The sequence below is a fragment of the Astyanax mexicanus genome, chromosome 7, assembly GCF_023375975.1.
Source record: "Astyanax mexicanus isolate ESR-SI-001 chromosome 7, AstMex3_surface, whole genome shotgun sequence".
NCBI lineage: Eukaryota > Metazoa > Chordata > Actinopteri > Characiformes > Acestrorhamphidae > Astyanax > Astyanax mexicanus.
This window is the reverse complement of record NC_064414.1, coordinates 10,791,402-11,026,884: the sequence shown is the minus strand read 5'-3', so window position 1 is coordinate 11,026,884 and position 235,483 is coordinate 10,791,402. Positions and strand designations below refer to the sequence as shown.

Genomic DNA, 235,483 nt, shown 5'->3' with positions numbered 1-235,483 from the left:
CACAATTTTAAGCCACTGTAAGCCAACATTACAGACATAAATGTTTTTTGCCATGCTAATTTTAAACTTCCTGGTTTGGACCCTTGCCTGTTTCTTGGTAACTCTTTTTGAATGCTTCATTTTTATGTTTTTTACTATGATTTTATCAGCATTTTATCTGCAATTTTCTAATAAACTTATAAATGTTTTTTTTTTAATCTGCAAGAATTTGATTCACTGCCTGATTATCACAGTTTAGCTGTGTTGTCCTTAGCTGTTATTAAAATTACCCAATAAAACAGAAGGCTAGATAAATAAACTTTGATTCAGGCATGACTGGGTGCCTTTCTTTCTCAGAATCCTCCCTGAGAAGGGAGCATTTCATACATTTCAGACACACCCATACTATCAAAAACTGTCTCTGATAGCACTGTTATTCTAGTCACTCATACAATCCTAATGAAGTAGCTCTGGCGAAACTGTAAAAGGAGCTTTTTTAGGTTTTAAAGGAGTTAAAATGCTTTTATAAAGTTTCATTGTTATTGTATTATTATTGTTTTTTTTTATTATTGTTATTGGGCATTTTTGAGGTAACAATGTTCTCAGGAATATGACACAACATTGATTTTTGTTTTACATTATTTTAATAATATACTACTGCAAAAACAATATGTTTTATTAATATACGTATGTTTTATATATTCAGTATAAACAAATCTACAAGCATTTATCCATTTTGTAAACAGTTTTGCAAACTTACCCTGACTTACCCTGAATATAAAAACACAATAAAAAATGCAATAACAATACGCTGCACAATAATTTAACTGCAAAAATCTACCCCAAATCTAAAGTGCAGCATGTTTATTACATGCATATAAACCACAAGCAAGCACAGTAAATACAGTAAATATCAATAATAACTAATCAAAACTAAGGCTTTCAATAATGTCACAATATTACAATATGGAGTTTTTTTTTATTTTGTGTCCAAAAATTACAATTTGATATGGCACACCCCAGTGCTGTGTGTTGCTGGAGAGGATTAAGCTCTGTAACAGGGCTGTTAATCAGAAGGCAGATGCTCTTTCTCCTCTGCTGATGAGCTGAAGATCAGAATCTCTTTCTCCTGAAGGCCATTAGGAGCGTCTCTAATGTTAGTTTAGTCTTTTGTTGAGTTGATGAAGAAGCTTCACAGTGAACTCACACCTTCTCCCCCGGTGTGACGCTTTACTGATTAATGATCAGTACCTTCCTACAGATACACATGCTTACTGAGGCAGTCTGTATATCTGAAAGATATACAGTACTGTCCATAAACAAATCCATAAACAAATTAATTAATAAATAAGATCTGACTCTCACTGCTTCTAATGCAACATGTTTATAATGCAGTATATTTTATATATATACAGTAACAGTCAAAAGTGTGGACACACCTTCTCAAGAAATGTTTTTCTCTGTTTTGTTATTTAATCATTTTTGTATATTGTAGATTATTATGTATTATTAGTAAAAACATAAAAACAATAACAGGATACATAGTAAACAAAATATGTTTTTGTCCTCCACAATCCCCTGATATAAACCTGATGAACTGAGATGGTGATTTGAGGTGATTTGGGATGAGCTGGTGCTTCACAGTGTGAAGGAAAAGCAGCAACTATTGTTCAGCACCTCCAGAAACTCCTTCAAACGCTGATAAAACTATTCAAGGTGACTCTCCCTCATGAAGACACTGAGATTAAAGTACCAAGAGTGTGCAGATCTGTCCTCAAAGATAAATGTGCCACTTAGAAGAATCTAAAGTAGAAAACATATTCTGGTTTGTTAAAAACTTTTTGTTTACAAAATAATTCTGCATGTGTTCCTGTATAGCTTTAATATATTTAATATTAAATTTACAGTCTGGTACTGTATTTCCATATTGTTAATTCACTGCAAATATACAGATTATAAACATAGAGTTTTATATATAAAATATAATGTATATTTAGATCCATTATTATTATATTACATAAACTACAGACTATATCTGTGAATACTTATATATATTGTGCTTTCCAATATATGTTTGTTATATATAATATACGATTCTTCTACATGTACAAATAGCTCACATCATAATTAAACTGTTAATTTGAGACACAATACATTTTACATCTACACTCCATGAAAATCGTTTTTTTTAACATTTGAATAACTGGTAAACAGGAGCAATACTAAACATCAATTATCAATTGTAATTAAGTGGATAAACATCTGTCAGCTTTTTTATTGTAATGAAAAAACATGTATTAATGCCTTACATTTCAATTATCCTCCATAATGTCTCAGTGCTAATGAGTTAGCTAGTGAGGTTAGCTACTCGCTAGCTTCTTGTTCAAACTTTTCCTTTCCACCTTAAATGCAGCAGCCTGTAACTGCTGTTGCACAATTTAAGATGGAATAGGAAAATTAGCTACCGAGATGTGCTACTAGCGATTGTTTTTATTCTTGCTTTGATGAAAAAGGCCATGGTAATATAGTGGTTAGCGACATTTTTAACACCCGTGCATCAACCTGCCAGTGATCTCTCAGAGCCCTCTGTTTGTAGTGTTCCTTTGAAAAATCTCAATTTAAATACCTCTAACACTTCACCCTACCCTTCAGTCCTTTCAAGAGTCAGGACACCCTCCCAGCTAACAAGTTTTGTTTCAGCTGCATATATATACCCATTAAAAAAATACATTTTAGTACAATGTAAATATATTAAGGAACTAAGTTGGGACGTTTGTCTCAAGTTCTCTTGAGTATTGATCATCTTTATACTAGACTACATACGTCTGCTTTGTTCTTGCTGGGGTGTGGGGTGTGACGTGTGCAGGTGTGATGGATCGTATAAACCAATAGGGTGTCGGAATAGTATATCGTTGCTGTCCAATGAAAAACACTTATCTCCAAAGCAGCTACTTTACAGGAGAGAGAAAAAAATCTTGTGAACTTTCAAAGGAAGTCAATGTAAAAACAGTTAATTTCAGGTAATTTCCAAGAGTTTCTATTGGTTCGTTCATCAAGAAATTTTGGCACAGTGTAGAGGACAGTTTGTCTGTTCAAATTATGTAGTATAGCTAAACTAAAAATTGACAAAAATGGAGATGTGTTTTTCATGGGACAGCGATGATATGTTAATACTTCTCATCCAACCACAATTAAATTCACTGTATCTGGATGGAGAGATATACAGCTTAAAAATGATGTGTTTCTTTGATTATACCAAATTGAAAACCTCAATATAATCAAGAGGAAGATGGATGACCACAGCCATCAAACCAAGCTGAACTGCTTGAATTTTTGCACCAGGAGTGGCATAAAGTTATTCAAAAGCAGTGTGTAAGACTGGTGGAGGAAAACATGCCAACATGCATGAAAACTGTGATTAAAAAACAAGGTTATTACACCAAATAGTGATTTCTGAACTCTTAAAACTCTATGAATATTAACTTGTTTTCTTTGCATTATTTGAGGTCTGAAAGCTATGCATATGTTTTGTTGTTTCAGCCATTTCTTATTTTCTGTAAATCAATGCTCTAAATGACAATATCTTCTTTGGAATTTTGGAGAAATATTGTCTGTAGTTTATAGAATAAAACAACAATGTTCATTTGTGTGTGTGTGTGTGTGTGTATGATACATGTGTCTGTGGGTAATGGTAAATGGTTTGTCCAGGATTGCCCCATTTATCCCCCCACCCCCCATCACTATCACCTATCGCACGACAAGCACTTCTGTGGTGGTATTGAGGCAAAGCCTGAAGACTTCTGGGATATGGTTCAGGGAGGAGGGGTGAGAGGGTACAGGTATAAAGGTAGGGTCAAGAAGGGTCACACATCTCGGGCTGGTTGTAAACGTGAGGAGAAAATTCTTCAGGTCCAGCAGAGTTCAGAAGAGGCCTGTGAGGACGCAGGATGTGGAAGGACGATAGCACTGGTAAAGTCGAGCTTCAGAGCTTTTTCCCCTCAATGTTTTCTTTCTTAATGCTACACAGAAATCATATTTCCCATCTTAAACACTTTTTTTATTTGCACTTTTTGTTTCCTCTCATGCATTAGTCCCCCCTGTTCTGGCAGGCTGCACAACAGGGTGGACAGTGTCAGAATTGGAATTTGATTAAAACGTGGTTGACATAAAATTGCAAACATCTTCAATTGTTAATTGTTTTCTTGTTCTGTTTCAAAGCTACATTTTGATTTTCTACATTTATTTTAATTACTGTTAAGGGTTAAGGGGCGTGGTTATCTTAGGATGACAGAGTAGACAAAGAATCCTCAAACACATTTAAATAACTTCATATTTTATAAAAATGACTGAAGTAATGTATAATTGAAATGCCAAAATTATTCAACATTAATCTCTGTAACGTAAAAACAAAAAAATAGAATTTTGTGTAGTTCAAAAAAAATTATTCAACTTTGTCGGGCAGCACTGCCTTTTGCTTTTCCCAGCCCACTCCCCAAGTAATGGAAGAGTACTGGGACTGACATTATACAAATAGATAAAACAAAAGTATTAAACATATCATGCATGTTAAATTACACACTTAAAATATAAAAAATGCAGTATTAATACTGAGCTTCACATAAATTAAAAAGCATACAAGCAATCCTCATTGAGCTATGAAATTGTTGTGCAGCACTTGACTTGAATAAATTGAATAAATGCTTCAGATTTTTCTACACATTAGTTAGATGTTCTTCTGCATTGCAGACCACAAACTCATGTATGTATGTATGTATGTATTTATGGACACTACCAGTCAAACGTTCAGTTTAGTTAGTATCAGTGACCAGACAAGCAGATATTTTATTTTAACATCTTAGCAATGACTTTATTACTGTTTATCCCTTCACCTGACAGACCTCTAAAACATATTTTTACTGCTGAAACTGAGACTTGAATGTTAAGCTGAACTAAAGGTGTTATTTCCATGTGGGTCAGCCAGACGTAAATTTTCCCGGTCAGTTTTCTTGAGTCTCCAATAGTCTTTAGAAAGTGTAGAAAACAGTATTCACCACTCTCTGACTTTATCTGTAATTTCTTTAAGAAAAGATGTATATTTTTATAGTTACAGAGTTCTCTGTGTTTCTGTGTGTTTTCCTCGTTATTATGATGAAAGTGTGAATGTGTTATGCGTAAGTGTGTAAATAAATTCTGCACTAGAGAGTGCAGTAACACAATCTGTTTCAGCACTGCTTTACTACAGACTAATGATTTAAACATTGTAATTATTTTGCATCAATTTACTAAGCTAAATTTATTTCCATTATGTTGTTAACTAGTGTATTGTTAACTAAAAACTAAAGCACCCTCTTTCCTAGCAGTTTACTGCTAACTTTTGTTTACTGGACTTTTTTTCTTTCTTGATTTTTTTCTGGTTATTCAGTGCACTTTAAGAGGCTTAAATAGCAAAAAGAAAAACAGGAAAAACCTGAAGGTTTCTAAAACTTTTGACCAGTAGTTTATTTATTTGCACCCCCAGCAGAGCTCTAGTAAGAGTCAGGGTTATGTGGTAGTATCAGTAGATCAGAACTGATAAACTGTATTGATGAGCACATTTTTTCTCCTGCTCCAGCAGACGCCCATCAGCAGATCTCCCCCAGCGGTCCACTGTCTAAAGGAGCGAGCCGCAGAAAGAGGACCAGCTTCTCCAAAGAGCACGTAGAGCTGCTGAGGGCCACATTTGAGACGGACCCGTACCCGGGCATCAGCCTGAGGGAGAGCCTGTCTCAGACCACCGGCCTGCCTGAGTCACGAATACAGGTGTGGTGAACAATAAGTGCATTCATCATAAATCTGATTTATAAATCTTATAAGTTTGTTAAGCACATTTCTGCGCTTTTTTCAGTCTCAATCCACCAGCAGTTTTAAAATACTACTGCTACTATTAATAAACAGGGGTGTAAATTTGGTCTGAGGAGTGATGGTCCAAACACTGGCCCACTCACTACAATATAATACATCTGTAAGCTAGACATGGGCTTCAGGGTTATACAGCCCCCAAGCTCTAAGCTGTCCACTCCTCCCATTTGAAAGAAATCTTTTTTATAATTATTATTATTTAGACAACTTTTTACATAAAAAAATAAAATGTGCTTTGTATAGACCCATATATCTCTGCATTTATGAAGTTTCTTAACATAAAATAACTTTTAAATAACAACATTTAAATAAAAAAAGAACTTATTTACACACACAGTCCATTGTGGAATTCTAATTTAATGTAAAGAACAGCCATCAGTTTTACAAAAAAAAAAACAAAAAAAAACAAAGAAGAATGCATGGTTATATCATATAAATATATTTTAAGGATAACACGTGAACAACATAAGGATATTCCAATATAATGTTATAGTTTACAAAAATCAGCACTAACTTGCACTGCAAAAGAATAAATATTACCAAATGAAATTATATTTCAAGTAAAATTACTGTACAAGTTGAACACAATAAATCTTTTTTTTTCTCTGATAAGATTTTTTGTCTTAATAAGTACAGTGATTTTACGATTATTTTGCTTATTTTAGAAAAATAGTCGAATTTGCTAGAAAAGTAGAATTGCCACCTTAACTGAAACTATTCTGATTCCAAATTTAAGCCATAAAATCTGTAAATCAGTTTAATGTTCTAATGTAAAGAAATACAGACTTAATAAGGGAGGATATATGGAGATAATGAAGATTCTCCAGTCAAAATAAAATACTGGAGATACGCTTAGTTATTGCCCCACATATAATTGAGATAAATTATATTATTTAAAATTTAAGATTAACTTTATGTCACTGATCTAAATGTTATGTCACTGATATATTAATTGCACAGTTTAAAAAAATAAACATTGTATTTTAGTTGAAACTTCTTCTGACTGTTTGGCTGTAAACAGGTTAGAATATACTTATGCTAGTTTTCAGTGTAGTTGTTGATCACACAATACCACCAGGTTATTCAGGGCAAGAACTCATAACCTCCTGATGCTCAGGCAAAAGTTAACACTGCTGTGCCTTAATTATTAAAGTGCTGATTAATTCATTTATTTACTCTAATTAATGATGACTGTTCTGAAAGTGTCTTATTCCTTTTTTTGGAATTTGAATTTGGATCTTATTCAGTGCCATAATGGAAGGGCACACACACACACACACTCTCTCATAGTGATGGGCTAATGGGGTATTTGCATGTAAGCATGCTGTGGAGGCAGTAGCTGATAGCTGTATCATCGTCAGTGTTTGTTGTAGCAGCACAGAAATGATGTAACTGTGAGGCTATCTGCGCAGCGCTCAGAGTGTAAACACAGCGGCTCTGATAACTCTCAGGGTTGTGTGCTGCTGTGGCAGGATGTCACTCCTGAATCATTAACCACAGCCTTACAGAAGTTCTCCTATCTGCTGTGTGTAGATTCTCGTAATCTCATGACTGTGACCAAATACAGTATTTACAGAGATACTGAGACTGGTGACAGGCTAAGGTCAATGTTTGTTAGCAGCGTTAGCTTAGCATGTCTTGTTGTAAACTAAAGACGCACACGGCAGAAACCAAACAGCTATTGACTCTGATCGACTGAATGAATCCTGGCTTAGAGATCAATCACAATACAAAACTTCTTCTTAAGGGAAAACTCTGGTGTAAAATTGACTTTGGGTGTAGTAAAACATGATAAAAATACTTATATTTGTTGAATAGCCCCTCCTACAGCTCCCTGAGATACAGTAATTTTGCTTGTGCACCTTCACAACATGAACGGGCAGATCAGGGTGCTCTGCTGACAAGCGCTAAACAAGTCCAGGTTGCTGCACTGTTTTAATAGCAATGCACCAAAGTCAGAGCACACCTGGCTCTTAAAGGGAATGGCAAGTGACAAACCCATGATTCATTAAGAGAATTAGTACATTCCTTTTGCGTGTTTAGAGCTGCACAATACTTACTTTTCCCGTTGTTACGATAACAAAGACACAGTGACACACAGTAAATCAAACTGCACGGTGCAAGGCTCACCTGTAGATCGCTAAAATAGGGCCCTTAAAGTGTTAGAATGAACTCAATGATAGTTGTTTTGGTTTTGCTAACTTTGCTGTGTACTTGTTAATCAATGTACCTTTATTAAAAGTTGTTTCACCTATTTATATAAAGTATTTTCGAAATGTAATGTGCACTGAACATAGACTCTTCGGAAAACACATAAGTAATCATCCAACTTCTCTGCAGGTTTGGTTCCAGAACAGGAGGGCTCGTACGCTTAAGTGTAAGAGCAGTAAGAAGACCTTGTGGCGAACCGACGCTGTTTTACACTCTTACGGAGGAGCCCAGAGTCCGGCAGCTCTGCCACACTACCCCGGCAGAGAGGTCAGAGAGGTCAGCCGGCCATCGTCCCCACTGCCACTCGTTCACTCTGGCCACATTAAAGAGGAGGTGGAGGATGACTGTTACTACAGACACTGCTCCCCTTCCTCCAGCACCTGTGACGATTCAGGCTACGGCACGCCATCATACGGATACCACCATGGTACCCATGGAGCCCTGAACCCCTATTCCACCCCCTCGCCCATAACACCTGAACAGGTCACCCCCAACTGGGCTCTGAGGTACGAGAGAGGGGGGTATGAGAGAGGGTCACCAGGAGGAGGACAAGGCGATGCTGACTACACCCAGGCCTATTACTGCCATGCCTCCTCCACCCTGCAGACCTCTCTGGGCTCTGACTGTTGGGACAGGGGTCAGGACCAAACCCCAGCGGCCCCTGGGTTCTTCAGTCTTGGGGAAGCCGAGAATCCTCAGGACAGACGCCTCCACAGTGGCCCGCTGCCCGAGCTGCCTGCTCTGTCGCTGCAGGAGATCCTGGGTGAGCTGCAGGTGGACTGGTGGGAGGGAGAAGGCCACGGCAACCTACAAAGCTAATGTAGCTAACATAAATAAATGTAAATAACAGCATAGGCTTGACCAGTTAGCATAGTGCTAACGGTTCATTTACTCACTAATTTCATCCCATTTTCTCCCCAATGGTCAAAAGACCAACAACCCTATCTACTCACTAGGATTCCACCCATCATAAATAATGCCCCCAACTCTAGAAGACAGCCATCAATTCTTCTGAAACTGCCTCTGATGCAGCATTAACAGCTAGCCAGAGCAGCAACAGGCACATGTGCTGACCTACATTACATTTACCCACCCAGACTAAGCATGGCCAATTATGTTCTCTCGGACTCTGGCTGCTGATGGCTGACAGCATTCAATCTGGGATTCCTCACATCATAGTGCCAACGCCTTGGTTTCCTGGACAACTCAAGAGTTATTTATAACATAGATTAAAGAGTTGTCAAGCTGTAACAGATGATGTAAAACTGGATTTTTTTATTTAAAATTTTTCCTTTCAGTTTCTTTGTTGAATGTTTCCTTTCAGTTTCTTTGTTGAATGTTTCTTTGTTGAAGTAATCAAACTAATACTGTTTTGAAATTGGTTCTGGTATGTTTTATTTATTCTATTTATTCTTGTTTGTTTAAATTTATCTCCTGATTTATTCAATTGAAAACAAATCTCAGCTTCATGTAAATATGTCTTGTCTTGCATTTTGAACTTCCTGCACTTTGTTAGAATAAAGACATTACCGATGTTCTCTACACTGCTGTGAACGGTTATTTTAATGGTTAGGGTTAAGTTTTAAGGTTGATTTTAAACTAACAGTTCAAAGCTGAAAATTAGGGGTGTCTGTAGGGGCGGAGCCAAACAGCCCAAATGTCCAGAATCATACTAAAGTCTTTATATTCAAGCCAGTTCACTCTTTGTCCATCTTTGCAACATGACTGAATAGTTATGTCCACTCATACAAGAACAGCCTTCCATGTGTTTGAATGCTCAGAGACCAAAATACTCAAAATACATCTAATCTAATTACCATTACCAAACATATTTTGAATGGTTATTCACGATTTTGCGTGTCATCCTATCGCTCCAATTTTAGTACATGTGCTACCGTTGATCCAATCTTATAAAAACCTCACAATTAGTTCGTAGTGTTTGACTGCTCTTGCATTGATCTCCACATCAACATTCATTCACAGCATAAACAGCAAGCAAAATGCTGATCTGTTTAAGGGCTAGCAGTCTGTAAATCCTTTATTCATAACATGCTAGTTATAGAGTCATTCTGAAGAGCCAAATCATTCTGTGGAGCTTACATCATATTTATAGCTCATATTTATAACACTCACACAGCAAAAGTTCAGAAAAAAATAATTTTAATTTCTGACCCTGAATCATCTGTCTTCTGTTCATCGGAGGATGTTGATGCTTCTAAAGTTACAGTGGTATAAAAAAGTTTGGTCACCCCTGATCATTTTCATGATTTTCTTGTATAAATCATTGGTGGTTCGGATCAGCAGTGTCAGTTAAATATATCGGTACCACTTTAAAATAAGACTACCTTTATAAAGGGTTTATAAATGGTTTAGTTTATTAATGGTTACTAATTAGGTTGTAAATGCCTTAAAAATCATTAATAATCCGTTATAACACATACGTAGAAATGTACATAGACCTGTTGTTTGCCAAATAGTGAACTCACAGCCACATAACTAATTATTAATGATTTTTAAGGCATTTACAACCTAATTAGTAACCATTAATAAACTAATTGTAAACCATTTATAAACCCTTTCTAAAGGTAGTCTTATTTTAAAGTGGTACCAATATATCATATAGCAGATGAACACAGTGATATTTGAGAAGTTAAATAAAGTTTATAGGATTTATATTAATATTTATCTCCAGTTTTGTCAGGTTTGATGGTTTTGAGCTGATTTTAAGCAGAGTTTAGGGTCGTTGTCTTGTTGAAGTATCCAACTCTGGCCCAACTTCAACTTTCTCACTGATTCTTGAACATTGTTTTCATGAATCTGCTGATATCTACTGGAATCCATGTGACACTCAACATTAACAAGATTTCCAGTGCCTGCACTGACCACACAGCTGCACAGCATGATGAACCACCACCAAATTTTACTGTGGGTAGTAGTAAAGTGTTTGTCTTGAAATGCTTTGTTCTTTTTCTGCCATCCATACCGCCCCGCAAATAACTCATCAGTCCACAGCACCTTATTCCAAACTAAAGCTGACTTGTACAAATCTTGTTTCAATAAGCTTCTGCAATTTCACAAGATTTATTTCAATCCAGTGTTGCATTCATTTTTCACCAAGACCTTGCATTAATGATAGAAGAGTCTTCTCCAGCACATCCCAAAGATTCCCAATGAGGTTAAGGTCTGGACTCTGTGGTGAACAATCCATGTGTGAAAATGATGATCTCATGCTCCCTGAATCACTCTTTCACAATTCCAGCTCCATGAATCCTGGCATTATCATCTTGAAATATGCCAGTGCCATCAAGAGAAGAAAAAATCCATTGATGGAATAACCTGGACTATATTTAGTATATTCAGGTAGTCATCTGACCTCATTCTTTCAGTACATACTGTTGCTGAACCGAGACCTGACCAACCAACTGCAGCATCAACCCCACATCATTTACTTAGTAAAATCCAAGTGGCAACTTTTTTGGGGGCAGGTGTAGTTTCATATTTATTAGTGAGGTGAGAAATGTTCATTTGGCAATTCTGCCATCTGGCTACCAGCAGATGAACTGCCACTGAGAAAAAAAATAATAATAAAAAAAAATAAAATAAACACATACAACATTATATAGCTAAAGCCATAAGCCATTAAGGACAAAACCTTAGGCCAAAACACAGGGTCCTATAGCGCACTACCATTTCTTGACACCTCTGAGTGTAAAACAGCAGTGAGTGTTAATATTTGAGTTGACTGTGTATATGAAAGTAGTCCAACTACATTTCAAGTTACCCTTTAAAACTCACCCTTAAACATATGCTAAACTTAACCCCATATCCCTTTGACATATATAAAATAAATGTATAAATTGTATGTAATAAAAAAACAACTCCAAACAAAACACTGCATACAACAAGAGAACAATCTGATATTTTTATTAAGAGTATAAAAAGAATAAAATTCAACAATGTTTAGTTTTATTTACAAAATTATCCTCCAATGAAATAAACCAGAGCAAAGAAAGACGATGCTCTGCTGCTGGAGATATAAGGGCAGTGTAACATAACACAAATGGCACGGAGTTAGTAATGAGTTTAATAGTGCACTCAGTTTAAAACTTTAACATGAATCTCTTTGGATTAAAACATTTTCACTTTTTTTACAGGCTCCTATTCCATCTAAATACGTTACATTCAGCTTTTAGAAACTACACAAGGAAGACTTTCAGGGCAAAACACACATGTGCACACAGACACACACACACAGACGCGCACACACACACACACAGACACACAAAAAGCCCTGTAAGGGTGGATTAAGAAGTCATGAGTCTGGAAAAAGGCACGTTATTGTGAAGAATTAGAAAAGTGGAGGTAATCAGATGTCCTTTTTTACCCACAGTAGACAGCATATGAAAGAGAATTCACTGACATTTAGGGGGCGTGTCTAAGCTCGAAGAACACTGCACATATAACTTGTAGGCTGATGTGGCGACCAGTGTACAGCACAGCTCTGATTACAGGAAATTTTTCTATGCTGAATGGGTGGGGGTACTAAACTGCAGTATGCTGAATGGGTGGGGCTCCTAAACTGCAGTAGGCTGAATGGGTGTAGCTCCTAAACTGCAGTAGGCTGAATGGGTGGGGCTTCTAAACTGCAGTAGGCTGAATGGATGGGGAGGCTAAACTGCAGTAGGCTGAATGGGTGGGGTACTAAACTGCAGTAGGCTGAATGGGTGGGGTACTAAACTGCAGTAGGCTGAATGGGTGGGGGTACTAAACTGCAGTAGGCTGAATGGATGGGGCTCCTAAACTGCAGTAGGCTGAATGGATGGGGCTCCTAAACTGCAGTAGGCTGAATGGATGGGGCTCCTAAACTGCAGTAGGCTGAATGGATGGGGCTCCTAAACTGCAGTATGCTGAGTAGGGTACTAAACCTTAAGTATATTTAGTCAGCTAAGACTGAATATATATTACACACTATTGACATAAACTTTGTGACTCTCACAAGTGTGTGAAATGATCTTAAACCAGAATGTGTTCTGTTTTTATATAAAAATATCAAAACAAATACAATATGTCACAGTTTGGTGCAGAATAATCAGACTGTGAGCTGAAATCAAGATGCATTAAGAGCTCACTAATCCTAAATATCTCTAAAGTAAAAAAGAGAAAAATCAATACTAAACCAACTATCAATGAGGTAAAACTTTGTACAACCTAATGTGTCTAAAATGAGAAGTTCAGCAAATAATCAAAAGCATCATTACTGATCTTTGAACCCAGACAAGACATTTCACATCTGCCCAGCACTTATTTTAGTTCACAATGGACAATGCTAGGCTAAAATCTCCAAACACAGGCCTAATAACATTTGCCTTTTATCTAGTCTCATCACTTGACTAGTTTGTCAAATTAATGAAGTTTATACTGTACTAGATGTAGGAGTGACTTCCATTACTGTACAATTATGTGGTATCATGCAGCACACTGCATTTCAGTATAACTTTGTGTGAACAATGTATATCCAAGCTGTTTTACTAAACTGTAAAACATGTTCATGGAGCTTTTTGAACAGATATTTAAAGTACAACATACAAATTTAGAATATACAGTTACCAAGACGAGATTAACCATAGCCAGAGTGTTTCAGTGTTAACCTAGTGTTAATCTCCCATTGTGAACTAAAGCAGTACACATCACATATTAAAACTATGAGGTCACTGATCAATTATGATGTGCAGAAATTCTGCAGAACTCTTCAACTAAATATATTCTGTTACTTTGTTAATTTTCTAACTTAGAGAAAAAAAACCTGTAGATATAAGTCTCACAACTGCATTTATTCTTCGGCAGGTTTTAGACTGACTGAAAAACTAACATCCCCTAATCAGCTTCACCGTCATGAAGATTAAACATTTGTTCACAATGACTGATACATGATGGTCCCATCGACAGGGGAAAAGGCAAAGACAAGAGTTCAGGCAGATAACAGATTGGGGAGAAGCCCTGAGAGACGTGAAGATAAAGCGCAGCATAGCCAGAACCTGGAAATCTCAAAAGGCACGTGTAAAATCTCCAGAAGAAGTAAGGCAACCTTTCCTCCAGTACGGCTCTGATCCAGACACCTGAAAATAGGTAAGGTAAACAAGCAAAGAGAAAGAAAGAATAGATAGAGGAAAGAAGAGAGAAGAAAGACAGAAATATGAGGTCTGCAGAGTAAATAGCCTCAGTAAGGAAATGTGACTTTTTCAATGTCTCCAATCAGCGTCCTTGCCAGAAAGATCCCCACCATCTGAAAACAGAGGTGGAAATAGAATGGTTCAGTTTAACTACAGAACATTAATAAAACCACAGTTTGAAACAGCTCAATCTGAGTCTTTTCTTGGGTTCAACGATAATCATTACCTGCAGCAGAGATATGACTATGAACACTCCAGCCACAATGTAAATATTTCGAGGAAGCCATTCCTCTAAAGCTGCAATGCATCCTTTAACATAGATTGAGTCACTCCATGAATTCTGTATGGAGGAGAAAATAACAACTATTAACAATACTTCAATATTCATAATAATTGTTATACAGTTTCTGTGCATACAGCTTTGGGGGAAAAAATAAGAGACCACTTATTGTGATAGTTATAGGTAACATATAGGACAACATTTCTCCCAAATTCCAAATAAAATTGTCATTTAAAGAAATTATTTGCAGAAAATGAGAAATGAATGGAATAACAAAAATAGACGCAGAGCTTTCAGACCTCACATAATGCAAAGAAAACAAGTTCATATTCATAAAGTTTTAAGAGTTCAGAAATCAATATTTGGTAGAATAACCCTGGTTTTTCCAGTTTTTATGCATCTTGACATGATCTCCTCCACCAGTCTTACACACTGCTTTTGGATAACTTTATGCCACTTCTAGTGCAAACATTCAAGCAGTTCATATTGGTTTGGTGGCTTGTGATCATCCATCTTCCTCTTGATTATATTCCAGAGGTTTTCAATTTGGTGAAATAAAAAAAACTCTTTTTTCCAGAGCTATATATACAATGTTTGAAAGGATATTTATAGCACAGAAACTCACTTTAAAAAACTCCAAAAAAAACTTCTGACAGGATTATATTAAAGGATTATATTAAAGCTATTTCTAATTTGCTCATTAGTTAATTCCTTATAAATGCTAAATAAACTGAGATTTGAAAATGTAACAGATTGGGTTATTGCACTCTCTACTGCAGCCTTTACACACGTACACTCAGCACATTCACAAAACTAGAAAAAGACACAGAAACACAGAGAAATCTGTAACAATGAAACTTTTCCTTAGAGAAATTACAGATGAGGCCAAAGTGCAGTGATTTTTGTCTCCTACATCCAGGGCCGGATTAAAAGAATGGGCTGAAAGGGCTGCAGTCCCGGGCCTCGCCACTAGTGGGGCCTCCGGTCGCTGAATGTCAAATGACAAAAATTTATTAAAAAAACGAAAATTACAAGCAATAAAAAAGGAAAGAGCGACAGAATTATTACAGAAATCACCCAAATTAACCAACGTGGAGTAGTCAGCCTGCTGTAGCAGCTACCACCAGCAAAGATGCGCTGCTCTCTCTCTCTCGCTCTTCCGCAGCAAGGAGCTGAATTCACCGCGAGGCTACAATAATAATAATATAAATAATATAATACAATAATATATAACTCAGTTTAGTTAAATAAATGAAGATGAGTAAGGACCTGTAAAGTTAATCGAATATTGTCAAATATAAAGGAAAGGTTGAGGTTTTGGTGAGCTGTTTCAATTACTTGAAACTGAAACTAACTGAAACTGAAACTTTTATTATTCTTTTGCATCAGAAAGCCTTTGATTGTGTTTTAAATGAGTTTTTATTTCATATTAATTATTGTTTTATTCATTTGAAATATTCTTTATTATTTTATTGATTAAATTATTTTTTTCTTCATAAAATATACATTCTTTATTTTTTATGTATCCCTCTTAATGATCTTTTTAAAGTGTCCTATTTTTCCTTTTTTGCGTATATATTTTATTCGTCTATAGTAAATGTCAGTTTTTAGTTATTTCTAATCAACCCACACCCCACACGATATCATCGTCCATCGCGATGTTTCTCTGTAAACATCGTCATCTGCCAATTAAAGACCCTAAATTGATTTGAAATCATGTTACCAGTTCACTTTAAACGGTAGTCTGTCATAGATTGGTACTGTGTACGCTGTCGCTGATGTGTCCGTGTGTCTGTGTGAGGTCACGCAACAGAACATGAAATGAAGGGCCTCATCCTGGTAATTAGCCCCGGGCCTCAGAAAGTGTTAATCTGGCACTGCCTACATCTTCAGAAGACTCTTGGAAACTGAAGAAAACTGTTACTGGAAGATGTCTGGCTGACCAAAATGGCAACAGCATCTTTAGCTCAGCTTAACTACTGGACAAAGTCTCAGTTTCAGTGCTGAAGTGAAGAATTTTAGGTATGACAGGTGAAGTGCAGTAATAAAGCCATTGAGAAGAGCAGCTTGCCTGGGTAATGCAACACAGTCACCAAACTACCGGTACTGAACAATAGGGGTAGTGTATGCTCTCAGTATTACAGACAGAGGTTTGAACAGCTACAGCTACTATTACAGGAATGTGAAACCATCTATTGTTCCACCAAACGGAAGAACCCCTACAATGACTCTAGAACTGTGATTTTATATTTTTATTATGCTGTACTTGTTGTAACTTTGGGAAGGAGAGTAACGTAATTTCAATCCTCTGTATGTCCTGTACATATGCAGTATGTATGTATACAGGTGTATAAAACCAAGCACCTAATGCAGACTGCTTCTACAAACAGTAGTGAAAGAATGGGTCATTCTCAGTAGCTCAGTGAATTCCAACGTGGTACTGTGAATTTCCTTACTACTAAAAATTTCCCAGTCAACTGTCAGTGATACTATAACAAAATGAATGCGACTGGAAATGACAGCAACTCAGCCATTAAGTGTCAGACCACATAAAATGACAAAGCCTTCATGTGCCCTTCTGATTATCTCAAGAACAGAAGTGTGAAGGCAGACAAACAAATACTTGTTGCAAAACAGTGTACCCACTGCAGAAGCAGACTGTCCACAATGCTTGATGTTCATGACTAATATGACAGTGAAAATTATTGGTCATAGAGTAGTGGACTGGGAAATAAGCGTTCAAGTCAGTGCAATTAATTTGTAATGAAACTGTGGAAACTATAGAGTGGTAATGTAAAGCAACAATGTTATGAGACCAAACATGCAATTTTTGAACAAAATTAACCACGAAACACAGACTCATAACAAGCCACAGCAGCACTGCAGCACCTTTACACATGATCAATTAACTGTTTGGCTACTTACTGTATTTAAGTTTAATTGTTTGTTTGCAATTTATATGCACGCACTTTTGCGCATGATTTTTGGTAGATTTTAGTTGTTAAGTTACTGTTTACAAAATAGACAAAAGTTTTGTTTCTACTGAATGTATAAAACTGTCACATTTATAATAAATAAAACATTTATTTTGATGCAGTGGTATACACTTGAAATAATAAAAAAAAAATGTTTTGTCATATCGCAACAAATATCGTTGTCGCAAAATGACCCAGAAATATTTAAATATAGTGGCGCCGAGTGGTCACAGGTTCGAACCCCCACTCATGCAGCTTTGCCATCAAGCTGCCAGCCCTCAGAGGGATCAGCTGCAGCTCAAAAAAAAAGACTTCACATGTATCGGAGGAAGCATTTGTTAGTCTTCACCCTCCTGGTGTGTTGGGGCATTAATAGTGATGGGTTTTTCTTTTTATTCAGTGTATTCAAATTTTAGGAATCTTCGGATAAGTCATGTGTGTGTATATATATATATTAAAATGACTCTAGTAAAGCTAATGTCTGTGGACTGAACTTAAAAGAGTTAATAATGAGTTCATACCATAGCTCCTGTTGATCTGACATCATACCCACACTGAGTGTTCAGCACTGTGTCCTACAGAGAGACAGAGAGAAAAAAAGTGAGAGATAGAGAGAGAGAGAGAAAGAGAAATATAGAGAAATTTCAGCACAACCAAGCAATCATAAAACAGCAGCATTCATCACAGAGCATTTGTAAAGATGAGCTCATTTCCAAGAAATACACGACCACACCTCTTACATTGTCATGCTAGTGTCTGTTACATAGACACAAAATTACGACAAATCTAGGGATTTCACAGCAAACTATAATCGTTACTGTAAACCAAAATAATGTTATAATCACTTATTCTAATATGAATGATCATAGCATATGACAGATTACATTACATTACATTACATTTGGCAGACGCTTTTGTCCAAAGCGACTTACAATAGTCAAGTACAATGTAAAATAAGTTTAAAGGTAAAACATCTTTGGATAGGGATAAAAGGAGGTCAAAGGGGAATAATAGGATAGAGGAGTGAAGGAGGGGAAGGAGGTTAGAAGTAGTTAGTGTGTTAGAGGTGTTAAGAGAGTAAGTGCTCTTTGAAGAACTCTGTCTTCAGGAGTTTCTTAAAGATAGTGAGAGATTCTCCTGATCTGGTAGTGGAAGGTAGTTTGTTCCACCATTGGGGAACTCTGTATGAGAACAGTCTGGATTGCTTTGTGTGAATGTTTGGCAAAGCGAGGCGACGTTCATTGGAGGAGCGCAGCGGCCGGGAGGTAGCGTAAGCCTTCAGGAGCGAGTGCAGGTAGGAAGGAGCCTGTTCTGTCATCACCTTGTAGGCGATTGTAAGAGCTTTGAATTTGATGCGAGCATCAACTGGTAGCCAATGGAGCTCAATGAGCAGCGGGGTGACGTGTGCCCGTTTTGGCTGGTTGAAGACCAGACGTGCTGCTGCACTCTGAATCATCTGTAGTGGTTTTACTACACAGGCCGGGAGGCCAGTTAGCAGGGCAGTGCAGTAGTCGAGGCGTGAGATGACGACCGCTTGCACCAGGAGTTGGGTGGCCTGTTGCGTCAAGAACGGTCTAATTTTTCGGATGTTATAGAGCGCAAAGCGGCAGGACCGAGCAACTGAGGCCACATGGTGCGTGAAGGAGAGCTGGTCATCAACCAGAACACCCAGGTTCCTAGCAACCTTTGTCGGTGAGAGAGAGAGAGAGAGTCGATACTTATAGAGAAGTTGTGTTGAAAAGATGGTTTTGCTGGTATAACCAGAAGTTCAGTCTTTGAGAGATTTAATTGAAGGTGATGCTCCTTCATCCATGAGGATATGTCAGAGAGACACTGCGATATCCGTGCAGAGATTGAGTGATCTTCAGGTGAGAACGACAGGTAAAGCTGGGTGTCATCCGCAAAGCAATGGTAGGAAAATCCGTGTGAGCGGACAACCTGACCAAGAGAGGTGGTGTATATGGAGAAGAGAAGGGGTCCCAGTACCGAACCTTGGGGAACCCCAGTGGATAAGGAGCGGGCTGAGGACAGCTGTCCTTGCCATGACACCTTGAACGAGCGCCCAGTGAGGTACGATCTGAACCATGACAGCACATTGTCTGCGATCCCCATGTTTGAGAGTATAGTTAGGAGGAAGTCATGGTTGACTGTGTCAAATGCGGCCGAGAGGTCCAGCAGAATGAGCACTGAGGACTGACCTGCAGCTCTGGCAGTTTTCAACGCTTCAGTCACAGACAACAGAGCCGTCTCGGTAGAGTGTCCTTTTTTGAACCCAGATTGGTTCTGGTCCAGAAGGTCATTCTGGGAGAGGAAGCCAGAGACCTGATTTAGAACTGCTCTTTCTAGTGTTTTAGAGAGAAAGGGAAGCAGTGAGACCGGTCTGTAGTTGTCAACCTGGGCGGGGTTGAGAGAAGGCTTTTTAAGCAGTGGTGTCACATGTGCTTGTTTGAAAGCAGTCGGGAATACACCAGAAGTTAAAGAGGCATTGATCGTGTGAGTGATAGCCGGAATGATTGCAGGTGCGATAGTTTGCAGTAGGTTTGAAGGAATTGGGTCAAGCGGACATGTAGTAGGACGGCTACGTGTTAGGAGAGCCAGTGTCTCGTTCTCAGTGAGAGGAGTGAACGAGGAGAAAGCAACGCCTTCGGTGGAGGGACTCCGGGCAGTAGAGGATGTAGTAGGACTGCTACATTGTGCATCAGTAAACTGGTTGCTGATGGCCGCCACTTTGCCAGTAAAGAATGAGGCAAGTGTTTCAGCCGCAAGGCATGTAGCTGGAGGAGGAGGCGGAGGGTTGAGTAGTGATTTAAATGTAGCAAATAGTTTCCGGGAGTCTGTGAGAGAGCAGAATTTATTGTGATAAAATTCAGCTTTAGCAGTAGTGAGGTTGGCTGAAAAAGAAGCCAGGAGCAGTTGGTTACAGAGTGATTATACTGTTTCTATAGTAATAAAATGTTATAGAGTGAAAGCATATAGAAGCTGCTAGAGGAAATCTCAGTAGAATAACATTTGCTACTGTCAAAAACAAACATTTTATTTTGTCTATTTGTCTTTGTATATTTTACACATTTTCTTAACTTACATACAAGGATGTAATGCTTACAAATTAATTAATATAAAAGGCTGCTGCTTACTATTTACTTCAAATTGTAGTCTGTTTACAAATAAAAAAATGTTATTTGTTAGTTGTTATGTAAGAACAAAAAAAATCTAAATTGTAATCAAGACTCTGTCCAATATTTTAAGAATATTGTTTTTTTATATATATCATCCAGTCCTAAAAACAGTATAATAAAATGTTAGCCTGATAATAATTTAATTATTTTACTGAAAGAAACTGCGAGAGATTCCAGTGTTTACACACTAATTTATATATTTAAATTTTATTATAAAGTGATAATAATAAAGATGAGAACTCTTACGGCGGGGTCACTAAGGCAACAGGAGAAAGGCACTCCGCATCTCTCTCTGCTGGGGTTATCTTTGGTGCAGTTAAAGTAAACGTTCAGGTTCCAGTCGTTGGGGTCTTTGGCCCCGCAGCAGTGGTTCTGAGGAAATACAAATACATACTTCTGAGTCATCATCAAACTCAGCAAGTCATAAAAGCATTAATACACTTCACACTTTATAAAACAGCCTCAGTAACAGTAAACAGCCTAAGAAGATCAGGAAGGGTTGATGGTGTTAATCTGTCGGTTACTGTCAGTGGGCTGGACTTACTATATATGACAAAATAAAGCTGATGTAAACATTTGTTTAATCTGAATTACATATCTCAGCCGGTGGGCCAGTGCTGTATTTAAACCTTCTGTGCAGATTCGGGGTGTAACAGTACCAAAAAGTCTTGGTTCAGTTCACACCAAAGTATAAACCCCAGGGTGTAGTATGATTTCGGTACAGTGGGTGCAAAAAAAAAAAAAAGGAACATTCAAAGAGGCGGGGTTTCCTTTTGTTAATTAATTTTGAACAAAGAGTTCAGCAACTTCCAGAATGCTCTGTGTATTGTTACATATATTCCCTCTTGGGTAGTTAATGGAGCCTGTACTGCATTAAGCAGCTAAATGCTAACTGTGAACATACACTCACAGCTCATTTTTGTTTATTTAGTCTAAAAAGCAGCTTATGCTTTTTTTAAGCATGTTTATTGTTGTACAAATTGAATACAAAATAAAGGTGTGCAATAAGAGGAGTGTTATTATTTGTTAAAAAAGGCTAGATTTAAACAAAGTTTTATCCAAATTCTCCCTGAAAATAGGAAAGGAGCTTTGGCAGTAGATAGGGATAGCTGGCATACTGCATAATCTTAAATTTATTAACTTCCTCATAACTACTAAACTCAAATGTGGCCATATTCTGCATAACACTCTCCTGTATGTTTATAAAAGGCTCCAAACTAAATAAAACAAATTAAAATACTTATTCATAGGGCAGATACAAAGAAACTGAATAAAATATGCTGGTGTGCAAATATGAAATAAATAAAATATGAGATAAAACAACATTTGTCATTCTCTTAAAATGACCTCTTTAAGAGCTATATACACTTTCCGAACACCTCGGCATGTCTGGATGATTTCGGCTAATATGCATTACCCTACAACTTTTTTTACAGCTTTTTTTTTATAGTTATAATCTTATATTTAAAAAAATATATATTTGTTTGTGATGTGTATTGGCATAAAACCTGACAGTATGATACTTATCACAATACAGGGTTTACGATTCGATATATAGTGAAATTCTGCAATACTGCAATCAAGGCGATATGGCGCGATTGTTTAAATCGAACTTGGTATTAAAATGCAGTGGGTGGGGTTCACCACAGTCTAAATTCACCACAGTCTAAACCAATCTTTACGTGTAAACTAATAATTTATAATCAATACTGTGTTTTAAAAATTTATGCAGTATTGGAAATCAAAATATTGCAATACAATATCAATATTTTCTTGCACTCCTATAACCCTTCTAGAGTTTAGTGCCTTAAAGCGTCCAAAATGACCTTATAAACCAAATTGAATTGAATTGAATTGAATTGAATTGAACACGTTACCAGTCTCTGCAGGGAATCGATAAGGTTCTGCAGATCAATGTCATCTCTATAGGCTTTCACATTGGCCAGAAAGAATTCACTGATCCACTCCCGCAGCGGCTCCTGGAACACGATGGCTAGCACCGCTGCTGTCAGCTCCAGAAAGAAGATAAATCCAATGACACCTGAGAACTGGACAGCAGGTCAAAGCAAGGTCACACAGCAGAAAAGAAAAAGGCTTTGTTCTAAAGGAGACAATGTTTTGTAATCACTGATTATCTAAGACACGTTTAGGTAAACAACCCACCAGCAGCTAATATATGATTTGCTCATACACAATAAAACAACATTATTATGTATTATTTTATCTTGTTTTAATGTCCTGTTCTAGAAACAATAGAGGATAAGTGATGTAAACCATCTCCAGATGGAAATGATTTAGTTGCAGTAATAGATGTTCAGAATGTACTCACAAATCTAAGCAGACAGATGTTCTCTCTGAGCGCGCCCACGCAGCCAGCAAATCCCAGCACAAACGTTACCCCGCCCACCACTAGGACCAGCCAAACAGGGTCAAACCCATGCATCCGCGTCACCTGCGTCAGGTCCAACAGCACCCCCTGCAGAGGCAGAGAAACAGCAAATGTTATTTTTAAAAAATGAACATAAAGACACATACGTTAAATCACAAACCTACACTACATTGAAAACCCCTCTCGTTTAGTAGTCCAGCTGGAGTGATGTATGGTCCAGACAAGCTGCTTTTTTACCATCTTATCAATGATTTTATTACTGCACTTCACATTTCAGACCTCCAATTTTTCTCTTCACTCCTGAAACTGAGACTTAGTTTAATGTTAAGTTAAGCTAAAGATGTTTCCATGTGGGTCAGCCAGACCTCTACCGGTACCAGTTTTATTTTTTTAACAATATTAACAACTTCTTTCTTTTCAGTTTTGTTCAGGGTTCTTGTGCCATTTTAAAACTCAAATTTAATGCTTTTTATGACCTTTTTATAACATCAATAAAAATAAATTAAGACCCAGAAATGTAATCATAATTGTTTTTAGTTCTCTCCCCAGTAATGCTAGCTAACTTTTTTGCTAACGTTAGTATGTTAGCTAACTTGTCGCTAATGTTAGCTAGCTCTCTGCTAACCTTAGTTCTATCCCTGGTAACGTTAGCTAGCTCGTTTAAGCTTGCTAAAGTTAGCAAGTTAGCTAGCTCTTCGTTAATCATAGTTGTCTTCCCGGGTTAGATGATTATGATATGCAGATGGGAAATCACAGTGGCCTTAAATGCCCCATCTGAAAATGTAAATTTACAGTACATTTAAGACAATTTCAGACCTTAATTACCCAGAATTTTTTACGACATTTTAAGACTTTTTAAGGACCTGCGAGAACCCTTTCGTTTCCCTTAAACACCCTGACTGCAAAATTTTGCACACTGGATTTTGTATAATTTCCTGTTATTGGCTGGACCTGAAGAGCTAAAAGTGTAAGAAATAAGGGTATTTTAAAACTTTTGACTGGTAGTGTATATAATCACAAACAGATATAATCATATTTACATTACACACCTCAGGGAAATTGTTACTCACTACAGTCCTATCAGAGACCAGAAACTCCAAACTGGCACAATACAACATTGTGCAGCTGAGTAATCACTAATGATCATCACTGACTCACTTCTACTCACCTTCTCACTCCATGCCCAGAAGCCAATAGCAATAAAAGCAGCTCCAGCCAGCTGAGGAGGAGATCACATAGTCATGAGTACAGCACATATCACCAGCTGCCCTTTCAAATAACGCATCATCGCACAATCATTTCAACACTCAATGTTTAATCTATCTCTATACAGAAGTGAGGGCTAAACCTGAACATGCAACAGCTGCTTTAAATCACTGGTAAAATCTGTCTACTAATCCGATTTAGAAAAAAGAACAATATGTGTTCTGAATATGTGTACTTTGTGATTTTGCTGTATTTATGTATTTATTGGTGCCCCTAGAAGAGATCTGCTGTCTTGGATCATGATAACATTTTTTTTTATTATTCATTTCTAATTTTCAGCCCGTTTTCATGGCCCATTACCCAATCCACTCAGTAGGACTCCCCCATCACTAGTGATGCCCCAACACCAGGAGGGTGAAGACTAGCACATGTCTCCTCTGACACATGTGAAGTAAGCCACCGTCTCTTTTTGAACTGCTGCTAATGCAGCATTGCTGAGTAGCATCACAGCGCGCTCAGAGGAAAGCGTAACAACTCAGTTCCAATACATCAGCTCACAGATGCCCTCATGCTGATCGATATCACCCTTTGTAATAATGTGGCTAAAGGCCAATTGTGCTCTCTCAGGGCTCTGGCAGCTGATGGCAAGCTGCATTACCGGGATTTGAACAAAGCATCTTCCGATTATAGTGGCAGCGCTTAGCCAGCTGGAACCCTCAGAGCCCCGGAATACTTTATAAATTATATCACAATACTGTGATTGTGATACTTGATCCCAGGACAATTATCTGTGATGCTTGATGACATCTGCATTACTGAAGAGGATAAGATATACCTAAATAAGCAAATACTTGGAATAAAGAAATCAAGCAGTTTAGATCAGCTGTGTTCCAATAAAAATCTTGATATTTGATGGCATACATCCATACAATAAGAAAACTAAAAATGTGATTGAAATGAAACTATACATCACAATATCGTCATATTGTCCCACTCCTAAAATAGAGCAGCAGGATTTAGGAAAGCAGACAGGATGGACAGTAAAGTTTTTAAATGCAGACAGGAGAGCAGATTTAATGATGTAGCTAAAGCTTATGTCTGCAGTGAAATAATAAAAAAAAACATTAACAGCTTGCCTCTATTGGTGCAAGTATCTGTGTTTATTTCTAATACAGCTGTTCTCAATCATGGGGCCATGGTCCCCATGGGGGTGCATGATAAAAACAATGACAGCAGAACAATGCAAAGCCTGCAGTTTTTCATTTTGACCTCAGGAAGAGGGTGTGTACCATCAAAAAAGGGGGGCTTCAACTAAAAAAAAGTTTGTGTTTTTCTCTAATATTAGATGTGACTGTGCGTTCAAAAAAAAAAAAAAAAAACAGAAAAATACATAAAGAAGAAGTTGTGCCCTGTCCCATCTTCTATACAGATAACGGACACACTTGAGTGACGAAACATTCTGGATGGGACTGTCTGAAAAGAGAGAGCAGGGTACTACCAAAATGAGTCCTGATTAACAAACATTTACCATTTGGTGAAAAACAGGTTTAAGGGTTTTTCTTAACACTTATTACTCAGCTCCTCCACACAGCCACAGCTGACGTCTTCACACAAAGACACAGGCACACACAGATACAAACACACACACACACACACACACACACACACACACACACACACACACACACGTCTTCATTTCCTGCTGACAGATTTCACAGTCTGTCAGGAAACCAAACCCTGTCAGAGGCTCTATGAGAGGAAGTGGAACCTGTGAGAGGAAGTGGATGGAACCAACTCAACTTAAAGCTCTCTCTCTCTCTCTGTTTGTCTCTGTCACACACACACACACACACACACACACAATGTTGTTCGAACAATGCCAAACAATCTTTTCTGGGCACTAATGATGAAAATAACATGCCTATGTTAAAGGGAGCAGTCCAATTGGAGCTGGACTAGTGTTACCAGAGGACCAGTAGCGTCCTCTGCAAGTGGTATGATTCCTTCAGGATCCACTATCTGTGCAATTCCCCAAACAGTACATATTGTAAGTTACAACCATGATTACAAACTTGAAGCTCACATCAGTGCTGGGACTAAATACGGTAGGTTAAAACAAACAAATTACTAATTTCTGGAATCTGATGTTCAGGCATGAAGAGAATGTCAGTGTTCGCATTTTCTCTTTCACTCTGGATAGAACAGTAAAAATAGCCATATTTATGTGCACCACACAGCTTTTGAGAGCAGTTCTGTAAAAACATTAAAACATAATACTGAACCCATATACAGTCAATCTGTGTGCTGATACTCACCCAAAAAACGATGTTGTAGCTGAACATGAGATATTTGTAGCAGCAGCTAACCTCCGCACTCTCATATCTATAATAATGCATCTTTCACACCTGTTAAAATACAATAAATTGCTTTAGTGAACACTCACTAACAATTACAGCATTAATCTCCGGTCACACTGGTTAATATGAGAAATTGAGAAAGTATATTTAAAATTCTTTTATGCAACTGGATTTAAAAGAATGTATTAGTGAGTAAATTATCACATTGCAGACATTTATATCCTAATGTCTTCTACTTTTACTACTAATGTAATGTGCTGCTTAGAGGGCTCCATCAGCTCAAGTCAAATCAGCTAATAAAATCTACTAGCACAATTGTTAATAAAAAGATTCTTAAAAAATAATACAAATAATCAATACAGAAGTATGGGGAATGTTACAAAGCTACAATTCAGATATAAATCAGATTTAAATATTATAGCTACTGCTTTGTTCCACATTTAATATTATAAATTCATATTTTGGGTCACTCATTTCATTAAAACATTTCCCATACAGTTAAAGAGGACAGCTGTGGCCTTTTTTACGAAAGTAAAATGTTTTCTTGGCTACTAATGCAGAAGATAAAATCATTTTAGCTACTTATTTGCTAACTGGCTAAATGTTTCTACATAGATGCATCACCCACAACAATTAGTCCTGGACAATGTGGTGTGTATTATTATTTGTGATATTGGAGAAATGTTCTGTAACACTTCTCCACAAACGTATTAGCTACAAATGTTCACAGATTAGAAACAGAAACATTAACCCAAAGTTCATAAGCATAAGGACTGTAGGTTAGTGTAATATAGCTAGCCTATGTAGCTCGCAGTTTCATTTAAACAGAACTTCATACTGAAAGTAGAAAAGTTTATGTTGCTCCATACGTTAAATATCACAATCAAAACTAGATAACTTAACTAGCTCACATAACATTAAGATAACCTACATGAAAATACTAAAGAGCTTTAGCTATGGGCTAACCAGGCTAAACAACAAAAGCAACAACAGCATAGTAGCTTAGCAGCCTAGCCTCTGCTGTTTAGCTAGCTTAGCTTAGCTAACTAGCTAGCTATATTCATAGCGACAAATAGTTTTTGACGTTTATTTAAAGTTAATCAGGTTTGTAAGTACAACGAACTGCGTTAAAATGATTATAAAAGCCTATTGATACATACACGACTATCGGACAAGAAAATCAACTGCGTTTGGTCCGCCAGCAAATAAAATATTAATGTGTGTAATGTAGGTTAATTTAGCTAGTGTTAGCTAACTAGATCATAAGCTAAGCCAGCTAGCTAGCTATCTAAAAGTTTTCAACAATGGTGTGTTGTTTAATTATCTCTTATTTGTGTTCAACAGACCCAAATTCAAGAGGAATAAGCCAGATAAAAGGTCCATGGGTGGGACGATTTTATCTAACGCTACATTCGTGGTTTTATCTACTTTAAAGCTAGGAAACAAACAAGCTCTCAGTAGTTTGGTAACCTAGTTAGCCAACTTTCGCTGCGTTTAAGACTGAGCTAATTTAAAACGAAAGAAACCGCAGCTAAGCTCTGCGTTACTCTGTTTCAGACAGTAGTTAAAACATTTAAAGCACCTTAAAACCCCTGCTAAAACACTTAAACATTGCAAACACCCTCTCTCTCCCTCTCTCACCTACCCGCGGAGTTCACGCTGCCGCTGCCCGGGACACAGTGCACCAGAGTCGCGTACTCACACACAGGGAGCAGCTGAGCTGCGCTGGGGTGGTGTGGAGGATTAAAAGTTTAGGACTACAGATTAAGATAGTTAGATTTAGGATTAAACTGCGATTAAATCTTATAATGTAGGTAAACAAGCCCGCTGTAATGTCACTCTGCTCCTCTTTGGTTTCTGTTTTCCTGTGTAAGGGAGTGACAGAGACACACACACACACACACACACACACACACACACACACCCACACCCACACCCACACACACACACACACACACACACACACACACACACACACACACACAGAGAGAGAGAGAGAGAGAGAGAGAGACATAAAACATGCCAGACAGATGCCAATACTTATTGTTTATTATTTTTTTTGTACAAATAATAAAATAAGGGATTGCATAACAAAACGAGTGTATAATTTATTTGAATTTCACTAGACTGTACCACACATACCACATAGTTTTAGTGTGTGTGTGTGTGTGTGTGTGTATTGCATATGCGCTTCTCTTGCACTACACACAGTGTACTACTCTTGTACTACACACAGACCAAGAGATAAGGAAGATAAAATGGGGATGCACAGGGTCTATGATTTCCACACTTTCACTAGCCGGGGTTTAGTGAATTCAAAGACCCTTTATGTAATATAAATAAACCTTATAAGGTTTAAACTGACAAGTAATATGTGTAACAAATGAATAAATCTGGTAGTTCTATAGCGGAATAGCAAGAGGAATAGAGAGGCTTTGTTGGTCAGTAGTTTTAATCTGAGGGGCTGTATGGGACAGTAGCTTTAATTTGAGGGGCTATATTGGTCAGTATATTTAATTTGAGGGGCTATTTTGGTCAGTATATTTAATCTGTGGGACTTTATTGGTCAGTAGGTTTAATTTGAGGTGCTGAATTGTCAGTAGCTTTTATTTTAGGGGCTGTATTGGTCAGTAGGTTTAATCTGAGGGGTTTTATTTGTCAGTATCTTAAATGTGAGAGCTGTATTGGTCAGTAGTGGTAATCCGAGGGGCTGTATTGGTCAGTAGCTTTATTCTAAGGGGCTGTATTGGTCAGTAGGTTTAATCTGAGGGGCTTTATTTGTCAGTATCTTAAATGTGAGAGCTGAATTGGTCAGTAGCTTTATTCTAAGGGGCTGTATTGGTCAGTAGCTTTAATCTAAGGGGCTTTTATTGGTCACTAGGTTTAATTTGAGGGGCTTTATTGGTCAGTATCTCAAATGTGAGAGCTGTATTGGTCAGTTGTTTTAATCTGATAGGCTGTATTAATCAGTAGCTTTAAACTGAGTTTATGTATTGTGAAGCTGCAGTGTATATGAGTCATTTCCTGTTTATTAACACTTTATTAAAAACTCCAGCAGTGCTGCTTCCTGCTGCAATGTCCCTCATGGTCCTTACTGATCTCTGTTTTTCTGTTGTAAGGGATTGTCTGACTCCTCCAACACAGAGAGAGAGAGAGAGCTTTTAAAAAATCTAATTGTGTATCAGTCAGTAGCTTTAATTTAAAAGGCTGTATTGGTTAAACGTTAAATTAAAAACGTTAGAACATTCTAGAAACTAACTAAAAATTTCTAGGTTTAATCTGAGTTTAATTTCTAGGTTTAATCTGGGCTGTTTATGGGTGGTTGACATGACGTGGCCTTTTTTTTTGGTCTGGTGTGTCAAATATATGTAAATTATAGAAGAATATGTCAAAACTGTGATGATATTGTTCAGAAAGTTCTGTTTTATATGAACTTACAGAGCATTCATGGAATTAACATTTAATTTTTTCACAACTTTCAGTCAAACCAGAAAAAGTTAATATGGCGTGACTGTCGATCACATTTCACAAAGTTAGATTTTGAATAAAAACAAGCAAATTAATTTATTATTTATTAATATTATATAAATACATATTTAATTATTATTATATGAATATTAATAACACAGATGTCTACTGGCTAAAAGATTTCTGATTGGTTAAAAGTTCAGGCATACTATTTTGAATCCACCCTTAACTAAAACATTTTGTCCATAAAAATTTATATCATATGATGTGACGCCATACACCTTTTTTTAAACGGCCTATTGTTTGGAGACCTTTAGGGAGTGGAGTTCCTCCTTCTTTCCGGAGAAAGAGCAACATCTCAGAAGGATACTGAAAGTTACAAGGTGTGTTTATTCTTTCAGAAAACTCAATATATCTAGCACTCCTGCTTCAGTTCCATTTTGCACTGTCATATGGTGTGACACATTTTACACAAAAATGCCCTAATGAAATTACTTATAGCCAATATTACCTTTAAATCTATATCATCAGATTGTAGTTGGTAGATGGTTTCATGATGTTAGCATAAAGCCCAGTTGCTTAATGTCATGCTAAGAACATAAAACGTCATATGGTGTGATAGAGTTTTCTTATATCATATGAACTGCATTTAAACACATAAATAATGCTCTTAGATACATATATTATAGCTAATCGTCTTTTTAATATTTCATTCGTTTAACACATTTTTATAGTGTATTATTCACAAATTTAATATTTATACAGCAACACTCACTCATTCATGCAGATTCACTCACTTACTCAGACTCAGTTACTCCTGAACGCAAAAGAAAAAGTTCAATCTGACCCAGTGTCAGTCCACTGAACATCCAGTCTCAGTACAAAACCAGGAAAGTCATATATTATAAACACATGGTTCTTCTGTTTGTTTGAAGCCAAAATGTGTCACAATGTTTATTGGCACATTGTTATTAACAATACATATAAAGCTTTCTGATCCATCATTGTTTTGCTCATTCTCATTAAAAAATGCATTAAATATAAAAAAGTTCAATGATTTACTAAAGATTATTAGAATTCCTGTAGATAACATTCGACAAATTAAAATATAAAGTTAAACATCTAATGAATACAGTAAGTGGATTAGGTAATATCTTATGAACATTCTTCGCTACGCTGAGTAGAATTTACTTGTTCTTCAACAATTTTTGTGATTCTGCTGTAATTGAAAATGATTTCAGTCACTTGTCAAACCAAGTTTGTTTGCTAAATGCAGCTAATACAGATTTCTGCATACAGATTGTTGTGTGGTGTGATTCGTCATATGGTGTGACATTCAGAATTTGAAAAAGAAAAAAAGGATTTTGGTTATTCATCATAAAATCATCAATGTGACATATGAGGAATAGCGCCAGCAAAGGTTACAAGAATTTTGATACTTTTATAAAAAGGTATTCCCAAAATAATTTAAAGTATATTGAAAGAATTAGATTAAACATCTTCCTATATGTGTAGATTATGAAAATAATGCAAAATGTAACATATTTGCAAATGAGCCATGCTATACTTTTATATAGAAATGATTATCACATTATACCCATTTTTAATTTAATACACAATAACATTCATGTCACACCATATTACAATTTTAGTCACTAAGACCGCAAACTAGTGAATAAATGTAAATTTCAAGAAAAAAATCTACAAGACCATATATATATTTGGAAAGATAAGAGTTGGTAGAATATAACCCAGTGATTTCCATCACTTAATTTTGAGATTTAAAAAAAAAAACATTTTTTCAGCCAAATATGTCAACCACACTTATACTGTAGGTAGTAAATTTAATCTGAGGGGTTTATAGGTTGGTAGCTTTAATTGGAGCACTGTATCAATCAGTAGCTTTAATCTAAAAGGCTGTATTGTTCTAGTTTTTAATCCAAAGTAGGTAATAACTAATAAATTCATCCCCTGTGATACCATGACAGAAATGACTACCCGGGGTAAAGACATATTGTTTTGTCCGTGATAAATTACTGACCGGTCCAGGGTCCTCTGACTATCTCTCATGAGGTGCTTTAAGGATGTCTGTCTGTGGCAGAAGCCCAGATCTGTCCCTGTTAGTTTTGGAAATTTAAATAAGTTTTATTATTTATTCACAATGTATTACACACTTTAATAAATACATTGAATCATAATACATAATTAAATACATAATTAATTTATAAAAGTCGTGTGCTCATATGCACAGTGATGTCATGCTAAAAGTTTCTTCCTGTGTAGGATTCTCTGGTGTATCCTCTGCTGGAAGAAGCTTTAATGGAGGATTTTAAGCACCTTTCTTTTAATGTTTCTGGAAGAGAATAACCTGTTTATTCTGTTTCATTTTGCATGTAGTAATTACATAGATATTTAATTAAAAAAAAAAACCTCTGATACATTGTAGTGCATTTCACAAAATTGTAATATCATTAAAATGTTTATTTCAGTAATTTAATTCAAAATGTGAAACTTATATATTATATAGATGTATTAAACTCAGAGAGATCTATTTTAAGCGTTTATTTCTTTTCTTTTCTATTTATGGTTTACAGCTAATGAAAAAAATTATATTATATTATATATTATAGACCAATTGGTACTTTTGGCAGTGTGTGCAGTGTGCCAAGTCCTGCTGGAAAATGAAATCCGCATCTTCATAAAAGTTGACAGAAGAGGGAAGCATGAACACTGCACTGCCTTTGGACTTGATATTAAACACAGTGGATCAACACCAGCAGATGGCATGTCTCTCCAAACCATCACTGATTGTAAAAACTTCACACTAGACCTCGAGCAGCTTGGACTGTGTGTCCTCCAGACTCTGGTAATACATCTATATAATATATGAGTTTCACATTTTAAACTGAGCACTCAATATATATTTTGATACAGGTATCCGCAGTCAAAATGCAGCCCTAGTCACCTATCCTTAAAAAACACGATTTTATATATACCATCCCATATTGATTATAGTTTTTATTTTTATTCAAAGTTTAGTGCTGGTCATCCAGTTAAACAGGACTATACTTTTTATAATTAAATATACAGCTGGTTAATGTTATTTAAGCACTGATGATATCCTCCTGTATTCTTACAAAATATATAATGTATATATTATAAGAAACTTTCTGCCTGTAATAGGATGTTCACAGACTGTTTTTGTTCATGACATTAAAGTGTTCACTCTGTGCACTTTCACTAAAGAAGATAAAAACAAGTTGTTAATATACAGCTCTGGAAAAAAAATGAGAGACCACTTAAAAATTATGAGTTTCTTTGATTTGACCAAATTGAAAACCTCTGGAATATAATCAATAGTAGGATGGGTGATCGCAAGCCATCAAACCAAGCTGAACTGCTTAAATTTTTGCCCCAGGAGTGCAATAAAGTTATCCAAAAGCAGTGTGTAAGGCTGGTGGAGGAGAACATGCCAAGATGCATGAAAACTGTGATTAAAAACCAGGGTTATTCCAACAAATATTGATTTCTGAACTTTATGAATATGAACTGAATATGCATTATTTGAGTTTTTTTGCCAGTAAAAGCTCTAAATGAGAATATTTTTTTCACTGATATTTGGGAAAAAATGTTATCCGTAGTTTATAGAATAAAACGACAATGTTAATTTCACTCAAACATAAACCTATAAATAGCAACATCAGAGAAACTGATTCAGAAACTGAAGTGGCCTCGTTTTTTTCCAAAGCTGTATTTGTGATATTCTTTGTAAATGATAAACTGTCTTTAGAAATGTTCATCATATGCTTTATCATAAAATAAGAAGAAAAAAAAATAAAGATTTGTGCCAAAAAAAGCAAGATATTTCCTACGTACTTGAAACAGAAAATGAGAGATATAGAAGATATACCATAGAAATACTCAAGTCAAGTCAAGTCAAGAGGCTTTTATTGTCATTACATCTGAGTACAGGTACACAGTGTAATGAAATTACGTTCCTGATTTACTCTAAAAGTAAGAAAGGAAAAAAATGAGGAATACTTTAAGTACTGAATGGTTAAATTAATTTATTGCATACATAAAATGAAAACTCGTTGTAATAATACACTGATCATAGTAGACACAAGATTCAGTAGTCTGGACCATGTGCGATACCCGCTGAGGCCAGCGGGGGGAGCCAGTGTCACATCTTTCCTTTATTCAAACATCAAATTTTTATAAATAAAGTGGACCTCTCAGAGATATTTTAACTAGCAAACATGCTGAATACTGTTTTAACAACACAGCATTAATAACATATAGTAATTATATTAAAATAATTAAAAATGACTTTTTATTCTAAAATGAGAATAAAACATTACTTTATTCACATTCTTTATTATTAAATAAAGAATAATCATATATATAACAAAGCTGGATTCACTGTATTACAGTTGTTTTTTCCGATATCAAATAAAACATTAATATCATCATGTACAGTAAATGTCATCAAAGCTTTGAAAAAAAATGCACATCTTGACTGCATTTTCTCAGTAAAAAAAAAGAAGAAAAAATAATATATATATATATATTTTTTTTTTTTTTTTTTTTTTTTTAAGAAATGAAGGCCAGTCAAACCAAAAAAAAATGAAGAACTTTAAAAGTTTTCTCAAGTTCAGTCTCAAATGTAATGTGTAATGATGAAACTGGAACTTCCCACCATCCCAGAAAAGGATGAGTAAGAGTTACCTCTGTTGCACAGGATATGTTCATCAGATTTACCAGCATCAGAAACAGCTCCCCAGATAAAAGCCACACAAAATGCTTGACATATTTTGTATTTTGGTAAGTTGATAAGTTTCTACATGATTTGGTAAGTGTTCCTTCATAGTCTGGATCATTTCAGGGTTCATTTACAGTGAAGGAAAAAAAAATAAACTATGTGTGCAAACTTTTAATTGGTATTTTAAATACTGCTGACCGTTCTTTAAACCCTGCAAAGCATCCAGCTCAGAGCAGCATCTGCTGGTATCTGGTTTCAGATGGTCTAAGCTGGGGTCTTTTGATTAAACTTAATCAAAGGTAAAAAACAAACCCTGAACTGATTATGCTGTATGACCATCTCAGCTCTTGTCTAGTATAATGTATATTTTCAGGGGTCATTATCAGCCTTTATCAGACTTGATTTGCCTTTTTTGTACCTCATACCTTTCAAAAGACATTTTTTGACTATTGTATTAATTAGACTTCAGATAATTCATACATCATATTTCTCCAGCTTAATCACTTTTTTTGCTCTCCTTTCATGTATTTAAGGGAAAACTAATATTTGATGGGAACGTGGTTGATCTGGAGTTGCAACTATGTTTTGAACTGTTCATGGTGACCTTGTTGTTGTCCTGTTTCAAATATAAGTAAAATTATTTTAATTACTGTAATATTTTATCATGACATTGTGGACAGTTTCAGCTTGACCTCTTTAAGCACAGTATGGAGATAATATGATACATATTAACTGAAATTAATATCATTATATGCTGAACATGATGCAGTGAGGGTCTTTAGTTCCTTATCCCAAGATGGTTATCCCAAGATGACAAGATGGACAGGAAATTGTAAGACATGTTTAAATAGTTTGTTGCATTTTAGACAACAGCTAAATGAATAATTGATATGCCTAAGTTAACATGTGTGGACATCACATTTTGGGTTGTCTAGACCACAAAACTTATGAGGCCATTATAAAGTCACCTAGTGGTGGTAGAAGAGCTTAATGTTTAAAGTTTCTGTTTTGTTTAGAAATGTAAAAGAACAGTAAATGCAGTAAATGTTTAAGTTTTTTACTTTGTTATGTCTTTGTGTTAAAGCAGCTTTGTTTTGCACTCAGGCAAAAATATGCTGCTGTGTTCAGGCATAAAATAAATGTTTTGCACATCATTACTTATTGTGACTTCATTGTTTTCTATCGAAATATAAAACTAAAGTCCTCATATGTGGACATAATTTTTCTCAAAAAGTACACAATGTAAAAATATATATATTTTTTTTGTTTTTACACTAATCAGGTGCCAATTAGCCCACATAGCAAAGAGAAATAAAAAAATGTATGCCATGCAAGAGGTTAGGAGGTTAAACATACTTTTTATTTTATTATTATTTCTATTGTATTATTTAAACTTTTAAATTCAGCTTAAACAGGCAGGACTGCAGACATGGCAATCAAAAAAATTATAAAACATTTAAAAGGATTACTTAATAAAACGTTTATTAAGTTGATCTTAATAAACATATTGTTACACAGTGTTTTGTATGAAATTTAAACAACTATGCTGCAACGCAAAAGTCTGTAATTATATATATATATATATATATATATATATATATATATATATATATATATATATATATATATATATATATATTACTAATCAACAAGTAAATAACCCTGTTCATAACAGAAGCAGTGGTGGCTCAGTGAGTATGAGCACTGGGTAATTGGTGAATGGAGAGATGTATAGTAAGAAAGTAGACCTACACTTTACTATTGTACTTAAGTACTGAATATTTTAAACCTGTGTTTAACATTAATTTAAAAGCTATTTAAGCAGTTAAAGGAAGCTTAGACAAAGTAAGGGAGCTCTAAGGGAGTTTTTCATCAGTTGTAACAAGCGCTATACATATAAATTTGATTTCATGATTTGATTTGATTTGAGCTAAAATTAGTTGTTTGGCATTGACAGAGAGGATTTGGTATTTTTTTGTGCTGCCGTAGCTTGCAAGGGCACAACCCACATACTCAGCTCAACTGGTCTATTTAAAATGGAAATTATCAGGCTTTCCAACAGTATAAGATTTACTATAAAGAAGATTATTTAAAACTGAGAGATAATATATTAAACACAAATATATTTTATTTTTGTGTCATATTTACACAACCCAATACTTGTACTTTCACTTTCAGTACTTAAGTAGATGTAACCCACATTATCACTGCGGAAGATGCTCTGCACTGTCACTGGGTTTAATGAAGCTACTCATCATTAGGTGAATCAAGCGATCAAGCTGTTCCACTTCTTTCTGTAAAAAATACTGAACACAGTACTGTACTTTTACTTTCAGTTCTTGAGTAGTACATTTAAAAAATATTTGCTTAAGTACCAAAAATGCTGAATACTTTAGTATGGGGCTCAAAAGAACAGTTTAAGTCAAAGAAGTCATAGAACACTTGTACTTTTACTCATGTCTCATTCGTTTTTCAGGGGGACGTCTGTGAAAAATATTTTACACTACTACTTAGTGATAAAACTCCATCCGGACTCCAATTAAAAAAACAGGAGGAGCAGTGAGTTTCTTGGCTTTCTTGGTCACATGACATCATGTTCAGTAGCTCCTCCATTTCCACTCGCTCTTGTGTTCATGTGGATCTCCATGGAAACGTGCACCCAATGTGTAATAACAGTGCATGGCAGCAGACAAATAGCTATTTTATTAAATGGGAAGAGACGAAACTCAGAAATGTGCATCCGGACGGGACTAAAATTACCGGAGTTCAGCCAAAAACTGTAAAAAAATCAGCCTGTAATTTTCTCAGAGGACGTCTGAGTAAAACACATAAATGGTCGTTAAAATCACCCCAGGACCCCCTGAGAAACTGATACTATCTGGATAGGGCTTATGTCTCTTGTACTTTATTCAGGTCAGGTTATATGTGGGTGTAGAGCGCCCTCTTCTGGTCACAGTACAACAGTGAAGCTCCGCCCCCCTTCCCAGAGAGATTCCACAGCGACCGTTACACAGAGAGAGAGAGAGAGAGAGAGAGAGAGAGAGAGAGAGTGAGAGAGACAGAGACAGAGAGGGTGGGTGGGTGTGTACTGTAGCGGTCACTCCCCCTCCCTCAGTGCGGGTTGGAGAGCTGTTCTCTCGGCAGTCCCTCGGCGGAGGTCCGGGGCTGTAGCGGTTAGCGGTGGTGGTGATGGCGGCGGATCGCGGCGCGCTGCGGGCCATGGCGCTGCTAAGTCCGGCCTGCGGGGGAGCGGCGCCAGCGGGATCAGGAGTAGGAGCGACCGTAAGCGGCGTGATGAGCACGAGCTCCACGGCGGTGGGTCTCGGCCTCGTTCCTGTGCCCATGAACCTGTTCGCCACATGGGAGATTGACCGGTCCTCGCCGAGCTGCGTGCCGAGGTAGGGTGAGGGCTGACCCGGGGGATTATCAGGTAGCTGTCGGTATCTGCCTGTGGTAGTGCTGGACAGCGCGCGGGACTGTCTGTCTCTCTGCATGTGTGTGTGTGTGTTTGTTTGTTTGTGTGAGTGTGTGTTTATCTCCTCCGAGAGAAGCGAGTGTTTGCTGAGTTTGGGATTAACACAGTTTACGGCTGGTTTATATTTACTCTATTGTTGAACTGCTTGGTTTTTATGTTGCACAAAGTTTAGATCAGTTAGTTAGGGGACTAAGCACCCAGTCTGCACCCCTCTTTAATTTTTTCGTGGAATAATCTGTGTGTGTTTGGGAGCAAAGGCTGTCAGAAGTCCTGCCGGCTCCAGATTTAGTGGGTATGTGTAGGCTAGCTTGTGGTGCGTCTCGACAGGGGCAGCAAACTTACCAAAATTGCCCTGAAGGTGGCGCTATAGAGCAGGGTTTCTATACTTTACTAGTCTTTTAAATGAACCTCAAATATTTCTTTTTCTTACTGCCCTGTTGGGTCTATTAAGCCCCGCCCCCAACATTTTGGAGTTAATTGGTAAAACATGTGAAAACTAATTAAGTGAACTGAGCTGCATTCCATTCATACCAGTATGTTCCTACTCACTACAGAATAATGGCAGGCCAGTACTCACAATATCAAGGTCAAAACTATTGAGAAAGTTCAGTATGCCGTTTAGTATCTAAAGGACTAATATACAACACCAGTCAAAACTTCGGACACACCTTCTCATTCAGTGATTTTTTTTCTTAATTGTAAATGAATAGTCCAGACTATGAAGGAACACACAAGGAACCGTCTTGAGGCTGGTAACTCTCATGAACGTATCCTTTACAACCGAGGTAAATCTTGGCTCTCTTTCGTTCCTGGGGCGGTCCTGATGAGAGCCAGGTTCATCGTAATGTTTTAGATGGTCTTTTCAACTTCACTTGAGGACACTTGTGAGATTGACTGCATTTCATTTCATTCATGACTTCAAGTCATTTTTTCTTTAGTTTTTCTTAGATAGTTCTTGAAATAATATGGATTAGAACATTACTCAGTCTATTCACTGTCCAACTCTACCTCTCTTTACAACTTTGCAACTGATGCTTTCAAACACCTTAAGAGGCAAGAAGTTCAAGTAATTAACACTTGATAAGTTTAGCACAGCTGTTAAATGAACATTATTCCAGAGCTGATTGAGAGAATCCAGCCAAGATGTACAAAGCTGTCATGTAAGCAAGAGGTGCCACTTTTAAGAATCCAAAATATAAAACATATTTTGGTTTGTTTAACACTTCTTTGTTTACTAAATTATTCCATATGTTTTTCTTCTTAGTTTAGATGACTTTAGTATTAATTTGCAATGCAGAACATTTTAAAATAATGAAAAGAAAACATTTAATTTAAGCTGTGTCGAAACTTTTGGCTGGTACTCTGTGTACATCATATTTTCTGTAAGAACTCATAAAATGATGTGGACATCTTACAAGATATTATAAGGAAACATGCTTAGTTAAAACATCTTTTGACAGCAGAGCTTTAGCCAGTCTCTTCTTTCTTGATTTTCCCGCTACAGAACGAGCAGGAATCTGCAGGAATTTGGGTTTTAACCCCTGATCCCACCAGCTCCCCATTCCCCTGTCCTGTTTCCAAACAGAGTTGCCAGATATAGAACACAAAAGAAGGCAAACGTAGCATACTGCAACCTCAGCATTCTTCATAAAACCTCCATGAGCAGAGATGGAGTTAAACGTGAGCAAATTTGTGTCTAATAGGTTGAGACAGTTAAGAATTTAACGTGACTACAAGACAGATGATGAGCTGATTAATTTTCTCATGAAGAGATTTGCAGTAAGCACCTAAATAACCATAACTAGGTCATTTAGGATAACCATTAGTAGGGATAGGCATTTTAAGTAATTTCAGTATTCGAGTGCTCACATTATTTTATCAGGATCTATAGTAACTCCTGTGTATTTCAAAGCTGTGCTTTTAGAGCCTTTTAGAGATAACACACAGCTATTAAAACATTAAGATAGTTAATAGGTGGCAGAATCAAATAAAATTCACATGAGCGGGCTTATAATGTGCAAACAATAAAAACATTGCAAACGTGTACATTAGCTATTCAGTTAAAAGAGCATGACCCATTGTTACTGGCCACTGGAAACATTTTTGAACTTGTCTTGCACTCTTTCATGTGGGTTCAGTGTCTTTAGACTGGCAACCCACCTGAGCTTTGCTTCTGGGGAGAAGAATTAAGAATCACTGGGTGGACATCACCAACAAAACATCTGAATCTCTTCCCTCACTGAGAGCTGAATCGCTTCACTCACTGAGAGCTAAATCTCTTCCCTCACTAAGAGCTGAATCGCTTCATTCACTGAGAGCTAAATCTCTTCCCTCACTGAGAGCTGAATCGCTTCCCTCACTAAGAGCTCAATCGCTTCACTCACTGAGAGCTGAATCGCTTCACTCACTGAGAGCTCAATCGCTTCACTCAGTGAGAGCTGAATCGCTTCACTCAGTGAGAGCTGAATCGCTTCACTCGCTGAGAGCTGAATCGCTTCACTCACTGAGAGCTGAATCTCTTCCCGTACTGAGAGCTGAATCTCTTCCATCGCTGAGAGCTGAATCGCTTCACTCAGTGAGAGCTGAATCGCTTCACTCGCTGAGAGCTGAATCGCTTCACTCGCTGAGAGCTGAATCGCTTCACTCACTGAGAGCTGAATCGCTTCCATCGCTGAGAGCTGAATCGCTTCACTCACTGAGAGCTAAATCTCTTCCCTCACTAAGAGCTGAATCGCTTCACTCACTGAGAGCTAAATCTCTTCCCTCACTGAGAGCTGAATCTCTTCCCTCACTGAGAGCTGAATCGCTTCACTCACTGAGAGCTCAATCGCTTCACTCACTGAGAGCTGAATCGCTTCACTCACTGAGAGCTGAATCGCTTCACTCACTGAGAGCTGAATCGCTTCACTCACTGAGAGCTGAATCGCTTCCCTCACTGAAAGCTGAATCGCTTCACTCACTGAGAGCTGAATCTCTTCACTCACTGAGAGCTGAATCGCTTCACTCACTGAGAGCTGAATCGCTTCACTCACTGATGGTTGAATCGCTTCACTCACTGATGGTTGAATCGCTTCCCTCACTGAGAGCTGAATCGCTTCACTCACTGAGAGCTGAATCGCTTCACTCACTGATGGTTGAATCGCTTCCCTCACTGAGAGCTGAATCTGTTCCCTCACTGAGAGCTGAATCTGTTCCCTCACTGAGAGCTGAATCTGTTCCCTCACTGAGAGCTGAATCGCTTCACTCACTGAGAGCTGAATCGCTTCACTCACTGAGAGCTGAATCGCTTCACTCACTGAGAGCTGAATCGCTTCACTCACTGAGAGCTGAATCGCTTCACTCACTGAGAGCTGAAGCGCTTCACTCACTGAGAGCTGAATCGCTTCACTCACTGAGAGCTGAATCTGTTCCCTCACTGAGAGCTGAATCGCTTCACTCACTGAGAGCTGAATCTGTTCCCTCACTGAGAGCTGAATCTGTTCCCTCACTGAGAGCTGAATCTGTTCCCTCACTGAGAGCTGAATCTGTTCCCTCACTGAGAGCTGAATCTGTTCCCTCACTGAGAGCTGAGTCGTGTCCCTCACTTAAAACTGAATCGTGTCCCTCACTGAGCGCTGAATTGCTTTCCTCACTGAAAGCTGATGAAAAGATACTTAAGCTTTACTAAATCAAATGTGGTACATATTTGTGTCTTAATAAAGGCCAAATCATTACATTAAGTAAGTAAAATTATTAAAACTTATTTTTGTCTGCAGCATAGAATACAGCACAACACCTGGAAAGGCGACTCGCCAAACGTACAGCATTGACCAAACCAATCAGTGTGAAGTAAGACAAAGCCCATGTAGGTGACAAATACCATATATAGAAACGTTTTTGAGTGTATATATATATATATATATATATATATATATATATATATATATATATATATATATATATATATATATGCCATTAGTCTGAGTTTTATTGCATGCACTGCGTTAGTTATTACTCATCAGAATGGCCCAGGCACACAGCTTGATTTTTGCTGCTAGGGAAATCTACGGCCTGATTAGAGAACAGCCCAATGTAGAACCTGCACACGATCATCACCATCAGTAAGCTCTGACCTACATCTATACCAGTACACCTCTCCCTCTTTCTTCTTTTTTTTCTTTCGCTCTTTACCTCTTTCTTTCTTTCTCTCTCTTTAAAATGCTCTTTAAAGCTAAAACACTGTTTAGCCATAACATTAGAACGTTAGACAGGAGATGTGTAATATTGCTTATCTTCATCTACATTGGCATGACAAATTTTGATTGAGTGTTGTTTCCAGTGATTCTTGCCATATCCCATGAAGGCTAAAGATTGCTTGCTGCACTGACCTGTGGGATATGAGTTTGGGGTCATCTGCATTGAATGTTTTTGAGTCATGTCATCTGCTGGTGTTGGTCCAGTGTGTTATATCAAGTTCAAACTCAGTGCATTGTTTTCCCATAAAATCTTACAGCACTTTATGCTCCCATCTGCTGACAACTTTTATGGAGATGCGGATTTCATTTTCCAGCAGGACTTGGCACACTGCCCACACTGCCAAAAGTACCAATTGGACTATAATATTCTAATTTTCGGAGACACTAATTTTTGAGTTTTTATTCGCTGTAAGTCATAATCATCAACAATAAAAGAAATAAAGGCTTAAAATAGATCAGCTACACTTAAACATTTGCTCTTCTGCTGTTCAGTAAACAGGCCAGCACACATCAGCTTCAGAAATCTGATGTATCTAAAGATCTGTGTGATACTGATTGTGTTTTTTAAAGCAGTTATCTTCCCATACCTCTGTTCACCTCTGCATTTACCCCATGTTAATTAGTGGTGTTGTTGATGATGATGGGGTCAGAGTGAGGTCGCTCTTGTTGGGTCGGTCAGGCTGTGTTGGGGTTTGTTAATGGTTGTCTGTTAACTGCTGTTCTTCACCCAAAAACACCCATTTTTGTTCACCGGATGTCATTAATGTAGCTTCCGGCGCTGTGAATGGACAGGACAGATCAATGCAGTTTCCACTATTTAATGCACAAGAGCTGCTTTTAGCCTGGTTGCAGATGTGCAGCAGCTTCATTGCCAGTGATTAACACAGACGCCTCCAGGTCTGACCTGCGGGTTTAAAGGGCAGGGAATATGGAAGTGTTTGGATGCTGGTATTAAGGTCAAGGACAGGTTTGCCAATATGAGACACTTTTACTTCAACCCTGCCTAACCAACCTAATTGATAATTGCTGCTAAATCACTAATCAATAACCATATTGATTACTATGTTAACAGCTTGTCACATGGTAGTAGTATTGGGGTCACTAGCAAGCAAGTAGAAATGTTGGTTATTTAAACTTTACTGGAGTATTTGTTTGTCTGACAATTTTCAGACATTTTCACACATTTATCTAAACTTTCTACTCCTTACATTTTAAACATAGCCTTGAGTCTTCTAATTCATTTCAGCTTTTTATCATTGAAAAACCCTATCCAGATAAATCTCTCCTTCCAGATAGAGTGAATCTGATTGTAGTTGCATGAGAAGTATATAAACATAGATCATTCCGACGCCCTATTGGTTTATATGCAATCAATCACACCTGCACATGGCGCACCCACAGTCTAGCAAGACAATAGCAGACGTACAGGGGTTGGACAATGAAACTGAAACACCTGGTTTTAGACTACAATAATTTATTGTCCTGACGGACAGTTCTGTTGGAAACAGGAGAGTTGAGGTGCACATTGAATTCTGCCGTGATTTGAGCAGCCGTGGTTTTATTTTTTTTGGATACAATCCGGGTTAGCACCCGAACATCCCTTTCAGACAGCTTCCTCTTGCATCCACAGTTAATCCTGTTGGATGTAGTTCGTTCTTCTTGGTGGTATGCTGACATTACCCTGGATACCGTGGCTCTTGATACATCACAAAGACTTGCTGTCTTGGTCACAGATTCACCAGCAAGACGTGCACCAACAATTTGTCCTTTTTTGAACTCTGGTATGTCACCCATAATGTTGTGTGCATTGCAATATTTTAAGCAAAACTGTGCTCTTACCCTGCTAATGGAACCTTTACACTCTGCTCTTACTGGTGCAATGTGCAGTTAATGAAGATTGTTTACCAGGCTGCTCCAATTTAGCCATGAAACCTCCCACACTAAAATGACAGGTGTTTCAGTTTCATTGTATAAAGATGATTCGTGCAGAGACTCAAGAGAACTTGAGATAAACGTCCAACTAAGCTTCTTTAATTAATTTTCATTCTACTAAAATACATTAATTTATAGACATATATGCAGCTAAAACAGGGAGCTTAGTGTGTCCCATCTTTATCAACATTAACATACTAATATAACATTATAGTCATTATGGCTTTTAGAAAAATGTGTTTTGAACCTGTGATTCAGCCTAAGCTTTTTTTTATAATGTTATGTTTTCCCCTTACATTACTTTTGCTTTTATACTTTAAGTAGTTTTGAAAACAGTACTTTTAATATAATAAAAAGCATTTGCCTAAGGCTGGCATATTTACATTTAAAATAATGATGTTAATAATATATATTAGTAAGTTGCGATAATATTTGCACCTTATTATTACAGAGCAACATATAAAAGCTATTAATGTAAAAATGTCTTAGAGTGTAGTGACAATTTAAGACACATTTGAGTAGCCTAGAATCGCCTAAAAAAAAAAAAAAAACGTCGGGTTTGTGTAATGTTAAATGCATTTACAGCATCTGTCACTGACTGATGTTCATTAAAATTGAATTGAACTGTACACTTTGAAATACTTTAATGCTATGATAATGAATGCTAATTTATCTAACTAATCATATAGAATATGCTTTGTTAGATTTTTTTTTAGTCTGACAGCATTTATAAAAACCTAAAAATCCAGAATGTGATTAAAAAACAATATAAAATATAACAGATTTTATAGGGCCCTACAAGCAGTTTGAAGTATAAATACTAAAATATCATTTAGCATTAAGTAAATCCACAATCTTTAATAATCTAATTCGACATATGACTACTCCTGATCCTATATGTATATTTCTATCATTGATTTTGGCTGTTAATATTGATATCAGAAAACCCCAGAACATTAAAACTCAGTGCATATATATATTTGTTTCTAATAAATATTGAGGATGTCGTCTGTCCTGCTTCAGAAAAAGAACAGTCCAAAGAAATAATTAAAAACCCAATATTTCCATGACCTTCTTGTCCGTGATGTGTATCACCATATTAACATAAACACACAGTCCTGCTGCTTACGGCCGTGTGTGACAGGGCAGTGCTGGAGATTGAGGAGTAAAGCGGGAGGCTCGGCTGGCTGTTGTTGGTGGCTGATTTTTGGAGGCATTGGGAGGAGGGTGGAGGGTGAGGAGGCTCACTAATCTGATTTCATAACTGCTAAAGAAGATGAGCGTAATCTGGTGCTGCGTGTTTAATCCCAGCAGAGGGGTTCTACAGCAGTCCGTCCACACACTAACAACACAATAACACACACACACGCACACATACACACAGACACACAGACATCACACAGCACCTGTTTATTAGTTGATTTATCATCAGGAATAATCATCAAGATATGATTTTGTCAGTTCTTTTGCTAATTTGATGGTAATCCCAAGCATCACAGTGCTCTAAATGTGGAACGTTATTTGACGTATACAGAAACTTAAATTTGGTCAATTTGACCCTGAACATTACAGAACAGTTAATAACATGGTTATAAGCTAGGGCTAATATTAAAGCTGATACCCGTAAGTTTTGGGATTGAGGGCCCTCTTTGGTAAAAGAGTGGGTAATTGCACCGAGCATGCAGAAGAATCATTTTAAACTGGGCGGTTGTGATGCGGTCTCTCTTCAGAGCGGATGAATCCGATTCCAGGTTATGTACAGTCAAAGACACAGCACACTCAGTCAGGAACTTCACTCATTTGTTTCTTTGCTTTAACTATAAGTGAATGAGCTACTGATCTCTAAGTTTCCCCTTCTGAAGTCTACATTGCTCCACCAGCCGCTCGCGTTCGGTAAAAACGAGTCGGATCCTCTTTCAGAGGCTGTACGTGTGACATAAGTACATAAAGATGCGTGACATGGCCAGAAGAACTCCAATGAAAGCGACCTGACGCCCAAGTTTTTTGAATGAATATATAAGGCTTAGCAGGGATGGTGTTTCCAGCACACTGCTACCATTAAACACAATATTTTGTCTCTTCTCCACTCAGAAATTCTTCTGCTTTCAGTTTAAAAAGAAAATAATATGGACTCCCACTTTAACGGTAGTCTCTGCCTACTGAGGCCTGAGACATTTGCTCCCCTCTCATCACGCCCGACTACTGGTGTCGTGTGTCCAGGAAATCACTAAGGACAGAAATGGGTTTATAATCACACTGGTTAGGGGTGGGAATCTCTAAGCATTGATTTAGAATCATTCATGTCGATCAAGATTTAGATGCATCTTAGAGTCAAAACTGTCTCCAAGCTTTATTACAAAGTTGTAATGAGTTCTAAACACATTTATAATGACTTATTAATACAGACTTTATCAAAAATGTTACTAATAATCCTATTTTATCACTAGTCAGTAGGGGTGTGACGAGATCTCGTGGCACGAGATCTCGCAAGATTAAAATGGACGATATTTCTTGTCAGGCTTAAACCTGTCTCGCGGGGCAAAAAAACAGTTGAGTGTGGACTTTTTAAGAGGGATCTGGCAACCCAGTAGCGATATCGATAGAGTATGATGGCTGAGCAGTGAGAGCAGCTCTCAGCAGAAGAGGAAAATTCGGGCATTTGCATAGAAGATGCTTCTGCTACTTTTAAGTTGTATGTGAGGCTGCATATTGGCTCCAGTGGAAACAATAAACGGTAACAGAGTGACCAACAAGACACAAACCATATATAAATATTGTAAGTAAATCCTACACGTGACTGTTTCATAGGCAGGTGTACTAATCCCTTAGCTCTGTACTGTATTAAAAAAAATGTTCTGTCTCTGTTTGCACTTCAAGCATAGTCTTAATATGACTGGTTATGGTTATGCATAGTTAAATTACAAGAGATTTAGGAGAAAAAAAAACAAACCATAGTCTTAATATGACTGGTTGTGGTTTGCACTTATTGTTTGCACTATAAAAGACCTAGAAAAGTTTTATTTTTATTTTTTATTCTTATTTCTATTTCTTATAGAGTCAATGTGTGAGAGAAACCAGTCTGTTAAGTTTGCGTTATATGATTTTGTCAAATAAAACTCTAGTTTTCAAGATATTTTTCATCTTTGACGTTTTCTTTAAAATTTTATTTTTAAATCTTGTGTCGTCTCGTTCTCTTGAACCCAGTATCGTGTCTCGTCTCGTCTCGTGATATTAGTGTCTAGTCACACCCCAATTAGTCAGAACCTTTTTTAGATGTAAGCAAATCTTAAAACCCCAGTTTTTAAGAGAACAGAGGAAAGCCTGGCTGGCCGCACTGCATTGTGGGAGCTGTGTTTGTTGTGTTTAACTGTGAACGGCAGGAGATTCCATGAGGAGAATCTCCTCCAGAACTGCAGAGACGTCCACATGCAGGCAGGACCCGGGCTGAGTAAATAGGCCATGTGCAGAACAGACATGGTGCTCTCTCTCTCCTGGTGTATCTCTCTTTCTCTCTGCTCAGGCATTTCCTGTGCAGTGTGTGCCAGCAGCAGTGGATCACAGTGTGTGTGTGTGTGTGAGTGTTTTGTGCTGATCTGAACAGAGCAGGTCAGGGTCTACAAACAGCACCTTCTCAAACCCAGAGCTGGACAGAAAGGTCAGACTGCCGAGGTCACCTCGAGCCGCACCATGTGACTTTACTCATCGTTATGCGGGGTAAGGCTGCACGATATATCGTTTAAGCATCGTCATCATGCACAATAGTCACATTGCAGGATGTGCAATGTCACTTAAGGCAATTAAATCAAACACGTCATGTTGCAATGTTTTGATACTTGACACAAGAAGTAGATACACAGCATTGTCTCTGTGTCTGTGTAAGTGACAGGCTGCTGCTGCCTGAGAAGCGCGAGGGGAAGGGGGAGCCCAAGGTACCTCAGTCCAGCACAATCAATCCACAGCTCGGAAAAAAAGTTCCTCTCGTCCTAGAATTAGTCCTGAGTACAGAATAATTTATTCAGCATAAGTGATAAAACTCCCTAAAACTCTGGATAAAAGGTGAAAAAACCTTCAAGAGCAGCAACTATAGCCCTTTTAAATATATTAATACTGTAGCTTAAATTATCATCTTTATGCACACTGAATTTAATTTATTTGTTAACTAGAGGAAGAAGGGAATTGTAACTGATGTTAATACTATACTGCCTCTAATGGCTTCCATAATAACAAACTGTATATTGATATTAAACTTGTTTCTTAGTTGTGCAATAGAGCTTTTGAGAAATATCTCTTTGGAATACTTAAACATTAAGTATTTTAGGTCCATTTATGAGGTTTATAACTTATTTAAAATATTTAGTTTTGTAAAGGAAGTTGTGTTAAAGTTGCTGGCGTATATTTTTTAAGGTCTATTTTTTACATTCTTCAGCTGTTTTTCTGATAATGCCGTCTGAATTCTTTATGTATTGTGTAATTATGTGGGACAAAGTAAACCCAATATTAATCAAAGCCTTAATTTAAAGCCTTAGTGTTTTATATTATATGAACTCTTAACAGTACAGTAAGTCACGGACCTATATAAAAGCCCTGTCATTCATAAAAAAATACTGTCATACTGCCCAGCACTAGTGTGCAATATGTACAATATTTAGTGTTCTATATCTAGTTTTATGTTGGTACAATTTGTAGCATGTTTGCATTTTGACATTTATATCATACTGTTCCTACCATGTGGTTCTGGAGGAACGTCATTTTGTTCATCTGTTCTACTTGTACTCTGATGGAATGACAATAAAAGCCTAGTGACTTCACCTTACAGCCACACAGTGTTCAGTGCAGGTTTTATTTAAATGATCACCAGTCAAGTCCTTTTTTTTGATTAGGGAGAGATCAGATAGACAGAAAGTATATCTAAAAATCACATTCAAATCAAATTCATTTTGATTTTCATCTTTGATATCCTTTTGTACTCAACACAAAACTATGCAGGAACTGCTGATGTTGAACTTTGTCAGCAATGTTACTTTAGATCCTAGGGCTAAACTTAACAACACAGCAAAATAACATCATTTACAGATCACCTGATCCGGCTGAATACTACAGCTTCCTCTGGCTCTGTTTACCATCACTGTAGATCATTCAAGTTTCTCTAGTTCATTCAAGTTTCATACTGAACCCTCTCTGAATGAGTATATTCACATCCTTTTGGATTTGTGGAATTTTAAATGGCTCTTTTAATAATGTTCAGGTCTTTTGTTGTTGTTATTCTATAAGTGTGGTACATCACTGCTGTGTATTTATAGTGCTGCATAGTGCCGGAGAGCCCAGTGTGAGAGACAACCATGACATGGTCTTTTGTCCCACTGAGCTCTGTCCTGCAGCTCCACACTCCTAAAGCCCTGGTTTTAAGCTATATATAAACCTCTCTTTCTCTTTCTATCTCTCTCTCTCTCTCTCTGTCTCTCTCTCCCCCCATTCAGCTCAGGCGATGTAATGTTTATTGTGGAGAGCCGTTAGCTCCTGTCTGTAGAGCCACTGCTTGGTCCATTGCCCTGCAGCGCTTTACCTACTGCTATCATTACTGATCCCGCTTCCAGATGTAGGATCTATTCTCCAACTGATTTTTGCAGTGGCGTGGGATGTGCTGAATGTATCAGAGGTTATCAGCTGACCAAACTTTAACTGACTGAACTGTTTAAATAGTTTAAGAAACAAGCTTAACTTTTTTCTCACCTGCTAAAATTGACATGACTAACATGCCAGAAACTACAGCTAATAATCAGCTCTGGCAAACAGGTTTAGCACCATCTAAAGCCCTATCTGGACGGGATTAGTTTCTCTGGGGGACGTCTGTGAAAAATATTTCACACTTCTACTCAGTGATAAAACTCTTGCATCCAGACTGCAATTGAAAAAAAGAGGAGAACCAGTGAGTTTTAGGCTTTCTCTGTCACATGACATGACCGTGCGTAATAATGGAAAAATAGCCATTTTATTATATGCGCGGTGTCGAAACTCCGGACGGGACTACAATTACCGGAGAACCACGTAGTTCAGCGAAAAACCGTAGCTAATTCAGCCTGTAATTTTCTCATCGGGAATAAAGTCACAGCCACCCCCCCCTAAAAAGAGAAAATTGCCCCAGGCTTTTAGGGCTGCAACTAATGATTAATTTAATTTATTAATTTTTCTGATTAATAGCAAGGCTCTAGACTAACCTTTTTCTTGTGTGCACAAGCCCAAAAGTTAGGTGTGCCCACATTTTCTACCACATTGCATTTAACATTGCAGATTTACAGGTTGACTTTTTTTAAATCGCTATATTCATATAGGCAGTATGTAACTTTATTTGAAATAAAGATACATGTATATTTATTTTTTCCAAAATGGCGATCCAGGTATATGGAAAATATGTTATTAATTTATAGTTTTAATCGGGGTGCCGACTGGTCCAGCTGTCTAAAGTGCTGCCACTATGATTGAGAGATCGCTGGTTCACATCCCGATCATGCAGCTGCCAGAGCCCTGAGAGAGCACAATTGGCCTTGCTCTCTCTGGGTGGGTAGATGGCGCTCCTAGGGTGATGTCGATCAGCACAAGGTGTCTGTGAGCTGATGTATCAGAACCGAGTCTCTGCTTTTTCTCGGAGCTCGCTGGCAACTCAGCAATGCTACATTATCAGCAGTTCCAACGCCGTGCTACCAATTGAATATTTTAAGCTTACAGTGTTAAAAAAGCTTTATACTGCACAAATATACGCACTGGTTCACAACACAGAACCTTCTAGCTATATATACTTTCTTGCTCCTACGCCAGACACATTCTGACCAATCAAAGGAGACAACACACTTGCATGGTTTGTTGCAACACCCTCTGTTGATGTATGATGTGACGTTTTGACGGTTTACTAAAACTGCTGGAAATGCGGGCTGGTTCACTGAAAAGCACCACAGTTCTTATTACCGCAAAAGGAACTGGTTCAAGAACCAGAGTTTTTTGGTGGAGGAGCGCTAGAAAAGATGGCTTAAAGAACAGTAAAAGATTGGGCAAGATCAGGCGAAAACATTGCTTAGGTGTTTAGAACAGTGACGAGACCTCAGAGTGTTTAGAGGATGGTGCTAGATTCCTGCTTAATACGTTCGTAAACTTGAATTACTTTTCCTATTTCACAGAAATATGCCAGTTTTGTTTTGTTCTGTTTGCAAATGTTTGTGATATATAATCTCAACTGACTTGCTTAGCAGCAATTGAAGGGGCTTCTGAAAGGGGCGACATGTCTGTTTTGCTGTTGAGTTCCAATGTCAAGTCATTCTACATCATATACATATATATAACACTTAAAATGGGCCCTCAGCTGGGCGGGTATAGATCAGGCTAATGCTCACTGATTGGTGGCAGAGGCTCAATGACTTTTGGGGAAAGACATTGGTAAGGGTGGTGGTTGTTATTATTATTAGCATTAAGATAATTAGTCCAATTAGCAGCATCTGCACTTCACAACATCTGTACATTCTGTATTGAGCGCCCTCTTATGAATGCATGAGGAATCTGCAGTTCTGTATTTGACCTTTCTTTTCATCTTGAAAATGTAATGTATTTATAATCCAAACAAAGGGAAAAGTGGAGCCGAGCTGACGGCCCTGTAGCCCCTGCAGGCAGGAGACCACTCAGCCCCCAATGCAGCCCACCATACCAACATTACGCACAGGCTTTTACCCCCGTCTCTCTGCTGAAAGGTTCCGCTGTGTTGCATAAGAGCATTACCTGCTTCTGCATAACTGAGTCTGAATAAAGAGGCAGCATGTTTAAACCTGTTTCTGCTGCATTTTTAATAGAGAACAGGAGAGGAACCGACCCAAAGCTGGTTCTACAATACAGTCACTGAGTTTACTCAGTCAGCCCGAGGCTCCTGCAGGGGTTTAGGGTACTGAAATAAAATAAAATAAAGAAACTCTCTTATCTGCTCTTTCATTTACGTCATACAGCTCTTCCACTTCAGTAGAGATTCTATAAGGTGAGTAACAACAGAACTCTTGATTATTACTATATTTTTTGCACTATAAGGCGCACATAAAATTCTTGAATTTTCCCAAACATCGACAGTGCCCCTTATAATCTGGTGCACCTTTTGTATGGATTTTACCTGTCAGGTTGTAAGGAGCAGTAAAGCCATTCTGCTGAAGTACAGCGCTATAAAGGAGTTTCAGTGAAGTTTCTCCAGCACCAAGGCTGGAGCAGTATTAGCATTAGCCACTAGCCACAGGGCTAGCTCTTTCTCTGTTCAGAGGTGAGTATATCGGACTGTTTTCAGGAGAGAAATCTAGAAGAGTAATCCAGTCTTATATATAAACTATACTGTAGTTTTGTTTGTGATTGATTTCGTTTTTTTTTTTTTTTTAACTGAGGGGGAAAAGTGTGAATGTGCAGACTTCAGTGTGCCACAGCAGTTTTTGTGAGTAGAGAATATAAATACTGTTTTAATTAAAAGTATAACATGAAACAAAAATTAAGTTGAGGAATTAATATTTTTATTTATGACTATCCCTTAAATGATGAGTCATGTCATTAGGTTAGGACATACGCTGTCTCTTTATTATATTGTTCTCATTTTTGCTCACCCCATTGTTTAACTCATGTTGGCGCCCAGGCAAACAAAACACTGACCGTCTCTATCCAGAGAGAGAGAGAGAGAGGGATGTATTGTGAGGGACGGAGTGAGAGATAAGAAAATCAACACTGCACTGAAACGTAAACAGTGCTCAGCACCGCTGTGGACAGGCCGTGTGTGTTCTGACCCGTTCCTGCTGTCTGGCAGCCGCTGTGTTTAGGAATGCAGCTCTGGCCCGGTTCTCTTATCACCAAGGAAACACTCCACGACTCTTCCAAACCAGCCATTCAACACAGAGATCTGCCCACCGAGTTCTTCCCACTTCAAGAGAGAGTAGAGAGCGGCCAGGTTCACCAGATTAGCCCCAGAATACAAGTCTAAATGTAGTTTGTAGTGAATACTATGTAGAAGTAAATAAATATGTTCAGAACCTTGTATGTTTATGTATGTCACTAGATCAGTGCACAGTAGCATTAGCTCACATTCAGCATTAATCTTATTACTACTTTTAAATGATCTCGTAATTCAGAGGATCTACTGATGTTCAGAGAGAAAATAAACCATATTTTCTGCACTATTAGGCGCACTAAAAATGATTTAATTTCCCAAAAAAATCGTCAGTGTGTCTTACAATCCAGTGTGCCTTATGTATGAATTTTACCAGTCAGATTGTAAGGAGCAGTAATGTCACTTCTTTGAAGTACAGTGTTTCAGTTTAGTTCTCCAGCACCAAGGCTGGAGCAGCATTAGCACTAGCCACAAACCGTGCCAAGCACTAACTCACCTCTGAACTAACCCGTTCAGAGGTGAGTATATCTGAAGCAGCATTAGCGTTAGCCTCTAACTGTACTTAACTGCAATATCTACTATTTTCCTTGGCTCACCGGAACACTCTGGGTTCCTCAGAATAGCGCTGTCGTGCGGCATTTATTAGCGCTAACTGTGGCTGCACCCAGCCTTAGTGGAAAATCTGGAAATTGATTAAGAGAAATATGTATAGATTAACATTCAGTGCTCGTTTGACTCTAAAAGATATATTTTTTAAAAATTATAGTTTTGTTTACTTAGCTCATCGTTTCTTAACTTAGTTACCCCCCCCCCCACCACCACCATCCAGCGGCAAGACCTGCTAAATTAGAAGGAAAGCATGGTGACACCCCTGTGTTTTACTGCCATCACTTAATTTGCCTTATAATGTCTTATGAAAATAGACCAAAAAATAGACATTATTGATAGTGCACCTTATAGTGCAAAAAATATGAACAGTACACAGAATAAAACTAGGGTGACCAGACGTCCTCTTTTTCCCGGACATGTCCTACTTTTGAGACCTAAAAAAATGTCTGGGGGGAATTTCAAAATCGTCTGGGATTTTGTTTGACTGCCCACAGTAAAGTGCATTGCCACGCCGTTTCATTCCACTCCATTCCAGGTTTCTCTGTATCGCAAATTAGTCACGCCCTTCTCCTCAGATCTATCTACTTTGTGTTGTGTGTGTGTGTGTGTGTGTGTTTTTGTGTGTGTGAAGAAGAAAGCGGGTGCTTGCCAGGGTACGTTCAGTGTTGAGCAGCAGACCGGGAGAGCAGGCTTTTGACGGAGGAAACGAGGGACAGACTGAGCGGGAATGTGTAGCACATAAATAGGTAGTAACGTTAGTAAAGTTAGGATAACACAGGGACTTTTAGGTGATGGAGGCAAGGTTAGCTCTATTACATGAGAATGATGAGCAATACAGACATCCCAAGTTGCAAAAGTTGATTTCAGGGAAAATGTAACTTTTTCCAGTCGGTTAGCTAGCATTAGGTTAGCTAGCTTCTTTTTACCACATTGCTAATTTTACTAGCTAGCTAGTTAATAATGCGTTGGAATTGATTTCTTCCTCTACCCTGTTTATGCTATTCACTTTATGTTCACACACATTTTGTTTAACACTTGTTCTAGTGGTAGCTAAGAAATGCACTATATTGCCAAAAGTATTCGCACACCCATCCAAATCTCCAAAATCATCCAAATTTAAACTCAGGTTTCAATCAGTTCAATGTCCAAAGGTGTATAAAACTAAGCTGCTACACATGCGGACTGCTTCTACAAACATATTAGTGAAAGAATGGGTCACTCTCAGGAGCTCAGTGAAATCCAGCGGGATAGGGTGAGTTTGGAAATTTCTTTACTAATAAATATTCCACAACTGTTAGTATATATATATATATAAGAGAGAGTGAGAGATGAATAACTAGGACAATGTAACATTTAATTATTGCTTGTTTTGAAGCTTTTTTCCGAAGCTGATGCTGAAGCTGATGGGCAAGTGTCTGTCTGGTCATGTCTTACTATTTTAATTGGGAAGTGGTGGTACAGAACGTTCTGTAACAGTGTTTTATGTTGTGTGATTCAGCACAGATTCAGCTTGATACTGTAGTATCAAAGCCCTAAAGAACGTGTCTCTGGGCGGCAAAGCCACAGGTGAGTGAACGCGAGGAGGACGATGGGAAAGTGGGTCAGCCATGAGAAGTGGATGCACTTTCTGGAAGCAATTTGCTTCTGACAAAACCTTGTGGGGTAAAGGAATGCATATTTGTGTGTGTGCGTGTGTGGTGTGTATGTGTTTGAATGATTTATCATCAGCTGCAGTTTCAGTAAACATCAGCTGTTTTGGAGCCACAAACCCAGCACACTCGAGACACTTTCTCTAATACATCTGCAAACTAGAGACCAGAGCACACAGAGCTGACGGTGCAGATGTGTGCAAACATCTTGCGATTCTACAAATGATATGCATTGCTAATTTTCTAAGTGAAAATAAGGACACGACTACCAATACCTAAACTACAAGTATCTGTTGATACTAGTTAAGACATTTATTAATTATTACAGATTTTTTTGTTAATTAAATTCAGTTTATTTTTATTTACAACATTTCTTTTTATAAAATTTTATTTCTAATTTCATCCAATTTGCAAGACCAATTACCCAACTGTTCCCAACACTAGGACGGACACCATTTCTTTTCAAACTGCCGCTGATGTAGCATTGCTGAGTTGCATCACAGGGCACACGGAGGAAAGCGCAGCAACCCAGCTCTGACACATCAGCTAACAGATGCCTGTGCTGACCAACATTACCTTGGGAGTGATGAGGAGAGAGAGTGCTATCTACTCACTCAAAGAGAGAGTAAAGCCAAATGTGCTCTCTCTCTTAGACTCCGGCTGCTGATGGCAACCAGCATGATCCAGGATTCGAACCGCCAATCTTCAGATCATAATGGCAGTGCCTTAGTCTGCCGGAGCACTCTGAGCCCTGTTTACAATAATAATGTCTTAACTAGTGACAGTTAGTATAGTGTTAGCAACTTAACTACCTAATAGATGCCTAAATATAATAATAATGAATATAAATATTTAAATATTAAATATAATATTTCATGGTATTTTTGTGATAACAATACTCTTGGCAATATGACAAAACACTGAATTTAAAAAATGATTTCAATGATTTGCATACGTTATAATATGAGATATAAACTGAGATTTTGAGATTGAGATTTGTAACAGAAGTCAAAGATCCAGAATGTCATGACACTAATAATGCACTCCAAATATCTATATATCCAGGACAGAAATAAAATAAATAATACTGGACAGATATAATCTGTCTCTAGTAGATATAAAATGGGAAATGAGAACAGTGTGAATTTTTCTTTTGCTACAAACAGCAAAAAAATAGTTCCCTGATGTGATAATTAGGGGTTGATGATATGGCACAATATTTCAGGGTATAAAATCATATTATATTAAAAAAATTATACATGACCGCTGCCCGAGCGGACCCGAGGTTGACCGCTGCCCGAGTGGACCTGCGGCTGACCGCTGCCCGAGCGGACCCGAGGCTAGGCTAGGCTAGGCTCGGCTTGATTCCGTTCCGCTTCAGTGCGGAAAATTTCAGATGTGAACCTAGCTTACCCAAACCTTGAATCCGCTCGTCCCGGCTCCGTTTGGCTCCAGCAGGCAATTTAGATGCGTAGCGGAGCGGACCCCAAGCCTAGCCTAGCCAAATCTAACCTAGCCTAGCCTGTGTGATTACGTCATCACGCACAGACATAGCTCAGCTACGGAGACTGTGTTCAGCTCTGGGGCGAGCTTACACCAGTAAAAATGCCTGTCCGTGTAAATAATACATATCGATATACCACAAAAATGATATCACCGTTATTGAAACATTTCTTATCGCAATAAATACCGATATCGAATTATTGTCCAGGCCTAATTCTGCATATTAAAATGTTTTATGGCAAAGGCTGTTTTTCACGGACATTAGAAAACTCCAAAAACTACTCTAGTTGATAAACTAGTATGAGTATAAGAACATATTAGTGCTAGGCCTGACTTATCAGCTTTTTTTAATTAAAGTATTTTTCAACAGCTTATGTTATTTAAAGATGAACAGGGGTGCCCAAACACTTGCACCCAACTATAATTGTGTTTGGACACCCTGGTTTTTATACAGACATTAGTCATTAAGATTCTTTGAGTTCTAAGTTTTACAGAAATAAAGCAGAATTATCTTATTGTAATTTTGTGATGGATTCAGTCCTGCGCTGCTGTGTGAGTATTACTGATACTCTCGTCTGTTTATGTTGAGCTGAGCTGCGCAGCTAAAACATCTCAACCAAATGCTCTGCAGCAACAAGGAAATGCCTAAGGGTCGAATTACACAGAGCTAAGGGAGTCCTGGAGGCTTTTCTGCCAAGTGGAAGTGGGTTTGGTATGAAATCCTGCGTAACTCGGAGTAATAAATTTAGTTTTGCTCGTTTAACCCCCAGAATGAAATTAAGGACCTCTAAAATGGAGCAAGATGAAAACTGATCCCTTTTGTCACTGATTTTACTGGAGTGAAATGAGTTTTCTGCTCCATCTTTAATGCTGTGGCAGTTCCACTCTGAGATCTATTACTCTGAGGGGGCTACTTGGCCACTCAGGGGCTAATCTTTATTAACCTATGGCCAAAATCAGGTCGTGTGTGTGTGTGCGCGCGTGTGTGTGCGCGCGTGTGTGTGTGCGCATGTGTGTATGGATATGAAATGTAGTGCTGGGGTTTTGTTAGATCCTTGGGTTCTCTGAAGAGCTGGAAGTTACCAAAAAATAGGATTAAAATCCACGTTTGCGCAGATGTAGGAACTTTTGTCAGTCAGCTGATCTTTGATAAAAACAGTGGTGGAGAGTAAAAGTGACATGTTTTTCAAAAAACAAAAGGTAAAAAGATGCATGTCTGTCTTTTTCTTTCTTCAGGTTGTGCAGTCTGACCCTGAAGAGGTTGATTGTTCTGAGGGAGCTGGATAAAGAACTGAACTCTGTCGTCATCGCTGTTAAAATACAGGTAATTGACCCACACAGACAATTAGGGCTGCAGCTCTTGAATATTGTGGTAATTGAGTATTGAGTAATTTCTTGGGTGATTGAGTTATTGGATAAAGCATTTTGGATAAAGCAAAAAAATAGAAATCAGTTAAAAGTAACAGACCAGTTGGTTTCCTTTTATGGATAAATTTTATTTCTTAATTTTTTATTGTGCATAGTAACAAACTTTAACTAATGGTGTTGTCATGATAACAAAAGTATGATCTTGAGTCTGGGAGACATTTAAAGTCTTATTTTTAAAATTTGCTAATATTTTGTGAACCTTCATGTGATCTGTGTGGTGCTTGTGGCGCTTTAAGGACTACACAATGGGAGTGTAGGGTCGACTCATTGAGTAAATCGGTTCACAAATTGAGTGCAAATTTGAATCAATGATCCAAATATCGTTTACAAGCCCATGTGTTGATATCTCTGAACTCATGTAAACACAGCCACAGGGAAAGTCGTCACAGAGCTAGCCTCAGAAATTACTTTACTTTGATTCACCCTAACAGACACTTATAAATAAACTTTGGTGAGAGCCAAAAGCTGGTTTGAGTGATGTTGCCGCACGGATTAAGGTGTGAAATAAAGAAAGGGTGTAAACAGTCTGAGAGGATAATCCGGTTTAATCCACAGGTTCACGGTGATGTAATAACCTGAGTGTTTTATTCTGCTTGTGTAAAATTAAGAATCTTTCGTAAAGATCATCACAAATGTGTCCCGCTGGGTTAAATCCCTCCCTGAGACTCTAAATCCTTTCATCAGTTCCGCTCTCTCTCAGAAGCCAGCTTACACAAATGCACACTCTATCTTTTACACAACAGTTCAACTTGTACACACCTGAACACCTGTGTGTGTGTGTCTGTGTGTCTGTGTGTCTGTGTCTGTGTGTGTGAGAATAATGATTTTCTCCATTCCTTATATTACACATGGATTTATATTTATATAACTTTATTGATCAAATCTGTGAGAGAACTTCTCACACATTTCCCACAGAATTCCTTCAGTTAAATGCACAATTTATAATTCTATTAGCTTGCGAGGTAACTGGAGATTCCTCCCTGGAAAATATTAGTTTGTTTGCTGAAGAGGATTTGTTTACTCGTTTACACATCAACAACACGTGTACTTTTAAACAGGCGTGCACAAACCTTTGCATAAGCCTGTGTAAATGAAAGCTGTAAAGCGTGCACAGCTGTACTGCATTCCTGCAGGATTTCGTTGTGACCCTAATCGAACACATCTGCATCTAATATTCACCAGCTCCTCACAGTTTCAGAGGACTCAGGGGTGTTTGTGTGTGTGTGTGTGTGTGTGTGTGTGTGTGTGTGTCTCTGTATGATGTTTTAGCTGTCCACACCCTGATCAGAAACGGTTGAAGAATGCTGGAGTAGGGTTTCTGTCTTTGTCCCAAACAAAATTCTACATTTTTCTCTGTATTTATTTGTCTTTTATATTTTATATTTCACACAATTTACATATTTTTCCTATTTTTTTTTACATAAATGCTTTTAATTGGTATTCCATAAGACATACACTACTATATGGACAAAAGTATTGGCATATTGCTACAGCTGTTTTGGACTAAAGAGCGCCATGTGAGAAATTTTCTTCCCACAGCTATTAATCTCTATAATGAGTCTCCTTATTGTAGGGACACTACTGATCTCTTATTTTCTGAACTATGCTGATCTAAACCTACTATTTCATTTTATTCTATTATTATTATTGTGTGTTATTATCTATGGCACTCATTTTATTTAACAAGTATTTTACTGTTATTATTTTTATCTGACCTGCTGTTTTTGAGAAAGTTTCACTCCCATGTTACTGTTGCTCCTAGTAATAACATTTATTTATTTTCCAACTGCAATAATACATATGCTGCCTTTGAATACACTTAAAATACCCTCATTAGCCATGCTTATTTTTATTTATGTTTTTTTGTGTGCTAATAGCTCTTTAACGTTTGTTGTTTTTATTTTCTTAATGTATGTTTGATCATGTGTGCCGTATGTTCAGTACTGTGACACTGCAATTTCCTTCAGGATCATTAAAGTGCTGTCTTGTCTTATCTTATCTTATCTTAAAACATCTCTTAATCACTGAATTCATGTGTTGTTCTGGCGTTTTGGCATGTGTATACATTTTATGTTTTTACAAACATTAGTGTAAGAGTGTGTGGTTGTGAAAATCTTACACAGCTCCAGCTTGGTACTGTAATAGGATAGAATAGGAAAGGTAGTGGTGGCCCAGTGTTTGGACATTTGGGCCCAATCCCATTTCTTTGTTGTACCCCTAGCCCTTGTGTGTAACTTTGGAACACAGTTACAATGGAAAGAAATAAAATCCCCCCCCCCCCCCCCCCCCCCTAAAGAATTGAGACAACCCTTAAAGCACCCAATACAGATATATATATATATATATATATATATATATATATATATATATATATATATATATATATATATATATGGTTAACTAGTTACCTTTAGGTCATCATATGTCTTTAGAAAGAGAGCAGGTGGTACAACCATAAATTATTATAGTCCATTCCTTAATTTATTGTATTTTTCCCTTCCAACTTACTCCATTGCACCATTTAAGGTGGAAAGTTAAATATAGCTAGCTAGCTGCTTAGATAAACTACTAGCGATTTGTTTATGCTTGGAAGTTTGGTGACATTTGTGTTCTTCCTTTTAGCACACATTTTAGTGAATTCTCTGCTAATCACACCCCCTGCAACTCTGAAAGTGTTTGTTAATGAACCGATTAGCTGGATCAGGATTGTTAGGAGCAGAGTAAGCACTAAAATGTGCAGTGCAGTGTGCTTCCTCGAGCAGGGTAGAGAAACACTGGCGTTAATAAGCAGTGCAGTAAGTGAACACTATTATAGCAGCTCCAGCTCTGCGGGGCTGTTCAGGGTAAAGGCTGAGGGAAGATGACCGCAGGGATCAGCTGTGTGGTCTCGTCTGCAGACCAGTAGCTCAGAAAAGGACAGAGGGTGCACATCCTTAAAGGTGCGGTCAGACTAATACTGCAGACTATTACCTTTATCCTTCACCAGTCTACAACACAGAGCAGAGTATATATATTTACAAACATGCAGCTCTGAGAAAATGATCTGTGAAAAAGCTTAGCTCTACTGTAGAGATTTTAACACATGCAAGAAACACTTTAACCAGGCAAAGATCCATTCAAGCCAGGGTTGTATAAAAATATTGATATTGTATTGCGATATTATGTTTTGAAATAGTGTATTGATTTTTGAAAACAGTATTGATTTTTAATTATTAGTTTAACTACACTGGCTGACCAAAAAAAAAAACTCTCCACCTGGATTTAAGTAAGTAAATGATGTGGGGTTGATGCTGCAGTTGGTCTGCAGGTTTAGGTTCAGCAACAGTATGTGCTGAAAGAATGAGGTCAGCTGACTACCTGAATATACTGAATATAGACAAAGTTATTCCATCAGTGGATTTTTTCTTCCCTGATGACACGGACATATTCCAAGATGACAATATCAGGATTCATGGGGCATGGATTGTTCACCGCAGAGTCCAGACCTTAACCTTATTGAGAATCTTTGGGATGTGCTGGATGGAGAAGAGCTGCTTTGTGCAGTGGTCAGACTCTACTATCATCAATGCTGCAAGATCTTGGTGAAAAAGGAATGCAGCACTGCATAATAGTAAAATTATCTTTTATTCAGAGATAAAAAAGATCATATCGAACCTCTGTATAATGATACGAATTGTATGGCCAAGGTCTTGCCAACAAACAGTAGTGCTGTACAATATATTGCTTCAGCATTGGCATCATGTAGTCACATATGCAATAGTCACATTGCAGGATGTGTAATATCATGTGCAATTTAAAAAATAATAATAATAAAAAATCTTAAACTTTTTTTGCTGCTCAGTAAAAAAAAAAAAATATTGTATTAACAACCCCAGATAAGAGCACCCAAATGCTTCACAGAGTATTTTGGTTTGTTGAAGACTTTGTGAATATTCAGATCGGTGCACAGAGCACTATTACAGGGTAGAGAATTCCACAAAGTAGTAAACAAATTTCGGACATCTCATTATGCATGAGAGCTCATTACTGTGCAGCAGCAGCTTGTGTTGCATAAACACGCTAAACATCAATCTTCCTCAGGGAAGCTGCACACAAGTCTTCAAAGCAAACAAGGCAATGAATTATGGGTATTCATTGTCTGTGTCACGTCTTGGCCTCGTCTCGTGTCTCTGTGTGTCTTCCCCACGTGACCTGTGCTCCCCTGTGTCTCCCGTCTCAGTACTTTTCCACCTGTGTCTCATTTGTAGCTCCGCCCCTTCCCCAGGTGTTTCTAATTATAGTGTGTTTCCTGTTTCTTTAAATAGCCCTCCTCTGCCACTTTGTCTCCGTCGGTCTTTGCACCTTCCCCTGTTGTTTCGTCTCTCTCTGTGTTTCATAGTTTCTCAGTGTTTCATAGCCTCTGTTCTTCACGTCGTAGTTTCTATGTTTATCACTTGTTCATGTTTCTAGTTTCTTGTTTATTTCCGTCTTCCTTGGCTCCTTGTAGATACCCCTGCTTTGTGTTTATTAGTTTATTCCCTTGTATATATATCCCTGCCCTGTTTAGTTTTGGTTATTTCTTGGTTATTTTTGGTAGTTTCTAGTTTCTTGTTTATTCCTTGTTTATGTTCTTAGCTTTGTTTGTTTCTTTGTTTATTTACTCCCTGTTTATATATATATATGTATATATATTTAGTACTTCTTGTTTGTTTAGTTTATGTTCACTAGTTCCTCTCGCTTGTTTTGGTTTACTTTATTATTACGTGTTCTTTGTTATTTGTTTATCTTTGTTATTGATATATATATATTTATTAAATTATTTGTTTCGTCCCTACCTGCACTTGTGTCCGCCTCCTCGTCTCCCTGCCTGGGTCATTCCTGACAGTCTGCTAGGGTACATTGTGCACTACTTCTTGTCCGATTCTTGTTATAGTGCATTGAAATGTCTGCGCAGTGTTTTTTAAAACTACTGCAAAGGCAGAACCCAGAGTGCTGCACTAAATAGTGAATAGAGCAGCTTTGGATAAGAAGTGGATGTATAATGTATACCTGCATATGGACAAGTCTGATGGGGGGCATAGGTATAAGAAGGCCACATTAAATATCTCATAATGTACATAATATAAAGATGTGCATATATTTTTTTTATATTCAACAGGGCTCCAAACGTGTGCTGAGATCGAATGAGTACATGCTTCCTCCCAGCGGTCTCATGGAAACAGATCTAGAGCTCACCTTCTCTCTGCAGGTACAGAAACAGATCTCTCATCACATATTGCCTCTGTCACTTCAAAACATTTCAGAGAAAAAAAAATATATTGTTCATATGTTCATAAAATACAGGGGTTGGACAATGAAACTGAAACACCTGTCATTTTAATGTGGGAGGTTTCATGGCTAAATTGGAGCAGCCTGCTGGCCAAATTTAATTAATTGCTCATTGCACCAGTAAAAGCACAGGGTGAAGGTTCAATTAGCAGGGTAAGAGCACAGTTTTGCTCAAAATATTGCAATGCACACAACATTATGGGTGACATACCAGAGTTCTAAAGAGGACGAATTGTTGGTGCACGTCTTGCTGTTGCATCTGTGACCAAGACAGCAAGTCTTTGTGATGTATTAAGAGCCACGGTATCCAGGGTAATGTCAGCATACCACCAAGAAGGACCAACCACATCCAACAGGATTAACTGTGGACGCAAGAGGAAGCTGTCTGAAAGGGATGTTCGGGTGCTAACCCGGATTGTATCCAAAAAAACATAAAACCACGGCTGCCAAAATCACGGCAGAATTCAATGTGCACCTCATCCTGTTTCCACCAGAACTGTCCGTCAGGACAATAAATTATTGTAGTCTAAAACCAGGTGTTTCAGTTTCATTGTCCAACCCCTGTAGAATTAAACAAAAATGACGTGAGATACTTCAGAGGTTTAAAGAGTCAAAGCTGAGATTTCTAATTTAGATGCATATGAGATCTGTGGAGATCTATCGGCGGCCCACCAACCCCCAGGTATTAAACCCACAACCTCGTAATTAATGGCCCAGTTCTCATGATTAATCACTATTTTCTTAAATATAATATTAGTTATAGTCACTTATAGTGTATTATAGCAGGCCTTTGTGTGCTCCAAGTAAATTGACAGCCTTTTTAATTGTGGGACTAGGTTATTAATGATATATGTATACTATTTAAACATACATATTATAAGTACAGCTTATAATGTATTATGGTCAAAATTCATAATGCAATATAAACATGGCTTTAATCTGTTATGCAGTTTTATAAATATCTATAGCCATGTTTGTAATGCCTTATGAATGCATTATAATAAGTTATGAATGTGTTTATAGAGTCTAAAAGAGATGACATTTGTAGAAAGTGTTACCAAAATGTTTATACTGGTACTAGTTCTGATGTAATGTGCATTTACTTGCATGTATAGTGATTTCCTGAATGTCCATTGGTCAGTTTAACACAAAACATAGGCAGAGTCCACCAGTAATAGATGAGAGGCAGATGACAGACACACGAGACACCCTCAGCCCTCAGTAGGCGAAGATTAGAGCATCTTAGATGAATTTTCAAAAAAAAAAAAAAAAAATACACAATCAAGTTTTCAGTTAAATTGTATATGTTAACTTGGACAGCACTAATAAATATATAGTACCATTCAAACGTTTGGACACACCTTCTCTCATTCAATGAATTGTTTCTTTCTTTTTATGGTTTTTACATTGTAAATATAATATTAAAGACATTAAAGATATACAGGAAAACATGGAATTATTTAGTAAACAAAAAAAATCTACTTTTTAATATATATAATAATATATCTAATAAATATATAGTACCAGTCAAAAGTTTGGACACACCTTCTCTCATTCAATGATTTTTTTTTCTTTTTATGGTTTTTACATTGTAAATGTAATATTAAAGACATTAAAGATATACAGGAACACATGGAATTATTTAGTAAACAAAAAATGTATCTACTTTTTAACTTGAGGACAGATCTGCACACTCTTGGTATTTTAATCTGAGTGTCTTCATGAGGAAGAGTCACCTGGTTTTCTCAGCTTCTTGAAGGAGTTCCTGGAGGTACTGAACAATAGTTTCTCAGCACACCTTTTTGTTTACTATGTAATACTATATGTGTCCCTATTTTTTCATGTCTTAAATATTAACATACAATATAGAAAATAAATTAAATAAAGAAATAAAGAAAAGAACTGAATGAGAAATTGTGTCCAAACTTTCGACTGGAACTGTGTATATTTCATAATCTTGTTCAAGTGTCAGATTTAGGCCACGCCCACTTCTAGTTCACTGAACGAATACAGTGTTAAATAACATATTTATTATGTCTGTCAGTAACCCTAAAAAAATGTCTGGTTGTGTTGTGATTGCAGTACCCTCACTTTCTAAAGAGAGACGCTAACCGGCTTCAGATCATGCTTCAGAGACGGAAACGCTACAAAAACCGGACCATTCTTGGCTACAAAACACTCGCTCTGGGAGTTATTAACATGGCTGAGGTGAGAGCACTGTTTCAGAAAGGAGCTGAAAGACTGTAGGTTGTTGTGTATAAATTAGGGCTACAACTAATGTCTATTTTAATAGTCGACTAATATGACATTTTTATATTTATTTATTTATTTATGCTCCTGATTTGTGTTTCCTATTGCTGAGGCTTCCGATCCAATGCATGTTTTACTGCACATCTAAACATTTATGAGCACTAGACAGATTCTGCAGGATATTTTAACATTTTGATATTGATGATATTTGAAATTGATGATGTTATTTTTTTTTTTTAGGAAATTCTTCTTAAATGTGTCTTTAACTAAGATGTAAACATTAACAATCAATATTACTTTAAAGTTTTGATCAGAATTGTTTTCAATTTCTTCTATGGTGAGGATGTTTTTTGTAATAATTTTGCTGAGAGGGAAATACGTTTTTTTATTCTTTTATTAAAATTGTAAATGAAAAATTAATAAGTCTGTATTATTTCTCTATTATTAGTTTGTTCATTAGTATTTCCTTTTTAGTATTATTTGTTCTCTTTGTATTTCACTCTTAAAGCAGCACTAGGTAGGATTTTCTTGATTTTTTATCTTTTTAAAGAAGTAAAATTACAGCTTGAAACTCACTGCAGCGCTGCATTGAGGTGTAATAGGAGGAATAGCGGTGCTCTCGTGTCTGTGCCGGAGCTCCTCTGAGCTCAAACCAGACTGTAAGTTTTTAGAGGCGGCCACGACCAACGCTCGCGAGAACTGCGACCTGCTTTCTGACCCTTTAGTTCTAACAGTTCTACAAGGACTACTGGTTTATTCTTTACAAACTAACATACAGACACTCTGGCAGAAGCTGGAAAGAGACAGAATATGTCTGTGAACGCCAGAAAACGAGAGAGAAACTAATCCGCCTGAAACGAGGAAAAATTTGAAGCACGAAGTCTGCTTTTATATTTATCACGGCTGCCAAAAAGCCTTAATTTCAAACTGTTCAAATTTAAAATGTTCTGAGTTGTGAACATCAGTGGGAACATTAGATATTGGGCTAGCTTTCAGACTGAAATGTTTCGCTACTACCGAGTACAGAACGTTTGAAAATAACTTTGTGCCTGTTTTTGATTCTTGATGTATAAAGTGAGTGCATGCAGTAACGCAGTGAGCATGCTCACGGTGATCATTTAAATTGTCGGCACACCGGCACTGTGGTAAAATCTCAGGCACTCGTCTGCCTGCTCTCACACTCTCTATCGCTGAATCGTGCTGTCTCTCCCTCTCTTTTGCTCGCTCTGTCTCTCACTAAATTGCGCTGTCTCTCTCTCACTCACCCCCTCTGTCTTTCACTCACTCTGTCTTGCTTATCTCTCAATCTGTCTCTTACTCAATCGCTCTGTCTCCCCCATCTCTCTCTCTCTCTGAAATATTAAAATACAGTAAAATAGATCTAGTCTACCTGACCTAAACCCTACTACACAATTATTACTGCCCCCTCTCAAAAATACAGGGAGCTATCAGCATAAAAAAGAAACATGAATATAATACATTTTTAAGTAATTGACACCACTAATATAATTGTAATTAATTGTGTCAATATAATGCTGATATATTTTGAAAAGAACTCCTAAAACTGAACCAAAAAAAAATTTTTTTGGTTACAATTTAAAAAAATAGAAAAAAAAGTATTGTTTGGGAATTAAAAGTATCTTATTGGTTCCAGTATAGAAAAATTTAAATGCAGCGCTTAAATATGCAGTGCTGGTCTCATGAGACTGAATGCTTTTGATTGTATTCAGACACTTACTGAAACCCAACATTACTGGATCTCCTGTTTAATAAAGTGTTAGAAGTCTGATGAAGGTCAGTGTAGAGTTCATTGTTTGTGTTTTTGTTTGTTTGTGCGTAGGTGATGCAGTACCCCACAGATGGAGGTCAGATCCTGGGTCTCCATAGTAACATGAAGGACGTTCAAGCACGTGTGGCGGAGATCAGTGTGTTCTCTCTTTCCAGCCAGCCAATTGACCACGAGGACGGCGGTCAGGGCAGACACAAGAACAAAAACAATGGTGGGAATACATCTCTCTCTCTCTCTCTGTCTGTTGTTTTTGTTCTGTTTTGTGCTGCGTTGTACTACATTTATGTATAGTAGTATAGTAAGGCCTAAATGTCCAAATATCAGTGTGTATTAATAACATGATCTATATCTATTATATGTACATTCCTTGTCAAAAATTTGGACACACATTCTTTCAAAGTTTTTTTTTTTTTCTTCATTGTAAGTGAATACTGAAGTGATCGAGACTATGACGGAACACATAAGGAATCATGCAGAAACATACTCTGAAGCATTTAGGTGCTCTTATCTGGGAGCTGTTAACTTGCAATTTCTGAGGCTGGTAACTTGAATGAATTTATCCTGAATAACAGAAGAAAATCTGCTCTTTCTTTCCTGGGTGGTCCTGATGAGAGCCCGTTTCATCCTAACGTTTTTGATGGACTTTTAATGGAAAGCGTTCTCGCCGTAATATGGATTAGAACATTACTCAAATAGAGCTATTCACTGTATACCGGCTCTACCTCTTTACAACTTTACAATGGATGCTCTCAAACACATTAAGAGGGCATGGAATTTAAGTAATTCAAGTAACCCTTGACAAGTTCAGCACAGCTGTTAACTAAAGGCCATTCCAGGTGACTCAACCTCATAAAACTGACTGAGAAAATCCAGCCAAGAAGTGCAAAACTGTCTTTTAAACAGTTATTATGTAGGCTAATATTATCCTGATTTTTATATTAGATATACATGTAAGTATCTCTATTTTTTAATAATGTGCTGAATTGTAATAATGTATGAACTGTATACATTGAAATACTACACAGCAGCCTCTAACTTATACAGCAGTAAAAGTTTAAAAGTGGACATGTTAAAGGTCAGCTCTAAGTTTGTCCGGCTGGAAGGCATGTGTTTATCGAGAGTTGAGTTACAGGTCTGCTTATGTAAGACGCGTGTGTTCATTGCTCTCTGACCTGTGTGTGTGTGTGTGTGTGTGTGTGTGTGTGTCTGTCTGTTGCAGATCGGTCCCCTGATATGGATAATTATTCGGAGGAGGATGACGACAGCTACTCTTCAGAGCAGGAGGCCAGTGATGACGCAGTGCACGGACAGGTGAGAAAACACACCTGCCAACACACACACACACACACACACACGTCATATGATATAAATCTCAACACTCAGACACCCAACACCCTGATTACTGCTATGAACCAAACACACACACACACACACAGTAAGGCATTCTGTGCTGTTGCTTCCAGGATCTCTACGATGATGACGATGACGTCCGGAAGCCAAAGAAATCTCGACGGAAGATGATCCGAACCACCTCCATGACTCGGGTTAGGAGATCAGCTTTTTACTGCAGATACTGAAGGCCGTATTAAGCACGGTGTCTGCAGATCCTTAAAAAGTCATGTAACTCGTAAATTTGTTTATCTTTTAAAAGACCTTAAAACCACTGAAGATGCCACAGATAAAATACATACAACTTGGCTTTTATTTTTGTTCATTGCCATTCACAATTTCCAAATTTCTGCAGACAAATCTAAGCAGAAATAACAACATTATTAATGGCTTTTATTAATGGCTGATAATTCCTGGTACATTCATTAATTTCTTTCAGCTAACGGAGACAGAACTGTTTGCACGGGGAAGTGTAAATATTTTACTTTTTCAAGATCCGATTTGTGCAAAGCTAGTACCATGTTTTTCGCAGGCTAGCACTGCTGGAGCAGCATTAGCATTACCCCCTAACCACGCTAAGCGCTAGCATTTTCAACGTTCAGTGGCGAGCATATCGGCCTGTGTTAAACACCGTGTACCATGTTAAAACAAGCTACAGAAGACAACTGCTAGCTGATATTGCCCTGGCTTACCGGAACACTCAGGGTTCCTTAGTGTACCTCTATTGGGCGGCATTTGCTTTAGTAAAAATCTAAGCTTACTGTAAATAAACAGAAGCGTTTTACTCACCTGAATAAACAGTTTTCAGGAGAGAAATCTGTGTAGATTAACATCCAGTGCCCATTTGACTTTAAATTATTATTATTATTTGTTATTTAGAATTACAGTTTTATCACAAGTAGGGGTGTGACGAGACACTAATATCACGATACAAGACAAGACACGATACTGGGTTTACAAGAACGAGACGAGATGAGATTTAAAAATAAACTTTTAAAGAAAACGTGAGAAATGGCTTGAAGAATAAAATAAAAAGAGTTTTATTTGACAAAATTATATAATGAAAATTTAACAGACTGGTTTCTCTCACACATTGAATCTATAAGAAATAGAAATAAGAATAAGAATAAAAAATAAAAATAAAACTTTTGAAGGTCTTATATAGTGCAAACAATAAGTGCAAAACACAAACAGTCATATTAAGCCTATGGTTTGGGTTTTTTTCTCCTAAATCACTTGTAATTTAACTATGCATAACCATAACCAGTCATATTAAGACAATGCTTGAAGTGCAAACAGAGACTGAACTTTTTTTAATACAGTACAGAGCTAAGGGATTAGTACAACTGCCTATGAAACAGTCACGTGTAGGATTTACTTACAGTATTTACTTTGTTACCGTTTATTGTTTCCACTGGAGCCAAAATGCAGCCGGACATACAACTTAAAAGTAGCAGAAGCACCTTCTATGCAAATGCCCGAATTTTCCTCTTCTGCTGAGAGTTGCTCTCACTGCTCAGCCACCACACTCGCTGCTATCGCTACTGTGTTGCCAGATCCCTCTTAAAAAGTCCACACAAAACTGTTTTTTTTCCAGGTTTAAGCCATTTTTGCCATTTTTGCCATTTTTAATATTACAAATAATAACGTAGAATCAAAATAAACCAAAAATTTCACTGACTACAGTTCAAACTGCTCATTTTGCTCAGTAGTTGTTTGTACGTTCAACATAATCAATATCAAATCTTGAACACTAAATGTTCTTTCACCGGGCTTGGAAAAAACACAATTTTATTTAAGACTCTTAAAAGTGATGCTTACGTAGCATCTTTCATTCTGAATCAACTCTCTTAACTTCTCTTAATAAAACTCACCACTATTCTCGTCCACAGCAGCCGAACTTCAAGCAGAAGTTTGTAGCCTTGCTGAAGAGGTTCAAGGTGACAGATGAGGTGAGTAATCTGAGGACAATATGACATGAATGCCAACACAGCTGTGCAAAATTCAGAATTTAATCATTTAGTTCAATTCATTAAATGAATTTGAATTTGAGTTGAATCCACCCTACAAGTTGAATTAACTTATGAGTGAAAATGTGATAGCTTTACATACATTTTTCTTCCAAATGGAAGTACAGGCATTAAGTGTTATAAGCAATATTTAAAATGACCAAACAATCACGACTCCAGTCATTCAGCAAGCAGTGATACTCATGAGTCATGCTGTCAGTAGCAGCACCAGATGGCTGCACAATTTAGGACAGCAGCCCTTCAAACCATGTCATCGTTTCCAAAGACTGTGCCTTCTGGGTGCATGTTTCTTATGGATAATGAGTGTAGTTACATAGTTGGTACATTTATTTAAGTTTGTAAGTAAGTAAGTTTGTTAGTAAATGTGTTGGGCAGTTAATTGGTCTGTTAGGTAGTCAGTCATGTAAGTAGGTAATAATTCATTGGGCTGTAAATTGGTTTGGTTCTTAGGATGTTCGTATTTGTCGTAACTTGATCTGTTTGATGACTGCTTTTTAAGGTCCTGGACTCAGACCCAGTGGATCAGACGCAGGAGGTGGAGGATTTGGATCTGTTGTATGACAGCCTGGAGGAGCACAACCACAGTGATAGTGGGCCTGACCTGGAGGACAACGAGAGCCTGTTAAGCACTCCCAAACCAACACTAAAGTATGCATACACACACACACACACACATGCACACACATATACAGCTCTGTAAAAAAAATAAGAGACCAGTTAGATTCTTGATTTTACCAAATTGAAATCCTCTGGAATATAATCAAGAGGAAGATGGATGATCACAAGCCACCAAACCAAACTGAACTGCCTGCATTTGAATGGCTTAAAGTTATCCAAAAGCAGTGTGTAAAACTGGTGGAGGAGAACATGCCAAGATGCATGAAAACTGTGATTAAAAAACAGGGTTATTCCACCAAATATTGGTTGCTAAACTTCTAAATCTTTATGAATATGAACTTGTTTTCTTTGCATTATTTGAGGTCTGAAAGTTTTGCATCTTTTTTGTCATTTCAGCCATTTCTCATTTTCTGCAAACAAATGCTAATGCTAAAAAATAAATATATTTTTTTATTTGGAATTTGGAAGAAATGTTGTCCATAGTTATAGAATAAAACAACAATGTTCATTTCATTCAAACATATGCCTATTATTAGCAAAATCAGAGAAACTGATTGAGAAACTGAAGTGGTCTCTTTATTTTTTTCCAGAACTGTATATTCAGAGGCAAGAAAAAGTATGTGAACCCTTTGGAATTTATTTTATTATTTTTTTTGTTTTTGCATTAAATTGTCTTTAAATGTGATGTGATCTTCATCCAAATCACGAGTGTTGACAAATATAATGTACCTAAGAATAATAACAAAAAAGATGATCCTGTGTTTTTTATTGAATACAATCTTTCAATACTCAATAGAATCAATAGACAGTTGCCCCCAGCAATAACCCTAACCAGGCATTTCCTTTAGCCGTGGATCAGACCTGTACATCACTCAGGAGGAATTTTAGTCCATTCTTTCTGGCAGATTTGCTAAAGCTTTGTCATATTCCTATGACACTCTTCAAGTCAGTCCTTAGAATCAGAGATCTGAGCCACTTTAAGAGGCAGATTTTGTTTTTCTTTAGCCATTCTTACAACAGGACTTACAACAGGAGAAATTACCCAAAACAATGGAGCATCACCCAAATTCTACAGTGTTTCAGTTGATAGACAGACACACTCACATTATCCTGTAGAATATATATATATATATATTTTTTTTATCAGTAAGATTAGCTCTAGTCCACACCCTATATACTAGCAAGACTCTAGGCCCTATTTTAGCTACCTATAGGCGACACATCAGTTTGAGTTTGGGCCTGTCGGTGTGTCTTTGGTGTCGTGAGGGCTCAAAAAATACACACAAAAGGCATGAACCAATTCTCTTAATTAATCATTGGTGTGTTTTGGGCGTAATCTGAAATAAACCAATCAGTGTGCCAGTTGCCATTCCCTTTAAGACGCAAGTGTGCTCTGACTTAACAGCGCGGCACTTTAAAGGTACATCAGCAGCTCATGTAAGGGAATAGCAATGTTATTTTATCCTTTATTCTGTTTATTATTGAGGTAAAAGTCAGGTTTGCACTCTGCAGCACGTCCGTGTGTGTTTGTGCGTGTTTAACGAGCGGGGCTGTACACACACTGGGCGCATGGCACACCTGCGTAGCTGAGATAGGAATGAACTCTGACAACTGACTGTTGTCTAGGATCATTTCAGTCAGTGGAGCACCTGTGTTTTCTGCCACCAAAACAGCAACAGGGCAGAAATTTACCTGAACACATCTCTCTTCCAGATCACCACGCCCATCAGTGTAGATTTATTCCTAAAATCTGACACCGTTTTAATGGTGTGGGCACAAGGTGTGAAAACTGTGAAGACTGTACACGAGGTGTAAGATAGGAATGAACGTTGCGATGCCCCTTGCCTATGGTGTAAGATAGGCCCCATGTATGCTAACACTTTATTTTAATTAGCTTTTTTTTTTTTTTTTTAAGGATTTACACACTTTTTCCATTAGCACTATGAGTTTTTTATGATTGTTCTCAATGAAAATATGAATGAGCATAAACATGTTTGTGTTATTATTATTTTAGGCACATTATATGTTAGTACCATTGACTTTGATGCATATCAGATCACATTTTATGACAAATTCATGCAGAAAGAAAGATCAACTCCAAATTTAAAAAGGTTCACATATAAGAACAGTTTTTATAAATGTCATGTTTCACATTTGCTGTTTCTCTGCGTTTAGGCCATTTTTCGAGGGAATGTCTCAGTCCAGTTCTCAGACTGAACTGGGTAGTGTACACAGTCAGAAGAGTCAGCAACAAGAACCGTCCTACACGGTGAGAGACACACACACACACCCATACACACTACCCCATAGACCCTGTGTACCCCCATGTACCAAAAGAAGCTCTGGCCCTTACCGCCACCCCTCTGGGTCCTCTGCTGTGATGGGGTATTTTTAATGTTGGACTTCAGTTACACACCCAGCTCCCCGACTGTGCAGCCAGGGTCTATTCTGCGCACCCTCGCTCCGTCTCAGGGTCTGAATTCCTGGCATGGACATGTGGGCATTGTAGAGATGATGCACATAGCAGTGATGCACACCAACCACACTGCACATTCCACATTCCAGCTGTAGATCAAAACACGGCAGCTGGGGGTCAGCGTGATTAAGTACACTGCTTTTAGTCATTCCCTCCCAAATCTCCCCCTGTAAAGTGCCTAAAAAGACTATCCAACATTTATCTTGTATCTCTATTTACTTACTCTACTTTCAGTGTCTGGGTGGGATTATGAACCAAAACATCTTCATTCATTTCAATTCAAACCTCTCTTTGTGTGGGAGGGGCTAAAAACTGCTGTAGGTGGAATGGGCGGGGCTAAACTTCTCTAGTTGCAAAAGGCAGTTTCTGTTGTTGTGCATGTTGAGGTCTTAATAAAGTTGTTCTGTTAATTTTTTATCATGGGATGGTAATGATCATAAACTGTGTACTGTCTTGCTGAAAACAGAACACACACACACACACACAAAACCCTGAGTCCAGGAAAGCATAGTAAGCCTCTGAGCTTGAGTCTCAGCTGGTGTTTGGAATGTGTGAGTCGGGGGTGAGGGGGTGTGTGGGAGCAGTAAAACAGCAGGGTGTTGGTTTTAGGACAGTGTTGTGAGTGTCGTAAGGGTGCCCCCTGCAGGACAGTGCAGTAAGTGTGTGTGTGTGTTTTCCCACAGGGCTGCAGTTTCCTCCCTGTGGAGAGGAGTAAAGCTCCAGTGGAACGACAACCAGAAGACACGGTCATCAACACAAGCACTGCGGTTAGAGCTTTCTCTACACACACACACACACACACACACACATGCACACACACAAACACACACACTATACACACTCACAGTCCTTTTATTCCACTTTCCCTCTTTAATAAAGAACAACCTGCCTATTGTTGGGACCACCCATAAAATGATCTGTGATTATTATTATTGGACAAGAAATCAAGCCATTACATGACTGTTCTCACGCTGGTGTAGCATCAAAATAACACAAGAAACAGTAATTTTAGGTTTAATAATGTTATAATAAAGGTGGCTGATTCTGATGTGAAACTTGTGGAGAACAGATGTAAGGTTAAAGGAAGAAAATATTGGTAAACATTAACTTTGTCTCAATTATTTTACAGAACTGCTTAACCCTAAACCAGCTTTCCTCATCTGTGTAGTTTCAGCTCATGCAGAAAGTGTCATTTAAGTGTAGGTCTAAGCAGTGCGTATTATTTTTCCCACTCCCAAAAACAGCTTCATTTTTCAGGATCTCAAACATTAGCTTCATATGTCATGCTGTATAGATGGTTTTCTGATTATGAAGTAATTAGCAATTAGCTTTAGGCTATTGGTGCTTGTAGTCCCACCCATAGACTGTATATAGCTGGACAGAGCATCGTCTCTCAAAAGTGAAGCCACCACAGGTCGGGCGCCCCCTGCTGTTCGGTTGCAGAAAGCTGTGTAACCCCACCCATCCCCATAGGTTTTAATAGCAAAACGGACAACTTTCAATCACGTTTTTTCCCAATATACTGTAATTCTACCTCCATTATTTAAATGCAACAGCTAGTGTAACCTTTAGAAGCCAAAATGAAATCAAGCTAAAATCAAGTGGGAGTAATGAGGCTATTTTATGTATGGAGTAGAAAGTTCAGATAATTGTATGTAAATGTAAGTAGTAGAAGTAAAAATAATTACTACAGTAAAGTATAGATAACCAACATTTCTTCTTGTAGACACAGTGACTGAGCAGGTGTATGTTATGTATGTGGTGTTTATGGTGTGTGTGCTGTGCTGCAGGAGGCTGAAATGGAGGATTCAGGTTTAGTGATGGGAGATGAACTCTGTGCTGAGCGCCTGACCGGCTCCGTGGCCAAACTGTGCAAGACTGACTCACAAAACCACATGTCTCCCAGGTACAGACAGACACACACACACAGAAAGCACTCTAAATGTTTTGATATATAGTGTAACTCAAATGGCTTTGACTCAGCAATATTTTTGACTTCAATATAGCCAGCTGTGCCTAGAATAACTCTGGAGATGCAGGTGACAAAAAACTAGGCTAATTTAATAATTAATTTAATTTAAATCTGGGCTGTAGCTCCATTATTGCCAAAATATATTAAATTCATCAGGTTCATTTATAATAGTAAAAACATGCAGCACATGTTTGTGTAAGAAGTGCAACAAAAAAACAAAAGAACTGTAAAATGTATGATTAAATTCCTCCTTGCAGGCTGTTTTAATGTGGCAGTGTGATGTTAAGAATAGTCAGGGCAGAGTAAATATCAGGAGGCTGACATTTTAAAGAATCTCATATACAGTACCAGTCAAAAGTTTGGACACACCTTCTTATTCAATGTTTTTATTTCTTTATTTTTTCAGTAGGATTACTGGGTATATTGCTGAGGGTTGTGCTGTATTCTGGTATAGCCTGGTGTTGATGGGTGTGTTTTTCTGCCCTGCAGTAAAGCAGAGAGCCGGTTGGCCAGAAGGGGGCGCAGTCTAAAAGACAGACTGAACTCTAGAACGCAGAGTGATCGAACAATCAGCATCGAGAGCGAAAACTCGCCAGACTCACAGCTGTCAGCACAGGTACTACCAGAGCCAGATTATGAGGAGTTTTATGTTGCACTTTCATTACACTTTTGCACGTTTGTCTATTGTATTGTTGTTCTATTTTGCACCAGGAACGAAGGAACATAATTTTGTTACATTGTGTACCTGTACTCAGATATAATGACAATAAAAACCTGTGGACTTGACTTGACTTGCTTCAGATTGCACTCATTTTAATAAAAGATACTTTAACCAATAGAGGGCGCTCCCAATTCGGGCTGCAACTGATTATTATTACTCAGTATAGCGCTGTCGGGCAGCTAACAGCAGCTAGTGCTGCTACTAATCACTTTTAGCGCTGCTTCTAACTACACTAAAATATTGGAAATCTAAGCACTTTACTCACCCAAATAAACAGTTATTAGGAGATAAACCTGTGTAGATTAGCATCCATTGCTCGCTTTTTATTTTGTTCTCCTCCAACCCCACCAGTTATTGAGTAATTGTTGCATCCCTATTTCCAATTGAGTATTTGTTAAAATTTGGATTTAAATGCTTGAATGTTTCTTTGAATTGTTACAGAGCCTTTTGTAGATGGTTTGTTTTGCATCAAACAAGACTCAACTATCATTCCAAGTCAAAGAACGCTTTTCAGTGTATACAGAATTTTTTGGCTGAGAGTGTAGGATTTGATCTGTCAATTTTTGAGGAATTAATAATTGTACAATTAACTTTGATTGGTCTGAAGTGATTGAATGTTTTTAATCTTCCACAGGTTCCCAGGAAGTCAGTTTATGATCAGCTTAATCAGATCTTGATCTCTGACGAGAGGCTTCCAGAAAGCATCATCCTCATCAACACTGTGGACTGGCAGGGACAGGTGAGAAACTGAGAGAGAGACTTACAGTGGTGTGCAAAATTACAGTCATAATTACAAAAGGCCAGGAGATGCAAATTTCAAAACTTATTTACATATATATATATATATATATATATATATATATATATATATATATATATATATATATATATATATATATATATATATATATAAAGACACAGACTCCTCTAACTAGGGCTGGGTAATATGGATCAAAAGTAATATTTTTTCGCTAAATGGCAATATATGATATATATCTCTATTTTTTCAATCCTATTGGGTAATAACAAAAAGCTACTTTTGAACTAAAGCTACATGTTTCAGGTTTTATATAAACACGTTTTTCATTCAGTGCCATCATTCAGTTTTAGTTTTATTTTGTTTAGTTTTCTATATATAAGACTATGTATGCAATCACACTGTCAATGTCATCATTGACACATCCTCAAACCTATTCTCTCTCTCTCTCTCTCTCTCTCTCTCTCTCTCTCTCTCTCTCTCTCAGTATGTAGCAGAAGTTCTCCGAAAGCAGGCGCAGCCTATTGTGTCCACCTGCTCGTCTGCAGACGTTCAAGCTGCTTTCAACACTATTGTCACTCGCATCCAGAGATTGTGAGCTTAATACATACACACATGTTCATGCACAGTGACTGTAGATATTTTCTTATTTGATCTGTTATGCACTGATTTGTTGGCTTTAAACTTGTGCATCAAAATATGGGTTACATTAATCAAGGGACGGGTTTCAGTTACTTAAAATACTAAAAAATAAACTTTTGTTTTTTTAAACTTCTTTGCATGTTTGTCACTCTTAAATGTTTAAGATCATTAAATAAATAATATTTATAATTTAAATATTAGTCAAAGACAATACAAGTTAACACAAAATGGTATTTGTAAATGAAGGTTTTTATTATTAAGGGAGAAAAAAATCAAATCTACTTGGCCTTGTGTGAAAAAGTGTTTGCCCTCAGTTAAAACATAACTGTGGTTTATTACACTGAACCTGACATCAGACAGGACATATATTTTAGACAGGACATCACTTAAATATGTCCTGTCTGAGAAAGCAAAGTAGACCAAAAGATACTTAAAAGCTAGACATCATGCTAATATCCAAAAAAAATCAGGAACAAATGAGAGAGATAGTAATTGAGATCTATGAGTCTGGAAAAGTTTATGAAGCCATTTCTAAAGTTTTGGGACAATAGTGTGAGAGCTATTATGCACAAATGGCAAAAACGTGGAACATTGGTGAACCCAGGAGTGACTGACCATAGTTACCCCAAGAGCGCAGCGTGACCTCAAGCTGACACGAACTTGGGTTCTGCAGCAGGACAATGACTCACAACACACCAGCAAGTCCACCTCTGAATGACTAAAGAAAAGAAAAGTGAAGACTTTGGTGTGGTCTATTCAAAATCCTGAACTGAATCCTTTTGAGATGCTGTGGCATGACCTTAAAAGGGCAGTTTTTGCTAAAAAAAACCCTCAAATGTGGCGGAATTACAACAATTCTACAAAGAAGAATTGTCCAAAATTCCTCCACAGTGCTGTGAAAGACACCTTGCCAGTTACTGCAAATGCTTGGTTGCAGTTGTCGCTGCTAAGGGTGACCCAACCAGTTATAAGGTTTAGGTGCAAACACTTTTTCACACAGAGCCATGTAGGTTTAGATTTATTTTCAGATTATTTTCATATTAATTTAAAAAACTGCATTTTGTGTTTATTTGTGTTTTTTTGACTAATATTTAAATTTGTTCAATATTTTAAAAACATTTAAGATTGACAAACATGCAAAAAAAAAAATTACACACTTTCTTATGTTTTTGGTAGTGGATTTCATTGTTATCCTGACCTCAATCTCATTTGATTATGCCAATAGCTGTAACTGCAACGCCCAGACACCACCCACCGTAAAGGTTGCCGTGGCGGGAGACCAGAGCTACCTCAGCACCGTCCTGCGATTCTTTGTGGAACAGCTGGCCAACAAAACACCCGACTGGCTCAGCTACATCCGCTTCCTCATCATCCCCATCGGTATTCTCATCAACATAAACACACACATACCACGCTTCAGCTAGGGTTGTAAAAAATTACACAATACATAATTTAATGCAATACAGGTCTTGATACAGTACATTTTTCAGTACAGGACGAGTATAAGTCTGACAGTAAAAATTGTACCATGCTGATACTTTAACACAGCAACCCAGAGTCACCTTTTCCCTTATACACATAACTAAATAAAGCTAAAGTTAGATGCTTATTACCGTATTTTTCGCACTATAAAGGAAATCCTTTTATTTAATTTTCCCAAAAAATGCCAGTGCGCCTTATAATCGGATGCGCCTTATGTATGAATTCTTTTGCAGTTCAGAGTTAAGTATTATTGGCCTGTAGCCTGCTCTTTACCCTGGCTAGCACAGCTGGAGCGATGGTCAAAACCAGATCTGCACCAAGAGCTCTTAGAGCTTCCATTACGGCTCGGCTCGAACCTCCATCACTCAAAACACACAGAAAACAGACATCCAGACTCTTCTCTGTGCTGGCACCAAGGTGGTGGAATGAACTTCCACTGGATGTCAGAACAGCAGAGTCACTCACGGTCTTCAAACGTCGACTGAAGACACATCTTTTCAAAGAGTTCCTAAACTAATAATAAAAAAAAAAAAAAAAAAAAAAAAGGTTCCTAGGGTTCTTAACATGATTAAGCTCTATGTATCTCTTGATCCTAGTCTACAAACTAGCTTTGGATATCTTAAGTAACTTTGAAGCACTGTTGTAAGTCACTCTGGATAAGGGCGTCTGCTAAATACCATAAATGTAAATGTAAATGTGGAGCAGCATTAGCATTATCCGCTAACAGCAGCGCTAGCTCTTTCACCGGTCAGCGGGGAGTATATCAGACTGTAGACTGTGTGTTTACCATATTAAAACAAGCTACAAGGAACAAATTGCTAGCTATTAGCGCCATGGCTTACTGGATCACTCAGGGTTCCTCAGTGTAGCGCTTTCTGGCGAAATTAGACGCTAACCGTGGCTAGCCTTATTGGAAATCTGCCTATTTTATATAGCCTCCATTAGCCTATATTAACCTCCTTAATGGCTATTGTCTGATGGACTAGTTTGATGGAAGTGTTAATGAAACTATTTATTTCTGATGAGTGAACTGTATGTTTTGTAGATGTTGGTAGTACTCTTAAAATGTTGAATGTTATTTTTAGGCTCTCACCCCCTGGCGAAGTGTGTTTCAGCGTTTGACAGCAGGTTCAGCGGTATGTTTATGGACACCGCGTGGCGGGAGCTGTTCTGCAGGACGGAGCCGCCGGCTGCAGGTAACACCGCTGTGCTCTTAACACTCTCCATGCTAATGTACCGTGCTGCATATTTAATGCCTCTCTGTGGTTTGGGGCAGGGAGCAGTGCAGTGTGGCTAATAGAACAGGCTCTTTAGGAACTTTTTTGACAGCATGTGGGAAGGTGGGTCTACTCCTAACATGTTAACTACAGTCTCTACTTTCAAAAAGCAAAATAGCAAGAAGTTCTTCATAGTATATTTATAACTGTACTGTATTATTTAAGAAAACTACATTATGTCCTAGAACCGGGGGTCCTAACCTTTTACAGCTCCCAGCCCACACTACTGACCACACATGCAGTACCAGTCAAAAGTTAGGACACATCTTAAATGAAAAACAAGGAATTAGTTTTTTTGTAGTCACCTGGATTGGCTTTCACTTAACAGCTGTGCCTTGTCAAGAGTTAAATTTCTTGTCCCCTTAATATGTTTGAGAGCATCAAACTCATTGTGAAGAGGTAGAGTTGGTATGCAATAGGGCAGGGCGATAAGGGGAAAAATCTTAAATCAGTCGATAACGATATGTATCACGATATAAATCAAAGTAAACACAAAACTAAATGATTTGGTCAGTTCCAAATAAAAAAAAAATCATACAAAATTAAGCTATTTTTTTAAACAAAATTCTCAAGCAAATTTCCAATGTAAATAAAAGAGAACATAAAATTAACATATTGTAGTGTCTGGCTGAAAGCGTTGAAAGAATGGATAAGAAAAATTTTAATAGTCAACGCTTTATTGCTGGAACTTCCAATCGTTGCTGTCTTCCACAACCACACCAAAAAAACTACAGGCTAGCGAGCTAACAAGCTAACAGGCTAAAACTAGCATTCGGGCTAAACACACACAGACAGACGCTGTGCTCTCTTGTGTGAGAGCTGCTCTGCCCACGTTCTAAGCATTAACCTAACCCAATGTAACTCTATTCCAGCCACATGATTGGTTTAGCGTGGCACTATTCCTGTTGTTATTGGCTGTTTCCATTGTCTGTCCGAAACGTTCCCGGAAAAAGTTATTTCGAAGTGTTATCAACTGTGGCTTACATTTCTATTGAGGGAAAATAATTATCGTTATTGTTTTATCAGACAACACTACTATACAGTGAATAGTCCTATTTGAGTAATGTTCTAATCATATTATTATAACTTCTCAACTAAGTAAAGAAACAGAAAAGAAGTTTGGTTAGAACTTTAATAGTATCCTCATGGGCAGTTACAAAGACAATCAAAAACATTATGATGAAACTGGCTCTAATCAGGTCTGCCCCAAGAAAGCAGAATTACCTTGAATGAGATGGTTTGTCCAAACTGTCATTTCATGTTATGACAAATATTTACATTTGACAAAACACAACTGACTGGTATTCTAGTAATACGACCCACATCAATTTAACTGTTGCATTGAATCAGTGCAGGGTCTACAGCATAGCCTGCACAACTGGCTAATTCTGCTGTTAGCATTTATACTTTTGCATTGGTGTGTCTGCATCACCCTGCAGTTACACCAGTAAAACAGTGGTTGGGGATTGGTTTTCTATGCTGAAATGTGAATGGCAAGAGTGCAACACAGTTGTTGTGGTCTGTGTCGTCGTAACCTTGTGTTCACACTAGTCTTGCCTGCGTGCAAGACTTGGGCACCACTTTAGAAATGTGACTACGCATCATAGACATGCAGACATCAGCAGCAGCTGTGAATGCATTCTCATCTTCACAGGTAAACTGCAGAGCGACGCAGACACACTACTCGTGCAGACCACACCGTAATCTGTAGACAGGCTTGTTTGCCTCAGTAACTGGTTGAGAGAGGTGTAAGAAGTAAAGTGAATGGGTCCACCTGTGGTAAATAACTCTAAATAAACTGTAGCTTTTTTGAATGTAACTGAATTTAATGACTTTCTCATGGTCTTTGGTCAATAAAATTAAACTGTTGTTAATTACAGTATGTTGCCTGATTTTGTTTTGGCACATATAGTGTTTACAAAGTAGTATGGAAGTGAAAAGGACTGTTAATGTGGTTTTTCATTCAGGTTATTATTTTGGCATGAAGTTAAAGAGGTGTGGAATTTTAAGTTCATGTCTATAATTCATTCATTCATTGCGGTTCTTTTTTAATTGTACAATATAAAATGCTTTCTTTGCAAATAGTGATGAATGCGATTCATTTTAATTATTCACAGAGCATGCAGTTAATTAAATTGAATTTTTTTTTCACCGCTTGACAGCAGTAGTAGAGACATAAAATAACATAAATACTACTGATCTAGACAGATTGCAGGCTCATCTTAGCCGGTGATTCTTTTTTAAAAGTGAGAAAGTTTGAGTTTTTTAAGTGTTTAAGAACTAAATTGTTCTGTTTCTTGAGTTTTTAGAGAATTAAGGAAATAAGAATTAGAAATGTTTAACAATCTGAATTATTTAAGGAATCAGAATCCTTCCTTCAGACTTGTTAAGACACATGAGGAACGAGCATTGGTATCAGAACTGGCCAGTTTTGAATAATACTCAGCCCTGTATATGGTCTGTTGTCAATTGTAATTGTAACATGTCACATTTTGGAACACAGCACTAGATAGAAGCTACGAATTAGCAGGTCCTTAAAAAGTCTTAAATTGTCTTAAATTTACTGTAAATTAGCTGTAGGTATTACATTTTCAGACATTTAATGTTGGTGGGAAAACACATGCTAACTTCAGCGGTGGATTAGCTCACGTTATATGAAACAGAACCAAGGTTAACAGAGAGCTAGCTAGCATTAGCGCTGAGCTAGCTAACAAGCTATCGTTAGCAGTGAGTTAACTAGCTACATTATTAGGGAGAGAACTAAGGTAAGCAGAGAGCTAGCTAACATAGTAACATTAGCGCAGAGCTAGCTAACATTATAACATAATAACATTAGCTACGTTACCAGGGAGAGAACTAAGATTAGCAGTAAGCAAGCTAACATTAGCGGCGAGGTAGCTAACATAGTAAAATTAGCGGGAAGTCAGCTACGTTAAGTTTTGATTTCCAATAGAACAAATTATTTTCTACCAACTAAATTATGACTACATGTTTGGGTCTTAAATTATATTTATTACTGTTTAAAAAAGGTCTTAAAAAGCATTTAATTTGACTTTTAAAATTGTGCAATGGCGCGTGCGTGTGTGTGTGTGTTTGCAGATAGTGTAGATGTTGCAGGGCGGATTCTTCAGTACCTCGCTGGAGCCAATGTTTCTCACCAGTTCCCCATCTCTGAGGCCATGCTCACCTACAAACAGAAAAGGTTAGTTTATTGAATTCTGCTTAATACACTTCATTTTAACTTTGATGGCATAGAATCTGTATTAATTTCATTTAAGAAATTTATGAAGAAAAATATTGATTTTTTTATGACAAAAACTAATCAAAAACTAATCATAGTTCTCGTATTTAAAAAACGAGAACTATGACCAAATGTATTACATTAAATGATAATGTTATTGACTAACTAAACTAAGAAAACTTTTTAATCCATTTATGTATTTGTCCAATGACCAGCATGTATTACCTTTTTAATAAGTCCTATTTCCTTATGACTATGATGGAGATTTTTGTGCTGAAATCTCCAGATCTCCAGATCTTTCCATTTCAGCAAATATAAAAAAAAATAGCCAGAAACACTGATGCAGGCTCAAATGGCAGTAAGGGGCCATGTGTAAAGTGTGGACACTGTTAAAAAACGTAGAATCAGTTATATTCTCTGGGGAAAAAAACACACCTCAAGAGACAAACAAGCACTTACATATAAAAAGGTAAGATTCTGTTGCTTGCAGATTTCCAGAGGCAACAAGTGTAAAACATGTTTTATTAAAATTTTTGCAGTTTTGCTTATTGCATTTGCCTTCAATAAGATTTATAAGTCTCGTAGCCTCAAACTGACTCTGATTATACACAATAGAATACAATGTAAACTCAGATGTAGTTTTGTGGCAAACTAATAAAAGCATAAAATATAACCGGTGTTAACTTACCCTCATTTTTTGTGTTAGTTGAACAAATACATATAAAATGCTGCTTTAGCCTAAGAATCATGTGTTACAATAGAAACAAATGTAGTTCTCATCACACTAAACACCTACAACCTTCTCTTTTTCAGTTCTTCTTGTTATTTTCTAGTATTTGTTATCATAGTTGGACGTGAGGTCTGATCCTGCGCTGTTTATTTTTGTTCCTTTGCGTTTTGCATCCAAGGAAGAGGAGTTTGTATTTTGATTTTTATATCAGGTACACGGTTCTGATTTTGACTCTGAATGTCTCTTTGTTCTCCACACATCAACCACTTCACTCTCAGTGTCAGTCTGTGGTTTCATCTCCTGCTCTGACACACAAACATTCTTATAGTGAAGGAAATAATTATTTGATCTCTTGCTGATTTTGTAAGTTTGCCCACTGACAAAGACATGAACGGTCTATAATTTTAAAGGTAGGTTAAATTTAACAGTGAGAAATAGAATATCAAAAATAAAATTCAGAAAATCACATTCTATAAATGATGTACATTTATCTGCATTTTACAGAGAAAAATAAGTATTTGATCCCCAACCAACCATTAAGAGTTCTGACTTCTACAGACCAATTACACGCTCCTAATCAACTCATTACCTGCGTTGGAAGACATGTGTCTTAAACTGTCACCTATATAAAAGACTCCTGCCCACAGACTCAATTATTCAGTTAGACTCTAATCTCTACAATATGGCCAAAGCACTTTCTAAGGATGTCAAGGACAAGAATTTATACCTGCACAAAGCTGGAATTTGCTACAAAACCATAAGTAAGGCATAGGGTAAGAAGGATACAACTTTTGATCTCTTTGGCATTAACACAACTCACTTAACACAGTGGTGTTTGGAGGAAGAGAAATGCTGACTATGACCAAAAGAACTCCATCAAGCATGGAGGTGGGAACATTATGTTTTAGGGATTTTCTCTGCTAAGGGGAAGGACTACTTCACCGCATCAATGGGAGATTGGATAGAGCCATGTGCCGTAAAAAACCTGAGTGACAACCTCCTTCCCTCTGCCAGGACTGGCAGAAAATGGGTCGTGGCTAGGTCTTCCAACATGACAATGACCCAAATAAATACAGCTAAGCCAACAAAGGAAGCCCATTAAGGGCACCGAGTGGCCTACCAGTCTCCAGACCTTAATTCTGCTGAGCGACAGCATTAAAATCTTGATGATTTAGAGATGATCTGCAAAGAGGAGTGGACCAAAACTCCTCCTGACGTGCACAATCCTCATCATCAACTACAAAACCGTCTGATTGCTGTTCTTGCCACCAAAGGGTTTGCCATTAAGTATTAAGTCTTGTTTGCCAGAGGGATCAAATTTTCTGCAAAAAGCAAATAAATTTATATAATTTATACAATGTGATTATTCTATCTGCCACTTTTAAAATCAACCTACCCTTAAAATTATAGACTGTTTATGTTTTTGTCAGTGGGCAAACTTACAAAATCAGCAAGAGATCAAATAATTATTTCCTTTACAGTATGTGAAATCGAGACTGTACGATCTTCAGGTAGGACTGAAAGATAAAACAAAAACACTTATTGAAATCAAATGTTTTTCTTTTGATGTTTACACTAGAGGTGTGATATTAAGAAAAGGCCCAAACTTTAAACTTAGTTGCTGCTTTTGTGCACTGGTAGGTGCTGTGTGTTTTTGGCTACTAGACAAGTCTAGCCACTCACCCACACCAGCACAAACCAGCAGAGCATCTAGCTTTCTTTCCTATATCCCACCAGTTGGCATTAACCTTCGTCTTACGGCAGCCAAGTGTCATCTTGTGTTCTGGAAGATGGTTACTCATCTTCCTCATTGTCATGTTCTGTTTCCCTCTAATTCAACTCCATTCCACTCAGACATGTCCCATTTCCTGTAATGGGGCATTAAGGCCTACTGTGTGTCCTGATATTTCTGCATCTGTGTGTCCTGGTGCTAATATCAGTAGAGACATTGTTCTCAACCTAGTTCTTCTCTTTCTCCAGTCCAGACGAAGACTCCTGTCAGAAGTTTGTGCCTTTTATCGGGGTAAGCTTAGCTTTTCGCGCATTCCAGCATTTGTTTGCCCAAAATGCAGTTTTTGCACTTCAAATGTAGACGATCTGCCAAGACAGTGGTGCTTTTACAGTGGTAAACCTTTTAGAATTTTCTGTATTTCAATATATATATATATATATATATATATATATATATATATATATATATATATATATATATATATATATATATATATATACACTGCTCAAAAAAATAAAGGGAACACTCAAATAACACAATAAAACTCCAAGTAAATCAAACTTCTGTGAAATTAAATTGTCCACTTAGGAAGCAACACTGATTGACAATCAATTTCACCTGCTGTTGTGCAAATGGAATAGACAACAGGTGGAAATTATTGGCAATTAGCAAGACACACTCAATAAAGGAGTGGTTCTGCAGGTGGGGACCACAGACCACTTCTCAGAACCTATGCTGTCTGGCTGATGTTTTGGTCAGTTTTGAATGTTGGTGGTGCTTTCACACTCGTGGTAGCATGAGACGGACTCTACAACCCACACAAGTGGCTCAGGTAGTGCAGCTCTTTCAGGATGGCACATCAATGCGAGCTGTGGCAAGAAGGTTTGCTGTGTCTGTCAGCGTAGTGTCCAGAGGCTGGAGGCGCTACCAGGAGACAGGCCAGTACACCAGGAGACGTGGAGGAGGCCGTAGGAGGGCAACAACCCAGCAGCAGGACCGCTACCTCCGCCTTTGTGCAAGAAGGAACAGGAGGAGCACTGCCAGAGCCCTGCAAAATGACCTCCAGCAGGCCACAAATGTGCATGTGTCTGCACAAACGGTTAGAAACCGACTCCATGAGGATGGTATGAGGGCCCGACGTCCACAGATGGGGGTTGTGCTCACAGCCCAACACCGTACAGGACGCTTGGCATTTGCCAGAGAACACCAGGATTGGCAAATTCGCCACTGGCGCCTTGTGCTCTTCACAGATGAAAGCAGGTTCACACTGAGCACATGACAGACGTGACAGAGTCTGGAGACGCCGTGGAGAGCGGTCTGCTGCCTGCAACATCCTTCAGCATGACCGGTTTGGCAGTGGGTCAGTAATGGTGTGGGGTGGCATTTCTTTGGAGGGCCGCACAGCCCTCCATGTGCTCACCAGAGGTAGCCTGACTGCCATTAGGTACCGAGATGAGATCCTCAGACCCCTTGTGAGACCATATGCTGGTGCGGTTGGCCCTGGGTTCCTCCTAATGCAGGACAATGCTAGACCTCATGTGGCTGGAGTGTGTCAGCAGTTCCTGCAAGATGAAGGCATTGAAGCTATGGACTGGCCCGCCCGTTCCCCAGACCTGAATCCGATTGAGCACATCTGGGACATCATGTCTCGCTCCATCCACCAACACCACACTGCACCACAGACTGTCCAGGAGTTGGCGGATGCTTTAGTCCAGGTCTGGGAGGAGATCCCTCAGGAGACCATCCGCCACCTCATCAGGAGCATGCCCAGGCGTTGTAGGGAGGTCATACAGGCACGTGGAGGCCACACACAATACTGAGCCTCATTTTGACTTGTTTTAAGGACATTACATTAAAGTTGGATCAGCCTGTAGTGTGTTTTTTCACTTTAATTTTGTGTGTGGCTCCAAATCCAGGCCTCCATTGGTTAATAAATTTGATTTCCATTGATGATTTTTGTGTGATTTTGTTGTCAGCACATTCTTTGTACAGAACAAAGTATTCAATGAGAATATTTCATTCATTTAGATCTAGGATGTGTTATTTGAGTGTTCCCTTTATTTTTTTGAGCAGTGTATATATATATATATATATATATATATATATATATATATATATATATATATATATATATATATATATATATATATATATATACAGTTGTGGTCAAAAGTTTACATACACTTGTAAAAAAACAATGTTATGGCTGTCTTGAGTTTTCAATAAGTTCTACAACTCTTATTTTTCTGTGATAGAGTGATCGGAACACATACATGTTTGTCACAAAAAACAGTCATAAAATTTGGTTCTTTCATAAATTTATTATGGGTCTGCTGAAAATGTCACCAAATCTGCTGGGTCAAAAATATACATACAGCAACAAAATTTGTCAATTTTGGTGATGTAGCGAGTTGTGTCAATCAAATTAGCTTCATGTCATGGCCTCTTCACTTCTTGTAAGTGATTCTGATTGACTACAGCTGTTGACTTCTCATGAGCCCATTTAAATAGGGCTCATTTGACCCAGTGATTAGACTCAGCTACAAAAGCTACAATGGGAAAGTCAAAGGAACTCAGTGTGGATCTGAAAAAGCGAATTATTGACTTGAACAAGTCAGGGAAGTCACTTGGAGCCATTTCAAAGCAGCTACAGGTCCCAAGAGCAACTGTGCAGACAATTATACGCAAGTATAAAGTGCATGGAACAGTTGTGTCACTGCCACGATCAGGAAGAAAACGCAAGCTATCACATGCTGCCGAGAGGAGATTGGTCAGGATGGTCAAGAGTCAACCAAGAATCACCAAGAAGCAGGTCTGCAAGGATTTGGAAGCTGATGGAACACAGGTGTCAGTCTCCACAGTCAAGCGTGTTTTACATCGCCATGGACTGAGAGGCTGCCGTGCAAGAAAGAAGCCCTTGCTCCAGAAAAGGCACCTTAAGACTCGGCTGAAGTTTGCTGCTGATCACATGGACAAAGATAAAACCTTCTGGAGGAAAGTTCTCTGGTCAGACGAAACAAAAATTGAGCTGTTTGGCCACAACACCCAGCAATATGTTTGGAGGAGAAAAGGTGAGGCCTTTAATCCCAGGAACACCATGCCTACTGTCAAGCATGGTGGTGGTAGTATTATGCTCTGGGGATGTTTTGCTGCCAGTGGAACTGGTTCTTTGCAGAAAGTAAATGGGATAATGAAGAAGGAGGATTACCTCCAAATTCTGCAGGAAAACTTAAAACCATCAGCCCGAAGGTTGGGTCTTGGGCGCAGTTGGGTGTTCCAACAAGACAATGACCCAAAACACACATCAAAAGTGGTAAAGGAATGGCTAAACCAGGCTAGAATTAAGGTTTTAGAATGGCCTTCCCAAAGTCCTGACTTAAACCCCATTGAGAACATGTGGACAGTGCTAAAGAAACGGGTTCATGCAAGAAAACCATCACATTTAGCTGAACTGCACCAATTCTGTCAAGAAGAGTGGTCAAACATTCGACCTGAAGCTTGCCAGGAGCTTGTGGATGGCTACCAAAAGCGCCTAGTTGCCGTGAAAATGGCCAAGGGACATGTAACCAAATACTAATGTTGCTGTATGTATATTTTTGACCCAGCAGATTTGGTGACATTTTCAGCAGACCCATAATAAATTTATGAAAGAACCAAATTTTATGACTGTTTTTTGTGACAAACATGTATGTGTTCCGATCACTCTATCACAGAAAAATAAGAGTTGTAGAACTTATTGAAAACTCAAGACAGCCATAACATTATGTTTTTTTACAAGTGTATGTAAACTTTTGACCACAACTGTATATATATATATATATATATATATATATATATATATATATATATATATATATATATATATTTTTTTTTTTTTTTTAATATGACCCAAAACATTACACATGTACTATAAAGAGAACCCAGTTAAACAAATGAGACAAAAATATTATACTTTGTCATTTATTTATTGAGGAAATTATTAAATTTTACTTTCAATCACATGCAAATCTGACCATCCCAATATTTCTAAAATACTTGCAAAAGTCACCATTCTGAGTGAACGATAACACATAATATAAGACATGTGATATAAGACAATCTTACTACCAATAAAAGAACATAAAAGCCCTCTTTGAAAAAAAAAAAAAACAGTGAAGATCTTAAAGTTCCTATCACATCATCCTAAACTCCTAATTTATTACATATGTAGCGAAATATATTTCTAATATATATTTCTATATATAATATATTATATTTTTGCTCTGTCTGCATATATAAAACCAAGTGTATGCCACAAATAGCCAAATATAGCCAAAAACAACCAACCAACCAACCAACCACACACTGTACAAGGCTACTGTAGCTAAAATCAAAGAAGCTTAAAGCCCACCAGTTAGCACCGTAACTAACAGTTTGTTACTGGCTTCTATCTATCATTGTCCATTTTTAAGTCCTGTACTTCTGTCCACTTTTATAGATTAACATTAAAACATTGAATTCAGGTGTTCCAATCACTTCCTTGATCACAGGTGTATTAAACCAAGCAGCTTGGCATGCAGACTGCTTCTGCAAACATTAGTGTAAGAATGGGTCACTCTCAGGAGCTCAGTGAATTCCAGCATGGAGCTGTGATAGGATGCAGCACTTGTGTAGAAAGCTTCATGTTGTAAAATGAAACATAAAATCATAAAATGTAATAAAACATTGGTTTAAGAATTACCCCCCCCCCCCCCCCCCTGTCATTTATTCCAGGTTGTAAAGGTGGGAATAGTTGAACACAGTCTTTCAACATCCGGTAAGATTTCAGCATAAAACTCATTATATCATGAAATATGAAATACCCATCTATGCATATTTGTATATATTCAGTTAATGCTGAATATACTATATTTATTATGTATATACAGTGAGTCCAAGAAGTATTTGATCCCTTGCTGATTTTCTTCTTTGGCCCACTAATAAAGACATGATCATTCTATACTTTTAATGGTAGATGTATTCTTACATGGAGAGACAGAATATTAAAAAGTAAATCCAGAAAATAAATCTAAGGAATATATATTAATTGATTTGTATTTCATGGAGTGAAATAAGTATTTGATCCCTTAGTATTCATTAGCAGTTCTGGCTTTTACAGACCAGTTAGACACTCCCAATCAACTTGTTACCTGACCTGAAGCCACCTGTTCTCACTAATCACTTGTGTGAAAAACACCTGTCCACCGAATCAGACAGATCACACAGATTTCAAGTCTCCAACATGGGTAAAACCAAAGAGCTGTCACAGGACCTCAGAGTCAGAATTGTTGACCTTCACAAAGCTGGAATGGGCTACAAAAAGATTAGTAAGGTGTTGGATGTGAAAGTAACAACTATTGGTGCAATTATCAGAAAGTTTAAAGAGTATAACATGACAATCAACAGACCTCGGCCCGGTTCTCCAAAGAAGATTTCGCCTCGTGGGGTGGCAATGATGCTGAGAACGGTCAGAAATCGTCCTGCAACCACTCGGCAGGAGTTAGCAAATGACCTGAAGGCAGCTGGGACCACAGTTTGCAAGGAAACAATTGGCAACACTTTGCGCAACAATGGATTCACATCCTGCAGTGCCCGAAAGGTACCCCTGCTGAAGAGAGCACATGTGGAGGCGCGCCTCAAGTATGCCAATGATCATTTGAAAGATGAACCAAGTTATTGGGAGAAGGTTTTGTGGTCAGACGAGACCAAAATTGAACTTTTTGGCCTCAACTCCACCCGCCATGTGTGGAGGAAGAAAAATGCTGCCTATGACCCCAAGAACACTGTGCCCACCGTCAAGCATGGAGGTGGAAGCATAATGTTTTGGGGGTGTTTCTCTGCCAAGGGTACAGGGCTACTTCACCGCATCACTGGGAAGATGGATGGAGCCATGTACCGCACAATCCTGAGGGACAACCTCCTCCCCTCTGCCAGGGATCTGAAAATAGGCCGTGGTTGGGTCTTCCAACATGATAACGACCCTAAACATACAGCAAAGGCAACAAAGGATTGGCTCAAGAAAAATCACATTAAGGTCATGGAGTGGCCCAGCCAGTCGCCAGACCTCAATCCGATCGAAAATCTATGGAGGGAGCTGAAGGTCAGAGTTGCCAAGCGACAGCCCACCAACCTTCATGATTTAGAGAGGATCTGCAAAGAAGAGTGGGCCAAAATTCCCCCTGGTGTGTGTGCTAAACTTGTGGTTAACTACAACAAACGTCTCACCGCTGTGCTTTCAAACAAAGGCTTTGCCACTAAGTATTGAGTGTGTTTGGCAAGAGGGATCAAATACTTATTTTCTTCATTGAAATACAAATTAATTAAAATATATTCTTTAAAATTATATTCTGGATTTTTGTCTTGATATTCTGTCTCTCCATGTTAGAATATATCTACCATTAAAAGTGCAGAAGGATAGTGTCTTTATTAGTGGGCAAACAAAGAAAATCAGCAAGGGATCAAATACTTCTTGGACTCACTGTATATCGTAGTGTTATTAGTATGAGTGAGTGGCTGTGCTGTGCTTGCAGTGGATTCTGATGATGCTATGGGCAGCAACATTGGCATTCTGACCACGCCCATTTCACAGCCGGCCACACCCCACGGGAAAGAAATATGTGGGACACCGCCATCCTCTCCCGCCGTCTCTACAGGCCTGTCTGGAGCTGGGTATGAAATGCTCTTAATAAACCGTGGCACGTCTTAATGATAGTTTAATAATTAGTGTGATTGCAGTAATGCAATCACAGTATTGATCTTCTTAAGTCTGTTTCTTATTATTATTATTAGTGTGATTGCAGTAATGCAATCACAGTATTGATCTTCTTAAGTCTTATTAGTGTGATTGCAGTATGCAATCACAGTACTGTTATTCTTAAGTCTTATTCTTATTATTATTCCACCTGTTTTTTGTCCGGTTAACTAGTGCCGCAGTTTTCGAAATATCGACTTCGTTCAAAAGAGAAAACGTGCGTCCATATCGGGAATGGTGGGCTTGTATACAGCTTTCCGATCGGACTTACGTTTTTCGTAAAAACTTCGTAAGTACGCGTTTTTTTGCCCATTGAAAATGAATGGGCAGAACTTTGCACGCCCGTGGACGTCGCAATTTTTGAAATACGAAGATGAAACCAATTGAGGACCTGTAGAACTTATTGAGCTCTTTCCGAAAATATGCGTTACGAAAAGTTACGACGTACGGATTTCGTACGATTGTCGTACGAAGTGGCCCCATTGGAATGAATGGGGCCAATCGGAGGACGGCAGCTAGATCGAAGGACAGGTAGCTAGAACTCCAGCACTGTGTGTAATGGAGCAGCTATGGGATAAAACAGCGTTAGGTCAAAAGTTTGGACACCCCGGCCCCCCAGTACTGTGTGTAATGAAGCCACGGGTCAAAAGTTTGGACACCCCAGAGCCCCAGTACTGTGTGTAATGGAGCCACGGGTCAAAAGTTTGGACACCCCCGAACGGCCAGAGCAACCTAGCGTGCATAGCTGATTGATGTATTTGCACGTTGCGTAGCAACGTGCAAACACCATTTAATCTAATTTATGCATATACATCACCTAGCAACCACCTAGCAACACCTTAGCAACCACCTAGCAACCACCTAGCAACACCTTAGCAACCACCCCGGATACCATAGCAACACCTTAGCAACCGCCTAGCAACAGCTTAGGAGTGACCTACCAACCACTTAGCAACACCATAGCAACCACCCTGGATACCTTAGCAACCGCCTAGCAACACCCTAGCAACCACCTAGCAACCACCTAGCAACACCTTAGCAACCACCCCGGATACCATAGCAACACCTTAGCAACCGCCTAGCCACACCCTAGCAACCACCTAGCAACACCTTAGCAACCACCCCGGATACCCTAGCAACACCTTAGCAACCGCCTAGCAACACCTTAGCAACCACCTAGCAACCACCTAGCAACACCTTAGCAACCACCCCGGATACCATAGCAACACCTTAGCAACCGCCTAGCAACACCTTAGCAACCACCTAGCAACCACCTAGCAACACCTTAGCAACCACCCCGGATACCATAGCAACACCTTAGCAACCGCCTAGCAACACCCTAGCAACCACCTAGCAACACCTTAGCAACCACCCCGGATACCATAGCAACACCTTAGCAACCGCCTAGCAACACCTTAGCAACCACCTAGCAACCACCTAGCAACACCTTAGCAACCACCCCGGATACCATAGCAACACCTTAGCAACCGCCTAGCAACACCTTAGCAACCACCTAGCAACCACCTAGCAACACCTTAGCAACCACCCCGGATACCATAGCAACACCTTAGCAACCGCCTAGCAACACCTTAGCAACCACCTAGCAACACCTTAGCAACCACCCCAGATACCATAGCAACACCTTAGCAACCGCCTAGCAACACCTTAGCAACCACCTAGCAACCACTTAGCAACACCTTAGCAACCACCACGGATACCATAGCCACACCTTAGCAACCACTTAGCAACACCTTAGCAACACCACAGCAGATACCAGCCAGCACTGCAATCACACTCGCAGTTTCTGTAGGAACTGCAATCTAGTTCTTCTTCTTCTTCTTCTTCTTATTATTATTAGTGTGATTGCAGTAATGCAATCACAGTATTGTTCTTCTTAAGTCTTATTCTTATTATTATTATTATTAGTGTGATTGCAGTAATGCAATCACAGTATTGTTCTTCTTAAGTCTTATTCTTATTATTATTAGTGTGATTGCAGTAATGCAATCACAGTATTGTTCTTCTTAAGTCTTATTCTTCTTCTTCTTCTTATTATTAGTGTGATTGCAGTAATGCAATCACAGTATTGTTCTTCTTAAGTCTTATTCTTCTTCTTCTTCTTATTATTATTATTATTATTATTATTAGTGTGATTGCAGTAATGCAATCACAGTATTGTTCTTCTTAAGTCTTATTCTTCTTCTTATTATTAGTGTGATTGCAGTAATGCAATCACAGTATTGATCTTCTTAAGTCTTATTCTTCTTCTTCTTCTTCTTATTATTATTAGTGTGATTGCAGTATGCAATCACAGTACTGTTATTCTTAAGTCTTATTCTTATTATTATTCCACCTGTTTTTTGTCCGGTTAACTAGTGCCGCAGTTTTCGAAATATCGACTTCGTTCAAAAGAGAAAACGTGCGTCCATATCGGGAATGGTGGGCTTGTATACAGCTTTCCGATCGGACTTACGTTTTTCGTAAAAACTTCGTAAGTACGCGTTTTTTTGCCCATTGAAAATGAATGGGCAGAACTTTGCACGCCCGTGGACGTCGCAATTTTTGAAATACGAAGATGAAACCAATTGAGGACCTGTAGAACTTATTGAGCTCTTTCCGAAAATATGCGTTACGAAAAGTTACGACGTACGGATTTCGTACGATTGTCGTACGAAGTGGCCCCATTGGAATGAATGGGGCCAATCGGAGGACGGCAGCTAGATCGAAGGACAGGTAGCTAGAACTCCAGCACTGTGTGTAATGGAGCAGCTATGGGATAAAACAGCGTTAGGTCAAAAGTTTGGACACCCCGGCCCCCCAGTACTGTGTGTAATGAAGCCACGGGTCAAAAGTTTGGACACCCCAGAGCCCCAGTACTGTGTGTAATGGAGCCACGGGTCAAAAGTTTGGACACCCCCGAACGGCCAGAGCAACCTAGCGTGCATAGCTGATTGATGTATTTGCACGTTGCGTAGCAACGTGCAAACACCATTTAATCTAATTTATGCATATACATCACCTAGCAACCACCTAGCAACACCTTAGCAACCACCTAGCAACCACCTAGCAACACCTTAGCAACCACCCCGGATACCATAGCAACACCTTAGCAACCGCCTAGCAACAGCTTAGGAGTGACCTACCAACCACTTAGCAACACCATAGCAACCACCCTGGATACCTTAGCAACCGCCTAGCAACACCCTAGCAACCACCTAGCAACCACCTAGCAACACCTTAGCAACCACCCCGGATACCATAGCAACACCTTAGCAACCGCCTAGCCACACCCTAGCAACCACCTAGCAACACCTTAGCAACCACCCCGGATACCCTAGCAACACCTTAGCAACCGCCTAGCAACACCTTAGCAACCACCTAGCAACCACCTAGCAACACCTTAGCAACCACCCCGGATACCATAGCAACACCTTAGCAACCGCCTAGCAACACCTTAGCAACCACCTAGCAACCACCTAGCAACACCTTAGCAACCACCCCGGATACCATAGCAACACCTTAGCAACCGCCTAGCAACACCCTAGCAACCACCTAGCAACACCTTAGCAACCACCCCGGATACCATAGCAACACCTTAGCAACCGCCTAGCAACACCTTAGCAACCACCTAGCAACCACCTAGCAACACCTTAGCAACCACCCCGGATACCATAGCAACACCTTAGCAACCGCCTAGCAACACCTTAGCAACCACCTAGCAACCACCTAGCAACACCTTAGCAACCACCCCGGATACCATAGCAACACCTTAGCAACCGCCTAGCAACACCTTAGCAACCACCTAGCAACACCTTAGCAACCACCCCAGATACCATAGCAACACCTTAGCAACCGCCTAGCAACACCTTAGCAACCACCTAGCAACCACTTAGCAACACCTTAGCAACCACCACGGATACCATAGCCACACCTTAGCAACCACTTAGCAACACCTTAGCAACACCACAGCAGATACCAGCCAGCACTGCAATCACACTCGCAGTTTCTGTAGGAACTGCAATCTAGTTAGTGTGATTGCAGTAATGCAATCACAGTATTGTTCTTCTTAAGTCTTATTCTTCTTCTTCTTCTTCTTCTTCTTCTTCTTCTTATTATTCCACCTGTTTTTTGTCCGGTTAACTAGTGCCGCAGTTTTCGAAATATCGACTTCGTTCAAAAGAGAAAACGTGCGTCCATATCGGGAATGGTGGGCTTGTATACAGCTTTCCGATCGGACTTACGTTTTTCGTAAAAACTTCGTAAGTACGTGTTTTTTTGCCCATTGAAAATGAATGGGCAGAACTTTGCACGCCCGTGGACGTCGCAAATTTTGAAATACGAAGATGAAACCAATTGAGGACCTGTAGAACTTATTGAGCTCTTTCCGAAAATATGCGTTACGAAAAGTTACGACGTACGGATTTCGTACGAATGTCGTACGAAGTGGCCCCATTGGAATGAATGGGGCCAATCGGAGGACGGCAGCTAGATCGAAGGACAGGTAGCTAGAACTCCAGTACTGTGAGTGTATGGAGCAGCTATGGGATAAATCAGCGTTAGGTCAAAAGTTTGGACACCCCGGCCCCCCCAGTACTGTGTGTAATGGAGCCACGGGTCAAAAGTTTGGACACCCCGGCCCCCCAGTACTGTGTGTAATGGAGCCACGGGTCAAAAGTTTGGACACCCCGGCCCCCCAGTACTGTGTGCAATGGAGCCACGGGTCAAAAGTTTGGACACCCCCGAACGGCCAGAGCAACCTAGCGTGCATAGCTGATTGATGTATTTGCACGTTGCGTAGCAACGTGCAAACACCATTTAATCAAATTTATGCATATACATCACCTAGCAACCACCTAGAAACACCATAGCAACCACCACAGATACCATAGCAACACCTTAGCAACCACCTAGCAACTGCTTAGGAGTGACCTACCAACCACTTAGCAACACCATAGCAACCACCCCGGATACCATAGCAACACCTTAGCAACCGCCTAGCAACCACCTAGCAACACCTTAGCAACCACCCCGGATACCATAGCAACACCTTAGCAACCGCCTAGCAACAACTTAGCAACCACCTAGCAACCACCTAGCAACACCTTAGCAACCACCCCGGATACCATAGCAACACCTTAGCAACCGCCTAGCAACACCCTAGCAACCACCTAGCAACCACCTAGCAACACCTTAGCAACCACCCCAGATACCATAGCAACACCTTAGCAACCGCCTAGCAACACCCTAGCAACCACCTAGCAACACCTAAGCAACCACCCCGGATACCATAGCAACACCTTAGCAACCGGATAGCAACACCTTACCAACCACCTAGCAACCACCTAGCAACACCTTAGCAACCACCCCGGATACCATAGCAACACCTTAGCAACCGCCTAGCAACACCCTAGCAACCACCTAGCAACCACCTAGCAACACCTTAGCAACCACCCCGGATACCATAGCAACACCTTAGCAACCGCCTAGCAACACCCTAGCAACCACCTAGCAACACCTTAGCAACCACCCCGGATACCATAGCAACACCTTAGCAACCGCCTAGCAACCACCTAGCAACCACCTAGCAACCACCTAGCAACACCTTAGCAACCACCCCGAATACCATAGCAACACCTTAGCAACCGCCTAGCAACACCCTAGCAACCACCTAGCAACCACCTAGCAACACCTTAGCAACCACCCAGGATACCATAGCAACACCTTAGCAACCGCCTAGCAACACCCTAGCAACCACCTAGCAACACCTTAGCAACCACCCCGGATACCATAGCAACACCTTAGCAACCGCCTAGCAACACCCTAGCAACCACCTAGCAACCACCTAGCAACACCTTAGCAACCACCCCGGATACCATAGCAACACCTTAGCAACCACCTAGCAACACCCTAGCAACCACCTAGCAACCACCTAGCAACACCTTAGCAACCACCCCGGATACCATAGCAACACCTTAGCAACCGCCTAGCAACACCTTAGCAACCACCTAGCAACACCTTAGCAACCACCCCGGATACCATAGCAACACCTTAGCAACACCATAGCAGATACCAGCCAGCACTGCAATCACACTCGCAGTTTCTGCAGGAACTGCAATCTAGTTATTATTATTATTCCACCTGTTTTTTGTCCGGTTAACTAGTGCCGCAGTTTTCGAAATATCGACTTCGTTCAAAAGAGAAAACGTGCGTCCATATCGGGAATGGTGGGCTTGTATACAGCTTTCCGATCGGACTTACGTTTTTCGTAAAAACTTCGTAAGTACGCGTTTTTTTGCCCATTGAAAATGAATGGGCAGAACTTTGCACGCCCGTGGACGTCGCAATTTTTGAAATACGAAGATGAAACCAATTGAGGACCTGTAGAACTTATTGAGCTCTTTCCGAAAATATGCGTTACGAAAAGTTACGTCGTACGGATTTCGTACGATTGTCGTACGAAGTGGCCCCATTGGAATGAATGGGGCAAATCGGAGGACGGCAGCTAGATCGAAGGACAGGTAGCTAGAACTCCAGTACTGTGTGTAATGGAGCAGCTATGGGATAAAACAGCATTAGGTCAAAAGTTTGGACACCCCGGCCCCCCAGTACTGTGTGTAATGGAGCCACGGGTCAAAAGTTTGGACACCCCAGAGCCCCAGCACTGTGTGTAATGGAGCCACGGGTCAAAAGTTTGGACACCCCAGAGCCCCAGCACTGTGTGTAATGGAGCCACGGGTCAAAAGTTTGGACACCCCAGAGCCCAGTACTGTGTGTAATGGAGCCACGGGTCAAAAGTTTGGACACCCCAGAGCCCCAGCACTGTGTGTAATGGAGCTGCGGGTCAAAAGTTTGGACACCCCAGAGCCCCAGCACTGTGTGTAATGGAGTCACGGGTCAAAAGTTTGGACACCCCAGAGCCCCAGCACTGTGTGTAATGGAGCCACGGGTCAAAAGTTTGGACACCCCAGAGCCCCAGTACTGTGTAATGGAGCCACGGGTCAAAAGTTTGGACACCCCAGTGCCCCAGTACTGTGTGTAATGGAGCAACTGGTCAAAAGTTTGGGTACCCCGGTCAGCTCTGCAATCACACTCGCAGTTTCTGTAGGAACTGCAATCTAGTTATTATTATTATTCCACCTGTTTTTTGTCCGGTTAACTAGTGCCGCAGTTTTCGAAATATCGACTTCGTTCAAAAGAGAAAACGTGCGTCCATATCGGGAATGGTGGGCTTGTATACAGCTTTCCGATCGGACTTACGTTTTTCGTAAAAACTTCGTAAGTACGCGTTTTTTTGCCCATTGAAAATGAATGGGCAGAACTTTGCACGCCCGTGGACGTCGCAATTTTTGAAATACGAAGATGAAACCAATTGAGGACCTGTAGAACTTATTGAGCTCTTTCCGAAAATATGCGTTACGAAAAGTTACGTCGTACGGATTTCGTACGATTGTCGTACGAAGTGGCCCCATTGGAATGAATGGGGCAAATCGGAGGACGGCAGCTAGATCGAAGGACAGGTAGCTAGAACTCCAGTACTGTGTGTAATGGAGCAGCTATGGGATAAAACAGCATTAGGTCAAAAGTTTGGACACCCCGGCCCCCCAGTACTGTGTGTAATGGAGCCACGGGTCAAAAGTTTGGACACCCCAGAGCCCCAGCACTGTGTGTAATGGAGCCACGGGTCAAAAGTTTGGACACCCCAGAGCCCCAGCACTGTGTGTAATGGAGCCACGGGTCAAAAGTTTGGACACCCCAGAGCCCAGTACTGTGTGTAATGGAGCCACGGGTCAAAAGTTTGGACACCCCAGAGCCCCAGCACTGTGTGTAATGGAGCTGCGGGTCAAAAGTTTGGACACCCCAGAGCCCCAGCACTGTGTGTAATGGAGCTGCGGGTCAAAAGTTTGGACACCCCAGAGCCCCAGCACTGTGTGTAATGGAGCCACGGGTCAAAAGTTTGGACACCCCAGAGCCCAGTACTGTGTGTAATGGAGCCACGGGTCAAAAGTTTGGACACCCCAGAGCCCCAGCACTGTGTGTAATGGAGCTGCGGGTCAAAAGTTTGGACACCCCAGAGCCCCAGCACTGTGTGTAATGGAGTCACGGGTCAAAAGTTTGGACACCCCAGAGCCCCAGCACTGTGTGTAATGGAGCCACGGGTCAAAAGTTTGGACACCCCAGAGCCCCAGTACTGTGTAATGGAGCCACGGGTCAAAAGTTTGGACACCCCAGTGCCCCAGTACTGTGTGTAATGGAGCAACTGGTCAAAAGTTTGGGTACCCCGGTCAGCTCTGCAATCACACTCGCAGTTTCTGTAGGAACTGCAATCTAGTTCCACCTGTTTTTTGTCCGGTTAACTAGTGCCGCAGTTTTCGAAATATCGACTTCGTTCAAAAGAGAAAACGTGCGTCCATATCGGGAATGGTGGGCTTGTATACAGCTTTCCGATCGGACTTACGTTTTTCGTAAAAACTTCGTAAGTACGCGTTTTTTTGACCATTGAAAATGAATGGGCAGAACTTTGCACGCCCGTGGACGTCGCAATTTTTGAAATACGAAGATGAAACCAATTGAGGACCTGTAGAACTTATTGAGCTCTTTCCGAAAATATGCGTTACGAAAAGTTACGACGTACGGATTTCGTACGAATGTCGTACGAAGTGGCCCCATTGGAATGAATGGGGCCAATCGGAGGACGGCAGCTAGATCGAAGGACAGGTAGCTAGAACTCCAGTACTGTGTGTAATGGAGCAGCTATGGGATAAATCAGCGTTAGGTCAAAAGTTTGGACACCCCGGCCCCCCAGTACTGTGTGTAATGGAGCCACGGGTCAAAAGTTTGGACACCCCGGCCCCCCAGTACTGTGTGTAATGGAGCCACGGGTCAAAAGTTTGGACACCCCCGAACGGCCAGAGCAACCTAGCGTGCATAGCTGATTGATGTATTTGCACGTTGCGTAGCAACGTGCAAACACCATTTAATCAAATTTATGCATATACATCACCTAGCAACCACCTAGAAACACCATAGCAACCACCCCGGATACCATAGCAACACCTTAGCAACCGCCTAGCAACACCATAGCAACCACCTAGCAACCATCTAGCAACACCTTAGCAACCACCCCAGATACCATAGCAACACCTTAGCAACCCCCTAGCAACACCCTAGCAACCACCTAGCAACCACCTAGCAACACCTTAGCAACCACCCCGGATACCATAGCAACACCTTAGCAACCGCCTAGCAACACCCTAGCAACCACCTAGCAACCACCTAGCAACACCTTAGCAAACACCCCGGATACCATAGCAACACCTTAGCAACCGCCTAGCAACACCCTAGCAACCACCTAGCAACCACCTAGCAACACCTTAGCAACCACCCCGGATACCATAGCAACACCTTAGCAACCGCCTAGCAACACCCTAGCAACCACCTAGCAACCACCTAGCAACACCTTAGCAACCACCCCGGATACCATAGCAACACCTTAGCAACCGCCTAGCAACACCCTAGCAACCACCTAGCAACCACCTAGCAACACCTTAGCAACCACCCCGGATACCATAGCAACACCTTAGCAACCGCCTAGCAACACCCTAGCAACCACCTAGCAACCACCTAGCAACAGCTTAGCAACCACCCCGGATACCATAGCAACACCTTAGCAACCGCCTAGCAACACCCTAGCAACCACCTAGCAACACCTTAGCAACCACCCCGGATACCATAGCAACACCTTAGCAACCGCCTAGCAACACCTTAGCAACCACCTAGCAACACCTTAGCAACCACCCCGGATACCATAGCAACACCTTAGCAACCACCTAGCAACACCTTAGCAACCACCTAGCAACACCTTAGCAACCACCCCGGATACCATAGCAACACCTTAGCAACCGCCTAGCAACACCCTAGCAACCACCTAGCAACCACCTAGCAACACCTTAGCAACCACCCCGGATACCATAGCAACACCCTAGCAACCACCTAGCAACACCTTAGCAACCACCCCGGATACCATAGCAACACCTTAGCAACCGCCTAGCAACACCTTAGCAACCACCTAGCAACCACCTAGCAACACCTTAGCAACCACCCCGGATACCATAGCAACACCTTAGCAACCGCCTAGCAACACCTTAGCAACCACCTAGCAACCACCTAGCAACACCTTAGCAACCACCCTGGATACCATAGCAACACCTTAGCAACCGCCTAGCAACACCTTAGCAACCACCTAGCAACACCTTAGCAACCACCCCAGATACCATAGCAACACCTTAGCAACCGCCTAGCAACACCTTAGCAACCACCTAGCAACCACTTAGCAACACCTTAGCAACCACCCCGGATACCATAGCCACACCTTAGCAACCACTTAGCAACACCTTAGCAACACCATAGCAGATACCAGCCAGCACTGCAATCACACTCGCAGTTTCTGCAGGAACTGCAATCTAGTTATTATTATTATTCCACCTGTTTTTTGTCCGGTTAACTAGTGCCGCAGTTTTCGAAATATCGACTTCGTTCAAAAGAGAAAACGTGCGTCCATATCGGGAATGGTGGGCTTGTATACAGCTTTCCGATCGGACTTACGTTTTTCGTAAAAACTTCGTAAGTACGCGTTTTTTTGACCATTGAAAATGAATGGGCAGAACTTTGCACGCCCGTGGACGTCGCAATTTTTGAAATACGAAGATGAAACCAATTGAGGACCTGTAGAACTTATTGAGCTCTTTCCGAAAATATGCGTTACGAAAAGTTACGTCGTACGGATTTCGTACGATTGTCGTACGAAGTGGCCCCATTGGAATGAATGGGGCCAATCGGAGGACGGCAGCTAGATCGAAGGACAGGTAGCTAGAACTCCAGTACTGTGTGTAATGGAGCAGCTATGGGATAAAACAGCATTAGGTCAAAAGTTTGGACACCCCGGCCCCCCAGTACTGTGTGTAATGGAGCAACGGGTCAAAAGTTTGGACACCCCGGCCCCCCAGTACTGTGTGTAATGGAGCCACGGGTCAAAAGTTTGGACACCCCCGAACGGCCAGAGCAACCTAGCGTGCATAGCTGATTGATGTATTTGCACGTTGCGTAGCAACGTGCAAACACCATTTAATCAAATTTATGCATATACATCACCTAGCAACCACTTAGAAACACCATAGCAACCACCCTGGATAACATAGCAACACCTTAGCAACCACCTAGCAACTGCTTAGTAGTGACCTACCAACCACTTAGCAACACCAAAGCAACCACCCTGGATACCATAGCAACACCTTAGCAACTGCCTAGCAACACCATAGCAACCACCTAGCAACCATCTAGCAACACCTTAGCAACCACCCCGGATACCATAGCAACACCTTAGCAACCGCCTAGCAACACCCTAGCAACCACCTAGCAACCACCTAGCAACACCTTAGCAACCACCCCGGATACCATAGCAACACCTTAGCAACCGCCTAGCAACCGCCTAGCAACACCCTAGCAACCACCTAGCAACACCTTAGCAACCACCCCGGATACCATAGCAACACCTTAGCAACCGCCTAGCAACACCCTAGCAACCACCTAGCAACCACCTAACAACACCTTAGCAACCACCCCGGATACCATAGCAACACCTTAGCAACCGCCTAGCAACACCCTAGCAACCACCTAGCAACACCTTAGCAACCACCCCGGATACCATAGCAACACCTTAGCAACCGCCTAGAAACACCTTAGCAACCACCTAGCAACCACCTAGCAACACCTTAGCAACCACCCCGGATACCATAGCAACACCTTAGCAACCGCCTAGCAACACCCTAGCAACCACCTAGCAACACCTTAGCAACCACCCTGGATACCATAGCAACACCTTAGCAACCACCTAGCAACACCTTAGCAACCACCCCGGATACCATAGCAACACCTTAGCAACCGCCTAGCAACACCCTAGCAACCACCTAGCAACCACCTAGCAACACCTTAGCAACCACCCCAGATACCATATCAACACTTTAGCAACCGCCTAGCAACACCCTAGCAACCACCTAGCAACACCTTAGCAACCACCCCGGATACCATAGCAACACCTTAGCAACCGCCTAGCAACACCTTAGCAACCACCTAGCAACACCTTAGCAACCACCCCGGATACCATAGCAACACCTTAGCAACCGCCTAGCAACACCTTAGCAACCACCTAGCAACACCTTAGCAACCACCCCAGATACCATAGCAACACCTTAGCAACCGCCTAGCAACACCTTAGCAACCACCTAGCAGCCACTTAGCAACACCTTAGCAACCACCCCGGATACCATAGCCACATCTTAGCAACCACTTAGCAACACCTTAGCAACACCATAGCAGATACCAGCCAGCACTGCAATCACACTCGCAGTTTCTGTAGGAACTGCAATCTAGTTCCACCTGTTTTTTGTCCGGTTAACTAGTGCCGCAGTTTTCGAAATATCGACTTCGTTCAAAAGAGAAAACGTGCGTCCATATCGGGAATGGTGGGCTTGTATACAGCTTTCCGATCGGACTTACGTTTTTCGTAAAAACTTCGTAAGTACGCGTTTTTTTGCCCATTGAAAATGAATGGGCAGAACTTTGCACGCCCGTGGACGTCGCAATTTTTGAAATACTAAGATGAAACCAATTGAGGACCTGTAGAACTTATTGAGCTCTTTCCGAAAATATGCGTTACGAAAAGTTACGACGTACGGATTTCGTACGAATGTCGTACGAAGTGGCCCCATTGGAATGAATGGGGCCAATCGGAGGACGGCAGCTAGATCGAAGGACAGGTAGCTAGAACTCCAGTACTGTGAGTGTATGGAGCAGCTATGGGATAAAACAGCATTAGGTCAAAAGTTTGGACACCGCGGCCCCCCAGTACTGTGTGTAATGGAGCCACGGGTCAAAAGTTTGGACACCCCGGCCCCCCAGTACTGTGTGTAATGGAGCCACGGGTCAAAAGTTTGGACACCCCGGAACGGCCAGAGCAACCTAGCGTGCATAGCTGATTAATTTATGCATATACATCACCTAGCAACCACCTAGAAACACCATAGCAACCACCCTGGATACCATAGCAACACCTTAGCAACCGCCTAGCAACACCATAGCAACCACCTAGCAACCATCTAGCAACACCTTAGCAACCACCCCAGATACCATAGCAACACCTTAGCAACACCCTAGCAACCACCTAGCAACACCTTAGCAACGACCCCGGATACCATAGCAACACCTTAGCAACCGCCTAGCAACACCCTAGCAACCACCTAGCAACCACCTAGCAACACCTTAGCAACCACCCCGGATACCATAGCAACACCTTAGCAACCGCCTAGCAACACCCTAGCAACCACCTAGCAACCACCTAGCAACACCTTAGCAACCACCCCGGATACCATAGCAACACCTTAGCAACCGCCTAGCAACACCCTAGCAACCACCTAGCAACCACCTAGCAACACCTTAGCAACCACCCCGGATACCATAGCAACACCTTAGCAACCGCCTAGCAACACCTTAGCAACCACCTAGCAACACCTTAGCAACCACCCCGGATACCATAGCAACACCTTAGCAACCGCCTAGCAACACCTTAGCAACTACCTAGCAACACCTTAGCAACCACCCCGGATACCATAGCAACACCTTAGCAACCGCCTAGCAACACCCTAGCAACCACCTAGCAACCACCTAGCAACACCTTAGCAACCACCCCGGATACCATAGCAACACCCTAGCAACCACCTAGCAACACCTTAGCAACCACCCCGGATACCATAGCAACACCTTAGCAACCGCCTAGCAACACCTTAGCAACCACCTAGCAACCACCTAGCAACACCTTAGCAACCACCCCGGATACCATAGCAACACCTTAGCAACCGCCTAGCAACACCTTAGCAACCACCTAGCAACCACCTAGCAACACCTTAGCAACCACCCTGGATACCATAGCAACACCTTAGCAACCGCCTAGCAACACCTTAGCAACCACCTAGCAACACCTTAGCAACCACCCCAGATACCATAGCAACACCTTAGCAACCGCCTAGCAACACCTTAGCAACCACCTAGCAACCACTTAGCAACACCTTAGCAACCACCCCGGATACCATAGCCACACCTTAGCAACCACTTAGCAACACCTTAGCAACACCATAGCAGATACCAGCCAGCACTGCAATCACACTCGCAGTTTCTGTAGGAACTGCAATCTAGTTATTATTAGTGTGATTGCAGTAATGCAATCACAGTATTGATCTTCTTAAGTCTTATTCTTCTTCTTCTTCTTCTTCTTATTATTAGTGTGATTGCAGTAATGCAATCACAGTATTGTTCTTCTTAAGTCTTATTCTTCTTATTATTATTAGTGTGATTGCAGTAATGCAATCACAGTATTGTTCTTCTTAAGTCTTATTAGTGTGATTGCAGTAATGCAATCACAGTACTGATCTTCTTAAGTCTTATTCTTCTTCTTCTTCTTCTTCTTATTATTCCACCTGTTTTTTGTCCGGTTAACTAGTGCCGCAGTTTTCGAAATATCGACTTCGTTCAAAAGAGAAAACGTGCGTCCATATCGGGAATGGTGGGCTTGTATACAGCTTTCCGATCGGACTTACGTTTTTCGTAAAAACTTCGTAAGTACGCGTTTTTTTGCCCATTGAAAATGAATGGGCAGAACTTTGCACGCCCGTGGACGTCGCAATTTTTGAAATACGAAGATGAAACCAATTGAGGACCTGTAGAACTTATTGAGCTCTTTCCGAAAATATGCGTTACGAAAAGTTACGTCGTACGGATTTCGTACGATTGTCGTACGAAGTGGCCCCATTGGAATGAATGGGGCCAATCGGAGGACGGCAGCTAGATCGAAGGACAGGTAGCTAGAACTCCAGTACTGTGTGTAATGGAGCAGCTATGGGATAAAACAGCATTAGGTCAAAAGTTTGGACACCCCGGCCCCCCAGTACTGTGTGTAATGGAGCCACGGGTCAAAAGTTTGGACACCCCGGCCCCCCCAGTACTGTGTGTAATGGAGCCACGGGTCAAAAGTTTGGACACCCCCGAACGGCCAGAGCAACCTAGCGTGCATAGCTGATTGATGTATTTGCACGTTGCGTAGCAACGTGCAAACACCATTTAATCAAATTTATGCATATACATCACCTAGCAACCACCTAGAAACACCATAGCAACCACCCCGGATACCATAGCAACACCTTAGCAACCGCCTAGCAACACCCTAGCAACCACCTAGCAACCACCTAGCAACACCTTAGCAACCACCCTGGATACCATAGCAACACCTTAGCAACCGCCTAGCAACACCATAGCAAGCACCTAGCAACCATCTAGCAACACCTTAGCAACCACCCCAGATACCATAGCAACACCTTAGCAACCGGCTAGCAACACCTTAGCAACCACCTAGCAACCACCTAGCAACACCTTAGCAACCACCCCGGATACCATAGCAACACCTTAGCAACCGCCTAGCAACACCCTAGCAACCACCTAGCAACCACCTAGCAACACCTTAGCAACCACCCCGGATACCATAGCAACACCTTAGCAACCGCCTAGCAACACCCTAGCAACCACCTAGCAACCACCTAGCAACACCTTAGCAACCACCCCGGATACCATAGCAACACCTTAGCAACCGCCTAGCAACACCCTAGCAACCACCTAGCAACACCTTAGCAACCACCCCGGATACCATAGCAACACCTTAGCAACCGCCTAGCAACACCCTAGCAACCACCTAGCAACCACCTAGCAACACCTTAGCAACCACCCCGGATACCATAGCAACACCTTAGCAACCGCCTAGCAACACCCTAGCAACCACCTAGCAACACCTTAGCAACCACCCCGGATACCATAGCAACACCTTAGCAACCGCCTAGCAACACCCTAGCAACCACCTAGCAACCACCTAGCAACACCTTAGCAACCACCCCGGATACCATAGCAACACCTTAGCAACCGCCTAGCAACACCCTAGCAACCACCTAGCAACACCTTAGCAACCACCCCGGATACCATAGCAACACCTTAGCAACCGCCTAGCAACACCCTAGCAACCACCTAGCAACCACCTAGCAACACCTTAGCAACCACCCTGGATACCATAGCAACACCTTAGCAACCGCCTAGCAACACCTTAGCAACCACCTAGCAACCACCTAGCAACACCTTAGCAACCACCCCGGATACCATAGCAACACCTTAGCAACCGCCTAGCAACACCTTAGCAACCACCTAGCAACCACCTAGCAACACCTTAGCAACCACCCCGGATACCATAGCAACACCTTAGCAACCACCTAGCAACACCCTAGCAACCACCTAGCAACCACCTAGCAACACCTTAGCAACCACCCCGGATACCATAGCAACACCTTAGCAACCGCCTAGCAACACCCTAGCAACCACCTAGCAACCACCTAGCAACACCTTAGCAACCACCCCGGATACCATAGCAACACCTTAGCAACCGCCTAGCAACACCTTAGCAACCACCTAGCAACCACCTAGCAACACCCTAGCAACCACCCCGGATACCATAGCAACACCTTAGCAACCGCCTAGCAACACCTTAGCAACCACCTAGCAACCACCTAGCAACACCTTAGCAACCACCCCGGATACCATAGCAACACCTTAGCAACCGCCTAGCAACACCTTAGCAACCACATAGCAACCAACTAGCAACACCTTAGCAACCACCCCGGATACCATAGCAACACCTTAGCAACCGCCTAGCAACACCCTAGCAACCACCTAGCAACCACCTAGCAACACCTTAGCAACCACCCCGGATACCATAGCAACACCTTAGCAACCGCCTAGCAACACCCTAGCAACCACCTAGCAACCACCTAGCAACACCTTAGCAACCACCCCGGATACCATAGCAACACCTTAGCAACCGCCTAGCAACACCTTAGCAACCACCTAGCAACCACCTAGCAACCACCTAGCAACACCTTAGCAACCACCCCAAATACCATAGCAACACCTTAGCAACCGCCTAGCAACACCTTAGCAACCACCTAGCAACACCTTTGCAACCACCTAGTAACCACCTAGCAACACCTTAGCAACCACCCCAGATACCATAGCAACACCTTAGCAACCGCCTAGCAACAGCTTAGCAACCACCTAGCAACATCTTAGCAACCACCCCGGATACCATAGCAACACCTTAGCAACCGGCTAGCAACACCTTAGCAACCACCTAGCAACCACCTAGCAACACCTTAGCAACCACCCTGGATACCATAGCAACACCTTAGCAACCGCCTAGCAACACCCTAGCAACCACCTAGAAACCACCTAGCAACACCTTAGCAACCACCCCGGATACCATAGCAACACCTTAGCAACCACCTAGCAACACCTTAGCAACCACCTAGCAACACCTTAGCAGATACCAGCCAGCACTGCAATCACACTCGCAGTTTCTGTAGGAACTGCAATCTAGTTCTTATTATTATTATTATTATTATTATTATTATTATTCCACCTGTTTTTTGTCCGGTTAACTAGTGCCGCAGTTTTCGAAATATCGACTTCGTCCAAAAGAGAAAACGTGCGTCCTTATCGGGAATGGTGGGCTTGTATACAGCTTTCCGATCGGACTTACGTTTTTCGTAAAAACTTCGTAAGTACGCGTTTTTTTGCCCATTGAAAATGAATGGGCAGAACTTTGCACGCCCGTGGACGTCGCAACTTTTGAAATACGAAGATGAAACCAATTGAGGACCTGTAGAACTTATTGAGCTCTTTCCAAAAATATGCGTTACGAAAAGTTACGACGTACGGATTTCGTACGATTGTCGTACGAAGTGGCCCCATTGGAATGAATGGGGCCAATCGGAGGACGGCAGCTAGATCGAAGGACAGGTAGCTAGATCTCCAGTACTGTGAGTGTATGGAGCAGCTATGGGATAAAACAGCATTAGGTCAAAAGTTTGGACACCCCGGCCCCCCAGTACTGTGTGTAATGGAGCCACGGGTCAAAAGTTTGGACACCCCGGCCCCCCCAGTACTGTGTGTAATGGAGCCTTGGGTCAAAAGTTTGGACATCCCAGAGCCCCAGCACTGTGTGTAATGGAGCCACAGGTCAAAAGTTTGGACACCCCAGAGCCCAGTACTGTGTGTAATGGAGCCACGGGTCAAAAGTTTGGACACCCCAGAGCCCCAGCACTGTGTGTAATGGAGCCACGGGTCAAAAGTTTGGACACCCCAGAGCCCAGTACTGTGTGTAATGGAGCCACGGGTCAAAAGTTTGGACACCCCTGAGCCCCAGCACTGTGTGTAATGGAGCCACGGGTCAAAAGTTTGGACACCCCAGAGCCCCAGCACTGTGTGTAATGGAGCCACGGGTCAAAAGTTTGGACACCCCAGAGCCCCAGTACTGTGTGTAATGGAGCCACGGGTCAAAAGTTTGGACACCCCAGAGCCCCAGTACTGTGTAATGGAGCCACGGGTCAAAAGTTTGGACACCCCAGGGCGCCAGTACTGTGTGTAATGGAGCAACTGGTCAAAAGTTTGGGTACCCCGGTCAGCTCTGCAATCACACTCGCAGTTTCTGTAGGAACTGCAATCTAGTTATTATTATTATTCCACCTGTTTTTTGTCCGGTTAACTAGTGCCGCAGTTTTCGAAATATCGACTTCGTTCAAAAGAGAAAACGTGCGTCCATATCGGGAATGGTGGGCTTGTATACAGCTTTCCGATCGGACTTACGTTTTTCGTAAAAACTTCGTAAGTACGCGTTTTTTTGCCCATTGAAAATGAATGGGCAGAACTTTGCACGCCCGTGGACATCGCAATTTTTGAAATACGAAGATGAAACCAATTGAGGACCTGTAGAACTTATTGAGCTCTTTCCGAAAATATGCGTTACGAAAAGTTACGACGTACGGATTTCGTACGAATGTCGTACGAAGTGGCCCCATTGGAATGAATGGGGCCAATCGGAGGACGGCAGCTAGATCGAAGGACAGGTAGCTAGAACTCCAGTACTGTGTGTAATGGAGCAGCTATGGGATTAATCAGCGTTAGGTCAAAAGTTTGGACACCCTGGCCCCCCCCAGTACTGTGTGTAATGGAGCCATGGGTCAAAAGTTTGGACACCCCGGCCCCCCAGTACTGTGTGTAATGGAGCCACGGGTCAAAAGTTTGGACACCCCCGAACGGCCAGAGCAACCTAGCGTGCATAGCTGATTGATGTATTTGCACGTTGCGTAGCAACGTGCAAACACCATTTAATCTAATTTATGCATATAAATCACCTAGCAACCACCTAGAAACACCATAGCAACCACCACAGATACCATAGCAACACCTTAGCAACCGCCTAGCAACACCTTAGCAACCATCTAGCAACCACCTAGCAACACCTTAGCAACCTCCCCGGATACCATAGCAACACCTTAGCAACCGCCTAGCAACACCTTAGCAACCGCATAGCAACCACTTAGCAACACCTTAGCAACCACCCCGGATACCATAGCAACACCTTAGCAACCGCCTAGCAACCACCTAGCAACACCTTAGCAACCACCCCGGATACCATAGCAACACCTTAGCAACCGCCTAGCAACACCCTAGCAACCCCCTAGCAACACCTTAGCAACCACCCCGGATACCATAGCAACACCTTAGCAACCGCCTAGCAACACCCTAGCAACCACCTAGCAACCACCTAGCAACACCTTAGCAACCACCCCGGATACCATAGCAACACCTTAGCAACCGCCTAGCAACACCTTAGCAACCACCTAGCAACCACCTAGCAACACCTTAGCAACCACCCCGGATACCATAGCAACACCTTAGCAACCGCCTAGCAACACCCTAGCAACAACCTAGCAACCACCTAGCAACACCTTAGCAACCACCCGGGATACCATAGCAACACCTTAGCAACCGCCTAGCAACACCCTAGCAACCACCTAGCAACACCTTAGCAACCACCCCGGATACCATAGCAACACCTTAGCAACTGCCTGGCAACACCCTAGCAACCACCTAGCAACACCTTAGCAACCACCCTGGATACCATAGCAACACCTTAGCAACCGCCTAGCAACACCTTAGCAACCACCTAGCAACCACTTAGCAACACCTTAGCAACCACCCCGGATACCATAGCAACACCTTAGCAACCGCCTAGCAACCACCTAGCAACCACCTAGCAACACCTTAGCAACCACCCCGGATACCATAGCAACACCTTAGCAACCGCCTAGCAACACCCTAGTAACCACCTAGCAACACCTTAGCAACATCCCGGATACCATAGCAACACCTTAGCAACCGCCTAGCAATACCTTAGCAACCACCTAGCAACATCTTAGCAACCACCCCGGATACCATAGCAACACCTTAGCAACCACCTAGCAACACCTTAGCAACCACCTAGCAACACCTTAGCAGATACCAGCCAGCACTGCAATCACACTCGCAGTTTCTGCAGGAACTGCAATCTAGTTATTATTATTATTCCACCTGTTTTTTGTCCGGTTAACTAGTGCCGCAGTTTTCGAAATATCGACTTCGTTCAAAAGAGAAAACGTGCGTCCATATCGGGAATGGTGGGCTTGTATACAGCTTTCCGATCGGACTTACGTTTTTCGTAAAAACTTCGTAAGTACGCGTTTTTTTGACCATTGAAAATGAATGGGCAGAACTTTGCACGCCCGTGGACGTCGCAATTTTTGAAATACGAAGATGAAACCAATTGAGGACCTGTAGAACTTATTGAGCTCTTTCCGAAAATATGCGTTACGAAAAGTTACGACGTACGGATTTCGTACGATTGTCGTACGAAGTGGCCCCATTGGAATGAATGGGGCCAATCGGAGGACGGCAGCTAGATCGAAGGACAGGTAGCTAGAACTCCAGCACTGTGTGTAATGGAGCAGCTATGGGATAAAACAGCGTTAGGTCAAAAGTTTGGACACCCCGGCCCCCCAGTACTGTGTGTAATGAAGCCACGGGTCAAAAGTTTGGACACCCCAGAGCCCCAGTACTGTGTGTAATGGAGCCACGGGTCAAAAGTTTGGACACCCCCGAACGGCCAGAGCAACCTAGCGTGCATAGCTGATTGATGTATTTGCACGTTGCGTAGCAACGTGCAAACACCATTTAATCTAATTTATGCATATACATCACCTAGCAACCACCTAGCAACACCTTAGCAACCACCTAGCAACCACCTAGCAACACCTTAGCAACCACCCCGGATACCATAGCAACACCTTAGCAACCGCCTAGCAACAGCTTAGGAGTGACCTACCAACCACTTAGCAACACCATAGCAACCACCCTGGATACCTTAGCAACCGCCTAGCAACACCCTAGCAACCACCTAGCAACCACCTAGCAACACCTTAGCAACCACCCCGGATACCATAGCAACACCTTAGCAACCGCCTAGCCACACCCTAGCAACCACCTAGCAACACCTTAGCAACCACCCCGGATACCCTAGCAACACCTTAGCAACCGCCTAGCAACACCTTAGCAACCACCTAGCAACCACCTAGCAACACCTTAGCAACCACCCCGGATACCATAGCAACACCTTAGCAACCGCCTAGCAACACCTTAGCAACCACCTAGCAACCACCTAGCAACACCTTAGCAACCACCCCGGATACCATAGCAACACCTTAGCAACCGCCTAGCAACACCCTAGCAACCACCTAGCAACACCTTAGCAACCACCCCGGATACCATAGCAACACCTTAGCAACCGCCTAGCAACACCTTAGCAACCACCTAGCAACCACCTAGCAACACCTTAGCAACCACCCCGGATACCATAGCAACACCTTAGCAACCGCCTAGCAACACCTTAGCAACCACCTAGCAACCACCTAGCAACACCTTAGCAACCACCCCGGATACCATAGCAACACCTTAGCAACCGCCTAGCAACACCTTAGCAACCACCTAGCAACACCTTAGCAACCACCCCAGATACCATAGCAACACCTTAGCAACCGCCTAGCAACACCTTAGCAACCACCTAGCAACCACTTAGCAACACCTTAGCAACCACCACGGATACCATAGCCACACCTTAGCAACCACTTAGCAACACCTTAGCAACACCACAGCAGATACCAGCCAGCACTGCAATCACACTCGCAGTTTCTGTAGGAACTGCAATCTAGTTATTATTATTATTATTCCACCTGTTTTTTGTCCGGTTAACTAGTGCCGCAGTTTTCGAAATATCGACTTCGTCCAAAAGAGAAAACGTGCGTCCTTATCGGGAATGGTGGGCTTGTATACAGCTTTCCGATCGGACTTACGTTTTTCGTAAAAACTTCGTAAGTACGCGTTTTTTTGCCCATTGAAAATGAATGGGCAGAACTTTGCACGCCCGTGGACGTCGCAATTTTTGAAATACGAAGATGAAACCAATTGAGGACCTGTAGAACTTATTGAGCTCTTTCCGAAAATATGCGTTACGAAAAGTTACGACGTACGGATTTCGTACGATTGTCGTACGAAGTGGCCCCATTGGAATGAATGGGGCCAATCGGAGGACGGCAGCTAGATCGAAGGACAGGTAGCTAGAACTCCAGTACTGTGAGTGTATGGAGCAGCTATGGGATAAAACAGCGTTAGGTCAAAAGTTTGGACACCCCGGCCCCCAGTACTGTGTGTAATGGAGCCACGGGTCAAAAGTTTGGACACCCCGGCCCCCCAGTACTGTGTGTAATGGAGCCACGGGTCAAAAGTTTGGACACCCCCGAACGGCCAAAGCAACCTAGCGTGCATAGCTGATTGATGTATTTGCACGTTGCGTAGCAACGTGCAAACACCATTTAATCTAATTTATGCATATAAATCACCTAGCAACCACCTAGAAACACCATAGCAACCACCACAGATACCATAGCAACACCTTAGCAAACGCCTAGCAACACCTTAGCAACCACCTAGCAACCACCTAGCAACACCTTAGCAACCTCCCCGGATACCATAGCAACACCTTAGCAACCGCCTAGCAACACCTTAGCAACCGCATAGCAACCACTTAGCAACACCTTAGCAACCACCCCGGATACCATAGCAACACCTTAGCAACCGCCTAGCAACCACCTAGCAACACCTTAGCAACCACCCCGGATACCATAGCAACACCTTAGCAACCGCCTAGCAACACCTTAGCAACCACCTAGCAACACCTTAGCAACCACCCCGGATACCATAGCAACACCTTAGCAACCGCCTAGCAACACCCTAGCAACCACCTAGCAACCACCTAGCAACACCTTAGCAACCACCCCGGATACCATAGCAACACCTTAGCAACCGCCTAGCAACACCTTAGCAACCACCTAGCAACCACCTAGCAACACCTTAGCAACCACCCCGGATACCATAGCAACACCTTAGCAACCGCCTAGCAACACCTTAGCAACCACCTAGCAACCACCTAGCAACACTTTAGCAACCACCCCGGATACCATAGCAACACCTTAGCAACCGCCTAGCAACACCCTAGCAACCACCTAGCAACCACCTAGCAACACCTTAGCAACCACCCCAGATACCATAGCAACACCTTAGCAACCGCCTAGCAACACCCTAGCAACCACCTAGCAACACCTTAGCAACCACCCCGGATACCATAGCAACACCTTAGCAACCACCTAGCAACACCGTAGCAACCACCTAGCAACCACCTAGCAACACCTTAGCAACCACCCCGGATACCATAGCAACACCTTAGCAACCGCCTAGCAACACCTTAGCAACCACCTAGCAACCACCTAGCAACCACCTAGCAACACCTTAGCAACCACCCCAAATACCATAGCAACACCTTAGCAACCGCCTAGCAACACCTTAGCAACCACCTAGCAACCACCTAGCAACACCTTAGCAACCACCCCGGATACCATAGCAACACCTTAGCAACCGCCTAGCAACCACCTAGCAACACCTTAGCAACCACCCCGGATACCATAGCAACACCTTAGCAACCACCTAGCAACACCTTAGCAACCACCTAGCAACACCATAGCAGATACCAGCCAGCACTGCAATCACACTCGCAGTTTCTGTAGGAACTGCAATCTAGTTATTATTATTATTATTCCACCTGTTTTTTGTCCGGTTAACTAGTGCCGCAGTTTTCGAAATATCGACTTCGTTCAAAAGAGAAAACGTGCGTCCATATCGGGAATGGTGGGCTTGTATACAGCTTTCCGATCGGACTTACGTTTGAATGGGCAGAACTTTGCTAACACCCTAGCAACCACCTAGCAACACCTTAGCAACCACCCCGGATACCATAGCAACACCTTAGCAACCGCCTAGCAACAACCTAGCAACCACCTAGCAACACCTTAGCAACCACCCCGGATACCATAGCAACACCTTAGCAACCGCCTAGCAACACCCTAGCAACCACCTAGCAACACCTTAGCAACCACCCCGGATACCATAGCAACACCTTAGCAACCGCCTAGCAACACCTTAGCAACCCCCTAGCAACCACCTAGCAACACCTTAGCAACCACCCCGGATACCATAGCAACACCTTAGCAACCGCCTAGCAACACCCTAGCAACCACCTAGCAACCACCTAGCAACACCTTAGCAACCACCCCGGATACCATAGCAACACCTTAGCAACCGCCTAGCAACACCCTAGCAACCACCTAGCAACCACCTAGCAACACCTTAGCAACCACCCCGGATACCATAGCAACTCCCTAGCAACCACCTAGCAACACCTTAGCAACCACCCTGGATACCATAGCAACACCTTAGCAACCGCCTAGCAACACCGTAGCAACCACCTAGCAACACCTTAGCAACCACCCCGGATACCATAGCAACACCTTAGCAACCACCTAGCAACAGCTTAGCAACCACCCCGGATACCATAGCAACACCTTAGCAACCGCCTAGCAACCACCTAGCAACACCTTAGCAACCACCCCGGATACCATTGCAACACCTTAGCAACCACCTAGCAACACCTTAGCAACCACCTAGCAACCACTTAGCAACACCTTAGCAACCACCCTGGATACGATAGCAACACCTTAGCAACCACTTAGCAACACCTTAGCAACACCATAGCAGATACCAGCCAGCTCTGCAATCACACTCGCAGTTTCTGTAGGAACTGCAATCTAGTTAGTGTGATTGCAGTAATGCAATCACAGTATTGTTCTTCTTAAGTCTTATTCTTCTTCTTCTTATTATTATTATTATTATTAGTGTGATTGCAGTAATGCAATCACAGTATTGATCTTCTTAAGTCTTATTCTTCTTCTTCTTCTTCTTCTTATTATTATTATTATTATTATTATTATTATTATTATTCCACCTGTTTTTTGTCCGGTTAACTAGTGCCGCAGTTTTCGAAATATCGACTTCGTTCAAAAGAGAAAACGTTCGTCCATATCGGGAATGGTGGGCTTGTATACAGCTTTCCGATCGGACTTACGTTTTTCGTAAAAACTTCGTAAGTACGCGTTTTTTTGCCCATTGACAATGAATGGGCAGAACTTTGCACGCCCGTGGACGTCGCAATTTTTGAAATACGAAGATGAAACCAATTGAGGACCTGTAGAACTTATTGAGCTCTTTCCGAAAATATGCGTTACGAAAAGTTACGACGTACGGATTTCGTACGAATGTCGTACGAAGTGGCCCCATTGGAATGAATGGGGCCAATCGGAGGACGGCAGCTAGATCGAAGGACAGGTAGCTAGAACTCCAGTACTGTGAGTGTATGGAGCAGCTATGGGATAAAACAGCATTAGGTCAAAAGTTTGGACACCCCGGCCCCCCAGTACTGTGTGTAATGGAGCCATGGGTCAAAAGTTTGGACACCCCGGCCCCCCAGTACTGTGTGTAATGGAGCCACGGGTCAAAAGTTTGGACACCCCCGAACGGCCAGAGCAACCTAGCGTGCATAGCTAATTGATGTATTTGCACGTTGCGTAGCAACGTGCAAACACCATTTAATCTAATTTATGCATATAAATCACCTAGCAACCACCTAGAAACACCATAGCAACCACCACAGATACCATAGCAACACCTTAGCAACCGCCTAGCAACACCTTAGCAACCACCTAGCAACCACCTAGCAACACCTTAGCAACCTCCCCGGATACCATAGCAACACCTTAGCAACCGCCTAGCAACACCTTAGCAACCGCATAGCAACCACTTAGCAACACCTTAGCAACCACCCCGGATACCATAGCAACACCTTAGCAACCGCCTAGCAACCACCTAGCAACCACCTAGCAACACCTTAGCAACCACCCCGGATACCATAGCAACACCTTAGCAACCGCCTAGCAACACCTTAGCAACCACCTAGCAACCACCTAGCAACACCTTAGCAACCACCCCGGATACCATAGCAACACCTTAGCAACCGCATAGCAACCACTTAGCAACACCTTAGCAACCACCCCGGATACCATAGCAACACCTTAGCAACCGCCTAGCAACCACCTAGCAACCACCTAGCAACCACCTAGCAACACCTTAGCAACCACCCCGGATAACATAGCAACACCTTAGCAACCGCCTAGCAACACCTTAGCAACCACCTAGCAACCACCTAGCAACACCTTAGCAACCACCCTGGATACCATAGCAACACCTTAGCAACCGCCTAGCAACACTCTAGCAACCACCTAGCAACCACCTAGCAACACCTTAGCAACCACCCCGGATACCATAGCAACACCTTAGCAACCGCCTAGCAACACCTTAGCAACCACCTAGCAACCACTTAGCAACACCTTAGCAACCACCACGGATACCATAGCAACACCTTAGCAACCGCCTAGCAACACCCTAGCAACCACCTAGCAACCACCTAGCAACACCTTAGCAACCACCCCGGATACCATAGCAACACCTTAGCAACCGCCTAGCAACACCCTAGCAACCACCTAGCAACCACCTAGCAACACCTTAGCAACCACCCCAGATACCATAGCAACACCTTAGCAACCGCCTAGCAACACCCTAGCAACCACCTAGCAACACCTTAGCAACCACCCCGGATACCATAGCAACACCTTAGCAACCGGCTAGCAACACCTTAGCAACCACCTAGCAACCACCTAGCAACACCTTAGCAACCACCCCGGATACCATAGCAACACCTTAGCAACCGCCTAGCAACACCCTAGCAACCACCTAGCAACCACCTAGCAACAGCTTAGCAACTACCCCGGATACCATAGCAACACCTTAGCAACCGCCTAGCAACACCCTAGCAACCACCTAGCAACCACCTAGCAACACCTTAGCAACCGCCTAGCAACACCCTAGCAACCACCTAGCAACCACCTAGCAACACCTTAGCAACCACCCCGGATACCATAGCAACACCTTAGCAACCACCTAGCAACACCTTAGCAGATACCAGCCAGCACTGCAATCACACTCGCAGTTTCTGCAGGAACTGCAATCTAGTTATTATTATTATTCCACCTGTTTTTTGTCCGGTTAACTAGTGCCGCAGTTTTCGAAATATCGACTTCGTTCAAAAGAGAAAACGTGCGTCCATATCGGGAATGGTGGGCTTGTATACAGCTTTCCGATCGGACTTACGTTTTTCGTAAAAACTTCGTAAGTACGCGTTTTTTTGACCATTGAAAATGAATGGGCAGAACTTTGCACGCCCGTGGACGTCGCAATTTTTGAAATACGAAGATGAAACCAATTGAGGACCTGTAGAACTTATTGAGCTCTTTCCGAAAATATGCGTTACGAAAAGTTACGACGTACGGATTTCGTACGAATGTCGTACGAAGTGGCCCCATTGGAATGAATGGGGCCAATCGGAGGACGGCAGCTAGATCGAAGGACAGGTAGCTAGAACTCCAGTACTGTGAGTGTATGGAGCAGCTATGGGATAAATCAGCGTTAGGTCAAAAGTTTGGACACCCCGGCCCCCCCCAGTACTGTGAGTAATGGAGCCATGGGTCAAAAGTTTGGACACCCCGGCCCCCCAGTACTGTGTGTAATGGAGCCACGGGTCAAAAGTTTGGACACCCCCGAACGGCCAGAGCAACCTAGCGTGCATAGCTGATTGATGTATTTGCACGTTGCGTAGCAACGTGCAAACACCATTTAATCTAATTGATGCATATACATCACCTAGCAACCACCTAGAAACACCATAGCAACCACCCCGGATACCATAGCAACACCTTAGCAACCGCCTAGCAACACCCTAGCAACCACCTAGCAACCACCTAGCAACACCTTGGCAACCATCCCGGATACCATAGCAACACCTTAGCAACCGCCTAGCAACACCCTAGCAACCACCTAGCAACCACCTAGCAACACCTTAGCAACCACCCCAGATACCATAGCAACACCTTATCAACCACCTGGCAACACCTTAGCAACCACCTAGCAACCACCTAGCAACACCTTAGTAACCACCCCAGATACCATAGCAACACCTTAGCAACCGCCTAGCAACACCTTAGCAACCACCTACCAACCACTTAGCAACACCTTAGCAACCACCCCGGATACCATAGCAACACCTTAGCAACCGCCTAGCAACACCCTAGCAACCACCTAGCAACCACCTAGCAACACCTTAGCAACCACCCCGGATACCATAGCAACACCTTAGCAACCACCTAGCAACCGCCTAGCAACACCCTAGCAACCACCTAGCAACCACCTAGCAACACCTTAGCAACCACCCCGGATACCATAGCAACACCTTAGTAACCGCCTAGCAACACCCTAGCAACCACCTAGCAACCACCTAGCAACACCTTAGCAACCACCCCGGATACCATAGCAACACCTTAGCAACCGCCTAGCAACACCCTAGCAACCACCTAGCAACCACCTAGCAACACCTTAGCAACCACCCCAGATACCATAGCAACACCTTAGCAACTGCCTAGCAACACCTTAGCAACCACCTAGCAACACCTTAGCAACCACCCCGAATACCATAGCAACACCTTAGCAACCACCCCGGATACCATAGCAACACCTTAGCAACCGCCTAGCAACACCCTAGCAACCACCTAGCAACACCTTAGCAACCACCCCGGATACCATAGCAACACCTTAGCAACCGCCTAGCAACACCTTAGCAACCACCTACCAACCACTTAGCAACACCTTAGCAACCACCCCGGATACCATAGCAACACCTTAGCAACCGCCTAGCAACACCCTAGCAACCACCTAGCAACCACCTAGCAACACCTTAGCAACCACCCCGGATACCATAGCAACACCTTAGCAACCACCTAGCAACCGCCTAGCAACACCCTAGCAACCACCTAGCAACCACCTAGCAACACCTTAGCAACCACCCCGGATACCATAGCAACACCTTAGTAACCGCCTAGCAACACCCTAGCAACCACCTAGCAACCACCTAGCAACACCTTAGCAACCACCCCGGATACCATAGCAACACCTTAGCAACCGCCTAGCAACACCCTAGCAACCACCTAGCAACCACCTAGCAACACCTTAGCAACCACCCCAGATACCATAGCAACACCTTAGCAACCGCCTAGCAACACCTTAGCAACCACCTAGCAACACCTTAGCAACCACCCCGGATACCATAGCAACACCTTAGCAACCACCCCGGATACCATAGCAACACCTTAGCAACCGCCTAGCAACACCCTAGCAACCACCTAGCAACACCTTAGCAACCACCTTAGCAGATACCAGCCAGCACTGCAATCACACTCGCAGTTTCTGCAGGAACTGCAATCTAGTTATTATTATTATTCCACCTGTTTTTTGTCCGGTTAACTAGTGCCGCAGTTTTCGAAATATCGACTTCGTTCAAAAGAGAAAACGTGCGTCCATATCGGGAATGGTGGGCTTGTATACAGCTTTCCGATCGGACTTACGTTTTTCGTAAAAACTTCGTAAGTACGCGTTTTTTTGACCATTGAAAATGAATGGGCAGAACTTTGCACGCCCGTGGACGTCGCAATTTTTGAAATACGAAGATGAAACCAATTGAGGACCTGTAGAACTTATTGAGCTCTTTCCGAAAATATGCGTTACGAAAAGTTACGACGTACGGATTTCGTACGAATGTCGTACGAAGTGGCCCCATTGGAATGAATGGGGCCAATCGGAGGACGGCAGCTAGATCGAAGGACAGGTAGCTAGAACTCCAGTACTGTGAGTGTATGGAGCAGCTATGGGATAAATCAGCGTTAGGTCAAAAGTTTGGACACCCCGGCCCCCCCCCAGTACTGTGTGTAATGGAGCCATGGGTCAAAAGTTTGGACACCCCGGCCCCCCAGTACTGTGTGTAATGGAGCCACGGGTCAAAAGTTTGGACACCCCCGAACGGCCAGAGCAACCTAGCGTGCATAGCTGATTGATGTATTTGCACGTTGCGTAGCAACGTGCAAACACCATTTAATCTAATTGATGCATATACATCACCTAGCAACCACCTAGAAACACCATAGCAACCACCCCGGATACCATAGCAACACCTTAGCAACCGCCTAGCAACACCCTAGCAACCACCTAGCAACCACCTAGCAACACCTTGGCAACCATCCCGGATACCATAGCAACACCTTAGCAACCGCCTAGCAACACCCTAGCAACCACCTAGCAACCACCTAGCAACACCTTAGCAACCACCCCAGATACCATAGCAACACCTTAGCAACCGCCTGGCAACACCTTAGCAACCACCTAGCAACCACCTAGCAACACCTTAGTAACCACCCCAGATACCATAGCAACACCTTAGCAACCGCCTAGCAACACCTTAGCAACCACCTACCAACCACTTAGCAACACCTTAGCAACCACCCCGGATACCATAGCAACACCTTAGCAACCGCCTAGCAACACCCTAGCAACCACCTAGCAACCACCTAGCAACACCTTAGCATCCACCCCGGATACCATAGCAACACCTTAGCAACCACCTAGCAACCGCCTAGCAACACCCTAGCAACCACCTAGCAACCACCTAGCAACACCTTAGCAACCACCCCGGATACCATAGCAACACCTTAGTAACCGCCTAGCAACACCCTAGCAACCACCTAGCAACCACCTAGCAACACCTTAGCAACCACCCCGGATACCATAGCAACACCTTAGCAACCGCCTAGCAACACCCTAGCAACCACCTAGCAACCACCTAGCAACACCTTAGCAACCACCCCAGATACCATAGCAACACCTTAGCAACCGCCTAGCAACACCTTAGCAACCACCTAGCAACACCTTAGCAACCACCCCGGATACCATAGCAACACCTTAGCAACCACCCCGGATACCATAGCAACACCTTAGCAACCGCCTAGCAACACCCTAGCAACCACCTAGCAACACCTTAGCAACCACCCCGGATACCATAGCAACACCTTAGCAACCGCCTAGCAACACCTTAGCAACCACCTACCAACCACTTAGCAACACCTTAGCAACCACCCCGGATACCATAGCAACACCTTAGCAACCGCCTAGCAACACCCTAGCAACCACCTAGCAACCACCTAGCAACACCTTAGCAACCACCCCGGATACCATAGCAACACCTTAGCAACCACCTAGCAACCGCCTAGCAACACCCTAGCAACCACCTAGCAACCACCTAGCAACACCTTAGCAACCACCCCGGATACCATAGCAACACCTTAGTAACCGCCTAGCAACACCCTAGCAACCACCTAGCAACCACCTAGCAACACCTTAGCAACCACCCCGAATACCATAGCAACACCTTAGCAACCGCCTAGCAACACCCTAGCAACCACCTAGCAACCACCTAGCAACACCTTAGCAACCACCCCAGATACCATAGCAACACCTTAGCAACCGCCTAGCAACACCTTAGCAACCACCTAGCAACACCTTAGCAACCACCCCGGATACCATAGCAACACCTTAGCAACCACCCCGGATACCATAGCAACACCTTAGCAACCGCCTAGCAACACCCTAGCAACCACCTAGCAACACCTTAGCAACCACCCCGGATACCATAGCAACACCTTAGCAACCGCCTAGCAACACCCTAGCAACCACCTAGCAACACCTTAGCAACCACCCCGGATACCATAGCAACACCTTAGCAACCGCCTAGCAACACCCTAGCAACCACCTAGCAACACCTTAGCAACCATCCTGGATACCATAGCAACACCTTAGCAACCGCCTAGCAATACCTTAGCAACCACCTAGCAACATCTTAGCAACCACCCCGGATACCACAGCAACACCTTAGCAACCACCTAGCAACACCTTAGCAACCACCTAGCAACACCTTAGCAGATACCAGCCAGCACTGCAATCACACTCGCAGTTTCTGCAGGAACTGCAATCTAGTTATTATTATTATTCCACCTGTTTTTTGTCCGGTTAACTAGTGCCGCAGTTTTCGAAATATCGACTTCGTTCAAAAGAGAAAACGTGCGTCTATATCGGGAATGGTGGGCTTGTATACAGCTTTCCGATCGGACTTACGTTTTTCGTAAAAACTTCGTAAGTACGCGTTTTTTTGCCCATTGACAATGAATGGGCAGAACTTTGCACGCCCGTGGACGTCGCAATTTTTGAAATACGAAGATGAAACCAATTGAGGACCTGTAGAACTTATTGAGCTCTTTCCGAAAATATGCGTTACGAAAAGTTACGACGTACGGATTTCGTACGAATGTCGTACGAAGTGGCCCCATTGGAATGAATGGGGCCAATCGGAGGACGGCAGCTAGATCGAAGGACAGGTAGCTAGAACTCCAGTACTGTGAGTGTATGGAGCAGCTATGGGATAAAACAGCATTAGGTCAAAAGTTTGGACACCCCGGCCCCCCAGTACTGTGTGTAATGGAGCCATGGGTCAAAAGTTTGGACACCCCGGCCCCCCAGTACTGTGTGTAATGGAGCCACGGGTCAAAAGTTTGGACACCCCCGAACGGCCAGAGCAACCTAGCGTGCATAGCTAATTGATGTATTTGCACGTTGCGTAGCAACGTGCAAACACCATTTAATCTAATTTATGCATATAAATCACCTAGCAACCACCTAGAAACACCATAGCAACCACCACAGATACCATAGCAACACCTTAGCAACCGCCTAGCAACACCTTAGCAACCACCTAGCAACCACCTAGCAACACCTTAGCAACCTCCCCGGATACCATAGCAACACCTTAGCAACCGCCTAGCAACACCTTAGCAACCGCATAGCAACCACTTAGCAACACCTTAGCAACCACCCCGGATACCATAGCAACACCTTAGCAACCGCCTAGCAACCACCTAGCAACCACCTAGCAACCACCTAGCAACACCTTAGCAACCACCCCGGATACCATAGCAACACCTTAGCAACCGCCTAGCAACACCCTAGCAACCACCTAGCAACCACCTAGCAACACCTTAGCAACCACCCCGGATACCATAGCAACACCTTAGCAACCGCCTAGCAACACCCTAGCAACCACCTAGCAACCACCTAGCAACACCTTAGCAACCACCCCAGATACCATAGCAACACCTTAGCAACCGCCTAGCAACACCCTAGCAACCACCTAGCAACACCTTAGCAACCACCCCGGATACCATAGCAACACCTTAGCAACCGGCTAGCAACACCTTAGCAACCACCTAGCAACCACCTAGCAACACCTTAGCAACCACCCCGGATACCATAGCAACACCTTAGCAACCGCCTAGCAACACCCTAGCAACCACCTAGCAACCACCTAGCAACAGCTTAGCAACTACCCCGGATACCATAGCAACACCTTAGCAACCGCCTAGCAACACCCTAGCAACCACCTAGCAACCACCTAGCAACACCTTAGCAACCGCCTAGCAACACCCTAGCAACCACCTAGCAACCACCTAGCAACACCTTAGCAACCACCCCGGATACCATAGCAACACCTTAGCAACCGCCTAGCAACACCTTAGCAACCACCTAGCAACCACCTAGCAACACCTTAGCAACCACCCCGGATACCATAGCAACACCTTAGCAACCGCCTAGCAACACCTTAGCAACCACCTAGCAACCACCTAGCAACACCTTAGCAACCACCCCGGATACCATAGCAACACCTTAGCAACCGCCTAGCAACACCCTAGCAACCACCTAGCAACCACCTAGCAACACCTTAGCAACCACCCCGGATACCATAGCAACACCTTAGCAACCACCTAGCAACACCTTAGCAACCACCCCAAATACCATAGCAACACCTTAGCAACCGCCTAGCAACACCTTAGCAACCGCCTAGCAACACCTTAGCAACCACCTAGCAACACCTTAGCAACCACCCCGGATACCATAGCAACACCTTAGCAACCGCCTAGCAACACCTTAGCAACCACCTAGCAACCACTTAGCAACACCTTAGCAGCCACCCCAGATACCATAGCAACACCTTAGCAACTGCCTAGCAACACCCTAGCAACCACCTAGCAACCACCTAGCAACACCTTAGCAACCACCCCGGATACCATAGCAACACCTTAGCAACCACCTAGCAACACCTTAGCAACCACCTAGCAACACCATAGCAGATACCAGCCAGCACTGCAATCACACTCGCAGTTTCTGTAGGAACTGCAATCTAGTTCCACCTGTTTTTTGTCCGGTTAACTAGTGCCGCAGTTTTCGAAATATCGACTTCGTTCAAAAGAGAAAACGTGCGTCCATATCGGGAATGGTGTGCTTGTATACAGCTTTCCGATCGGACTTACGTTTTTCGTAAAAACTTCGTAAGTACGCGTTTTTTTGCCCATTGAAAATGAATGGGCAGAACTTTGCACGCCCGTGGACGTCGCAATTTTTGAAATACGAAGATGAAACCAATTGAGGACCTGTAGAACTTATTGAGCTCTTTCCGAAAATATGCGGTACGAAAAGTTACGTCGTACGGATTTCGTACGATTGTCGTACGAAGTGGCCCCATTGGAATGAATGGGGCCAATCGGAGGACGGCAGCTAGATCGAAGGACAGGTAGCTAGAACTCCAGTACTGTGAGTGTATGGAGCAGCTATGGGATAAAACAGCATTAGGTCAAAAGTTTGGACACCCCGGCCCCCCAGTACTGTGTGTAATGGAGCCACGGGTCAAAAGTTTGGACACCCCGGCCCCCCCAGTACTGTGTGTAATGGAGCCACGGGTCAAAAGTTTGGACACCCCCGAACGGCCAGAGCAACCTAGCGTGCATAGCTGATTGATGAATTTGCACGTTGCGTAGCAACGTGCAAACACCATTTAATCTAATTTATGCATATAAATCACCTAGCAACCACCTAGAAACACCATAGCAACCACCACAGATACCATAGCAACACCTTAGCAACCGCCTAGCAACACCTTAGCAGCCACCTAGCAACCACCTAGCAACACCTTAGCAACCTCCCCGGATACCATAGCAACACCTTAGCAACCGCCTAGCAACACCTTAGCAACCGCATAGCAACCACTTAGCAACACCTTAGCAACCACCCCGGATACCATAGCAACACCTTAGCAACCGCCTAGCAACCACCTAGCAACACCTTAGCAACCACCCCGGATACCATAGCAACACCTTAGCAACCGCCTAGCAACACCTTAGCAACCACCTAGCAACACCTTAGCAACCACCCCGGATACCATAGCAACACCTTAGCAACCGCCTAGCAACACCCTAGCAACCACCTAGCAACCACCTAGCAACACCTTAGCAACCACCCCGGATACCATAGCAACACCTTAGCAACCGCCTAGCAACACCCTAGCAACCACCTAGCAACCACCTAGCAACACCTTAGCAACCACCCCGGATACCATAGCAACACCTTAGCAACCGCCTAGCAACCACCTAGCAACCACCTAGCAACCGCCTAGCAACCACCTAGCAACCACCTAGCAACACGTTAGCAACCACCCCGGATACCATAGCAACACCTTAGCAACCGCCTAGCAACACCTTAGCAACCACCTAGCAACCACTTAGCAACACCTTAGCAACCACCCCGGATACCATAGCAACACCTTAGCAACCGCCGAGCAACACCCTAGCAACCACCTAGCAACACCTTAGCAACCACCCCGGATACCATAGCAACACCTTAGCAACCGCCTAGCAACACCCTAGCAACCACCTAGCAACACCTTAGCAACCACCCTGGATACCATAGCAACACCTTAGCAACCGCCTAGCAACACCTTAGCAACCACCTAGCAACCACTTAGCAACACCTTAGCAACCACCCCGGATACCATAGCAACACCTTAGCAACCACCTAGCAACCACCTAGCAACCACCTAGCAACACCTTAGCAACCACCCCGGATACCATAGCAACACCTTAGCAACCGCCTAGCAACCACCTAGCAACCACCTAGCAACACCTTAGCAACCACCCCGGATACCATAGCAACACCTTAGCAACCGCCTAGCAATACCTTAGCAACCACCTAGCAACCACCTAGCAACATCTTAGCAACCACCCCGGATACCATAGCAACACCTTAGCAACCACCTAGCAACACCTTAGCAACCACCTAGCAACACCTTAGCAGATACCAGCCAGCACTGCAATCACACTCGCAGTTTCTGCAGGAACTGCAATCTAGTTAGTATTAATGTCAGTTGATGTCAGTCTGTAGTTTGTACACTACCAGTCAAAAGTTTGGATACACCTTTTTAGTCAGTGTGTTTCTTTTTTTTTTGTTTTAAATATTAAATACATAAAAACAATTAATGGATACATATGGAATTAAGTAGTAAATAATGAAAAAAGTCCACAATCCCCTGATCTAAACTGAGGAACTGAGATGGTGATTGAGAAACTATTGTTCAGCACCTCCAAGAACTCCTTCAAGATGATAAGAAATCTATCCCAGGTGACTCTCCCGCATGAAGACTAAAATCATGAAGATTAAAATACCAATAGTGTGCAGATCTGTCCTCAAAGATACATGTGGTGCTTAGAAGAATCTAAAGTATAAAACATATTCTGGTTTAACACTTTTTTTATGTTTACTAAATAATTCAGCATGTGTTCCTGTATAGCTTTAATATAGTCTTCAATATATAATTTACAATGTAAAAAAACATCAAAAAAAGAAAACACATTAAATGAGAAGTGGTGTGACCAATCTTTTTAGTGGTACAGATTCAGGGTTGGTGATTTACAAGAACTCCTTATTTTATTATTTAGTGTGTGTGTGTGTGTGTGTGTGTGTCCCAGTTCTCCAGGTGCAGGTGGAGAGCTGATGGGTCTGCAGGTGGATTACTGGACACTACAGGGTGGAGAGAGGAAGCGTGATGGAGAGAAAAAGGAGGCGGGGCTAAAGAACACGCTGAAGAGTAACTTCCGCTCTCTGCAGGTCAGCCGTCTGCCCAGCCGAGGGGAACTTAACCCCCCTCTCAGCATGGCTATGACCGTCGTCACTAAGGAGAAGAACAAGAAAGGTCTGTCACACACACTCATACATAATAAATGTACACTTCATTTACATCACATTAATATTTTTATGTAATTAAATAGCACTTAAATGACTATGTAATTAACATTTAAATTACATAAGAGCTCAGATCCAGATGAGTATTGAGTATAGTTTATTTGTATTTAAAAATAAGTTTAAACAACAGTTTTTAATGTTGTTCAAACTTTTTAAATGTTTCACTGCTTTATTACTTTTGAAAGACTAACATATAAAACACAATAGTTTTTCATAAGTTAAAGGGAAGGACAGAATGCTGTAAGGAACTGCTCTAAGGGTCTGTGACACACATACGTTACCATGGGCTCTTTTATACTTGTGGTTAAATAGAATAGATTGTAGTGTTAAATAAGTGCTGTGTGAGTAACAGCTGTGTATTTCGCTGTAGTGATCTTCCTCAGTAAGAAGATAAAGGAGAAGGAGCTGGATTCAAAGAGTCAGGTGATCGACGGTATCAGCCGATTAATCTGCACCGCCAAACACCAGCACACTATGCTCCGAGGTAATCAATCCTAATCAATACACGCTATGGCACACTATGCTCTAATAAAATGAATTCTAATCAATACACACTATGCCAAACTATGCTCCAAGGTAATCAATCCTAATCAATACACACTATGGCACATTGTGCTCCGAGGTAATCAATCCCAATCAATACCGATATGGCACATTGTGCTCCGAGGTATTCAATCCCAATCATTTCACACTATGGCACACTATGCTCCGAGGTAATCAGTCCTAATGAATACACACTATGGCACACTATGCTTTAATAAAATCAATATTAATCAATACAAGACTCCATGCTTCAAGCTAATCACTATTATTTAATACACACTACAGCACATCATGCATTGAGGTAATTAACAATAATCAGTACACACATTGATACACTATGCTCCAGGCTAATCAGTCCAAGTAAATACACACTAAAATAAACAATAATACGAGTTAATTATTCCTAATCAAAGCACACTACAACACATCATGTTGCAGGTATACCAGTTCTAATTAATAACGTCATGGCACACCAAATAATCAAGATCATAATCAATAAATGTACGACACATCCCGGTACAAATTTACAAACGAATGTATCATTTGATTGCCTATCATCTTAGCAATTACAGCAGCTGTGATTGGTCTGCTGAGCTTTGTGTTTCCGCCCTCACATTCATGACATTGGAAATTTAAACTGCAGAGGGCTGCGGAGTCACAGACACACAAACACAGAAATATAAACAGCAGCGTAGGGCACTCACAGAGGCTACACCACAAGCAGCGAGTTGACTCAACGCAAACTGATTTTAATCAGTACATGTTTTGGCACAGCATGCTTGGAGGTAATCAGTCCTAATCAATACACACATACACGATACAGCATGTTCTGAGTAAATGGTTTCTGCACGTGCCATACTTTGATCATGCTTTGATAATCCATCAAATAATCTATTGATCATTAAATCCTAATCAAATCATAATCACCATGTTCTGAGTACTTTGCGTGTGTTTGTGTGTGTGTGTGTGTGTGTATGTGCAGTTTCTATAGATGGCGTTGAGTGGAACGATGTGAAGTTTTTCCAGCTGGCCGCTCAGTGGCCCACCCACGTCAAGCACTTTCCTGTGGGCGTCTTTGGCTACAGCAAACACACCTGAGCACACCTGAGATCACCTGTGCAGGGGAGAGACAGGTAGAGAGGGAATACAGACACAGAAATCTCCTGTGGAAGCTCTCCTGTCTTAGTCTGTTTTCACCCATATACCTGTCTGTGTTCCTCCAATCTGTCCATCCGTCTGTCTCTGTTTTGTTTTTACATTTTATCATCGAAAAATATTTTATATTTTAATATAAAAAAAATCTGCCACCACTAAAACACAAATGAATTTTTGAATTGCCTCTTTTTGATGATGGCAGCTGTGTATGCACTTTGTGTGTTTGTTTTGTTTACCTATTTCTGTGAAATCCTGTGTGGAATGTTGTTGCACATACCGAAGAAAGAATGCAGATAATTGAGGTAAGGGTGTGTGTAAATGTCTGTATGTATGTGTGTGTGAGTGTGTGTGTGTGTGTGTGTGTGTGTCTGAGTGTGTGATGTTTTTGAACTGCAGTATTACTGAGGGATAGCTGTGAATTTTTTGACCTCCTTTACCTGAATGCAATGCGCTGTTTTTTTTATTTGTGTGTACTTTGTGTTTTTGAGTGTTTTTTTTACTATAATGGCACAAAACCATATATATATATATATATATATATATATATATATATATATATATATATATATATATATATATATATATATATATTAACCTGCCTTTAGCTTTAGAAGCACACTGGTAGCAAAAACTTCATAAACTTCATAAATATAAACAATAGTGCAGACGTCAGGTTGCAGCATTGAGCACAGTTACAGTTATACAGCACTCCTTTACTAACGCATCTCTGCTAGACTGTCCTTCTGCATAATGTTGGACTGTAAAGGAGCAAAAACCCTTATTAACCTTCACTAAAACATAATATTCTGCACCTAATCTGTCGCATTTGAGCTAACATCAACACAAAAACTACACTGAATTGTTCCTATACTTAAAGAACAATGCACCATGCTAATGATCCCACATAATACATACAACAGAAACACTACTCTCAGTCTTTTCTAAAAGAATTAGCCACTGTGCTCTGTCCTAACAACTGTCATATAATGTCAAATTCATATATACCGATGTAAATCAATCACATGTTAAATGTAGGTATTGTGATCATATACACTGAGGAGAAGGAGCAACAGTCTCTCATTACAGTGAATATATATATATATATATATATATATATATATATATATATATATATATATATATACCGGTATAGCTCTGGAAAAAATCAAAGAGCACTTAAAAATTATGAGTTTCTTTGATTTTACCAAATTGAAAACCTCTGGAATATAATCAGGAGGAAGATGGATGATCACAAGCCATCAAACCAAGCTGAACTTCTTAAATTAATGCACCAGGAGTGACATAAAGTTATCCAAAAGCAGTGTGTAAGACTGGTGAAGGAGAACATGCCAAGATGCATTGAAAATCTGTGATTAAAAACCAGGGTTATTCCAACAAATATGGATTTTTGAACTATTAAAACATTATGAATATTAACTTGTTTATTTTTATTATTATTATTATTATTATTATTATTATTATTATTATTATTATTTGAGGTCTGAAATCTCTACATCTTTTTTGTTACTTCAGCCATTTCTCATTGTCTGCAGATAAATGCTCTAAAAGACAATATTTTTATTTGGAATTTGAGAGAAATGTTGTCCATAGGTTATAGAATAAAACAACAATATTAATTTTATTCAAACATGTACCTATAAATAGCAAAGTCTGAGAAACTGATTCAAAAACAGAAGTGGCCTCTTCATTTTTCCAGAGCTGTATATTAGTAACACTCTAAATGTAGGTATTGGGGTCCGACCCTCGCAGCAATAGCTACACATTAGAAGTGGAGAGACAGGTACCGTTAAATGTAACAAAGTGAAACAGTGTTATTGGTCTTGTTATCGTTGTCCTGCCAAATCTACCAGTTTTGTGTGTTTTGTAAAGGAGCGTCCAGCGAGTGCATGTAGATTTGATGGTAAATGTGAAATAGATGCTTTAAAGTAAAGTGAATGTAGAGTGTAGGTGTATTTAAAAGAGGAAATCTCACTCCTGGGTGTTCAGGTTTATGTCCAGATACTGTTATATCAATTTCACTCTTAGCAAAAAAATGTCCTAGATAGTGCAAAAAACTTTTTTCTTACATCGTCAAAAGTAGAACCGTTTTTTGGTGCTTTCTATTTTTTAAAAGGATTCTTTACAAGGTTCTTCAAATTATATACACACAGTTTTTTGCTCATAATATCTAATATCTATAAAACCCTTAGTACACTTGTATTCTGTCATATATTCATCTTTAAAAAGCTGTTTACCTCTTTAATAGTATTTATTATTAGATACTGACAATACAACAGTCAAACAACAGTAAAAAATAAAAAGAGAAAAATAAATCTTTTTTATTTTACCCCTGTTGTTGCTGAGGTGCTGCTAGGTGGTTGCTGTGGTATCCCAGGTGATTTCTAGGATGTGAGACATATAAAAGTGTGAATAAAAGAAGAGAAAGTAGGGTTAGAGCGGTGAGCTCTTTAAATAGGGTGTTAATCAAACACTAAAAAACTCAAATTTACCTTCCAGTGATGACAGGGTCTGAACTGTTCGAACTGCCACAGCGCCACCCAGTGGCTGTAAAGTGGACTGCCAGGCCTGTACTGGTCTAGTTTTACCTTATCAGTGTTGTGCCACATTATTCTTTTTTTTTTTTTTTACACATCAGTTATGGTAGCATTGCCCTTGTTCGGTATGTTTTGCGTGTGTCTTCACCTCATTTATAGATACAAACCGTATTTGTTTACCTACATGTCTTTTATGTGTCATGTTATTAAGTGTGTCTGTATCTCCAAATTCTTCATAATGCCAAAAGGAGATTTTTTTTGCCTTCTGTAAATGTTTATTTTATTGTAAACCATTCTCTTGTAATATTGATCTTTTATTCTGTTATTTACTTTTTTTGTGTCAAAAGGAAAATCTGGAAGGTTAAATGAGTTAAATCTCCAGATCAGTAGGCGCCTGCACCAGTGTGTGTGTTTGCTTTTTTGTCATTAATAACAAATGCACTTTTTAGAAGCAAAAAAAAAAGTTTGGGGGAAGAAGGCGAATATTTTTGTTTGATTAAAGAGCCACTACAGTCCTAATACTGCCAAATACAGTTTTGCACACAATGTACAAGTGCGGACACATTTGCATATTCATGAGAGGGGTGGGGTCAGGGTAATAAAGGTTTAATTTAATGAGTGTAATGAATCATACACTTCAGATTAAATGTATGGAAGCAGGCTTTTTTACACTTCAGTATTTCATATCTTTGTAAATCTGCCAAAAGTTTTGTTTATTACAGTGTGATTTACTGTAGGGTTAAACTGGGCAGTGGAATAAACACAGTTTCAGTTTTCTGGTTCTGGATGTTCCACAACTTTTTTGTAGTCTAGTGCATTTTGTGGAAAAAGCCTTTGCAGAAAACATCTACAGTAAAACTGGCTGAATAAATATGTATAAGCTTCTTTTATTTACACAGTAAAGCCATGTTATGCATCTACAGTGTCTGTAGATTGCAGTGTAATAATAATAATAATACAATTTCCAGTCATTGACTGTTTACAGCCTTTTTAGAGCTGTCCTAGCTTGACATTTAAAGGTGCTGTAGTTTTGAGTGATTACCAAAACAGGTCTGTGTTTTCATCCAGTATAAATCATAGCAATATAGGCATGCAGGTGTAATCATTTCAGAGTGAGATACACTATATTGCCAAAGTATTTGCTCGTCTGCGTTTGCATGCATGTGAACTTGAGTGACATGCCATTATTAGACTATAGGGTTTAATGAGATCTCTGCTCAAAATGTGCAGCTAAAACAGATTTAGCTCTTTAAGGAATGCTTTCCACAAGGTTTAGAAGTGTGTTTATGGGAATGTTTTTGCATTTGTGAGGTCAGACACTTATTGATGTTGAAAGAGAAGACCTGGCTTTTAGGGCGATTTTACACCGGCACTGTTTGGTCCGGTTTAAACGAACTCTGGTCCGTTTGAAACTTTAGTGCGGTTCAACTGAGCAGGTGTGAAAACAGTAATTGCACTCGGGTCCGGTCCCAAACGAACTGCACAGAGACCACCTGGAGGTCCCAAACAAACTCTGAAGCGGTTCGCTTTGGTGAGAATGTGATCTGGTCTTGATCTGACCCAGCTATTAAATATAATCAATTTATTTGAGCTAAACTGATATTTTAGCCAGATAGCGCTAATTACCACAGCTATGAATAAACGCTGTGTCCATGCACACGCGGTCTGTGCTGCGTTCACTGCTCACCGCCGTGTGACGCGGTTTACTATGTATACATCTGCGCTGCACGTAGAAACACTGTGTTTAAAAGCATAGCGTTTTAGCGTTCAGTGTTAAAGCATAGATATATTAACACTGGAACACAGAATCTTCTCGCGATATTTACTTTTTTCGTATATGTATATTTATTCCCAAACCAGACAGCTCTGACCAATCAGAGGACACAGCCTGCTTGCGTGGTTTATTGATGTGCGTTTTGGTGCATTAACATTTATGTCCGTATGAAACCAGACCAAACAGAAGAAGAAAAAAACGCTCCAAGTAAACAAACTCATCGACTGATTTCGAACTAGAGAAATGAACTACAGGTGTGAAAACGCCCTTAATCTCATAACTAATTCAACCCAAATTTGTTCTGTCAGGTTGAGCTCAAGCTTGAGCTCGGGTTTGCAGGCCAGTCAAGTTCTTTAACACCAAACTTGCTCATCCATGTCCTTATGGACCTTGTCTTGTGCACTGGTGTGCAGTCGTGTTGGAACAGGCTAAAACAGACTAAATTCTCTTGGTAAGCTGAAGCATTGAGTTCCTTTTTCTATCCACACTATAATAATCCCCCTCCACCAAACTTTACACTTGGCACAATGCAGTCAGACAAGTTCCGTTCTCCTTGTAACCTAAACCAGATTCATCCAGCCAGACGTATTGCTAGATGGAGAAGTGTGATTCGTTATTCCAGAAACACATCTCCACTGCTCTGCTTGGGGATGTAAGGCTTGGATGGAGCTGCTTAGCCATGGAAACCCATTCCATGAAGCTCTCTGCACTCTACAGTTCTTGATCCTATCTGTAGACCATGAAGGTCTGGCACACTATGCACCTCAGCATACGCTGACAGAGCGACAAAGCTTTCTTTCCATCTCTTGGACGAGAAGACCTGGCTCTCAGTCTCTAACTAATTCAACCCAAATGTGTTCTGTCAGGTTGAGCTTAAGCTTAAGCTCGGGTTTGCAGGCCAATCAAATTGTTCAACACCAAACTTGCTCATCTATGTCCTTATGGATCTTGTCTTGTGCACTGGTGTGCAGTCGTGTTGGAACAGGAAGGAGTCATTTGCAAACCATTCCCACAAAGTTGGGAGCATGAAACAGACCGATATCTTTTAGCATGCTGAAGCATTCAGTTCCTTTCATTTTCCACACTATAATAATAATAATCCCCCCTCCACCAAACTTTACACTTGGCACAATGCAGTCAGACAAGTTCCATTTTCCTGGTAACCTCCTGAACCAGACTCGTCCAGCCAGACGTATTGCCGGATGGAGAAGTGTGATTCGTCATTTCAGAGAACACCGTCTCCACTGCTTTGCTTGGGGATGTAAAGCTTGTATGTAGCTGCTCGGCCATGGAAACCCATTCCATGAAGCTCTCTATGCACTAAAGTTCTCGATCCAATCCGTAGACCCATGGAGGTCTGGCATACTATGCGCCTCAGAATTCTCTGACAGAGTGAAATAGCTTTCTTTCCAAGTTGCATCCACTGTGTTGTAATATCACTGACAGTTGGCTGTGGAATATTTAGTAGTGAAAGTGAAATTTCACAACTGGACATGTTGGACAGGTGCTGCATCCTATCACAGTACCACACTGAAATTTACTGAGCTCCTAAGAGCGACCCATTCTTTCACTAATGTGTGTAGAAGCAGTCTGCATGACTACGTAATTTTTTATACACCTGTGGCCAGTGACTGATGATTTGGATGGATGATTAAATATTTTGGCACTATAGTGTACTCTCTATAACTGCTTGAAATCTGAGCTGTTTGAATCAAGTCTTAGAGTGATGTTCCACCACCATTGCTAATAGATGACTGCACTCGTTTCTGGGTGAACTGATAATGAGGTGATGTTTTATTTAGTGACAGCAGAAGAAAAATTAACAAGGCTTGTTTGGTTTTAGAGCTGCTTCCATGCCTCTAGCCTGTAGTGTACATCTCCATACTTATCCTGGGAGCCTAATTGTTTTACACTCCAGAATCCCCATCATCACCACCTCTGTGTCCCCCCTCCTGTAGCATTGTGTCTGAGTGTTCTGTAGCTTTACTGAACCTCTTGTAGTAAAAACTAGGGCCTGCCCGGTACAGTCTTTTACATAAATTAACACGTAACCACCACACTCCTTACACTCAAACAACAGAAACTCTTAAACAGGTTCAATAATAGACATACTGTGGCAGTGGAAGCTTTCCACAGTTTATCTGCCTATTTTTGTTTAATTTAATTAGAGGTTAATTTAACATCAGTTTTTTACAACATGATATATTAATTATATCCTTCTTTTATTTGAAAAGGCAATTAAATTACATTTGAGATCAAAGATTCTGAATTAATTTTAAAGTGAGGTATGCCAGTTCACATTTGACTTTTAAATGATTAAAATGTTTTTTTTTTTTTTTAATAAATGTAATGGAATATTTTTTAAAAAGTGATTATCCGGACACCAAGTGGTCCAACGGGCTAAGGCACTGCCACCGCTTGTTCGAATCCCAGTCATGCAGCTTGCCATCTGCTGCCAGAACTTTGAGAGAGCACAATTAGTCTTGCTCTTTCTGGGTGGGTAGATGGTGCTCTCTCCCCACATCACTTCTAGGGTGATGTCGATCAACACAAGGCATCTGTGAGCTGATGTATCAGAACCGAGTCGTTGCACTGTCCTCTGAGTGCACTGTGATGCTACTCGGTAATGCTGCATCAGCAGAAGTTTGAAAAGAGGCGGAGTCTGACTTCACACATGAGTTGGAGGAGGTGCTAGTCTTCACCCTCCTTGTGTTGTGGCATCGCCATTGATAGGGGAAGTACAGCTGAGTAGCAGCTGAATGGGTGTGACAGTTGGCCTAGCTATATTGGGAGAAAATGTGAAAAAATTGAAATAGAAAAAAGGGTTTATCAGGTAAGAATTTTACAGTCAAGTATGTAAAAAAATTGTAAAAGCCTGATATCCGTTTTATAGTAATCACATAAATAAATATATTATTCTAAGTTTAAAAGGGTGTGCTTAAACAGGCTTTAAGGTTTCTGTTTCTCATTGGTTGATGGTGAGAATGAGTGTACTGGTCGGGCCCTAGAGTAAATAAACCCTTTAAGCAGTGAAGAGATTTTACTGTTCAGATGCAGCCAAGCGGTCAGAGGGTCACTCTGAGCTCTTCAATCTGGGAGATTTAAAAAGGCGTTTTTGCACAAAACCTTATTTTAAATGAACAGTATTTTTAAATGTACCACTAACAGTAAACTGCTTTAACCTGTGCATGTGATACAATGTTAATGCATATTCAGATTTTATATTATTTTCTTTCCATGCTGTGTTTAATAAAATAATCTGACTTTGTGTACATCTCTATTTTTTTTTTTTTTATAAACCCTCAAAGTGCTGAGAAAAACATCTGATGATCTCATGCTGTCTGTTTCTTTAGGAACTCATGTTTGAGGCAGAGGTTTCAGAAGAGTAACTTCCAATGGAAGTCATTGTAAAATTATGTTATTTTAGGTAATTTTGGAGAATTTCTAGAGGTCCATTCATCAAGAAAAACAAAGAAACACAGTGTAAGGGACAGTTTTTCAATTTATGTATGAACAAATTATATGTGAACTAAAAATCATCAAAAAATGGAGATATTTGGTTTTCATTGGACAGCTGCAATATGCTCTATATACACTGCCTGGGCAGAAAAAAAGTATTTTGTTGGCCCACCTTTAGCTTTGATTGAGCACGCATTCACTGTGGCATTGTTTCGATAAGCTTCTGCAATGTCAGAAGATTCATTTCAATCCAGTGTTGAATTAATTTTTCACCAAGGTCTTGCAGCTTTGATGATGGTAGAGTCTGACCACGGCATGTAACATTCTCAATGAGGTTCTGGAAGATCTGGACTCTGTGGTGAACAATCCATGTGTGAAAATAATAATAATAATAATAATAATAATAATAATAATTTCACAATTTCAGCACCATGATTCCTGCCATTGTTATCAGGGAAGAAAAAAATCATTGATGTAATAACCTGGTCTATATTCAGTATATTCAAGTAGTCAGCTGACCTCATTCTTTTAGCACATACCTGCAGACCAACTGCAGCATCAACCCCACATCATTTACTTATTTAAATCCAGGGGGAGACTTCTTTTTGGCCAGGGAGTGTATTACAGACTCACAGTGTATTATCAGCTCAGACTGCCAGATACTCAGAGATAAAGCATAGTTACATGCAAATCCTTAAAAAGTCTTAAATTTGTTTATAAAAAATAAAGGCATTATCTGTCTTGAATTTAAAAATGTACAGTCAGTAAATATAAATATATACAATCTGTTTTTATATTTGTAGGTCAAGTCATTATCAACCGCTTCATCCATTAAGGGTCGCGGGGGGGTGCTGGAGCCTATCCCAGCCAGCATCGGGCAAAAGGCAGGATACACCCTGGACAGGCCGCCAATCCATCGCAGGGCAGACAGACACAGACAGACACACAGACACATTCACTCACACACTCACACCTAGGGGGCAATTTTGTATCCGACATCCAATTAGCCTGAACGTGCCTGAGGAACCCGGAGGAAACCCACGCAGACACGGGGAGAACGTGCAAACTCCACACAGAAAGACCCGGGTCGCCCCAGCTGGGAATCGAACCCAGGCAGTCTTGCTGTGAGGCGGAAGTGCTACCCACTGCGCCACCGTGCCGCCCTTATATTTGTAGGTTAGCCTAATAATTTACCAGCAGACTAAACTAAACAAAACCAACATTACTTATGATTCCAGAGGAGGTCACTAATTGCAGGAACAGTAGGTGTAGGAAAATGCAAATTTAACAAAACTGGTTGATAATCACAATTTTGCACTGGACCATACAAAAAATCATTGTGCAAAACTGTGAATTTGGTTTGTTAGAAAATACAGGAATCATAAGCTGAAAAATGAGACATTTAAACAAAGTTTAACTTATTTTATTACTGTATACATTGTTGCTAGAAACAGAAAACTGTCAGAAATGTGTGATGAATATTTACACAGACCATAAGACGACTGAGACTTTAACGAAACACACTCGGTCACTTAATCAGGTCAGTTAAGCTCAAAGTCCACGCTGTCCAAGAGGAAGGGAGCACTGGGTCTAAACTGATGTTCGCTGCTGGGACGAGTCTGGAGTCCAGATTAAACCTGCAGCAGTCAGAAGTTTGAGTAGGATCTCCCTTCACACATCAAGCTTTGGCAGTGATTGAGGGCAGGTTGATGAAGCTCTTCATGGGGGGTAAAGGTCGAATTTTGCGTCCCGCCCAACCGCCCTTTCTCTTCCACAGTCCGCTGCTCGGCCGGATGCCCAGCCAGCGGTTCCGTCCGGCTTTACCAATGACGCGCTTGTTGTGGTCAATGTTGGAAACTTTACCCACTGTGGCCACGCACGTCTCCAGCACCTGCACACACAGTCAGCTGAGTGAATTAGACACCTATGAAGCAGCAGCATCAGTCTGTAGCTGATTACTACCATGCAATCATAGAAGATTATGATCAAAAATGCTTTAAGAAACATCATATTAATTCTGATCAATTTAATTTGTTGACTAATTAATACTTTATTTATTTATTTATTTTTATTTTTTTCAACAATTAAAGATACAGTTGGGAGGTTCAGAGTTCTCAAGGAACCGATATCAGCAGTATGACCAAACATATGTGTACCACTCTCTGACACACAGTGACTCGGCAAATAGGAGATATACCAGAAAGAGATTATACATTTGTTACATTGTTTTGGTTACTTTACTATGTGCTGAACAGAGGGGAATATCTTATGTCAGCCAGTTGAAGAAAATAAATGTTTCTGACAAATCGCATGACTGATATTTTTATACACATGCTGCAATAGTTTGCATATTGACAAAGCCTTTAAAGAGGAGGCTTCCCCAATATCTCAAAAAAGTATCAAGTGGGCCTCGGGAGGAAAAAGTTTAAATATCCTGCTTTAAAGAGATCCTATTTTACACATTACCTTAGTCTTAATCTTTTTCCAAGCTCAGAGTTAAACAAACTAAACATGTACAATTAACTTTTTAAAATGTTGTGATTTGCTTTGCATTCTTTTTAGAATGCTCTGCTATGAACTGTAATGTACATTGGTATGAAAAATTTGGGCACCCCTAATAATTTTTTTATGACTTTCCTTTTAAATCATTGTTTTTTTTTTGTTAAATATATTATATAGCAGATGAACACAGTGATATTTGAGAAGTGAGATGAAGTTTATAGGATTTACAGAACATGTGCAAAAATTCTTTGATCAAAATTAGGCATGTGCATAAATTTGGCCATCCTTGTCATTTTATTAATTTGAATACCTTTAGCACAAATTATTGGAACACAAAACCTAAAGTCAGTCCCCAAACCTAAATATTACTGAAAATCTGAAAATCTTTGGTGTGATTTAAAATGGGCTGTTCATGCTCGGAAACCATTAAACCTGACTGAACTGGAAATGTTTTGAATGCTCTGTAAAGAAGAATAGTCCAAAATACCTTAAACCAGAAGCCAAACTCTCATTGGAAGCTATAGGAAGCATTTAGATGCTGTTATTTCTGCAAAAGGAGGATCTACTAAATATTAATGTCATTTTTCTGTTGGGGTGCACAAATTTATGCCCCTGCCTAATTTTGTGTAAAAAATTACTACACGCTTTCTGTAAATCCTGTAAACTTCATATTACTTCTCAAATATCACTGTGTTCATCTGCTATATGATATATTTAACTGAAATTGCTGATCTACAATCAATGATTTATAAAGAAAAATCATTTAAATTATCAGGGGTGCCCAAAGTTTTTCATACCACTGTAAATGGACAGGGGCTAAACAGTGATAGGCTTAATGGATGAGGTTATAAAATTAAATAAATAATTTTTTTCTTTTCATATTGATCATCAATAGCTGGAAAAGGCAACATTGGTCTTCTGTCATCCGTCTCTTACCTGAATTTGATGTTTTGAAGGCAGCTGAACAATTGCAGTCCCGTTTACTTTACGAAGCAAAACACCACATGTGCCTGTACAGAGATTAACACATACAAATGTATTAACAACTTTAAACTCATAGAAATGTTAAAGGCAATCAGACTCAACACCAATTAATATTAAATATTTTAAGATTATAAATATTAAATTAATTTAAATATTTTAAACACTGTGGGGGCACCTGCAGCACGGATATACTGAGCTCCTTTTCCGGGATAAAGCTCCAGGTTATTGATCAGAGTCCCCACAGGCAGAGCTCCCAGAGGGTGAGCATCGCCCTCATTGGCCAACACTGCCATCCGTCCAATCACAGAAGAAGTTTTAATCAGGTCTCCAGCCTGCATGTTCTCTGTGGCGATGATCCACCTCTTGCGGTTGCCCCCGGCAACCAAGGCAATATCTGCTGACCTGAAAAGGTTAAAAATAGTTACTAAATTTGTTACTGTACTTAAGTAGCATTTAATACCCACAGTGTGCCCATGTAAAAAAAATATTTTCTAACTTGTGATAACTGTTGATCAGTCCTACAAATTTTGGAATTTTAGCCCACTCCCCCATACTAAGCAGCTTCAGCTCTGTTATGCTGGTGAGTTTCCTCACAAGAACATTTGCTTCAGCTCCTTCCACAATAATTCTACTGGATTAAGGTCAGTACATTCACAAAACCTTAAAATAATTCCTTGGTGGAACCACTAATGTTCTTAGGACTGTTTTCTTGCTGCAAGACACTCGTTTTCTTGAGACTGAGCTCACAGACATCCTGATAATTTTCATCAGAATTTACTGGTATCATTCAGAATTCATTGTTTTATCAGTGATGACAAGCCATCCTTGTCCAGGTGCAACTAAAAGCCCAAACCATGACACTACCACCACCGAGTTTCACAGATTGTATAAGGTGTTTATGTAGGAATACAGAGTTTTTGTTCCTTTCAAACATTTATTCCGCTTTTATTTAAACAAAAAGGCTATATTTTGCAGTCATCTGTCCACAAAACTTGGTCCAACAGCCTTTTGGAGAGCAGTTCTCCAAAAGTGCTTTTTACTGTGACGCTGTCCTCCATGCCCTTGTTGTTCAGTATTTTTCTGATAATGGACTCATCGAAATTAACATTAGATAATGTAAGAAAGGCCTTTACACACGTTGCTCTTGGTGTGATCTTTGTTGAGTCAACCTCTTCTGGGGAGGGAAATAATGGTCTAAATTCCCTTCTAATTTGTACACAATCTGTCTGAATTGGTGGAGTCCAAACATTTTACAGATAAATTTGTAAACTTTTCCAGCCTTAAGAGCACCAACAACTAATTTCTCCTTTGTTCATGCCAGGATATACTTCCACAAACATGTACTATGAATATTCTTGTCTTATTTGTTTAATTTGGTTCTCCTTATCTACTGTGAAGGTCTGATAAGTGACAGTGTGGTTTCTTTACCTGCAGGGGTCATACCGGACTTCAACGACCTTCTCTACGATCTGCTCACCCTCTTTGCCTGCTTCATAACGCAGCCGCTGAAAGTCTATCATACGATATTTCTGCTTGTGTCCACCTCCGATCCTGTGCCGTATGACCCTCCCTGCATTCCACAAATAGAGTGGGTCAAACACATCTCACCTACATCTACACATTATTTAAATATAGGTGAAGAAATGCACTGATTTTTGAAGGCTGTGATACAGAGTAAAACCTAACAAAGTGTTTTCTGCTTACTACAAAGCAGGTTTAGTTAAATTTACCAGTATAGTCTCTTCCTCCTGTCTTCTTGATGCCAATTGGCCGGATGGTGTATTTTTTTGTCTGCTTCCAGAACGTCCGGTTCTGCTCCAAAGCGACTGTGGTCTGAAAGCCTCTGCAAAGTGGCAGAGAGGAATTCATAGGCCATGCAGACAGCAGAGCTGCATTTAGACCAGAACTACCAAAAACCTGTTGGAATAAAAAAAAATAGGAGAAAAAGATATTATGCCCACTTTATTAGAAACACCAGCCTTGTGCTTCCACTCACTGGCCACTTTATTAGAAACCCCAACCTTGTGCTTTCACTCACTGGCCACTTTAATAGAAACCCCAACCTTGTGCTTCCACTCACTGGCCACTTTATTAGAAACCCCAACCTTGTGCTTTCACTCACTGGCCACTTTAAAATAAACCCCAGCTTTGTGCTTCCTCTCACTGGCCACTTTTTTTTTACAAAACCCCAATCGTGTGCTTCCACTCACTGGCCACTTTAATAGAAACCCCAAACATTTGCTTCCACTCACTGGCCACTTTTTTACAAAACCCCAACAGTGTGCTTCCATTCACTGGCCACTTTAATAGAAACCCCAATCTTGTGCTTTCACTCATTGGCCACTTTAACAGAAACCCCAACCTTGTGCTTCCTTTTACTGGCCACTTTAGTAGGAGTACAAAGGCAGTGTATGTGTGAGATTATAGCTACATTAATAAATAGAGATGATGCTAGACTGACCGATGTAGTGGCCCTGGTGCTGATGCTGCTCACGGTCAGCGACCTGAGAGCACTGCAGAGTGAAGACAGGGCCATCACACACAGGAACCTGCAGAATCAAATAAAGAAGAATAAACATTCACTCATGATTTAGTGGAGAATATCTAATTATTGTGTGGTTAAAAGAAGACTGGAGAAGAGAACTTTAGGACGAATACATGAATGCAACTGCTGCACCATTTAAAAGAAAAATAAAACTTAGTTTTAATATTTTCCTTACCCATACTAACCCCTTACTAGCATTCATTAGGGTGGATGAAGGCATTTAAAGACCGAAACAACCCACTGTGGGTCAGTGACAGTCACAGTCACTGTGCATAATGTCACCAATCACCACAAGCAATATGGTGGAAACAAACTTTGGAGAATTTAAAGCAATAAAACTGAAAAAAAAAAACAGAAGTAAAATGAGAACCTGATTACAACTAGCTCAAATGCTACTTCTGCTGCCTAAAGCCTCATATAGATAAATGGATATTAAGGATGTTATCTTATTTACAGCATGAATATTTATATTAGTGAATGGATGTAATGCAAGTGCATTAGCTACTTTAGAAGACAAAAATCAGCCCAACACAATAATGGTGTACCATTATAATAGAAAGCAAACAAAAATAAGGTTGACTACAGAATTTGTAGCTAAACGCAGAGTAAAAACTTTACAAATTTTAGCAAAAGGTATGCCCACATTAAGTAAGATACATTAGTGTCAAATGCTTTTAAGACATAAGTGCATAAGTGCATAAGTGTAGCCTTAGTAATAGTGAATAGAGCTCTGTCTCTCCCTCTTTTGGATATCCTGTTCCCCTCGTTCTTTAGGATCTGCTGGTGTAGCTACACAGTTGATTATAGGATTGACCGGGTTTGTGAGCGTTTCTCAAGTCAAGTAAGCTATCTACCCAGTGAGTAAACATATATACACCTCACCACAATCACTACAGCTTGGTTTGGCATAATAGTAAATCACACGGATGAATGAATAGTCGGTTAATTATAAAAGGGGTGTAAAAATGACAGGGCCAGTCCAGCCCCTATTTCAGCCCGTATCTCCACATATCCTATATACTACTAAATATAAATACTGAATAATGCAGTGTACACTCACCGACTGACCGCGCAACACACATACACTGCTTAAACACACATTCACAGTGCTCAAACACACACCAAGCGCATTCCGTCCTTCAGCAGAAGCGCCACGAGCAGTCAGTCGCACACTGACAGCGTCATGGGCTCGCTGGACGGAACTCGGGTGTGTTTTGTGTCTGGTTTTATTTCATACCCGCATTCCGCGCTGTTACGGGCTAATTTTCATATATAATGTTTTTTTATTTTTTGGGTTGTAATTTTCCAAAGTGAATGCATTAAAGTATATTCATGTTTTTTTTCTATGTTACAAGCGTGAGCTTATTGTATATTATTTAGTTTTTATTGATTTATTTTCTACAATAATTATTTATGTTACTGACTATACTGTGTTATACTCAGTGGTGGATTAAGGTCCCCCTAGGCTACATTCTGAATGGGGCCCCTTATACCCAAACACACACACATAATTGTATTAATCACAACAATATTCTGTAACTAATCATAATTAAAATCAAGATTTATTTTAGACATATCTCAGGGTAGTTTTGATTATTTTTAAATTATAATCTTTTAATGTGCTGAGTTTAACTAAGAGCTTAAATAGAGGAAAGAAATTGTAGTGTAGCTGCGTATGCTACCTTTAACAACACAGCAACATATGTTCAGAGGTAGCTTACTCGTTCAGCCAAATATAACTGGCTGAACCTAGACCTGACCAACCCCAGATCATAGCACCACCACCACAGGCTTGCATGTTGGAATCAGGTGTAGTAGACAACTAGTAGACTAGTGCATGCATCACTTCAACTGCCTCTTTTCATACCCTGATGTGCCCATCACTCTGGGACAAGCCAAATCTGGACCACATGACCTTCTTTCATAGCTGTTAAAAGTCTGAAGAATTTGAACAATTTTATTATTAGGGCAACAGTTTGTAGCTGGTTAGACAGATAACTCATAATAATAATGGTTTGTGTGCTAATTGGTGTAAGTTTTTGATAAGATTTTGATAATATCACATGTAGTTTTGGTTGCAGTGCTTCATTTTGCAGGATATATGAGGTATTTTGCAGTTTGGGAGTTTTGGTTTGGTTTGGTTTAGCAATAAGAAAAATGATGAGTTCTGGCAGAGCAGTGCAGTGCCGTGTGTGTGCGGTACGGGGCAGCAGAGCGCTCCGGCTGCAGCAGGGCGCAGTAGAAGCAGGAGGAGAGGGGTGGTTTAGGTGGTGTAGGGTAGTAAAGGGTGGTGTAGGAGGTACAGGGGGCTATGTGGTGTTCTGTAGCGCTGATATGAGACCCTGTTCATCGCCTTTATTCTCTGTATTTTATGTTTTAACCTCGCAGTTATGAGACCCGCTGTGTTAGTGCTTAAGCGGCTGCGCTTCACTCAGATCCGCCTGCAGCACCGCAGGTGAGTTACACACACACAAACACACGCAGGCGAATACGTCAAGTCACACATGGGGACCACCACACACCACCATTCCTACGGATACATCCGTTTCACCTTAAGTAATCCACCATAATAAAATGCAGAATCAAATAAAGGCAATCTAATAAATTAAATAAAATGTAAAAACCTCGAGACTAAGCTTTTTTATATATTACAGCAAATACATATACTACAATAATCAATACTAAAATGCATAATAGATTTTAATATAACAAATCTCTGAAACTATAAACTTATCCTGTGCAACAGAGGAAACTCTTGGTCTTCTGTTCCTGTGGTGGTCCTGATGAGAGCCAGTTTCATCATGACATTTTTTGATGGTCTTTGCGACTACACTTAAGGATACTTTTAAAGTTCTTGGAATTCCTCAGATTGACTGACCTTCATTTCTTAACGTCCAGTAAAACTGAGCCGGGTCCATTTTTAGAAGCTGTACATATAGTAATATATAGTATAATACATATATGTAATTTAATTAAGTACAGAAAGAACAGCTTTGCCAGAAAAACTCCCACAAAAAGTGACCCCACACCCCAGTTTTTAAAATAAATATATTAGGCTTAGCAGGGATGGTCGTTCCAGCACACTGGTACCATTGGACACAACATTTTGCGCCTTCTCCACTCAGAAATGCTTTTCGTTTAACTTAAAAAATAATATAATACTATGGACTGCCAGTTTAATCATTCCAAAAAGTCATAGTACCTCTGAGTCCACCTCATTATAAAGTATTCATTCCAGCTGTTTATAGTAATGTTTAACATGCATTCTCACACACTGCTGTACCCTGTCAGTTGAACTTTGTGTCTCTGGGAATCAGTCCAGGGTCCAGTGAATGTTCTGTTAGCCAGGGTCAACATCCACCTGGTCAGCTGTGTTATGATGTGTACTAGTTCTGTAGATGTTTACTATGGTGCTGAAAATCTGCACAATCCTGATGACCAACTGGACTGTCCAACAGGTGTTCAGGCCTGATGGGTTAACACACGCATTTTTATTTTTTTAAATTTATTTAACCTTTATTTAACCAGGAAATCCCTTGAGATTAATATCTCTTTTTCGAGGGAGACCTGGCCAAGGTGGCACACCATTTCCAGTTACAGACAAAGTACAATCAGACAGTTCACATAAGGGCATTCAACATAGACCAAAAACAACCAGTTACATAGAATTTCGAAATCAGACACAAATGCAGCTTAGGAATAACAGTTACATGTTTCTGTCACAGAATTTGTTAACAAAGTTTTAAAATTACTGAAGGAGACCAAATCATTAAGATGTAATTTGCTTTGAAGGTTATTCCAAGACCACGGTGCAAAATAGGAGAAAGCTTTTTTGCCCAGTTCTAAACTAATTCTGGGGACCTTCAAAAGCAGCCTTCTGGAAGAGCGAGAATCATAAAAACTGTTAAAACTTGACAGCAAATTACACAAGTAGGAAGGAAGTTTACCCAACAGAGCTTTATAAATAAAAATGTACCAGTGGTGTTGTCTCCTCAAGCTCAGAGAAGGCCATGACACTAAATCATAAAGTACACAATGATGTGTGCGGAACAATGAATTCGATATAAAACGTAAAGAACTGTGGTACAATGGATCTTACCGGTGAAGTAAGGAGGAGTCAGCATGCATATAGATAATGTCCCCATAATCTAAAACACTTAAAAATGTAGCTTGAACAAGTAATTTTCGTGCAGCAAAATGCAGGCAGTTCCTATTTCGATAATAAAAACCCAATCTTGCCTTCAATTTCTTTACTAGGTTCTCAATGTGCACTCTGAAGGACATCCTATCATCTAACCAAATTCCCAAGTACTTATAGGATGGGACTCTTTCTATTTTGTCCCCTCCCATAGTGTGAATCTCAGCCGAATCTAGGATCTGAGAGTGACCTCTAGAAAATATCATACATTTGGTTTTCTTAGAATTAAGAACCAAGTTCACATCATTAAGTGAGACCTGTAGCTGTTGAAAGGCAACCTGTAGCTCAGCAATAGCCTGACTCAGAGAGGAGGCAACTGAGTAGACTATTGTATCATCTGCATAGAGATGAACTTTAGCTGTAAGCATGTTCTTTCCAATGTTATTTATAAAAATAGAGAATAATACAGGGGCTAAAACTGAACCTTGAGGTACTCCCTTGGGGATCTCCAGAACCTTTTATTTATATCCTTCTGTAAATACACACTGAGATCTGTCAGTGAGATAACTCCTGAACCAGGGCAAGGTTTTAGCACCTATGCCAATGTCACTAAGCCTACCTAGCAGAAGCTCATGGTCAACAGAGTCAAATGCCTTGGATAGATCGACAAATAGAGCAGCACAATGCTGCTTTCTATCCAAGGCATTCATAATATCATTTGTTACCAACATAGCTGCTGTTATGGTACTGTGATCTGACCTAAAGCCAGATTGATTTTCACTTTATTGTCGGCCAAGAATTGTTTCAATTGACAATTTACTTGAGATTCTAAAATCTTGGCAAGAATACATAATTTGGAAATAGGACGGTAAGTCTGAGGGGTCCCCACATTTCAATAAGGGAAGAACATAGGCTATTTTCCATATTTTTGGAATGATGTTAGTTTGAAGGCTCAGATTAAAAATATGAGCTATAGGCTTAGCAATAAGTTCTGCTGCTAGCTTTAACAGATAAGGATCCAGATTGTCGGGTCCAGGCGACTTTTTTGGATCAATAGCTTCCAAAGCTTTACAAACCTCTGCATCAGAGATGGAACTAAAAACTAAGAAATCCGTTGAAGAATCATTACGAGATTGGGGTAACACAAAATCACAACTCCGATAACCCGGTGCTATCAGTTGGTTGTTAGAACCAACTGATACAAAATGCTCATTTAAATGATTTGCAATATCATCTTTACACATAATTTTATCTGAATTGATTAAGATGTGCTTAGGAAGTACAGAGTCACAATTAGAACCAGTTAATGACTTCATTTGCTTCCAGAATTTAGAAGGATTGTTAAAACTTTCCGAAGTACATTTTAAGTAGTATTCTGCTTTAAGTTTCCTCGTCTGAGTTGTACATTTATTTCGCAATGCTCTGAAGGCAGTCCAGTCAGCTTTGGAATTTGTGGATCTTGCCTTGGCCCAGGAGATGTTTCGCTCTTTTAACAAATTAGAAAATTCCTGTGTAAACCAGGGGTTGTTCTTTCCTGAAATCCTGAATTTCTTTATAGGAGAGAAATAATTTATAAAAATATTCCCAGGCATTTTCAACATCAGGAATTAGACTAGCTCTCCCTATATCACTATCATACAAATCATGTAGAAATGCTTGTTCCTCAAAATGTTTAAAATGCCTTTTAAAAACATAGCGAGGATTCGGCTTGGGTAGCTGGGAATTTCTTACACGAGCAATGGCACAATGATCACTAACATCGCTACAAAACACTGCTGTGGAAGTAAATTTGTGAGGAGCATTTGTTAAAATAAGATCAAGTAATGTGGATTTACTTTGATCTTTTGGGTTAAGCCTTGTTGGAGCATTTATAATTTGTGTTAGATTTAATGTATCACACAGTTCCTTAATGGAATCAGAGGCAGAGGAGAGCCAGTCCCAATTCAGATCACCCATAAGAATAAATTCAGAATCATTGAGAGTGTACAGAACATCTAAAAGTGAGGAAACAGCTTCTTTTATGGCTGAAGGTGGTCTGTAACAGCCAACAACAGTGAGGTTGACGCCTTTAGAAAGATGTATTTTTACAGCAAGTATCTCAAACTGTTTGGGTTTGGTTATTGATTGAAGCATGGAGCTACAAAATTTAGACTTGATGTAGATTGCAACTCCTCCACCTTTACCAACTCTATCCGATCTATAGACATTATAGCCCTCAATTGAAATCAGATCATCAGGTACAGATTTTTTCAACCATGTTTCAGAGATTACCATTATATCTGTGTTTGTTGTAACAGCCCAAAGCTTAATCATATCCATTTTAGGGAGAAGACTTCTAACGTTTAAGGGCAGCATTCCAAGACCTGATCTACTTTTGAAATCTGCTGGTGTGGGTAGATTTTGAATTGGACCCGGGTTAGGCTGCACATTTCCAGATATCAACAGCAATAGCAAAATAACACTTTTCAGTTTCCCAGTACATGTATTGACCTTGTATTCAGTGTCTCTGGCAGAAGAATTTGGACAGGTTTTTCCCATAATAAAGATATCGTTTAGGGCTTTCACAGATTGAAGAGACAGCAATGTGCTTCTTTGTATTTGTAGGTCATAAAGCTTATGCTGATGTGAAGGATGAATTTCTTGATGAGGGATGCAGAAGTCCCTAGTCACAGAGTGTGTGAGGCTTTGAGAGTTAGATAATGAGCAGTCCTTCACCATGCTGCGTCCAGTATAGGGTTGTCACGATACCAAAATTTTGACTTCGATACCGATACCAACTGTAGTATCACGATTCTCGAAACCAAAACGATACTTGGAAGAAAAAAAAAAAACAATAAAAATATCTGAACATAAAATTTTTATTTTTGACTGAACTGGATTGAACACTGAACAATAGGTGCAAACGTTTTTATTCTAAAATGAAACATTTGAACAAAAAACAAGTTTCGTTATTATAACCTTAACTATAACATAATTATCTAAACACTTCCTAAAAACTAAAACTAAAACCAGAGGTAATGGTAGCCTGACTATGTGAACCTGACGGGCGGGCAGAAGTTAAGTTCTGAATAAGGAAAATAAAGAGACAGAAGAACATTACAATGTTATGTTCATTTTAACACTCACTGCTCCGTTTTATTAATCAACCGTTTACCGTTTTTAATAAGCAGTCGCTAGTAAATCTTAGGAAAGCTACAGACAGAGTGTATCTTGACTAACTCCACTAACCTGTCGACTTCTCAGCTCTTTGTAGAGATCAGGCTGCTTGTCTGCTATTATGTTAAATAACACTGTAACATAGAAGCATAGAACTATTATTTAATTTAAATGATTTTTAAGAACAGCTAAACACAGTGCTGCCGGTCAAACGCGGAGGCGTTCACGTGCGAGAGAGAGAGAAACAGAGAAAGAGACACAGCGAGAGTGAGAGAGAGAGAGAGATTTGCGTGTTCTGATGTGAGCTACTCACAGGTAAAGGTTCTCTTTTATCTCCTCGTGCTCATATTCTAGTCCCACACATAAGTCTGCAGCTCCCTCAGTGTTTTCTGTCGTATTTTGCGGCTAGCGCGAGCGCTTACAACTAACACCGCGGACCGCGAGGTGCCGCCGCGCTTGTGCCGAATCCGCTACTGAATCCGACTCCCGCTTCGCGGACAGAATCGGCACAACACCCCCGGCTGTACAACTGCGGGAGTGAAAACAGCGCTAATAAATAAAGTAGTTTAGTTTCACTTTCAGTTTTCGTTATTTTCGTTATTTTACTTAAAAATAAAAATATAAATAAAAAACAGATGCCTACATCTCAGACTATTTTCCCACACTTCACTCCTCGCGCCCGTTTTGTCCACAAGTCGCGGACGAGAGACATCTGTTATTTTAGCCGTCGCCATTCTACACTCGCTGCTGCTCTGCTGGCTTGCGCGTGAATCGATTCATTTGTTCAGAACACTAAGTTTATCTGAATCCTGCCACACCGACTGCTGCGGTGTGAATCAGTTTTCTTATGAACTGAATCAAATCGCGCCTACTAATTTGACTCATTTGAAGCTAGTGACTGGGCTATATACAGTATCGAAAGCATCGAACGCTAAAGAACCGAATCGTTTGTGATGACGTAGTATCGAAAAAGAATCGAACCTTCGGTACACCGTGCAACTCTAGTCCAGTAGGCCCACAAGAGCAACAAATGATTTACAAACAGGCAAACACATGCTTAATGCCTGTAGATAAGGCCATAGTACATGGAATGCTCAGTTGTTTTAATGAAAGAAGACACTGGCTTTAGCGCAGAAGATATCCGAAGGACACATGAGACAGCAGAGTGGAATCCACCATATTAGTTGCACAAGTCCAGCAAACATGCACAACAAATAAAATATCCAAAATGTCTAGAGCGGCTTCTTCTGTTGCTTACCCAGCAGTATAAAGGCACCCAAAATCAGTCAAAGTTGACTTCTGGGTCAAACTTTGAGGAGTGGTGCACAAAGCAGCAACAATACTCCACACTGACAGGACAAACCTGAGTAAGGATCCAGTCCAGCAAGCATTCAATGAAGCCAGGTCAGTCCAATCGCCTTTCCCGCTGTGAGAGGGCACAAACAGTCAATAATAATTTGACTGTCAAGGAAGATGATTGATATTCGGCCCCCAACTAGCTCCCACAGGATAATCCAAAGTTGAGTCTGTGCAGTCCAAAGGCAGCTGTAATCACAGGTCCTCACCACACAGTTTCGGGGTAGCTCACCTCTCAGGGTCAGTATATTACTTTAAAACACTTTGCGTAACTAAAATGATCGATTTAAAACAATAAAATGAAGTAAAACACAGACTTCCCATACAAGCACACAAACAAAGGACTGGACTGGCGGCCATCTTGAATAGAGCAGAAATGTGGACTAACTGGACTAGGCTGTGGATGTTTGACAGTTTAACTGTGTGTGTGTGTGTGTGTGTGTGTGTGAACAGTGCCTGTGATGTGGCCGTAGTTGGAGGAGGGATTGTAGGTCTGGCATCAGCGAGAGAGCTCATCCTCAGACACCCCAACCTCACCTTCACCCTGCTGGAGAAAGAGAAGGAGCTTGGTAATAATAGTTTACCAGTAATCTAATTATTATAAGTGTGCTGGTAAACCATATTAGTGGTGTGCTATATCATATTGTATGATATAATATCTCCCAAAAATCTGAAACAATAACAAAACTCATATCATAAAATGCAAAATTCGTTTTTGTATTTTGAAATTGACTGTATTTACTTTTAATAGTTTGTTTGCAGTTTACATAACCTCAATATGTTACACTTTAGTTTTGCGGTAGATTTATTTTGTTACATAACTTTATGTTGTTACACTATTATTATTATACAAAATATCAGAGTCTTGTGAAGTTACTGTGTACGAAATAAACAAACATTTATAATTTGTATGGAATGTATGAAAATGTTATATTTATACTAAATAAAACTGTGATATTTATTGTTTATTGTTGCAGTAGTATATTCTTGAAATTAATGTTAAGAAATTCAGTGTTTAGTCATATCTGCAAGAATATTGTTATGGCAAAATTACGCAAAATATTGTTATATTTTTATATTAATTTTGCTCACCACTACCACAAACTAAAACACAACTGCAAATAAGAAATATCAGTTCCTTTAAAAATAAACAATAAAGAAGATATTATTAATAAAAAAAAATATTCCTAAATTCAGTTCTAAACCAAACTATCGCATAGATATTACATAGATTATAAGCCATGGTTTTAATGGTTAGGGGGTAATCCATCTGTCTCTCTCTCTCTCTCTCACTCTCTCTTTCTCTCTCTCTGTTAAGCTCTTCATCAGACGGGTCATAACAGTGGAGTGATCCACAGTGGGATCTACTACACACCTGGATCTCTAAAAGCACGTCTGTGTGTGAGAGGAGCATCTCTGGCCTATTCCTACTGCGACCAGAAAAACATTCCCTACAGAAAATGTGGAAAAGTCAGAACCTGCACTGAAATCCCTAAAATTACCAGAAATCACTCATTACTGTCACTCTCATTCTGTGTTTGTCTCTCCCTTTCTCTGTATGTGTGCATAGCTGATCGTGGCGGTGGAGAGGGAGGAGATCCCCCGTTTGAAGGCTCTGTATGAGCGCGGGCTGAAAAATAATGTAAAAGAATTATCTATAATCGATGCCCGAGCCATCCGAGAGAGAGAGCCCTACTGCAGGGTGAGATTGTGTGTGTGTGTGTGTGTGTGTGTCACATGTAGTTGGTAGTGTGGCTGTACCACAGTTCTGTGCAATAATGGGTTAAATGCTATGGGTAAATATGTCGTTGCTTGGACTTAGACTAGGCTTAGACTGAACCTCCTAAATTGTTGGTCTGTAAATATGGTCGGTTTAGGCTTAAAAGTGTTTGTCTGTGTGCATGCATGTGTGTGTTTAGGGGATCATGGCTCTGGACTCCCCTCACACTGGGATTGTAGACTGGCGTTTGGTGTCTCTAACCTATGCAAAAGACTTTCAGGAGGCTGGTGGATCAGTAGGAACGGGCTTCGAGGCTTCAGACATTGCAATGGCAACAGAAAGTCCAGCTAGCAGCACTGAGGGTGAGGGAAATGGCCTAGTGACACACACACAGCTTTGAGAAGGTTTGATATATATCAGACTGTAGTGCCTTGCGGAGGTGTTATGAACCTAGTTCAGCAGAACACTGACAGGAAGCCCCAAATGAGTTGAAGTGAATCCCTTCTACCAAAACTCCAACAAAAATCTACCATTAGGAACATTACAGTATGTAAAAACAGAACTTAAGGATGCAACAATATCTAATGCGCTCTTTGCACAAATACTTCCGCATTCTCATCAGTGCTGCCACAGCGTTTCCTGTTTGGCTTTTCCAACACACTCACTATGGCAGTATTTTCAGCTGGTGTTTATAAGAGCTTCTAAAAATGAACCTCAACGTCAAGGAGACCAGTAAAGCCTACCACTAGAAAGCTAGAGAAAGGCTTTAAACTATATGCATCTTCATACCTACACTCTACGAAGATTTTTTTCTTATATTTTACATTAGCCCACACAGCTCAGCATTAGCTAGTATAGCTAACTAGCTTGCTAGGTGCGTTACTGTTAGTTGTTAGTTTCTCCTGTTATTACATGGAAGTCTAATAAAATGCTAGTAATAATAATAATGCTAACTAAAAAAAAAATTATTATCATAAAAATAATTAGACAAATGCTAGCTATAATAATAAAAATGCTAGCTATAATAATGCTAACTATAATAATAATGATAGTAAAAATAATAATCACTATAAAAAGAATCATACAAATGCTACCAATAATAATATTAATAATAATAAAAGTGCTAGTAATAATAATAATGCTAACTATAATAATCATTATAAAAATAATTATACAAATGCTAGCTATAATAATGCTAACTATAATAATGATAGTTAAAATAAATTATACAAATAATTATACAAATGCTAGCTATAATAATAATAAAAATGCTAGCTATAATAATGCTAACTATAATAATGATAGTTAAAATAAATAATAAAAATAATTATACAAATGCTAGCTATAATAATAATAAAAATGCTAGCTATAATAATGCTAACTATAATAATGATAGTTAAAATAAATAATAAAAATAATTATACAAATGCTAGCTATAATAATGCTAACTATAATAATGATAGTTAAAATAAATTATACAAATAATTATACAAATGCTAGCTATAATAATAATAATAACAATAACAATAATAACAATAATAATAATAAATTCTAGCTATAATAATAATAATAAAAATGCTAGCTATAATAATAGTAAAAAATAAGAATACAAATGCTAGTTACAATAATAATAATAATAATAATAATGCTAGCTGGTGGATCATTCAGGCAGGTTACTCATACTTGCTTGATACTCATTTTGAGCTCTCGCTAGTAAAAATGTTAAGTTTTGCCTATACAGGTGAATGTAAACAATACAACCGGAAACGTCTAAGCCGCATTATTTGAAAACGGAAATGCGTCAGAGCCATGAGTGCAAGGAGCCCATTGCATCTACTCACACTAGGGCTACGAATTTTTTTTTTTTTTTTTTTACAATAAACACATTTAATGAGCTGTGATATTGCCTTAAATAACAGCAAAATAAAATTGCGTTACCCGTGTGCAGCAACAGAGGGAGCTACATTGCAAAGTCAAAGTCAAAGTCAAAGTGGTTTTTATTGTCATTTCAGCTATATACAGAGTACACAGTGAAACGAAACAACGTTCCTCCAGGGACCATGGTGCACTTAAACACAGTGTAGACAGAACAATAGTGCAACAGTACAAAAGTGCAGACAGACAATACAACACAATACAGACAAAGAATAAGAATAATAAATAACAAACTGTGATCACATGATCACAAACTGTGATCACATGAAGTAACAAGACTGGATGTAGAGTAAGGTAGTATTTCTTAGCCAAAGTATTTCTTAGCCTGGGAAAAATAAAGGCTGCCAAGCCAAGAGCCGAAAAAGCAGTTGACCATTTTTTAAATTAATTTAGGTTCTTCATTTATTGATTTTTACATCCATAGTGGGCTATACATCAGTGTCATCACACGTTACATTTTGTACATATTGTACAACCCCTACCTGACACTGTATCTTCAGCTTTAGTTTCAGCTTTACTTGCAGTAGACCAAAAGTAAGTGTTGGTGTTTGGTCTGTTCTCAGGTCTGAAGTTCCCACTCGTTATCAGGAGCTCGAAGGTGAGTGAGGTCTCTGTGTATCAGTGTTCTTCATCTTTGCTTCTGTAAAAGAGTTCAGATGTTCAGGTGTTTGTGTGCATGTGTTCATAGGGGGAGGAGGTGAGGTGTCGGTTTGTGCTGACCTGTGGAGGTTTGTACTCTGATCGTCTCTCAGAGATTTCAGGCTGTAGTCCGGAGCCTCGTATCGTCCCCTTCAGAGGTGATTATCTCGTACTGAAACCAGAGAAGAACTACCTCATCAAGGGCAACATTTATCCTGTGAGTCTCTCTCACACACAAACACACTTACCACTGGTCCATCTAACTGGCACCCACTATCACACATTAATCCAACTATTGTAATTCATGTGGCTTGCCATGAGCACGCTGACCAGTGTTCAGGCTCATTCACAAGATAACACATCACAACCTACACATTTGTGGGCGTTTCAAAGTCGGCCCTTGTGGTAACACTCTGTGATTAATTTGTGTTTAGGTCCCAGATCCACGGTTTCCGTTCCTGGGCGTGCATTTTACCCCTCGTATGGACGGAAGTGTGTGGCTGGGGCCCAACGCTGTACTGGCCTTTAAACGGGAGGGATATAAACTATACGACTTCAATGCTAAAGACTTCACAGACGCGCTGTCCTTCAGGTACATCTGCCTGTCTGTCTGTTTTCTTTCTGTCTGTCTCTCTCTCATTCACTACAGTTCACAGTAAAATATTACATGTCTGGTATCTGACATGCTTTCTACGACATATGAGGTGTGTGTGTGTGTGTGTGTTTAGAGGTTTACAGAAGCTGGTGCAGAAGAATTTGGTGTATGGAGTGGGGGAAATGTACAGGGGGGTGTTCCTCAGTGCACAAGTGAAGATCCTGCAGAAATACATACCGGAACTCAGCAGCAGTGATATCGTCAGGTAAACACAAACAGACACACATCCAAACACACACACACAAACACACACACACACACACACTAATGCATTGGATAAGATTACAATTGATCAAGGGATGTCACAGTACCATAGGAAGAATTAGGATGCAGCTAATGAGAAACCAAATAAAACAATACATAAAACAATTAATAAGTACCAACAATTTGGTAGCCTTTACTCAATACCACTCTATAGAATTCTACACTGTAAAAAAACTGAACTATTCTCCTTAATGTGATTTTTAGGTCAGGCGAACAAGAAATATTTAATTGCACTGTAAACTTTTAGTTTCTTGCTAAAACTAAACTGCTGGTCTAACTAAATAATCTGGGTTGGCAAAATGTACTAATTGTAGATAAACTTTAGATGAGGTCAATTCAACTACCTTACGCATGCTCAGTTTGACTCATCAGTTTAACAGGGTCTGCTGAGCCATTCTGCAGGTGTTTTCATCTGATGTTGGTCACAGTATTTGCATATTGGGCGTGTCCTCCCACTTCTCCTTCACCATCAGTGTGTAATTTCTCCACAGGCTGCTGCCTTCTCTTGGGATTTATATGTGTGTTATGTTATAGTTTACTGCCTGGCCTCAGTTGTTAAAGGCTAACAGAAAACTGCTATGTTTTTTTGTGTCTGAGTGTGACTATATGCAACTGTTTCGTGCTGGTCACATTTTCCTTACCGTAAGTTTATATGACTGGCAATAATTTCCTGGTTTCTGACGTATATTGACAAAATAAGTTTAATTTAAGTAAAACGTAACTGACACAACTTAATTTTTTTGTTGATTTTAAAGGATAGTCAGCAGAACTTATAATACACAATTCATAGAATTTAAATTGGGCCAAATAAAACCACAAAATTTTAAATTGGTGAGACTTAATATTTGAAGTTTTTAAACAAATATGAAGGTTGGCACAACTGGTGGTGGTTTTCTTGGTGTTTTTTTCTAATCTTGTGTCTGTCTCTCCTGCTCCGCATCCTCCTCATGTTGATTTCAGTTTTCAGTTCAGTGTGTATTAAAACAAACTTTGTACATATTAGCTCCAGACAGTGTAGCAGCTCCTGATATTATGACATACACACAGATCCTCAAAAGTGCCTAAAGAAAATAATCTATTATTTAAGAAAATAGATTTAAAGTTCTGTGTGACCAGTGATGAAATATGTGTAACGTAATTATTTTGTTTGCCTCCCACTGTTTTCTATGGAGATCGGTGGCAGTAGTACGCAGAGGACTCTGAGAGCGGTAGCTAGGCCAAAGCTAGATGAAGCGAGCGGCAAAAAGTTGAGATATTTCCACTGTATGCAAATGACAAGTACGTTTTGCTAAGCAGTAGCCAATCAGCATCGCACAGAAAGAACTTTGTCACCACACAAGCCACAAGTATTTTTAAAACGCAGCATAGTGAAAAGTGAATGGAATCGTAAGTGGTGCTGATTGAGTAATAACATGACTTTAATCACTATCATTTGTATTTAAATTAGCTATTTACAAGATGTTTGGGCTTCTAACAGTGCTGTCTCCACCGCATAAAGCATAAAGCAATCACAGCTATCCCAGTCAAAGCCGATTCATCATAATATGAAAATGGTGATAATAACCCCAGTTTTATTGTGCTGTATACAAGCAAACCTCTCAGATCAAGCGGGAATTGCTCACAAAAAAAAAAAACATTACACAAAAAACAGGTGGCCAGCGGAGGAGACGATTCCCTTCATTGTCGAGTAGCTGCAGTCTGAATGTACCGTAATACACATGGGCCATATGTTTCTGTGTAGGGGACCGTCTGGAGTAAGGGCGCAGGCTCTGGACCATGAGGGGAACCTGGTGGATGATTTTGTTTTTGATGGAGGTGTGGGGGAGCTGGGCAGCCGTGTGCTGCACGTCCGCAATGCACCGTCTCCCGCAGCAACCTCCTCCCTCGCCATCGCCGAGATGATCGCAGACGAACTGGAGGCGCGGTTCAAACTGTAGACACACAACCCCACACACAGAGAGACATCAGACTGAGAGAACAGACATTATTTACTACAAATATCATATAAGGGGTGATTCTGTCACAGATCTAACTCATACAGTTTTCCCCCTCTTTCACATTAATCACAGCACATCATCCAGTAGACTATCAGAACATCTGTAAACATCTGTAAACATGGAATACAGAACTGATGAACTTTAGCTGTTGACGCTTTGTGTTTAACAGCGTTTCATCTTTCAGTTCATGATCTATAAAACATCATCAGAGACTACAAAAACAATTCTATCTGATATTACTGTGGTGGTTTGGGCCTTCAGTAAGCAGCAGTGCTAATAAATAATCACAATCCCAAAGCCTCACCAAGTTCAGTACATAAACCACAATGCCTTTAAACATGCAGCATTACATTGCAAAAATTACTTGTTTTCTTGTTTGTTTATTTATTGGCTGCTGCGTGGGAAATAATTACTAAACTCTTGGGACACATTAGATCATTAATTATATTTAATATTTGGTTGTGTAACTGAATGTGGAGCAGGACCAATATTGGATGTCCTGATTTCTTTTTCTGATATCTTTTGTTATTTGAATTTTGCACATCAATAAGAGATTTTAAGGCTCTGTTTGTTAGTTTGGGAATTATTGAGCATTATTTTCTTTTAAACATAAAATAATACAAAAATATTTTTGTAATGATGTGGGAGTTTTTCCAAGTGGAATGTAATAACTGTTGTGGTGCTGTTTTTTTTTTTGCCATTTTCTTAATTTAGTTGTTAAGAAAGATGATTTTATTAAGTGTGACAAAGGATGCATATTTTTGCCAATAAAATATAATAACTAAGTATTTTGTTATCTTTTGACTCTAAAATTTAGATTAAGATTAGAAGGGTGGCTGGACTGTGTTTTTATGTTTATTTTGATAAAGTAAACATTATTGAGCAGTTTTTTGAGTGCAGACTAAACTGGTTGGTTTCATTTGAAGGTCATGAGTGTGATTTAGTCCTTGTGAGCAGGAAATCTGATCTTATAAACTGATCATAAAAAGGCGCCTGTGATGTGCAAAACTGTCCCCATGAGGGCAGCATGGAGCCAGTGCTGATACTTCACACTATCTGAGATTATGAACTGTGTTCAAAACCTGTCATAGACTTTACTACTATATTACACATACTGTACTACACAACCTATACTACACTTACCACAGACCAGGGGCGTCGCTAGCCCTTTTTAGGTGAGATCAATCAGCCCTTAAATGAGACCCAGCACTCCTTAAAAAGTGTAATCACAAAGATATTTAAGTCGAATGAGCTATAAATATTAAAATAATAGAAAGTAGATAATTAAATAGACTTTTAAGAATGAAAATACAGCAATTTCCCCTTATCACATGAATGAAAATCCACTACTGATACATTGTGTGTGCATCTGTGTGTTTGTGTGTAGTCAGTCATTCAGTCATAGATTTTAGGTAGTTTTTATGAGTAAGGAGCCAGGTTCGGGTTCAGGTGAAAGAAAAAAAAGAAATGATGTGATTTCATTTCTCAGTTTGGGCAGATGCCCTAAAAAATCCATACTGGGTTTTGCATATGTGTCAGCTGTAAACGTTAAATCAACGTTGATCAATGTAAATGTTATGGTTGAATCAACGTTCATCATCTACGTTGTTTTTGAAAAGTGAATCAACATTGATATAGCAACGTTGTTTCAACGTCATACATTTAACCTTTCATAAACCATAGCTCACTAAAATGAGAAAATCATATAATTAACAGTGTTAACAATAAACTTACATCCCTGTAGTAAAGCTGAGTATAAAGAAATTTACCCACCACTATCAATCTGATTCAACATCTGATCTCAAAAACACTAGAACAGTAAAACTATTAGAACATGAACATGATGTTAAATTAAAAAACAGTTACTGCAAATAGAAGTAAAACACTATTTCATTCCTCCATCCAACCGTTTTTAGAAATTATATGGTGATGAAATGTAAAATGCTGATTCAAAATGCAGAAGGTTGAGGACATTATGTTGATTCAACGTTAAAATTTCAACGTTAGCGCAACCATTGAACATTACATTTGGATTCAACGTTGTTTCAACGTAAACATTTGCTAGAAAGGGTGTAAACATTTGCTAAAAAGATGTTTAAAATGAAAATAACACACCTGTCTCCTGTACATAATAGTTTGTCTGATCTAAATGATTCTATTTCTTCTGATATGAAACACTCTTCTGGGAACTCTCCTCAAATTAATTTCTAGTCCATGTTTTTTTTTTTTTTACGGGAGGGCGGTGAGGCTGGGTTCTGAATCTCTGATCCTAGAGGTTTTTCTCCCCTGCACCAGACCACCTGCTTAATATGCTTGATTAAGGCATTAATCCCACAAAACCTCTGAAGGTGTCCTGAGGGATCTGCACAATCTGATGTTGCAGATCTATTGCTGCAGATCCATCCAGTGGAAAATACTTTGTTACTTAAGAAGAAATGTTAGTTATCTATGCTTTACTGGAGTAATTCTTTTTCAGACAACTTTTTACTTCTACTCTTTACATTTTCACAAAAAAATAGCCTTGTTACTTCTTTTTGTTTCAGCTTGTTTTCATTACGGCATCTCATTGTTAAAAATAAAACCCTATCCAGGGGAGTGAATCTGATTGTGGTTGGATAAGAAGTGTAAACATATACCATTCCGACATCCCTGTTTTGGGGAGGTGGGGGGGAACTGCTCTATAGGACCCTTTTGCCATTAATGGCATTGTTTGGCCATTGGTAGTGTTCAAACCAGAACTTTTACACTTTTACTTGAGTAAAAAGCTTGAGTCATTACTTCTACAGAAGTATTTTAAAACCTAGTATCTATACTTCTACCTACAGAGTAATGAATGGTAATACTTTTCACACCTTTGTACCTTTATAGACATGAGCATTGAGTGCCATGAACCTGATAGCGGTTCACTGGTTGTTTCTCTGTATAGCCTTTTTACATAGGTATTGACCACAGCATTTCAGGAACATCCCTCAAGATACATCAGAAGTGTCAGAGATGTTCTGACTCAGTCATCAAAGCATACCAGTAACACTTACCATTTGTTCCTTCTTGCAACACAACTTTGATGAACTTATTGCTGCCTAAAGTACAGTATCTACACAATAACTATTAAACTGGTAACCAAAGACCAATGTTATTTACTTCACCTGGAAGTGGTTTTAATGTTATGCCTTATGAATCTAAGCTTGAAAAACATTGATTATTGAACTCATTACTTTGCCTCTTTCTATTGAGGAACCTAGTTGATGCATAGATGCTGCTTTTAAAGCTGAAACTGAGTCACCGCACTGGTTAAAATGAGCAGAAGTGGTTAACAGTCATGGCTCTAATGCTGCATGGTGCTGACTAGCTAAATTATCTTCATCTTAACCTCAAAGCCAAACCACAGTAAAGCAGCTCAAACCAACCCAAGCAGGACTGTACCAGTGAGACCTACGCTCAGCACTGCTGCTTCCTTTTAATTACCATCAGCACCATCAACTCAGATCATTTACATTTTGGATTGTTCACACTTCCAGAGAAACAATCAGAGACCTTTTCCTGCTGTGAAACTCTGACAGACTGGGCCCAACATTAACACAATACTATTACATCTTCTGATCCCATTAAATAATAATAATGTAAACTTTTATCAGTTCTAATAGTTCTGATCTGTACTGAAGCTGGATTTCAGTGATATGATTATATATAAATTTTGGGAGGGACCGGGGAGTGAGATACCCTTTAAGACTGAAGTGAAGTAGCAATCAATAGTTTGGATACACCTCTTCACATTCAATGTTTTCTTTTAGTTTTTTCTACATTGTAAATGGAATATTAAAAATATTATATCTAATTAGATATAGATATAATTATATCTATATAGGAACACACAAAAGTATTCTGTAAACAGAGTGTTAAACAATCCAGAATATGTTTTATACTTTAGATTATTTTAGTTTTGAGGACAAATCTGCACACTCTTGGTATTTTAATCTCAGTTGCTGCTTTTCCTTCACGCCGTGACACTCCAGCTCATCCCTAATCACCTCAAATCACTTCAGGTTTAGATCAGGGGATTGTGGAGGACACTAAAAACATTAATTAAATATAGAAATAAAGAAAAACAGTGAAGGTCCCCCCTACAGATTTCTGCTGTTTTTGCTTTTTATTTAATATTTACATTTTTCAGATTAACAAGCACATTTTAATACCAGGAAAAGATACCCTGGTGTGTTTTATATCATTGTCCTGCTGCAGAACCCAAACTGATGACCATTCTCCTTCAGGCCATTCTTTTCTGGTAGAGAGCTGAACTTATGATTCCATCAGTTACAGTTACAGTTGTCCAGGTCTTGAATCAGCAAAGTAGCCACAGACCATTACACTACCACCACCATGTTTGACTTTTAAGTGTTGTTTTGGTGATGTTTCACTATGATGATGTTTTTCTGAAATGCTATGTTAGTTTTACGCAAGAAGGACACAGGTGACACAGGAAACACACCTTCCTAAGAGTTCCACTTTTATTAAGTCAGTCAACAGAATATTTTCCCAAAGGCTTGTGGATCATCAAGATGTTTGTTGGCAAGTGTATCTTCGATGAATACCATTGTCACCCAATCTTTTTGGAATCATTTTGGGAGGCTGGTTACTTCTAGGAAAGGTTCACCACTGTTACATGTTTTCTCCAGTTGTGAACAATAGCTCTCACTATGATCTGCTGGAGCCAAAACGTCAATAAAAAAACTTTTCCAGACTGATAGATCTGTTCTTACATTTCTTCAGTTCTGGAACAAGTATGACAAAAAGCAAAAACATAAGAAATCTGTAAGAAGAAAATATTGTTTGTGCCACAGTATATATATCACAATGTTATAACATAGTAACATATCATGATTAAACAAATGTAAAATAAAAAATCTATTTAAATGGCATTTAAATTGTGTTTAGGTAGACACTATTAAATTGTGTATATATTTAAAAATACAGTACGTGTCTCAGTTTTCTGTATGTCAGTATAAGTATGCACTACCAGCCAATCAGAGAAGGAGGAGGGCTGAACTTTTCCGCAGGTGGGCGGGTCCACCGTGCAACGCCCCACCCTTTCTGTGCGTCATTCGCGGGAAGTCCGCGCGAGGACGCGAAATGAGCGAGTGCGGCGCCGTGATTCTTCTGACAAGGAGCCGAAACAACAACAACAAACAAACAACTAAACAAATAAACAAACAAACAGCCGCCCTCTGCCTTCTGTTGGATTATAATGGATTTAACCTAAACACAAGAGGAGGAACACCGGCTCCAGCGGCTCGGTCTAAGCGGACACACGGCGGAGCATGAGCGCGTTCTGCGGAGTCTCGCGGCAGCGGCGCTCGCGCAGCAGCACCGAGGCCACAGCGGCGCGCGGCGCTGCCAGATGTGCGGCTAGCGCGCGGATTAGCCTCGCAGCGGCGGGAAGAAAAGCGCTGGTTTTCGTGACACCTCGCTTTTCCGAGACTTAACGCGCTCTCCGGGCGAATATCTGCGGGCTCGGGGCCGCAGCGGGTTAAAGTTGTTTTAAATTCGGGGTTAAAAGCGGCCCGTTTAGCCTGACCGCGGCCAGCTAGGTTAGCTAGCTAACTGGGCTAATTAGTGTGTTTTTTGGCCACTTAGCCGATGAGCTAACGCGCGCGAGGCTGAAAAACCTCCAAAAAGGCGCGAAATTCGCTAAGCAAAAAACTTTTAGACAAGTTTTGAAGCCTAGCTTAAACGGGCCGTGGTTGATTTTTGTGAATATATCATTTAAATGTTTATTTTTTGGCTGGGCTCTGTAGGTTAGTCCAGCTAACTGACTTCACCTAAGTTAGTTCGCTAGCCGGAGGACCGCATCAGCCCTTCCGTGGCTGGTTAGGGCGGTTGTTGTCGGTGTGACCCCGATGCGGACGGTCTGGTCCTCGTCCACGGCATCGCGGGGGCTCCGCCGCAGCGCAGCGCAGGCATGCAGCCGCAGCACGGCTATGATTTCTCCAGCGAAGAGAACAGCCCCAAATGGCGAGGCCTGTTCGTGCAGGCGCTGAGGAAGGTGAGTAGCTACAACCGGACAGACAAACTTAGGTTAACTGGCTTATCATGAGCGGAAAAAAACGAGTCTTCATAACAAATCTGGCTTCATATGAATGTGTGTGTATATAACAGTGTTAGTTAGATAATGGTAAACTAGCTCAACTAATTATTAATTGACACTAGTTAACACGTTATTAAACATTACCCAGTTTAATTCTCATGTTGTAGCTATGTAATAATTAATTGTGACATGACATTGAAATTTTAATAATTATAATGCCAGTGTTAAATAGTGTCAATTATTTTAATTAATGTAACCTACCCCTATATAATTGTGTTAAAATTATGATCGAAGACATGACTGTAATTGTGATTGCAAAGCACGAAAACAGATCAATAACATTTGTATCAGTGTAAAAGTCCTGCAAATCTTCTCATATCAGTAAAAGGCTCCCAAATTCGATATTTATTTATCTTTTAATGTGCCCCATATCTGACATCTGTCTGAATGGTTTGCACCTTAAAAGTGACAGGCATGTGTAACAGCAATGCTTCACGTTAAGTTTCCTTATTATCCTTGTCACAATGCTTCAGGTTAAGTTTCACTATTATCCTTGTCAGAATCTCTAAAAAGAGCTATGAATGAGTGCAGCTGAGCTCATCACTGAGAATTCGCTCCAGCCTTGCAGATTAAAACACGTCATTTAGCCACAGTCAGGTTTTTTATATATAATTATAATTTATATAATTTTTTATTTTTTTGATGCTGCAGCCGCAATCTGTAACCATGTTTAGCCAATTTATTAGGAGCACCACGAGGCTGCCACAGGAGCTTTCTAATATTATTGGAAGAAACACATCAGTCCAAATATGTATGAGGTCTGATATCTCGTTTGCTGCCACTTAAATCCTCTCGCGGTCTTTGTTTTCTGTCTAATGTAAAAGTTGCATAAATTCCAATCTGTCTGTTTAGACAGAGTCGCATAGCCACAAAACAAATAATGAAAAAAGGGTAAGTTAAGGGGGAATCTTGACTATTTAAAATGAATGTATTTAGAAAAAGGGTTTGGTGTAAAATTGTAGTTCATTGTACAGAAATGTACTGTCTACACAAGCTATTTTTTTAAGTGTTGGTAAATGAAGCCAGGCATTGCCACAACAAGTTTTATTCATTACACATTTCTTTTGTATTTTATGTGGAACAATGGTTAAATATTGACAAAGCTGTATATGTATTTAAATGTTTTAATTGGGTACTTTTTTGCATTGTCTGAATGGATTTAAAAAGTATTTTCTGGGTAAAACCATGCCTTAAAAGTCATTGTGCAGCCTCAGGTTCAAACTCAGATGATGCCACAGCCATCAGTCAGTCTTGGCAGTACCAGAGAGCATAACTGTTCTTGATTTCTGTAGGTTCTTACGATCTACTTTCTTCCTTTTTTTGGTGCTAACCAAAATGTAATTTTGCTTTACTACATTTTACCAAAAGCCTTTTAGGCAAGTCAGTCAGGCAAGTCACTCTGCGGACATCTTTGCAATGTGGCTGGGCAGTTATTTCCAGTCATGCAAGACTAGCCTGTTTGAATGGGGAGAGACCAAAATACTGTAAATGCAGTCATATTACTGTTTCAAAAGCATATTTTACATCACTAATACATTGTAGCTTTTGATATAGTAATGCTCAGAAAACATTTTTTTTGGCGATTTTTTGGCTTATTAATACTGCATTGGCACAGATCTCCACTTTAAGGGGTACTTTCCCTTTAAGCATTGCTAAGTACCCTCCTCTGCTTTCAGCATAACCAGCGATTTGATTGGATCATTTTGTTGAAGGGTAGTATTTTATCCGTGAATAGGTGCCATGGTTAGCGCTATATCACATTTGTATTGCAGTCAGTGACTGACCTCCTTATTACAAAACGCCTCTGATTTTACTCACAGGATTCTACTGTAAACCTGTTTTCTGTTCTGTTACAACCAGGGAAGATGGTTGTTTTGGGGCTGATACCAATTTGTGGTCACCCATTAGTTTGACATTCTGCCAACTTTGACTGATACTCAATATCAATATTTATTGCAATACAAAATATTTTACTAATGTAGAGAAAGCATTTTTAGACACATTTTCGATATTATGTTATCGTCCAAACAAAAATAGTTATTGTGACTGTCATAACTTATGCATAAGCCTTTTGGTAGAGTAACTCTTAGCTGAGATTGCTGTTTGAAGTTTGCTTGTTTTAAGTTCTGAGAACAGTAGAAAATCGAATTTTGATATTAATTAGTTTTATATTTTTTTTAGGTACTTTGGTAGTGTAATTTTGGATAATCAATTTATAATGATCTTCATCTTTAATAATCAATTAATTTCAAAAGTGTAAGCTTTTATTTAATGTTGTAGTGTGGAAAACAATACAGTACTTATTAGTTATGTAATTTTTTTTGTTTAGAGAGCCTGTTTGCAGTCAAATTCTTATTATTTTGCAGATTTTCTTGAGCGTTACTTAAACAAACAAACTAAAATCTAGGTTTACCTCTTATATACATGCCTCCAGTCTACTGACCAGGAGAGCCTGGGTGCTAATATTTAAACATTCAGTGGCTCAGGTTCATTAAATTAGAGGTGGAGCTAAATTCAGGGTGGAGTCTGATATTGTAATCTGGCAAAATCTGTAGTTCATTCTAAGAAGCGTGATGTTTTAAAAACACATTTAAATGTGTGTAAACACATTTTTTCTTGGTGTGTGACTAAGGCCTTGTTGACATGTGACTGGATGTTTTTTTAAACTACTTCTTGATTTAGGTGTAGGTTGTCTTAAATAAATAAAAGTTAATAAACTATTAGTTAACTAAAGCTGTCATGGCATGTGGTCAAAATCACATGACATTTCAAATGTTCAATTTTAGATTTAGATGGAGCATTCCTCTATCTGGAAATTAGAACAGCCCAACAAGATGTCACCATCACTTTATTTCCCTATTTTTAGAACAGATTAGTGTCGCACTAAGTAAAGTGTAAAAGTGTGTTTTGGGACGCAGCAAAACAAACCTAGCCAGCACAGTGAAGATGTGAAACTGGATTGAGGACTGGAACAGTGTGTTTAAAAGGAATACTGCCACATCTTTTACGAAGAGAGGTCTGCAGTTGCTCTAAATGAAAAGTTCTCAAAGGATTCAGGGTAACATCAAATCAGATGAAAAGAAATGTGCTAATCAGTAGGTTATATCAGGGAAGCCCAATTTTGCCCAATTTTCTACACATATGAGGTTAGAGATAGAAACACCTCAAACATTTAGAAAGATTTCTTAAATTGTTAGAAATTATTAAATTGTTTTGTAGTTGTTAATGAGCTTTGGACTAGTGAAAAAAAATTGTGTCCCTAAATAGCTTCAAAAGTGGTCCACTGGTGTTATGAGAGCCCTTTATCTGTACAACCCTTTTCCTTAAAACCTGAATGAATGTGTGCACACCATCACAGAGTCATGTGACACTGAGAGCAGGTGCTCTCATGTGTGTGCATGCGCGCACCCACGCTTACATGTTGTAACGAGTTTCTGTTTTTATACAACCGCTTATGGCAAAATGCAGCGAGACAATGACGTCAAAGGGTCTTGACTCACTGTGTGTGTGTGTGTGTGTGTGTGTCTGTGTGTGTGCGTGTATGTAATTGACTCATGTAGAGTGTTTGTTTTTTTTCTCGCAGAGGGGTTTCCCTCCATTTAATGGAGCCGCTGGCGTGCTCATCACCATGCCAACCATGCAGAGACAGAAACCCAGAGGCGATCAGCATCTTAGTCATTTAACTATTCAGTAGAGGAAACTTGTTCCGGCACCTGCTTTTTCTATAGACACATACAAAAAATAGACAACAACCCTGTTAAAACCAGCAGGATAAAATTAAGCTCACCAAGTCTGGCCTTTCTGAAAAACATTTATTACCTGTTGGATACATCATAGGAATGTAACGGACCAGGCATAAGCAGTGATATGTACAGATCACACCTCGCACTGTCATGTAAGAAACCTTCGATCATCTGGCTGGATTTTGACAACCACCGCAGGTTTAGGGCTGGGTAACGAAATTCAATATCAAAAAGGCCCTGACCCAAAATGTTTTGGTACTACTGAGTACCGAAATGTCTAAAACATTCGGTGCCTGTTTTCAGTACTCTTGAGCATGTTCGCAGGGGTGAACATTCAAATTGTAAACACCCCGCTGCCTTGCTAAAATCTCAATCGCTCTGTCTCTCGCTCGCTCTGTCTCTCCCTCTCACTAGCGCTGTCTTCCCCGCCTCTCACCTAAAATATTAAAATACAATAAAAAAAGCTCTAGTCTTCCTGACCTAAACCCTACTACACTATTATTACTGCCCCCTCTCAAAAATACAGGAAGCTAGCAGCAAAAAAAGATTCATGATTATAATCACTTGTTAAGCGATTGACAACACAGTTGAAATGCTGATATTTTTTAAAAAGAAATCTTAAAACTGAAATGCATAAAGCAATATGTGTTAGGAAAAACTATTTGTAGTTTAAGCACAAAAAGTGTTTTTTGTTCTTGATAAAGCGCCACAAATATGCTCGCTGTTTGTTCCAATAAGTTCCAAAAAGATGGAGTCTTTCTTGTGACAGTATGAGAATAAGATTACTCATGTCTGCTGTTAAATTAATATGTTGTGTAATAATAATTATATTTTTTTGGATACAATTTAGATAAATGTAACGAAAAAAGTATTGGTTGGATATCAGTGCTGAATTCAAAGTATAGCATCATATTAAAAATTCTAAAACGATACCCAGCCCTAAGAAGGTTTACCCCATTTGTTTAAATAGTGCCATCACATGGAAGTATGAAGCAGTAACTTAGTAAGTCAAATTGGGGTGAGTCTTGGGGAGTATAGAGCACCTTTGTTTTAAGAAAAATATTGATATTTGATGCTACATTAGTGCTATTTAAAAAAATTACTTTTCATTAAATCAGTCACTCTGGAGTTTCATTTATGGTAAAGAATATAATTTTAAGGTCATCCAACAGCGCAACTATCAAGACATTGAGATCCTTTTTTCTAAAATAAAAGAAATTATTATTTATACATTAGATATTTACAATAATAAAATAAATCTATGTAAGTATAAAACAAATATAGTATCATACATTTCATAAATTTGTAGATTATTTTGAATACTTTTTAATACAAATTACCCTGTCACTACTGACTTTTTTATATTTTAATACAGGAAAAGTAAACATAAAGTTGTCTTACTGTTTTTTATAATGATCTAAACATGATTTAAAAACAGTGATATGGTCTGTAAGAGTTTGTATCCGTAACACCACTAACACAACGTGTCAGTTTGTGAATGATTTTAGTGCTGGTTTGTAGAGAAAGAAGATAAGTCTGACACAATGACTTTTATTAATGATATATTTTTCTAATTTAATTTAATTATTTTTTAATTAGTTTACATGTTTTTCTAAATGAGTTTTTTGTGTGTAAGTGTTTAAAAAAGTCATAATAACAATAAATTATATAAATCATATATTAATCAGCACAAGTGATAAAACTCCCTAAAACTGTGGATATGAAGTAACTACAGAAAAAAACCTTCAATAGCAGTAACTATAGCCCTTGTAACTTGGAAGGATAATTTTAATGCGCACTGAATTAAATTTGTTTGTTAACTGGAGAAAGAAGGGAATTGTGGCTGATTTTATTACTGCAGTGATTCTAATATTGAACTTGTCTTACTTGTGCAATAGAGCTTTTGAGAAATATCTATTTGTCAATTTATAGTGTTTATGGGACTATTTAAAATATTTAGTATTGTAAAGGTGACCGTGTTAAAGTTTATGGCCTATCTCTTTTTAAGGTCTATAGTTCACATTTTTCAGCTGTTTTTCTGCTAATGAAATCTGTTTCCTTTTTGTGGGACAAAGTGAACCCAATAGTAATTAAAGCCTTCATTTAAAGCTTTAGAGTTTTATATTATATGTAATCCAGTCATACAAAATTTTTTTATTAAATGAAAATACCATGATTATACTATAAAATATAAAAAATATAAAAATTGATATATGTTTTCGGTCATACCACCCAGTACTAACGTGATATTTTTATACTACCCAAGAAGATATGATGGCATTAATCTGGTGCCCTCTATTATTTTTTCTTTTTCTTTTACATTTTATAACATGGTAAGGATACTGGAAACTGTATGTGGAATAAACAATTTTCACCAGTTAATGCAACACTTTGTTGCATCCGCCCTGAATGGCACAGTTTATACATCTGCCATTTCCCTGGAGATCCAGACCCAGTAGAACTGAGTACATAGAGCTGTGTGAAAGATTGATTTCCTCATAGTTCTGTTTACCTGCAAGCTAATATTTCTTTTTGGGTGCTCACTAAGTGCTTTAAAAAGGTGAGAAAAGTTGCAGTCCTAAAGGGATCTGGAGTGTGAATATACAGTTATTTCGCTGTATATTTGTATGTGGTTGCAAGGGCTTTTAAACTTGTTCTAGGAGCTAATATGAGCCACACTCCAGGCTAACCTTAGTCACACCATGTGAAACAATCTGTTATTTTTACATGACTATAGCTCAGTTAGATTAATCTTATCCAGCCACTGGTGTGCACACAAATATAGATAAAATTAGTTTAATATGCACATTTCTTTAGAAATTAAGTGCTGCAGTGCAGCACAGAGCTAGTCATAGTCATTTAGATTAAAATGCAGATATTTTCTTCCCTTCCTCCTCTGCATCAGTTCTATCAGCATAGTTAGGGTAGGACTTAATGCATTAACTGCCACTCACACACATGCACATATTAAAACCACCATTTGTGTGTGCCTGATAAAGAGATGGTAGGTGATGTAATGCTTAGTGAGTCACATCATGCACACATGTGCTCATGTTACTGGCAACTGGAGCACACACATACACAGTAAGAGAGTGGGGTGGTTTGTGTGGGGAGAGAGGGGATGATCAGTTTATTGATGGGTCAGCCCATAAAGCAATCTCAGTTTTAAATATCCAAAATTTTTCAAAAGGCAAAAACTATGGTCTCTGCTGACAAATGTGTTTGACTGTAGCTACTGATGTGATGGTTGGGCAATCTACAGGACAGCAATAAATATCACATTCAGTCCTAATGAGAGACTGTAGCTCTATCTTAGTGTATAGTGTGTACTCTGCTCCAAACCTGTGTACCATTGTGGCTCAGCTGTTAGCATTGCAGCTAACCTGGTTTAACCCTTCTGAGCGCATCTGTTATCATTGCTATTTTGTTGCAAACCTTTAAACAAGGTATTGTTTTAAGATAAAATAAACACAAAAGGCAAAGAACAACACCTTTAATATTCACCCTAACACACATTAAATGCATTCACATTGCTTTTAGTAACAGTGGTTCTCTGTTGATGTTTGTGGATTAGTTTCTCCCTCAGGTCTGAACATTCAGCGCTGGTATAGAACCAGTTAAAGGAGTACAGTTCTCCTGCTGATAAAACAAAGTGGTTCCACCATAGTTAATTGAATTCAAGAATTAAAGCGCTGCCACTATGAGTGGGAGGTTGCCGGTTCGAACCCCCACTCATGCAGCTTTGCCATCAAGCTTCCGGCGCTCAGAGGGAGCACAATTGTCACTGCTCCCTCCTGGTTGGGTAAATGGCGCTCTCTCCCCACATCACTCCTATGGTAATGTCTAGGGCTGGCCCGAATAGCGTTTTTTGAGCTCCGGATATTCGGCACTGATTCGAAGCGAATATTCGAATATTCGTTTTTAAAAAAAGAGGTTAAAAAAATAAATAAAAAAAAGCAAATCACGGCCCCTTTAATCCACTGAAAAATGTTCAATTTGCTCTGACCGACGAGACATATTCACCCCGGATTTTTGGTGTTTTTATCCCGGATTTTTGTGTTTTCACCCCATATTTTTTCTGTGTTTTTAGCCCAGATTTCTTTGTGTTTTCATCCCGGAATTTCTGCTGCCCCACACCGCGGTTTATCCGCTGCGTAAGCAGGCTAGGAGGCTGCTGCTGCACGGTTTCTCCGCTGCGCAAGCCAGCCCAGTAAATTGCTGTTTGTGTTTTCACACTTAGGCTATTTGCTTAAAAAAACAAACAAAAAAAACGTTTGTTCGGGAAGTATTTTATATTCTTAAACATTGTTAATTATATTAGAGGACAGTCATTGTAAACTGTACTTGGTCTATTTTGATTAAAGGATTGTGCAGGGCATATTACTGATTTTGTATTTTTGCACTTGGGCTATAAGCTCAATATTAAATATTTCGTTTGTTTAGAAATTATTTTATATTTTTAAACCATGTTAAATTATATTAGAGTAAAGGAAAGTCATTGTTAATGACGTTATTGTACTTGGTCTATTTCGGTTTAAGGATTGTGCAGGGCATAGCCGTATTACTGATTTTGTATTTTTGCACTTGGGCTATAAGCTCAATATTAAATATTTCGTTTGCTTAGAAATTATTTTATATTTTTAAACCATTTTAAATTATATTAGATAAGAGGAAATTCGTTCAGACATCATTTTTGTAGGCCAGGCTTTTGTAACCGATTTAGCCCCTACTGTTGCCACATTACCCCATTACGTTTTATTATATAAATCAGTTTCGAAGAGCCTGCATTTTTTTTTATCATGTATAATAGAGGTCTGCGCGAGACTGATTTTTAAACCCACTCTTCCACGCTCCCGCGTTTCTGTCTCAGTCCAAACACCATCGGTGTGTGCGTGTGTGTGTCGGTCCATCCTGCGCGTTGAGAGTTTTCTTTAGGTTTTTTTTTTTTTACAATTATTACAGTTTTCTTAACTATTTATTAATTTGCTCCCGCATCGTCTGGATTAAACTCCCGCTCCAGCCAATAACAGTTCAGTTCTGTCCCGCGCGCAAGATATTCTGACGGGACCCGCGAGAACAGAAGTGGTTAGAGTGAGGTGGAATTCTGGAAAGGAGAAAAAAAACGAATATCCGAATACCAAAATTAAAAACCGAATACCTACTCAACGAACGAATATCCGAATACCCGAATATTCGGGTCCAGCCCTAGTAATGTCTGCAGCACAGGGCGTCTGTGAGCTTATGTACCGGAGCCAAGCCGCTGCGCTTTCTTCCGAGCGCGCTAGCTGCTCAGCTCAAAAAGAAGTGGTGGCTGACTTCACATGTATCGGAGGAAGCATGTTGTAGTCTTCGCCCTCCTGGTGTGTTAGGGCATTACTAGTGATAGGGGGAGTCCTAATCAGTGGGTTGGGTAATTTGCCGTGTAAATTGGGGAGAAAATGGGAAAATTAAAAAAAAAAAAAAGAATAAAGATTTGGAATTGTGCAATTGTGTTTCCAAATGCATGGATTTGGCGACGTGCAAAAAATAGAAAGAAGTTTCAATAAATACAGTCAGTTAAATTACATAATAATCCACAGAAATGACATAAAATTGTTGTTTTACTGTAAAATGCAAAATGGTTAAAAAATTATAAGATATACTTTTCGCTCAGAAGCAAAAGAAAAACAAAACTGATTGAAAGAGAAAATTACATTTCTGAACACCAAAGCAAGTAATAGCCTATAGGACACCAGAAGGCACCCTACTAGAACACAGCAATAAATACAAAGGATTAGAACTGGATTGGGTTTAAAATAGACTATATGATCCCATCCCTTCTTTTAACAGACAATTATATCAATGCTTTTTGTATGGGTTTCCTAAAATAGTAAAGATGCACATCTGTAAACACACACACACACACACACAATCTCTCTCCATACTGTTTTTACTCTCAATACTGTTTTTCCTTCCACCCCACATATCAATAGGCCACTGTCTGCTAGTATCCATTCTGTTCTCTGTGTGTGTGTGTGTGTGTGTGTGTGACAGACAGAGAGAGAGAGAGATGGAAAGAGAGAGACAGAGAGAGAGAGAGAGAAGTATGCATGCTCTGGGTGTCCCTGTGGAGAGTGCCTCAGTGCTTAATGGAAGAAAGCCTGAAACCAGACACCAGCACCAAGATTGGGACTGTGCAGGCTGTCTCCTGCTGTGTGTGTGTGTGTGTGTTAGTTTTAGAGGTGGTGGGCCGTAATGCTGGGTACAGCATAGATTTAGCTTAACTAAATGTTTTCATTATATTCAGTATTTTCTAGTGTGGGTTGTCATTTTAGATGATGCACTGGAAACACCTTGACAAAAACCTTCAAGTAATATGATTTATTTCTGACAGACACATTCAATCAGCTAAGACATGTTATCTGACGTGCTTCTTCAGTTCACAATAAAGCTCAAGGCCAATGCTGCTAGGAAACACCAGCCTTAGACTGTCACCAGTCTGTGCAGGGCACTGTATGCTACAAAAGAAAGAGCAGCAAGTGGTGGTTTTAGCAATATGTTAAAGTTGTTGTGCCATTTTTTTCTGCAGGTGCAGTTGCAGGTGCATCCGAACCTGTCTGCTAAAGAGGATGCCCTGCAGCACATAGAGGAGCTTATACTGCAGCTTCTGAACATGCTTTGTGTCAGCCAGCCCAGAACTGTCCCTGATGTGGAGGTACACACGTTTGTGTCTTTTGTTGCCCAGGACAGAAGCAGTGTGTTTATCCTATAATAACATTATTATAAAATATAATTTGATTTATTTATATTTACATTCACTGTTCTTTGTATTTATTTATTTTCTTTTTAATTAGAAAAGTCAATTCTGCACATTTTTGACAGCATATCTTAAACATCCTTTTAATCAGTAAATCTGCCTTGTATATATATATATATATATATATATATATATATATATATATATATATATATATATATATATAATTATTTTACTCATAGGTCAGTTTAAGCTGCTCTAAAAATGCTAATTTTTATTTTTGTTATTCATTTTGTTATAATTTTTATGCCCATAGGAGCGTATCCAGAAGACGTTTCCATACCCCATTGATAAATGGGCAATGGCAGATGCTCAGTCAGCCATAGAAAAACGTAAACGCAGGAACCCTCTACTGCTTCCTGTGGACAAAATCCACCCATTACTTAAGGTAAAACACACCAACGTCTGATTACAAATTTATTAGGCATTATGGATACATTAAATGTATATAAAAGATGAACTGGCTATATATAAAACTGGGACATTGCTATTTAGCCATTTAGAGAAGGCTAGCCAAAGACTGGTTGCCTTGCCTTGAGATACTTTTAAAGCACTAAACACTGTTTTAGCACTTAAAGTAAACCTTCGTTATGCTTCATTATACTTCAGTTGCAAACTCCAGACTATCTAAAATTTTGATTATATTTAGTGTCCTTTAGTGTTTAATTATTTTATTCGGATCCCTAATTGGAGCTATTCATGCTGGGAAATTTTGTCATTAAAGTCACCTCATATATAATATAACTTTACTGTGTTTTCTCTCCACAGGAGGTGTTGGGCTATAAGATCGACTACCATGTCTCCCTTTACATCGTAGCTGTTTTGGAGTACATATCAGCTGACATCCTCAAACTGGCAGGAAACTATGTGGGCAACATTCGGCACTATGAAATTAGCCAGCAGGACATCAAGGTGTCCATGTGTGCAGACAAGGTCAGAAAATGCAGAAAATCTTATTATAAAATCTAAAATAGAATGTAAAGTTGTGTGATGTTATTGTTGAGGTTCTTTTTGATTGAACGTTGTGATAAGTGGTGTGGTTTGTAATGCTATTCCTTTACTACCTTAGAAGGACCTGAAGGTAGCATGGTTTTAAGAAACAGTTGTTCTTTGCAAATTACTCGTGTTTTAAACAAGGTGTTAATAATAGCACTTCATGAAATCAGATAAAATGCTGCATAATGGAAATGCTGCTGAAAAACATATTTTATTGTCTTTACTGTGCAGATTAGCATGTGGTTTATTTCTTCTTACTTTTGTTTTTGTTTGCTTGTTAGGTGCTAATGGACATGTTTGACCAAGAGGAGGTGGGGTTGGTGTCTCAATGTGTAGAGGAGGTCTCCTCCACAGGTGAGCTCACCTATGATGACTTGGTGCGCCTGGAGATTGCAGAGGAGCGGCAGTACCTGCGTGAGCTCGACCTCATTATCAAAGTTTTCCGCAAAGCCTTTCTGTCCAACAGCAAACTCTTCACACCTCAGGTATGGTTCTGCTCACCTGCTGAAACTAATGTTCTTACAGAGAATGTTTGACAAAAATTTAAACATCTCCTCAGCCAATATATGTTTGAAAATAGCTAATAGCTATTGAGGACCCTTCTGGGATGGTTGTTAAAAATTCTGTAGCCCTTTTCTTCTTCCATATCCAGTCACTCCTTATTTTTGCCATTTAAAAAAAAATCATTAAAGGCTTTGTTTGGAATTAAATGTATAGTTTTGTGGCTTACATCACTGCTTTATTAGCTAAAGGGCAAATTTTATAACTTCAGTTCATTGGCTTTAACTTCACTGAATGAACCTTCTGGAGCAAAATAGTGATCAGTATAGTTTTTGTTTTGAGAGAAAACTCTGTACTGATTTATCATCTTCTCTCTACCTCTGTCTCATGCTCTGTGTAGGATGTGGAAGTGGTGTTTAGTAATATTCTGGAGGTTCATGAGCTGACAGTAAAGCTGCTGGGGTTGATAGAAGATGCGGTAGAGATGACCGCAGACGGGAGTCCACACCCTCTGGTGGGCAGCTGCTTTGAAGACCTCGCTGAGGTGTGTGTCTCTGTTTCAATCTGTCTGTGTGTGTTAGGGGTGTGCCATATCTTATCGTACACAATAGTATCGCTTTTTTTGTAATATTGATAAAAAAAATACCCTGAAATATTTGGTTTTCCATTAAAAAAAGGGCAGATTATTTTATTTTACTTCAGTCCTGGATATATAGAGTGTGTTTTAATATCTAAGATATGTTGAACACTTAAGTTACATATTGTTACATATGCTATATTGTATGCCATATTGTATGCATGATATTGTCTAATCAAATTTGAGTCGCTGAAGCCTGTGCTTTTTAAAAATTAATAGAATAAGACAATTTTTAAGATTTCAAAAAATTAAGCAGATATTTGAATGATGGTGGTGCTGTAGCTTAATGAATGGCTTGTTGAAATGTTTAAATTATGCTTAAACAAACATTAGTGGCAAGCCCTTTTTAAAAAAATTACACTGCTTATTTCTCCCTGCAGGAACAGGCCTTTGACCCATATGAGACCCTTTCACAGGACATTCTTCGCAGAGAGTTTCATGACCATTTTAGCAACCTCATGTCCCGTTCCACTGTAGCACTGCACTTCCAGGTGACCACTGCACCATATTTAGATTATGGAGCTGACACCATGTTGAAACACATTTATGCTCATTCATATATATCAGAGATATATAAAACAGGAGTAGTATATATAATACTAGAGTTGACTCTTAAGTTGTATTAATACTGAACTGTCATACCTATACTGTAGGTCTGACTATGGACATCTTGCTGACCCACATATCTCTTATGGCAATAATTAGGACCTGTTGTAGTCAGGGGGAGGAGTCTTAGAACAAGCAAGGAGGTGATTATTACCAATCACAGTCAAGGAGAGGCTCTTCATCCCAGTCATTTGCTGCCCATAACATACCCACAAATGACTGGGTTATTGTACATTAAATAAACTCCACCCATTCACACCCACTTTACTCTAATAATTCCAGTATAATTAATAACAAATTGGATTTTCTTATTCATGGGTTACACACTCCTGCTCTAATTTGCTCAGCAATGTGTTTGTTACAGTCACACACATCTCTTGGTGCCTCCCTGCCAAGAAGGACTGCACTGTAGAAATTGCTTTTAAACATTGCACTTTATAAATAGACAGCTCTCTGGTCTAGGCTGATATTAGTCAGATTGTTTGAGATTAATTTGACCACATAGACACATGGATACCTCCAGGACTCACACACAGGGCTTCTGCGTCATTTTGCAGCTTTTTTGGCAGTAACACACAAGTGCTGACAACTTTAACACCAGAACAAAGCTTCTGTTTCAGTCCTGTTTTAATGTGCCCTCGGCACTCAGCAGTGTCCACGTTATACAAGCACCCACTTGCAGCCATAGGGAGGAGGAACGAATCAAAGGAGATTAAGTTGTATTTCAGCCTCATCACAGATATTCTGTCAAAAATGTTTAATTTTAAATATTAAAATGGGTAAAAAGAATAGATACTTTCAGAGAAACATCAGTATGTACTGAAGGAGGCATTTCCTAACAACAGATTAGCATCTTATACATCTCCTGAAAACCTCCTGGTTGGTCCTTTTCCTACACAGAATTTTGTCAGTCTGTTTTGTTCATGAAAACCTGTGTCGGTTGGGACAGATAGTCTTCATTTTAAGGAAATGCAAGCAGTGTGTATGAAGGACATATCATGGCTCTGCTTAGAGTGTATGTAGAAAAGAAACAGCAGATGAATATTGATTATGGGGGGGCTGTTTTCTGGAGTATGTGGCATGGTTAATGGGATACTGTGATCTCACTCAGACACACACAGCCTAGTCTCCTACTCAGATTACTGTCCAGTCCACTAGAGATAGATCTAACCCCGCCCTTTTCCCTTTATGTGTGCAGTCGATTGCTGAAGGTTTCAAGGAGGCTGTGCAGTATGTTCTCCCACAGCTGATGATGGTTCCTGTTTATCATTGTATGCACTACTTTGAACTCCTCCAGGTTAGTGTGTCACACAGGTTTGTCATGTAAAAGGCTCATATCCTTGAAAATTTACCTATATCCACCTATTAAGTCACAGCCGTTTGGCCATCATAGATTCACACTGAAGTGTTTAAACACATGGAAATATTACAGGCTGGCCAATAAGAATGTATTTTTCCTGTTTGATCTGTATTTCCTCTGTACTTTTTAATACAATTTGTCTGTATGATAATTTCCTTTTTATAGTTTTAAAATCTTTTTTGAAATTTAAAAAAAATGAACAAGTGAACAAGCCCCTCAGTCTGAGCTAACAACACAGCAAAGACCATTAATGTTAGCTAACGTAACAGGCTAACAGCACAGACCTATAATATTACCTAACAGGCCAACAGCACAGCACAGACCTATAACATTACCTAACAGGCTAACCGTTAACAGCACAGACCTATAACGTTAGCTTATAGGCTAACTAGTAACTGCACAGACCTATAACGTTAGCTAACAGGCTAGCCGCTCACATCACAGACCTAAGATAAATGAGGCTCAAATCAAAGGTTTAGAAAATAAAGCTCCAAACCTGCACAAAAGTCAAGAGAACATCCTGCAGACTTCTTTGCCTGAATGTCCAACTAAGGTGGGCCTGTTTTTTTCCCACTCGTTTTCAGAGAACCACATCAACATCAAAGAGCACCCCATCATGTGAACATGATTCTTTCATTTCATTTGGAGTTAAACAGCCTACTTGCCTGTATACCTATCTGTCTAACTGACAGTCTAAATGTCAATGCAAAGACATACAGAAGAACTACTTTCTTGTTTTTACAAAATCACCTACTTTATCTGTAATGTCGAAACCATGATTGTCTCTACAGCAACTGCAGGAGCGCAGCGAGGACCAGGATGACAGGGAGTGTTTAAAACAGGCTCAAACTGCCCTCCTGATCTTGCAGAGCAGCGTTGAGCGTATATGTGGAAAAAAACAGCCCCGGCGCAAAACTAGGTAACACACACACAAACACAAAAATGAACACACTGCAGATAAGTACTGTGCATTTTTAGAGTGCACAGATTCAGGTTATGATTAAATTGCTATAGGTTACAGGTGAAGAAGTATAGATAGGTCGTAAAAAATACGAAAATTATGTATTAAGCATAAAGAACACAAAGCATGCTCTCAAAATCTATAATTTAAAATACTTACTGAAGACAGAAACTTGCTCACAAATATAAGCAGAGCTTTCACGTTACCAGTTTTCATTGGTAACTTTTTGGCTTGTGTATTTTCTACACCCTCTATTTCAGAACATAAAAAGTAGTGGATTTAGTATCTAAATTTTGGCAGCTCAGTTGGTTGAATGTGTGTTAAATGCATTTCACAAGACTTAACCACAGGTAACCAAAACAACCAGACACTCATACACACACCTGCCTCTCTGGATCTTTTGATTTTAACACGCTGTTCCATGTTTGTTAATCGTGTGGTCCACTGAGCCTCGTGTTGCCGCATTTACGAGTTTGAACTGCAGAGCGATGTGCAATCGCTTATGTATGCAGGAGGCAACGGGTTTAGATTCGGTCAAAGGTTGCCAAGTCTGTATAGAATTCTCAAGGGGGTGTTGCAGTTTAATTTAGAATCCTCACTAGGGGAGGTTCTGAAAATAGCTGTACAGTCTGAAGAGACTCATGTGAGATCACACAGAAGGGAAGTTGTTTAAACTTTGAGATAAGTTTATTCTTGTTGTCTTGTCTGTTGGCAGTGTTTATTTTCGATGTGCAAAAAAACATGGTAAAACTAAGCTAAGTTAAACACTCTTACAATAACAAATGATTTATGTGGTATTCTTTATGCTCTTTTTTAGCGAGCCGCTGTACCGGTTGTACAGCAGGCCAGTCCGCAGTAAACAAGTTGCTATAAAGCGTATGAACGAGATCCAGCGGAGCATAGACGGCTGGGAGGGGAAGGACATCGGTCAATGCTGCAGCCAGTTCATCCTAGAGGGGCCGCTGGTGCGTGCAGGGGCAAAGCATGAGCGGCATAACTTCCTGTTTGATGGCCTTATGATTAGCTGCAAGGCTAATCAGTGCTCTCGGCTGCCAGGGACGGGCAGCGGAGCAGAGTTTCGCTTGAAGGAGAAGTTTGTGCTGCGCAAGTATCGGATCGTAGACCGTGATGATTCAGGTGAGCTGCGATTTGCCTTTGAGTTGGTCGGCCGTGAGGACAGCAGTGCCATCTTTTGCGCCCGCTCAACAGAGGAGAAGAACGCATGGATGGCTGCACTGGTGACACTGCAGTACCGCTCCACACTGGATCGTATGCTGGACACTGAACTGCAGCGAGAGGAGCAGGCACAGCCCCTTCGGCTGCCTTCTCCTGAGGTTTACCGCTTTACTGTGCAGGACTCGGAAGAAAACATTGTTTTTGAGGAGCACACGCAGAGCAAGACCGGAATACCTATCATTAAAGCTGGTACTGTGGACAAACTCATTGAGAGACTCACATACCACATGTATGCAGGTGAGGAGCTTGCTGGACACATCTTCATTCTGTGCTCACCAGTCAATACTGTTTACACCAAGTGCAGAATCACAGTGTTTGATATTAAATGTTACTATGGCAACAAATTTCACTCTGGACATCAGTAATTTATTAGACTGAATGTATCTGTAATGTCTCAGAGCAGAATTCTGTACCATGATCATTTTTGTGATTTTCTGTAGTACTGTAGCTTTTGTGCTGAGAGGAACCTGTCGGTATTTGTATATTTCTGTAGGCTCTACACTCCCTTCTTAGTTTCTTCTTCCTCTTTTTTCACAGATCCAAATTTTGTGCGCACATTCTTGACGACATATCGTTCCTTCTGCAAACCACAGGACCTCCTCACGCTGCTCATTGAAAGGTAAGCCATGTGACACATGCACAAGCACTTCCCCAAGCTGTTCTTTTGGAAGCCTGCAACATATACTCAGTGTTTTTTTGTTTGTTTGTTTTTTTCCCATGATTCCCTAGGATTGAGATTCCGGAGCCGGAGCAGTCGGAGGAACATTTGCAGGCACTGTGGAATGGAGATCAACCTATGGCAGCCGAACTCCAGAGATTCCGACGAGAATATGTGCAACCTGTGCAGCTCAGGTTTGTGTTTATTTTTACACATTTTTCTATGCTATACACTCAAGACGTTCCGAATAGTGTATAGTGTTCACAGTACTGACAAATATACAAATGAGTGCGAGTGTGAGTGTATAAAAAAACTGGCTGACAGGCGTCTTACAATTACAATTCTTTACTTTCACTTAGCCCGCCCCAAATTCAGTAAAATGCTGTGAAGGCTGTTTGAATTTTGTCTCACAGCTCAAGTTCAATCGGTGTTTGTGGCCAATATAACCTGAATTATCATGGACTGTGCATAACCTGACATTCAACAACTCTAAAAAATAAACTTAGCTAATAGTAACTAGGGAACAGAACTAAGTTAAATGCACAACCTGCCACATATCTGAACATATTATTAGCTAAGGTTACCTTTTTCTAAATGTCTTGGTTGTGAGACATAGGCCTCATAAGGTTTGCTGTGTTTTCTGATTATTTTTATTTCACATATCTTAAATGTTTTTTTTCCAACTTAAATCCCATTAATTGTTTTTCTTCCAGTAAGAGGAAGAGTGTTCCCGCATTCTCAGTGCTGTTCTTTTGGGTCCGGATGCTATTAGGGTTGCGATATATGTTGCGATCACTATTCAAAAATACAATTTATTACAAATAATTTACCTATTTGATGTGATCAATTCAGTCATATTTATTGTCTTGTTTATAATGGCTGAATCTAAGAAACAGAAATCATACCAAATATGAATATCTATCTGGTTAGTATGTATACTTTCTTTACTATGATAATATGTACATATTTATGTTTATGTGTGTGTTTTTTGTGCAGGGTTCTGAATGTGTTCCGTCAGTGGGTGGAGCATCATTTTTATGACTTTGAGAATGATCCAGAATTACGCTTTAGGCTTGAGGAGTACATCACCAGCACCTTACAGCTCAGAGGTACATAAAGAGGCAGTTTTTCAAACAGGGATTAAGTCTAGACTACAGAGCATTTTAAATGGAGGTTTTTGTACTGAAAGGAAAATATAGTCATCAACTAGACCTAATACAGTCAGGGAAAATATTGCTCTTTTGTATTGTAGTTTGGGCATGCCTGGTAATTACATTCTCTCTGCATCTGGGAAACACTTTCAGATACCGTTTTTTTATTTATGAGTACAGCCAACATGTTTGAAATCCTATTTATTTAATGGGAGTGCATGTATGTGTTCTCTGTGCAGGCAAGTCCATGCGTAAGTGGGTGGAGTCCATTAATAAGATAATTAAGCGGAAGATACAGACACAGACGAATGGTGTAAGCCACAACATCACCTTTGAAAGCCCTCCGCCTCCTATAGAGTGGCACATCAGCCGTCCTGGACAGGTTGAAACCTTTGACCTTATGACCCTTCATCCAATTGAGATTGCTCGCCAGCTCACCCTGCTGGAGTCCGACCTGTACAGGTGAGATCTACTTTTACCTGCTTTGTCTCTTTTTTTTTTTAACCAGACAGAGATACAGATATTTAAGTCTAATATTGGCCCTCGAAAATTGCACTTAGTTTGAGGGGCACCCAGCTTTTTAAATAGTTTCTAATGTAAATGTTTTTATTGGTTTAAAAAGAAGCATGTTAAAGCCTATAAAGATTTATTTAGAGGGAACACAATATTACACGTTTCACAGTTCATGCTTTAAGAGACTTGTGCTAAAAATAACCAGGAAAACTCTATTACCTATCCAGGGCTGTCCGTCCCTCTGAGCTGGTGGGCAGTGTGTGGACAAAAGAAGATAAGGAGAAGAACTCTCCAAACCTGCTAAGGATGATAAGACACACCACCAACCTCACACTGTGGTTTGAAAAGTGAGTAACTTTTTGCCAAGGGGGATGCATTTTTACTGTAGTCTTTAGATAGAGGTATCCGCAGTCTCTAACACACACTTTCTGTCTCTCTCTCTCTCTCTCTCTCTCTCTCTCTCAGGTGCATTGTTGAGGCTGAGAATCTGGATGAGAGAGTAGCTGTGTTTACACGGATTATTGAGGTTCTGCAGGTGTTCCAGGAGCTCAACAACTTCAACGGTGTCTTAGAGATTGTGAGTGCCATCAACTCTGTCCCAGTGTATCGCCTTGACCACACATTTGAGGTAAGAAATATATAGAAACTAAAGAGACACTAAGGTACCCATCTTATTTGAAGTGAGATTAAAGTTTGATTGTGTGTTTGTGTGTGCAGGCAGTTCCAGAAAGGAAGAGGAAGATTCTAGAGGAAGCAGTTGAGCTCAGTCAGGATCACTTTAAAAAATACCTGGCCAAGCTTAAGTCCATCAACCCACCCTGTGTGCCTTTCTTTGGTAAGATACAAAATCTCATCGCTGTCCAATAAAAAAACAAGTATCTCCAGAACAGCAACTTTACAGGAGAGAAAAAAACCTTCTAAACTTTCAATGGAAGTCAATGTAAAAAGAGTTTATTTCAGGTCATTTTAAGTATTTCTATTGGTCCGTTCATCAGAAAATTTTGGCACAGTGTAAGGGACAGTTTGTCTGTTAAAATGATTTAGTAAACTAAAAATTGACAAAATGAAGATACTTGTTTTTTATTGGACAACAATGATCTGCTCCTTTTATTTTGTTGTTATCTGTGGCTCTCTGTCATTAAGTACATTTGTTTCATTTTGTTTTTATGAAATTAACTACTTTACATGTCTGTCTGCATGGCCTGCTGATGGGGAGTGACGCATGGCCTGCTGATGGGGAGGGATTCTACTGCTCTATTCTATTCCACGCAGTATTATTGGCGTAGAGTGGTTTGCTTAACTAGCCAAACAACCAAAGCCACGTCTGCCACAGGAAGAGCAATTGTGTTACCTGCTACACTATTATAACATGCAGAAATATACTAATTTATTTTTGTATATATTTAAACAATTTGAAAAATTATATAATTTTATACATTAGAAATTTAAAATGAAAGCTGTAGAATTCAGATAAAATGAATATCAAGAATGCCTATAAAAGTTCATCAAATCTCAAGAGAAATTAAATGGATAAGTAAATCTGTTATGATTCTGTTAATAGTCTTATCAAATATATGACTAAGCTACTGGTGTGTGTGTGTGTGTGTGTACTCATACAGGTATCTACCTGACAAACATTCTAAAGACAGAAGAGGGAAACCCAGACTTTCTGAAGCGTCATGGCAAAGAGCTGATCAACTTTAGCAAGAGGCGTAAAGTGGCTGAAATTACTGGGGAGATTCAGCAGTACCAGAACCAGCCGTACTGCCTCCGAGTGGAACACGACATTAGAGTGGGTCTCTTTTCATATTTTTTCTTTCATTTTCTCTATTATATTTCCTTCTTTTATCCCACTTTTCATGAATTTCTGTATTTTTGTGCTTTTTTTATTTGCAGAGGTTCTTTGAGAATCTGAATCCCATGGGCATTATGAGTGAAAAAGAGTTTCCTGAGTATCTGTTTAACAAATCTCTGGAAATTGAGCCACGGAACTGCAAACAGCCTCCACGATTTGTGAGTACTGCAAACTTTTTTATGACATTTTTATAAAATGGCAATTTTTAAATGTATTTAAAATTCCACAGATAATTTGTCCAGAAAACATACACAAATGGTTAAAATATGTGAGTGTAGTCAAACCAGTATTTAAATTACATAGAAAAGAATACATTATATAGCAATCAGTGTTAATTTTGACAGGTGATTTTGATTTAGTTTTAGTCTTATTCTTTTGACTAAAGTCTATTATAGTTTTAGTCACATTTAATCAGTTATCTGTTTTAGTCTTTAACTTTAGTCGTCAATGGATTTTTTAATTATAGTTTTCATCAATGAAATTAACACGGATAGCAATAAAGAATAGTTATCTCTAAATTCAATGGTTAATATATAAGAATAACACTTTAACAATTTAAATGATGCCTAAAGATAAAGATAAACTAAATGTTAAAATCAGCTGTTCCGTTTAAAACTATAAAAAATAATCCCTACTACAGATCTTAACTGTATTTTAATTTATGAGTATGTGCTCTTTATTGCCCCAATAGCCCAGGAAGACGACGTACAGTCTAAAGTCCCCTGGGGTACGTCCTGTGCGGCAAGCATCCAGCAGTGGTGGGACAGCGCGGGTTCACCCGGTACCATTAGAGCGAGAACCACCGCATAAAATAACATTCAGGAGCATCGCAGAGACTGAGGCAGAGAGCACCACCTCACTGCCCACATCACCAAATACACCCACACCTCCACAAAGCGCTAGCTCAGACCTTTCCTCTGTCTTTATGGAGCACGACCCCAGCAGCACCTATGGTAAGGCCTACGTTGGAGCATGTTATATTGTTTTACATTGCCACAGTTGTTTATGCGTCTTTGTGGAACAGGTTTAAACAGTGCAGTGTTGTGCAACAAATGTTTTTCAGTACATTTACATAAGTGGCATCTACCATGAAACTAACCAGTAACATCTATAATCTTGAGTAAATAACCTAGAAATCTGAAGATATGCTGCCAAAAACCTGTGTGCTAATATATAGATGCAGATAATCATAATACACATTTTATATTCCAATAGTGGATCTATAAGCTAAATCTTATCTATTCAAAACAGAGCAGAGCTAGAAAATTTGACCATTAGCAATAACAAAGTCTGGTACCTGCGGGAGTTACAAACCACAGAAATCAGATTTTAGTTTAATGATGTGAAAATCCAAGCGTGCTAGGGGTGTCACGAAATTACATCATGGTCTCGAGGATCGAAGTCAAAAAGATGAACGACGTTCCCTCCCGCTAAGCTACGCAAGCACACGCGCACGCTACGCAAATGGCGCAGCACACTACCCAAATGGCGCAGCATGCTACGCAAATGGCGCAGCACACTGTAGCCGATGCCACGGACGAAGAGCAGCCCTTTCTTCAGAGAATGTGAACATTCTCATCTTCTTAAAGAAAAACTTGAAAATATAACAATAACAGTTGTTTTGTCCAGCCTCAAATATGTTAATAGTTTTGGTACCTTAAGGAGCATCTTTTTCAGTTCAGTTTGTTAACGCTCTAATTGTTCTATTATTTTGTACATGACTGTTCCTTTATTTTTTATTATTTATTTTATGTTGCACATTGCTGTTTTAATAGTGCACACTGCTGCTACCAAAAAAAACACTAGATGGCATTACATATATATCTTAATTAAATTATTTAAATTTGACCATTAGTGCCTAATGTGGTGTATTACAGATCACTTGTATCACTTTGCATCACTTATATCAAGCCCACCTTTTGAAATAAGATATTGTAAATTTGATGAATCATACCAATAACTGACCATAGACTAATCTAAAACTGGCATAGGCCTCTCTGCTGTAAAAAAAAAAAAGAAAAAAGAAAATCGAGAATCAAATCGAATTGTGACCCTAAAATCGAATGGAGGATTTAGAGAATCGTGACACCCCTAAAGCGTGCCATTTCAAAATTGAATTATTCACATCATTTGTTCATGATTGTAATTTTAAAAGTCAGTATTTACTTGGATGTATTTTGTCCAGTTTCCAAATATAAACTGAATGTATATTCATTAATCCCAAAACTTAATTCATTATTGCACACAGAATTGTGTAGAGCTACAAAAAAACATAACAACAAACAACAACTCTTTAACCATATGTGTTTGTTTTCTCTGTGCAGGTAACAACAGCATATTTGCACCTGTTATTCTGCCACCTTCAAGTAAGTCTTTTTTGTGTTTGCATTTGATTTTGTTGGTTTTTCTGCACAGTTCCTTGCATTGAAATACTTCTCTCCAATCTGGCCAGTAAAGGTTTATCTCAGGAACAATAAAATCAAATACATTAGTAACAATCCAGAGGACAAAACATGGATAGTGCTTTTCTCTATAACATTAGAATGTGGTATAGTTTGGGTACCCTGAGTGATCCAGGAGCTGTCACTAAGATTCAAGGATCGCCTGTTTGAATTCTGCAGCCGAGAGAGGATAACTCTGTGTGCTCGCTCTGGGTGGATTGATGGATTATGCTTTTAAGCATACGTCTGTTAGCTAATGTGATGTAGTCAGGTTGCTGTGCTGTGCTCTGTGTGCGTTAGCTTCTCGGTAAAGCTTTTCTTGCTGCATACGTTGGTGCTTGGAAGTTTGTGAACCCTTATGGCTTGTCCATTTAATCTTTAGCAAACTTCTAAACTGCTTTTTTTTTTTGGAGAACAGTGGCTTTCACCTTGCAACCCTGCCATGCACACTATTTGTTGTTCAGGGTTCTTCTGATGGAGGACTCAAGAACATTGACATTAGCCAATGTTAAAGGCCTCCAGTTGCTTAGAAGTTACCCTGGGGTCCTTTGTGATCTCACTGACTATTGCACACCTTGCTCTTGGAGTGATATTTGTTTTTCGACCCCTTCTGGGTAATAGGGGTTTTGAATTTCCTCCATTTGTACACAATTTGAGTCCATACCCTTCAGAGTTAGTTTTGTAACCTTTTCCAGCCTGATGAGCATCAACAACTCTTTTTCTGAGATTCTCAGAAATCTCCTTTGTTTGTGCCATGATGCACTTCCACAAATGTGTATTGTGAAGAGCAGACTTTGATAGATTCCTGTTCTTTAAATAAACCAGGTGCCCACTCACACCTGATTGAATGAAAACATCTGCCTCTAATTTTAAATTCAGACTAACTGCTAATCCTAGATTCACAAACATGTAATATTGGATCCTTTTCCACAATATATATAAATGATCAAGCATAATAGTTTTTCTTATTTGTTTAACTGGATTCTCTTTATATTTTATATTTTATTTTGTGAAAACCTGATAATGGTTTGTCATATATATGCAGAATTATAAAAAAAAATAAAAGGTTCACTTTCAAGCAAACTGTCAAGCATCACTGTATATTGTAGGAGTTGTGTGCTAGACTTCATTATCCTAGGGGCATTCCTATTGATAGGATAAAAAAATAAAATAAAAAACTATAGTACAAAGTGCAGCACTAGACATTTTTCATAACATCTACTAATAAACTGGGGACTGAGTTTGAAATTGGTAGTTTCTAAGGGGAAGAGCTTGTTTTTTGAGACAATATTTTTCTCATTTCAGAATTCCACTCTGTGTCCTGTGGCAGTCTCCATCAGTTGGGTGATGAGCCTCTTAGACCTCCACCATTGCCTCCTCGCAGAAAAGACACATTCTCAGATACCAAGGTAGTTAACACACGCACGCACGCACACACACACACACACACGTATATAGACATTTGAACTAAGTTTTCTAAAGATTCATACTTTGTAGTTTAAATTTAAACCAAACCTGTTCTGATTGTTACATTAATGGAATTCCTGTGTGTGTGTGTTCAGTTGAGCTCCAGGTCTGAGGACAGTCCTCCTGCCATCCCTCCACGGTTACCTCCTCCCCTTCCCCGCTTGCAGCCACGGGTCCCTGCTTTTAACGGCCCGGCAGACGGTCCCTTACCGAGCCCCCCACCTCCACCGCCCCGCGACCCTATCCCGGATTCACTGCCCCCACTGCCACAGCGCCCTCCGGAGAGCTTCATCAACTACCCCATCAACTCTGCTGTGTCTCCAGTTGGGCGGATTCAGTGGGACTTTAGCAGCTCGCCCAGCTCACCCTGCACTCCACCTGGCACACCCTCTCCCCGCTTAGTGCCCCCTCCTGGCACTCCCTCACCTCGCGTGCCACGTCGCTCATGCCCGCTCAGCTCCAGTCAGACCAGCCTATGCCACCTGCCTCTGCCCACCACAGCGCCTCCCGTACCTCCTCGACACAACTCCACCTCAGCGCTCCCCAAACTGCCTCCAAAAACTTACAAAAGAGAGCTTTCTCACCCTACACACACACTCTCCCAGCCACCCATACACACACTTTCCCAGCCTTCAATACACACACTTTCTCTGGTGGATAACACAGACAGCAGCCAGTGAGAGCTGACAGCATGTTGTTCATCAATGCTTGTGTTGGTGTGTGTGTGTGTGTGCGACTGTGTGTGTTTATGTAAATATATGCAGAGTGGAACGTCAATCTAAAACCACGTTGTTGTTTTTTTTTTTGTTGTTGTTTTTTTTTTACTTTAAACACTGTTCACACCAAACAGATTTTTATAATAACATACAAAACATGATAAGGCTGCCGAAGTCAGCACACCAGAGTTACAGCCTATACGCATGGAGCTGCACCCACAGCAGGCCTCACTCACTGGATGTTCCTCCCACATGTGGATCTTAAAAAATGAACCCCAGTTGTCCTGATTACTCCTAATGAGAATCATTCAAGACATTTTTAGCGTCTATAGTTCTGTCTCTAGTTTTATATTGGAGCTAAAAGGCTAGTTTAGCTAAGTTGTTTTCACTTGCCACATTTTCAAAAGGGAATAACAGTTTTTCAGAATTCTCTGTCAACAAACTCATTCAGAGTGAGTGGTGTCCAGTCCAAATTGTTCACAGTGGTGATGAATTGAACCACAATTCCAAGATGTATAGAGAATTTAACAATCTGACACATTTTGGCCCAATCCCATTTCACCACTTGGTGTTTTGTATTTTGTTAGTTTAGGAAAGTATTTTCCTAAATCAATGACCTATATTACCATAGTTTAATGTATAGTTTCAATGTTTTGTGACCATTTCCTTTATAACAAGCATAAACAATTACTTTGTCTCTGTAGCTTGCTTGCTGACTTTTTTGTTTGACCTAAAATGGTGCAACAAATGCTGCAGCATTTAAGGTGAAACAGAAAAATAAAAGAAAATGAAAGGTTATTTCTGCTCCCCATCAGAAGAATTAAGGAATGGACAACAATATTTAATTGCTGCACCACCTGCCCCCTTTCTGAAGAAATATGATGCCATACAATTGCAGAACATTACCCCTCCACTACATCGGTGTCAGGTGCTTGAAGGCTTGTCCAAATTCTTAGGAGTAGGATTTTACCCTTACCCCTTCGTAGCTCTGTTCAAAGGTGAAGAAGGGTTATACTTGGAAAAATAAGGAGTAGGGGTACAAAAGAGAAATGGAATTGGCCCCTGTTCTAAATGTGATGTAAGTTTTCATGCTTCCATTTCCAAACAGTTTCAGAGGCAAACTAAAGACAGCAAACATGTCTTGGCTGTGCAAATTAGATTTTTGCCTAACTTTTTCTTGTTGAACTCAAACACACTCACACGCTCTCACACTCTCTTGTGCTGCTGCTTCTCGAGGCCTTTATACGTGCTCCAACTCCACACAGCAAAGCACCATGGCCAAAGTTGAACTCTCACTGCATACAGAAAGAAAGGTGATTGACCCTTTGTAATTTAGATTGTACACTATAGGACAACGCCATGGCAACCACAGCACGCCTCTCTTCAGCTGCCTTTTTGCTTAAAACAGCCATGACCTACGACCTGAGACTGTGACGTTCAGGTGAATTAATCTTGTTGACTCTGAATCGTCAGAGGCTGAACTGTTTTTATTTTTATTTAAAGCCATTTAAAAGCCAAGATGATGTCTTAAACTCCCATATACCGCAAGAATGGTGGGTTCTGCTGTCAAAACACTACATTTCCCACCGTGCTGACCTACTACACCAGGAACCAGTGGATTCTTTTTGCGATTCACTGCGATTGTCAGTGTCCAAAATGGAAATGGAGGAGGATTTTATAGACTGTTGATGATGATAATGATTTTCAGCCCCAATCTCAGACGTGCCTTTAATTTCACTCACACTGTTACTGAACAAACCAAAAGGCTTAAATTGAGTCTAACGAATCATTTGCCTTCATGCTTAGAACAAAGTTGTACACTACAGCTGCGTGTGTATTTGCGTGTGTGTGTGTATGAATGTGTGTTGACTAACTGAGTTTTCTGTATAAAGTGTTTCTATTCTTGAACGATCCTTTACTGGCCTTGCTCAGCATTATCGTGACCCCAGAACCAGAGAAGAAGACAGTAGCTACGTTTTAATGACTCACTGCCAATCCCTCAATGCCTCAGCCCCTTACTGTCTTTATACACACACACATGCATATATATGTATATATACACAAATCAGCCATAATATTTAAAAACAACGTCATGATCTGGGTTCCAGGGTGAATATATAAGGCAGGCAGTTCTCGTAGGCGATGTGTTAAGAAATGTAAGAATATAAAAATCTTGGAGTGGTCAGTACCTAGCAAAAGTATAACCTTGGATCATACACACTAAAAGCTCATGCACATTCCACTTCACAGCTTACAAAACTTAAAGGATCTGCTGCTAACAGCTTGGTACCAAGATACCACAAGACACTTTCAGAGGAGCCTTAAGGTTTTCATGCCTCAACAGGTCAATAAGCCATTGTGTGGCACAAGGAGAACCTACATCATTTTAGGAAGTTCAATGTTATGGCTGATCAGTGTACAGAAGAATGGTGATGGGCTTAATGCTGGCATGCAGCGTATACTTGTGAATTAATAAATAATTATCTTTTCGGGGGCCTTTTTTGCACTTTAGGGCAGTACTGTTAAAGAACCCATGGCCTCTAACCACCTTCATTAATCACTGTTGCTACAGTCCAGCTGTGTCCCAAATCCCTCGCCTGTTCACTCTGCTTTCCTGCATGATAATGTTGCATTACAGTACAAAAAAAAAACGATGCCTATCCATGCTTCGCCCACAAATCTGTTCTTTTGTAGCTACTGCAGGAATTTCTGGTAAAAAAAATTATTAAGTTTGACATCTCTTGAGCATATTGCTATCCAAATTTAGTGCATGTCATTCATTTTTGTGTGATGACTTTTTTCTCTTTTAGTTTTAGTGTAATGAAGTAGACCATGTTGATCATTAAGCCATTCTGCCTAGGTTTAAACCAGTTATAGTCAGTGATAACCAGTGATAGTCTTTATGGCTGCCCCAAATACCATTTAAGAGCTTTTGGAACAACTCTTTCTCGAAAATGACTTTTTGAAAACTGTATTTATGCATCATATCCCTGTTTGAATTTCCTAATGTGATATATTAACATTTATCTGAAATCAGCTTTGAAACATTGTAACATTTCCTGTCTAAGATTCTTATCGTCGGTTAAAGAGCTCCACACTAGGGACTTCTTGAGACTTAAAGCCTTTTAGCTTTAGTAGTGCGTTAAATTAACTGTAATTGCTTTATTTTATTTTTTTATAAACTTTAAAAAGACTGAACTTATAAGTCATGAGAAACAGATTGACACCTTATTAATATGTTTGCCTTTTTTTTTTCAATTATTTTTTAACACAAAAAAACATATTAGAGTTGTTTAAAATGTTTTAAATGAGCAATAGTTTAAGGTAATAGTTTGCTATACATTCGAGCAGCAGAACCAACCAGAAACTTTAATCCTAATGCAAAAAAAAGGTAAAATACTGTTTGAAAAGAAAGAAAACTGTTCACAATTGAACAGTTATATAATTGTAGAGCATTTCTAGCTAGCGTAGACTCAAAAATCCCTGAATAATAAGACTAAAGAACTAAGCAGTATTTATAGCATGTAGTCTTTATTAATAAGAAGTAAACCTTTTATTAGAATAAAAACCTCATCACATACCGATTGGGGAGAGCCCTGAATGGTGGAGATTAGTTTAATGAAGAAGTCTAGTTTTGGAAAGCTATATAAATTGTCCAAATTACATTTTATTTTGATTAAGAATAATAAATGAGCTCTCTAAAGTCACGCTCTTGCATAGAATCAAATGATCTGATCAACTGAGGTTGAAGGCAATTTTACTAAAGGTGGCCGTGTAGCATCATAAGGAAATGATTTAGGCAAAAAGTCAATTTTGCCAAGAAATTATAATGTAATGAATGAATACTTGAGTATTCAAATTAGGCCAGGCCAGCTCTTGGCCATACTTGAACTGTTTGATTTGCAGTGTATTTTAGAGTTGGGAATCACAGGTCATCTTACAATAAGATATTATAATAATAGTGTGATTCTGTGACACATTGCCCCACAACCCTTAAAGTTCATCTTCTGATTCACAAAAACTCTGCTACGCTGCTTAGAGCTGATAGGGTTGCAAAACAGTGTTAGATGGAGCTCCATAATTCCAGAAAACTCAAGAGAGTTTAATGCTGGGGGCTCTATACTCCTCTAGCCCACACCTGGCATTAGACATGCTGCCAGTAGGTTCAGGTCTATCTGTTTTAGAGAGTCCTATTCTATTGGCAGTACTTCATTATAGGGATAAGACAAGTTCATGTGCACATCTCTGTCAGCAATGGGTGCAACTTAAAGTAGCTGACTGCATTCATTCATAGTTATATATGTATGTATCTGTGTGTCTTCCCTGCGTCTCTAGCGTATTTCTCTTGCACATTTGTTGCCTAATGCACTAGCCTGCATGCTTTGTTCTCTTTAATGCTTCTTCATCAATCCAGTGCAGGGGTTTATGGGCCACAGCCTGGCATTTGGGACACAACCAACTGAAACAGCCTCTTATTCATGTATAAAATGATGGCAAAAGTGAGAATAATCCATCTCACTGGAGTCCCCTTTTTTGGCATCGTTTCAAAGCAACCAAACCTGTAAAGAAGCAAAACCAAACGTCACTGTCACTCGAGACACTGTCCACAGCAAACAACCGGCCTTACTGGGCCCAAAGGGGCCACTAATGAAGTCACATCCTGTCTGCATACATACTCACATCCCAGCCACTCCCACCTGTGAGGCTGATATGCTTCTGTTTATCCTAGTGCCCAGCCCCTTTGTGTGTGTGTGTGTGTGTGTGTGTGCGAGAGAGAGAGACAGAGAGAGAGAGATGAGTGTGAGGCTTTATTAGGTGAGTCTTATGTTGTCTCTTAATAAAGCAGCCAGTCTTATTTTGTACAGAACAATAAAGATCTCATTATTGTGTTTTATTTAATTCTTGCTAACAATATTCTGAGGAGCTCTTGTGTAAAATATAATAAGGATTGTGCCCGAGGTCATCATGTCAACATGCACGAGGTCCCTCACTTTTGTTAAGTACAAGCATGGCCTGCCCCAAAGTCCGCACTTGTATTTTTAACCCAAAAGAGCCCAGATCCATTACTGAATACCAAATTCAATTTAATCAGATAAATTCAACGAGCAGCTCATTCTTTATTGTGAGCACATGGCTGTAAATGCAAAACTGGTGCAGCTTAGCCCAGGAGAGCTGCCTGACTGGAATGTGCCTGCTGTAAAATTTGGTGGAGGAGGGATAATGGCGTGGGGTTGTTTTTCAGGGGTTTGTCTTTAGTAAGAGGAGAATTATATGTTTGTTACAGCTTTGTGAAAACGTACAGTTTAGGAAAAAGATTAATTCAACTTCCGAAAACAATTAGCATCCCCAGTGAGCCATCACCACTGAGTCCACAGGCAAGATTGTATTGTAATGAAAAGATGTATACAAAACAATACTAAAGAACATCCATGTTTGGACTATTTTATTTTATTTGGACTTTACTAAGTACACTTTTGATCAAAATATGGTCAAATATCTAAATTAAAATATTATTTTTTAAATATATTTTTTTTATATTTCATATTGAATAATTTTAGAGCAGGTACAGTAAATAGAGTCAAGTTACTCTTTAAGATATATTTGTCCAGCCTAGAATCTCCTATGAATAAAGTCTGGCATGTGTGACTGTCACCTATAAATAATTGGGCTGGAGTTTTAAGATATTTAAAATACACTGCCTGGCAAAAAAGGTTACCTCATGAATTTAACTAAGCAAATAGGTAAAAGCCTATTATTGGATGATTACTGCATGGATGATTAAGTAATTTAACTCTAACTGATGCAGTGAGTAGCTTTCATTTTTTAAACAACCACATAGAAAGACACATCCTGTGGTTGTGGAAAAGATGTTCATCTGTTTCACAAGGGTCAAATTATTGTCATACATGAAGTAGAGAAAACATCTAAGGAGATGCTGAAACAACTAAAGGTCAGTAGGGAAACATCTTTAAAAGACTTGAATGATGTTAGAAAAACAACACAAGAACTCAGTAGTGCAGATTCACTGTTCCAGAGTGATGGAGCATCAGGAAATCATGTTGTGATGTTCACTGCTATCTTACAACCAACCAATTTTCTATTTTCACGTCTTACACCTGCACCATTTGAACACCAACAGTGCTTGTGAATATCTATGTCAATGGGTGTGGTGGTCTTGAAATGAGGTGTGTTCAGGTCAATTTGTGGTGTATTGGTATCTTGGCAACAGAAAACACAGGTGCACTTCTGACTGAAAACAACCTAGACAGACGTCAACAGACAGACGTTCTTTGCTATCTTGGCAGTGAATTGTCAATACAGGTGTGTGCCTAACATGTACTCCTCGCTTGTCATACACACATGGACATGCAGCAGTGCACAAACCCATAGCATGTGTCTGTTTGCAGCTATGGAAACTTTTACATCAACAATAAAAAGAATGGTCAAGCTGGTCAGTTTCCTCTGCTGAGAAGCATTGGAAACACCTAGGTAGCTGTGCCTTTAAAATAGCAATGCGCCAAAGTCAGAGTGCACCTGGCTCTTAAAGGGAATGGCAAACGACAAGCTGATTGGTTTATTTCACGTTACGCCAAAAAGACACCCATGATTAACTCAGAGAATTAGTACATGCCTTTTGTGCGCTTCAAGCTGTGAAAGGCATACTTTTTGTCACAATAGCAATGACAGTGACACGCCCTGAATCAAGCTGCATGGTTCAAAGCTAGTTTATAGATCATACTTTTAGAATTACGTGTTAAAAAAAAGCTGTAATAGGGCTCCAAATGGTCCAGCGGACTGAGATGCTGTCACTAGGATCCGAGTATCACTGTTTGCTTCCCGGATCATGCTGCTTAGCATCAGCAGCCGGAGTCCAAGAGACAGCACAATTGGCTCTTCTAGTGCGCTCCTAGTGTAATATCGGTCAGCACAGGTGTCTGTTAGCTGATGTATTAAAGCTGCACACTGATGCTATATCAGATATATCAGAAAAGGTACATGCTAGTGTTCATTAGGGGGGGACTAAGGAGTGAGTGGGTTAATTTGCCTTTCAAATTAAGGAGAAAAAGAGACAAAATTATTTTTAGAGAAAATAAATGCAGCTTGAAATTTGGACTTCACGTAGTGTTTATGTTGCATCTTATTCTAGGAGTTTATTAGTTGGTTGCAAAAGGAAAAATCTGATTATTGCCTGACATCTAAACTCTGAAGTTAAATTTAATTATCTAATTACCCTAGTTTAAACACATTGATTGGACTCTGCAGTAATCAGATGATGCAAATTGATTACATGCAAATAAAATGCATGTAAAACCAAAAAGGGGGTAAAGTATTGAGTAGACTCTTGATTAGCACATAAACAAGAAGCGTGAACTTTGGGTGTTGGCTTAGTACCTTGTCTGGTGTTTGATGCCAGTCAGTCCTGTAGAGCAGTGGTCCTCAGGCCAGGTTAGAGAAGCTGTTAAGCTCCCTGCTGTTTGCATCCAGTTATATTAAACTGACTATAAATGACTGAGAGTAAAAGAGAAGAAGTCATAATTTCTACAAGATTTTGTACCCAAAAGGGAGCTGTTGCATTAGTTACAGAGTTGGTAAGCAATAGAAACTATATTACAGTTAAGCATACATTAAAGAATAAAGGAACAAATTTCAAAAGTATCAGAATATTACCAGCACTGGAAAACTGGAAAATAGCCATTATTGTCCCATCCCTATATATAACTATATCATTTAATCTTTTCCTTTTTACAAAATCACCACCTCTAATATGTGGTGATGTTTATTTTGCTGGTGTTGATTTGAACAGTTGCTGTAGGTCCTGGAAATCAGCCAAGTTTATCTTCACCCCCAAACTAACACACCTGATTCAGGTAATAAAGGGCTTCAGCGCTGTCTCATCATCAGAGCCAGGTGAGTAGGATCTCTCCAGGTTGGTGGATCTTCAGGAGCAGGATTTGGCAGGTGAAAGCTGCAGTCCAGAGCAGCGTCTCTCGTCTGCAGGGCACGGTGTTCCTGAAGAGGTGATGGTTTTATTATAAGGCAGGTAAGTGTCCTGATGAAGCTGACTGAGATGATGGAAACAGTTGATAGTAGCAGGTAGGAACTTATCCTGATCTTGATTGGATCAGGAGCTGTGTGTGCCTCAGCTGATCAGACGTTGCTGCAGGGGCCTTCACTGTCCTCACTCTCGTTCCAGATGCCATCTGCAGCTCCAACTGGACTGCTGCTACACACACTTCTGTACAATGACCTGAAACACATGCAGAATGATGGTACTGCAGCGATTCTTAAATTAATAAAGTTTTTGGGGGTTCACAGAGATGACAGGTGCTGTAAGTCTGTTGTGAAACAATGTGTTACCTGATTAACTGAATCTTTGATGATCGATTTGATGTGTTTGTTCTCGTGTCACTTACCTGGAAGGTTTTGTTTGCCGTTGTGGATTTATAATTTGATTAGTTGTGCTGAACGACACCGTGCTCTCCTTAGCAGGAGCTGCATCTCCCTGCAGAAACACAAGCACTTTAAAAGGCAGTCCTTCTATCCCACACACACCCTATACACTAACACACACCCTATACACTAACACACACCCTATACACTAACACACACCCTATACACTAACACACACCCTATACACTAACACACACCTTATACACTAACACACACCTTATACACTAACACACACCTTATACACTAACACACACCCTATACACTAACACACACCTTATACACTAACACACACCTTATACACTAACACACACCTTATACACTAACACACACCCTATACACTAACACACACCTTATACACTAACACACACCTTATACACTAACACACACCTTATACACTAACACACACCTTATACACTAACACACACCCTATACACTAACACACACCTTATACACTAACACACACCCTATACACTAACACACACCCTATACACTAACACACACCTTATACACTAACACACACCCTATACACTAACACACACCCTATACACTAACACAAACCTTATACACTAACACACACCTTATACACTAACACACACCCTATACACTAACACACACCCTATACACTAACACACACCCTATACACTAACACACACCCTATACACTAACACACACCCTATACACTAACACACACCTTATACACTAACACACACCCTATACCCTAACACACACCTTATACACTAACACACACCCTATACACTAACACACACCCTATACACTAACACACACCCTATACACTAACACACACCTTATACACTAACACACACCCTATACACTAACACACACCCTATACACTAACACACACCCTATACACTAACACACACCTTATACACTAACACACACCCTATACACTAACACACACCTTATACACTAACACACACCCTATACACTAACACACACCTTATACACTAACACACACCCTATACACTAACACACACCCTATACACTAACACACACCTTATACACTAACACACACCCTATACACTAACACACACCTTATACACTAACACACACCCTATACACTAACACACACCTTATACACTAACACACACCCTATACCCTAACACACACCTTATACACTAACACACACCCTATACACTAACACACACCTTATACACTAACACACACCTTATACACTAACACACACCTTATACACTAACACACACCCTATACACTAACACACACCTTATACACTAACACACACCCTATACACTAACACACACCCTATACACTAACACACACCTTATACACTAAAACACACCCTATACACTAACACACACCTTATACACTAACACACACCCTATACACTAACACACACCTTATACACTAACACACACCTTATACACTAACACACACCCTATACACTAACACACACCTTATACACTAACACACACCTTATACACTAACACACACCCTATACACTAACACACACCTTATACACTAACACACACCCTATACACTAACACACACCCTATACACTAACACACACCCTATACACTAACACACACCTTATACACTAACACACACCTTATACACTAACACACACCCTATACACTAACACACACCTTATACACTAACACACACCCTATACACTAACACACACCTTATACACTAACACACACCGTATACACTAACACACACCTTATACACTAACACACACCGTATACACTAACACACACCTTATACACTAACACACACCTTATACACTAACACACACCCTGTACACTAACACACACCCTATACACTAACACACACCTTATACACTAACACACACCTTATACACTAACACACACCCTATACACTAACACACACCTTATACACTAACACACACCGTATACACTAACACACACCTTATACACTAACACACACCTTATACACTAACACACACCTTATACACTAACACACACCCTGTACACTAACACACACCCTATACACTAACACACACCCTATACACTAACACACACCTTATACACTAACACACACCTTATACACTAACACACACCCTATACACTAACACACACCTTATACACTAACACACACCTTATACACTAACACACACCCTATACACTAACACACACCTTATACACTAACACACACCCTATACACTAACACACACCTTATACACTAACACACACCTTATACACTAACACACACCCTATACACTAACACACACCTTATACACTAACACACACCCTATACACTAACACACACCTTATACACTAACACACACCTTATACACTAACACACACCTTATACACTAACACACACCCTATACACTAACACACACCCTATACACTAACACACACCCTATACACTAACACACACCTTATACACTAACACACACCTTATACACTAACACACACCCTATACACTAACACACACCTTATACACTAACACACACCCTATACACTAACACACACCTTATACACTAACACACACCGTATACACTAACACACACCTTATACACTAACACACACCGTATACACTAACACACACCTTATACACTAACACACACCTTATACACTAACACACACCCTGTACACTAACACACACCCTATACACTAACACACACCTTATACACTAACACACACCTTATACACTAACACACACCCTATACACTAACACACACCTTATACACTAACACACACCGTATACACTAACACACACCTTATACACTAACACACACCTTATACACTAACACACACCTTATACACTAACACACACCCTGTACACTAACACACACCCTATACACTAACACACACCCTATACACTAACACACACCTTATACACTAACACACACCTTATACACTAACACACACCCTATACACTAACACACACCTTATACACTAACACACACCTTATACACTAACACACACCCTATACACTAACACACACCTTATACACTAACACACACCCTATACACTAACACACACCTTATACACTAACACACACCTTATACACTAACACACACCCTATACACTAACACACACCTTATACACTAACACACACCCTATACACTAACACACACCTTATACACTAACACACACCTTATACACTAACACACACCTTATACACTAACACACACCCTATACACTAACACACACCCTATACACTAACACACACCCTATACACTAACACACACCTTATACACTAACACACACCTTATACACTAACACACACCCTATACACTAACACACACCTTATACACTAACACACACCCTATACACTAACACACACCTTATACACTAACACACACCCTATACACTAACACACACCTTATACACTAACACACACCCTATACACTAACACACACCCTATACACTAACACACACCCTATACACTAACACACACCTTATACACTAACACACACCTTATACACTAACACACACCTTATACACTAACACACACCCTATACACTAACACACACCCTATACACTAACACACACCTTATACACTAACACACACCCTATACACTAACACACACCTTATACACTAACACACACCCTATATACGAACACACACCTTATACACTAACACACACCTTATACACTAACACACACCCTGTACACTAACACACACCCTATACACTAACACACACCTTATACACTAACACACACCCTATACACTAACACACACCTTATACACTAACACACACCCTATACACTAACACACACCTTATACACTAACACACACCCTATACACTAACACACACCTTATACACTAACACACACCCTATACACTAACACACACCTTATACACTAACACACACCTTATACACTAACACACACCTTATACACTAACACACACCCTATACACTAACACACACCTTATACACTAACACACACCTTATACACTAACACACACCCTATACACTAACACACACCTTATACACTAACACACACCTTATACACTAACACACACCCTATACACTAACACACACCTTATACACTAACACACACCCTATACACTAACACACACCCTATACACTAACACACACCTTATACACTAACACACACCGTATACACTAACACACACCTTATACACTAACACACACCTTATACACTAACACACACCCTATACACTAACACACACCTTATACACTAACACACACCCTATACACTAACACACACCTTATACACTAACACACACCCTATACACTAACACACACCTTATACACTAACACACACCCTATACACTAACACACACCTTATACACTAACACACACCTTATACACTAACACACACCCTATACACTAACACACACCTTATACACTAACACACACCTTATACACTAACACACACCCTATACACTAACACACACCTTATACACTAACACACACCTTATACACTAACACACACCTTATACACTAACACACACCTTATACACTAACACACACCCTATACACTAACACACACCCTATACACTAACACACACCCTATACACTAACACACACCTTATACACTAACACACACCTTATACACTAACACACACCCTATACACTAACACACACCTTATACACTAACACACACCCTATACACTAACACACACCCTATACACTAACACACACCCTATACACTAACACACACCTTATACACTAACACACACCCTATACACTAACACACACCTTATACACTAACACACACCTTATACACTAACACACACCTTATACACTAACACACACCCTATACACTAACACACACCCTATACACTAACACACACCTTATACACTAACACACACCTTATACACTAACACACACCCTATACACTAACACACACCCTATACACTAACACACACCCTATACACTAACACACACCTTATACACTAACACACACCCTATATACGAACACACACCTTATACACTAACACACACCTTATACACTAACACACACCCTGTACACTAACACACACCCTATACACTAACACACACCTTATACACTAACACACACCCTATACACTAACACACACCTTATACACTAACACACACCTTATACACTAACACACACCTTATACACTAACACACACCCTGTACACTAACACACACCTTATACACTAACACACACCTTATACACTAACACACACCCTGTACACTAGTCATCAGAACAATAGGTGCACCCAGAAATTGATGATATCAGCTAAGCTACACATACGGAAGTAGTTTTTTTGGACTATAAGGCGCACCATATTATAAGGCGCACTATTAATGAACGTCTATTTTCTGGTCTATTTTCATTCAAAATGCGCAACGGATTATAACATGCATTAAGCAACACTACTAGTAAGGGCGCCTACATCGAAGTGAGAAAGGGTGTCACCATGTTTCACTTCTAATGGGAAAGCTGGGGAGAAGCACCTAAGTAAACAAAACTGTAATTCTTAAAAAAACATTTTGTTTTAAGTGAAAGGAGCGCTGGATGTTAATTCTCTCCTGAAAACTGTTTATTTGGGTTAGTAAAGCGCTTCTGTTTATTTACAGTAAGCTTAGAATTCCAAGGGTGAGCGCTAGATGCAACATTGCCAGCTGTGGTTAACAGTGCTAGCCAGCCCTGGTTAGCAGCGTTAGTCAGCCCCGTTTAGCAGTGCTAGCCAGCCCCGGTTAGCAGCGCTAGCCAGCTGCGGTTAGCATCATAGCCAGCCCTGGTTAGCAGCATAGCCAGCCACAGTTAACATCATAGCCAGCCCTGGCTGCTAACTAGGACTGGGAATCGCTCTTACCCGGGACTGGTTAGAGCTGCTAACCAGGGCTGACTAGCACAGCTAATTGGGGCTGGCTAGAGCTACTAACCGCAGCTGGCTATGCTGCTAACTGGGGCTGACTAACGCTGCTAACCAGGGCTGGCTGGCGCTACCTGGTTAGCAGTGCTACCCAGCCGCGGTTAACACCGCTAACTTACTTATACCTTCCATATAAGGATTTCAGATGCGCCTTATAGTTCGTAAATACGGGAGGTCATCTTCAGTCACGAGTCACGCTTTTGTCTTGGTGGAGACTCCCAACTAAATTACATGTCCACCACTGATTACTGCTCCTAGTAACCTTTATCTTCCATCTATATAGCACTTCAATCAAATGCTTCCTTCTGAGTGCAACTATCTTTCTGATGATGAGTGTACAGAGGTGCTTTAAAGTTTGTGAACCCCTTTTCTACATTTCTGCATAAATATGTTCTAAAAATTAATCAGATCTTCACACAAGTCTTAAAAGTAGATTAAGAGAACTCAGTTAAACAAATTAGACAAACCTTAGGATGCACAATTAATTTGAAGGTGAAATTATCTTCAGATGTTTTGAGTGGGCACCCTGTATTATTTAAAGAACAGGGATCTATCAAAGTCCGCTCTTCACAACACACGTTTGTGGAACTGCATTATGGCACGAACAAAGGAGATTTCTGAGAACCTCAGAAATTGAGTTATTGATACTCATCAAGCTGGAAAAGGTTATTAAACCAACTCTAAAAAGTTTGAATTCCATCAATTCCACAGTCAAACAAATTCTTGACCGTTGATACCCTTCCTAGGGGTGTAAACCAAGAAAGAACACTCCAAGAGCAAGGTGTGTAATATTTGGTGAGCTTTAAAAGGACCCCAGAGTAAGTTCAAAGCAACAGAAGGCCTCTCTCACATTGGCTAATGTTAATTATGTATCCATCCACCATCAAGAGAACACTGAACAACAATGGTGTGCATGGCAGGGTTGCAAGGAGAGTCACTGTTCTCTAAAGAGAACATTGCTGCTAATCTTGCAGTTTGCTAAAGGTCACATAGACAAGCAACAAGGCTATTGAAAGAATGTTTGTGGATGGATGAGACCAAAACTTGGGAACCAAAACACTTTTTGGTTTAAATGAAAGCATTATGTTTGGAGAAAGAAAAACACTGCATTCCAGCATAACAACCTTATTCCTTATTGTGTAAAATATGGTGGTGGAAATGTCATATTTTTAACCTGTTTTTCTGCACCTAGGCCAGGACGGTTAAAAAAGAATAACATTTAATTTTTTTGGAAAGTCCTGACCTTTATCCATGGGAAATGTTGTAGAATGATCTGAAGAGAGCAGAAACCCTCCGACATCCCAGAGTTAAAATTCCTCCAAGCCAGTTACTGTTATAAAGGGGGAAATGGGGTGGGGCACCATACTTAAAGCAAAAGTTCACATACTTTGGCCACTCATAAATATGTAATATTGAATTATTTTCCTCAAGAAATAAATAACCAAGTATAATACTTTTGTCTCGTTTAACTAGGTTCTCCTCATCTACTTTCAGGACTTGTGTGAAGATCTGATGATGTTTTAGGTCAAATTTATGCAGCAATCTAGAAAATTCTAAGAGGTTCACGAACTTTCAACCACCACTGTAGGTGCACTCTGTTGTACCATCACCCTGCAGGCACGTAACAGTATTAGACGTCATCCTGACGTAAAATTTTTGTCATCTGATGTCATGACCAACATTCAACTTGTAATGAACGTCTATTGATGTTGGTGGCCAGCTGGGCACGGACCTCTCTGTAAGGGGCGTCCCAGATGGGGCGGAAGGCACCGGTTGGAACCCTGCGCAGAGTTTTTGTGCGGCTCAGTGTTCCCGATCCTCCTACAGGAACCTCAGGAGGAAGTGGGGCTGCTCGGGGGATCTGCCACCTCATGCACACACTGCCTTCCCTCTGAGAGTTCGGCGTGGAACCAGAGGGGTGTGAGTGAGAGCAAGACGGCTTCAAGAGAACAGGAATCTCACTGTCTTCTTCATCATCCTCATCCTCACGGCTCTCTCCCCTCAGCTCCAGCGTGTCGTCAGGGCTGCAGGTAGTCACAGAGGAGTAGTCGAACACAGAAGCATCACCTAGATCAGCATCCGTGTCTCCCTCATCAATCCGCTGAGGCAGAGAGTAAAGGTCAGAGCGGCACACGCGTCCGTCCGGCCCCGGGGACCCACACAACCGCTCCACCAGCCTAGACGGGGACTTCAGACTCTGGGCGGCTGTACCTGGGAGGTCCCCCACCATGGAAGGAGCACATGGGTTCAGGAGCAGCTGCTGGGGTTGACGCACGGTGGGCATAAAGAGGGGCATGAGAGGGCACTCCCCGGCTCTGCAGTCCCAGCTGCAGCCCTCCGGCCAACTGCTAGAGGGCAGCTGATCACACACACGTTCACGAGAGTTACTAAAGAGAGAGAAGAGAGATATTTACGATTATTTACTGCTAACATTATATCAGTACAACAAATGACTGAAAACCACTAGAGGTAGCCACTAATGAGTCCTCAATTAACTAGGCGGGAATGTAGGTAAACACCTAAAAGCTTAAATTAAATATAGTAACTATCCATTGTGTTCAGGATATTTCTTTAAAGTAACAGTTCATATGTTTTCAGTTAAAGCTTACAGGGTTAACATTCAGTTAGATAAATAATGAATAAACAATGAATTAACTATCTATTAAAAAATGAAAGCAAAAAAAAACAAAAAGCAAAACTTTTCATTAATAGTTCACAGTTAAGCTTAAATTAATAAAAAAATATGTTGTTGGGCCATCTAGAACAATATAGTTAATGTAAAACATTTCATTAACACAACTTCTTTTATTTGTCAGTCCTATATTTTACACTGAATAAGTAAATATAAAATTTGAATGGCTTTTATCGAATGGTTTTTATCAAGTTTACTGAGTAAAAAGCCTTAACAAACATCCAAAACATGATACACTTTGAGTTGGGACAGCAAGAAAATAGTTTTTTAATAGTGCAAGATAAAATTTTTATTTTCCATATTTTACAGACTATAAGCTGAACTATCTATTTTCTCATGTATTTTCATACATAAGGTGCACCAGATTATAAGGCGCTTTTTAAGAGACAATAGTAAGGAACAAAGGTGTCGCCATGTTTCCCTTCTAGTTTAACAGGTCTCGCTGCTGAGGGCGCATAAGCAAACAAAATTGTAATTCTTTAAAAATAAACTTTTTCTTTTGAAGTCAAGTGAGTGCTGGATGTTAATTTTCATAGATTTCTCTCCAAAAACTGTTTATTATAATTGTTTAGTAAAGTGTTACTAAACTGTTTGTTTACAGTAAGCTTAAATTTGTAATATTAGCAGCAGTGCTAGCCACGGTTAGCAGCTGCGGTTAGCGCTAGTAAACGCTGCACGACAGCGCTACATTTGCCAAGAACTTGTAAAGTTGCCGCATTTTTTGTTTGGAATTCTTAAAAAATTACTAAGTTGTATACATATTTAAAATGTATTATATGAACTTAAGAGTTTGATTTGGCCCAACTGTTGTTGTTTTTTGAAACTTTAAAATATTTGAGTTAATCTCAAAACAAAAAAAAAACACCACTTTTAAATTTTTGCAGTGCATGGATTCCAGCAACAGCACTGCACTGGAGTTCACCTCATTTATCTAAGCTGATTTTGAATTTAGAGTGCTGCAATATGGAAAACATTAATCGCTGCAGGCGTCCAGTCTCACTGAGAGCAGAAAAGGTGTGAAATTAATTAATTTTAGAAACTAAACTGCAGTACCGCAGAATGCCAGTGGGGGGCAGGAATGGCTGTGGCACAGCAAGGTGGCAGTTCTCTGTCTGGTGCCCATTGCTGGGCACACTGATGGGAGCGTAGCAGTCGGTAGCGTCTGATCTGGAGCTGGCACAGTCAGCAGTGCCCGCTCTTGGCCTGGCACGGTACTTGGTGAAGGCGGAGCGGCCACAGTTGGGGCTCCTGGCAAGGAATCTTCCACTGAGGCTTCAAACAAACACACAGAGACATAAACCATCTGCATGAGGAGATTAAACACAAATAAACAGATTAATACTGCTTTACATTTACCTCAGATTTTGGATGTGGGAACTGGGAATGACCTGAAATGACTGCATTCCAGTTAAACATTGAGATATCAGCTATCAGTTCTAGCATTGTCCCAGGATAGAATTTCTAGCAATAACAGTTGAAAACAAGGTAATATGCAGTTCGTGCACCAAGTCTAAAAACACCTTAAATTCAGTGTTGTTTTATTATTTTAAAATGTTCTGCATTGAAGAGTAAAACTAAAGTTATCCAAAATATGATGAAAACATATTTAGGAATGAACCAGAATATATTTTATATTTAAGATTCTTTAAAGTAGCGCCTCTTGCTAAGATGACAGCTTTACACATCTTGGCTGGATTTTCTCAGTCAGCTTTATGAGGTAAAGTCACCTGGAATGGCTTTCAGTTAACAGTTGTGCTGAACTCATCAAGAGTTAATTACTTGAATTTCTTGCCTCTTAACTGAGAGCATCAGTTGTAAAGTTGTGAAGGTAGAGTTGGTATACAGTGAATAGCCCTATTTGAATTATGTTCTAATCCATATTATGGCAAGAAATTAAGGTCTGTCAATCCGAAACAGTGCAGTCACAAAGCCCATCAAAAACGTAAGAATGAAACTGGCTCTCATCAGGACCACCCCAGAAAAGGAAGAGGCAGATTTACCTCTGTTGTACAGGATAAGTTCATCAGAGTTACCAGCCTCAGAAAGTGCAAGTTAACAGCATCCCAGATAAGAGCACATAAATGTTTCACAGAGTATGTTGGTTTGTTTAAGTAACTAAATGATTCTTTATGTGTTCCTTTATAGTCTGGATGACTATATGTTAATTTAAAATATAGATAACAAAAAAATAATAAAAACTTTGAATAAGAGGGTTTGTCTAAACTTTTGACTGGTACTGTAAATTAATGACTTTCAAACTGCGACGCTGCTTAAATTTTTTAATCGTTGACTGTTTGATTTTCTGTGTGTTCGGATGTGAACGTCGCCTCGCTTTGCAAAACATTCACACAACGCAATCCAGACTGTTCTCACACAGAGTTCCCCAATGGTGGAACAAACTACCTTCCACTACCAGATCAGGAGAATCTCTCACTCTCATCTTTAATAAACTCCTGAAGACTGAGCTCTTCAAAGAGCACTTACTCTCCTAACACCTCTAATTAACTACCTTCTACTACCAGATCAGGAGAATCTCTCACTATCTTTAATAAACTCCTGAAGACAGAGCTCTTCATAGAGCAATTACTCTCCTAACACCTCTAACTAACTACCTTCTACTACCAGATCAGGAGAATCTCTCACTATCTTTAATAAACTCCTGAAGACAGAGTTCTTCAAAGAGCTCTTACTCTCCTAACACCTCTAACTAACTAACTACCTTCTACTACCAGATCAGGAGAATCTCTCACTATCTTTAATAAGATCCTAAAGACTGAGCTCTTCAAAGAGCACTTACTCTCCTAACACCACTAACTAACTAACTACTTCTAACCTCATTTCCTGCTCCCCTTCCTTTTCGTCTCTATCCCACTGTTACCCTTTGGCCTCCTAAAATGTTTTTGCCTTGGACTTCTATGCTAATTTAGATAATTATTTATAAGTTGTTTTAGATAAAAGCATCCACTAAATGCAATGCAATGTAATGTAAAATATAATCATTAAATATCATATTTTGTTCATGAACCCCAAAAGACTGCAAAATATAGCCTCTTCTCGTTAAAGAGAGCAGAAAAATAAGCAGAATGGAGTCAGTGAGACAGATAAACTGAAAGAATGTACATTTATAAGAGCTATGAATTAGCTAGCCCTGTTTACAGGGAACATAAGACAAGATTCTGTGTGAAGGTTACACTACTACACTACTACTACACTATGGTCTCTTGCTTGTCTCTACAGCTGCTGCCTTCAGGCTCATTAGTTCAAGTATGTATTAATTTGGTTAGAAACAGTAATAACAGACTTCCACACTGATTGGCCAGGGAACCACGAAAAATCAAACATTTGCATAGCATTGCAGTCCATCATACTTGGTGTAAAAGGGCCTTTACTTACAGTGGCTTGACAAAGTGTTCATGCCTTTTAAACTTTTTCACATTTTGTCACCTCACAACCACAAACTTAAATGTGTTTTATTGATATTTTAAGTGACAAACCAACATAAACTAGCACATTTTTAAAACAAACAATTAAAAAGTGTGACAATTAAACAATTAACTGTTAAGTGTGACATGCAAAAGTATACAGCTCCCTTTACTGTGAACCCCCTGAATAAAATCTAGTGCAATCAATTGCCTTCAGAAGTCTCAAAATCTCAATAAAATACATGTAAGTTTGTTGTAAGGTGACAAAATGTGAAAAGGTTCAAGGGGTATGAATACTTTTGAAAGCCATTGTTTGTGTATATATAAAATAAATGGAATGCGTATCCTCAGCTCTTCTTATATGTTAGCCATGATATTCCTGTATATACACAATGTATTTATTCACAAGCTACCTCACCTTAACTTACCTGTTAACTGGCCCCACCCCCTCGACCCATCGCCCCTCCCTCTCCAGGATTATGTGACAGCGTGTGCAGAGGTTCCGCAGCACCTGTTCACTCTCCTGCAGCAAAACCCAATCCGGGTGTCCGCTACCAGAGCAGCTTCGCAGAAACTGGAACAGACAGATGGAAAATGTGTAGACCCTTTTTTTTTACACTATCAGGCGCACCTAAAATCCTTTCATTTTCCCAAAAATCATCAGTGCCTTTTTAATTCAGTGCGCCTTATGTATGAATTTTACCAGTCAGGTTGTAAGAAGCAGTAAAATCACTCTGCTGAAGTGCAGCATTATACAGGAGTTTCAGTTTAGTTCTCTAGCACAGAGTCTACTAACAACGGGCTAGCACTTCTGGAGCAACATTAGCATTAGCCGCTAATCGGGCTAGCTTTTTCGGCGTTCAGAGGTGAATATATTTGACTGTAGCCTGCACATTTACCGTGTTAAAACAAGCAACGTGGGACGAACTGCTGGCTAATATCACCTGGCTTATCAGTGTAGCGCTGTCGGGTGCCATTAGCTGCTAACCACTAGCAGTGAGCCAGAGAGAAAGTTTTCAGGAGAGAAATCTGTGTAGATTAACATCTAGCGCTTATTTGGCTTTAAAAGAAAGTCTTCTTTTATTACAGTTTTTTTTGTTTACTTAGCTTAGCTTTACTTAACTTAGTTAGCTACCCTAAAGTTTAATACTTAATACTAGTTTAATACCTCCTGCTGTTTACTGCTGCACAGAGCTCCATGTGTGATCCTTCCACCGCGTTAATTATTGTTTCAGTTCAGCCTCAGCAGCTGCATTCAGACGGAGGAGCAGTTTTATCACAGCAGAGTGTTTCTTTATGATAATCACATCTCTGAACTACAGAACAAAATAATAACGTTTACTGTTTCATTCTGGAGAAGAGAAAATGCATCTGGTTCCCCACTCAGTCACACAATGTGCTATTTCTACATTAAATTAACTACTCACCAACACACACTGCTTACAGTCCTCACTGATAATAATCTAAATAAAAGATGACTGAATTAATGCTGAGCTTTGCAAGTATTAATTTTAATTTCATTTTAAACTAAACAGGAGTGAATGCGGGTCAAAAGTAAAATAGTGGTTCACTCCGGTTTCGTTTTACTCTGGATTTATTGATTTTCTCGTAATACGCAGAGCTTTTCAGCTGGAGTTAAACAGTTTAATCCTGATGAAGTATAAACTCTGGTGAGTTTAACTGAATTATTGGTGTATTTAGGAACAGGCAGTATGCTTGGCTATTGATTACAATACAAACTAATTAACCTGACATTAACCAAAACGATTAAAGTGTGAAAAAGGTATATAGAGCTTTATTTTTCTGACAAGACAGGACATTTATGTCAGAGACTTACCTGTATGGTGTTCAGGTAGGCGTGTAAGCGTGACACAGGTGCTAACAGCAGGGACAGTAGTCGAAAGCTTTCCTTCTCCTCCTCCTCCTAGCAGCATTCCAGCATCATCAACCAAATATAACACAGACTTATGAAGCATCTATTTGTCTATAATTGGTATTTAAAGGGTTAGATTTCCTAAAGTAATATTTATTCATCTTAGAATCAAATGTAACGTTTCCCTCTCTTACTCCCAAACGCAGTTAATTAGTAAAGACCTCTTTGGTAATTCTTTAGTTTAGGACTGGAGCTCTGAGGCTGATGTACAGTACCAGTCAAAATTTGGACACTGGATTCTTATTCAGTGCTTTTATACATTGTAAATGAATACTAAGGCACGCAGGAACACATAATGAATAATGTAGTGAACTTAAAACTGTTAAACAAACCAAACTATGAATCAAATGAGAAGCATTTAGGTTTATCTAGGATGCTGTTTCTGAGTCTGGTAACTCTGATGAACGTATCCTGTGCAACAGAGAGAACTCTTGGTCTTTCTTGCCTGGGGTGGTCCTGATAAGAGGTAGTGTCAGACTGACTGACCTTTATTTCATAAAGTTTTTTTTTTTAGTTGAGTAGTTCTTGCCAAAATATGGATTAGAACATTACTCAAATAGAGCTATTCACTGTATACCAACTCTACCTCTTCACAACTTTACAACTGATGCTCTCAAACACATTAAGAGGCAAGAAATTCATGCAAGACCAAGATGCGTAAAGTTGTCATCTAAGCAAGCGGTGCCTATTTTGAAGAGTCTAAAATATAGAACATATTCTGGTTTATTTAACACTTTTTTGTTCACTAAATAATTTGATGTTTTTCTTCATACTCTGTATGACTGAAGCATTAATCTACAATGCAGAACATTTTAAAATAATAAAAAACTAAACGTAAGGTGGGTTCAAAATTTGACTGGTACTGTACAGTAGCTAATAAGAAATGGAAGCTTATAAACCTACTATATATCAAAAGATCTTTCAATGATTGAATTTAAATGATATTTTCACATATTCTTTTAATGAATTACAAACAATTTTGAAAGGTGCTCTGTGTGGATCTGATTTTATGGTTTTAGGTAAAAGCAATTATTAATAACCGAATAAAAATTTAAAATAGGAAAAAGATAGTTTTTTATGTGTGTAATCTTGAATATACACTAGATCTTTTAGATTATGTTTAATGGAAAAATGCAGCCTAACATAAGCACTATATAAGTAACAGTGACGTGCAGACGCTATGGCCCAATGTGCTTGCGCAACCGCCCTTTTGCCGACCTTGGCTGATATTGCCCTTCCGAGGGATGGGAAAAAATAATATAGGCAAATATGATTTCATATTTCAACAAGATTTTTTTTTATGATTCGTAATTTTGATTGAAGTTTTGTAAAACAAAGTTTTCAGAGTCAATCATTCAGATTCAGACACCTCAAGAGGGGCGTGGGTGTAGCGGGAGACACGCAGCAAGCTTCACTAGAATTTTTTTTAAAAAAGCACAGCACAAGACCGGCGCTTCAGCCGACTAGCAGAGTTTGAAGATGCCGTGGGAGTAGAGCGACTGCCCTGAAGGTGAGCTTGAAATGTAGCCTTTACAGTATTACAAGACATGATCACAATCAACTTCTCTAAAATCCGATGTCGTCGAGTTTAGGACGTTTAGTGATCCTAAATAAGAAAATCCTTTTCTTCAGGTTATAGCAACTGCCCTTCAAGATTCCTGTGCACGTCCCTGATAAGTACTATCTATGAGGCAATAATGTAATTTAATTAAAGACAATATTTTATCAGAAAATAAAATCATAAAATAATTACTTATTTATTTTTAATAATTTCATTGTTAACATCCTTGGTGCATTTATCAGATATACTGCCTGTGTGTACGTGTGCGTATGTTAGAGATCTCTTGCCTGCGTGTGTTGCGGCTTGTCCGGCTGTTCTCGGCTGAACTCTGCGGTCAGGATGGATGCCAGAGCGGTCATGTAGCCAAGATACGCGTCACAGAATGCTGACTGCAGAGGAAAGCACACACAGAGACACACACAGTTATAAAATAAGACCAGTGCAGTGGTGAAGCACAGCATGAGGCGGCAGTCCTAGAGAAGAGATCCTGTAGTACAACATTACTCACAGCCTACAAAGCTTACTGTCACGACTGAAGTTCTGAATTGTTGTTTTATTCCACAGTAAATGATGATAACCTGATTCTGATAAATCAGAATTTCTGCTTATATTTGCGAATTATTTAAAACTAGTGACCACAATTTATTTCACAAAATATTTCTTAATTCCAGTCGATACGATATAATTCAGGGTCAGGGTTCTGCTGATGTCAGCCTGACAAACTTCTAGCCCCAACCATTCTACATCCTGAGGAGAGTGATAGTAGTAAAAGTACAGCAGAGATTTATTAGACTTTGTCAAAATATTAATTATAAATAGTTTGTTGATTTACACAGAGGGACCAGAGGGGCCAATTTAACCCATTTAGAAAAAAATGCTTACTATGTGCTTTAATTCCAAAAGAAATGCTGAATCCACTTGGATCAACAGACTCATAGACATACAGTGGATTGCATAAGAATTCATACCCCTTGAACTTTTCCATATATTGTCATATTTTGTACAACCACAGACATAAATATATTTCATTGGAATTTAATGTGAATGTCCAACACTAAATGGTATATAATTGTAAATTGGAAAAAATATACATGATCCAAAACATTTTTTGCAAATAAAAAACTGAAACGTGTGGTGTGGAAAAGTATTCAGCCCCCCTGAGTCAATACTTTGTGGAACCATCTTTTGCTGCAATTACAGATGCAAGTCTTTTAGGGTATGTATTCATTTAGTGTGCTCCAGTATTCATTTAGTGTGCTTGGAGTTTACTTGATTATCCTCTGCTTGTAAGGTAGGCTGGCTTTAAGATACTTTTAGCTTAATTCTGTTAGAACTGTTTTGGTAATCTTGGGCTTGTTGGGACTTGTTGATTTGGGTAGCTGATTCAGGTGTGGTTTCTGGCTAGTTAAGGTGTGAATTAGAGAGGTGTGGCTAACAGCCTGCAGTTGTTGATAAATTAAGTGTGTTATCCAGTATTCATTTAGTGTGCTTGGAGTTTACTTGATTATCCTCTGCTTGTAAGGTAGGCTGGCTTTAAGATACTTTTAGCTTAATTCTGTTAGAACTGTTTTGGTAATCTTGGGCTTGTTGGGACTTGTTGATTTGGGTAGCTGATTCAGGTGTGGTTTCTGGCTAGTTAAGGTGTGAATTAGAGAGGTGTGGCTAACAGCCTGCAGTTGTTGATAAATTAAGTGTGTTATCCAGTATTCATTTAGTGTGCTTGGAGTTTACTTGATTATCCTCTGCTTGTAAGGTAGGCTGGCTTTAAGATACTTTTAGCTTAATTCTGTTAGAACTGTTTTGGTAATCTTGGGCTTGTTGGGACTTGTTGATTTGGGTAGCTGATTCAGGTGTGGTTTCTGGCTAGTTAAGGTGTGAATTAGAGAGGTGTGGCTAACAGCCTGCAGTTGTTGATAAATTAAGTGTGTTATCCAGTATTCATTTAGTGTGCTTGGAGTTTACTTGATTATCCTCTGCTTGTAAGGTAGGCTGGCTTTAAGATACTTTTAGCTTAATTCTGTTAGAACTGTTTTGGTAATCTTGGGCTTGTTGGGACTTGTTGATTTGGGTAGCTGATTCAGGTGTGGTTTCTGGCTAGTTAAGGTGTGAATTAGAGAGGTGTGGCTAACAGCCTGCAGTTGTTGATAAATTAAGTGTGTTATCCGCTACAGACGTGTTTGTGCAAGGACTCTTTGACTCTTTGATCAGCAAATTTTAGTCTTTCAATTTCAAATCAAACAGTAAAACTTAAGATTTGACAATGTGCTTCCAAATTCCTACTCTCATCTCCTGCAACACCCGTAGACACCGGCATCAGGGCAGAAACCGCAATCCTAGCAACCTGTTGTACCCACCTAGTTCATTAAGTTCTCAGGTGTTGGTGCATGGGGGACTCTGGAATTGTCATTCTGCAGTTCTGAAGGCCGACTTCATCACAGCTTTTGCCTCTGCTCAATCTCTGGACTTCCTGGCTCTGACTGAGACTTGGATCACTCCAGAAAACTCTGCAACTCCAGCTGCCCTGTCATCTGCTTTTGCCTTCTCCCACTCTCCACGGCCAACCGGCAGGGGTGGTGGAACTGGCCTGCTTCTGTCTCGTAAGTGGTCCTTCACTGTACTCTCTTTTCTGCATCTTGACATCTCTTCTTTTGAATTTCATGCTGTCACTATCTCTTTTCCTGTTAAACTCCATATCATTGTTCTCTATCGTCCTCCTGGCCCACTGGGCAACTTCATTGATGAACTGGACACTCTCCTGAGTGGGTTACCGGTCGAATCCTCACTTATCCTCCTTGGTGACTTCAACCTCCCCTCAGAGAAACTACAGTCATCCTGTCTTCTTCCACTTCTGTCTTCTTTTTCTCTCTCCCTCAATCTGTCTGCTCCAACTCACAGAGCAGGAAACACTCTTGACCTTGTCTTTAGCAGACCTGCTCCAGCTCTGGATCTAACTGTGACTCCTCTAGATTTCTCTGACCATCACTTCCTATCCTTCACTCTCTCTCTTCCTGCTCTTCCTACAAACACAACCTCTTCAACTTCCACTACTCATCGCAATCTTCGTGCTATATCTCCCTCCTCTCTTGCCTCAACTATCTTGACCACTCTTCCGAATCCTGACTCCTTCTCTTCCCTCCCTCTGGAAACAGCTACCAACACCTTCCTCTCATCTATCACCTCTTCCATCAACACTCTCTCTCCTCTTACTTCAAGGCCAGCAAAATCCTCTCCAGCCACCCCATGGCTGTCGGATGTTCTACGCAACAACCGTAGAGAGCTAAGGCTAGCCGAGAGGAAGTGGAAAAAATCTCAACAATACTCAGACCTCTGCTCTTACCAATCTCTCCTATCCCGATTTTCAACAGAGGTAACTGCTGCAAAATCCTCTTTCTACAAAAGGAAACTGGAAGAATCAGCATCTGACCCTCGCAAACTCTTCACCATCTTCTCATCTCTTCTAAACCCTCCCACTCCTCAACCTCCCACAACCCTCTCCCCGGATGATTTTGTCAACTCCTTTGAGGAGAAAGTAGCAAATATCCGCCAATCCTTTCCCCCTGCCTCTACCCTTCCCACCAAGCTCTATCTTCCACATTCTACCTCTCTGTCTCAATTCTCTCTGCTTTCCACAGATGAAATCCTTCATCTTCTACATTCTAACAATCCAACCACTTGCCCACTTGACCCTTTACCATCTTCCCTCTTTCAGACAATTGCTCCTGACCTCCTTCCGTTCATCACTCACATCATTAACACCTCTCTATCATCTGGTCATGTTCCATCAACTTTTAAGACTGCCAGAGTGGTTCCTATCTTGAAGAAACCAACTCTAGACAGCTTGGACGTTGGCAACTACAGGCCAGTTTCTCTCCTCTCTTTCCTTTCCAAAGTCCTTGAGCGTGCTGTCTACAACCAACTTTCTCTCTTTCTCACTCAGAACAATCTTCAGGATCCAAACCAGTCTGGCTTCAAACCTGCACATTCTACTGAAACTGCCCTCATTGCAGTTACAGAGAAGCTTCATGCAGCAAAAGCTACTAACCTGTCATCTGTTCTGATTCTGCTTGATCTCTCTGCTGCTTTCGACACAGTCAACCACAGCATTCTCCTTTCCATCCTCACCAGCCTTGGAATCACTGGCTCTGCATGGCAGTGGTTTGCATCGTACCTGGAGGACCGTTCCTACCAGGTAACTTGGCAAGGGGCAACATCTGCTCCATGCAGACTCTCCACTGGGGTTCCACAAGGCTCGGTGCTTGGTCCTCTTCTTTTCTCACTCTATACTCGCTCTCTGGGTGAAATAATATCTTCTCATGGATTCTCAGGTTTCATCCCGCATCTCAGCATGTCTCAATGATGTCTCGATGTGGATGAGTTCTCATCACCTAAAACTCAACCCCAGCAAGACTGACCTTCTGTTCATCCCAGGAACTACAAGCCCTCACAACAATCTCTCCATCTCTTTCGAGAACTCACTGGTCACTCCATCGGCAGAAGCAAGAAGCCTCGGTGTAGTAATGGATGACCAGTTATCGTTCTCGAGCCATATTGCAAATCTGACTCGGTCATGCAGATTTCTCCTGTACAACATCCAAAGAATTCGACCGTTTCTGTCTCAGGATGCCACTCAGGTGCTTGTGCAGTCTCTTGTCATCTCAAGACTTGACTACTGCAACTCTCTACTGGCTGGTCTTCCACTGCGAGCCATCAAACCACTACAGTTAATTCAGAACGCGGCAGCACGACTCGTCTTCAATCTTCCGAAGTTCAGTCATGTGACTCCTTTGATGCGTTCCCTCCACTGGCTTCCTGTTGCCGCCCGCATCAGATTCAAAACCCTGACGCTGGCCTACAAGGCAAAAAACGGACCAGCACCTTCATACCTGATGGCGATGGTCAAAGCCAGATCTGCACCAAGAGCTCTTAGAGCTTCCAGTACGGCTCGGCTCGAACCTCCATCACTCAAAACACACAGAAAACAGACATCCAGACTCTTCTCTGTGCTGGCACCAAGGTGGTGGAATGAACTTCCACTGGATGTCAGAACAGCAGAGTCACTCACGGTCTTCAAACGTCGACTGAAGACACATCTTTTCAAAGAGTTCCTAAACTAAAAAAAAAAAAAAAAAAAAAAAAAAAAAAAAAGGTTCCTAGGGTTCTTAACATGATTAAGTTCTATGTATCTCTTGATCCTAGTCTACAAACTAGCTTTGGATATCTTAAGTAACTTTGAAGCACTGTTGTAAGTCGCTCTGGATAAGGGCGTCTGCTAAATACCATAAATGTAAATGTAAATGTAAATGTATGTCTACCACCAGCTTTGCACATCTAATGACTGAAATGTTTGTTCATTCTCCTTTTGTCTAGCTCAAGCTCTGACACAGTAGGTGGAGAGCGTTTGTAATCAGTAGTTTTCAGATCTTGCCACAAGTTCTCGATTGGGTTTAGGTCTGGACTTTGATTGGGCCGTTTTGTTTTAAACCATTCCATTGTCGCTCTGGCTTTATGTTTAGGGTCATTGTTCTGCTAAAAGGTGAATCTCTGCCCCAATCTCAAGTCTTTTGCAGCCTCCAACAGGCTTTCTTGTCCCTGCTAAGGAGAAGCAGCCCCAGATCATGATGCTGCCACCACCATGTTTCACAGTGGGTTGAGAGTGATGTGCAGTGTTAAATTCGCCACCACACATAGCGTTTTGCATTTTGGCCAAAAAGTTCAATTTTGGTCTCATCTGACTAGAGCACCTTATTCCACATGTTAGCTGTGTCCCCAACATGGCTTCTGGCAAACTGCAAAAGAGACTTTTTTATAGTTTTCTTTTAACGATGGCTTTCTTTTTGCCACAACCTTATTCCTGACCTGCCTGGTGTGTTCTTTGGACATTTAGTCCACACAGGTGGACTTTTTAGTCATTAGCAGTCATCAGGCAACTTCTAGGGGGCGGAATATGTTTGCACACCACACTTTTCAGTTTTTTATTTGTAAAAAATGTTTTGTATCATGCAGAATGTTCTTTCCACTTCACAATTTTATACCACATTGTGTTGGTCTTTCACATTAAATTCCAATGAAATATATTTATGTTTGTGGTTGTATTGTGACAAAATATGTAAAAGTTCATTGAATACTTTTGAAAGCCACTGTATACTGTATTTGTTTATTGATAATGGCACACCTTAATATAACTATATATAAAGTATACTATACTATACAGTCATATGAAAAAGTTTGGGTTCTAAATATGTGGGTGTTTGCAACAGCCATTTCAGTTTGATATATCTAATAACTGATTAACTGATGGAGTAATATTTCAGGATTAAAATGAGGTTTATTGTACTAACAGAAAATGTGCAAAATGGCCACCTTAAATACCTTTTCTCATGATTGGATACACCTGGCTATGAAGTTCAAAGCTCAATGAGGTTACCAAACCAATTTTGTGCTTCAGTAAGTCAGTAAAAAGTAGTTAGGAGTATTCAAATCAATAAAATGATAAGGGTGCCAAATTTTGGTTTAATGCACATTGCACATTTGCACATTTTCTGTTTCTCATTTTAATCCTAAAATATTACTGTGTCCATCAGTTATTAGATATATCAAACTGAAATGGCTGTTGCAAACACCCAAATATTTACAACTAATAATGATTAAGATTAATAGGGGTGCACAAACTTTTTCATATGACTGTACATACACTAGCAACGAGAATTATACGTACATTCTCCTGTCCGGTCAGTTTGAGAAAATCCTCTCCCACAGCCCAGCTCCGCTGATCCAGAGTCAGTCGCTCCTCCAAACAGTTCCTGAACTGCAGGTGTCTCTGCAGCATCTGATCCACGTGCTTCGCAAAAGCTTTACTGACACACAGTAAAAAAGACACACTTAGTGATGTAGTACAATTAGTCCCCTTTTTTTAGAAACACTACATAAAACAAGCGTAAATCTAAATATTTGATGTCACAGTTTAGGGTGCAGGTGATTAATCTGCTTCTCGGAATTTAATAAATCTCTGTCAGGTTGCAGTGCAAAAAAAAAGATAAAGGTTATCGGAAGATATAAGTTTGACCACTGGAATAGAACTCAAATAGGGCTAGTGTATACCACTGCATACCAACTCTACCTCTTCAAAACTTTACAACTGATGCTCTAAAACACATTAAGAGAGAAGAGATTCAAGTAATTAACTATTAACAAATTCAGCACAGCTGTTAACTGAAAACCATTCCAGCTGACTGTACCTCATAAAGCTGACTGAGAAAATGCCAAAATGCGCAAAGCTGTGCTACTTTGAAGAATCCAAAATATCAAACATATTCTGGTTTGTTTAAGAATTTTTTGCTTGCTAAATAATTACATGTTTTTTCTTCATAGTTTGGATGACTTTAATAATATAAATAATAATATAAAATGCAGAACATTTTAAAATAATAAAAAACTTGACGGAACACTGAATTCTCCCAATTCTCCAATCTTTTTACTAGTACTGAATATACTACATTTCTGATCATATTTTACCATACACCATAACCTGAAAGAATGCATAAGAGGCAGTAGTTCTGGAAAGTGCGCTTTTATGTCTTACTGTAAATCTAAGTTGCTGCTGGTTGTAGGTGTAGCTTTGTATTTGTCGTACAGCAGACCCAGACTAGACACATAGTCCCACTCCGACCGCAGCAGTGACACGGCTACACGCTGCCTCCTTCCTGAGAGAAACAACAACAGCTTTATTACTGTAGACATTCAGCAGCTTTTAAAGTGATACATATACAAAACCATTGAGGAAATCAGCTGTGCTGTGTTTTAAGTCTGCTTTATTAGGTTAATGCTGGAGCTACAGGGCTAAAATTTACTAAGTGACCAATTAATGGCATACTTTAATCATCAAACCCTTCTATAACCATGTGGGGGTGTGCAGTTGTCTTAAGTAGACCTGCTCAGGTAAGCGTGTTGAGCTGTTGTAGCACTGTGTTTGCCATATCACACAAACAGATATGTAGTAATGAGGACCATGCTAGAACTGTGTATTAGGGAGAACTAGTGTAAGAAAATAAGAAAAAATAACAAAATAAAATTCTTTAACAACAGGATAGCTCTGTTAGAATGATAGTTCTGTAAATGGGGTAAGTTGTACCTTGCAATGAGCAGCTCTGGAGTCTCTCCGCTTTTACCTGAGCGTCTCTGCCTGAAACAAACACAACTGATTATATTATGATGACCTGAGCAGTGTCTTCTAAAGCAGGAAAAGCAGGATATGCCAACATGACCCTCAATATCTCACACTCGTTTTGCAGCTCACACTGTGACCCATTTGTCACCTCTAAAAAAAAAGCTCAAAAGCTCACACACTACACCTAGGGCCCTGTGAGAATACAGACGGAATCACAGAACTGAGGCACAAATGCAGAATTCAGAAATAAATATGAAATAGGCACAGAACTCAGGAAACTGTTAATTTGTTCCTTTAGTATCTGTAGTTACTACAAATCCCAAAATGCTTCTGTTTTTTTTTTTGTACATGCATTCTTTGCAGTGTGTGCGTATAACTAGCAATGTCCAAACAGCTAGCTTTGTGTAGCCAAAAGCATAAAAAAAACGTAAAAACACAGTCATAACTGCAAAATTTGGGGCACAGCGGTATCCATGTGGCATATTTGAGAACTGTATTTTTTTTTACCTAAGTAAAAAAAAATTTTAAGGCGCACTTAAAATGTCTACATTTTCACAATAATTGCCAGTGTACCTTATAATAAGGTGCGCCTTATGTATGAATTCTACCAGTTGTAAGGAGCAGTAAAGCCACTCCTCTGATGTACAGCTTTATAAAGGAGTTTTAGAGAAGTTTCTCCAGACTGGAGCAGTATTAGCATTAGCAGCTTACCGCTACGCTAGGTACGCTTTTACCATTTAGAGGTGAGTATATCAGACTGTAGCCTGCGTGTTTACCGTGTTAAAACAAGCTAATACTACTAGCTGATAGCACCCTGGCTTACTGGAATACTCAGGGTTCCTCAGCCATCAGGCGGCATTTATTAGCGCTAACTGTGGCTAGCTAGCGCTGCTAATTGTGGCCGGCTAGCACTGCTAACCGCAACTAGCGCTCACCCTTGGACAAAATATTGGAAAGTGTTTTACTCACCAAATAAACAGTTTTCAGTAGAGAAATCTGTGTAGATTAACATCCAGCGCTCATTAAACTTTAAAAGAAAATGTGTTTTTTAAAGAATTACAGTTTTGTTTATTTAGGACCCCCCCTCAGCACTGAGGCCTGCTGAATTATTATGCTTTCCTAGTAGTGTCACTTATTAATGCGTGTTATAAGCCAGTGCACCTTATGTATGAAAATAGACCAGAAAATAGACGTTCATTGATAGTACAATACGATGCACCTTAAAGTGTGTAAAATACGGTAATTGTCCAAAATCTTTTTTTAATTAACAGTGAACAATATTTTATTGTGGGCATTTATGGGTGGATTTATTACAGTTCTTTATTTTGAATGGTACACACTGAAGCTAAGAGCTACTTTCTGCCCCCCGTGTGGAAAAACTAAAAACCAACAATTGGATTGATTTAAGGATTTAAGGGCATTACTGAAGGGATCTTTAGCCCTATCCCCTATCCAGATTATTGTCTCTTGTGACAGAACAACTATGTTTGTTTTTTTTTTTCAGACGTCCTCTGAGAAAATTACAAGCTTTTAGTCCCATCCGGACACACATCTCTGAGTTTTGTCACCTCGTGTTTCATAAAATAGCTTTTTGTCCACTGCCATGCACCGTAATTACACTTTGGGCACGCGTTTCCACGAAGAGCCACATAAACACAACAGTGTGTGGAAATGGAGGAGCTACTGAACGTGATGTCATCTGACTGAGAAAGCCTAGAAACTCACTGGTCCTCCTATTTTTTTAATTGCAGTCTAGAGGCAAGAGTTTTCACTGAGTACAAATGTGAAATATTTTTACAGACGTCCCCCTAAAAATCTAATCCGGTCCAGATAGGGCTTTTGTCTGAAAAAGAGATTTACTGCAATCAGACAATATATATTATTTTTTTTACAAATGGTTGCTATTGTTTGTTTAATTCCATTTATTTCTCTTTAACCTAACAATCCAAAATGTTATGAAAAAAAAAAAAACGATAAAAAACAAAAACAGAAGAAAAATTGTCATAGGTCTCTATACACTGTCTTTTACCTACATTTGTACAGATTTTTTTTACAGGCCATGAAGAGCCTCTGTTTCCGTGGTCCTCACATTTTGATTAACACAATCCATATTTATCATGTGTATTATTTATAGACTTCATGTAGTCCTAAGCTGTAGGACTGTGGCAGTGTGAGGGTAGGAGGGGATTCAAACTTTGGCCAGTAGATTTAGGAACATTGTTCCAGGAACATTGTTGTGCTGTAAATCAAAGCTCACCTGAACTACGTCCAGCCGAAAGACCCTGCAGGTAGCAGTGTACCAGGAGGGCTCCACCAGCAGAGTGAAGGGGTGGGGATACAGCACCTGTATTACTATCAGCAACGCCATTAACATTGCTGCCAACATCCTTCATCCCACTACATCCAGGAGTGCTGCACAAACACACACAAAATCACTATAGCAGAGTAGTCTATTGTAAAGACTAAACTGAATAATCCTCACACATCCATAATGACAGAATTGAATGTCTTGCCTGTCGTTCTGTGGTGCTGTGCTGTTGTTCGCTTGCTCTGGTTTAACCTGATCATCACAGATCTGCCGAATATGACAGCGAACATCTTCCAATTCCTCCTACACAAACCACATTCAAGACACACATATACTGTATATATAATTACACACACACACAGTTCAACAAACCACATATTTCATATTGTCAAATATAAATATAAATGATTAAATAACAGGGTCAAACTCAACATGACAGGATTAAAATAATAACAGGGTTGAAGGGACAGTTTTATCCAAAATTATGCATTAACATTAGGATTGCATTAAGTATATTTTTTATTATTCCTGGATCCAGGCACCTCTGGGTCTTCCCAGTGTGACCAGTTTTTTATTTAATAATAGCTAAAATTCCATATTTATCTGAGACAGTAACATTGGTATGGTATGGTATTAAGCACATAATAAAATTGATGAAGATGCATAATAAAATTGTTTATTCAGCATCTTCATCTCTTTTTTTCTTAGACCATTGTTTACTATCATTTATTCATATAACAGGATTGAACAAATAAGTCTGACAGTCTCAATCTGGCATTAAAAAAATCTTTGAATTCAGGTTAAACCACTTGCTATTATTTGCAGTCTTAATGAAGGTCTCCTAGGATTTATCTATTATTTTTATAGCAGGTAAATTGAATGTTGAATAAAACTGGAGGGCGTGTGTTCAAACTAGAATTTTTTGGAATTGTTCAATGTTCAGTAAAAGTGTAATGAACTTGCAAATATGTTTGCTGCCAGCTAGTAGAAAACACTTTTTTTATACACTATACATCACATAAATAAATAAAAGAATTACATGATGATGCCTTAACACTGAGTTCTATTAAATAATGGGTTTAATATGCATTTTGTGGTTTTATTAGTTGTAAATCTTTAAAGGTTGTTGGACTTATAACTTAATATGGACTTATAAATAATGTGAACTACATGTAAACATACTGACCTCTGACTTTGTTTATGTTAACACTAAATTTGTACAGAGTAAAAACAGGTAAATGTGCGTGTGCGTTCGTGTGTGTGTTTGTTCTCACCCTGAGAGACAGCACCAGAGTTTCCAGGTGCAGTGCCCGCTTGTTACAGCCGTGCCGTGTTTCCTCTAGCTGGGTCTGCAGCTCCGTGTCTCCAAGCTGAATCTGATTCAGTTCCAGCAAAGCCCGAGAAAACCCAGCTCTGAGCTCCAGCACCATGGCCTGCAGCTGCAAATCCAGCAATACTTTAATACAATCACATTCATATTCACACATACAGCTACCATGCCAGAACTGATCATATTATAATTTTCCATTACACTTTATCTGGTGTGGCAGCAACTCGCTCTGAGAAGCATAGTGCACAAAGGAACCAACTTTCTGCAGAGTCCATTACTACAGACCTCCAAACCTCATGTAGGTTCAGATTAGATCAAGAACAGTAGAGTGTAGAAAAATTCAGGTAATGGGTTTCTATGGCCGAGCAGCTCCACCCAAGCCTCACATCACCAAACACGATGCAGGTGAGCAGCAGTGATGTCAGTAACTTACAGGTTACTTAGTAACGCGTTACTCTGATCTGACCCTTTTTTTCAGTAACGAGTAATCTAACGCGTTACTATTTCCAATCCAGTAATCAGATTAAAGTTACTTATCCAAGTCACTGTGCGTTACTCTCTCTCTCTCTCCACCTCACACTCACACACAGACACACACAGACACACACACACCGCTCCCTTTCCCGTCACCTTTACAATCCTACCCTGTCTCTCTCTCTCGCGCTCGGCGTGTCTTTAGTTTCCGCCTGTTCTTATTTTTCCGCCAGTTCTCGGGCTCCCTATCTCTTTATAAAGGCGGGTTTTCCCGGCCGCGTCCCAATTCACTAGCCAGGGCAGCGGTCTGCACAGATCTGATTGGCAGAGGAGAGCGTTTGAAGATTTTGTGCCGCAGAGCGCGTATACCGTAAAGACAAGAAACGTTCTGACGCTTTAAATGAATGCTGTCAAAATTAAATACTTTTCAGTAGTTTACTGGTTTGGGTCCGCACTGGACAACGTCTGAGTCCGGACCCGGACCGCAGTCCGCATATATGTGATCCCTGGCCTCGACCATATACACGGTTTTGTTTTATAAAACCACTCCTTGCTGCCCTGCAGAGAACAACAGGTTCAATGTTCAGATTTACAGTGTTAAATATTTCAGGTCAAGAAAGTCTTTCTTTATTTTTCTTTTTTATAAAAACAAGTATTTACGTTAAGTGAAATCAAGAAAGACCATATTTTATTTTTTATAAAAAAAAACAAAATTTATGTTAAGTTAATTCAAGAGAAATTGTCTTTTATTTTTATAAAAAAAACTTATTTTTTCAGGAAATAGTTCAACTTTAAATGTCTAGAAATACATTGTTGCTGTTAAAAATGCATTTTCCAATAAAGGGAGTATTGGTAAAACTGGTTATAGTTTTTATGTTAAGGCGGCGCCGCGGCGGGAGGTGGTGTCTGCAGCTGCTGAAAGTAACTAATAAAGTAACTTGTAAAGTAACTTAGTTACTTTTAAAATCAAGTAATCCATAAAGTAACTAAGTTACTTTTTAAAGGAGTAATCAGTAATCGGATTACTTTTTCAAAGTAACTATACCATCACTGGTGAGCAGATACTTTTACTAATATAGTGTAGCTACAGTAACTAGCTACATGCTGGTGCTTTGAATAGGAATCTGCGGAATAACACTTTAACTTCAGTGCTGTTGAACAGCTACAAGCTACTGTTACTGGATTGGATGCCCTTTAAAAATATAGCTAAGGACTAAAAGTGTAAAAGTGTATTTAAAAAAAATTATATATGTAATAATGTAATAATAATTTATGTTCAATTATTTAATAATGCTTCATATGGGTTACATTACTCTAAAAAAATCTAATAGTATATAGAGTGAATTACAGGTAGGAATATTGCCTTCTGACTTTGTTTGTTTATGTTACCTCAAATGTTATATAGAGTTTAATCAATTTCAATATGGGTTTATAACATATGTATTCAGCAACAGAGATTGCAGTCTTTGTAAAGTACACCCTAGCTTACCATAGTGAATTTACACACCAGCTACATCTTACTGAAATGGACGAGTTTCAGAAATATATCTGCAAAGTAATTAAAGTCTAGGCTACTGATCTGTACTGCAGTAGCAGTCTATAATTTAAAAAACTCGGCTTTATTTGTCTCACTATCATTATAGCTCATTATCAATGAATCAATAATCAATAATCAATTAATAATCTCAAAATAATACCACAAACCTAAAAGTGCTAAAATCTCTCTCACAGAAAACATGCTTTTAAAAAAGTTTCAATTTCCCACTATATAACAAAAAACAACATTACATATAAAACTCAGACAACAGGTGTAGGTTAACTTGTGCATCTGAAGGATTAATAAAATAGCTATATTTGTGTTGTGGTCATGGTAACATGGTGGCAATGTTTGTGTGTGTGTGTGTGTGTGTGTGTGTGTGTGTGTGTGTGTGTGTGTAGAGTAGTTTACCTTAGAGATTTCTTTCACCAGCTCTCCCTCATGGGACTTCATTGCTGTGAAGTCACATAACACACAAACACACATCAACATAAACATTACAACACAAACCTTAATTAAAGCAGCACAAAGAAAAATTAATTAAAATCTTTTTATAAATATTTTTTCTGTACCAAAGCATATATCTGCACGCACACACGCACACACACACACACACACACACACACACACATATATTTACACACTCTCTACCATCCTATCCCCATCACCCTCAGCTTGCTGACCTGCAGACTGATACTTTAAATTCTGTTTCCTGTAGAATTAAAATCTCATGGTGAAGAATCAGCTCAGTCTGTTAGTCCTGCAGTCCGGCTCTGCTGTAACTGACATCACCCAGCTCAGCTCAGTGTGTGTGTGTGTGTTCTAACCTGGAGCATGTTGCCCTGCCAGCAGCTCCCCCCGGTGCAGGAAATCACACTCGCCAAACAGCCCCACCCTACAGCCCCACCATCCACAGAGAGAGAGAGAGGGAGAAATAGAGAGAGACAGACAGAAAGAGAGTGCGAGAGAGAGATTCAGAGGGAGAAATAGAGAGAGAGAGACAGACAGAAAGAGAGAAAGAGCGCGAGAGAAAGAAAGTGATTCAGAGGGAGAAATAGAGATTGACTTCACCTTTAATCAATCTTTGTCTACATAAAAACAGCAGTTACCACCAGCCCAAAGCACAACACATATCAGTTACAGAGAGATCAACTGAGCACAAACCCACCGAAACTCTTCACTTTAAATAACTGCAACCTGTGTGTATGGTATTACTATATATTTATCTTAATTCCAGGTACACACGGAAGCATACAGGTCAAATTGTAACCAGTTCAGCACCTGTACAGTCGGTCATCTCTGTCAGTTGCTCTGCTGACACCCAGTGGTGTAAATTGTAATCTATGTAGATGTCCTTTTCCTGCAGACCTACTCTCAAAGTCCTGGAAACGCTGCTCAGCGTTTGTAAAGATGGGTTACAAAACCGTGGCTCTTCAAAAAGCCACATAGATAAAGCAGTACAGCGTACCCTCTACTTGTTTATGAGACAAGAATGCCTGGCTAACAATCATTCAATCATCCAGTGCTTTGTGCACTGGTGCACAGTCATGTTGGAAAAGAAAAGGCCCGCCCCCAAACTGTTCCACAAAGTTGGGAGCATGAAGTTGTCCAGAATCCTTTGGGATGCTGAAGCATTAAGAGTTCATTTCACTGGAACTAAGGGACTGAGCCCAACTTATGAAAAACAGCACTCTAGAGCAGCGTTTCTCAACCTTTTTTCTATCACGACACCCTTTAAATATATGCGAGATGTCACGGCACCCCAGTTTACGGGGGGGGGAGGGGGGTGGTGGGGGGGGTGGTGGGGGGGGTGTTGGCGCAGTACTTCAGGTGAGAACGGGGGGGGGGGGGGTGGGAGCTGGCGCAGTACTTCAGGTGAGAACGGGGGGGGGGGGGGTGGGGTGCTGGCGCAGAACTTCAGGAGAGACCGGGGGGGGGGTGGTGCTGGCGCAGAACTTCAGGTGAGAACGAGGGTTGTTGCTGGCGGAATATGAAATAAAATAGCGCGTGCATCGCGTAGGGGGCCAAAAACTTTACAGTGTGTCCCAATTTAAGGGCTGCATCCTTCAGAGGCTGTATTAGAAGACAGATTGCGTCACAGCTGCGCAGTAATACACCGCCTCTGTGGGTCGCATCCTTCAGAGTATGCTGCCTGTGAATTGGGACACACCCCGACACGAGCTGACTCTGGAAAGGAAATATGCACGTGAGGCGCAATATTTTGACGGCACCCCCGATGAAGCCAGACGGCACCCCAAGGGTGCCGCGGCCAGTGTTGGGAAGGTTACTTTTAAAATGTAATCCCTTACAGATTACTGATTACATCACTCAAAATGTAATTTGTAACGTAATCAGTTACATTACTTCAAGTGAGTAACGTAATCTGATTACTTTGGATTACTTTAAATATTGTCATTTTTTTAAGCCTGAATGAATGTAACAAATAGATAAACAAATAAAACAGCCTTTTCAATCACTCTATAAAAATACTTATGAAACCATTTCATCAAACAATTTTATAAAACACTTCTATAAATTGATGATAAAACCATTTAAAACCAAACAATGTAACAACAACCGTAAGCTATCTATTTGCAGGTTTGCCACCAGTGTTAATTTTGACAACAAATTGTGATTTAGTCTTAGTCATAGTCTTGTGACGAAAATAGTATTTAGTTTTAGTCACAATTTAGTCATCTGAAATGTTTTTAGTTTTAGTCGACTTAATGTCATAAGAATATAGTCGACTAAAATTACAGTAAATTTAGTCGACTAAAATGTAAAGGGTGTAAATGTAAATGCTTGTTCATCAGTTCCCTTGAATTATTAACTATACACTTATACGAAATGAAACGTTTAATAACCACTTGAGTAATATTGTTAATGTTTGAAAGTGAAATATATTTATATATGATTTAATGTATATTATTATTATTATTATTATTATTATTATTATTATTATTATTATTATTACTATTATTATTGTAGGTGTGTGACTATACATATTTTACATTTAAAATTTTGCTCTAGAAATCAGGTCATAAAACATCTGAATAGTTTAATTATAGTTTAAACAGAGCTGTAGATGCAAAAACTTTTAAAGGATCTAGTTTTATCTCCAGCACTAACAGCACACCTACTGTAGCTACAGTCTATAAATGAACACACCTTCACACACTGTCCTGTAGAGATGCTCTCAGGATGTACAGAGAGACTTCATGAGTTAAAGTGAGAAACTTATGAGAAAGTGCTGTAAGGAACTTTACACAGACTTTTGGG

The 235,483-nt window shown here is 40.0% G+C and overlaps 8 protein-coding genes across 14 annotated transcripts; 5 read left to right on the top strand and 3 right to left on the bottom strand.

The window, feature by feature from the left end:
• Positions 1-3,717: 3,717 nt before the first annotated feature.
• On the top strand, positions 3,718-9,630 carry mxtx1 (mix-type homeobox gene 1). Of its 2 annotated transcripts, none has more exons than XM_007247626.4 (3): positions 3,718-3,948; positions 5,591-5,778; positions 8,218-9,630. In XM_007247626.4, the coding sequence occupies exons 1-3, from the start codon at positions 3,927-3,929 to the stop codon at positions 8,905-8,907; spliced, it is 900 nt and encodes a 299-aa protein (XP_007247688.3). In that variant the 5' UTR covers positions 3,718-3,926; the 3' UTR covers positions 8,908-9,630. The 2 variants fall into 2 exon arrangements, with proteins under 2 accessions (XP_007247688.3, XP_015460888.3); XM_015605402.3 differs by having other exon boundaries at positions 3,720-3,948; positions 5,594-5,778.
• A 2,365-nt stretch (positions 9,631-11,995) lies between these two features.
• On the bottom strand, positions 11,996-28,540 carry tspan14 (tetraspanin 14). Of its 2 annotated transcripts, none has more exons than XM_007247600.4 (9): positions 28,283-28,540; positions 26,600-26,689; positions 24,247-24,297; positions 23,019-23,165; positions 22,567-22,737; positions 20,936-21,061; positions 18,035-18,088; positions 14,485-14,598; positions 11,996-14,371 (listed from the first exon to the last, which is right to left on the bottom strand). In XM_007247600.4, the coding sequence occupies exons 2-9, from the start codon at positions 26,678-26,680 to the stop codon at positions 14,306-14,308; spliced, it is 810 nt and encodes a 269-aa protein (XP_007247662.3). In that variant the 5' UTR covers positions 26,681-26,689; positions 28,283-28,540; the 3' UTR covers positions 11,996-14,305. The 2 variants fall into 2 exon arrangements, with proteins under 2 accessions (XP_007247662.3, XP_007247661.3); XM_007247599.4 differs by having other exon boundaries at positions 28,287-28,540.
• Positions 28,541-37,838: 9,298 nt separating this feature from the next.
• zmp:0000000755 (phosphofurin acidic cluster sorting protein 1) lies at positions 37,839-133,573 on the top strand. Of its 3 annotated transcripts, none has more exons than XM_049481693.1 (25): positions 37,839-38,269; positions 58,404-58,491; positions 63,733-63,822; positions 65,985-66,110; positions 67,993-68,152; positions 69,161-69,252; positions 69,405-69,485; positions 71,226-71,282; positions 71,860-72,008; positions 74,154-74,247; positions 75,138-75,221; positions 76,245-76,360; positions 76,916-77,042; positions 77,782-77,886; positions 78,392-78,498; positions 79,772-79,926; positions 81,114-81,224; positions 84,405-84,507; positions 85,455-85,487; positions 87,257-87,299; positions 91,761-91,803; positions 93,557-93,695; positions 131,073-131,296; positions 131,717-131,830; positions 132,872-133,573. In XM_049481693.1, exons 1-25 carry the CDS (start codon positions 38,061-38,063, stop codon positions 132,985-132,987), a joined length of 2,766 nt encoding a protein of 921 aa, XP_049337650.1. In that variant the 5' UTR covers positions 37,839-38,060; the 3' UTR covers positions 132,988-133,573. The 3 variants fall into 3 exon arrangements, with proteins under 3 accessions (XP_049337650.1, XP_049337648.1, XP_049337651.1); XM_049481691.1 differs by having other exon boundaries at positions 37,840-38,269; positions 71,223-71,282; XM_049481694.1 differs by lacking the exon at positions 85,455-85,487 and having other exon boundaries at positions 37,841-38,269; positions 71,223-71,282.
• Positions 133,574-142,239: 8,666 nt separating this feature from the next.
• Positions 142,240-148,050, bottom strand: mrpl2 (mitochondrial ribosomal protein L2). The gene is made up of 7 exons (XM_007247597.4): positions 147,924-148,050; positions 146,780-146,867; positions 146,049-146,235; positions 145,747-145,888; positions 144,494-144,720; positions 144,271-144,344; positions 142,240-142,723 (listed from the first exon to the last, which is right to left on the bottom strand). Exons 2-7 carry the CDS (start codon positions 146,852-146,854, stop codon positions 142,511-142,513), a joined length of 918 nt encoding a protein of 305 aa, XP_007247659.1. The 5' UTR covers positions 146,855-146,867; positions 147,924-148,050; the 3' UTR covers positions 142,240-142,510.
• A 1,059-nt stretch (positions 148,051-149,109) lies between these two features.
• l2hgdh (L-2-hydroxyglutarate dehydrogenase) lies at positions 149,110-163,509 on the top strand. The gene is made up of 10 exons (XM_007247598.4): positions 149,110-149,318; positions 155,967-156,082; positions 156,832-156,983; positions 157,084-157,215; positions 157,433-157,595; positions 159,732-159,766; positions 159,857-160,024; positions 160,242-160,399; positions 160,536-160,667; positions 162,468-163,509. Exons 1-10 carry the CDS (start codon positions 149,254-149,256, stop codon positions 162,661-162,663), a joined length of 1,317 nt encoding a protein of 438 aa, XP_007247660.1. The 5' UTR covers positions 149,110-149,253; the 3' UTR covers positions 162,664-163,509.
• Positions 163,510-167,817: 4,308 nt separating this feature from the next.
• On the top strand, positions 167,818-196,410 carry sos2 (son of sevenless homolog 2 (Drosophila)). Its single transcript, XM_007247596.4, has 23 exons — positions 167,818-168,763; positions 179,177-179,302; positions 179,661-179,792; positions 180,173-180,337; positions 180,682-180,885; positions 181,302-181,445; positions 181,919-182,029; positions 183,343-183,441; positions 184,296-184,423; positions 185,283-185,938; positions 186,239-186,320; positions 186,431-186,553; positions 187,356-187,468; positions 187,750-187,972; positions 188,251-188,370; positions 188,489-188,651; positions 188,741-188,858; positions 189,643-189,815; positions 189,920-190,036; positions 190,570-190,831; positions 192,203-192,244; positions 193,625-193,728; positions 193,882-196,410. The coding sequence occupies exons 1-23, from the start codon at positions 168,680-168,682 to the stop codon at positions 194,464-194,466; spliced, it is 4,074 nt and encodes a 1,357-aa protein (XP_007247658.3). The 5' UTR covers positions 167,818-168,679; the 3' UTR covers positions 194,467-196,410.
• Positions 196,411-199,297: 2,887 nt separating this feature from the next.
• On the bottom strand, positions 199,298-233,022 carry LOC103036868 (rho guanine nucleotide exchange factor 33). Its single transcript, XM_015605404.3, has 15 exons — positions 232,888-233,022; positions 232,616-232,659; positions 230,138-230,302; positions 229,069-229,166; positions 228,813-228,967; positions 226,520-226,570; positions 225,971-226,091; positions 225,107-225,245; positions 218,679-218,780; positions 216,735-216,821; positions 215,326-215,471; positions 212,529-212,747; positions 210,516-211,170; positions 202,917-203,005; positions 199,298-202,750 (listed from the first exon to the last, which is right to left on the bottom strand). Exons 2-15 carry the CDS (start codon positions 232,655-232,657, stop codon positions 202,651-202,653), a joined length of 2,169 nt encoding a protein of 722 aa, XP_015460890.3. The 5' UTR covers positions 232,658-232,659; positions 232,888-233,022; the 3' UTR covers positions 199,298-202,650.
• Positions 219,635-223,691, top strand: LOC125802911 (uncharacterized). 3 transcript variants are annotated; one of them, XM_049481164.1, is made up of 3 exons: positions 219,635-219,851; positions 220,563-221,758; positions 222,717-223,691. In XM_049481164.1, the coding sequence occupies exons 2-3, from the start codon at positions 220,652-220,654 to the stop codon at positions 223,503-223,505; spliced, it is 1,896 nt and encodes a 631-aa protein (XP_049337121.1). In that variant the 5' UTR covers positions 219,635-219,851; positions 220,563-220,651; the 3' UTR covers positions 223,506-223,691. The 3 variants fall into 3 exon arrangements, with proteins under 3 accessions (XP_049337121.1, XP_049337120.1, XP_049337119.1); XM_049481163.1 differs by having other exon boundaries at positions 219,635-220,082; XM_049481162.1 differs by having other exon boundaries at positions 219,635-220,313.
• Positions 233,023-235,483: the final 2,461 nt, after the last annotated feature.

What these genes read in the sequence shown, in the direction of transcription:
- sos2 (XM_007247596.4), top strand. Translation starts at nt 168,680, where the DNA reads ATGCAGCCGCAGCACGGCTATGATTTCTCCAGCGAAGAGAACAGCCCC. An exon ending in CACATACCACATGTATGCAG is followed by an intron (nt 185,939 to 186,238) that starts GTGAGGAGCTTG and finishes CTTTTTTCACAG; the next exon opens with ATCCAAATTTTGTGCGCACA. An exon ending in CAGCACCTTACAGCTCAGAG is followed by an intron (nt 187,469 to 187,749) that starts GTACATAAAGAG and finishes TTCTCTGTGCAG; the next exon opens with GCAAGTCCATGCGTAAGTGG.
- tspan14 (XM_007247600.4), bottom strand. Translation starts at nt 26,680, where the DNA reads ATGCATTATTATAGATATGAGAGTGCGGAGGTTAGCTGCTGCTACAAA. An exon ending in GCTACAACATCGTTTTTTGG is followed by an intron (nt 24,298 to 26,599) that starts GTGAGTATCAGC and finishes TCTCCTCCTCAG; the next exon opens with CTGGCTGGAGCTGCTTTTAT. An exon ending in GTTGCCTTAGTGACCCCGCC is followed by an intron (nt 18,089 to 20,935) that starts GTAAGAGTTCTC and finishes GTCTCTCTGTAG; the next exon opens with GACACAGTGCTGAACACTCA.
- zmp:0000000755 (XM_049481691.1), top strand. Translation starts at nt 38,061, where the DNA reads ATGGCGGCGGATCGCGGCGCGCTGCGGGCCATGGCGCTGCTAAGTCCG. An exon ending in ACAGGCCTGTCTGGAGCTGG is followed by an intron (nt 93,696 to 131,072) that starts GTATGAAATGCT and finishes TGTGTGTCCCAG; the next exon opens with TTCTCCAGGTGCAGGTGGAG. An exon ending in TAAGGAGAAGAACAAGAAAG is followed by an intron (nt 131,297 to 131,716) that starts GTCTGTCACACA and finishes ATTTCGCTGTAG; the next exon opens with TGATCTTCCTCAGTAAGAAG.
- mxtx1 (XM_007247626.4), top strand. Translation starts at nt 3,927, where the DNA reads ATGTGGAAGGACGATAGCACTG. An exon ending in GTGGAAGGACGATAGCACTG is followed by an intron (nt 3,949 to 5,590) that starts GTAAAGTCGAGC and finishes CTCCTGCTCCAG; the next exon opens with CAGACGCCCATCAGCAGATC. An exon ending in TGCCTGAGTCACGAATACAG is followed by an intron (nt 5,779 to 8,217) that starts GTGTGGTGAACA and finishes ACTTCTCTGCAG; the next exon opens with GTTTGGTTCCAGAACAGGAG.
- LOC103036868 (XM_015605404.3), bottom strand. Translation starts at nt 232,657, where the DNA reads ATGAAGTCCCATGAGGGAGAGCTGGTGAAAGAAATCTCTAAG. An exon ending in CCTACCTGAACACCATACAG is followed by an intron (nt 215,472 to 216,734) that starts GTAAGTCTCTGA and finishes TGTCTGTTCCAG; the next exon opens with TTTCTGCGAAGCTGCTCTGG. An exon ending in CGGCAAACAAAACCTTCCAG is followed by an intron (nt 202,751 to 202,916) that starts GTAAGTGACACG and finishes CATGTGTTTCAG; the next exon opens with GTCATTGTACAGAAGTGTGT.
- l2hgdh (XM_007247598.4), top strand. Translation starts at nt 149,254, where the DNA reads ATGAGACCCGCTGTGTTAGTGCTTAAGCGGCTGCGCTTCACTCAGATC. An exon ending in GGAGAAAGAGAAGGAGCTTG is followed by an intron (nt 156,083 to 156,831) that starts GTAATAATAGTT and finishes CTCTCTGTTAAG; the next exon opens with CTCTTCATCAGACGGGTCAT. An exon ending in TCCAGCTAGCAGCACTGAGG is followed by an intron (nt 157,596 to 159,731) that starts GTGAGGGAAATG and finishes GTCTGTTCTCAG; the next exon opens with GTCTGAAGTTCCCACTCGTT.
- mrpl2 (XM_007247597.4), bottom strand. Translation starts at nt 146,854, where the DNA reads ATGGCCCTGTCTTCACTCTGCAGTGCTCTCAGGTCGCTGACCGTGAGC. An exon ending in AGGAGGAAGAGACTATACTG is followed by an intron (nt 145,889 to 146,048) that starts GTAAATTTAACT and finishes TGTGGAATGCAG; the next exon opens with GGAGGGTCATACGGCACAGG. An exon ending in GTCCGGTATGACCCCTGCAG is followed by an intron (nt 144,721 to 145,746) that starts GTAAAGAAACCA and finishes TAACCTTTTCAG; the next exon opens with GTCAGCAGATATTGCCTTGG.
- LOC125802911 (XM_049481164.1), top strand. Translation starts at nt 220,652, where the DNA reads ATGTGCTTCCAAATTCCTACTCTCATCTCCTGCAACACCCGTAGACAC. An exon ending in TATCCCGATTTTCAACAGAG is followed by an intron (nt 221,759 to 222,716) that starts GTAACTGCTGCA and finishes ATGGATTCTCAG; the next exon opens with GTTTCATCCCGCATCTCAGC.